We start from the raw sequence: 288358 nt of genomic DNA on the forward strand, positions 1-288358 counted from the left end.
CAACTGATATCAATCACGAAAACGCCGTCGAAACGAAATATAGAGTTGTGCGTATTGTCGTCACCAAGGGGAAATGAGTTGGGAGCACGTGATCAACAACGGACAGATGACTTCGGCCGTCAGAATTTCTTCCCTAGAAACCTTGACAGTGCCGTGACGTGACGGCCAGTGTAGGCATCTATGAAACTTTAAATTCTTGAAGTTTACAGAAGGGCAATGATAAAATGTAAAATGTGAACAGGTCTCCCTGGAGATGGCTCGACAACATGAACATCTGTACGTGGAGTTGGTTGCATAGCCCACAGACTGAAAATCAAAAATGAAATGATAAAAAACACTGGTCGATCCACTCGACCACGGACATACTTCGACCTTTGTTAATAGTATCTGTGGAAGCTCAATTCGGTGTTAAACCTCTTTGCCGCTAGTTGTTGTGAGATATTGTTTACCATGGTTTGATTAGTTGTGCAAAGGGTTTCGAAGGATGTGCGTGTGTGAAGTAGTCGACAGACGGCGAAAGATTGAGACGTTAGATGAAGTGTCATGAGTCAATGTCTCGAAGAAAACGGCTGTTATTTCCTTATAAAGTAGGCGAATAAGGAGTAAAGCAAACAGTTGACTGGAATAGCCCAGGAAAAATGTGGCATCGTCGGCACAATGTTTTTGAGACGACGTTTACCCAACACCCTTTCCATTTTTCTGGTATCTTGTGGTTTCACTGTATTAATATTCATGTTAAAACACCTTTATGACATGCATCAGAAGTGCCACAGACTAGAAACTTACAAGCAGTACGTAAGTATGCCTTAGCAGTACGATGCGGAACAGCTTCCCTGTATGTGATGTCATTTCTTATAACAGTCAGTTTGAAATACATCTCGTGTTCTCTTTATAGCTCGTAGTAAGTTATTAACGTAATGCTAATACACGTCATGCAGACGAGTTCCGTACTCATGCCTGTGTGATCCGTCTGCATTAAAAGTTTATTATGGTAGAAAAAAAGAAATAGTGATGTGACGATACCATTTTGTAGCAAACGCTTTTCAATACAGGTCCAGGAACTTTCTGAGTACATGCAGAACGTTGAACACTCTGCCAACAAGTCCGCTCGAAGTCTTCATCGCTTAAGTAGTGCTCTACAGCAGCGGCTCAGCATTCTAGCTGATACGGAAGTTCACAATGAAGCTGGGAGGTAGCAATTAAGGTTTGTGCCTCAATTTAGATAATTTATTTTAAAGGTTTTATTTGTGTATAAAGCATAAAAAACGAAAATTATGTACTATTAAATATCTGCTCCATTTCGTTCTCGTCGTAGGAACAAGTGCTGTTGAGATTGCATTTAGTAGTTATTCCCTGTAAGTGTCCAGTGAGTGTTCAATGGACAGGTGTAAATATCTGCCCCAAGACTTGTTTGTTATGAACATGCTTCAGTAACCACCATTGTGCACTCTAGGTAAGATGTTCTTTATTCAGAGAATTCGAACAGTGTTTTAATTCGCCCAATGGCAGGGATGAAAAAAATCATAATTAAAGCTTGAGTTGCTCATTGAAAACTCAATTTGCTCACTAGCAATAAACATCTAGGTTATCAAACAAACTTCAGTTGTATAGACATCTACACATTTTACCTCTTGATTGTCATAGGAACGAAGTAGTTCCCATATTTGCAGCTGAAAATTATCTCAGAATGATGAGTGACTTAGTAGACAGCACTTTCCTTCACATACCTCTTTCTTAATAGGTGAAAGGGGTCATTCCATGTCAAGTCACCCAGGCCTTGACACCAACCATGTCAGATTTTGATGAAACTTGGTACAATTACTTCTTTTATCATCCTGAAAGCACTTGTAAAATTTTTTTGCTCTATCTCTTATAGTTTTTTTATAAATTTTGAAAGTTTTTAGATTTGGCGTTGTTTCAGCAGTTGGAAATCGTAACTTAAACATGTCCTCACAACTAAAAAAATTTGTATATTAAAGAATACTGAAGATATCAGTATGAAATTTTGGAATAAGTTTGTGTATTATATCTAAATGTTAAAAAAATTACCATAAAGATATATTAAAATCTTCCAAATGAAAAAAAGTTATAAGTTTCTTTAAGCGAATGGATGTTTAGTTTTACAAAAACTGCAATATCTAGAGTATCAGATCTGATAGAAAGCTCAAATTTGTTTTAAAATACTCTTAATTGTATTGGCTATTAGATAAAAGAAAAATTATGTTGGCTTTTTAACCTGTTTAGTAGTTATCTAATTTTTAAAATAATATTAATTATATTTTAAAAATAAAAAGTACCAAGTGACTCAGACACCGAAAATAAGTTTTTGTCTTCTTGGAGCAACGATGTACGCTTGGATTTTGTTTTGTTACTCCTGTGTTTTGAAGTAAAAAATTATTACAGTGTTAAATAGTGCTTGGATAGTATTTTATTAAGTTTATTTGAACTTTCAGTAAGTACTGTTACTTAGTTTACAGAGATTCTTTTCCAATATCCTATAAAAATAATCAGACCAAAAGTGAAATCAGTATGTCAGATATTCAAACCTGTAGCAAAGGGTTATTTAAAAAATCTGACTGTGTCCAAACAACCTGCAGAGCGAGGTAGCGCAGTGGTTAGACACTGGACTCGCATTCGGGAGGACGACTGTTCAATCCCGCGTCCGGCCAGCCTGCTTTAGGTGTTCTGCGATTTCCCTAAATCACTCCAGGCAAATGCCGGGATGGTTCCTCTGAAAGGGCACGGCCGACTTCCTTCCCCATCCTTCCCTACTCCGATGAGACCGATGACCTCACTGTCTGGTCTCCTTCCCCAAACAACCTACACACCTTCAAAAACGTTACAACCGGTATCTGAATTGAGTGAGGAAGAAAAAGATTTGATCCATTTACGATCTGGAATTAATCTGTGTGAATTTAAGAATATATGTTCACACCACAGCTACTACTTTTTAAATGTTTTTGAAAAATATCAAACAAACCCACTAAAAAAAACACAGAAAGCCCATCAAAAAATCGTTGAGAAGTGTAGGCTTGGATCTTTCTAAACAATTACTGACAAAAAATATTAGCATAAAACTTGGACAAAAGCTTTACTCAACATGCCGTAACTTTTGTGAGGAAAAATTAAGAGTTGAAGTCAATGAAAGTGAAACAGATGATGAAGTCATTGTTGAATTAGAATCATTGGAATCCAGAAATGAATCCCTCGTACAAACAAACATTGCTCTTGATAATTTAGGTTTAACACCAATAAAGCTTCATGGCTTGTCAGAACAAAGTAAAGGGTCTTATTTTAAAAGGAAGATTAGCAGTATTGAAAAGACTGCAAAAAAGGCAGTTTCAAAAGCATTAAAATATGATGCACCAAGTTCTGATGATGACGAAGAAGATACAAGTGTGGTTGAGAAAGCAAAGGATTTTGATGTAATGATTTCTCTTATGAAAGAGAAGATTTCATCTGTTGGGAGGTCTAGAAAAATCCAGATTCTGACCTTGGCTCCAGATTCTTGGAGTCGAAATAAAGTGATGAAAGAATTTAATGTAAATGAGTACATGGTGTGACAAGCTAGAAAGCTAAAATCTGGAAAGGGTATTTTGGAAACTCCTGGTCCAAAAAAAGGTAAAACTCTTTCTGAAAATACAGTAAGACTTGTAACAGATTTTTATGAAAAGGATGAAAGTTCCAGAGTGCTACCTGGAACAGAAGACAAAGTAAGTGTTCAAAAAAAGTGTACACGCAAAAAGACTCATTTTGTGTAACTTGAGAGAACTCTATTATTCTATCAAATGGGAGAATCCCGAGGTAGAAGTAGGATTTTCAGAATTTTGTTTCTTGAGACCTAAATGGTGTATCCTTGCTGGTGCTGCAGGCACACACACTGTATGCATTTGCAGTATCCACCAGAATGTTAAACTGTTACTGGATGCTGTGAAAATTGAAGAATCTTATAAAGACCTAATTAAGATGCTTGTGTGCAACACAGAAAACCAAAACTGCATGCTACATCATTGCGACAGCTGTCCTGCAAATACTGCACTGACTACTTAATTGAAAAACTAAGTGAAGATTATGATTTAGAAGAAGAAATTGTAATCAGTCAGTGGGTTAACACAGACAGGGCAGAAATGATCAAACAGTCTATCAGTGCTGAAGATTACATTTCTTTATTGGTTAGGTCATTGGAAAAGCTCACCCCACACTCGTTTATAGCAAAATCCCAATCTGCAGCCTTTAAAAGATTGAAAGAAGACCCACCACCCAAAACAACAATTATTGTGATGGATTTCAGTGAAAATTATTCCTTTGTTATACAAAATGGGATCCAAAGTTACCACTGGAATAGAGGTGGTTGTACTCTACACCCAGTTGGAGTTTTTCTAAGAAATGAGGAAAACAATGTTTTTGTTTCCAACCACTGTTTTACTAGTGATGACCAAGAACATGACACTGATTTTGTTAACTTTGTACAAAAAGAAATTACGAAGTGGCTGTCATTACATCATACTGACATTGACTTAGTTCAATACTTTACAGATGGTTGTGCTGGGCAGTACAAAAATAGAAACAGTTTTAAAAATTTGACTGAACACTTGAGAGACTTTAATTTGAAGGCCCAACACTCTTTTTTTGCAACAAGTGTTCAAAAAAATGCGTACATTCAAAGAGACTCATTTTGTGTAACTTGCCAATTTGTGATGGCCTAGGAGGAACTATTAAAAGAATTTTAAGGAAAGCCAGTCTACAGCTTTCAGACAAAGAACAAATAATGACAGCAATCGATGTGTACAAGTTTTGTGAAAAAAATATTGAAAACATTCATTTTCACTTTATTGACAAAAAAGAAGCTGATTTGCTATGGTTAAAACTAGAAAATCGTTTTTCAGTAACCCGAACCATTCGTGGAACAAGAAGTTTTTATAACTTCAAACCACTTCCAACAAACAACCTTGAAATTAGAAGGACTACAGATAGTGTAAAACCCTTCTTAGTCTTTTCTTTCCATTCTTCTTGTGATTGGGTTCATGTTGAACCATCCATAAATAGCTATGTGGCTGCAAATTATGATGGTAACTGGTACTTTGGACTGAATTCAATGTTTCAAGCAATCAGTTTGCTTATACATAGGTGTCGTAAGTACACTATCTTTGTAAATAATTCTAATGTAATCTACTAAAATTAATAAACATGTTAAAAAGCCATCATTATTTTTGTTTTATCAAGTAGCCTATATGTTTAAGAGTAAATTAAAACAAATTTAAGCATTGTATCAGGTCTGAGACTCTAGATATTGCAATTCTTATAAAACAAAACATCCGTAAAAAAAAAAGATAGAGAAAAAAACATATATATTTTTTCATAGAAAATATTAATATATTTTAATAGTATCATTTTATCTTCAAATATGTATAATAAATAAACTTGATGCAAAAATTCATGATGTTACCTAAAAGAGTTTTTAAGATAAGCAATTTTAAAGTTTTGAATACAAATTAAATTTACCATTTCCGAAGGTTCGGAAAATGCAAAACATAAAAACTTTAAAAATGTATTAAAAAAACTATAAGAGATACAGCAAAAAAATTGCAGGTGGTGTCAGGATGGTATTAGAACCATTTGAGCCAAATTTCATGAAAATCTAAGGAGGTGGGTGTAAATTTTATTTTTTATTGGGTGATTTGATATGGAATGACCCAATGGCCTGTTCTGTCATTTCATCAACTTATTGCGTATTTAGCCTGACCAGACTGGAGCTTTAAGGCTCTCACTGAAATCAGATCAGGAGCAACACATCCAAAAAACATTAGATAACAATCACAGTAACAGTAATAATAATTTGCATTATTAATAAATGATAATAAGGCAATTGAGACATTAAGATTGATACTGATTTGTTGATGCAAAAGAAACTTAGTAATAATAATTTGCTACAATTTGCATGCACATGGCAAATTAATTTGTACATATAGTTACATGATGAACATTTCAATCCCTCCCCCCCCCCCCCCCCCCCCAATTATCCAAGTTTGTAGTGTGACACTACAAACAAATGTTTTCACAATCTGTTTCCTTATTTCCAGGCTGGTGTTCTTCCTCGTAAGTACTTCCTCGATTTATGCAGTTTTAGCCTGTTGTAATTTGCTAACAATTTCTTTCTGGCTTCTGTCATCCCTTGTGATCCTGCTTCGCAAATAGGTAAATTCCTCCTATCATTTCTAGCTCCTCTCTTCCAATTCTTAGTCATAAATATTCACTCTTCTGCAGCACTGCATACCATTACTTTAGTTTTTCATGTCATCTTCATCATCATCATCATCATTCATACCCATTGTGTGTGGAGGAAGGCAACAGCAAACCACCTCCATTAAGACCTTGCCTAATATGGGGGTGCACATTGTTCCCCTACATTTTGTCAAGACGCATGGGGCTTCATTTACAATGCATTCTCATACCATGCCGTCTGCAGAAAATCCTTTTTGTTGTTTTAAGGACCTTCTCTAGATCTTGTTTCATGTCCATGATCACAGCAATATTATCTGCGTAACATAGCTCGTGTATCATAGATTCCTGCCTCAACAGCTTCACAAACTTTGTCTATAGCTTCCTGAATGCAAACATTTATTATATGAGAAGAATGAGCATGTCCTTGTCTCATTGCGTTTCCGATTTTTGCTTCTTGTTCTGATGAAAATTCCTTATTACAGCCACTTAGTTCTTATAGAAACTGTGTGTCATCCCCAAATCTTAAACCTGCTTTCTTCAACACTCTGAATATTTCGTGGCAGATAAATTATCAAATACCTGTACCATATCTGCAAAGGCAATATAAGTTGGTTTACATTTCTGTATTTGTTTTTCAATAATAATCTTAAGTGCCAGAATTGCTTCTCTTGTTTTCCCCAATCCACTCCTGAATCCAAACTTATCTTCACTCAGTATATCCCCTATCTTCTCTATAATTCTTGTCAGAATTATCTGTGTAAGAATTTTTGACACATGTGGTAGTAGGCTTAAGGATCAGTACCATTCATGTTTTACAGCTGCTACCTTCTTCAGTGTAGGAACCATGATACATTTGTGGAAGTCAGTTGGTATCTCTCCTGTGCTATAGATGGACCTAATCAGTTTCAGCAGCATTGTTTTGATGATGTCACCAATATTCTTGATTAGTTCTGCAGTAATGACATCAGCACCCATTGCTTTCTTCTTCTGTAGATCTTGAAGAGCTTTCTGAAATTTTTCTTCCAGAATGTTGTCTCCTTTGTCATATTTGCTACTTGCTCTTTTTCTGTAGCATCCTCATTTTCAGTCATATTGTTCTGCAATGTGTTCTTTCCATCTCTTCAGTAAACACCATTTTTCGCTCTTTGTCTTCTACTCTACCAAAGTTTGTTGTTTTGCATTTGTTAAATTTATTTGGTGCTCTGTAGGCTATATCAGTTCTGCCATTTCGCTTATTTTCTTCCACTTCTCTTTACTTTTCTTCAAGAAAATTTTCATTTCATTTGCTAGCTTCTTTGTTGACTAAACTCCTAAATCTTCTGTATTCAGTTCATCAGTTGCGTTTTTGTGTAGTCTTCTTTCAATGAGTTGAATAATATCAATTTCCTCCTGCTTTTGGGTTTAGTTTTCCCAGCTATCTGTTCTACTGCTGGGTCGACCGAAGCGTCCGATCCCACCCATCGGCTTTGACCCATGACGTAAGGCTGTTGTGGTGTGTGGCGTCACGACGGCGCGGAATTTAGTTTGTGAGAGTGGCGTGTTTGTAGGTGTCGTTTTGATGCGATTGGTGATGCTCTCTGGTGGTGTGTTAGGTGATGCTTTTGGTTTTGTTTGCGAGTGAATTTTGGTAAATTGCTTTTTTTGTCTTTGGTAGCTATGGATATGACTGGCAGGGTCAACAGTTTTCCGTTGTCGGCTATGATGGCGGAGAATGCATTGTCTCTAGTAAAATTTCTTCAGCTATTCGGATTTTTGGATGAAGTCGTGAAGTGTTCAGTATGCTGTGAAGAAATGAGGCTTACGTAAAGTTCTGCCGTCTCGGACTGCGGACAGCTGTATGTGGAGATGTTGTAAGGATAACAGGTGAAGGGAAGTGTTTGATCCCAATGTGTGGCTGTGAATGTTGGTTTTGGTATCGGAAGATGTTTTTGAGCTATATAGGTCAAGGGAAGTGTTAGGACCTAATTTATGGGATTGGGAGCTGCTGTTGAGCTATATAGGTCAAGGGAAGTGTCCGATTCCAGATGATATTGTGTTTGGGGAGTTTGTGATGTCGTTTTTTTTCGTCATTTTGCGTGATTTTGTATGGGGGTGGGTGTCTAAATTTGTTTATATTTAGTTTGTCCCCACCCAAAATCCCCTGTTTCCCGCACTTGTCCCATTAGTGTCATTAAGCTTTTTGTGGAAAGTGTGTGTGTGTGTTTGTTTTTCGATGTATTTTCGTCCTCATAATGTGTACGTAACTACTTTATATGCACCATATTGGAATCGTGGTTTATGGCCGTTTCCGCCATGTTTGTGACGTCATGGGTCAAAGTAGACGGGCGGGATCGGACGCTTCCGTATTTTCCTACTCCTTTATATATCCCAAATTCAGTTTGTTCCTAATTTTCTTTTACTCTGCCATGTTTGAAATTTTTAGCTAGGTTGTCTGTTTCTTGTCATAATGTCTTGCCAGTTCTTCAGTTTTTCTATTTCCCATTTTTGTTTTACTGTTCTTTCTTCAGACATTTGAATCTGAATGAACTTTTTATCAGGACCAGGTTGTGGTCGCTGTATGTCTATAGATGGATGACTCTTGCAGTCCTTTACTTGGTTTCTAAAATGCAATTAACATGGTGTCTCCTTCAGTCTCTTGGGTCCTGCAGTGTGTAACTTCTTTGCTTATGGTGTTGGAAAAGTGTATTGCAACAACTAGGCTAATTGGTGCTTGGAGCAGAACTCAATTAGTCAGGCTTCCCTTTTTTTCCTCTTCAAAGTCCGTAGTTGACCACATTCCCCTATTCTGATTCTCCGCCCACTCTTGCTTCCCAGCCCCCATTAAACTTGTGCTATCATGGTGTCCTTTGGTTTGGTTTCAAGTTTGACCACTATTATCTTAGAGCTGTATTGCACGTATCCCATGACAGACGAGCCAGTGTTTTTTCTTAAAATTACTCCAACTCCTCCCACTCCAGGTTCGTCTTGATCAGTTCAAGTGGGAATGACTCAGTATATCTAGACCAGATGTATCCTGATTGGGGCCATTTCATGTCCGGTGTGCTGAGCATATTGACTTCCAGTTGTTACATTTCAAGTTTAAGATTTTCTAGTTTTCTGCACTGCAGCAGTGTTCTCACATTGCAAGTGGCTATTTTAAAATTGAGATTGTTTTTCTTAACTGTGTCTGTATATTTTCTGCCCCCACCCCAAGCCCAGTTGGGTGGGGGGGGGGGGGGGCGGACTTCTTTATCTCCAGGAAATTTTACAGAACCCTATGCTGTTGGCCATGAATTGGTTTCTCATATCCAAAACAAGAGGGTGCCTTGCCCAGCAAATGGCGTGGACTTGCCCCAGTAACTTATCCTGGGACAAATACCTTAGGAAAATACAGAAAAACTGCAAGTGAACTGATTTTGTCCATTATAACTTTTCTTTAAGCATGTGACTGTGAGAACAGTGGGTTTATTTGTAAATGACTTTCCCGCCATTGTCACAATTTCCTTTTATTCATATTTTACACAATGCTTTTTGGAAAATGTTTCCCATTTTCAAGTGTTTGTACTACATCATTTTTGTCATGTTTTTGTTGTGAGAGGGTCTGTTTTTTTTACTGTGACCTGTAAAAGAATGAACAATTTTTTGTTATTTACCAATTTTTATTTGTAGTTAGTGGTGAAATTTGGAAGAATCAATAACTATCAAAAAATTGCGTAATTTTTGCATATTGCAGTAAAGTCAACAAAGCAGAACATCACACATTGAAAACATTACATAAAAATGGCATAGTACAAAGAAATACACTCCTGCAATGGGAGTCATTTCCTGAATCGCATCTTGTAGAATATGAATAAAAGAAAATTGTGACTGGTAACAGAGCAGTTATATATAAAAAATGCACATGAAATAAAATATAAAAAGTGTTCCAACAGCCTGGATTGCACAAAATATTTCTTTATTTAAGACAACTAGTTTTGGCAGACTTCAGGTCTTAACAATCTTAGTTGTAAAACATTTTCATTTTACAACAAAAATATTAAGACCTGAAGGTTTCTTAAATATAGAAATAATTTATACAATGTAGGCTGTTGAGTTTTTGTAGTAAGTAAAACAGATCAAACCTTCAGTACTCAAAGTGAAAAAATTCAAAGAAATATCAAAGTTAAAGTTTATTGACAAGCTTTGGAAAAAAGAACTACATGCAGTTCTCAACTTGTAAGAGGTCTCCCCCCTCCCCATATAAATGTGACACACATAGAAGAATAGAAGAAGTTGACTGTTCAGTTCTTGTGATTGTGGTATGATAATAAATTTGATTGGGAGGAGCGTGCCACACAACTGCTGAAGCACCCAAACAAGTCTTGATTTGCAGTACACGTTTTGTCAATACAGGTGATACAAGAATAAAAAAGCTAGTGTGTTCGACTTACTATGAGTCTGTAATGTCATATGGTATCATTTTACGGGGTAGCTCATGAAGTCCAGGTAAAGTTTTCAGCCAAAAAGCGCATATGTGAACTCGAGAACATCCTGCACAGGCTTATTCAATGAAGTGCTTCCCAGTATGTTTATTCCTTAAGCTAATTTGCTATAAATGATATCTCTTTCAAACCAACAGCTTAATTCATGGATTTGTAGTACTAGAAATAAGAATAATCTTCAAAAGATTTTGTCATTTACTTTGGTTCAGAAAACTCATTGTTGTAGAAATACATTTTCAGCAACTTGCCAGCTGCTATTAGAAATTGAGTAATAAGCGTTGTAAACAGATCTGCTCTTTGTGATGTGTGGATACAATAGCCTAAGAAGTATCATACGCACCTCAATGTATTGTAGGTTTGCATGGTTTTTGTGACATGTTTCTTATTACCTTTTAAATGGAAATGGTTTTAAAGTTTTTGTCTTATTTCATGTCCATGAGAACTGTCACTTGATATCTGTGTAAAGTATATTAGCATACCCCTTTCTTTCTTTTTTTTTTTTTTTTTAAAAAAAAAAAGAAAGAAAAGTGTTGTGTTTTATTTTTTTTTATATGATTTACATCTTTGAGATTTTCTTCATTTTGGGTGTATAGAACCTGAAGCACATCTAATCTAATCATCTAATGAGATATTCTGCAGCCAAGGCTGTATGAAACTTGTAGGATAAGAAAATACAGGAGGATGGAAAATATTCTGAAGCAAAGAAAGCCTGTAATCCTGAGAGGAGAATTGGTTTTACTTTGATATTCACTTCTATGGGAGAAAGGCTATGTAGGACTGATGCTTTTCAGTACAAACTCTGTTCATTGAAACTAATGTCAAGTGCACATGCACTGTTGAAGACATTGTGCAACCTCTCACATCTGTCGAAGAGAAACAGAGGGGCAGATGCCTCTTCAGCAGGTAGTGAATGAGTGCTCTTCTTGTACATCTGCAAGGATAAAAGTATCTCTGTCATCACTAAAGAAAATTTGTCGGGTAAAATCAGATGCCCAAAACAGTCTGGCTAAAATCTTGAGAAGCAATAAACCTAATAGTTGTGTAATAAATCAGAAGAGAACATTGAAATTTGCATCTCCTCTACTCAAGATTCAATTCAGAATATGTGGATAGTGTCGTGCACAAAAATGATCAGTACCTGTTTAAATACAGCTATTAGATTGCCCATTGGTTGAATTACATTCCATTGAAGACTTTCTCACCTGAATCCATTCAGCAGGTAATTCTGAAAAAGAAGTTGCTGAGATTGATGCGGAGCAGTGCAAAAGGTTCAATATCAGAATAGCTGCTACAACTGCACTGGGTATAGTGGCAAGTTGTTTAAGTCACTGGACTAGGAATTCAGGTACTAATGCAGACTTAGGTTTTCAAAGATTTCCCTGATTCAGTCATAGCTAATGCAGGATGGTTCCTTTTCAAAGGCCACAACCAATTTCCATCCCCATTCGTGCCCTCTCTAAGCTTGTGGTGCACCTCTGATTGCCCTTCTGTTGATGAGAATTAAACCCTAATTCCTTTGCCCTAAATCTAACGGAATCTCAACACAAGTGTTAACTGCTGAAGCATCTGTCTCATATTTCTTGTGTCAGTTTAGGTCACATTTTTTCATTTTTGGAATGAGAAGTGTAGTACTAAATTTAATTCCAGGAAACGGTTCAGAGATGACAGTGACAGAAATCCTTGCTGTCGTGCAGGTCATTACAGAAAAAGCTTGAAGGAGAATGTTAGAGAGCAAGTAATAATCAGGGCAACTGTATCTGTGATAAATTGTCCCATTATTTCAACAAATATGTGGGAAGCCATCAGGAATGTTTCTGGCAGATCAACAAGGATGAATATACTGAAACAGTGGAAATAGAGTAGAAATTGCTCTTAAAGAGACACTATATTGCTGTTGCCAAAAATTGTGGTTGGGACTTCATTTCCAGTAACAGTGAAGAACACAACCACACTTTCCCCATATAGGAGATACATTCTGCAAGGTCTGAGACAGGTTGATATTGGAAATGACACAATCTATTAAATCATTTTACATCTGGTTTTTTTGAAAATGTGGCCAGCCAAAGACTTCTATGATGGATGGAAGACAGCAAACTGATGCCTTATGCAAACCATGAAAAGGCAGTACATCTACAGCCTTACTTTGCAAAACATTGTGAAGTACATGGCAAAGGCTACGTATCCAATTGTAATGGTTATTATACCTTTTTTGCATTCCATTCAAGTATGGTGCATAGGAATAGTGACTGTTTAAAAGTCTCTGTGGATCCTGTAATTAATCTGATCTTGTCCTCACAATACCTATTGGAGTGATATGTAGGGGGTTGCAGTATATTCCCGGAGTCATCATTTAAAGCCGGTTTTTGAAACTTGTGAGGATTAGATGGAAACTGTCCCGAGAAAGCCTACTTACACTGTCTGCCAGTTCAGTTCTTTCAACATCTCTGTGAAACTCTCACATGGGTCAGACAAGCCCATGGCCATTCGTGCTGCACTTCTGTGTATGCATTCAACATCTCCTGGTAAACCAATTTCTTATGGGTCCCGTACACACTTCAATAATATTCTAGTACGGGCCACACACATGATTTGTAAGCAATCTCTTTTGTAGACTGATTTACATTTATCAAAGTCTACCTTCTTTACCCATGACTGAGGCCATGTGATTGTTTCATTTAATATCACCACAGAGAGTTACACCCAAGTATTTGTATGAGTTAATCGATTCCAGCTATGACTTGTTGATTTTATAGTCACAATGTACTACATTTTTCTGTTTTGCAAAGTGCACAGTTTCATATTTCTGAAAATTTAAAGCTAGTTGCCAACCTTTGCATCAATTTGAAACCTTACAAAGATCTAACTGAATATTTATGCAGCTTCTCTCGGACTGTACATCAGTGTACATAACTACATCATGTGCAGAAAAGTCTGAGGTTATTGTTAATATTGTCTGTAGGGTTGTTAATATATTACATGAACAGCAGAGGACCGAACATACTTCACTCGGGTACTCTTGGTGTTAATTCTGCATCTGTCGATGTCTCTCCATTCAAGATAATGTGTTGCATCATCCTGACAAAAAAATTTTCAACCTAGTCATAGATTTAGCTTTAGGCCCTATACTACATACGACTGTACTTTCGGTAATAACTGTAGATGTGGTATTGAGTAAAATGCTTTTCAGCAATTGAGAAATATTGCGTCTTTCTGACTCTTGATCCATGGCTTTCAGTATGTCATGTGAGAAAAGTGTAAGCTGTGTTTCAAGTGATCGATGTTTTTTAAATCTATGCTAATTGGTATGGAGGAGATCATTTTGCTAGAGATACCTCATTATGTTTGAGCTCAGAATACATTCTAAGATTCCACAACTAATGGATGTCTAGGCTAGTGGGGGCTAGTTTTGTGAGTTAGTTCTGCTACCCATCCTTCAGACTGGGTCATGAATCTGATAGGGATTCCATTGTGCCCCGTTTCTCAATGCCATTGACACTAACACCTATCTCACTCATCTTTTCAGTGGTATGAACATTATATTGGGGCAATAATCTTAGATTTTCCTTTGTAAAGCAACATTTGGGAACTCAGTTAAGCATTTCTGCTTGTTCTCTACTCCTTTCAGTTTCAGTTCCTGTCTTGCCCGTGAGTGACTGGCTCTTAATTTTAGTGCCACTAAGAGCCTTCACACATGATCAGAAGTTCTAAAAGTTTTTTGAAAAATCTTTCATTATGTTATGCTACAGTAGTCACTGCAGGGTTCACGCATTGCTCTCTTGACAACCAAACACATTCCATTCAACATCTTTAGATGCATAGTGTTATGCTTTGCTTTATACCTATTACACAGTAATCTGTTTCCTTAGAAGTTTCTTTACAGAATATCCTGAAGGATCCCTCTCATCATGAACTGTTCTGTGGGGTATGGTCAACTGTTCTTATAAACTTGAGCCATAGTTCTCCTACACGCTCCAATCCTGAGCTGAAAAAGATTAAGTTGTGACATTACTGTTTCTTCGTCTAGTATGCTGAACAGGTAAATCTTTCTACTTTTTTTAGTTACCTTTTTTACTTTATATTCATTGTCGCTGTAACTGCCTGATAGTCACTGATACCAGTTTGGCTTGACATCCTCAAAGAGGCCAGGTCTGTTTGTTACCATTAGATCTAATATATTTCCATCATGAGTAGGATTCTGAACTGTCTGTTCTAGGTTGTTTTCAGAAAAAGCATTTAGTGATGTTTCACAGTATGTCTTGTCGTTCCTACCACTAACAAAACTAGAATTATCCCAATTGATTATTGGATGATTAAAGTCTCCTGCAATGATTACACTATGAACTGATGTTTCCTTTAAAGTTTTTGGTTGCATCAGGAAGGAAGTCTGATGGTCAGTAGAAGAATCAAGTTATAATTTTGTGTGAACCAGTGGTACTGAGTTGCTCAGTTTTGCATGCAGCTTCAATTTCTATCTCAGCGTGTTTGAGTTTCTTCTCTACTGTGAGAAATACACCATCTCCATTTCCTGTTAGCTTATCCTTTTGGTGTACGCTTAAATTTTCCTCAGAAATATCGCTACTATCAACCTCAGTTTTTAACGAGCTTTTGGCACCTAGTATTACATGAATTTCATTGCTTCTAAGGAGTGCTTCAAATTCTGGCACTTCATTGCAAATACTTTGGCAGGTCACCACTAGTATTTTAACACTTTCACCTATGGAGTATTTCTGTAGATCTGCCACTGTTACTCCTGAGCTATCTTGATTGATTGGAGAGTCACCTACATCTATCATACAGATGGTAAAGGTTCTGTGTGGTCATTCTTTCTTGTTACAAATATTGGAGATGGGCTGGATGTTTATAAACACCTTTTGTGGTGTTACCATGATAAATCATGTATTTGAATTGTTGGTAATCATAAATCTCTTCAGATAGTTGACATGAAAAACGATTAGAGATTTTTGCCTATTAGAAGAACAGACAAGTAAGTCCTTTTGATGCTAAGATCTCACTAGTTTAGTTGAACAGAAAGATGGAAAGATCTTAACAGTGGCTTTGTTGACATCCTCTTAGTATTTCTCTGAGATGAGTAGGGAAACCCAAATTAACTGGCTTGTGTGATAAGGATTTTATCCTCACACCTGTCTCCGGTTTTCCACTTCTCTCATGACCACTGCATCAATTTAATGGAGTGTTAATGCAGAAGTTTTAAAGTAAGGAAACGAGACCATGTTAACCTTTTCAAGGAGGTGTTAAAATTATTCTGAAATTACCTCCTTGCCGCTTTAGTAGTTACAGTAGAAATATTCAAATTTTAAGTAAATTGCAAGTGTTAACCTGTAGCCATTACTGAATTGCTCTGCTAAAACATTCAAATGTGCAAAGTATACATCTCACTTTGTGTATTCATTGTAACATTTATCTATCTTACCTGTTGTTTTTATTAGTTTCAGATTTAACTCTGTTATTTAGATTTGGAAGTTTTTGTTCCTGATTTCTGTAAAAAAACATTTTTATATGAAGTAGATAATGAGGAAAGAAAGTGAAGGGTTGGGTGGGGATTAATTACTTCCAACCCTACATTTAATGTAATGGCAAAAGTTAAAAATTTGTGCTGTGCCAGGACTGAAGCCCAAATTCACTGCTTCTTATGAACAGTTGCCTTAACTGCTTTGGCCATCCAGAGTGTTCCTGAGAGACTCCAGTTTCCAACTTGGTGCATGCTGCAATGCAATATCCCTCATCCTGGTCCGGCACAAATTTTCAACTTGCTTTGCATTACCAAAATGTCCTTTGCAGCTGGAAGTCAAGAATTCCTACATCACTCTCTATTTCATACAAATGTATGCATCAGCAGTGCTATCATGAGTGGTAGAACACACACCACTCAAATATTTAGATACATTTTTAATAAAGCCTCTCTGTTCTAGGAGGTGAGATGCATTCTCCAAGTTACCATATCAGCGAAGTTCTCCAATATACCGTCTTATGTAGAAAGAGAGGCCATGCATTTATTAACCAGCAGGAACTGGGTTTTTTTCCTAAATTAAAGTATGCATGAAAGTGTCAGGCAGATATTACTCAGTTTGAAAACCTATTATTCAAGTGTTCACGTTCTGTCATTGTGATGCATTATGGTATGGACCACACAATTCAACAAATACCAATGTATTTATAGTGAGTCCAAATATTTGGTACTATTTAGCATGTCTTGATTCTATCCTTGGGATTATGAGTTAAGTGAATATATTTGTCACTAATTCCTAGTCATTTCAGCTGTAACAAAAGAAATATTTTTATATAAAAAAGTATTTGTTGAAGATCTGAGTCTGTAACATTTATGTCAATGGAACTACTTTGCAATGTTAAGTTTCTTGAAAGTTAAAGATGTTGATAGTAAGTATAAACACTGTTTATTTGTCTAGTGTTGTTGTATTAGTTGGTTGTTTCCTGAATAAATAAGAGTATTTTTGTTTCCTTTGTGGTTATTGTTGTTGTTTTTGCAATGTTATATTAGGAACTCACTATGGGAAATATCATTAAGCTTATGACACTTTTGGTTTTAAAAGATCCATGTGATAAAATAATGGTGACATTCATAATAAGAAAGATTACTCTCTTGTTGGAAGGATAAGATTGAAGAAACACAACCTCCACAGTAAAATACCCAAGTTTATTTTATGTGAGCATTTTCCTTCTGAAGTTTCACTTAATAATTCACAGTTGAATTACACTGTAAGAAGACCACATCTGTTATTAAATCCATAGTAAATGACTGGTGATACATGAAGTGAACACATTGTTTTCTCGGCCAAACGCACCTAAACAATCGCACCAGAGAAATATAGTGGTGAGGCGGATATACGGAAGTCTGTTCCTTGTTTGTGTGGTTAGTAATGTTTCCACTCTTAATATTTTGCAGAAGATGGTGTCAGCATCTGGGAAGATAATCAGTGTAGGTGTATGTCCAAAATGTGTGAAGTCAGTGGGTTCCAGATCTGATAAAGAGCCCAGCAATTTATATTATAGATTACTGTTTTCTCATTACCAAATTACTTTTATGGACATGTTAATTGTTCTGTTGACAGATTAATTATTCAGTTTTTGCAATCCTGGCTGCTTCTCAAACCCTTTTACATCCAGCTGCCTCAGAACACTTAGTGATATGTTTCAAATATTGTGTTATTATAATTAATAACAGAAATCTGCTTTCATCTGAGAAGAAACTGGTCATAACATTTGTGGCAGATACTCAACTTCGCCTTTTATAGTGCACTGCCACCAGTTTTCACCTACAGCCTTGATTACTGTTCATTGTTTGCATAAGGTAACAAATCAGAGTAAAGCATCAGTTTCCTTTTCAAATGGTCCAAGTGTTGCTAAGAATTTTTTTCACATTTGCTTTTGTACAGCTTTCATCATATGCACACCTGTGTTGCAAAAGGGGTACACACTATTCTGGTGTGCCAATGGTTTTGACTCTGTCACCTTTAACTGCCAATTCTTTACCACCACATTATGCGCTTTCTTGGTTTTCTCCTTTCTTTGTAGTTCTGGCACTCAGATGGTTCATTTTTCACACATTTGAATTTAGCCATCCTCACTTCATAATAATTGAAAATTAGGAGGCAGACCCTTATAAATCTCTACTATCTTACAGCAAATTATTGTGATAAACTAACTAAAAAATTATTTTGTGACCATAAAAACAAAATAATCTTCACAGGACCATTCTTTATAGCTACATAAGTAAAACTAGTCTGCAGATCTAGTTGACACTGTACTTGTTACTCCACATGTACCAAGATAACAGAAAATTTTATGCCAGTGTCACATTTGTACAAAATAAGGCGCTTTTGACCTTGTCATTGTACTATCGTCTTTGTACTGTTCATCTTCTCGGACCCTTTTTGTCCCTGTCTCATTTCATGGGTCTAGTTTACATTTTCTTTGCTTGGATGCTAGTTTTCCACTATAGGCTTCATTGCTGCCCACATATATTGCACACAGGCTTTATTATCAGTCTGTCCTTTCTGTATCTCTGACTTAACAGCAATTCCTAATGCATAATTTTTCAGGCATCTGTTGCTAGCATTTTATTTTTAATCTCTCCCCCCCCCCCACTCTCGCACCCTCCCCCCCTCTCCCCCTCCTCCCCCTCTCCTCCCCATCTCCCCCCCTCTCCTCCCCATCTCCCCCCCTCTCCTCCCCTCTCCTCCCCCTCTGCCCCATCCCCCGTCCCCCTCTCCCCCTCCCCCTCTCCCCCTCCCCCTCTCCCCCTCCCCCTCTCCCCCTCCCCCTCTCCCCCTCCCCCCTCTCCCCCTCCCCCTCTCCTCCCCTCCCCCTCTCCCCCCTCCCCCTCTCCCCCTCTCCCCCCTCCCCCCTCTCCCTCTCCCCCTCTCCCCCCTCTCCCCCTCTCCCCCCCTCTCCCCCTCTCCCCCCCTCTCCCCCTCTCCCCCCTCCCCCCCACTCTCCCCCCTCCACTCTCCCCCCCACTCTCCCCCCCACTCTCCCCCCCCACTCTCCACCCCCCAACTCTCCCCCCCCACTCTCCCCCCCCCACTCTCCCCCCCCCACTCTCCCCCCCCCCACTCTCCCCCCAACTCCCCCCCCCCACACTCCCCCCCCACTCCCCCCCCCCCCCCACTCTCCCCCCCCCCCCACTCTCCCCCCCCCCCACACTCCCCCCCCCACTCTCCCCCCCCCCACTCTCCCCCCCCCCCCCACTCTCCCCCCCCCCCACTCTCCCCCCCCCCCCCCCCACTCTCCCCCCCCCCACTCTCCCCCCCCCACTCTCCCCCCCCACTCTCCCCCCCCCCACTCTCCCCCCCCCACTCTCCCCCCCCACTCTCCCCCCCCACTCTCCCCCCCCCACTCTCCCCCCCCCACTCTCCCCCCCCCCACTCTCCCCCCCCCACTCTCCCCCCCACTCTCCCCCCCCCCCACTCCCCCCCCCACTCTCCCCCCCCACTCTCCCCCCCCACTCTCCCCCCCACTCTCCCCCCCCCACTCTCCCCCCCCCCACCTCCCCCCCCCCACTCTCCCCCCCCCCACTCTCCCCCCCCCCACTCTCCCCCCCCACTCTCCCCCCCCACTCTCCCCCCCCACTCTCCCCCCCCACTCTCCCCCCCCACTCTCCCCCCCCACTCTCCCCCCCCACTCTCCCCCCCCACTCTCCCCCCCCACTCTCCCCCCCCACTCTCCCCCCCCCACTCTCCCCCCCCCCACTCTCCCCCCCCCCACTCTCCCCCCACTCTCCCCCCCCACTCTCCCCCCCACTCTCCCCCCCCCCACTCTCCCCCCCCACTCTCCCCCCCCCCACTCTCCCCCCCCACTCTCCCCCCCCACTCTCCCCCCCCACTCTCCCCCCCCACTCTCCCCCCACTCTCCCCCCACTCTCCCCCCCCACTCTCCCCCCCACTCTCCCCCCCCCCCCTCTCCCCCCCCCCCTCTCCCCCTCTCCCCCCCTCTCCCCCTCTCCCCCCTCCCCCCACTCTCCCCCCCACTCTCCCCCCCACTCTCCCCCCCACTCTCCCCCCCCACTCTCCCCCCCCACTCTCCCCCCCCCACTCTCCCCCCCCACTCTCCCCCCCCACTCTCCCCCCCCACTCTCCCCCCCCCACTCTCCCCCCCCCCACTCTCCCCCCCCCCACTCTCCCCCCCCACTCTCCCCCCCCACTCTCCCCCCCCCACTCTCCCCCCCCCACTCTCCCCCCCCCCCACTCTCCCCCCCCCACTCTCCCCCCCCACTCTCCCCCCCCCCACTCTCCCCCCCCCACTCTCCCCCCCCCCACTCTCCCCCCCCCCCCACTCTCCCCCCCCCCCCACTCTCCCCCCCCCCCACTCTCCCCCCCCCCCCACTCTCCCCCCCCCACTCTCCCCCCCCACTCTCCCCCCCCACTCTCCCCCCCACTCTCCCCCCCCACTCTCCCCCCCCACTCTCCCCCCCACTCTCCCACATCATGGAAGTCTTCCATGTGGGCCTCTCGCAGGGAATCAGTTGTCCTTTGCAGGCTCCGCATTGGCCACGCTTGGGTGACCCACGGTTACCTCCTGCGCCATGAGGACCTGCCTGAATGTCGGTGCGGCACCCAGTTGAGTGGCCCATATTCTAGTGCACTGTCCCACTTTGACTGACGAGCGACGAAATCTTGGGTTAGCGAAATCATTGCCACTAATTCTGTCTGACAACACCTCATTGGCTGACCTAGTTTTACGTTTTATTCGTGAGGGTGGGTTTTATCATTTGATCTAAGTTTTAGCGCATGTCCTTTGTCCCTCTGTATCCTCCACCCTAGTGCTTTTTGGGTGGAGGTTTTAATGTGTTGCAGAGTGGCTGGCTTCTCCTTTTTATTCTCATGGTCAGCCAGCCATGGTAATCTGCTTTGTTGTTTTAATCTCTTCATCCGTTTTCTAGCATTTCTCTGGTTTTCTTGTCCCCTTTTGTCCATTTACATGTTTGTTGCCCTTCATCGTTCTTGTGATTTTTTTTTTTTTTTCTTTTTCATTCTGTGTTGAGTTGTCAGTCTCGTTTGTTTTAATCTCTCACTTGTGGCGTTCCTTTATTCGGAACAAGAGACTGACGACCTCATACTTTCGTCCCTTTCTCCCCTCTTTTAATCCAACAAACCTTTTTTCTCTCAGATTGACCACGATGTAGAACTGCATGCAGTGGCTAACAGAGGGGCCACTGCCTAGCGAAATCATTACAGAAGAGGACCAGGAACAGGCAGACAGACAATGCTCCTGCGCCCGCACCACCAGTTAATGCCTTCCGTTGTCATATCGTACACGTCAGCAACAATTAAATTAAACTGCGCAAGCTTTTAGTCGCACAGCCATTATTTCAATTTAGCCTTCTATTTACTTGTACACAGTTGAACATGTTTATGACGTGTTGTGTGTAATGTGTTGCGCACCATGCTGCCCGAAAAAAGAAATGTTGTTTCATGGATAGTTGACCATTCTCGAACATTTACATATGATGGAATTGTTTTATATAGTTGAGTTTGTGAGAAAAATGTTTTGTGCAAAAAAAGTTTCAAATAGGCCAGAATGTCAAGACAAGTCGTCATATCACAGAAATGCAGAAAAAAGGACCACAACAACAACTTCTGACAACAGCAAGTTGCTGTAGCAGGGATTTGTCCAAAGGTAACCAAAAAATTAGATTTAACATGGATCTGTGTGAAGCATTCATTGCAAGTAATATTCCTCTTCACAAACTTACAAACCCTACCCTCAAAGGTTTCCTGCACAAATTTTGCTTAAATCAAAATATAGCAGATGAATCAACATTGCGTTAAAAAAATACATACCGACAATTTACGTAAATATTATAGAAGAAATGCACAATGAACTCAAGGACAGCATTATCTGGATTTCAATTGACGAAACTACACACATGTGGCCATTACATTGCAAATTTAATTGTTGGTGCTGTAAAAGAAACACCTTCTTCCTAATTAGCATCCTCCAAAGAACTTGTAAAAGTAAATCATTCTACAATAGCCAGATTTGTGAACAAGGTTATTAGAAAAATATTTCCAGAATCTTTTGCATATGGAAGGGTGTTTGTATTTATTAAAGCAGGAAAAGCCATCAGAGTATTTTATCCCAAATTGATTCATGTGGCATGCGTTGCTCATGGCATACATCGCCTTGCTGAAAAAGTATGTTTCACATTTGTGAATATAAATAAACTGGTTTCATCCATAAAGAAAATTTTTTAAAGGCTCCTGCTCGCATCAAGACCTACAAAGAAAAACTACAGAATGTGCCTGTACCTCCCAAACCGGTGATAACTCAGGGTACATGGGTCGAAGCTGTGTTGTTTTACAATGAACATTTCAATGCCATTAACAAGGTAGTAAATGACTTCGACAGTGCAGAGGCTTTGGTAGTTTGCCAGTGCAAAGAAGTGTCTTATGATTCCGATATTAAAAAGTACATGGCCGTGATTCTCATTTTTCCCACATACCTGCAAGTACTAAAAAGCTTGAAACTGAAGGTTTGGCGTTGAATGAATCTATTTAGTTAATGAATAAAATTATTTGAAAAATTATTTGAACTCTTCATTGCCGGAAGTATTCCCAAGAAAACATAAAGAAAAGTTTGAAAACATTTTAAAGAATAACCCAGGCTTTGAACCCTTGTGCCAAATTGATAGTTTTATTAATGGGACAGATGAACCTTTAATAGAAACAATAAGTGCCAATGTAGCACCCAAATTCAAATGCTGCCCATTTACCTCAGTTTCCTTTTCTGAATATAAATATGTTTTGAGTGATTGAAGACACAATCTTACTGCTGAACGTTTGGAACAGTACTTGTTTTTTTTTTATATTTACAATAATAGAAAATATAAAATGCTAGTGATGCTTTGCTCCAATAGTGTCAATTAAAATATTAGTATTTTTGAGTGTGCCCCTCTGCATTGGTCCTGTACATCATGAATGTTTTGCTGCAACCCCCTCGCAATTCGTCTGCTTGTTACCAACAACAGTAGCAAAGAAGGAACAATTCTTGAAACACACTATGCTTCCTCATTTTGCAAATGTTTATAAAATAATCTCTTTGTTGTGGTCTTCAGTCCTGAGACTGGTTTGATGCAGCTCTCCATGCCAATCTATCCTGTGCAAGCTCCATCTCCCAGTACCTACTGCAACCTACATCCTTCTGAGTCTGCTTAGTCTATTCATCTCTTGGTCTCCCTCTATGATTTTTACCCTCCACGCTGCCATCCAATGCTAAATTTGTGATCCCTTAATGCCTCAGGACATGGCCTACCAACCGATCCCTTCTTCTAGTCAAGTTGTGCCACAAATTTCTCTTCTCCCCAATCCTATTCAATACCTCCTTATTAGTTACATGATCTACCCACCTAATCTTCAACATTCTTCTGTAGCACCACATTTAGAAAGCTTCTATTCTCTTCTTGTCCAAACTACTTATTGTCCATGTTTCACTTCGATACATGGCTACACTCCATACAAATACTTTCAGAAATGACTTCCTGACACTTAAATTTATACTCGATGTTAACAAATTTCTCTTCTTCAGAAACGCTTTCCTTGCCATTGCCAGTCTACATCTTATATCCTCTCTACTTCCTCCGTCATCAGTTATTTTGCTCCCCAAATAGCAAAACTCATTTACTACTTTAAGTGTCTCATTTACTACTTTAAGTGTCTCATTTACTACTTTAAGTGTCTCATTTACTACTTTAAGTGTCTCATTTACTACTTTAAGTGTCTCATTTCCTAATCTAATTCCCTCAGCACCACCCGACTTAATTCAACTACATTCCATTATCCTCATTTTGCTTTTGTTGATGTTCATCTCTATATCCTCCTTTCAAGACACTGTCCATTCCATTCATCTGCTCTCCCAAGTCCTTTGCTGTCTCTGACAGAATTACAATGTCATTGGCGAACCTCAAAGTTGTTATTTCTTCTCCCTAGATTTTAATACCTACTCCGAATTTTTCTTTTGTTTGCTTTACTGCTTGCTCAATATACAGATTGAATAACATCGGGGAGAGGAGAGGCTACAACCCTGTCTCACTCTCTTCCCAACCACTGCTCCCCTTTCATGCCCCTTGACTCTTATAACTGCCATCTGGTTTCTATACAAATTGTAAATAGCCTTTTGCTCCCTGTATTTTACCCCTGCCACCTTTAGAATTTGAAAGAGAGTATTCTAGTCGACATTGTCAAAAGTTTCCTCTATGTCTACAAATGCTAGAAACGTAGGTTTGCCTTTCCTTAATCTTTCTTCTAAGATAAGTTGTAAGCTCAGTACTGTCTCACGTGTTCCAACATTTCTACGGAATCCAAACTGATCTTCCCCGAGGTTGGCTTCTACCAGTTTTTCCATTCGTCTGTAAATACTTCGTGTCAGTGTTTTGCAGCTGTGACTTATTAAAAAACTGATAGTTCGGTAATTTTCACATCTGTCAACACCTGCTTTCTGTGGGATTGGAATTATTATATTCTTCTTGAAGTCTGAGGGTATTTTGCCTGTTTCATACATCTTGCTCACCAGACGGTAGAGTTTTGTCAGGACTGGCTCTCCCAAGGCCGTCAGTAGTTCCAATGGAATGTTGTCTACTCCCGGGGCCTTGTTTTGACTCAGGTCTTTCAGTGCTCTGTCAAACTCTTCACGCAGTATCGTATCTCCCATTTCATCTTCATCTACATCCTCTTCCATTTCCATAATATTGTTCTCAAGTACATCGCCCTTGTATAGACCCTCTATATACTCCTTCCACCTTTCTACTTTCCCCTCTTTGCTTAGAATTGGGTTTCCATCTGAGCTCTTGATATTCGTACAAGTGGCTCTCTTTTCTCCAAAGGTCTCTTTAATTTTCCTGTAGGCAGTATCTATCTTACCCCTAGTGAGATAAGCCTCCACATCTTTACATTTGTCCTCTAGCCATGCCTGCTTACCCGTTTTTTTCACTTCCTGTCGATCTCATTTTTAGATGTTTGTATTCCTTTTTGCCTGCTTCATTTACTGCATTTTTATATTTTCTCCTTTCATCAATTAAATTCAATATTTCTTCTGTTACCCAAGGATTTCTACTAGCCCTCGTCTTTTTACCTACTTCATCCCTTGCTGCCTTCACTACTTCATCCCTCAGAGCTACCCATTCGTCTTCTACTGTATTTCTTTCACCCATTCCTGTCAATTGTTCCCTTATGCTCTCCCTGAAACTCTGTACAACCTCTACGAGAAAGTATTCAGAAAATATCAGCATTCTGAATGTACTGATTTTTCGTGTGGTCAGCACTCTTGCTTGTAATTGATATGCACAGTTTCAACTTCGAGGAATAATGCACGCAGTGACGACCATGTTTTATTATTATTTGATCTTGCATATTTTGACACTTTCATGCATTTCTAAGCATTTTCGTAAATATTTTAAGGTTTTTATGATGCAAACAATTCGGTCTCTAGTGATAGGTGTTTCACACCCAGGCCAGGTACACCATGTCAGGCGTGAGGCCCGGCTATCCTCATTGCAATCAAATGCATTGAACATTATCAAGCATACAACACCGCATGGTAGTACTGCATCAAACTGCAGGTATGTGGTCACTTTCCTAATTACGTGAGAGCTTTCATCAAACTCTTATTTTTAGGTAGATCTGGGTAACAGCGCTCAGGCAGTTTACATTGTCCACATCAGACATCCTGTTTGCAAATGACTTCTCTACTTTACAGTCACCACAGAAATAAAAATATGGTGTGTCCTCAGAGGTTCCAACTTGTGCCAGGTGTGTTGAGATACTAAAACTTTGGAAAACTCCTTAGTGTCTCTGCCACCAAATCTTAATCTCACATCACGGCAGATAAAGAGTGCAGTCAGTATAGAATGCAACTAATGGGAGAGGGTGAAAAGGGAATACCTTAAAATGGAGGTCCCCTAGCTGGGAGACTTAAGGTGGCAGCCTCACTACCTGAGTACCTAGCTAGAAAATGATAATCTTTGTTGTTGAAATCTCACTACTTAAATTCCCAGTCAAACCTGGATGGACCTTAAACATGATGACCAATGCATGGTGAAAGATACAGAATTTCAGATGTGTTGGAAATGGCCACATGGAATATACAAGCAGGGGAAAGATGAAAAGCAATGTAATAGGCTACTGAACGATAGTTGTGACAGAGACAAAAAATAAATAAATAAAAGGTCCAAAAGAACTCTATCATTAGGTAATGATATATAATGGTGTACACCTGACCAAGAGTCCTTCTAATCAATAAATGGAAAAACAATATACAGTGTTATAAATACATGCATAACAGTAATAACAGTATGAATGAAAGTAACCAGAGGGTTTTTAATAGTAATAGGTGTATATGCTCCGGAAGACAAAAAGAAGCTCATAACATGATGGATAATTGAAAGACCAAATCAAAATTAAAAGATTGACTACTTTTTTTTTATTGGTGGTGGCCTAATGCAAGAACAGGTAACTCATCAATAAGAGATGCAGTAGGACAATTTGGGGAAAACGCATTAAACGGTAATGGACATGAGTTAAGACACTTACCATGGCTTGAAGATAACAAACAGCTTCTTCAGAAATAATGATATTCATAAGTATACTTGAGCTGCTAGTGGTAGCCTTGAACTGTTCAAGAAGCTTCCCACAAGCATAAAGTCTGTTTTGTTAAGTCCTTCAGTCTTACGTACTGTGTCCATCTTTTTTTACCTTAAAATGCAGTACCTGTTTTGGTTATGGCAAAGTGAAACAAATGAACTATTCAGTGAAGCAATTCTCATAAAGATGTTGCAAAGTATTTTAACTCCTTAATGCCAGGCGTAGCAAATTCGCGTGTCACCAATGCAACTCTAATAAGTAGAAACATAACTGTTTTTGAATACCACTGCCAGTAGGTGCAGATTCTTCAAGAAGCTACCAACACTTCTGATGCACTGTGTTCTGGATACTTCTAGAGTGATATAATTTTAAATTTTTTCTTTCATGAAGAAATTTATTCATGTACTAATGGGTTAATTTAATATTTACATCTTATGTCTTTAGCACATTGCATAATATCATATTACACAGACCAAATAAATAGTAGTTTGATAATACTGGGTTGCAATAAATGTTCCATTCATTTTCAAAGCTCTATATTTTCCAATGTATTGCATATACAAATATGATTGATTCATGAACAGAACAATAAACTTACCAAGTTTGCATTTTGTACCCTACAAAAGCTCTATGAAAGCCCATGTAGTCACACGACACACATTCAGAGTCAAGTCCGTTCCATATCTCATGTAGCACCATTCTCTCAATGGTCGGCACAGCAGTATTGATGCTTTCTCTGGGCTGTTCCAGTGTTCTTGTCAGTGGGGTACGTAAACATGGGCCTTAATGTACCCACAGAGGAAAAAGTCGTGAGGCACTAGTTCAGGCAAGCTGGGGGCCAAGGGAACACAGCCAGGTGATCTTCACCACTATGCCAAGTCCAGTGTGGTGAAAGTTAGTCGTTTAGGTAGTGATGAGCATTGGTGCTCCAATGAGTGGATGCTCCAGCTTTTTGGAAGGTGAAATTCTCAGAATCAACAGTCACTTGTAGAAACAACCACAACTGCAACATATCAAGGTAAGAGGTAGCCGTCACTCTCTCTCACAGAAGAAAAACAGTCCATACAGCTTTGTCTGTAACACTGTGTAGAAAACAATCTTTGGCGAATCTCATCCATGCACTACAATTTCATGAGGAGATTTCAGTGCCCCACAATCTCACATTTTGGCGACTAATATTTCTAGATATGTGCCAGGTTTCTTTGTTGCTGAATATCAACTCAGAGATGAAATGTTCATCCTCAAGTGGTTCCTGCATTGTGATGCATAATCTTCCAGTTGAAATTGTTGCACGAGCTGAAGACTGTACAGTGTGAAATGTAACCACCATCACAAATTCTTTCACACAGTTTGCTGCAGTATTTCAAGTTCATCACTTGCACAGGCCGTTCATTTTTTTAAACTGCTTATGAAACTCCCTCGGCCTCTCCACTGTTGCATCTAGCACAAAGAGTTGACCGGTACTTTTCTTTCTAAGGAGGTGAGTGTTCCTAAATTATCAATACAAGTGCACAGTGCTTTGTCTACAAGGCAGCTCTTTCCCATAATTCTTTCTGAATGCTTGGTGCACCACTGTAACACCTATTTCATTGCACAAAATCTTTTTTGTTGCTTTGTCTCCATTTCGTCAAGGCATTGCACTATTAACACCAACTGGTGGGCACAGTGCAAACTTGGTGGGTTTCGGTTCTATTCATGCATCAATGACACGTGTATATGTAATAATTTGAAAAACTTAGAATCCTGAAAACAAATGAATCATTTGTAGTAGCCCAGTAGATTATGGTTAATAAAATGATAATTTGCTTTGTAGAGGATGCAAGAGTCTACAGAGAAAGCAACATCAACTCTGATCACTTCCTGGTAATTGGAATGATACTGTAGGTCTCCTCTCCCAATGGAAGAACACCAGTCAGAGACCATCAGTTGATGAAATCTATGAAGTATCTTTATTGCAAGGTGAAAGTGTAAAACATCTTTATCAAATGCAACTAGAGATGTACCTAATGAATGAAGTGGTAAGTTATAACATCAACAAGAAAGTGTAAGACAAATTATCAAACAAGCACCAATGGAGGTCCTAGAAGAGAAAAAAAAGGAATTAAAAATAGAAGTTTAAGAATGTAAAATGAAGAGGTCAACAGCTCTAACAAGTTGAGGGCCGTGCAGCCAAAGCAGATGGCTCTGTTAAGCTGACAGCCTTGTGGCAGTCAATGTGTTAAAGGAAAAACAAAAGGCATACTTCAAAAATGTACAAAGTAAGAGGAGGCTAGGTACAAAGTAAAGCGTAAACATGCCGAGGAAGAAATCGGACAAGCCTACGATGAGTCCTGGGACAAGTTTAAATAACAGAGGGACTGATATACAAGGTAGGTAGGGAGCGAGCTTACAAACTCGTGAAGTAGTTGAATAAACCAGAAAAAGAAAATACTCCATTGCACAAACTGATGAGGGTACTTGGATTGTATTGAGTATATTCTTAGTTTTAATACAGTAAATTCGTTGAGACAGAGAAGTTCCCATTGATTTCTGGAAAGCATATGACAGTTTCTCAAAGACTTCTTGAGTAACAGAACCTAGTACATTGTCCTGGATGGCAAGTGTTCATCAGAGACAGTGGTATCATCAGGAGTGCTCCAGGGAACAGTGGTAAGACCACTCTTGTTCTCTATGTATTTATACTATCTAACATGGGGCAAGCAGCAATCTGTGACTGTGCTTATGATGCTGTAGTCGGGAACATAATACACAAAGAAATTACGTACCTTGGCTGGAAGTGGGCATTGATTGAAATCAAGGGGGGAAATCTAAAAATTTATGTCAGTCTGGGATTCGAAGCCGGTAGGAGACCCAGGTTTGAATCCCACTCCTGCACAAATTTTCAGCTTTCACCATTGATTGCAATCACAGCCCACTTGCAGCCAAGGTATGTAATTTGTTATGTATTATTTCATAATGGCTGCTGGGTCAAAACATTGTGTCTGTTCTTTTCAGGCATATGCAAAAGAACAGTCACCACATATAAGTATGGGAAGGTCACTGTTGAGTGGCAGAGTATACAGTATGACTTAGGCAAAATTTCTGTTAGGTGTGATGAATGGCAGCTTGTTCTAAATGTGAAAAACGTAAACTAATGCCGATGAGTAGGAAAAAAATCCTTTAATGTTCAAATACAGTATTAGTAGTATGTTGTTTGACACAGTCACATTGATTAAATATTTAGGCATAACATTGCAAAGTGATATGAAATAGAATGAGCACATTAGGTCAGTCATAGGAAAGGTGAGTGGTTGACTTCAGTTTGTTGGGAGAATTTTAGGAAACTGTAGCTCATGAATAAAGAAGGCTGCATGCAGAACACTTGTGCGACCCATTCTTGACTGCTGCTCAGGTGTTCGGGAACACAACCAGGTCAGATTAAAGGAAAACATAAAAACCATTCAGAGGCAAGCTGCTGCTGGATTTGTTGCCAGTGGGTTCACTTAAAACACAAGTATTGTGGAAATATTCCATGAACTCAAATGGGAGTCTCTGGAAGGCTAAGATGATATTTTCACAAAACACTATTGAGAAACCGAACGAGGTGGCGCAGTGGTTAGACACTGGACTCGCATTCGGGAGGACGATGGTTCAATCCCGCATCCGGCCATCCTGATTTAGGTTTTCCGTGATTTCCCTAAATCACTCCAGGCAAATGCCGGGATGGTTCCTTTGAAAGGGCACGGCCGACTTCCTTCCCCTTCCTTCCCTAATCCGATGAGACCGATGACCTCGCTGTCTGGTCTCCTTTTCCAAACAATCCAACCCAACTATTGAGAAAGTTTTGGGGACCATCATTTGTGACTGACAGCAGAACTATTCTGCTGCCACCAACGTATATCTCACATAAGGACTGTGAAGACAAAACACGATAAGAGAAATTAGGGCTGGTATGGAGGCATATTAGACAGTCATTTGTCTCATGGACCATTTGTGAAAGGCCAGGAAAGGAAATAAGTAGCAGTGGGTTTAAGATACCCTCTGTCATGCATTTTATGCTGGCTTATGGAGTATATGTGGATGTAGACCACCACTAGAGACTATGCAATGAAGAAAATGAACTGGTGGATGCAAGAAATACCTCTGAATGGGCAGTGAAATTTTCCAAGAAGATGAGATAACCATGGACAAACAACAAAAAGCCCTGTGAAAGAGAAAATGTAAAGAACTGGGTGGAATCAAAAGAGTTGCTAAAATATGGAGGACCACTGTTAGAACTGTGAAAGATTCAATGAGGAGGCTTCCATGCCAATCTGCCAGTATTCATTCAGTCTTCTGTATCACATTCCATTTAGATATTGAATTGGTGAAATATTCAGTCATATTAATGGGACCACATACAGCACATTGAATAAAAATGTAAGGAAGGCTGCCCTAGTACAGTTATACAAAATAACAGCAATACCATCTGTATCAGAATCACTATTTTTTGGGCACTACTATGAAAATAGATGCTCTGCCACAGTAGTTGCGAGAAGCCACAGGAGCCAAAACACCATCATGTAAGTTATGGCAACTGGCCTATTTACACATTGCAAGCAGAGACAAGCCAAGCATCGTAATACTGATGACACGGCAAAAGGACAGGACTACTGCAGGTCTGGCTGGCTGGCTTCCACACCGACAAGCAACGGACTTGTTAAGCTGTATGTGATTATAAATGGTACACTACCACAACAAATGACCACCTAGCCAGTATAAATCCCTGTTATTTCTAACCAAAGGTGTTCCAGTCCAGCAGTGCCAACAAGAAGACGAAGGCTATGCCAGGAATGGGGCAACATTGCTCTGCAAGCAATCACCATGAGTCTTGGTCTTCACCACAATCAGTCAGACTGCTGGATCTGAGTCCACCTCATTGGACTGGGCACCTTGCCACTGTTGAGCCAACTTCCAGCTCACTCTGACCACAGCACACTTCTACCCTGGAGGGTAGCCATTCGAGACAAGGGCAGTGCTGCCACTCACCCTCCTATGCTGGTATGAGCATCTTGGTACCACACACTTTCACCCATTGGCGAGTTCAACTTCTTAGGGCTGACATCCACTTCAAGAATTACAGTAGGCTTCCACACTGCTGTTGCACCTCACTGCAAGCAGCCGCATCATGCGTAGGCGGTTCACGTACTGCTGAGCGAACTCTGTGTGCCAGAATTCCTTCAGTCACTCACGTCACAGGAGACCTCTCATTGCCTGCTAGTATCAGCTGTGCTCCACATGCTGTCTCAGCACACACCAAAGAGTGAGATGGTACCCAAAACGCAGTGCTAAGAGTGTGTAACTTGAGTCTGAATATAATATTTGACTACTGATGCCATTTTTGTGTGTTACAGACAGCCAACATCCTGACAATGACTCACTGCCACAACCAAACCCTACCATCATAGAGGTGATCCACCCCAGGCCACTATACATCTATACTTTATGGCAGTGAGACTTTGACAATAAGAGTTGGAAATGAACAAAGATGAGGAAGTGATATTTTTAAGGGCAGCTGGCTATAATCTATCTGGTACAAGCAATACAACAATCACACAAGAACTGGAAATTAAAAGCATAAACGAACAAATGAAGGGTTATAGAAATAAACTGAGGGACCAGGTCACTAGAATGAATAAAAAAAATAGACTGCTTAAAATAATAATGACTTTTTGACCAACAGGGAAAATATCAGTAGGTAGACCAAGGTAGAGGTTGTTGTTGTTGTTGTTGTTGTCATTGTCTTCAGTCCTGAGACTGGTTTGATGCAGCTCTCCATGCTACTCTTATCCTGTGCAAGCTTCTTCATCTCCCAGTACCTACTGCAACCTATTTCCTTCTGAACCTGCTTAGTTTATTCATCTCTTGGTTTCCCTCTACGATACTAAATTGGTGATCCCTTGATGCCGCAGAACATGTCCTACCAATCGATCCCTTCTTCTAGTCAAGTTGTGCCACAAACTCCTCTTCTCCCCAGTTCTATTTAATTCCTCCTCATTGGTTATGTGATCTACCCATCTAATCTTCAGCATTATTCTGTAGCACCACATTTCGAAACTTCTATTCTCTTCTTGTCCAAACTATTTATCGTCCTTGTTTCACTTCCATACATGGTTACACTCCATACAAATACTTTCAGAAATGACTTCCTGACACTTAAATCTATACTCGATGTTAACAAATTTCTCTTCTCCAGAAATGCTTTCCTTGCCATTGCCAGTGTACATTTTATATCCTCTCTACTTCAACCATCATCAGTTATTTTGCTCCCCAAATAGCAAAACCCCTTTACTACTTTAAGTGTCTCATTTCCTAATCTAATTCCCTCGGCATCACCCGACTTAATTTGACTACATTCCATTATCCTCATTTTGCTTTTGTTGATGTTCATCTCATATCCTCCTTTCAAGACACTGTCCATTCCGTTCAACTGCTCTTCCAAGTCCTTTGCTGTCTTTGACAAAATTACAATGTCATCAGCGAACCTCAAAGTTCTTATTTCTTCTCCATGGATTTTAATACCTACCCCGAATTTTTCTTTTGTTTACTTTAGTGCTGGCTCAGTATACAGATTGAATAACATCGGGGAGAGGCTACAACCCTGTCTCACTCCCTGCTTCTCTTTTCATGTCCCTCGACTCTTATAACTGCCATCTGGTTTCTGCACAAATTGTAAAAAAGCCTTTTGCTCCCTGTATTTGACTCCTGCCACCTTCAGAATTTGAAAGAGAGTAGTCCAGTCAACATTGTCAAAAGCTTTCTCTAAGTCTACAAATGCTAGAAACGTAGGTTTGCCTTTCCTTAATCTATCTTCTAAGATAAGTCGTAGGGTCAGTATTGCCTCACATGTTCCAATATTTCTACGGAATCCCAATTGATCTTCCCCGAGGTCGGCTTCTACCAGTTTTTCCATTCGTCTGTAAAGAATTCACGTTAGTATTTTGCAGCCATGGCTTATTTAGTAATTTTCACATCTGTCAACACCTGCTTTCTTTGGGATTGGAATTATTATACTCTTCTTGATATCTGAGGGTATTTTGCCTGTAGAGATGAAATAGCAACTAACTACAGATAACAGAGATTCAAACAATCGAGGAAGAGGCAAATGTCTAATACTTGAAGAAAGAAGAAGAATTGATAAAGCTGTCTGTTAATTTTGAGCAGGAAAACAGAGCGCATCAGGGAAGTGTATTAGTTTTATTCTCTTATCCATAACAATCTATAGTATAACAACCACAGTAAGGACTCCTGTGAAACGATCATTATTTGTACAGAATTTTGTAATTAACTTTGTTTTTCCCCAGCACCACAACAGCAACTCATCAGCTGTAACTCACAGTTATGAGATTGGAGGAGTGAGTGTGTTAGGCTGTGAGTGCACAGTGTGTGGATCAGCGAAATTATTTAATTCAAGATATGTGACACTACTCACCATGAGAAATCAGGTTTGGTTCAGATGTCTACAGGACCAAGCCCTGTTCCCAACCTCAGCTGAGGCTGGGGATGGGGCATCATCCAGTTGCTGCTCTTCATGGCACACCAGGCTTGTAAGGTTCCTGATGTTTCATCATCACCTTCATTGCCAAATCATTGCTTGTGAAACTAGTTTTCATCGGTTGTCAGCAGTCAATTAGACAATTTGGGGTCCTCAGTTGAGGCTACACTAACCTAACTCTGGGTTAGAATTGACTACCATCCTGGTCATTGGAGGTCCCCAGAATAATTTTAGATTTAGTTTTTAATTTGATGCACACTGCCTGACAAAAACGTGAAATACCCAAGAGACATGTCCAGATGTCAGTGCAATTTGGAACACTTATACTCCATTGGTGGGCATATAATTGATTAGGCTTGCAGTTCTCCAAGACAGGTAGAATGTCGACCGCCACGGGCTTTAGTTTTGTTCATGTTTAGTGTTGTTACCAGGCCTGGTAGAGTGTACAGCGGACATGAAAGCATTAGATGTTGAGTTATCACTGAAGGACATGTGATGCTGCTTACTTATGTGGGAAAGCTATGTCAGCAACTGGCAGAGTTTAAAATAGACCTTATTGTGAATCTCTGTCTGACCAGTTGGTTGCATTGTGTAATATCCAGATTTGTAGGTATTTGGATGTGAAAGTGGCCCGGTGTTGGACAACATAAGAATATAAAGACAGGTACACTGTTAAGGTTCTGGTGGACTACATCTGACCAGCACAAGGGAGAACTGCCATATTGTGCAACATTCCTGTGTCCTCCCACGCCAACGGTCTGAGACTAGCAGCAGGCGGATTAGGGAATACCAGTCCATGCATAGGCTGCTGTCAACAGCACAATACAAATGCCTCCATTTGTGCTAGTGCCATGGCCAGGAAGCATGGGCTGCCGATGAATGGCATTGCATTGTATATGGCGGTAACCTGGGAAGGGGTCCCATTCTTCCAATGTTTTAGAGAATCACAGTGATCTTACTCCAGTTGTCATGGTTTGGGGAGACACGGTTATAACTTTAGGTCACAGCTGGTAGTGATCGACAGAACTCTTGACACAACGGTATGTCACATACAGTGACGCCGACTTGGAGTGGGGGGGGGGGGGGGGGGCAAGGTACTTTGTGCCCCCCCCCCCCCAATAATTAAAAGTAGGGGCGTCACCCGCCCCCCCCCCCCCACAATATTCAAACATGCATTTCTCACTGCTCTCTCCCCCTTCCTCATCCTTTACTGGGAAATTCGTTAAAACTTGCACATACATTTTTGCATAATAGTATGTAATGATTATGCAGGAAAATAATACTGGTTTTACGAGCTATTGCGTATTCTTTCTGCTACTCCTCCAACCTCTGCATATGATGAACTGTCATGACAGGGTTTGTCCCCTGCATCTGTACTATTCGCACACTTTTACTGTATGGAGGTACGCAGGGAACAAAAGCTCACCATGAGCTCGTAGCGCTTTGGCTGCTAGGACGAGCTCCACTTCCTCCCACAGCAGCCTGCTGGCAGCTTGTAAAAGAAACTAATGAGCAATAGTGACACCAAATTTGATGCGATTGCTAGAGGGACTAGGTAACGTTAAAGACTCTTCATTCATTTTTGTAAATTCTATTGACAATCACTAGGTACAACACCACACAAATCAGCATCGGCTCCAGGAATTTTGCTGCCCCGCGCGAACATGTCAAGCGCCCCCCAACCCCCTTCCCCCACTTTCAACATAGTCATCTTTTCCCACAAAATATTTCATACACGATGCCTTATTTTCACGTGTCACACTCATTCGTCTCTTTGTTGTGAATATCTCTTTAAGATCAAACCAGCAGTCAAGGATACGTTTACAGTGCAATACATTTTAAGCCATTTGTGTTGGAGGAAACATTTCTTTCGTAAATCGGAGCACACTGTTTCTGTACCATAGATAATTTTCAATAAGACCCTTGATTTTATGAATAATTTGTATTTCCAATTTATTCTCACATTCCTTCATTTACGCAAGATGGATTTGCCACCCTCAAAAATCTGACGCCCTGGGCGATGGCACGGTTTGCCCCCCCCCCCCCCCCCCCCCCCCCCCTCCTCCTCCCTAGAGCCGGCCCTGACAGTAATCAACACTATTGTTACATGGCAACTTCTTGTTAGGCGCACAGTACTGTTACACAGGCCGCAGCTAATGTCAGCAGCGAAGCGCACGTAAATATTCCTGAGCTGGGCATCGCCAGTGGTCAGTTAGTCTTACAGTGACTCGGTTCATTTGTTAATCTTTTGTCCCTTACTGTCCAGTTTAAAATGGACAAGTTTATAATTAGGAAGAAATGTGACAATGTAGCAAGTGTTAGCGATGGTGAAGCTAGACCCAGTGTTAGTGGTACTGTGTGTAATAGCAAAGACACGGATAGTGATCGTACTGTGGCGGTGACAAAAAACACTGTTCCCAGAAAAAAACAACTCTGTTATCAGCCCTCTTGGAAACAGCAATTTGCTTGGCTCGATTACAATAAGGTAAAAGGAGTTATTTTTTGCAAACTTTGCAGACAAATGTTTGAAGAAAACCATTTTCAGTTTTCTCACAAAATGGAAAAAACTTTCATGGAAACTGGTTTTTTGAACTGGAAGGAAGGGTAGAAAAGTTGAAAGTGCATGAAGCATCGGGCTGCCACAGAGAAGCTGTAGGCCTACTGAAATTCAAATCCTTAAAATCGAATGTCAGTGTATTTAGCCAGATTTCCAAAGAAAAACTGACACAAATGAAAGAAAACCGAGCATGTTTACTAAAAATCATATCTTCCCTCCATTATTTAGCAGTGCAGGGGCTTGCAATACGTGGGCATACAAATGAAACAAGTAACTTTGACAATTTATTGTGCCTTTGATGTGAAGATAACCAGCTACTTTTAATATGGCTACAGCACGAAACTTACAAATGGACATCCCATAATGCGCAAAACAAAATTTTGGCCATTTTAAGCCACACACTTCTTAGAAAATTATTAGAGGATATCAAAAGTGCAGAGTATTTTGCAATAATAGCAGACAAAACAACAGACATGGCCACCAAAGAGCAATTTAGTATCTGTATAAGATTTGTTGATGCTTCGCTAGAGATAGAAGAATATTTTTTAGGGCTATACTCTATACAAAGTACCACAGCTAAGGCCTTCTTTGATATTATTATCAACATTTTAAGACGATTTGATTTGCCTACATATAATTGTAGGGGCCAATGCTTTGACGGTTCAGCTAACATGGCCGGATTATATAATGGTGTCCAGGCAAAGTTTATGGAAATGGAGAAGAGAGCTATGTTTGCGCACTGTCTTGCACACTGTTTAAATCTAACACTACAAGACACTGTGAAAGCAGTTCCAGAATGTCGAAATGCATTGAATGTTATGAAAGACTTAATACATTTTGTGAGAGATTCACCTAAAAGATTAGATCTTTTTGCTCACCTGAAGGCACATGCCTCTACAAATTTGAAACCACTCTGTCCTACAAGGTGGGCCGTAAGATACTTGGCAATGTCTTCAGTTTTGTCCAGCTATGCAGAACTTCAGGAATTTTTTCGAAATGTTTCAAGAAATGACAATTCAGTCACTGGGGCCAAAGCAAACGGCTTTTTGATTAATATGCAGACATATGATTTCTTTTTCATGTTATGACTTCTGGTAAAACTGTTTGGTCATATTGATACCGTAAACATGGCACTACAGAGGAAATCCCTACACGTAGAGGAGGCTAATAAGATGATTTCCACTCTTGTAACTTGTATTAAGTTTATGAGAAACAATTTTGAATCATTCTGGGATGAAGTAACTTCAAAATGTCAAGATATGGATGTTGATTCCCCAAAATTACCCCGTAGAAGAAAAGTCCCTAAGAAATACGATGACTCCATCAATTCATCTTTAGAAACATTCACTGAAGTATGTGTGAAATATAGAAGATTTTATTATGAAACAATGGATTTATCCATCAGCTTCTTGGAATCACGGTTCAAAACTCAATCACTCATGTTTGTAAATCAAATTGAACAATTTCCTCTTGGTGATAACAAACATTCATTTGATATTGTATCTTGGTACGAATCAGATATAGACAAAAAACGCTTGCTTCTCCACCGAAGCATGTTTCATGAGATTATCCAAAGTAGTGATTCTGCGAATATTAGTTCATTGGATGACATAGTGAAATACCTAAAACAGGAAAACCATCTGTTTGACCTACTGCCTGAACTAGTGAAACTCATATGTGTAGTGCTGACGATTCCGGTACTGCCCTGCACCGCTGAGCGACCGTTTTCTTGTCTGCAGAGGGTGAAAACGTATCTTCATTCTATAATGAGGCAGGATCGTCTTAATGCCATCGCCCTTCTCAACGCCCACAGAGATGAATCAATGAAACTTGACCTTGATGCCATATGTGATGAGTTCATATGCAGGAATGATCTGAGGAGGAGTACATTTGCCATCAAATATTAAGATATGTTTCTTCAGCTTCATTTATGTATTTGTTTTGTGCCACTACTGACCTATACTCTGACTGAAATGACATCGTGATTGACGTTTCAGCGAGTCGAGGGGTAGGGGCTAGTCGCCAGCCAATTGTAGTTTGCATGATTTTCAGCTGTTTGCATTTTTCATTATCCTCACAATCTTTTTTTGTTTCTTGAAAGTTGTTATGCTTTGAGGGGAATTTCCCAAGAATATGATGTCGTAACTCAAAAGGGAAAGTATGCATGCATAATACACCTCTCTCCTTCAGCACTTGTGTTGTTCCATATAATTCTCATTGCATATGTCATTTTAGATAGTGTAGAATTTAAGAATGTGTTGTGGGAATTCCATTTCAGATTGTCTTGTAAGTAAACAAAGCAATTTTGTTTCAGTGACACTTAATATTTTGGTTTTCCAAAGAAATATTTGGCTTTAATGGATTTTTAGTTTTGCTGTGTGTGGAATTGTATAGTGGCGTTTTCTTTTTTAAGGGTTAATCAGTAGCTTATTCCTCACAAACCACTCTGAAATCTTTTCATTTGTGACTTCAGCATACAGCCTAATAGCCTTTCTATTTCCAGTTGGTGCCTCTGGTCACATACATCCTTCATCCTCATGTGTTACTTTTCATGCAGTAGTATCATGGTGACATTTTTCACCATGATAACGCTCATTCACATATACTCGTGTCTCGACAAATTGTCTGTGTGTTATTGAGGTTTTCCCATTGCCAAAGATTCTGTGATCTTTCCCTGGTAGAACATGTGTGGGACCAGCTTAAACATCAACTCCATCCTATTGTCAGAACCCAAGATATGAAGGACCAATTACAACAGTTATAGGCCAGTGTGCCTCAGGAGAGAATATAAAGACCTTTTCCCAAAAGAATCAGTGCATTGATCCAGGCCAGAGAAGGTGCAACATCATATGGAAATGTGGATTCATACCACCATATTCTTTGTAAATTTGATTCAATTTTATCATAAGTTAAATAATATCATATACCCTCTCAACCTGTGAAGATTCTTTTGGTTTCCTGTTCCACTTCTAGGTGGTTTACTTTTTTTATCAGACAATGTTTTATAAAATAAGCTTTATTCAGAGACAGGCCAGAGCAAGGGCATTCTTTTTGTTATTGTATAGTCCTCCCCAAATGTGCCCTCAAATCTATCTACCAAATGAATTTATCATGTTTGATGAAAAGTTACATGTGATCTTGAGGGTACTGGAGAATATGAAATGTACATGTGCAGAGAAATTCTTCATCTGCTCTGACTCCCAAAGTGTCTTTCAATCTACAAAAGGCTCTTACTCAGCAGATTTAGAATATTGAGGGCATCTTTCACTGCAACAAAGACTGAGGAAGAAGATGTCGTTCTACCAGCTGCTAAGACACAAGGGAATTCGGATGAATGTATTATCAGATTTGGTAGCCAAAGAAGTATGTACTGATAATCCAGTGTCCAGTGTGTCATCCTGCTTCATGCTATAATCTAATTGTAGAAGTACAAAGTGATATTTAAATGGGATGAAAAGTGGCTGGAAACTTCAGATAGTACACTAAACATTTACATATAAGGCATAGTCTGATAATTAAAGGGCAAATTTACCAGCAGATCTGAATCTTATTTAAGCTAATAATAAGATAAATATGGTACAATACTGAGAAATGTCCATCTTGCTCCCTAAAATACGAGAGATGAGTTTTTAATGTATTATCAAGGTGGCTGGCTCATTCATGGTTCTGTTTTTAGTGTTTAGCCAATCATATATCACTGTGTATTTATTTTAGCCTCCTTGTTACGTATCTGTTTTAATATGACTTTAGAACATTTTATGAATATTACAGTCATTTGTAGGATTGAGTGCTAGTAAAATGTGCAGGCGGACATGGGCATGAAAGGGACAGAGTTAGTGCAATTTTACCTGTGATGGTATTTTACTTTTTTTAAAAGTTTTTGACATTTTATCAACATTTAGCTCTATTTTAGCAAGGGCACTAATGACTCCATGTTGTTAACTGGCTACGCACACAGGAGATTAGCACTGATTTCTCAGTATGGGATTTTTTCAATGCTACTTTTTCTTTGTCTGTTTAAGGCTCAGGCTATTGATGATCACTTGACTCTTCTCAGGAGGCACCCAGTTTTGATTGCAGTATTTCATAATTTAGTAGCTTATTCACATAGAAATATTTGGCCAACCACAGAATTCCCTATTTATGACAAATTGTAATATGAAGGCTAAATTTTTCAAAACTTTTCCAAGAACTCAAAGTTTCAGTTTTTCTTTGAACACATTTTTCAGTTTACTTTGTTGCTGCATATCGGTATACCACAAACATAAAATATTTTGATCAATATGCTTCTCTTTCCTCCTCTGATAAATCAAAAATCTACTTTGGATGTCTTGGAAATCAAACTTACGAGTGTATGAAAGGACAGATTGCTACTCACCACATTGAGGAGGCATTGAGTCACAGACTGGCTCAATGAAAAAGACTGCTAAATATTTAAGCTTTCAGATAAAAAGTGATTCTTCTGCAATAGAAAACACACCCAGAAATTCACACAAACACAACTCCCTCACTCATGGCTATTGTCTCCTGGCACTGCGGCCAAAGTCCATACTGGACTCTCCAGTGTTCAAAATTTACAAGTGTCTTGTCCAGCTTAATATTTCAGCAACAACTTCCTTACTTTGAACCACAGACTGCCTTTTCAGTATGTGAACATGTAACTTTATCTGTTAAAGAGAATACACAGATTTCTAGAATTTTAACATAAATAATTTTATTAAAGTTGCCTTGAATAAATACAGTAACTATGTCTACATTCTCAATAACCATATGATATCACAACTATTCAATATATAAGACATATTTAAAAAAGAAGGGCCATTTGCTTGGTTCTATTTGCTTGATTTTTTTTTTAAGTTGCACAAATGCAGCAACATTTAATGACTGTTATTATGGCACTTAAGACATCTTTTTCATTCAGTAGTCACTTGACTATGGATGAAAGCAAACAACAATGGTTTCAAGGATCGTTGCCCTCTCAGTTGCGAATTGCATGTTGTAATGGTCTCCTTTGGACGATTTCATGGAATATAAGTTAGAATTACAGCAGACACTCAGCAAACTGAGATTTGCTGTCCAGAATTGATGGAGAGTGAAACTGTATTTTCTTGTACAGAATTCCTCAGTGACACACACATCCCCACAACCACTACCCATACAGAGGATAACATTTAGTTTTCCATTCGGAACTTTTCAACAACCCATCTGATCTTGCATCCTGCAGCTGTTTCCTCTTATTGCACTTAAAACAATAGCTTGGTGGACAACAGTTTAAAGAAGACAAGGAACTGAAGACTGCCATTGTCAACTGGTTCAATTCTTTATGCAGAGGCATTGAAAAAGCTAGTGCAACATTATAAATAGTGCTTAGAAGTGACCAGAAAATACATGGAAAGTTAAAGTAGGTTTGTAGAAACCCACTATCAATAAAAGCGTTTTGTTTTAAAAATATTTTTTTGACCAAGCTGACTTTACTTTTCTAATATGCTTAACACAATAAGCGCACATTTCATGACAATCAGTTACAATGTACAGTGCATCCTTTCAGACCTTTTTGAGTTTAAAAATCTGAGGAACATGGACAGCTTTGTTGGAAAACCACATGTTCCATTCATTATATGCTTGTGTTGGTGTACTGTAAATTGTTATTGCAATGCTTGTAGCCACTCATCTTCACAGCCTTGTGACTGTAATGCTTCTCCCAATGTCAACAGATCTACGTGAGGTAATTCTTCAGTATGTTAGGAAACATGTTCATCTCTTATGTTCAGTCCAAGTATATTGGAAGATTCTGTTTATGGATGACTTCCACATTACCACTGTTTGGACAGAAGAATCAGTTTCTTTTGTGGCAGTCTCATTTGAGGCTGTGTCTAAAACATTATTCTTGTTCAGTAGTTTTCAGTTATGGTTCAGTTTCTTCTGATATTGTTTTAGGTATTAGATCTTAGACCTTTATTCATAAACAGATTAAATACTCAGTTCTATTCTAGAAAATTATTGGAGCTATTACAGCTATTACATTTATGAGAGTCTTTTCTTATGAATGGTAAGAATTGTTTGTGTTCACTCCATCCTTATGAACTATTTCTTTGTTAACAGTATTATCTCTTCCTTTTTTGTCCATGGAGAAGTTTGCTCAAGTAGTTGATACATCATTAACTTGATTCTGATTACACTCTCTTGGACTCTTGAATGCCATGGTAGTGTGTTTGTGTGTCTTTTCACTTCTGCAAACTCACATAATATTTGTACCCATGACTGTTAGGCAATGCTCATTTTTTTATTTCTTCATGTGTTGTTTCACCAGCCATGTTCAGATGGTTACTTTCGTTGTTGCATGTCATGTTAATTAATTCCTGCCACATATTAGTTATAGATGGTGATAATATTATTCTAATTCTTCACACAAATAGTAGATTGATATGAATTGTAAAGTGGTGCAAATTATTCAACCACGGCAACTACAATTGCAAACACTGCAAGACATTACTCAACAGCAAACAAAAGTGTTCACTAAGATTATAGTGTAGGTACTCAGTGCATCATTTCACTCACAACTGTTGGCAGTAAGCCCAGCCACACCTATGTCTCTCTCCATTCACTTCAAGAGGTGAGTCAAGACTGAGGATCTTATATATACGAGGGTTGAAACTTAAGTAGTGGCAACTATTTATTCAAAACCGATACAAAAGAGTTACATGTTTGCACCTGTTACTGTCCTTCAAAGTAGTCACCAGCGTTGTGTAGAACCCATTGCCAGTGATGTGGAGGGCATAGTATACCGTTAGCAGATTCTGTTCTGTTGATGGTGTGAATGGAGCAGTCTACTGCCTGTTGAATCTCTGGAACAGTTCTGAAGCGAACACCACAAAGTGGTTCCTTTATCTCCAGAATCAAATCAAAGTCACAAGGACTTAAGTCATATTACTGTTCGTTTTTGGAGTATCACTTGCGACCAGCTTTGCGAAAGAAGCGGCAACACTTTCTGCGCAACCCACCCATCATTTTGCATGAAAATGCGTGGGCGCATACAGTGCTAGTTGTGGCTGCTCTGTTTGGTCAATGGCACTGGGAAGTACTGTAGCATCCACCATACTCCCCGGACTTAAGTCCTTGTGACTTTGATTTGATTCTGAAGATGAAGGAACCACTTCATGGCATTTGCTTCAGAACTGTTCCAGAGATTTGACAGGCAGTAGACCGCTCCATTTGCACTATCAACAGAACAGGCTCTGCTACCGGTATACTACACCTTCCACATTGCTGGCAACAGGTTCTACACAATGCTGGTGACTACTTTGAAGGGCAGTGAAAGTAGCAAACATGTAACTCTTTTATATCGGTTGTGAATAAATAGTTGGCAATATTTAAGTTCCAACCCTCATAACAATTATATGTGTACCTTGAGGCTCATATTCGTGTGATCTGCATACAAAAAAATCTTTCTTTGCATAATGGATTGGCTTGGAAACCAGTAGCTAAAGAAGTTTCCTCTGGAAACATTTGCATTTCATTCAGTTTGTGTTATTTCAAGAAGAGACAAATTTTTGTAGCCAGACTAGAGCTCCACCAGATGCAAAAGGAGTCAAGACATGTATGCAAGACCTGGGTCATTGACTGACATTCATTAAGCCACATGTGCAATTTTGTTTAAAAATAAATTGTCATTATTCCAAGGCTGACCTTCTTGTATGTGTCATTGTTGTCTGTTCTGCTTACAGGGAAATTCATGATGAAGTCTTATGATTCAATAACCCTCCAGTAGATGAAGTAATGGCTATACGTTTGATAACTGAAGTGTTGTAAGCAGCAGATCAACAGTTTGAATCTTTATTCAAAGTAGCAGCAGAATGTTCCACACTGTGGCAGTAGGAACAGTCCTTGATGACCATTTTACTTACAATATGTGGAAGGAGCATTAGCATATTATTTCTACTGTAAATGTGTAATATTAATTTTTGTTTTTCTGACAACTTTTGCAATCTTAAGGATCTCATTGCAATGGGTCAAAAGTGAAAGTTGATTTCCAGTTAGATAAAAGCTTACATAACTGAGTATCTGTTCCTTTAGAACTTGTTAAGCTGTAGGATACTAGTACTCCAATGAAAAAATTACAACATAGTTAAAATTATAAGTGACTGTTATAGTTCCAAATTGTTTCTTTTAATTAATAAGTTTCAAAATACCCCAAATTATCATTTGCATTATTTTTCACTGCTGTGTAACACAATAAATTCATTAATGAAAATCTGAAGATTTTCTGTTGGTGCACTGTATAATGTAGTAAGTTCTACTCAGTGGCAGCAGTTCATAATCACATGCTGCTGTGTGTTGGTCCATTCTAAATCTATATGTTTCAGTAAAGTCACATTGTGGTTATTTTTAACATGTACACATCACCATTACCCACATTTATCCTTCAGGTATAAGTTGCTAGTTTATACTAATCTATGCACTACATGTACGTCCAATTGATTAAGTGTCATTCAGGCAGCCACAATTAATCAGCTTCCTGTTTACTCACTACTTCATGCAAATGGATGAGAGTTAATGAATTAAATCTTTTGAGCCTCCTATATTAAGACACACTTTGTAAAACCTTCTTTTGTGAACATTGTATTTAATATAATCTCATGTACTCTATCTCAATGAAGTGTTAAGCATAAACAAATGGTGCAAGACTCACTCCAGTAATTACATGAAATTACAATTAAATCCAGACCATTAGCTGCTTACAGGCATATATCAATGGGAACAGTTGAAAATGTGTGCCCCGACCAGGACTCAAACTCTGGATCTCCTGCTTGCATGGCAGATGCTCTAACTGACTGAGTCATTGAGGACACAGAGGATAGTGCGACTGCAGGGGCTTATCTCTGGCACGTTCCCCATGAGACCCACATTTCCAACTTACTGTCCACACACTACATTTGTAGTGCCCCTGCCTACAGCAGTCAATCTCACAGAGAGCGTGCCGGAGATAAGTCCCTGCAATCACACTATCCTCTGTGTCCTTGATGGCTCAGTCAGAGTGTCTGCCATGTAAGCAAAAGATCCCGGGTTTAAGTCCCGGTTGAGGCGCACATTTTCAACTGTCCCCATTGATATATATAAATGCCTGTAAGCAACTAATGGTCTGGATTTCATTTTAATTCCATTCTTCGAGAGCTAAGATCACCAATGGTATCTGTTCTTTTGGACAATGTCCACCTTCATATAGTAATTACATGAGTTTGACTGCTTTTGATAATCTCCTCCCCTTTCTCTCCATATTTTTACTTTCAGGTATCACTTCTGCTACTAAGTATATCTCCCTATGCTGTTAGTGTATTCTCCTTGTAGTAATGTGTAAAACACAAAACTGTGTGAAGTATACGTACATTGAGTTAGCTCAAAATTGGCAGCTGCTTGAGATGGCTGATGCTGCAATATAGAAACACAGTTTGCCTTATTGGTCTACCTTCAGGTGCTGCAGTGTGAGCTTCTAATCATTACAGGTCATTCAGCATATGTTTCCATCTATAACTTGTAGAATGAATGCATAAATATACACTGATGAGCTAAAAAATTATTACCACCGGCTTAATTGTGTGTTGGAACAAATTAGTATGCAATACAGCAGTGATTCTATGTAACACGGATTCAACAAGTTTGTGGTAGGTTTCCAGAGGTATGTGGCACCAGATGTCTATGCATTGGTCAGCATAATTTCCAAAATTACATGCCAGTGGTTTCTGGTCACTAAGCTGGCACTTGATAGCTTCCCAGATGTTTCCCGTGGGGTTTAGACTGGACGAAAATGGTGGCTGAAACATCAGTGTGAGGTAATTATAATTCTACTCAAAGCACTGCAACATGATTCTGGTCTTGTGACACTGATAGTTACCCTACTGGAAGATGCCATCAACCGCAGGGATGACATTAAGTGCGAAGGGATGCTGGTGGTCCTCACTAATGTTTACATTGTCCGCAGCTGTCATGGTACTTTTAGTTACTATTGTATATCCCATCGAAACCTAGGTGTCCTTCATATTATAATATGGCCCCATCTGCCTGCATCCCTGGTGTGCTGTACACTACAAGCAGCTGTCCACCCGTATGGTAACATACCTGGACATAACCATTGACCAGGCTTAACAATTCGTCATGATGTCTGATCAATTTGGGAACACATAGGGGTCATTTGCTGCACAGCCCCGTGTTCAACAATGTGGGCTTAATGGTGTGCTGCAAAACATTTGTGTATGCTCCGGAATTATACTTTGTCATCGAATTTGCCACAGATTGCCACTTACCCTGCTTTGTAGAGCACGCAAGCCTCTGACTTCTACATTCTGTAATGATTTGTGGACTTCCAACACCTTGTCACCTACTCATGGTTCAATATCCTTAGTCACTTCCCACAAATGCTCATGACAGTGGCACATAAACAGGCAAACAGCTTTGTCATTTCCGAGATGCTCATTCCCAGGCACAGGGCCATAGCAATCTGCCCTTTGTCAAAGTCAGTTATATCAGTTTTTTTCCCCAATTAGGGCCCGTATTGTCACTAGAATAATTCCCTATTTGTCTGTGCTCCACTTCTGTATTATCCTTACTGTGTCACATGTCCACAATGCCACCAGGTGGCATTCGGTCTCTTAGAAGGCAGTGTGTTTTGGCTGTCAGTGTATGTCATTATTCTGTGTGTAAAGAGCAATGATGTGAATAGTGTCGCATTAGTGCTATACACTTTTACAGCCTTTGGATCAAGGAATACTAATATTACAGAAACTATTATTTCAAAATGTAAATTATATAAAATGTGGTTTGAAACTTTTCACACCATATATTTTCAATTGTTTTCGTGGTATTCCATTCTTAACATAGTCAGCTCTCACTCATCTGTTGTATTTCAATTCAATGTCATGGACAAATCCTCTGGATTCAACTTCCCAGATGCGTACACATAATCAGTTAACCAGCACCTAGAAAATATGGAACAGAAAGATCACTGTAGCAGCAGTGTTTGACATACACATTGATGTTAGTAACATCTGGTACTCTAATCTGTAATCTATATCAACTCGTGGATATCAAAACATTGAATGTGCTATCTACTAGGTTCCAGATATAGGTTACTGAATGTTTTACAGGAGCATTTTGTGTCTAGTTATTAATACCATATGTTAAGATAGGAGATTCATAGCTTTGCATCTCACCAGTTATAAAGACTTACTGGATTTTCACATACATATGACAACTAAATCATAAGACATACTGGGTGACAGTTTCGCCGCGCAGGATTAGCCGAGCGGTCTAAGGCGCTGCAGTCATGGACTGTGTGGCTGATCCCAGTGGAGGTTTGAGTTCTCCATCAGGCATGGGTGTGTGTGTTTGTCCTTAGGATAATTTAGGTTAAGTAGTGTGTAAGCTTAGGGACTGATGACCTTAGCAGTTAAGTCTCATAAGATTTCACACACATTTGAATCAACATTTTTGTGCAAGTTTCAGTTTATTTCTTCAAAATCCCTTTTACAGTGTGAAGAATCAAGGGGGGCTACAAATTAAAGAGTCACTCAATAATTAAACTGTAGACAAAAATTCTAATTCGCATAATAAATTTACTTTGCATCAGTCTTCAACAGCTGGTTTAGGTAATGCATCATACACAGTTCCATAATGCAAGAACTGTGGTAGTATTCATGGGATTCCTTTATAATCATCTTTTTCCCCACACACTGAGAACAAATCTTTCAGTTTTGCTGTTACTGTTTTTTTGTGTATGTCTTGGGAACAAACAGATACACTAAAGATTGCCTCTTTCTTTTCAAGGGTACTTCAGTGATACTCCCATCACATTCTGTTTTGTTTCTTTCATAGTGGATTATGCAATCATTGTACACTGGAATTTTGGTGATGCCCTGGTCACTTTTGTAATTGAGAAAATTGTCATGCAGCATACTGTGGATGATAAAAGAGACAGACTTTATCCTGTCACTTTGAATTATTTGCATCTTTAAGGAGATACACTAGCACATACCTGATTTTCTTCTTTATATTGGAGCAAACAGAGTCACAATCCATTCCTGTGTGGCCTACTTCAAAAATTATGTGATCTATAGGCCATGTTTGGATGTTTCGTTCACAGGAAAATACACATATGAACATACATAAAATTGTTCTGCTTACCCCACATCCATCTTACATCATTTTCACTTGTAAGACGCTTGATAACACCAAAACACAGTAATAGACACATGTTATGATTTCAAGTGGCTTTCCTTTACTCCCTGTCTTATTTCACAAGTAACAAGTGACATTTTGATTTCCAATGTTGTATATGGCTACTTTATTCAGTGCCAATTTTCTGTGGTAGAATATTTGGCAATAAGGTTCTTTTGGCATGTTCAACACTTGTGTGTAGTTCAAAATTTTATAGCTGTAAGACTTGAATCACTACATGATAGATTTCTGTCTTCAATACTGTTCTTTTGGGTGAGATTCCTTCTCTGTAAATGTTTGTCATGATCTTCTTGCTTCAGCATCTTCTACTTTTATGTTAGCAAAATAAATGCAGAGCATTTATAACACCGATCTTTCTTCTGTTTAACACATTCCATGCTGTGCCCTGTTAGGTGTGGTAGCTCAGGGACTGGCAGGTAGCCAATGTCACAGCCAGCATGTTCTGACTATCGGCGCCATGTAATCTATGTTTTATTTACTGTGCAGCTCAAATTTTCCACAGTCCATTCCTGGGCACTCTGCGGTGAATGTTGGCTGAGATTTAGCAGTTGGTTTATCTTTCTGCATTATGCGGTGAAACTTGTGCAGGTAAGTGCATTTGTTTTCAATTTATCATTCTTTAACTATAAAATAATTATTTTTAGAATAATTACACATAAATTTTATTTTTATGGACATGTCTCAAAGCAGGCAAGGATGTAAGAGGAAATTATTTCCTGTTGAAAGTAATTTTAATTTGTAATTATGCTGAAAAAAAAAAACACAGAGTGATTGAAAGATAAACCAACAGCTAAACTGCAACTGACATTCACTGCAGTGTGCCTGAGCATAGACTGAGGAAAATCCAATCCACACAGTAAACAAACCGTGGACCAGACAGTGCCCATAGTCAGAACACGCTAGGTGTAGCATCAGCCACCTGCTGTTCTCTAAGCTACCATGCCTGGCATTGCAGGGGCACCAAATGTATTAAAGAACCGTAACTTGTACTTGTGGGATATGTGGCTGTGTTTTGGAAGAGATACTGGTTTGCAATTTTCCCTTTCATATTTGGCTTTATAGCCTTTGTATGGTATGTTACTGTAATAATCAGGCTTGATTCAAAATATTTTCTTGATTATTTATATCTACAGTTGTGTGATTACAGTGGAAGAATAACTCAAGATGTGCTGTCTTAACATTACTGTGTAACTTTCTTACAGTTTATGTGGTTGGGGTCTGTCATGTTTGTCTTGCTCAGTAATACATCACAGCATTTTGGAAGAGCACTAATTAACATAACTCCTGTCACATTTATGATAGCTAAGAACAAAATCACAGCAAACACACATTTCTTCACCTTTTATTGTCAGGTAATAGGAATGAGTGAAGTTCCTGCAAATATGTTCTGTATTCCTTGTTAGATGATCTTTTAGCCTCTTTTGGATTGATTTTCAATAAACTGGCATTGTCAATATGAACTTTCCATGTTCCTGAAAGCACTGCATATCTTGATTCAACCAGCTACTTAAAACAATTGTGTGCATCTTCAGTCTGGCACGGACCACATAGCAAGGGCCATTCAGTCAATCTGGATCTAATTTATTATGGTTCTCCATTCTGCTTCTTTTATTTTACTATCAGTTTATACTTTCAGTTTTGACTTATGGCAGCATGATGTGAAGACTTAATGCTAAAGCCATTCAAAAATTGATGGTTTTTCAATGAGCAAAGGAGAGAAGTATGTTAGGAATTACTAGGTAAGACAGGACAACAAAGAAGTAAATCAGCTAAACATGGAATGGAAGACATAATTACAACTGTAACGAAAATTAAATCAAGGTGAATGGACATGTTGCCAAGCAAACAAGAGGTAGACATTCCATACTGTAATTCAAGACATAAGAAAAGACCAAGGCAGTGATGACCTAATGAAAGATGGATAGATACCATTAGAAAAAATACAGGGGCAATATTAAGAGATCTAACTGAAAATCACTATCATGGAAAAATCAGGATGAGACCTTTGTCCAGAAATGGTTATGAAGATGATATATAATAATAATATAATAATTCCAATCCCAAAGAAAGCAGGTGTTGACAGATGTGAAAATTACCGAACAATCAGTTTAATAACTCACGGATGCAAAATACTAACGCCAATTCTTCACAGACGAATGGAAAAACTGGTAGAAGCTGACCTCGGGGAAGATCAGTTTGGATTCTGTAGAAATATTGGAACACATGAGGCAATACTGACAATACGACTTATCTTAGAAGATAGATTAAGGAAAGGCAAACCTACATTTCTAGCATTTGTAGACTTAAAGAAAGCTTTTGACAATGTTGACTGGAATATTCTCTTTCAAATTCTGAAGGTGGCAGGGGTAAAATACAGGAAGCGAAAGGTACAATTTGTACAGAAGCCAGATGGTAGTTATAAGAGTTGAGGGACATGAAAGGGAAGCAGTGGTTGGGAAGGGAGTGAGACAGGGTTGTAGCCTCTCCCCGATGTTATTTAATCTGTATATTGAGCAAGCCGTGAAGGAAACAAAAGAAAAATTCGGAGTAGGTATTAAAATCCATGGAGACTTTGAGATTCGCCGATGACACTGTAATTCTGTCAGAGACAGCAAAGGACTTAGGAGAGCAGTTGAACGGAATGGATAGTGTCTTGAAGGGAGTAAGTAAGATGAACATCAACAAAAGCAAAACAAGGAAATGGAATGTAGTCGAATTAAGTCGGGTGATGCTGAGGGAATTAGATTAAGAAATGAGACACTTAAAGTAGTAAACGAGTTTTGCTATTCGGGGAGCAAAATAATTGATGATGGTTGAAGCAGAGAGGATATAAAACGTAGACTGGCAATGGCAAGGAAAACGTTTCTGAAGAAGAGAAATTTGTTAACATCGAGTATAGATGTAAGTGTCAGGAAGTCATTTCTGGAAGTATTTGTATGGAGCATAGCCATGTATGGAAATGAAACATGGACGATAACTAGTTTGGACAAGAAGAGAATAGAAGCTTTCAAAATGTGGTGCTACAGAAGAATGCTGAAGATTAGATGGGTAGATCATATAACTAATGAGGAGATGTTGAATAGGATTGGGGAGAAGAGAAGTTTGTGGCACAACTTGACTAGAAGAAGGGATTGGTTGGTAGGACATGTTCTGAGGCATCAAGGGATCACCAATTTAGTATTGGAGGGAAGCGCACAGGGTAAAAAGTGTTGATGGAGACCAAGAGATGAATACACTAAACAGATTCAGAAGGATGTAGGTTGCAGTAGGTACTGGGACGTGAAGAAGCTTGCACAGGATAGAGTAGCATGGAGAGCTGCATCAAACCAGTCTCAGGACTGAAGACCACAACAACAACAACAACAACATATAATATGTTTATTTGTCAGGACAACTAATCAATGCATTTAGCATACCCATGCTTGTGTAATATTCCAAGGGTATTCAAGACAGCACCAAATGAACAAATGTGGCTCTACGAGCCAGAATCATGAATATGCCACATTGGTGGTTGTGTAATTACAAAGCTCACTTCTTTTAAACATTTGTAATAGTGAGCTTTGCATTTTCTCTTGCACTATTACAATACCACATTCAACATTTTGCCATAAGAAAGAAAAAAAAATGAAACCTGCCAATGTGTGTTTTGGGCATTATATTTGTAGAACGGCTGTAAATAAACATCATACTTAATTGGTAGAAATGTCACAGTTTTTGCTAAACAAGAAAACTCAGTGAGTTGATAAAAGGGCACTCAAGTTATTCATTATAAATACAATTGTGCAGTTGTGTTATAGTACATCATATAAATGCTAGCTGTATGTAATTAATCTTACAAGTATTTTGATGAAGACAATAATGATGATCTTGAGGTAGCAATAATAATGGCTAGTTTTACTTGAGTTCAACAGCATAGGCATTAGTGCCTGCAGTATAATGCGTGCGCACACACACACACACACACACACACACACACACACACACACACACCAGTATAATGTAGGGTGTTTGACTATTGCAGGTACAAATGAAATGGAAGGTTAGAGGACAATGAAACAAGCAAATAATCCTATTAAACATAGGTCTAGAAACCAATAGTTTCCCCAATACTATGTAGTATGACTGAGTACACATCCCTAAGAATCCATACTGCAGATATGCACCTGAAGACAAATACATCACAACTAGTGTTCCATGTGCCCACCATTCATGTGAAGGCAGGCTTCAGCTCATCACCTCATTGATGCCCCCACACGTGTTCTGGATGGCTTGGCAACCATCCACAATCCATTCCCAAGTTCATAGACAATATCAACAGGGCCTGAATACAACATAGCATTTAGATACCACACACAAAACAACTTAACAGGTTCAAGTTGGGAAAGGCTATGGTAATGGAGAGCCATGACCAATACAAATGTTGTCGAAAAATTATTTACCAGTATTAAGGTATCTGGAATGATGATAAAATCAAACAAGAACTGTTTATCACTTTGTAATTGATACCTCACTTTAGTTTTTCAAAATAAATGTAGCCTTATTAGTACTGTTGTAATACTGACATGTCTGCACCTGTGCATATGTCATATTGGGGAAACCACTGGTTTCCAGACCATGTGTATGAGGATTATTTGATTGTTTCATTGTCTTCTACTTACCTCTTTCATCTGTACCTATAACAGTCAAACCTCCTGTATAAAATCAACCACCAAAACACAATAAAAAGTAAAACAATATCTAAAAGAACTTTATAAGAAACTAAAGAGGGGAAACGTGTATGAGTGGGTCATTCCCAAAATGTACTGAAGTCTCACTCATAATAGATTTGGACTGAGATCAGAAATCACACAGAATCTTACCCACACCACATTCATAGCATCATCAGTTGAAAAAAAAGATGTGGATCTGTAAACAACACAAGACATTTTATCTTCAAAATATGAGATTTGTGATATTTACAAAGGGAATTGCCAAAAGTAATATGGCACAGTGTGTCACTCATTTGCTTGTTTAGACCTATTGCTCATCAACAGGAAGGTAACACAATGCAAGTCAAGCACAATGAATCATGCTGTCAAGATGTTGATGTGTTGATGCTGATGTTGTCTTCATTCCAAAGACTAGTTTGAAGCAGTTCTCCACACTTCTCTGTCTTGCGCAAGTCTCTCTCTCTCTCTGCAAAGATACAGCTACTTACATCCATTTCCATATGCTTACTAAATTCAAGCTTTGATCTTACTCTACAATTTTATGCCCCTCCCCCCTCCAAGTTCCCCCATTAATAAACTGATGTTTCATGATGTGTCCTCTCAACCAACCTCTTATTTTCTTTTGTCAACCAACCTCTTCTTTTCTTTTGTTGAGGTTGTGCCATTAACTTTTTCCCCCTCTATTTGATTCAATAGCTCCTTACTAGTTATTTGGTCTACCTATCTAATCTTCAGAATTCTTCTGTAACACTACATTTCCAAAGCTTCTATTCTCTTCTTATCTGAATAATTTATCATCCACATTTCACTTCTGTATAAGCCCCCCTATGAACCATGGACCTTGTCTTTGGTGGGGAGGCTTGTGTGCCTCAGCGATACAGATGGCCATACCGTAGGTGCAACCACAACAGAGGGGTATCTGTTGAGAGGCCAGACAAATGTGTGGTTCCTGAAGAGGAGCAGCAGCCTTTTCAGCAGTTGCAGGGGCAACAGTCTGGATGATTGACTGATCTGGCCTTGTAACACTAACCAAAACGACCTTGCTGTGCTGGTACTGCGAACAGCTGAAAGCAAGGGGAAACTACAGCCGTAATTTTTCCCAAGGGCATGCAGCTTTACTGTATGGTTAAATGATGATGGCGTCCTCTTGGGTAAAATATTCCGGAGGTAAAATAGTCCCCCATTCGGATCCCCGGGCGGGGACTACTCAAGAGGACGTCATTATCAGGAGAAAGAAAACTGGCATTCTACGGATCGGAGCGTGGAATGTCAGATCCCTTAATCAGGCAGGTAGGTTAGAAAATTTAAAAAGGGAAATGGATAGGTTAAAGTTGGATATAGTGGGAATTAGTGAAGTTCGGTGGCAGGAGGAACAAGACTTTTGGTCAGGTGAATACAGGGCTATAAATACAAAATCAAATAGGGGTACTGCAGGAGTAGGTTTAATAATGAATAAAAAAATAGGAGTGCAGGTAAGCTACTACAAACAGCATAGTGAACGCATTATTGTGGCCAAGATAGATACGAAGCCCATGCCTACCACAGTAGTACAAGTTTATATGCCAACTAGCTCTGCAGATGATGAAGAAATTGATGAAATGTATGATGAGATAAAAGAAATTATTCAGGTAGTGAAGGGAGACGAAAATTTAATAATAGTCATGGGTGACTGGAATTCAAGAGTAGGAAAAGGGAGAGAGGGAACCATAGTGGGTGAATATGGATTGGGGGAGAGAAATGAAAGAGGCAGCCGTCTGGTAGAATTTTGCACAGAGCATAACTTAATCATAACTAACACTTGGTTCAAGAATCATAAAAGAAGGTTGTATACATGGAAGAATCCTGGAGATATTAGAAGGTATCAGATAGATTACATAATAGTAAGGCAGAGATTTAGGAACCAGGTTTTAAGTTGTAAGACATTTCCAGGGGCAGATGTGGACTCTGACCACAATCTATTGGTTATGAACTGTAGATTAAAACTGAAGAAACTGCAAAAAGGCGGGAATTTAAGGAGATGGGACCTGGATAAACTGACTAAACCAGAGGTTGTACAGAGTTTCAGGGAGGGCATAAGGGAACAATTGACAGGAATGGGGGAAAGTAATACAGTAGAAGAAGAATGGGTAGCTTTGAGGGATGAAGTGGTGAAGGCAGCAGAGGATCAAGTAGGTAAAAAGATGAGGGCTAGTAGAAATCCTTGGGTAACAGAAGAAATATTGAATTTAATTGATGAAAAGAGAAAATATAAAAACGCAGTAAATGAAGCAGGCAAAAAGGAATACAAACGTCTCAAAAATGAGATTGACAGGAAGTGCAAAATGGCTAAGCAGGGATGGCTAGAGGACAAATGTAAGGATGTAGAGGCTTATCTCACTAGGGGCAAGATAGATACTGCCTACAGGAAAATTAAAGAGACATTTGGAGAAAGGAGAGCCAGTTGTATGAATATCAAGAGCTCAGATGGAAACCCAGTTCTTAGCAAAGAAGGGAAAGCAGAAAGGTGGAAGGAGTATATAGAGGGTCTATAAAAGGGTGATGTACTTGAGGACAATATTATGGAAATGGAAGTGGATGTAGATGAAGATGAAATGGGAGATATGATACTGCGTGAAGAGTTTGACAGAGCACTGAAAGACCTGAGTCGAAACAAGGCCCCCGGAGTAGACAATATTCCATTGGAACTACTGACGGCAGTGGGAGAGCCAGTCCTGACAAAACTCTACCATCTGGTGAGCAAGATGTATGAAACAGGCGAAATACCCTCAGACTTCAAGAAGAATATAACAATTCCAATACCAAAGAAAGCAGGTGTTGACAGATGTGAAAATTACTGAACTATCAGTTTAATAAGTCACAGCTGCAAAATACTAACACGAATTCTTTACAGACGAATGGAAAAACTGGTAGAAGCCGACCTCGGGGAAGATCAGTTTGGATTCTGTAGGAATGTTGGAACACATGAGGCAATACTGATCCTACAACTTATCTTAGAAAATAGATTAAGGAAAGGCAAACCTATGTTTCTAGCATTTGTAGACTTAGAGAAAGCTTTTGACAATGTTGACTGGAATACTCTCTTTCAAATTCTGAAGGTGGCAGGGGTAAAATACAGGGAGCAAAAGGCTATTTACAATTTGTACAGAAACCAGATGGCAGTTATAAGAGTCGAGGGGCATGAAAGGGAAGCAGTGGTTGGGAAGGGAGTGAGACAGGGTTGTAGCCTCTCCCCGATGTTGTTCAATCTGTATATTGAGCAAGCCGTGAAGGAAACAAAAGAAAAAATTGGAGTAGGTATTAAAATCCATGGAGAAGAAATAAAAACTTTGAGGTTCGCTGATGACATTGTAATTCTGTCAGAGACAGCAAAGGACTTGGAAGAGCAGTTGAACGGAATGGACAGTGTCTTGAAAGGAGGATATAAGATGAACATCAACAAAAGCAAAACGAGGATAATGGAATGTGGTCAAATTAAGTCTGATGATGCTGAGGGAATTAGATTAGGAAATGAGACACTTAAAGTAGTAAAGGAGTTTTGCTATTCGGGGAGCAAAATAACTGATGATGGTCGAAGTAGAGAGGATATAAAATGTAGACTGGCAATGGCAAAGAAAGCGTTTCTGAAGAAGAGGAATTTGTTAACATCGAGTATAGATTTAAGTGTCAGGAAGTCGTTTCTGAAAGTATTTGTATGGAGTGTAGCAATGTATGGAAGTGAAACATGGACGATAACTAGTTTGGACGATAACTAGTTTGGACAAGAAGAGAATAGAAGCTTTCGAAATGTGGCGCTACAGAAGAATGCTGAAGATTAGATGGGTAGATCACATAACTAATGAGGAGGTATTGAATAGGATTGGGGAGAAGAGAAGTTTGTGGCACAACTTGACAAGAAGGAGGGACCGTTTGATAGGACATGTTCTGAGGCATCAAGGGATCACAAATTTAGCATTGGAGGGAAGCATACAGGGTAAAAAGTGTTGATGGAGACCAAGTGATGAATACACTAAACAGATTCAGAAGGATGTAGGTTGTAGTAAGTACTGGGAGATGAAGAAGCTTGCACAGGATAGAGTAGCATGGAGAGCTGCATCAAACCAGTCTCAGGACTGAAGACCACAACAATAACATAAGCCTATACTCCAGACAAATAACTTCAGAAAAAGACTTCCTAACTTTTGAATTTGTATTTGATACTAATGAATTTCTTCTTTTTTCCCATAAATGCTTCTCTGCTGTCCTCAGTCTGCATTTTATGTCCTCTCTACCTTAAGCCATCATGTGTTACTTTTCTGCCCAAATATCAAAACTTGCCTACTGATTTTAGTGCCTCATTTCTTAATCTAATTCCCTCAGCACCATCACCTGATTTAATTCAACTACATCTCATTACCACTGTTTTTCCTTTTTTTATGTTCATCTTATAACCTGTTTTGAAGACATTACACATTCCAGTCAACTGCTCTTCCAAGACCCTGACATCTCTGGCAGAATTACAATGTCATCAGCAAACCTCACAGGTTTTATTTTTCTCTCTTTCTCTGGAATTTAATTCTCTTCTATATTTCTCCTTAGTTTCTTTCATTACTTCCTTAAGGTACAGAGTGAATAACGTTAGAGACAGGCTACAACCCTGCCACACTCCCTTCTCAAAGACTGCTTCCCTTTCAAGCACTTTAACTCATATAAAAGCAGTCTGATTCCTGTGCATGGTGTGAATAACCTGTCGTTCCCTGTGTTTTATCCCTTTCAGAATTTCAAAGAGTGAATCCGAACCAACATTGTCAAACGCTTTCTCTAAATGTACAAATGCTAGAAAAATTGGTTTGTCTTTCCTTAATCTGTCTTGTAAGATATGTCCTAGAGTCAGTATTGCCTCACATGTTCCTAAACTTCTTTGGAACTGAAACTGACATCCCTGGGATCAGCTTTTAGTAACTTTACATCCTTCTGTAAATATAGCATATCAGTGTTTTGCAATCTGATTTATTAAACTGATAACTCGGTAGTATCCACACATCTTTAGACACCTGCTGTTTTTGGAACAGAAATTATTACCTTCTTATTGAAGTACTGTATGAGGATATTTTACCTGAATCATGCATCTTTCACACCAGGTGGAATATTTTTGTCATGGCTGGCGCTCCCAGAGATCTCAATAATTCTGAGAGGATGATATCTGCTCCAGGGTTTTTGTTTTGGCATAATTCATCAAGAGTGAGAATGAATCATGCCACGGTCATGCTGTCAATTCCCCACCAAGTGAAGCTTCTTGTACCTGTCAGTAGTTCAGTGCTTCTATTATTCATACATGTTACCAGAACTTTCCTTACCTTTCAAATTCAGTGATAACTACCTCAAAGTGAGAGCAAATGTTCCTATTGCAGACACTTCATGCATCACTAACAGACATTATATTCAAAAATAAATCCACTATGGAAATTATAAAATTCACTGGATTGCTAGAAAGTAATAATTCTACTGGCTATAATGGTGTTTATAGGCTAAGATTAAAATAACTGTGCTGAATTGGTATATTCTGTGACTCATAAAATTCTAATTGGCAAATCGAATTGCTATGGCATTAATGGCATTCATTTTCATGTACAGAACCTTACCTACACAACAAAGAGCAGAGGGTCTTATTAAGGGATAGTATTTGTAGACTTAGAGAAAGCTTTTGACAATACTCTGTTTCAAATTCTGAAGGTTGCAGGGGTAAAATACGGGGATCAAAAGGCTATTTACAATTTGTACAGAAACCATATGGCCGTTATAAGAGTCGAGGGGCACGAAAGGGAAGCAGTGATTGAAAATGGAGTGAGACAGGGTTGAATCCTATCCCCGATATCATTCAATCTGTATATTGAGCAAGCAGTAAAGGAAACAAAAGAAAAATTTGGAGTAGGATTTAAAATCCATTGAGAAGAAATAAAAACTTTGATGTTTGCCGATGACATTGTAATTCTGGCAGAGACATTAAAGGACCTGAAAGAGCAGTTGAACGGAATGGGCAGTGTCTTGAAAGGAGGATATAAGGTGAACATCAATAAAAGCAAAAAGAGAATAATGGAATGTAGTCAAATTAAATCAGGTGATGCTGTGGGAAATAGATAGGAGATGAGACATTTAAGGTAGCAGATGAGTTTTGATATCTAGGGAGCAAAATAATTGATGATGATCGAAGTAGAGAGGATGTAAAATGTAAACAGGCTCTGGCAAGGAAAGTGTTTCTGAAGAAGAGAAATTTGTTAACATTGAGTATCGATGTAAGTGTCACGAAGTATTTCCTGAAAGTATTTGTATGGAGTGTGGCCATGTATGGAAATAAAACATGGACGATAAATAATTTAGACAAAAAAAGAATAGAAGCTTTCGAACTGTGGTGCTACAGAAGAATGCTGAAGATTAGATGGGTAGATCAAGTAACTAATGAGGAGGTGCTGAATAGAATTGGGGAGAAAAGGAATTTGTGGTACAACCTGACTAAAAGAAGGGATCAGTTCGTAGGACACATTCTGAGGCATCAAGGGATCACCAGATTAGTTTTGGAGGGAAGTGTTGAGGGGAAAAATGGTAAGGGAGACCAAGAGATGAATACACTAAGCAGATTTAGAATGATGTATGTTGCAGTAGTTACTCGGAGATGAAAAAACTTGCACAGGCTAGAGTAGGAAACTGCACAGGCTAGAGTAGCATGGAGAGCTGCATCAAACCAGTCTCTGGACTGAAGACCACAACAACAACAACAACAACAACAGAACCCTCAATTTCAGTTCCTGTGCCATCCACGAGTGTCTAGACGCTAACTTTTGTCACCTTTACATATGACAGAATTTATTTCAGATCTTTTATATCTCTTTCAATAAGTTTCTGCTAAATTAGTTGTTGAAGGCTTCACAAATTTTCCTTTTGATAGCCAAATTCTGTCTGTTTTCATTGAAATATACTCCAATGTCATTATTTGTCAGGAAGTAGTAACAGACTAACTGAAATTAATGGTGCTGTACTGATCAGATTTTATAGCATATTTACTGACTGATAATCTTTCAGTAACAGTAGAGCCTGGTAGGCTATCAGTGTATCACAAGAAAAGTTCCACTCAACATTTTTCAACAGGCTTCTATTTCTCTTCTATATGTTCATCTTTCAGTTATTCATTCCTTCTCTTCATAAATATTCACATGCTTTCAATGGAAGGCACATCAGGTTACTATTGCACATCACACACAGTCTATATTTAATATGGACTACCTGTTTTCTGGATTCCATAACGTGAATGTTGATTCACAATAGCCCACCCAAAATGCAGAAAACAGCAATATCATACTTGCCTGGATAAAGTTTACAAAACTGTGGTTCAAACATGGCCTATTGGTTTCTATGATAATGTATGCATAGCTTCAACACCATTTACCTCCTAATGCATTATTAAACTTCAGTTATGAGATTTTTTTAGAACTACCAGCAACAATTCTATTAGTCTTGTTCTGTGTGATGTATGCTGTCCATATCCCACACAACAATGAGCACTGAAACATGTTCAGAAGTTACAGTGTTCGGCTATACTTCCCAGACATCACTTGAATTTGCCAAATTTGTACCCCATCAGAAATGGTTGCTCTTGTTAGGTTGATTGGTAATGCATGCAGTCTTTTGTTAATTGGGATAAAAATATCAAGGAGTGAAGGGAGCGGGTATGAGTTAAATACCATACTTGGATAAACCACTATAAAATCTCATCCTATGAGTTCACACAGTTTTAATCTGTTAGAAAGTTTCATACAGCATACACACCAATGTAGAGTGAAAAATTAATTCTGAAAATAATCCCCTAAACTATGACTAAGTTTTATTTTTTATTCTAGGAGTGCTTGGAATGCAGGAGACCTTCCATTAAATCTGGAATGTAGGGGAGAGGTACTGGGGGAAGTAAAGCTATGAGGGCAATTTGTGAGTCGTGGCTTGAATATACAGATGATAAGTGTCGGCCCATGAAAGGCAAGCTTCCAGTTTTGAGTCACAGTCCAGCACACAGTTTTAAGCTGTGAGGAAATGTCTCATCCTAAGAGACACAAGTCAGAATTGGCAATGGTAATAGATCAAAATATCATAGATACAGAAAGCTTTCATGATAGTCAACAGCAGTAGTGTGTTAGTATTAGCAACAACCCAATTCTCAAATCTTTCTCTATGAACAGCTTTATTATACGCCCACTAAAGAGCATAAACTAATTTTATTTTGATTGCCAGCAATAAATGATATCTCATATGAGATAAAATGAAAATGTTAATACCTGACTGAGCTACAAAAATGGTGTCAAGAAAAAGAACAAAGATGCTACACAATAAGTCCATAGAAACGATTAATAGACCAATTCTTGCAGCTGCAAATGGTTCAAGGTACTTCTTGGACTTACTACATATAATTTTCTTACCTTTGAGTTGTTTCTGGTCTTGCAGCTCTCTCATTTGCTACAAGTCTAAAATCTGCAAAAATCGGATTATAAGTTGTATAGCGGTAGGCACTGTGGATGTTGCTGATAATCTCCTTTGTCTTCAAGAACCCCAGAAGGTGCACAGATCCATGGATCAGCTGTATGCTTTTGCCAGTTGAAAAGATCCTCCTTTAGCTGACTAAGGATTTTCTAAAAATACACAAAAGTGAAATATGTTATACCAGTAGTAAAGGTTATAGATTTATGTAATATTACTTGTTCTCCACAATAATTTCTTTTACATACACACTGTACTTACAATAGTATGTCTAAACAAAAATGTGTCTTGCTTAAAAGGGTTAAGGATGTAATTGGTTAAACTAGTTGGTGCCAGTGACTTCCATTGACATATATGAAATATACTGTGAAGACCTAATGTTGCATGGGCTAAGGTGTATGGGATACAGTTCAATCTTATCAATTAAAATATCTTTTTTTTTCTGTGTTCTTCAGCTATTTTAAAACTGGAGTATGGGTAATGTTAAACACAAGAGCAAATAGACCTGTGATTTAATGAATTGATAAAATAGTTATTTTATGTGACGCCAACAATCTTCAAATTGCAAGATGTTGCATTTAATATCAGTTAATCTTATTAATGTTTACATTAAGTAATAGCTTTGTAATGAAGTAGCAAAAGGTCACAGCATTGGTAAAAGTGTGCTCAATACAAGACACTATGCACTTGCAATGGTATCAGCTGTTCCATGGAGCTTATCATTAAATGCTGTGTAACTAGTGGCTGGCCACATTAGAGGACATGTAAACAACTTGCAGTTTTCGATACTTTATGTGATACCTTACTAATTATGATGAGACAGCTGTTAATTTTAAAGTAAGCATCACCTATGACAGTTATTGTTTGAATACTTTCACGTCCAAGTTAATTGTGTCAATGTTGTTTTCTAGTGCAAGGAGGACTGCTTGCAGTGACACTAACTTTTCCCAGCTTAGCTGTTTCTGCACATATACAAGTAGCTCAAATATGACTTAAACTCTTAGTCATTTATAACTGGCTGGTAAATCAGTTCAAAGGTCAGAGGAAGACAAGGGCATATCACCTTCAATAGGAGCACAGCTGGCTCAAGTGCTGCTGTGATCAAACCAACCTTCATAAATTAACAACTGAAAGTGTGAACTAACTGACTATTTAATCTCTAACATTTCAAAATGACAGCTTTAAGTGGTAGTTCAACTTGTTTCATGCTTAATAATCCTCACATTTACATTTTGATACCGTTCAGCTTGTTCTGAAGACTCAGCGATTTCACTGTATTCTTTTTACACAAAAAATTCATACTGTCTCATTTTGCAATGAGAAGGCATTTAGCTATCTATCTGATTCTGCAATATAATTTTAAAAGTCAGTACTTTTCAAGGCTTACAAGCATCAAAAAATGTTAGTTCTCTTTAATATTCACAATAAATTAACAGCTATAACAAACTAACTACGTAATCAGAACATAAAGACCACATGATCCCAACCAACCATCATGTCATTCTATTTCCAAAAGCATCCTTGGTTGCAGTATGGAGCATCATATGGTGAGCTTATCACTCTCCTACCCACTGTCTGCTATCCTACCCTTGAGTACATCTCATTCAAGTAGCTCCTTAACTTTTCTCATGGGACTTGTCCTCCCATGAGGGATAACTTCCTGGCACTAACAAAACTGAGCTTTGGTCCTCAGCAGGGCAGTCCAACATGCTATCTTGTCTGCATTGCACAGATTAACAGCTGCACTGCTTAAAATTTTTCCAACAGGTAATTAAAAGCTGAAGTTCTTGCTTGACAGCAATATATGTAGTTGATTTCATGGTAGCTCACCTTATACTGTTTTTTCTTAACCACATTTGTTCTCTCCTCTGGATCCATTTTGAGATCATATAGTTCCCATTCATCACGATAATAATAATCATTCAAAGATTTATACCATCCAACTGGCTCCTTTTTATGTGTTCGGTTCAAAATATCCTGGAAAAAAAAAGAAAAAGTAGAAAAATGTGGTACATGGACAATTCTAAAACATATTGATTGACTTAACATTTTGACAGCATATTTTTCAGTTAGGTGCAGTCGAGAACACACGAAGTTCTCTTATGATCACAAACATTTGAACACTTGTTAAAACAAATTATAAGTGTGAACCTTTACAGAACTTATCTACAGATCAAGCATCATGAAATGGTGCATTTATCTGTAACACACATGGTTGCAGTGATTACTCTATGCATACCTTTCATAAACATACCAGAACTTAAATACAGTCTGCCAACTCACTCACAACATCCATGTTTAAAAAAGAGGTCTATTGAAATGAAGAATTAATTCTGAGAGCAGCCATGTCATTAAACTGCAAGAGTCAGGATAGGAAACAGGTTGCACCAACAACAACTGGGCCACTCTGAATTCATTGTTCAGAACATGTTGCAACCAATGGACAAGTAAGAATACTTAGACACAATGAACTGACTCTGAACAAACTGATCATAGAGCCAGGAGTGGGAGAACCATCTGATGGACAAACATTGACAGAGTGGTGGTCTTGTTTAGCATCCAAAATAAATAATCCTCAAACAAAAGAATCATGCCCAGTAGTTGGAAGAGAGCACACATCTCACACACTTACGAGAAGGTTTGGAGCAGTGACCCACAACAATACTGTTAATATCCTTGAAACTGATTTGGTGTAAAGTCTTAGAACATATTCTGAGCTCAAACATAATGAGGTATATTGAACAGAACGACCTTCTCCATGCCAGCAAGCATAGATTCCAAAAACATTGGTCATGTGAAACCCAACTCACATTTTCTCGCTTGACATACTGAAAGCTTTGGACCAAAGCAGTGATCAATGCAATATTTCTTGATTTCCAAAAAGCATTTGCCTCAATACCAGATCTATGCTTAATATAAAAAGTATGATAGTGAAATCAAGTGAAATTTGCGACTGGATTGAGAATTTCTTGGTAGGTAGGACACAGCAAATTACCTTGGATGGAGAGTAATAAGAAGATGTACAAGTAACTTTGCCCCAAGACTTTGTATTGGAACCCTTTCTGTTCATGCTATATATTAATGATGTTGTGTACAATTATTTATTTATTTTATTTACACATCAAATTCTGTAGGGCCAGATTGCAGGAGCAAATCTTCAAGGCCATGGAATGTGTCAATATATGAAATTACAACATAAAAGTAATAACAGATAAAAATAAAATGTTTATGAACCCAAAAAAAGTAAAGCCATAAGTTTAAGTAAACGCAGTCATCAATACAACAAGAATCAGCTTAATTTTTCAAGGAACTACTCGACAGAATAGAAAGAGTGACCCATGAGGAAACTCTTCAGTTTCAATTTGAAAGTGTGTGGATTACTGCTAAGATTTTTTTTAAATTCTAGTGGTAGCTTATTGAAAATGGATGCAGCAGTACACTGCACACCTTTCTGCATAAGAGTTAAGGAAGTCCGATCCAAATGCATCTTTAATTTCTGCCAAGTATTAACTGAGTGAAAGCTGCTTATTCTTAGGAATAAGCTAATATTGTTAACAAGAAATGACAGTAAGGAATATATATATATTGAGAGGCCAATGTCAAAATACCCAGACTCATGAACAGGGGTTGACAAGAGGTTCGTGAATTTACACCACTTATTGCCGGACCACCTGTTCCTAAGCCAAAAATATCCTTTTAGAATGGGAGGAGTTACCCCAAAATATAATACCATACAACACAAGCGAATGAAAGTAAGCAAAGTAGACTAATTTTTGTGTTGAATGATCATTTACTTCAGATACTGTTCGAATAGTAAAAATGGTAGCATTAATGTGGGCTTTCCATGACAGTTTACCGTCTATCTGAAAACCTAGAAATTTGAACTGTTCAGTTTCACTAATCATATGCCCATTCTGTGAAATTAAAATGACAGGTTTTGTTGAATTGTGTGTTAGAAACCATAAAAACTGAGTCTTACTGTGATTTAGCATTAGTTTATTATCTACAAGCCATGAACTTATGTCATGAACTACACTATTTGAAACCAAGCCAATGTTGCACACAACATCGTTTACTACCAAGCTAGTGTCATCAGCACACAGAAATATTTTAGAGTTACCCATAATACTAGTGGGCATATCATTTATATAAATAAGAAATGGGAGTCACCCCAACACTGATCCCTGGGGCACCTCCCACCTGACCGAGCCCCATTCAGATCCCACATCACAGCCATCCTCAACACTATGAATAATGGCCTTTTACCGTCTGTTGTTAAAGTAAGAGGTGAACCAATTGTGAGCTACTCCCCATATTTTGTAATGGTCCAACTTCTGGGGCAATATTTTGTGATCAACACAATCAAATGCCTTAGTTAAATCAAAAATATGCCTAGCATCAAAACCTTTTGTTTAACCCATCCAGTACTCCACTTAGAAGAGAATATAGCATTTTCAGTTGTTAAATGACTTCTAAAGCCGAACTGTACATTTGATAGCAAATTGTGTGACGTAAAATGATCAATTATCCTTATGTACATAGCCTTTTCAATAACTTTTGCTAACACTGATGGCATAGAAATAGGTCTAAAACTATCTACATTATCCCTTTCTCCCTTTTTATAAAGCAGCTTTACTACTGAGTACTTTAATCATTCAGGAAACTGACCATTCCTAAAGGAATAATTACAGATGTGGCTAAATATAGGGCTAACAGTTGCAGCACAGTATTTTAATATTCTGCTAGGCACTCCATGATATCCATGAGAGTCTTTAGTCTTCAGTGATTTAATTATTGACTCAATCTCACCCTTGCTTGTATCACAGAGGAGTATTTCAGACATCAATCTCCAAAAGAAAGTTATATGATTCCCTGTAGAAACTAAATTTTTATTTAATTCATCAGCAATCCTCAGAAAATGATTGTTAAATACTGTAAATATATTTGGTTTATCAAAAATAGAAATATGTTTACCATGAACTGACTTTATATCGTCAACCTTGTGCTGCTCACCAGGCACTTCCTTCACAACTGACCCTGTGGTTTTAATTTTATCCTGTGAATTAGCTATTCTATTTGCATACCACATACTCTCTTCCTTCCTAACAACAATTTTAAGCACCTTACAGTACTGTTTGTAATTGGTTACTGTACCTTGTTTGTGACTACTTCTAACATTTTGATATAATTCCCACTTTGTTCTACATGATATCCTTATCCCATTAGTCAGCCACCCGGGCTACCTTTACCTGCTAGCACTCTGTTTAGAACGCTCTAATGGAAAGCAACTCTCAGAGAGCATGAGAAATGTGTTAAGGAAAGCATTATATTTGTCATCTATGTTATCAACACTATAAACATCCTGCCACTCTTGTTTCCTGATGAGGTTTAAAAACTCTCTATTGCTGTTGGATTAACTTTCTTACATAGTTTATAATTATATGTGACATTTGTTTGGGTACAAAAGCCTTTTAGTGTTAAAATTTGTGCCTCATGGTCTGAACAGCCATTCACCCTTTTACTAACAGAATGCCCTTCTAGTAATGAAGAATGAATAAAAATATTGTCTATGGTTGTGCTACTGTCCCCCTGCACCCTAGTTGGAGAAAACACAATCTGCATCAGATCATATGAATTTAGGAGATCCACCAACATCCTTTTTCTTATAAAGTGAATCAAGAAATCTCTCTAGCTTGAGCAGAAATGCTCTGAAGTCCGAGTTGTGGGACCTATAAACAACAACAACAATTGGAAGTTTAGTTTCACTAAATTCAACTGCCCCTGCACAACATTCAAATATCTGTTCAGTGCAGTGCTGTGATACATCTATGGACTCAAATGGAATACTGTTTTTTTATGTACATGGCCACTCCCCCGCCCCGCAAGGAACTCCTTGAAAAACAGCCAGCTGATCTGTATCCTGGTAAAGGAAGCCTCTGAACTGACGAATTATATTTTGATGACATATGCTAATTCTTCTCTACTTGGAGACACGACGTCCTCTGAAGGTGAGCTCTTAGTTACAGGGACTTCCTTTATGCAGGTATACCTATCAGCTAATTTCAATCTAAAAAAGTGCAGCTCTAACACCAACTACTACAGGAATTTTTATATTCCCCATCCCTATCAAGACTGTTCCCTGCTCCACCCACTATCACTACCTGATTCTCCTTCGTAAAATTCCTACATAACTCCCCTATGCTGTCAGTCACCTGAGCCAACACTGCACTAGGCTTCACAATGCTGTTGAGCTGGTACTCACTCCCCAACACTTCCAGTAACTGCTGGCCCACACCTCTACTGTGCAAACTACCTTGCAACACAACCTTCTTCTTTCTGTTAGAATTTGCAACTGACCTAGGCCTCCTAACTGCTGAGGACTGCTGCATGCTCCCTACAACTACAGCTGCAAGAGGCTCCTCTCCACTCAACTCTGACAGTTGATCAAATCTGTTGCATATACACAAAGCATAACTGTCTGAATACCTCCTCTTCTTAACTGCCTTCTTGCCAACTGCCAGTTCCCATTCCCCACCATTCACCCTCCTCATCCTCTCTAGTTCCTCCTTTGTGTGTTGTAACTGCACCTGAAAGATGCAGATCTTGCACTCCTGCTCCTCTATCAACTTATTTCTACTACAGATTCTGCATTGCCAGGAGAGGATCTTGCTAGAATGCACACTGGCTTCCCCACTGCATTCCCCCCTATGAAAATACTTTGAACAAATCCAACACCATAACCCACTGCTCACAAACCTATGACAGAGCCCACATTTCTCACTCAAGGTAAAATTTTACAGTTACTGAAAAAAACTATACGTCTACATTACCTAAGTTCAGTTACACCAGAAGAACTATTTATAGAACTAACAATTGCGGTATTGAAATTCTCTCTCTACTAAGAAAGCAACTACTTGTATTAATACTACTAAGCCACAACTAATACCAATACCAACAGAACTACACAAAATTATTAGCTAAAACCAAAAATTCAAGTGGCCACTGGAACACTCAACAAAGTTAAAACATTGAATGAAATATTTCATTAGAAACAATAAGAAATGTCAGCTGAAAACTAAAGCACACAATTTACTAAATGACTTCAATGCACAGAAAACTCTAAAAAAGATACAATGAGCAAACGTTTCCAAAAGTTTATTAAATTGCTATTTCACCACAAACAGCATGAAACACCAAAGTACTGTTTGAAAGAAGTTGCAAAAATATTCAGTAAGATCTTGAAAAGATTTCAAAGTGGTGCAAAGACCGCAGCTTGCTTTAAACGTTCAGAAATGTAAAAGTGTGTATGTCACAAAACAAAATAATATAGTATTCCATGACTATAGTATCAGTGAGTCATGGTTGGAAGTGGTCAACTCACACAAATACCTGGGTGTGACATTTTGTATGACTATAAAATGGAATGATCACCTAGGCTTAGTTTTGGGTAAAGCAGGTGGCAGACTTTGGTTTACTGGTAGAATACAGCTCTGCTTTCCATATCATTCATATTCTAGTGATGTAACTTCTTTTTGTTACCAGCACTCAAACTGGCTGGTGCCATATTGAAACTGAGTGAGGTGGTGCAGTGGTAATACTCTCAACTCAGATTCAAGAAAACAGTGCTTGAAATTTCTGTCTGACCATCCAGATTTAGGTTTGCTGCAGTTTCCCTAAAATGATAAACAAAATGCTGGAATAGTTCCTCTGAAATGACACAGCCAAATTTCTTCTCTGTTCTTCCCTCATTTAAACTTGTGCCACATCTCTAATGACCTCACCACTGACAAGCTGTAACTCCAGTGCCGTAACACTGTGACTATGTTCCCTCACTCAGTAAGAAATGTGAAATCACACCTGTAATTGGCATAATATTCTCTCAGGGACTACAAATTGCAGTTCTAAGTAACCAAATCATTAACATTTAATTATTTTCTTTGTGTATCACTCCTGCTACATCTTAGCTAGTATTTGAGTTCCATTTACTCATACAGAAAGCAGTTTTTGTGTGGGCTTCTAGCTCTAAGGTGAAACCCTTAGACAATTGTATATTACTTTGGTAATAGTTTTACCTCTATCTTTCTATCTTTAGCACATCAACAATAGTACATTCATAAATACTGTTTCAACTTTGGAAAGGTGTTACTATGTTCTGGATATATGAAATTTAGTCACTATCAGTTCCATCTACTATTATTCATATGGTGTGTAAAAAGGATTATAGTATGTATCTGCTTGACAACATCACACACATAGAATGAGAGAATATATCAAGGTACAGTTTTTACTAAGTTATAGTGGACAAAGTGGCTAGTTTTCTTACACAGAAAGAATTTTTACCTCTGCAGTGGAGTGTGTGCTGATCTGAAACTTCCTGTGTGCCTGGCAGGGAATCAGACCTGGGACCTTTGCTGCTTTTCCACTGCAGAGTGACAATTTATTCTGGAAATTACTTCTCAGGTTGTGGCTAAGCTATCAGGAGAAGAGTATGGTGGTACAGTCCTCTCAGTATGGAGCAAAATTGCATATGTGGGCACACCTGCCAGTCCAATCATGCATTTGACAGTGCCCAGATGACAGAAGCAAGGAGGTGGTCTCTTTACTCAGGGTGCAGACAATGGAACTATCACATGTCTCCCCAGAATGATTTGCTGAGAGATGTGCCTGTCAAATTAACAGCTCAGGAGACAGCCAAGTTCCACTGGAAATATGTAGTTTGCTCCTTTGGGTGCACAACAGCCGGATGTAGTCACATAATTGATGGTTTGAAACCAAAATCATAATACCATGTATGTTATGAATTAAAGCCTCTCTTCAAGACAAAACAGATGATCCTGAAATGTTTCAAGAGTGTCTTTGACTTTGTGTCCTTCAGCACATAACATTGTTGTCAGCAGTTTTTGGAGGTCTAACAGAGGGAGGAGTTGTGATGTGAATACAGCATGAACAGCCAGAAACAAATATTTTCACAAAGTTAAGTTATTGTTGCTATTTGTAGAGTGTAATTTTGTGTTAATGAGAGGTGGCAATAAATAACTTTGGTTGAAATTTAAACCTGGGCTTGTTCTTTCACTGTGTTGATGAGTGCAGAGGGAATGATGGGCAGTGAAATTATATTTGAAGTGGATAAGCTAGCAACAATATTAACTGGTTAGTTTAAAAGCCCTTGCCAAATCTTGTTGCATAATTAGTTTAGCAGATGCAGAGTTTGAAGGATTTACCCTTTATCACAAATTTAGAAAAATTATAACTTTCATTGTACTAACAAAGCCAAACAAAAAGGCTCAGAGAACACTAATCTAATCTAACATAAAAGCACATTTAATTTTTATTTATGTTTTATTGGAAGTTTTCTGTATTTTGTATATAATTTTAGTAAAAACATCATAAACACAAATTACAAGAAAAAAACCATGGCAGCCTGAGGAAAAAGATATTGAGGTAGGTCAGTGGAAGTACTACAACTTACACTATGTGATCAAAAGTGTCTGGACACCTGGCTGAAAATAACTTACAAGTTCGTGGCGCCCTCCATCGGTAATGCTGGAATTCAGTATGCTGTTGGCCAACCCTTAGCCTTGATGACAGCTTCCACTCTCACAGGCATACGTTCAATCAGGTGCCATACACTCAATCAGGAGCTGGAAGGTTTCTTGGGGAATGGCAGCCCATTCTTCACAGAGTGCTGCACTGAGGTGAGGTATCAAAGTAGGTAAGTGAGGCCTGGCATGAAGTTAGCATTCAAGAACATCACAAAGGTGTTCTATAGGATTCAGGTTAGGACTCTGTGCAGGCCAGTGCTGTGCAGGGATGTTATTGTCATGTAACCACTCTGCCTCAGGCCGTGGATTATGAACAGGTGCGCGATTGTGTTGAATGATGTAATTGCCATCCATAAATTGCTCTTCAACACTGGGAAGCAAGAAAGTGCTTAAAACATCAATGTAGCCCTTTGCTGTGATGTGCCATGCAAAACAATAAGGGGTGCAAGCCACCTCCATGAAAAACACGACCACACCGTAACACCACTGCCTCCGAATTTTACAGTTGGCACTACACATGCTGGCAGATGACGTTCACCGGGTATTCGCCATACCCACACACTGCCATCGGATCGCCACATTGTGCGCCATGATTCGTCAACCCACACAACATTTTTCCACTATTCAATCGTCCAATGTTTATGCTCCTTACACCAAGCGAAGCATTGTTTGGCATTTACTGGCAAGATGTGGGGCTTATAAGCAGCCACTTGACTAAGAAGTCCAAGTTTTCTCGCGTCCCACCTAACTGTCATAGTACTTCCAGTTGATCCTCATGCAGTTTGGAATTCCTGTGTGATGGTCTGGATAAATGTATGTCTATTACACATTACAACCCTCTTCAACTGCCAGCAGTCTCCGTCAGTAAACAGACGAGGTCGGCCCATACAATTTTGTGCTGTATGTGTCCCTTCACGTTTCCATTTCACTATCACATTGGAAACAGTGGACCTAGGGATGTTTAGGAGTGCGGAAATCTCACATACAGACATATGATACAAGTGACACCCAATCACCTGATCACATTCGAAGTCCATGAGTTCCACGGAGCACCCCATTCAGCTCTCTCACAATGTCTAATTATTACTAAGGTCGCTGATATGGAGTACCTGGCAGTAAGTGGCAGCATAATGCACCTAATATGAAAAATGTATATTTATGGGGGTGTCTGAATACTATTGATCACATAGTGTATATTGCATCTCAGCCTGACATAAAATCGGGATTGGGCCATATCGAAAAACTCAACTTCAGTTTCAGTTACTTAAAATATCACAAAAATAGTACTAACTCCCAGTAATAAAAGTTGGCAATCTACTCTCCCTTAGCATATGAGAATGTAATGACCATGTAGTAATTTTAAGTAAATTGTCTTTGTGTCAACATATATGTTGTTAAGAATCTATTTAGCATTTTAAAGATTGTGGGAGGAGTAATAATAGCAGATAATTTATAAATGCCTAGCGAGATGCACTATGGGAAGACATTCATATAATGTAAGATCCTTAGATTTTGTACAGCAGCATGTGATACAAGATCTTTCATGAATTATTCCAGACATTGTATCTTCTATTGTTTTATTTTATACTCACAATTGTTTTTATTCCTTTCACAGTTCCTACTCATCATCAAAATGCTATTTGGAACAATTGAATGTTCTGTAAATCATCAAGTTGGGTATACTATTTCATTTGCAAGATCATGAAACTGGATAATTTGTAATTCTGTGTACACACGTTTCCATTCTGTTTCAAACAATAATTTCAAATCCAAGAAGATAATAATGTACTAATGTAATACAGTTTACATATGCAGATCACAAAATTACTGAATAGAAAAACGCTACCTATTGTGGCTACATTTATTCAAATTGTAAACAGTCCAGTGGTTAATAATCTTTAACATGGTTTTCAAGGTATTTGGTTGTATCAAATAATGTAACTTTCGCACTGAAATCTCTGTAAATGTTAATAATCACAATAATTAAGCACTTTAGCAGACATTTGCACATTCCATTAAAAAAACTATGTAAGAAAACATACAATGTTGAATAGTTTCTTAAATTTGAAACTTTCTGTTTTCTTGAATATGCAAGTACCCATTATAACATTACAAAAGCATTACTACTAATAGTGAATATGTCATCACTGACCCACTTGGATAGTTACATGTGTCAGCATGCCACTTCCAGGATTTGAGGGTCTGCACCTACCCCAGACTGAATCTACATCGAGGATTGAGAATTAGCGACGAGGGCCATTGTATGACGGCCTGCCTGGCTGTGGCTTTTAGATGATTTACCACATCCAGCTAGGTGTGTATCAGGTTGATACCCAAGTCCTTCTTCAATTACATCACTCACAAACATTTTGAAAACTTCTTCACTCTTTCACATGAGATAACATTACACACAGACTGATGGGGTATACAAATTTTGTCTCTTGGGCGAGGGACTGTGACCAAAAGCCACCTGAACACCCTCTGTCACTATCACAGTCAAACCTGGATTAACTTCCTAGGCCCCTGAAGATACAGGACAAGGTCACAAAAAAGAAGAATTAATTTTTTTCCATGGTTCTTGGGTGTTCTGTCATGTCAAATTGTCGAAAGCTAATGATATTTCAGCGGACAACCATTCCGCCGTCATCAGGTGCTGCTGATGGAATGAATTGTCTGCTGTGGGCTCATGGTACGCATACCATCTGCTCCAGCCCCACACCATACATTGTTGTGGGGCCATGTGCAGCTGCCACAGTGGAGGGGAGAGTACCAATTGCATTCTGCCCACTGTCCCTGTTGCATCTCAAATCCAGGTGTCACATTTTGTTTTGATGGAGCATAATATTGCCTCCAGTACCTTGCTCAGATGGAATCCAGTGTCCCTGTTGCTTAAATTGTCAGTCACACAAATTTCAATTCCTTCTTTGAAAATGCAGTCCCAAAATTTATTAGTGGTGGCCAGGACTCTTGTTCTCTGGTAGTTCATTTTATGTCCATTTTCAATGCAGCAGTCTGCTATTGCAGACTTGTTGGGCTGCAGTAAACAGGTGTGACACTCACATTTATACATTAAGCTCTTCAGTTGTTCCTGTCATTTGCCCAATGTAAGTCTTTCTGCATTAACACAGAACTCGATACACCACCTTTTTTTTTTTGACCCAGGTCATCTTTCATTGTTCCTAATAAAGCTTATGTTTTGGCTGGTGGGCACTTGGGACTCTTGCACTGCAGAGCTTCCATATCTGTTGGTGCTACATCCATTCTTGTTGAACACAGATTCCAGGTGCTGTAGCTCTGCACTCAGACTTTGTCTGAGATGGAAATGCCCTGTGTACTAGCATGTTAAGCTCACATTTCTTCTGTGAGGGATGGTTGCAGCTGGAGACAAGGAGATAAAAATCCGTTAGAATTGGCTAACAGTATACATTGTGGACAAGGGAGCCATTGGGCCTATGCTGAACTATGACTATGTATGGATCTCAGATGTTCTAAGAAATTATGTAGTTTTTTTGGGTCTATGTAGCCAAATGACAAAGTGTCATCAACATACTGAAAGAAACAAGTAGGTTGTAGTTCAGTAGTTTCCAGTGCTCTGTCCTTGAAGTAGTCCACAAACAGATTTGCTACAACTGGCACCAAGGATCTGCTCACGGTACTGTCCATTGAAAACAGCATAAGAATGGCAGAACATGTCTAAAGCACTACATCATCTCAGGGCCAAACTTTTCACTGATTCATTTTATGAAGTCTTCCAGAGGGACTGAAGTGAAAAGTGAGATGACATCAAAGCTGATCATCATGTCAGACTCCCAGAGCCTTAGCTTCTATAGCCAGCAGATGAATTTACTTGAATATCGTATGTGTGGGGATTTTCCAGTGTGAGGGCCCAAGAGATAAGCCAGATGCCTCACCAAGGAATATGTTGGTGCCCTAATTTTGTTCACTATTGGTCACATGCCTTCTGTGTGGGTCTTTGACAGGCCCTACAATTTGGGTTGTACAGCAGTGTGATGGAAAAGCGATTTGGTGATATCATCAGTGAGCATCCCATTCTTTAAGAGGGCAGAAGTGATTTCCTGCATTTTCTTGGTTGAATCTGCTGATATTTTCATGTATGCTGGATCACCCAGAGGCTCTAGCTCATAGTAGTTGCAGTGGGGGAGAACCACAGCATTTCTCTTATTGGCTAGAAGGAAAACAATTTCTGTGTCTTCTCTGAGGATGTGAGGTGCTGTCCTCTCAGTTTTGGAGATGTTGCTTCATGGTGGACCTGGTTGTTTAGAATTTTCCAGGTTTCCTGATCCTTGGATACCCTGCTCCACAGTGTTCACAATCTCAGTGGATGGAAGAGATATAAGTGTTGGTTCAACATTCAGTCCATTCTCCAGTAGTGCCTTTCATGCGCCATCCATTGGTGTTCCCATGATACTGATCACAGCATCTTCTTTTGACTGCATAGCTGGAAACAGAGAAAACTTGGTGATTTGTCTCTCAGCTGGTTTCTTGTACATCAAATCCAATTGGGCCCAGCTGCACCATTGACACATTTCCATGAATCTGCAGAGAGTATAGAGGATATCTGCAAAGGAAGCATTAAGAGCTTTCTGGTGCTAATATTGAGCTCTCATTGAGTGAAGCGAATCCTTTTCCTGACCAAGACCGGACTGGCTCTTCATTTTATGTGGTTAGCTGCAAGGGTATGTGTGTGAGGCACCACTTTGGTGACTGTAGGAATGACCTTCAATCTGCCCCGGTCAGGGAAAGGATCTGCTTCACTCAATGACAGTTCAATGGTAATGCCAGAGAGCTCTTGATACTTCATCTGCAGATTATCTCTATACTCTCTGCAGATTCATGGGAGTGGGTTGATAGAGTCATCTGGGCCCAGTCAGATTGGACATACAAGAAATCAACTGAGATACATATTGCAAAGTTTTCTCCATTTCCAGCTGAGCAGTTGCAAGAAGATGCAAACAATAGGTGCACTGTGATCAATCTCACATGAAAATCACTGGATGATGCACTAACAGCAACACTGGAGAGAGAGCTGAAAGTTGCAGCAACATATACATATCTTCCAATCACAGAGATTGTGAGCACTGTGGAGCAGGCTATCCAATGAGTAGCAAGAAATAGAACACAGGAAATTCATTGGAAACCTGCAGAATTCTCACCAGCTCAGCTCCATCACGAGGCAACATCTTGAAACAGAAAGGACAGCACTTCACACTTCAGAGAAGAAAAGGAAAAAGAGAAAGGCATATGACCAATAGTGAACAACATTGGGGCACCAATATATCCATGGGCAAAGAATTTCTCTTACCTCTTGGATCACCATGTTGATAAGTTGACACATCACATACAAAACTCCAGTGATTCTATATGCTGGCTGAAAGAGCTAAGGCTGCATCATTGCAAAATTATGGTCAGCTTTGATGTTGTGTCACTTTTCACTTGAGTACCTTTGGATGACTCCATAAAACAAATGAGCGAGAAGTTCAGCTCTGAACTGACATAGGTTTTTCAATATGTTCTGACATAGACTTATTTTGTTTTCAACTGACAATACTATGAACATACTCTTGGCATAGCTAAGGGCAGCTCTCTCTCGCCAGTTTCAGCAAATTTCTCATTGAATACTTCAAGAATGGAACACTGGAAACTACTGAACTGATACCTGTCTGTTTCTTTCAGTTCGTTGATGATACTTTCATCATTTGGTTACATGGATCCAAAAAACTACAGAATTTCTTAAAACATGTGAATTCCATCCATGAAAACATCCAGTTTACCAAGAAGTAGATAAAGATGGCAAACTTATTGTTCTCAATGCCCTTCTGATTGATATCCTTTCACCTCACATTTTAAGCCCACTCATGAACCTTCCTTTTACATCTGTCGTTGCTTCTTCGATGTATAGCTTGAAACTAAGGTCAAAAGACTACAATCCTTGTCTTACACCCTTTTTAATCTGAGTACTTTGTTCAGGGCTTTCCAGTCTCAGTATTCCCTCTTGATTCTTGTGTATATGGTATACTACCCATCTTTCCCTATAGCTTACCACTGTTTTCCCAGAATTTCCAACATCTTACACCATTTTATACCATCAAATGGTTTTTCCAGGTCAACAGATCCTATGAACGTGTCTTGATTTTTCTCTAGTCTTGCTTCCATTCTTTCTTTCTTTCACTTGCGCCTTTGTCCTGCAATGTCCGCAGGTTAATTTAAAGGGGTGGCCAGATGCCCTTTCTGCTGCCACCCCATACCCCCCAGGATGGAATCAGTGTACCCAAGCTGTCCGCATCTAGTTAAATCATGAAATAGTGTGAAAGTGTTACAAATGTCTGCATGTCGTGCAACTGAGGCAGGGTGTGGGGACCAGCCCAGTATTTACCTAGCAGGATGTGGAAAACCGCCTAAAAATCACATCCAGGCTGGCCGACACATCGGCCCACGTCGTTAATCTGCCGGGCGGATTCGATCCGGGGCCGGCGCGCCTACCCGAGTCCAGGAAGCACCACATTAGCACTCTCGGTTAACCTGGCAGGTTCAGTCTTGCTTCCATTATTGATTGCAATATCAGAACTGCCCCTCTGGTGCCTTTTCATTTCCTAAAGCCAAACTGATCATCTAACAGGTCCTCAATTTTCTTTTCCATTCTTCTGCGTATTATTCTTGTTACCAACGTGGATGCATGAGCTATTCAGCTGATTGTGTGATAATTTGTGCACTCACCAGCTTTTGCTGCCTTCACATTTATATAGACGATGTTTTTCTGGAAGTCTGATGGTACGTTGCCAATTTCATATGTTCTACACACAAATGCGAGAAGTCAGTTGCCACTTGCCCCAATGATTTTAGAAATTCTGATGGAATGTTATCAATCCCTTCTGTCTTACTTGATCTTAAGTCATCCAACATTCTTTTAGATTCTGACTGTAATATTAGCTCACCTATCTTTTCCCTGTTGACTCCTGTTCCTTCTTCTATCACATCATCAAACAAGGCCTCCCCCTAACAGGGGCTTTCAATGTACTCTTTCCATGTATCCACTCTGTCCTTTGCATTTAACGGTGGAACTCCTATTGCACTCTTAATGTTACCACCCTTTTGTTTAATTTCACTGAAGGTTATTTTGACTTTTCTATATGCTGAGTCAGTCCTAACAATCATTTTTTTATTTCTTCATATTTTTCACGTAGGCATTTCATCTTGTCTTCCCTGCACTTCTGGTTTATTTCATTCCTAAGTGACTCGTACTTATGGATTCCTTAATTCCCTGAACACTTTTGTACTTCCTTTTCTTCGTTAATCAACTGAAGTATTTCTTCTGTTACCCACAGTTTCTTCACTGTTACCTTTCTTGTACCTGTGTTTTTGTTTCCAAATTCTGTTACTGCCCTTTTTAGGGATGTCCACTCCTCTTCAACTGAACTGCCTACAGATCTACTTGTCATCAAAGTACCTATAGTCTCAGAGAACTTCAAGTGTTTTCTCTCATTCCTTAGTACTTCCATAACCTAGTTCTTTGCACAGATTCTTCCTGACTAGTTTCTTAAACTTCAGACTACTCTTCAGCATTACTAAATTATGACCTGAGTTTATACCTCCTGGGTACGCCTTATACTCCAATATTTGATTTTGGAATCTCTGCCTGATCCTAATATAATCTAACTGGAATCTTCCTGTTTCTCCTAGCATTTTCCGAGTATACCTCCTCCTTTTGTGATTCTTAAACAGAGTATTCTCTGTTATTAGTTGAAATTTATTGCACAACTTAATTAGCCTTTCTCCTCTCTCTTTCCCACTACCAGACCCACATTCTCCCATAACCCTTTCTTCTACTTCTGCACCTACAACCACATTCTAGTCTCCCATGAGTGTTAGATTTCCATCTGCCTTTATACACTGAATTATCCTTTTGATGCTTTCTCTACCTCTTCATCTTCTGCTTGCAACATTGCCATGTATAACCAAACTATTGCTGGTGGTGTTAATTTGCTGTTGATTCTGAGGTGAACAACCCTATCACTGAACTGTTCACAGTAACTCACTCTCTGCCCTATCTTCCTACTTGTACTGAATTTGTGATATCCACACCATGCACCAGCATGCTCCATTACTCGCGCCCGAGAAACTCATCTTTGGCTGTACTTCTCTATGCATGGCCCATTGCTGGCATCGCAGGCCATCTTCATGCAAGCATCCTTCAAGCCACAGGGATTGGCAACCCAAAACACACACTGACTGATCGCCCAGAATATATAGTGACTTCAGCTGCTTGGAGCCTTACTTAATGCTGCCACCAATGTCTACAAGCCAGTTCTCATTGCTGTGTTTTGCTCCACAACTCAGAAGAGCTACATTGCCGTGCACTGTTTGTTCTCTTGGACCAGTACACATTCTCCTCGATGTCGGCTTGGCTGCACTCTGGACTTAAATCTGACTGCCATATTGGACTTGAACTTCCACATTCACTAGGCTTACTAGACAATGGACTTGTGATTTTCACTGTAATTCCACATTCCACTTGCACTTCCTGGATGTTGGTATAATCACCATCAATTTATATTATTTTTCACTTGCTACTTTGCACTTGGGGACGGAATTATTTGTATCAATGTTGTGCTAACAAATTGTGGAGCCATGATATATTCATTGTATTATTCCTGGTTATAACACAATAAAACAGTGACAAGTCAGCAATTATCTACATTGGAAGCTGTACTCATGCAACTTATTCATCAGAAGGATGAGAACCAGAAACTGCTACTGATCACCCTCCAACCACTTCTTCAAGGCTTACTGGAGGGTTGCAAAGCCTACGAATCAAGATTACTGGAGCATTTCCATGTATTCAACTTAACTGATGCCATCCTCATGAAATCTTTGTTTTCATCTTGGTCAAAACCTGACATTTACTTACTGCTGTACAAACTGGCCCCCTCATCTAAACCTTTTCAAATATTTGCTCATTGCTGACTAAGTATTGCCAGCAGCACACCTGTGTTATTTCATCCTGGGTAGCCTTTTACCAATGCAGAACCAGCCAAACCAGACTCATAGAGAATGAGCTGTGGAGTTGCAAGGCGTAGGGCAGAAAAGTCATTTCATACCCCTAAAAGTAAGGAGTTGTATGCAGAAGAAGCGATCAGCGACATGATCGTCCGAAGTACTCCAGATAGGGATTTCTGGCATGAGGCACTTCAACTCAAAGACCCATCATTAGGGAAAGTTTTGGACTTAGCATAAAGCTTCAGAATCAAATGAGCAGCACGCAAGAAGCTAGAGTTATGGGTTGATGTAGCAACTATTAATGTGAACCTATCTGATCCAGAAGCCAATGGCCACATCAGTGGCAACTTGGACATAGCAACAGTACAGGTGAGACGCCATACCATTATCCAATGTTTAAAAAACATCAATCCAAAGACTATCCTGACAGATGGGCCTACTGCCAAAAATGTTCTTCCAACAGCCATTTAGCTCTGTATGTCACAAGTTCCATCAGGCAAGAAAAACTCCTCTCAAACAGATGGATGTTAATGTGGTAGTTGCTATACACCATCAAGAAACCTCCAATAAGCTTTTCGTAGAAGTTAAAATTACAGAGAAACCAGTTCAATTACAAGTAGACACAGTGCAGCCACGAGCATCCTGAATTATGCTATCTATTTAAAACTTGAAGCTCCTCCTTGCAAAAAACAGACAACTAATAGCGTATAATAAACATACCATTTCAGTATGTGGTCAAATCGAACTGGCAATGACATATCATAATGTCACCCACCACATTACCTTCTTAGTCATTAACTGTGATTCAGCTGAAAACTTGTTTGGTCTCTTTTCAGAAATTTGGATTTTCAATAGACGATTCTGTGAATTTAGTCTCCAAAGATGTTCTGTACTCAGACCTAGAGAGACATTGCAGGGATTATGAGGACCTGTTCACCTCAGAACTTGAGGATTTTCAGGTGCACATTGCACTGACATGTAGTGCATGGTAATGGTACTTTCCAGCCTGTGGCGTTCCATTAGTTCTCAAACAAAGGAAGAGTTGGATCACTTAACTGCAACTGGAGTTGTACAACCTATTCCTTCTAGTCAATGGGCTACCCCATTAGTCATAGTGCAAAAGCCATCGGGGAAGATCCACCTGTGCGGCAATGTTAAAGTAACCGTCAACATTCAATCAGAGACTGAGACATACCCCATTCCAAAACAGGAAGAATTATGGTCCAATTTAAAAGGTGGAAACTTCTTCTCTAAAATATACCTAGCAGGTGCATACCTCCAACTTCCTCTTGATGCAAAAGCTCAACAGTTTCTTACTCTTAACATGCCATATGGGTTGTACAGTTTGAAATGCCTAATGTTTGGCTAGCAAGTACCACCGCCATTTTTCAATGGTTTTTGGAACAATTGGTACTCAAAGTGAATTAGTGTATTAACTATTTAGATGACATCATTGTCACTGGGGGAACCACAGACGAACACCTTCTCAATCTGAAATCTTTATTTAGTGTCTTAAGGGAGGCTTGCCTAAAATGCAGAAAAGAAAAAGTTGTTTTTTCAACCTGAGACTGAGTACCTCAGCCACATCATTTCCAGCTCTGGCATTTGTCCACTGGACAAACATGTTGAAACCATTATCAAACTCCCCAGAACAACAACGCTTATGCAGCTTCATTCCTTTTGCTTACACAGCTTCATTCCTTTCTGGAGAAGTTATCATACTGCGGAAAGTTCTTACCCACAGCAGCAACAGACACTACCCCCTTGTCCCAATAATGTAGAAAGGGGTGCCTTTCCAGTGGACACCAGCTTGTGAGTATTCCTTCCATTGATTGAAATTCCAGTTGTGATGGCCCCATGCCTTACACAATTTGATCCAACAAAGCAGATAGTTATTGCAACAGATGTGACACAGGGAAGCAGATGGCTCTGCACACCCTTTGCCCTATGCATCAAAAATATTGACTGACACACAATACAGGTACTCCCAAGTAGAAAATGAATTGCTGGCCATCATCTTCACATTAAAGAAATTCCATGCTTTTGTGTATGGCACTACTCGTGTAAGTGTCGCCTCATCATGGGTCATAAACCACTGATCTCCTTATTCAATCAAGCAGCAAAAATTCCAGACCGGACTGCCCACTGCCTCCACAGCTGGACTTTATTTTTGGCATGCTACCAGTATGAGATTCACTTCTGCAAAACAACTGAGGATGCAAATGCTGATGTCCTCTGCCGCCTTCCATGGGGACGTGATCCAGAGTTTGACAAAGAAAACATTCTGTGTTTTCACATCAACAAAGAAGCATAAGCCACCAATGGGTTCTTTGGTGTTACCAGCTCCCAGGGAAGCAGAAGGAACTGGTAACAATGAGGTCCTCTAACAAGTCTGCAATAACATACTTCATGGGTGGCCTGAACGGCAACCCCCAGGGTTCCACTGCATTCTGTAAGTTCTTTAGTGTCTGCCATCAGCTCATGATGATTGATTGACTAATTCTGCTCATTTCTGACAACGGACACACATGGGTAGTCATTCCTCATTCTTTATATCAGCATGTCCTGTGACTATTGCACCATGGCAACTGGGGAGGGGGTATCCTGAATGAAACTCCTGTCTCATAGGTTCTGTTACTGGCTGGGCATGAACTAGGAGATTAAACAACTCACCTGAACATGTACATCCTGCCAAAGCCAGTAGGCAGTCCCATGACATTCATTTGCTTTTTGGCCACCATGTGCTTACTCTTGGAAACAGTTACATTTTGATTTTGCTGGGCTTGTGCTTAACTTCTTGATAGTCATTGACACTTACTCTGGACTTCCATACATTGTCCGATGCAATGCCATGTCAAGCACCACCATCACAGCCCAAGAAAAAATTTTTGCGGTTGAAGGTCTGCCGGAAGTGCTCATAACTGACAATGGTCCACAATTTTGTAGCGAGGAGTTTCATGCTTTCTGTGCCCCGCATGGCATTTGCCACTTTCCAACACCCGTCTTCCATCTGCAATGTAATGGAGAAGCTGAGAGGATGGTCCGCACTTTCAAAAATTTCATATGAAGAAATACCTCCGGGATCACTCCACTGAGGCATCACTAACTCTCTCTCTCTCTCTCTCTCTCTCTCTCTCTCTCTCTCTCTCTCTCTCTTTTTTAGCAGCTATAGATCCACGTTCATGAGGGACAAAGATCCAGCAGCAGAAATTCTCCATGGGCAGCAACCCCAAACCCTCTTGAGCCTGCTCATGCTGATGTCATGGCCAGCTCCACCACTGCCCACTTCCAAGTTCCACCCTGGCACCTTGGCGTTTGTAAAAGGATCTGGCTGGCAAACAACTTGGATTACAGGAACAATTATCCAGAACTGGGACCAGAAAGTCTTCAGGATGCAGCTTCCAGACCAGGAGGTTCTGTGACATGCCAATCAACTTCGTCCCCAACTAGTTTCCCAACAATCTTTCTCTTTCCCCCTCTCCTCAGCAAACTTCGACGTTCCACATCCTGACTCGTAGAACATTCCTATTTTGTTGGTTATTTAATCTTTTTCTAATTGTCACCTCCTCCTGGCAATCTCTTATAGAGATCTGAATGAAGGACTAGTCTGGAATCTTTTGCCTACAGAGAGATCATCATGGCACTTTTCAATTACAGGCCACATGTCATGTGGATAAATATTATGTGTCATTAATACAGTGGTTTCCATTGCCTTCTGCATCCTCATTCTGTCGATCATTGCTGATTCTTCCTCTTTTTAGGGACAGAAACAGATTTCCTGTGCCTTGTCTCTCCAGCCACCTACCACTCCCCACATTCCCAATATCTGGCCACAAAGGAGCACTCCTGTCATGACTCTATAGCACCCAGGACTGGAGCAACTGAATTACATTCTTTCAAATGATAGAGTATAGCAATTAGTTATTCTTTTCTTGCAGGCTTTATTCAGCAACTCTAGATTTCAGCTAGTACCTAGCCATTATCAATGCACCATTCCGTAGTATCAATGCATGTTCTAGTTCATTAGCCCCCTGTTGTTTGGGTTTCTGCCACAGTTCATTCAAGACTGCTCTACTAGCCTGAAAAAAGGGGGCTAACATACTAGAACATGCATTGATGCTATGAAATGGAGCACTGATAATGGCTAGGCACTAGTCAAAATCTAGAGCTGCTGAATAAAGCCTCCAAGAAAAGGATGACATTGCAGTGCTCTATCATTTGAAAGTCATATCGCAGTCATTCAGTGCACCCATGCTCCTAATGGAAGGTAACTTGATGAGTTATATTCTCTGTCAGGGTTGTGACTACCTCTCATCATGCCCTGAAATGAGGAATATCCCACCCACTATCCTTCCCACACCTCCCAGAATGGTATTCTGCCACCCACCAAACCAACATAATATCCTTGTCCATCCCTACTCTACCTCTGTTCCAAACCCCTTGCTTCATGGCTCAGAGCCCTAAACGAAAGACCTGTCCCATATATCCTCCCAACATCACCTATTCTAGTCTGGTCACATGGATCACCTATCTCATCAAAGTCGGGGATACCTGTGAAAGTGGTCATGTGATACATGAACTAAACTGCAACCACTCTGCTGCTTCTACATGGATATGACAAGCAACAGGTTGTCTCTCTACATTAACGGCCACCATCAAACTGTGGCCAAGAGACAACTGGACACCAGGTTGCTGGACATGCTGCCCAACACAACATGCTTACCTTTAATGACTGCTTAAAAGTCTCTGCCATCTGGATCCCTTCTGTCAGCACCAGCTTTTCTGGACTGCACAATTGGGAACTCTCCCCACAATTGTAGTGCTTCAAGAATTTTAGGGTAAATTCTAGAAACACTCGGCTCTCCACTGTCTTGAACACCTGATATTTTAATGATGAGGGTGAGAGAGCCTTTTTACTGCACCACACATATCTGTGTGTGCAGGAGGGACAGCTGTCACGAGAAGCCAGGAGATGCGTCAGACGAGTGGCCCTGACAAGTGGTAACCAGCCACGCTTTGGAATTTATATCAAAAAGTCAAAGAGTGTTTGTATAATGTTCCATTGTTTGTGGTGTCACGAGGATTGTTACATAGACAGATGAAGTGTGTATTGTATACAGACTCTTACTTCATGTCTTGGCTCTGCATGGGGCAGCACATATGTAATTGTATGGATGTTTTGTCGATTATGACATTTGTCTTGAAACCAATTGGCTTGCTGGAGCTTGCACAGAATAATTGTTACTTTGGGGATGAGAGTTGAAAATATATTGTTGTTGAACTGCAATGATTCTACAAGTACATGATTTATTTCAAGAATAGAGAGTTGGTTAATATTATTCCCTTTAACCTGATACGGTCTTCGGAGAAGAATTAAACGGTGAGAGTGATGTAGCTGATGACCCAAAGGAGAGGATCGGTTGCACACACAACATATGAGTCAACTGGAAGAGACGTGTGTCATGCAACCCAACACAGCACTGTCTCTTGTCATCCAAGAAAGCAACAATGTATCCTACATCCCCTGTTCTCAACCATCACTAGTCACTGTCCTTCATCTACCTATCCCCTTCCCAGCTCTACCATTACACAGCCTTCTATTCCACAAACATACCCACTAGTCCTTTTCCCCTCCTCTACTCCTCTCCTTTTCTGCTCTCCTCCACCTCAATCCCCCCTCTCTCCTCACACACCCAACTGCACCTTGCAGCCTTACCCTGTCCCCACCATGTCTCTGTATGCTCCCACAAGCAACAGTGCACTCTCCTCTACCCCTATCCTACTACATTCCCCCTCCCTGCCCTAGCCGCCTCCTTACCCCCACCACCCACAGATTGCTTCTCCATTGGGTGCAGTTACTCACAGTCCAGCCTCAGTGACTAGAGGCAGTGGTCATGTGATGTATAAATTAGCTGTGCTTGCATAAATGTAAGTATGCACGTTTCCTACTTTAGAAGAAAACCTTTTGGCTAAAAGCTTAAATGTATAGCAGTCTTTTTGACAGTGTTATGAAAAGGGTATTTCCTGCTCATAATGCAGCAGAGAAGCTGAGCTACAGGTAGGCACAACAAAAGGACTGTCAAGCAAAGCTTTTGGCCAAACAGGCCTTCATCAGAATTTGACAAAACACACGTACATGTGCAAATGTAACTCACACACACATGACCAGCTGCCAAGGCCAGTCTGGGCTTGGCAGCCAGAGACTGTGGTCCTGCATGTGTGAGTTGTGTTTGTGGAGCACTGGTATGTTGATAGACACAATAACAAACACAAACACACACACAAATATTCAAGCTTTCGCAACCCCTGGTTGCTTCATCAGGAGTGAGGGAAGGAGAGGGAAAGAAAAAAGGATGTGGGTTTTAAGGGAGAGGGTAAGGAGTCATTCCGATTCCGGGAGCAGAAAGACTTACCTTAAGACAGACAGACACATACACACACACATATATATATATATATATATATATATATATATATATATATATATATATATATATATATATATATATATATATATATATATATATATATGTGTGTGTGTGTGTGTGTGTGTGTGTGTGTGTGTGTGTGTGTGTGTGTGTGTGTGTGTGTTTGTCCGATTCTAATGAAGGTTTGTTTGGCCAAAAGCTTTCTTTGACAGTCTTTTTGTTGTGCCCATATGCGACTCAGCTCTCTGCTATATGGTGAGTAGCAGCTATCCCTTTATAAAATTGTCATTATTCCATCCTGGATTTTCCATTGCAGTCTTTTTCTTGTTCCTGTCTGTGGCACCATCTATATGGTGAGAAGCCCAAGTGCATATACACAAATAATCAACATGTGCTAAAGAGTAAAATATTAATCCTCAGCAGGAATATAGTGCCCTGAATGCTTTATACAAACCTGGAATGTTGGTGATAAATAGAAATCTTGATCAATTGGAAATGGCATCTTGTAGTTCATATTATGTATCAGTTTATACCGCTTAGTCCGCACTGCCCTCATTGGATAATACATGGTGACTTCATGATGTGAATGACTTGCAAAAATGGGTCTGTCAGTTTCTGGTGGCTCTGGAGAAAACAAATATAATATATTTACATGAATAAAATTCATAACAATGGATGACTCTATGCAGGCTAAGTAACCGTGAGGAATATGCAAAGTTGATAAAGATTTTTACACTTATCTCTCTTCTAACAGGAGACAAGGCTACAGGTAAATGCAGGATGCAAATATCTGTATCTGTAGAACAGAGTTTTATATTGTGAAATGAAGTAGGAAACTACAATCTATAATAAGAACTCATGTGATGTCCAGAAAGAGACAATTCACTATTCCACAATTTCTTTCAATACGAGGTCATTCCATCATCACTACATCTGAACTTGCTGTAAATTCTATATGAGAAGGAAACAGGGGTCTCTGCACTGAAGGAATATAAAAATAAGGTGCTGGTACAAGGTGAGTTAGCCTCACTTTAAAAACATTGGATAATATGAAAGAAGACCAGAATCAGTGCAATAAATGCTACAGAAATTAGGACAGATGCTCAACCGCCACATCAGCCAAGGAACATGAATGCAATAAGTCACTAGCATATGCTCTGGACTTATTTAAGACTCTGGCAGCTCAAGAAATCAGTAATAATCTAGCTGATAATATTTGTATCATAAATAATATTTAAATTATTTGTTTGCCTTGATGCCTGATGATGAGCCCAAGTGGCTCAAAACATGTTGTTAATTAATTAATGTCATAAGATCAATAATCTTAAACATTGTGATTGGTTGTGGTACATACATCTATCTTTTATCCATTTATGATTACCATAAGTTACTGACTTTGCTAAGTTTAACAGATAAAAACTAACCTGCATGGAGAAGGGGCAGCAGTGATTGCCCAGTGAACTGTGAATGGCAAGAAATATAATTATTATTCTCATCACAATGGCTAACTCCAAACCAGTCAAGAATTGTTGGAGTTATATCCAACAGACTTGACATTTTATATGTAACTTCATTTTTTCTGTCTCCAGGATTTGGAGATCTGATCAGCAGTGGTTCTGCCATACCTGTGGAAATAAAGTAATATAGTATATTAAACTTGTTAATGACCCATACCTAGTGTTTGATTTGTAAAAAAGAGGGTTAGACATCTTAAAACATTATTTTAACACTTTTTTTTCTTCAGAGATACTGGTGCAGCATACTGGCACCTACCACCACAAATCAAGCACTGCCCATATCAATTACTATATGGCCTGTAACATTTAGTTATAAATAGTCAAACAATGGAAAATCAAGGATGGAATGTAACAATATTATGAAAAGGAAAGTTGCTGCTCACCATATAGCGGAGATGCTGAGTTGCATATAGGCACAACAAAAGACTCTCACAATTAAAGCTTTCGGCCATTTGCCTGAGACTGCAGTCATGTGTGCGAAATTGTGACTCAGCATCTCCGCTATATGGTGAGTGGCAACTTTCTTTTTCATAATATTGTTGGTAATAAATAGGTTTTCTAACTATAGAAGTACAATACAGAAGTGGAACTATCAGTATTTATGTTTCATAAATACTGCAGCTCTCAAATACCTGGCACTTACACTTTACAAATGGAAAACACTCATAACCGTACAGATTCTTGTGCCTGTCACCATGCATAATACATAAAAGGTATTTTGTCTTCTTTAGAAGAATAGAAGCTTTCGAAATGTGGTGCTACAGAAGAATGCTGAAGATTAGATGGGTAGATCACATAACTAATGAGGAAGTATTGAATAGGATTGGGGAGAAGAGAAGTTTGTGGCACAACTTGACCAGAAGAAGGGATCGGTTGGTAGGACATGTTCTGAGGCATCAAGGGATCACCAATTTAGTATTGGAGGGCAGCGTGGAGGGTAAAAATCGTAGAGGGAGACCAAGAGATGAATACACTAAGCAGATTCAGAAGGATGTAGGTTGCAGTAGGTACTGGGAGATGAAAAAGCTTGCACAGGATAGAGTAGCATGGAGAGCTGCATCAAACCAGTCTCAGGACTGAAGACCACAACAACAACAACATAGAAAATATCTCACCGTTGGTTCCAATGGCTATTCGTTACAGAAAATTTAACACAAATAATAAAATATAAAAAATAAAAAGTAAAACCATAAACAATATGATTTTGTACATGAAAATTAATGTAACCTGCTATATATTACGTCTCACTTTTTACAAATAACACTGATCAAGAATGAAAATATTTCAGTCTAAAAAATAGCTTATTCTTATTTATTTCCATTTGCTGCATTCAGACATTACCATAAAATGACTGATTAGCTCTTGCTTCGTAGATACAATGACATGCCATTTTTTTTCCAGATTTACATTTTTAGTTTGCATAAATTTTTGAAAGTTCTCACACCCATTAAATGACAAAACACAATGTTCTCCAGATGTTTGTAGGGTATAAACGTTAGTACTGTTGTTGTGTCTGGGAATTTCGTATTTTTGACATTGCAATTTCGGTTTTCTGGCACCTTTCAAGTGTAGAATTTGTTAAATTAAAATGCTATGAAAATGTGCCAATTCAGTGACTAAGTTTGGTTGCATTTGTGGTAAAATAACATCTTAAATGCAATCTGACACCTGTTGTAGAGATTGCCTATCAGCATTATTTTGATCTGAAGGCATGGGATGAAGATAAATCATGGTTCCACATATATGTTGCAACTCTTGTTCAGTTAAACTATGAGAATAGCTGAAAAATAATTAAAAAAATGATCTATGGCTTTTGCAGTGCCTATGGCTTGGCAGTGTTCTAAAAACCATAGAGATAATTGCAGTTTCTGCTTGACTACACCTGTAAATGCAGGGTTGTCAATGAAGAAACTAGAAACAGTTCAATACCCTAATCTTCCATCCACTATTCAATCTATTCCACATTCAGCTAGTTTATTGGTTCCTTTCCCACCAAAAAATTATGGGCCTTATGTAGAAAATGAAGATAGTGTGGAATAAGACGAATCCAACAAGACTTCCACATCCCATGAATCTTATTTTGATAAAAAAAATATGGTAAATTGAAAAGACTGAGTCAAGTGGAATTAAGTGCTTTCTTTTGAGACCTTGATTTGTTGAAGGAGAATGCAGAACTTCTAGGGTCAAGACTACAACAATGGAATATTTTCCAACTTGATGTCAGGGTCTCACAATATTGACATGTTCACAGGGACCTGATTCCCATTTTTCAGAAGAAAAACAATCTTGCTGTTTGCTGTGACATTAATGGCTTGATGAAATATTTGAATCTGAATCACGATTCAACTAATTGGAGGTTATCTAAAGACTCCTCCAAGCTTTGTTTAAAGCTATATTACTTCACAATGGCAACCATCTTCCTGCTATTCCTGCAGTTCACATGGAGAAGACTATCCCCAATATGACAGGCCTCAACCAATCAAATATGCTGATCACAGGTGGTAAATCTATGGTCATGAAAAAAAATCATCATCATACGCTTAGGAATGCAACTGTGATAGACCAAATTCTGTTGCATTCTTATATATGTGGGGCAGTAAGGATATGAAACTACATTATACAGTGCCTGGCAAAAAAGTAATCAAATATTAATGTAACTTCATACACATACATACCATTGATGGAAATGCAAATGATTGGAGCTCCAATTATTTTTTACAGATAGAATGGCCATCAGAGTTTATTAATGTTGTTTGTGTTTAGTTGTTACTGGGTCTGGTGGGGGTGTAAGGAATACGAACAGTAGGAGATGTTTAGTGATCACTGTGGAAAACTGGGATATGCTGCATACTCATACGAGACAGAATTACCAACACCTGACAGAGTTTGTAAGGGACCTCATTGTGGGTTTCCATTTGGCCAGCTGGTTGAATCATGAAATATCCAGATTTGTGGGGATTTGGATAAGACAACATCCTGATGTTGGGCTGCATGGGAATGTGAAGGCAGGTGCACTTCATATCAAGGTTCCAGTCAACCGCATCTGACCACTATAAAGGAGAACTGCTCTATGTGGATGAAGCACATTGTAACCACTTCACATCTGTGCCTGCCATTTGAGAACAGTAACAGACTCTTTTGTTTTTATGAAGGGAGGAGCAATGTGCTGCAAATGAGATGCACAGTTAGCAGAGAATAGCTGTGCTTTTACTGAGGCTACTGAAACAAAATACAATAACACAGCTGTAGTATGTGGGCCCTTGGTCAGCCAACAGTGGTAGGAGCTTGAGGGCGAGCAGCAGTCAAGGTCCAAGATGGTGTCCAGTGAGATGGCATTCCCGCACAGTTGGAGACAGCATCCAGTGAGACAACAGTCCTGGGCTGTCAGAGTCAGCGTCCAGTGAGATGGTGTACAGCAAGATGGCAATCCAGGACAGTTGGAGATGTATACAGTGAGATGGTGGTCATAGATGGTGGGAGATGAATTGAGGAGGATGACAGTCCTGGATGGATGAAGATGCATCCAGCAAAATAGTGGCCCTGGACAGCCAAAGATGATGTCCACTAAGTCATGAGCCCTGGATGATCAGCAGTGCTGAAGTCCATCGAGGTGAGAGCCCTGGACAATCATAAATGACATCCAGTCAGATGAGAGACCTGGATGATCGTAGATCACATCCATCAAGTGAGAACCCTGGATGATCTGTGATCTTGAAGACAGGCCGGAGGTGAAGTCCAGCAAGGCAGCACAGAAGAGGCACTCAATGATGGCCTGATGACTCAGATGTGGTGGTGTCTGGTCCTCCACCACCCGGGCAAGATACACTGTGAGCACACACCGAACACACTGCCAGTTATCAGCCAGTTGTCCTAAATACCTGCCTGTTGAAAGAATACAACAAGCATGTAATCTCACAGATGGAAAGACATGCTTGTGATTGCAGCACTGTGTACAACAACATGCACAGTACCAGCAGCCCACCTGGGCACCGCCCAATGCTGTGATAAAAGCAGGAAGATTGATAAAAATCAGTCCAAGCTCTTTATATTGTTATCAGGCTGTCTGTATACATTCTCCCATGGTAGTGTTGCCTGCAGGTTGAGGATTTGGCAACCCACAGCCCATGCCTGTATGGTTGGTTGTAGCACATGTGACCTCCTCCATAAGAAGAGATGGCAAAGCCTGCTGTGAAGCCATGACTGCAGTGCTAGATGGCTGGAGTTGGCATCCAGTGAGATGTCAGTCCTGGGTGGTCAGAGATGACATCCAGTGAGATTGCAGTCCTAGATGGTCAAAGATGGTGTCTAGCAAGATGGCAGTTCTGGATGGTTGGAGACGGCATCTAGCAAGACAGTAGCCCTGAATGGTCTGAGTCAGTATCTAGCAAGACGGCAGTCCTGGATGGCCAGAGATGCTGTCTAGGATGATAGTGGTCCTGGATGGTTGGAAACAGTGTCCAGTGAGATGGCAGTCCGAGACAGTCGCATATGTGTCCAGCGAGATGACAGCCATGGACTGTCGAAGATTGTGCCCAGTAAAGCAGGAGTCCTGGACATGATGGTGACAGCCAAAGAGACAACAGGTTTGGACAATCACAGATGACATCCAGTTAGGTGAGAGGCCAGGACAATCATAGATGACATACAGCAAGGTGAGAGCCCTGTGTGGTCAATGGCGTCAATGGCGAGCTGGAGGATGGGCCAGAGGTGAAGTGCTGCAATGTGGCATGGAGCAGGCACTTGATGATGGTCTGGTAACTTGGACATGACAATGATTGATCCTCAACCATCTCAATGATTGACATGGTGAGCACACACTAAGCACATTGCTGAGGAGTGGCTGGGTGGTGTCCTAAATACCAACCTATGGAAGAATACAGGCTTGCATACAGCAGGCATGTCATCTCATGGATGGGAAGAGATGCCCACAATCCCATCTCTGTACACTGTGATATGCACACTGCCAATGGCACAGCTGGGCCCATTCAATGCTGTGGTGATAGCAAGAAGATTGGCTGAAAACAATCCGGGCTGTTCATATTGTTATGGAGCTGTCTGTGTACCATCTCTGTGGTAGCATTGCCTGCAGTTAGAGGATTTGGCAATCCGTGGTCCACACCTGTATGGTTATTTGTTGCACAAGTGACCACCTGGGGCTACAATAGACTCCCTGCAACATAATGTGCCATCGCACATCATTTGTCAGAGACTAGCAGCATCCAGACTAGGACATTATTGTCCCATGATTAGGCTGATGTTATCATCACAACACAAATGACTGTTTGGAGTGGTGCTGTGACAGGGAAGCATAGACTGCTGATGAACAGCACTGCACTGTGTTCAGCAATGAATTTCAGTTCTATGTATCCTGGAAGAACATCACCGGCTAGTATGGCAGTGACCGGGGAGCGGGCTGATTCATCTGATGTTTTGGAGTTGCACAGCAGTGTTACTCCTGACATTATGTTGTCAGGAGCCATTGTATATGACTTCAGGTCAGGGTTGGAAGTGACTGATAGGATTCTGAAAGCACAATGATATGTAACATACATCCTGGTACTCATGTGTTACCTCTCTTGAAGCAGCATTGTGGTGATGTTTTTCAACAGGAAAATGCTCATCCACACATGGCAGGTCCTCTATGAACTGACTGTGTAATGCTGAGTTATTGCTGTGGCCCACAATATCCTCAGATCTGTCCCTGACAGAACATGGGTGGGACCATCTCAGACATCAACTGAGACCTCAGTTCAGACAACTTCACATCCAGACTATCAAAGACTAAAGTCAAGTCAGTGTAAGACGATCCCTCACAGATGTATGTTCAACAGGAAACTTACATGCAGTTCAATCATATGGATGTCTCACCTACTTCTCCTACTGAAATGAAGAAAATTATATATTCTCTCAAAAATAAAAGAAAGTCTGAATTCAATGGGATTTCCAACAGAATGCTAAAGACTTGTTCCCATATAATAAGCATTGAATTTTCTGAAATATGTAATGCATTACTAACTCAGGTCATTTTTCCACAGATATTGAAATACGCCATTGTTAAATCCCTCTTATAAATCTGATTTGGAAAAATCTGATAGGAGATTTTGAGAAGTTCATGTATTCTAGAATAATATCCCACCTGAGCAAGAATAATATCCTCAGTAAACCACGGTTTGGATTTCAGAAGAGTTGCTCAACCAAGGATGCCATTTGCACATTCAGTTGCTACATTTTACAAGCACTAAGTGGCAAAATAGCACCAGTTGGTATTTTCCGTGACCTTTCTAACTCATTTGACTGTGTTGCTCACATTATTGTCCTGGATAAACTGAGGCTGTATGGAATTTATTGTATAGAAAACCAAAGAATAATTTCACATCTAACTACATCAATGCATATGTGAGTGTAGGCTTCATTGCCAAATTACAGTGTTATCTTCCCAGGTGATCAGCTGAATGGTGGCATTGTCTTGTTGCAATATCTCAATGAGTATCGTACTCATCATCTTCAGGTAAAGATGATGATGATGATGGCTCCTTCACTTGGTTGATCACCCAAGGAGATTTCATCATTAAAACAATACAGAAAGTTATACTTAATAATTCAACCAATGTAAGTTTCCAACTGGGGAGAAATCATTCTGGGGTTCCACAAGACTCAATCTTAGGTCAACTATTGTTTCTTATACATGTAAAAGACCTTCTGTCTAATACACAACAAGCAGAATTAGTTGTTTTTGTGTATAACACACAGCAACAGAAGAAATGGTAAATAATGTCCTTAAAAGCATTAGTGAATGGTTTTCTGTGAATACTGAATGATAATGATTTTCTGTGAATTGTCTCATTCTCAGTTTCAAAAAGGCACAATGTATTCATTTCTGCACATCTAGTAGTACTACACTAATGTTAAGTGTAACACTTGGTGAAGAAATAATATCTAGGACGGAAATGTCATTTCTAGTGTACATATTGATGAGAACTTAAACTGGAAAAAAACACATTTTGGAACTCCTAAAACAACTTAGTTGAGCCACATTTGTACTTCGAACCATTGCAAATCTTGGGGAGAGACAAATCAGTAAGTTGACATATTTTGTGTATTCTCACTCAATAAAATTTTGTGGAATAATGTTCTGGAGTAACTCAACTTCAAGAGAGTGTTCATTGCTCAGAAATGTACTGTAAGAATAATACATGGTTCTCATCCATGAAATCTTGTACATATCTGTTTAAGATCAGCATGTACCCATATTTGGATATGAAAATGCAATGTGAATGTAAAATGACTCTTTCCGCACCATTACTATTAATTGTACAAATGATCCACAGAACATGACACTAACTAACTAAGATGTAGTGGACTTGGTGCACTAGCTTCATGTTCCTACCTCAACCAATCACGTAACACATTTCTGTAAACATTTCTGTGCCAATGTTTCAGTGTTGTCACAGCAATAGAGATTACTATTGTTTTCAGCTGCAGCCAGTAACAGTATGCAGCTGAAAGCTAGCAACAGCACTTCGTATAGCAACTTGACTATAGTTACAAAAGTTGTGGGCCAGCTTACCTCAGGAAAGGATACTATGGCTTTATGACACCAATACCAAACAAATCAGTGCATGCATCCATGCCCCAAGGGGTGTAACATCATATGGATAAGTGGCTCCCTCTGCAAAGTTCTATCTAAATTTGACTTGATACAGTAAACACTGAAATAACATCACATACTCTCTCAATTCATGAGGTTTTACTTCATTTTCTCTTCCCCTTCATGGATCATGGGGTCCCGGGTTCAATTCCCGACCAGGTTGGGGATTTTCTCTGGTCGTGGACTGGGTGTTTGTGATGTCCTCATCATTTCATCATCATCATCATCATCATCATCATTCATGACAGTGGCTAGATTGGACTGTGTACAAAAAGTTTGGCTGTGTAAAAATTTGGACCCTGCAGCTGAGTGCCCCACAAACCAAACAACATCACCATCATCATCATCATTATCTTCCCCTTCATTATGCTTCCATTCTTGTTTTTTATTTCTTTTTATTATTTTTTATATCTTGCTCCACTTATTGTAAAAAATTTGCACTAACAGTAACAGAGCTTTTGAACATATATAAATACTAAATTTCCAACTTACCAGGATCATACAGATTTGTGCGTCCACTTGGAAATGGAATTCCATTATCAGAAGAATATATAACAAGTGTATTGTCTTCAAAACCTGCATCTTTGAGTTCTTTCAATACTAGACCAACACCTATGCAGAAATTTTCCACATATTTTAGTAACTACAACAGCTTTTTCTGCAAAAAAGCTGCATTTTCATATATAAATATGTGAATGTTATTGATTAAAAAATATGATGTCATACTACTCTTTGTTTCCAGAGTCACACAGTATAAGATGATATACATTAGCTTACAAATTCCTTAGGGTTAGCTAAACACTAATTAATATAGCACTTGTAAATTTTGAATGTAAAGTTTGAGCTTTAATTATCCCCAATACATATCCTCAATAAGAATTTGTGTTGCAATAAATTAATTCTACATATTGTTAATGAAATTCACTACTCAAAAGGCATTATTATGTAGTAAGTATCTTTATTAATCAAGTCAGCTATTATGAAGCAGAATATAATTAAAGTAAACTAAAAGTAAAATAAACATATTTTATGTAACAGATACACTCATACTTTCAAATTATAATAACAGAAACAATCAGTTGCTGATTTCATTAAAATTCTTCCAAGTTTGTCACACATCACATAAACTGAACCACATGTTGCACACATTACTAAATCAGTTCAGCTTCAGTACTATGCCTCTCCCTACCCATGTTATTAAATCACAAGGATGTTACACAGTATGAGGAGTGAGAAGGATGGAAACACATTTTTACTGAAGGAAATTCTTATTTGAAGGTTGTTAGGTGACAATGTCAAATTAGGGGAAAGTTGCCACCATGACTTGATGTTGTTACTATGATGCCCAGCAGCTGTTAAATTGGCACAGTGGTGGTATTTAATGTGGAAATCTCAAAAGCTGTACTGGCAGCCTATAGGGTGACTACTTTTGGTAGATGAGGAGAGAAAAGAGTAACTGTTACAATGGTTCATGTTTCCAGTTAACTTACTTCTTCAGTTGCTTGTCATATTTTCCTTTTGAAAGTAAGTCTCTGTTACACAAGTACACAAGCTCCCTCAAACTCCTTGTGCCTGTCTCAACATTCTCAGATCATTACATTTAGCCTGAGTTTTGTACCCTTGTTATTGTTCTCACTGCAAAATCTCCCCCATGCATCCATCCACAACCATGTACATACTGCAGAACCTTTCATTAATCTTACAGTATCAAAAGCAAAGCAACTTGCAAAACCATGTTTGTTGTTTACCAACTAGCATGTGCCTATTGAACAGCATTTTGTATAGAAGTGAACACCACCAAAATGGCTGAGTGCATGAATAGGCATAGAAGAACTGTCCAACTTGGAGTCACCTAATCCCTAACTTTAACATGCTCACATCTTTTGTGATTATTATTACTTTTTTCATTATTATTATTATTTTTTATTTATTATGTATTATTTAATAATTTTCTTTATTAATTTTTAATTTGTCAATTTTAAGTCTCCTCACCCCCCCCCCCCCCTCCCTTCCCAAATTGGTTATTTCCTAGCTCCTTCTTAGCTTTTAATTGCACTATTCATTTCCTTTCTCTTCCTCTTAATCCATCTTTACTTCTTACTCTGTCCTCATCATCTCTGATTGTTCACAGCTCATGGTTTAGTCATTACCACTGTTGCCTCTAATTCACAGGGTCCCGGGTTTAATTCCTAGATGGACTGAAGATGTTCTTTGTTTGGGGACTAGGTATTTGTGTTGTCCTACTCATTTCATCTCATTTGCATCACTGTCTTGCCCCAGACATGGTCTCCCAGCAAATAATGTTATACAATCACTTCATTTCATCTCGATTCTGAACTAAAGCTAGCACAGTGCTTATTGATGTAATATCATTGATATCCTAATCTCTCTAAAACCTACTGCTTTATCTTTGTCTTCCCTTATCCTCACACCCGCGTCCGGCCATCCTGATTTAGGTTTTCTGTGACTTCCCTAAATCGCTCCAGGCAAATGCCGGGATGGTTCCTTTCAAAGGGCATGGCCGACTTCCTTCCCCATCCTTCCCTAATCCGATGAGACTGATGACCTCGCTGTCTGGTCTCCTTCCCCAAAAACCAGCCAACCAGCCTTATCCTCACAACAACTGGGACCATCTCATCCTGGGGTATGAGTGACCTGTCCATCCCTGATTCAGGAATTAATAGTTTTTTTTCTCTTGAAGATGAGCACTGGTCAGCAATTCTATCTCATAATTTTAAAATTATACCACAGAGCTTCTCAAACTGTGGGATGTTCCCCATGATAGGAGAATGAATTACTTCTAGAGGGGTACAAAAGGTGTTCATGTAACTCATAAATACAATTCTTCATGCATTAATTAAAATTGCTTAAAAAATATTACAGCATTCAAAGTAGAATTGAGAGGATCGAATTCAAGTATCACACTACATTTTGCTAAACTTCATACTTAAAACCAGATGCTTTCATCTTACTAAAGTTTGAGTTTGGTTTCACAATATTGTAAACTGGTCAACTTCTTTTCATTCTGGTTGTGTCTTGTTCTTCATTGTATCAAAACGAAATTCACCTGTGAAAATTATAAACCATGGAGACAAAATGGCTGGCTAGTAATAAACTGAATAGTAATAATAATAATAATAATAATAATAATAATAATAATAATAATAAAGTATATCCTAACAAAAAATTCTAGTTTTCAGAACTATTAGTTTCTTCCTCAGGGTGGGATAGGTTAATTAAACTGCTTGTGGCAAATCATCTAGAATCATTACCCAGGGTGATAGACCACTTTCCACGAGTGTCCAGCTTAAAGTTGTTTCTTTCAATCTCCTGATGAAGATAATGGAATTTATTATTTTATTGACTGAAGAGGCTCATGTTGGATCTAGTGTCTTAAACATAACTTTCTTCCATTTATCACACCCAGCTTTTTGGCCACAAATAAGTTCCGCAATGTCAGACTTAGTAGGTATGTTCTGTGTTTTCTCACACAGGAAAGCTTTGTTCATTTAGTAGTTTCTCTCTGTGAGAACTGATGTGTAATGACAATTGCAGAAATTTTAAAACAATGTATTCCTCAAAATTTCTTTAAAAATGTGAGCTTATTTAGTAATTTATCTTTCTTGATCTGCAGTAATTCTGCCTACAGACTACCTATCTGTATAAGATGCTGACATATATGCACTTCTGCCTGGCTTGTGGCTGCATCTCATCTCATAAATTAAAGGAAAGTTTTGGCTACAGATGACTTATGCCATATCATATCAGTATATCAGCTCTAATATTTCTGATATTTCTTTCCTATTATCACATGACAAAGAGCCCTTTAAAATTAACCCCATGACTGAGAGCTGGGAAGAGTAGAGCTGAGATAATTTACTGATGGTAATTAATGAGCCACACTGTCAGACCATATAGAAGTCACAGCCATAACATGATGCTTCTCCTGTGATGCCTAGAGGCAACTGAAACACAACAGAGAATTGTGTGCCTTTGGTTTCAGCCACTGAACAGTTCTCACCAAGCTAAAGGAACACCCCACTGATTATCATCAAAGAGCTCATTGGCAAAGTATTTCAGATCTTATCCCATCCTCCATCCTTCCATGGACTAAATTTAACATGGCAAAACTACCAAGAAATCCACTACATTGATAAAATATGCTGCTTTCATAATTATATTACATATCTAAGCTATTTCCAACTGCTAGCAGACCACACACGTAATCACTTGAATGCTTGCCCAAGAAGAACAGTTATCTACATATAATGGAAGTATACAACAGTTCACTCTGAATATTCCTACCTGTCCAACAGTCAACAAGAATTTACAATTCCTCCCTCCCCACTCCCCCCACCCCCTCCCATGAACCACGGACCTTGCTATTGGTGGGTAGGCTTACATGCCTCAGTGATACACATAGCTGTACTGTAGGTGCAACCACAATGGAGGGGTATCTGTTGAGCGGTCAGGCAAACATATGGTTCCTGAAGGGAGGCTGCATCCTTTTCAGTAGTTGCAGGGGCGACAGTCTGGATGATTGACTGAGCTGGCCTTGTGACATTAACCAGAATGGCCTTCCTGTATTGATACAGTGAACAACTGAAAGCAAGGGGAAGCTACAGCTTTAATTTTCCGCGAGGGCATGCAGCTCAGCTCTACTGTATCGTTAAATGATAATGGTACCACGTTGGGTAAAATATTACGGAGGTAAAGTAGTCCCCCATTCAGATCTCCATACGGGGACTGCTCAGGAGGATGTCATCATCAGGAGAAACAAAACTGGCATTCTATGGGTAGGAGCATGGAATTTTAGATCTCTTAATCATGCAGGTAGGTTAGAAAATTTGATTGGAAAATGGATGAGCTAAAGTTAAATATAGTGGGAATCAGTGAGTTCAATACCAGGCAAAACAGGACTTCTGGTCAGTTGAATACAGGGCTATAAGTACAAAATCAAATAGGAGTAAAGCAGGACTAGGTTTAATAATGAATAAGAAAATAGGGATTCAGGTAAGCTACTATGTACAGCATTTTTGTAGCCAAGATAGATACAAAGCCCACACCCACCACAGTAGTACAAGTTTATATGCCAACCTGCTCTGCAGATGATGCTGAACAGATTGAAGAAATGTATGACTTGATAAAAAAAAAAAAATTACCTCCAACTTAGCCTCGCTGTCCTTCCCCCAAGTCCATTCCTCAGAACACCAACTTTTCAATAGAGGAAATAACAGCCATACACAACCTAAAACAAATCCTGACCTAATCATCCTACCTGCAGACAAAGGTTCCACCACTGTTGTTACGTATCACAGTGACTACCTGGCAGAAGGCCTCCATCAATTATCTGACTCCACCACCTGTAAATTCTGCCACAGAGATCCCATCCCAGAAGTCCAACACAACTTTAGTCCTTGCTCAAAGCCTTAGGCCCTTCCCAGAAGATCTCCCCTAAATCCATTTCCTTCCTAACCCCTATGATACCCCACACACACATCTTTTACATGCTCTGGAAAATCCACAAACCCAACAATCCTGGATGCCCCATTGTCCCTGGTTATTGTGTCCCCACTGAAAGAATTTCAGCCCTCATTGACCAACACCTCCAACCAATTGCCTATAATCTAGCCTCCCACATCAAAGACACCAACCACTCTCTCCACCATCCCCACCTCTATACCTCCTGGATCCCCACTCATCACTGTTGACTTCACCTCCCTACACACCAACATCCCTCATGCACATGGTCTTAGCACTATTAAACACTACCCTTCCCAATGCCTTTCAGACTCCAGATCCACTACCTCATTCCTCATACAACTTACTAACTTTACCCTAGCCTACAACTACTTCTTCTTTGAAGGGGAGGTATATAAACCAGTCTGCGGCACAGCCATGGGCACCCACATGGCACCCTCCAATGCCAACCTTTTTTTGTTCTGTCTAGAGGAGACCTTCCTAGCCTCTCAAAACACCAAACCCCTTGTCTGACACAGGTTCATTGATGATATCTTCATGGTGTGGACTCAGGATAAAGAAACCCTATCTTTGTTCCTTCACAACCTGAACACCTTCTCTCCCATTCACTTCATGTGGTGCTCCACCACCCAGCCTGCCACATTCCTAGATGTTAACCTCCTCCTCTCTGATGGCTCCATCCGCACCTCTGTCCACATTAAACTCACCAACCACCAACAGCACCCCAATTTTGACAGTCATCATCCCTTTCACACCTAAATATTCCTCCCATACTGACTAGCCACAAGGGGACAGCATATCTGCAGTGACAAAAATTCCCTTGGCTGAGGGCTTCACCAAGGCCTTCACAGACAGGCACTATCCCACAGACCCATCCCACAAAAAGATCTCCAGTATCATTTCCCCTCACATCCCCAATTCTCCCACCATACCAAGAACCAGCTACAAAGGAGTGTCCCATTCATCACCCAGCACCATCCTGGACTGGAACAACTGAACACCATCCTTCACCAGGGCTTTGATTATCTATCATCATGCCCTGAAATGAGGGACATCCTACCTGAGATACTTCTCACCACTCCTAAAGTGGTGTTCGTCACTCACCCAACCTCCACAACATCCTAGTTCATCCCTATGCCACTCCCAATCCCAACCCCTTGCCACAAGGATCATATCCCTGTGGAAGATTCAGGTGCAAAACCTGTCAAAGCCACCCATCCAGCACTTCCTATTCCAGCCCTGTCACAGGTCGAAAAATTAGAAAGACAAGGAGTAAGAGGTGTAGCACATAGCTGGTTGTGTTCATACCTAAAAAACCGCAGGCAGAAAGTATCACCTCAGTATGAATTCAACAAAATGAATAAAACAAGAAACAACTCCTTTCTTTCTAGAGAATTACCAACAAAATATGGTGTACCACAGGGCTCAATTTAGGTCCACTACTCTTCTTGATTTATGTGGACAACTTAGTTGAATATATGAGTCCCACAAAAACTATCCTGTTTGCTGATGACACTCACTGGATCCAGTCCAGAAACTCTGCAGTCCACAGCAGAAAGTTCTATGAAAAGACTTTCTGAGTGGTTCACAAAAAACAAACTCATTACAAATATTGAAAAAACTGAGTGTGTCGATTTTCACTTAATTCCTCCAACTAATCAAATGTCTATTCAAGCCCAATTAAAAAATTCTCCCCTAGAAAATGTAAGTGTCACAAAATTCTTGGGTCTCTGGGTTCAGCAAGACTTAAAATGAGACACACATATAAATAACTTGTGTAGAAAACTATCATCTGTGTGCTATGACCTAAGAATTTTAAAGGCTACAACAAGCAAAACAACAGTACTGCAAGCATACTATGCACAGTTCCACTCACTAATCCGATATGGGATCATTTTCTGAGGCTACTCAGCTCACAGTGTAAAGGTTTTTAGAATGCAAAAAAGAGCTTTAAGAATAATTTGTGGCCTTAAAAAGATGGAGTCTTGTAAATCCCATTTTACTGAGCTTGGTGTTCTAAATGTTCCAAGTTTATTCATTTATGAAACTATCTTGTTCACTAGGGACTACCTCCTGAAAACAGGCAAACTGATACAGAACAAAAATGTGCACAACTATAGTACCAGAAGGGAATCAAATATACATCAAAAATATCACAGAATAACCACCTATCAGAGGAGCATAATTAAAATTGATGTAATACTACACAATAAGATACCAGAGGAAATAAAAAATACTACTCATCCAATATTTAAATCTAAACTAAAGGCATTTATAATAAAGCACTGTTTCTATTCTGTCAGAGAATTTCTGAATAAGTAACAAAATTAATTTTAATAGGTACCTAATTTTAATTTGCCTACTATTTTGCTAATACTATGTATTATTGTAACTCATCTTTGACCTGTCCAATATCAATTGTGCAATTTGTGCTATACAGGGTGAAAAGTATTTAAACCGACAAACTCTGGGAGGTTGTAGGGGACATCAAAACAAATATTTTCCCTAATGTCATTTTGTCCTATGAGGATTATTTAAACCGGTGGAGGCTGTATTACACTCTTAAGTTATTAGAGGCCGTATTACGATCTTTAGTTGTTAGAGGGCTTATTACGCTCTTCAGTTGTAGGCAACTGCTGTCCACCAGTGTAGTAGTGCATTGTCTCTGTTTACTAATCGAGCGATACACCTGGAGTGAGTACACTGATGCGGTTGGTGCGTACAACGTAGCACACCACAATGGGCGAGCCGCACAGCGGATTGATCAACAACAAGTGCGGTTCTTCGTTAATGTGTGAGTCGGTGTTATTGGGGACTGTTTAATTGCGCCGTATCTGCTACCTAGGCCATTAAATGGCAGGCACTATTACAATATTCTCATCAGAGCATTGCCAGAATTGCTGGAAGACATCCCGCTCCCTACAAGACAATGCATGTGGTTCCAACATGATGGGATGCCAGCACATTTCAGTTGTCGTGTGTGTCAATTCCTGGACCGACGGTTCCCAAACACATGGACTGGCAGAGGTGGTCCTGTACCATGACCTGCTCGATCCCCAGATATGTCCCCTCTGGACCTTTGTGTGGGGAGAGATGCGCAACCCTGTTTACACAACTCCTGTTGCATCAGATGTGGATCTGGTAGTCCAGATAGTAGCAGCAGCAGGAACAATTCAAGATACTCCTGGGGGTTTTGCCCGTGTCAGACAGAACATGATCCAATGGTGTAAACTTTGTTTACATGTCAATGGAGGCATTTTTGAAATTCTACTGTAATTAAAATTGGGTGGTATTAATGTGTTGTCTCTTGGTCATAAAAAAATGGAAAAGTGTTTGTTGGTTTAATTAATTTGCCATCAGGGAAATCTTCCTCTACCGTTTTAAATACTCCTCATAGGAAAAAATGACATTAGGGAAAAATAATTATTTTGAAGTCCTCTACAAATCAAATCAAAACCCCATCAGGGGTTGGGCCACCTGTAAAAGCAGCCATGTCATTTACCAGCTCTGCTGCTTTTTCTATTGGTGTGACTACCAACTACTAGCTGTCCACCAGGATGAATGGCCATTGCCAAACTGTGGCTAAGAGCAAAGTAGACCACACTGTGGCACAACATACAGCTGAACATAATACATTTGATTTCAATGGCTGCTTCACTACCTGAGCCATCTAGATCCTTCTCTCCACCACCAGTTTCTCTGAACTGCACAGATGGGAGTTATCCTTACAACACATTCTCTGCTCCCATAATTATCCCAGCCTCAGGCTATGGAAACTACTGAGCCCACTCCATCCACCAACAGTTTCCACTCCCCACTGTCCTATCATCTCCTCCCCATTCTCATCTCCCACCCCGTTGATTTGCCCACCCTCTGCCAATGCATCTGCCCGTCTTCCCCTGCTCCTCTCCTTTCTTCCCCACCTCCATGTCCCACAACCTCCTGACACTGTGCCCATTGGCATTCTAGTCCCTGTAAACTCCACCAGACAGCATTTGTCTCTGTCCCCATCCGTACACTACTATCCCTTCCCCTTCCCAACCCCTCCAGATTGCTGCCTGCATCCCACATGACAGTTGGATTCGGGCCCGAGATTCTGGAGTTGGCGGTCATGTGTGCGTGAGGTGTGATTGCTTGTGTGTATGAATGGTGTTTGTCTCTCTTTAAATGATAAATGCTGTGACTGAAAGCTTTATGTAAGTGTCCTTTAATTACAATTGTCTGCAACGTAACATGCCTTCTTTGCTGCAAGTAGCAATCTGTCTTTTCCTACATTACTAAAAGAAGTTATTCAGATAATTAAGGGAGACAAAAATTTAAATATGATTGGGGACTGAAATTTGATTGTAGGAAAAGGAAAAGAAGGAAAAATAGTAGGTGAACATGGACTTAGGGAAAGGAATGAAAGAGGAAGCTGCCTGATTGAGTTTTCCACAAAGTATTATTTAATCATTGGTAACACTTGGTTTAAGAAACAGGAAAGAAGGTTTAATATGTGGCAGAGGCCTGGAGACACCGAAAGGTATCAGACTGATTATGTAAAAGAAATACTGAGATTTTAGAACCATATTTTAAATTGTAGGACATTTCCAGGGGCAGATGTTGACTCTGACCACAATGTATTGGTTATGAACTGTAGATTAAAGCTGAAGAAGTTGTCAAAAGGTAGGAAGTTAAGGAAGTGGGGCATGGACAAATTGAAAGAACCAGAGGTTGTTGAGAGTTTCAGAGGAGGAACCATCAGGCAATGACTGACAACAACAGGGAAAAGGTATAGAGTAGAAGATGAATGGGTAGTTTTGAGAATTGACATAGTGAAGGCAGCAGAAGATCGAACAAGTAAAAAGACAAGGCCTAGTAGAAATCCTTGGATAAAGCATTCCGTCTTCTGGCCACAAGTGTCCCATCGGGACCATCCGACCACCGTGTCATCCTCAGTTGAGGATGTGGATAGGAGGGGCATGTGGTCGGCACACCACTCTCCCAGTCGTTATGATGGTAGAAATCCTTGGATAACACAGGAGATATTGGATTTAACTGATGAAAGGAGAAAATACAAAAATGCAGAAAATAAAACAGGCAACAGGGAATACAAATTTCTAAAATATAAACTTGACAAGAAGTGCAAAATGGTTAAGCAGGAGTGGCTAGAGGTCAAATGTGAGGATTTAGAAGCATATTTCACTAGGGGAAAGACAGATTCCACCTGTAGTAAAATTAAAGGCACCTTTGGAGAAAAGAGAAGCAGCTGTATGAGTCTCAAGAGCTCAAATGGAAAATCAGTCCTATGCAAAGAAGGGAAAGGTGGAAGGAGTATACAGAGGGTCTAACCAAGAAAGATGTACTTCATGTCAACATTTTAGAAATGGAAGAAGATGTAGATGAAGATGAGATGGTAGATACAATACTGCAAGAAGAATTTGACATAGCACTGAAAGACCTACACTGAAAGAAGGCCCCAGGAGTAGAAGACATTCTGTCAGAACTACTGCTAGCCTTGAGACAGCCAGCCACAACAAAACTCTTCCATCTAGTGTGCAAGACGTATGAGACAGGTGAAATACCCTCAGAGGAATATAATAAATCCAATTCCAAAGAAATCAGGTGCTGACAGGTATGAATATTACTGGCCTAACAGTTTAATATGTCATTGTTGCAAAATACTTTCATGAATTCTTTACAGAAGACTGGAAAAACTGCTAGTTCCTTACCTCAGGGAAGATCAGTCTGGAGTCCACAGATATGTCAGAACATAAGAGGCAATACTGACCCTATGACTTCTGACTTCTTTTCCAAGATAGGTTAAGGAAAGGCAAACCTGCATTACATCATTTGTAGATTAAAGAAAACTTTTGACAATGTTGACTGGAATACTGTCTTTGAAATTCTGGTAGTAGTAGGGATAAAACACAGGGATGAAAAGGCTATTTATAGCTTGAACAGAAATCAAACAATGGAAAAGCCATGATGGAATGTAACAATATTATGGAAGGAAACTTGCCACTCACCATATAGTGGAGATGCTGAGTCACAGATAGGCACAACAAAAAGACTGTCACAAATAAGTTTTGGCCAGCAATACCTTCATCAAAAACACACACACACACAAACAAACAAACAAATTCTACTTGACATGACTACAGTATCTGGCAACTGAAGCCACATTGCGAGCAGCAGCACCAGTGCATGATGGGAGTGGCAACTGGGTGGGAGTAAGGAGGAGGCTGGGGTAGGGAGGGGGAGAGATGTATGGTAGGGGTGGGGGACAGTGAAGTGCTGTTGGGGAGCACACAGGGACGAGGTGGAGAGATGGTAGGGCAGCTGTGTGCAGTCGGGAGGTTAGACAGAGGGCAGGGGTGAGGGGGAGTTAGCGGAAAAGGAGACAAGTAATAAGAGTTGGTGTGATGGCGGAATGAGGGCTGTGTATTCTGGAATGGGAACAGGAAAGGGGCTGAATGGATGAGGACAATGACTAACAAAGGTTGAGGCCAGGAGGGTTATGAAAATGTAGGATATATTGCAGGGAAAGTTCCCATCTGCACAATACAGTAAAGCTGGTTTTGGTGGGAAGGATCCATATGGCACAGGGTGTGAAGCAGACACTGAAATGAAGAATGTCATGTTGGGCAGAGAGCATGCTCTGCAACAGGGTGGTCGACTTGTTTCTTGGCCACAGTTTGTCAGCGGCCTTCAAGTTGACAGACAGCTTGTTGGTTGTCATGCCCACATAAGATGCAGCACAGTGGTTGCAGCTTAGCTTGTGGATCACATGACTGGGTTCACAGGTAGCCCTGCCTTTAATGGAATAGGTGATGTTTGTTGCCGGACTGGAGTAGGTGGTGGTAGGAGGATGTATGGGACAGGTCTTGCATCTAGGTCTGTTACAGGGGCATGAGCCATGAGGTAGAGGGTTGGAAGCAGGGGTTGCATAGGAATGGACAAGTATATTGTGATGGTTCGGTGAATGGCAGAATAACACTGTGGGAGGGGTGAGAAGGAAGTGGGCAGGACATTTCTCATTTCAGGGCATGACGAGAGGTAGTCAAAACCCTGGCGGAGAATGTACGAGTAATTCAGTTGCTCCAGTCATGGATGGTACTGAGTTGCAAGGGGAATGCTCCTCTGTGGCCAGACAGTGATACTTTGGGAGGTGGTGGGAGACTGGAAAGATAAGGCACGGGAGATTTGTTTTTGTACAAGGTTGGGAGGATAATTATGGTCTATGATGGCTTCAGTGAGACCCTCAGTATACTTAAAGAGGGACCGCTCATCATTGCACATGCAACAATCACAGGTGGCTAGGCTGTAAGGAAGGGACTTCTTGGTATGGAACAGGTGGCAGCTGCCGAAGTGGAGGTATTGCTGATGGTTAGTAGGTACTGATGAAGCCAGCTTTTAGATTGGGGTCAGCATCTAGGAAGGTGGCTTTTTGGGTCCAATAGGACCAGGTGAAGCAATTGGGGAAGAAGCTGTTGAGGTTCTGGAGGAATCGGGATAATGTATCCTCATCCTTGATCCAGATCGCAAAGATGTCATCAGTGAATGAACCAGGTGAGGGTATTAGGATTCTGGGTATTTAGGAAGGATTCCTCTAGATGGCCCATGAATAGGTTGGAATAGGATAGTGCCATGTGGGTACCCATCACTGTACCCTTGATTTATTTGTAGGTAATACTTTTGAAGGAGAAGTAATTATGGATGCGGATATAGTTGGTCTTGTTGACTAGGAAGGAGGTTTTTGGATTAGAATCCATCAGTTATTGGGAAAGGTAGTGTTCAGCTGTGGTAAGGGCAAGGGTATTACAATGCTAGTGTAAAGGGAGGTGGCATCAATAGTGATGAGGAGGGCACGGTGTGGTAAAGGGACAGGAACTGTGGAGAATCGGTGCAGGAAATGGTTGGTATCTTTTATATAGGAGGTTAGGTTCTGGGTAATAGGTTGAAGGTGTTGGTCTACAAGAGCAGAGATTCTCTCAGTGGGGGCATAGTAACCAGCCACAATGGGGAGTCCTGAATGGTTGGGTTTCTGGACTCTAGGAAGCATGTAAAAGGTAGGAGCATGAGGAGTGATAGGGGTGAGCAGAGAAATAGATTCTGGGGAGAGGTTCTGGGACGGGCTTAAGGATTTGAGTGATTGGAGATCCTGCTGGATTTCTGGAATGGGGTCATTGGGGTGAGGTGTGTAGGTGGATGTATCTGACAGCTGGTGGAGTCCTTCTGGCAGCTAATGTTTGTGGTTCAAAACAACTGTGATGGAGCTTTTGTCCACAGGTGGGATTATACAGTCAGGATCAGCTTTTACATGGTGGACTGCAGTTCTTTCTGCAAATGTAAGGTTAGTCTGCATGTTGAGGGATTTGTGGAATAATGGTGAGGTAAAGTTTGAGGCTAAGAAATTCTGGAAAGTTAACAAGGAGTGATTTGGGGGCAGGGGCAGGGGTTGGATCACTGTTGGAAGGAGGAGTGAACTAAGTCAGGCAGGGTTCAACATTTGTCTTTGTTTGAGCCTGACTGGTAGCGCTTGTGGTGAAAAAGTGTTTCCACGTTAGGGACCAGGAGAAGGAGATTTCTTTAACAAGTCCTGCATAATTGAATTTGGGAATGGGACAAAAAGTGAGGCCTTTGGAAAGGACTGATATTTCTGTGGGGCTAAGGCTTCTGGAAGAAAGGTTCATTACTGTGTTTTGGGTCTATTTAGGTTCTGGATTCAGTATGGTGGTTGGAGTTTTGGAGGGTGTAATAAATGTAGCAGATCTGCGAGACAGGATTTGTCAGCTATGAGGGCACATGGGGGAGGTTGAAGGTTTGGAATTTGTTGTAGAGGTGGTGGACGGTGGTACTCCAAGGTGGGAGTAGAAAGAAAACAGGGTGGAGAGAGACTATGGTCATTTGTGTGCAAGTTGTGTGTGTGTGTGTGTGTGTGTGTGTGTGTGTGTGTGTGTGTGTGTGTGTGTGTGTGTGTGTGTGTCTATGTTGCCTGTTTTCGACAAAGGTTTTGTTGGCCAAAAGCTCACTTGCCAACAATCTTTTTGTTGTGTCTATCTGCAACTCAGCATCTCCAACTGTACTTTTCATAATATTGTTACATTTCATCCTCGAGTTTCTACATGAATCATGTGCAAACATATTCCAGGACCTCATAAACAGGATAGGAGTATGAGCCATGAGGAAATTCTTTAGTTTAGACTAGAAAGTGCATTGATTACTGTCAAAATTTTTGTAATTCTTTTGGCAGCTTACTGAAAATGGACACCACAGAATACTGGTTGCCTTGCTGCATGTGGGTCAAAAGGAACAACCCAAATGCAGATTGGATTTATGCCTAGTATTAACTGAGCAAAAGCTGCTAATTTGTTAATAGCAAATGACATTAAAGAAAATATGTATTTTGAGACCAATATCACCATGTCCAGACTCCTGAACAGGCTTCAAGAAGAGGTTCACAATCTTACACTACACAGTGTACACAGTTCAGAACCAAAAAAGTTACCCCAGAATATAATGCCATATGTCATATGCAAATGAAAATAAGTGAAGTAAACTAGTTTTTGTGTTGGACTGTCACTTATTGCAGATGCTGTTCTAATGGTAAATATAGCAGCATTCAATTTTTGAACAAGATTTCATGACAGCTTACGTACCCATCCTTCATAATCAGCATTTCAGTTTTAGTTGAATTATGTGTTAAAAATATAAAAACTGTGTCTTAGTGTGATTTAACATCAGTTTATTTTCTACAAGCCATGAACTTATATCTTGAACTGTGCTATTTGACTCCTGCGGCACCTACACTTAACCATCCCCCCCCCTTCCCCCCTCCCCCCCCCCCCCCCCCCCATCACACTCTATGTCATAGCCATTCTCATTACTGTTGACAATGGTCTTTTACTGCTTGTTCATAAAGTATGAGACAAACCTGTTATGTCCTACTCACATTATTCAATAAAGGTCGAACTTCTGTACTAGTATTTTGTGATCAACACAATCAAACATAGCATTTTCAGTTGTTAAACCACTTCTAAAATCAATCTGTATGTTTGACAGAAAATTATGTGAGCTAAAATGATCAATTACTCTTACATATACAGCATTTTGAAAAACTTTATCAAACATTGATGACAACTAATACCAATATGGAGAAATGTACTGAGGAGTGACTGAAAGAATTCTGGGCTTCTTAAACCAGCCTGTGAAAGATGTATGGCTGCCTACTTTATACAATTTTCTTACTTATTTTTCGTATTCTGCATTGCACAGAAGATAATTCCTTAAGATAGCAGGAAATGAGAATATGCAAAACAAGCTAGCTCATGTGTCTTCAAAATAACACAATGCAAGACACTTCTAACAAGGAAAGTACCTAAGCATGAGGAGCCAAAAACTGAATAACAATAGTTTTTAATTTTGAAGATATAGCTTTTCTACCACACTTGAAGGTTGTTTATCTGAAAATGGGTATAATTAATGTTTGATGTCTAAAGAATAAAAAACCATGCTGAGGAACAGTTCACTGTAACAGACAATTATGACCAGCAGATTCATAATAGATATAAATGAGGTATTATGTGGCTAAAACTAAAGATTTCCAGAATGAATTTTCACACTGCAGAGGAATGTGTGCTGATATGAAACTTCCTGGCAGATTAAAACTGTGCATCAGACCAGGACTCAAATCCTGGATCTTTGCTTATCATGGGAAAGTGCTCTACCAACTGAGCTGCCCAAGCATGACTCACAATCCATGCTCACAGCTTTACTTCTGCCAATACCCCATCTCCTGCCTTCCACGTTTCACAGAAGTCCTTCAGCATAAATTGTAGTACTAGCACCCGTGGAAGAAAGGAACAGTGGAGACATGCCTTAGCCACAGCATGGAGGAGCATTCCCAGAACGTATTTCCACTCTGAAGCAGTGTGTACACTGATTTGAGACTACATGGAGTGAAACTTCCAGGACAGCTAGTCCTGAAAGTTATGCTGATGAACTTCTTTCAAGTTTAAAACTCGGAGATGAGGTACTAGTGGAAGTAAAGCTATGAGAATGGGTTATGAGTCTTCCTTGGGAAGTGTACTTGGTAGATCCCTTTCTCATGAAAAGCAAAGGTCATCGGTTTGAGTCCCAATCTGACATACACTTTTGAACTGCCAGGAAGTTTCAGCTAAAGATATGCTTGAAAAAAAAAATTATGTTAATACATGCATTACATACAGAATCATATTTTCCAAAATAGAAGATTGCCATACTTTCTTCTTTGATTCATTATGATTAAAACACAGAAGAACGGCACATTTGACAAGAGCAACATGTACATATGCTACACCATTTTCAGTGTTTGTGCACATCAAAACCCACAGTGATCAAATTATCAAATAATGCAAGAGGAATATCAACTTAGTAAGCATGTCTTTGCCACGCATATTTTAACATAGCTCTGTATCTCGATGCACTTATTAGAGACATAATCGTTTTTATAAGCTTTTCTGCAATCCTCCTTTAGTTCACTGTTAGAGATTTCTTTACCTGTGCTTCAGTTTCAGATGACATGTTGCACTTGATATACATGTTCATAACAAATATGCTTCTAAATAAGTAAAATATGACTTACATATATTTGCTAGCATTTTGAGTGTATCCCAATTAGCAAGGAACTGCATTGTTCCTTAAAGTTATGACATGACATTCTGCATTCACAGCTCAATAAAGTACTCAAACCATAGTGTTGATCTGATCATACAGGTTGAAATGGTGTATCATACAGCCATGTCATGATAATTTGAAGGTCTTAATTTAATTGTTAGTGTTGCCGCCTTTGAAGCAAAAGGACCTAGTTTCAATTCCCAGTACTTCCTCAAATTTTCCCTGAAGTAGTCAGGTCTCATAAAAGGGCCACTCAGCTCTTGTGAGGTCAGATGAAGAGCTGCTTCAATAAAGAAGCAGCACCAGCATCATCAGGATTCATCTACTGGCAATAACGTCTGGAAGGTTTGCTGACATGCTGATCACGTGTCCCATGATCATAGATTGCTCCTCGTATTGCCCTATAGGCTGCAGTCAGTCAGTTGGAACAGGTCCAAGGCCTAATCTGTGAGCGGAATTTACTTTAAATCTGTTTACTCTGACTATTTCTACTCTCATATTTCATACTACAGATAGAGAGAGGAGAAGAAGAAATAACAAATGTTATACAAAGTGATGCAATGGCTGTTCTGGTTTCTGCAACAATAAATGATTCTTATCTTAATTAGAAAGTACTGTAACTGTAACAAAGCTGTACCTTGGTCTAGGCGAGAAATAGTTGTGTACTGGGCTGCAATATCCTCACGAGCAGCAATAGAATCCTGTATAAAATATGGAACTGTAACTTGATCTGGTTGATAATATATTGGTGACCAGTCAGGAATTGTACCCATGCCAGGTTCAGAATTTCCAAACTTTTCACAAAATGCGCCATATTGTGGTGTACTATGACCACAACGATGGGGATCATGGAAAGCCACATACAAAAAGAATGGCCTGCAAGGAAAAATTTGACAAATTTTAATGTGGTATTAAAATTATTAACAAAAAGTCCTGCATGGAAACCAAACAATGAAAGGTGTACAGTTAACCATTCACTGTATAGATGAATTGTTGAGAGGGCAACAGGTGCAAAAACAAGGAAATCACTGCTGAGCTTTCAGACACTGTACTCCTTTAGAGCTAACAAACAAGCACAAGCACGCATGCATGCACACACAAAACTACAATGTCCTGGACACCTAAACTGTGCTAGTGCTGCAAAAGAGCAAGAAACAGGGGGAAGGAAAGGATGAGGTACACAGAGGAGAGGCTGGGAGGGAGGGGCAGCAAGGGAATGGGACAGAAATGTGCCACCAGTGAGCCTATTATTGGCATAGGCATGGAAAGTTTCCACATGACTATAAGAAAGTGGTGGACAGGGTGGAGGGAGGGAAGGGGAGGGGGAGGTAGGGAGTTACGACATAGGAAGAGAGAAACCACAGAAATTACACTGTGACTGTAGAATAAAGAAGTGGCAGGCATGAGCCAGGTGTGGAGGTGGATTTAAGACAGGAGCTTGCACATATTGAAGGCAGGAGGACTGAAGGACCAAATGATATATTACCCTATATGTGATACAGAGAAGTTATCTGGGGATGGCAGGGGGTGGGGGGATCCAGATAGCAAAGGTTGTGATGCAGACACTGGAGTTGAGCAAGTATGCTCAGAGGCATGTTACTCATGGCCACAATTTGACTGTGACCATTCATTTTGGTGGACATTTGGTTTATGGTCACACCCACATAAAAGGATGTGCATAAGTACCAGTAGAGTTGGTCTATCAGATGACTCTCCAATTGGGTAGGGTACACCTGTGTAGATGCTGGAACAGGATGTGCTAGGTGACTGGGTGAGTGCATGGGACAAATCTAACACCTGGGTCTTCCACAGAAATATGATCCAAACAGCAACAGTATTTTGTAGGATGGGTCAATGGTGGAATACATCTTTGGGAGTGGTGGAAAGGTTTTTGGAAATGATGGAAGGTAGTTGCAGGATGTGCTAAAGTTGCTTAAGTTGATCCAATTCAGGATGACATTTGGCAACATGGGAAAAGGGGGTAGGGGGGAGGGAGGAGTTTTTCTTTGTATCTGCTTCATGGGAGTGTTTGGATAATTAGGGGCACATGTGGATATCTACATCTAGATACATAGTCTCCAGACCTCTGGGAAATGCCTGGTAGAGGATACTTAGCATTAATTAAAAAAAACAAAGATTAAGGCAAAAACTATTTGAAACATTATCAAAAATCAAACAAACAAACATAGTGAACCAAATGAAATTGAGTTCCCAGAAAATAGTTCTGCCAGCAATTGTGCATCTTTCAAATTGTTGCCCACCAATATCAATGACTTCTTCACAGTGGAAGCAAACATTGCCCTGACTAATAAGCAACCAGATATAAATTAAGTACACTTGCTTGTGTGGATACTGCATGCACCACCAACAGATATTAATTTCAAAAATATGACCCCTAACAAGATTACAGAATTATCAGGTCACCAAAAGTACTAATTTTATTGCTATGATAGTGTATCTAGTAGAACATTGAAATCTTCCATCAACTTAAAGCTATCAGTTAATGACTCAGGACATATTTCCTGACACAGTTAAATATGTTGCAGTAACACCCATTTACAAAACTGGAGATAAGCAGACCTACAGCACTTCTTCCACTTTTTTTGAAAGTTTTCCAGAAACTGTTCTATGATAAAGCATTGACACATTTAACAAGCAGAACTTGTAAACTGCCCCCCAGTTTGCCTTCCATACAGAACTCTCCACAGAGAAAGCAATACAAAACTTTACAAATGAAATGCTAGCAAAGCAAAAAAATAAAAATAAATAAATATTGCCTACTGATGTCTACTGTGACTTTGCCAAAGCCTTTGATGGCATGGATCACAAAGTTCTGCATGGAAAAGTAGAGCATTATGGCAGCAATGAAAGCAGACAGACTCACTAATAGAGTGTGTCTCAGGCATGAAACAAGCTTTGTAATAGAACATACCATGTGGGATCCCACAAGGACTGGTACTGGGCCCACTTTTGTTCTGAAGTCATGTAAATTATCTTCCGATTACTTTAAATGGCAGCTCAAAAATTGTAATGTTTGCTGATGACACAAGTGTAATACAGAAGCCAAACTCAACCTTATTAAACAACTTAGAAGACAGCTCTATAGGTCTACAAGTGGTTCACAGGTAACAGTTAAAGTCTTAATCCCAAACAGACCCACATTATGTGATTTCAAACAAGCAAAATAGATCTACTAGCAGCAGAAGCATACTAAATGAAACATGCTACATAAAATTCCTTGAGTTCAGCAGGATAACAAATTAAGATGGAGTCACCACACAGCTAAAGCAATGAAAAAGTTCAGTTCAGCATGTTATGCCCTCAAAAGCCTCTCTCACTGTGTTGATTTCAATGTAAGAGTGTTAGTTTATTTTGCATATTTTCTCTCCTTGTTGTCTTACAGAACTATATTTTGGGCAGCACACCTAAAGAAACTAGAGTGTTTATTCAGCAGAAACAAGCAGTGCATACATTGTACAAACTAGATAACCACTTGTATTGCAGAAGCATCTTTAAGGATCTTGAGATCTTACACTCACTTCTAAATATATTTCCTAATTAATATTTTCAGCTGCTGACAATTAAAAGCAATTTCAGCTGAACTGTTGTTTACACAGACACAGTGCATTTGGCATCAAATGCAAAACAGTGGAAATAGGAGTAGCACAAGGTAGTATTTTAGGTCTCATATTATTTCTTCTCTATTTAAATGATATATACACTCCAGAGAGTACCATCCCAATGGAAACATGCACATATTAGAATGATTCCAAAACCTGGAAAACTCCTAACTCATACAGATCTATCATATTACTTCCAATAATTGGCAAAACTTTTGAAGTAATAATTAACAACAGACTACAACAGTTTGCAGAAGACAACAGCATTGCCCCAATGAACAAGTTGGTTTCAGCAACACTCACAATACGGCTGGCCCTTTATTAAAACTAACTAGCAAAGTAGCAGAAGCCAGCAACTTAACAAAGACTGCTGCTCTCTTACAAACATAGAACACATCTTTGATAATGTGTGGCATGCAGGATTTCTTCACAAAATGCTAAAATGTAACTTCCCGCCTGAAAGAGTAAATTAATAGCTAATACCAGAAGAAATAGAAAAATACAAGTATGAGTTTGGGATCAAAAATCATCTTACTTCACATCCAAAGCAAGAGTCCCTCAGGGTGCTGTTATCTCCCCATTGTTATATACGATATATACAGCTGACATACCAAGACCCAAGTGGTGGAATGAAAACATAGCTCTGTACGTCGATGACACCACTCATTGGTGTCCTGCACCCACTTACAATTGAATCAATGAACAAGCTAACAGCTATAACAACAAACTTGAAACCTAGCTAAGTAAATGGAAATTCTGACCTAATTCAACCAAAGTCAGCTTATCCTATTCAGACATAGCAATCTTACTAATCACCAGCAACACAAGACCCACAAGCTCAACATTTGACTTTTGGGACAAGAAATTACTCCACAACCAAATGTCAAATATCTTGGAATCTATCTAGGTGAACTCTTAAACTGATAGAAAAAACATGACTGAAAAGATTAAACAAACTGAAAGCTGACTTAATTTAGTATGTGTCAAGAAATACCAAACATGTGGAGTGGAGCAACCTGTGGCCCATCTTACATACAAAATATTTGCCTGACCCATTCTTGAATATGGACCTCAAACAAGGAACATGTAATCTAACCAAATAAAAGAAAATGTATTGCTGACTGTAGGATGCTTTGAATAGCTGGAGATCTACACTATGATTTTATGGCCAACTCCCTTCATGAAACACTTAAAACCAAGAACATGCTAGACAGAATAAAAGAACAAATCACCAGATTTGAGCTCAACAGACTACATAAAAATGGACTTACAAAATCACTCTTGCAGCACAATTTTCTGAAATTCAAATATGCACATCCTCCCTATATTAATCTCGAAGCAGTATCAAATTCACTCCAACAGAATCCTCTGAAAAATGAAGAAATCAATGAAACTGTCAACAGACCAAGAACACCTACAAGGATTTGAGATGATGTGCAGCCTGATATAGAAAGAACAACTCATTGTGAAAAATTACTTAAATGAACTCCTCTAGAAATATACAATATTTTCTACATTGACAGAATTAGATGGAAATTTTCTACATTAACAAAAATCCAAGATCACAATGTAACATTATCAAAACCACTGAGATAATATGAAGATGTGCAAAACAAACAACAGACAACTGATCCCAGCTGAGGTTTTTTCGACCATTAGGTTTTCCTCTCAGAAGTAAGGCAAATACCAGGATTTGGAACAAAGGAAGCTTAATGAACAACATCTTCCTCTCAATTACACATCTCTGTGGGGACCTCATCATTGGTAGTGAGATAATAAGAATCTTTGGTCACTGGTTGAGCTCCCACCATGGGATTGTCTTTTATACTTGGAGTACGTTGTGAATATTGTCTAGTGCACACATATTCAAGTTGTAATAAAGTGTTTTATACCAGTGTTCGTAGTTACAGTACCTGAAATAGCACAGCACTCCTTACACAGTGAACAAGAAAAACTAATACACAAAGGCATGTGAGCAATACTGGTGTTAAATTTTACAACATACTGCCAGTCTACGTCAAAAAGGTGTGTAAGACAAAAATGAATTTAAAGCAGGATTTAAAAAATTTCTGTTTGAATAATGTTTTTACTCAGTAAGTAATTATGTTGGCCAATAATACTTTCCTGCTAATGTTAACATTAAGTTAAAACTGAAACTACTCTCTTTTGCCACTTACAGTTTTCATTATATTTACATGTCTAATGGGACTTCATCATTGTGAGGATTTCATCACTGACAACACAAAATATTTCATAAATAAAACTCTCTGGCAGTGATATGAGTTTAGCGTTCCCACAGGGATGAATATCTTTGGCAGTCTAGCCAACCTCAGTTCACTATGAACAATTGTTTTATGTGCACATGATCTTTCTGCACATTTCCTCATTAGTAATAGAATTGTTAACTTCACTCACTGGCTTTCAGCTTCATTCTGCAAGCCACCCACACCACAATTTCTACTATGCTGATCCTGCAATGAACAACAGCATCTACTGTGACATAACAAGTATACTTTGTTTTACAATGTTAGCTACGAGAATGGATCCATTTAACGGTTGTTATCTTTTTGAACAATTTGGACAGAATCAAGACTTTAAAACTGACTTGCATAATATCTTCCATCCTGATCAGTCTATGATTTTTGTGAAACACAAAAGTGCCATTCTACCATACCTTACCATCAACAGCAACAATAGTGAACATTTTCTTGAACAATGTGTAACACATTTTGACTTTCTAAGTCATCAGTCAAACCTTGCCTCACATCAACAAGACAGTATTCATGCAACAAATGCATGTCTCCAAGACAACACATCTATATTGGGAACAATCCAGATTAATCTGTTTATAATCCAATGTGGGACCTATGTGGCTGGACCATGTAAGAAGACACTCTGTTTTCTGCCCACACTGGGCACGGTCCATAGGGTCCTGTCCATCAATAACCATGAACTGAGCGTTCCACTACATCCTCAACAGAACTTCAGTTGAGAATATATACAACCAGGTTCTCAACCTAAACTACTGACCTTTCAATCGGAACACCCACCCACATGGTTCATGATCATCAAATTCATACTATAGAATTTTGGAATTGTCGGCAATACCTACAAGTTCATAGCCCTACTAAGCAACATGGAGGATTCTGTCCACATAATTACTGACATCATCCAAGTACCCCCGGCCAAAGACAAACACGACACTGCGAAGTCAACACTGCTCCACCAAGACACCAGAGTAACAGCTACAATAAGTAATTTATGAGGAAAGATGGGCAGCAGGACACCTTAATAGCTGTGGAGACATCTCCATGAATTGATCAACCCTACTCATTCCAGATACCGTGCTGTGGATGCTCTGGTTTATTAAATTACCACCTCAGATGTAGCTGGCAATGATTCCACACAAATACAATTATGAGTAAAAACAAAATATTTCTGGCTGACAGACTTTCACAGTCCCACAGCAATGACAATTTGGATAACACATTAAACAATGAACACTGCCCGTAGATTCCTGGTATGGCACACTGGTTGCAGGCATGAGCAGATGTTGAGACCCAAGCTATTACATACACTCATGCAAGTGACATCATGAGTGATCATCCCAGGAGTGGTGATCTTCAGCTGGCCACAACTGCTACCTGCTTGACTAACAATAACAATCCTCACAGTTGCATGTTGCCATGGCTGTGGCTGTGTTGGTTTCCCTCACACTTCGGTGACTGCACATGCAACTGCACCACACCATACAGCCACACAAATGCAAAACACAGTCAACAACAGGTGCATCAGAACACAGCACACAACAAAATCTCTTACAGCTCAAGAAAATGGGCAAAACTAGTTTTCCCCCATCTACAAATTATGGTGGCAGGCTGTGTGTGCTAGACAACAAATCAATACTTCCTTATAGAGACAGAATCTGAAATGATCACCATTCCCTTAAAACCGCTACAAATGGAACGTACAATGCCTGTCATCCAACTGCATGCTGCAAACGACACTTGTATCAGCATCTCTGGAACTGTCATGTGCACTGTAGACCACAGTTTGTACAAGAAATTTACATGGCTGCTTGTGGTCACAGTGTCTCAAGTTGTCGCAGATACAGGCAATATAGAAAACAGATAATGTTGTGAGGAAGGCAAATGAAAGATGGCATTTTCATTGGCAGAACATTTAAAGATGCAACAAATCCACTAAATAGACTGCCTACTCTAAGCTTGTCTGTCACCTGCTAGAGTACCGCTGTGTGGTTTGGGATCCTTAAAAGACAGAATTGAAGGTGGACATCAAAAAAGTTCAAAGAAGGGCAGCTCTTTTCATACTACCATGGATATGATACATAATCTCAGAAGGAAATCATTAAAAGAAAGGATTTTACAATGTGCCAAGATATTTTCACAAAATTTCAATCTCCAGCTTTCTCCTCCAAAAGTGAAAATATTTTGTTGATGCACACAAACATATGGAGAAAGGATCATCATAATGAAATAAGGCAAATCACAGCTCACAGGGGAAGTTTTAAGTGTTTCTTTCTTCCATGCATTTTTCAAGAGTGGAACGGCAGAGATATTGTGTGAAAGAGGTTCCTGGTACTTAAATGTGAATTTCAGAGTGGTCATGTAGATGTACATGTAAATGGATGCAGATTTTCACCACCTCTCCCCTGACCTAATACTAGAGATCCCCAGGTGAACTAGCAGAGGAGATTCTGTGCCAAGTACCACTGGTAGTCTGCCAGCACATTCAGATGCAACTTTTGAGGAGACTATTTCGGTACAATCCCCTTCAAACACTACGTATGTTATCCGCACATACCTGCTTAATGACTGTCGGGATCTAGAGTCTGAACTACAAGTGACAAAGAGGAGTTATAAAGAAGAAAAAAGGAGTCATGCAGGCTACACAACAAGCATTTTGAATTAAAAGCCCAGGCATTTTCATTATGGAGGGAACTGGATGTTATGCAAGCTTATCTATGACACAACATTGCCATCTGCAAATTTTTTGTGCAAAAGAGACAGCACCAACCTTTATGTCAATGAACTGCACACATGGACAGTCAGTGCATACTGCATCTCACACCTCATCAAAAATACAAGTCATTATGTTAAACTGCTCTACAGTGTGCATGCATCCACCACATGTGTTCCCTGTGTTTCCCACATGAGATGTGCAACATATGAAGAGAGAGGTGTCACTCATAAGACAGTGCATAAAATTAACACCATGCTGGGAGCACTAGTCTACCATAAAGCATGCAGGCTGGCTCCAACCAGATTATGAGTAGCTAAAGTTGTTTCCAGTGAGTTGTTGCAGGCATGCATAGTCGAGCCATTAGACAGTCCATGGGCTTCACATGTACATTTAGTTCCTAAGAAAGAAAAAGCATATAGACTTTTGTGATTACCAAGCCCTGAATGTCCACATGGTACCTGATTGTTACCTCATACCAAATACCCATGACTCTAAATCACGCTTGAGCAGTAACTTACTTCTCTGTTCAGTATGCTAGACTGTAAAATGCACACCTGCACATTCCTGTGGCTATTGATGACATATCCAAAACTGCTATAATAGCACCATTCAGACTCTATGAACTCTGGTTCCAGTCTTTTGATGAAAAAAAAAAAAAATTCAGCCCAAAAGTGGCAATGCTTCATAGATAAAATTTTTCTTAAATTTTCATTCTGTTTCTCATACTTGGATGATGTTTTAGTTTTTCAGTGTCTCTGGAAGAGCACAAGGAACTTCTTTGACTTACTTTTGAGACATATAAACATTTCAGAGTAGTGTTGAATGAAGACAAATGCCAGCTGTGACAAATGGAAGTAATATTTCTAGAACACTCCTTCAGTTGGGCTGGGGTTCGACCCGTGATCCAAAGCACAGATCTTAGCCATCAACTCCCATGGCCAAGGAACTATTAGGAGTTATGGCAATTTCCCAGCACGATCAGTTTCTACAGAAGTAACACACCATATGTGGTAGCCATGCAGGCACCATTGATGGATGTGTTGGCTAGAAAAAACACATGTGAGAACAGGCTCTAACTACAACAAAATTAAGCTCAGCTTACTACAAGCAACAACATTAACCCATTCTGTCACAGCAGCTCCTTGTCTGTTACCTGTGACTCAAGTGAAACTGCAATCAGCAAAGTTCTTTTGCAACAACAATTACATAGATTCTTCCAGAAACTAACCAAGAATAATCACAAGTGTTTGGCATGTGATTGGGAGCTGCTAGCTGTGTACGAAGCAGTGCATCACTTCAAAAAAGACATAGAGGGTAGGCTACTAACAATGTATATGGATAACCAACCACCAGCTGATTCCATATGCAGTCTTGGAAAACACTGTCCTCCACATCGATTCTGCAACCTCAGTTGTGTTATACCTCAAGGACACAGACACTGACATGGCAGATTACCTATCCCAAGTCAATGCACTGTTGGTTAACATCAACTATGACAATCTCACCAAATCTGTGAACAAGATACTAGAACTGGATGGAAACTAGAACGGCACACCACATCCATGCAAGTTTGGTGTGACATATTGCAAAACAGGCTTCACCACTAATTCTGCTAAGTATGAGGAATCCTATGTTTAATAGCTTACACCAAATTTCACACCTGGGAGTATGTCATAACACTAAGTTTGTCATGGATAGATTTATCTGGACTGATGTGAAGCAAGACTGCAGAGTGCGGACTCAAACCTGCATAGCTTGGCAGAGCTGCAATACCAGTCAACACACACATTCAAAGCATGGTCAGTATGAAATACTGGCTGAAAGGCTGGTTAAAACATGTCTGACCCAATCTGATCAGCTCACTACCAGTCAGCACATTACCAGTATATTCTTCCTGAACTCAGTCACATCACTGGCAGGGTTGAGGTGACATTCTTGCCAGACATAATGGCAGAAACAATATCGAAGGCATTCATACAATTGTGAATATCAAGTTTTAGCTGCCCAGCACCCATGACTACTTGGGAAGCCGGTCATTGTGTCAATGCATTGCTTCAAACTTTCCTGAAGTTTGCAGGGTAGAGACAGAAGACAACACACGTGTTCCAACGAGGTATAGTAAAACATAAAACATTCAGAATACTGAGAGTGGTTTGAAGATGAACCTTGACATGCAACAATTCAAGCTAGAAGGAATAAACATAAGAATGGCAGACATTTTTCACATTGTTAAAGGAAAGCATGAGGAAAGGCAAGAGGAGCATAGTTTTATTTCCAGACACTCTACAAGCTACTCTAGGATGTTGAATCACAGGCAGTAACATCAAAGCTGTAATCTGATGGTGTTCTTATCATTACAGCTTCTAAGAAATAACTGCCTCCAGTGAACTCAGAAGGGAGGGATGACATCGCATCACCTCATGCCATTATTGCCACAAGTGACTCTTCTTCTACTGCCACAACCCGAGAACTGTGACACCAACCAGCAATCTCACTACGAGTGTATCCGATGACCTCACCCGTACCTTAGCTAGTATATTCTGGACTGCAGGAGAGTTGGAGAGGGGGAGGGCGGGCAAGAGGAAGGGATGGCACCACCACTGCGCTTCTACACTGAGAAATGATGCAGTCATGTTCTGCCTCGCAGCGGCGCATGGCATGGCATGGCATGGCATGGCATGGCTAGTCATACCCAGCTGTGCGAAGAACACGTGAATGACTGGGACCTTCATTGGCTTCATCTTGCCAGAACTCAGCACTGAAAGGAGGAGGTCTTTGTGGGGACCTCACCATTGATCACGTGAAATAATATACATAAAAAAACTCTTTCAAAGCTCACAACCACAGGTGAAACCACAGGTGGCCAAAGACACTGTTAGCTAGGGCACAACCACCTATGCCGAGCTAACAGACACTCACAAGTGACAACATCGGCGAGCCCCTGCATATCAGCAACATTGATTGGACATGCCAGCTGCTATCCAAGCCAACCAACACACTACTGCAGGGAAGCCAATAAGATTGCACACTGATGCATAAACAAATTGCCAATATATGACATATCAGACACTAAACAATGATGAACCCAACTATTATAGGTGTGCTGATGCTGACCGAGAAGCCAACATCAGTACCCAGCTGCAGCCACCAAGTAACACCGCTCCACAATATCAAAGGTATCCACCTGCATGATACCCACTACTAACAAAGCTTACCCTTGCATGACCTGTTGCAAGCAGCAAGAAAACTACTACTGCTCTTACAACCCAAGCCAACTATTTCCAGAGGTTTCTTTCCCATGGCTGTTGCCTTTGCACTTTTTTTTTCTCTGCTCTTCAAGCTGCTACTAAGCAGAACCAGACATATGCAAACATCGAAGTACAAACATACTGTGAGACCTCACTTAGTGAAAACGAACCAATATGCAGAGATGGCAGTACCCCTTTTGTGTTGGCCATCATGCTAGATGTTAGTGTGGACATGGAGGGGCTCCACCCTTTTTTAAAAAAGAAAAATTCACTGTGATATGGGTTTAGCCTCCTATAGGGAGAAATATCATTAGCACTCTTGCCATCCTCAGTTCACTGCGAACAACTGTTTTGTATGAATCTGATCTTTCTGTCCATTCTATTACTAGTAATAAAATTTTAGTTAATTTCACACACTGGCTTCCGATTTCATTCCAGAGGCCACCTGCTGAGAATTCCTACACATATATGTACATAAATTTGTGCTACTATCTTTTGTATGTTTCATTTCCTAGGAATGACTTCACATAAAATTTACCTGTACATTTTTATAATATCCATTGTTGTTGTTGTGGTCTTCAGTCCTGAGAGTGGTTTGATGCAGCTCTCCATGCTACTCTATCCTGCGCAAGCTTTTTCATCTCCCAGTACCTACTGCAACCTACATCCTTCTGAATCTGCTTAGTGTATTCATCTCTTGGTCTCCCTCTACGATTTTTACCCTCCACGCTGCCCTCCAATACTAAATTGGTGATCCCTTGATGCCTCAGAACATGTCCTACCAACCGATCCCTTCTTCTGGTCAAGTTGTGCCAAAAAACTTCTCTTCTCCCCAATCCTATTCAATACTTCCTCATTAGTTACGTGATCTACCCATCTAATCTTCAGCATTCTTCTGTAGCACCACATTTCGAAAGCTTCTATTCTCTTCTTGTCCAAACTATTTATTGTCCATGTTTCACTTCCATACATGGCTACACTCCATACGAATACTTTCAGAAATGACTTCCTGACACTTAAATCAATACTGGATGTTAACAAATTTCTCTTCTTCAGAAATGCTTTCCTTGCCATTGCCAGCCTACCCCTCTCTACTTCGACCATCATCAGTTATTTTGCTCCCCAAATAGCAAAACTCCTTTACTACTTTAAGTGCCTCATTTCCTAATCTAATTCCTTCAGCATCACCCGACTTAATGAGACTACATTCCATTATCCTTGTTTTGCTTTTGTTGATGTTCATCTTATATCCTCCTTTCAAGACACTGTCCATTCCATTCAACTGCTCTTCCAAGTCCTTTGCTGTCTCTGACAGAATTACAATGTCATCGGCGAACCTCAAAGTTTTTATTTCTTCTCCATGAATTTTAATACCTACTCCGAATTTTTCTTTTGTTTCCTTTACTGCTTGCTCAATATACAGATTGAACAACATCGGGGAGAGGCTACAACCCTGTCTTACTCCCTTCCCAACCACTGCTTCCCTTTCATGTCCCTCGACTCTTATAACTGCCATCTGGTTTCTGTACAAATTGTAAATAGCCTTTCGCACCCTGTATTTTACCCCTGCCACCTTTAGAATTTGAAAGAGAGTATTCCAGTCAACATTGTCAAAAGCTTTCTCTAAGTCTACAAATGCTAGAAACGTAGGTTTGCCTTTCCTTAATCTTTCTTCTAAGATAAGTCGTAAGGTCAGTATTGCCTCACGTGTTCCAGTGTTTCTACGGAATCCAAACTGATCTTCCCCGAGGTTGGCTTCTACTAGTTTTTCCATTCGTCTGTAAAGAATTCGTGTTAGTATTTTGCAGCTGTGACTTATTAATCTGATAGTTCGGTAATTTTCACATCTGTCAACACCTGCTTTCTTTGGGATTGGAATTACTATATTCTTCTTGAAGTCTGAGGGTATTTCGCCTGTTTCATACATCTTGCTCACCAGATGGTAGAGTTTTGTCAGGACTGGCTCTCCCACGGCCGTCAGTAGTTCCAATGGAACATTGTCTACTCCGGGGGCCTTGTTTCGACTCAGGTCTTTCAGTGCTCTGTCAAACTCTTCACGCAGTATCAAATCTCCCATTTCATCTTCATCTACATCCTCTTCCATTTCCATAATATTGTCCTCAAGTACATTGCCCTTGTATAGACCCTCTATATACTCCTTCCACCTTTCTGCTTTCCCTTCTTTGCTTAGAACTGGGTTTCCATCTAAGCTCTTGATATTCATACAAGTCGTTCTCTTATCTCCAAAGGTATCTTTAATTTTCCTGTAGGCGGTATCTATCTTACCCCTAGTGAGATAGGCCTCTACATCCTTACATTTGTCCTCTAGCCATCCCTGCTTAGCCATTTTGCACTTCCTGTCGATCTCATTTTTGAGACGTTTGTATTCCTTTTTGCCTGTTTCACTTACTGCATTTTTATATTTTCTCCTTTCATCAATTAAATTCAATATTTCTTCTGTTACCCAAGGATTTCTACTAGCCCTCGTCTTTTTACCTACTTGATCCTCTGCTGCCTTCACTACTTCATCCCTCAAAGCTACCCATTCTTCTTCTACTGTATTTATTTCCCCCATTCCTGTCAATTGCTCCCTTATGCTCTCCCTGAATCTCTGTACAACCTCTGGTTCTTTTAGTTTATCCAGGTCCCATCTCCTTAAATTCCCACCTTTTTGCAGTTTCTTCAGTTTTAATCTACAGGTCATAACCAATAGATTGTGGTCAGAGTCCACATCTGCCCCTGGAAATGTCTTACAATTTAAAACCTGGTTCCTAAATCTCTGTCTTACCATTATATAATCTATCTGATACCTTTTAGTATCTCCAGGGTTCTTCCATGTATACAACCTTCTTTCATGATTCTTAAACCAAGTGTTAGTTATGATTATGTTGTGCTCTGTGCAAAATTCTACCAGGCGGCTTCCTCTTTCATTTCTGTCCCCCAATCCATATTCACCTACTATGTTTCCTTCTCTCCCTCTTCCTACAATATTTATTGTTTACAGATAAAGAAATAAAATGCCAGGCACAAAAATAATTTTTATGTAAACTTTGACTTCTCATTTAGAGTTCAGAGTAAAGTTATTTTCTCTGGTGATAAGATTTCTAACAAGCTCATGCCTCACATAAGATGATAAATTGTGAAGCTCTACCAATTCAACAAAAATTAAAACATACATCATTAACCACTCATCCTGGGTATCTAGATTCAGGGAATAGAAAGTCCGTTGGCTACATGTTAAGTTTCAATGTTTGTTAAAGCTGTGCGGCAAGTAATAATATAGTGAACTAGGACCCTGTGTGTGTGTGTGTGTGTGTGTGTGTGTGTGTGTGTGTGTGTGTGTGTGTGTGTGTGTATAAACTGTAATCTAGTAAATATTAAGCTACTAATAGCAATTAAATAGCAGCTATATAGTATACCTGCTTTATCAGAGTAGCAGTTTTCTTTCTAATGTACTCAATTAAATTCTGCTGGCATAAGTGTGAATAGCAGTAAGCAATATTGTGACAGTTCATTGTCTTTCGTGAAGACATACCTTGATGCATACAACATCCCTGAAAGTTCTCATTCTTGATGGGTTCAACAGAACATGATGAATGAATGAATGAATGAATGACCATATCTCATCTTAGAGTTCCTTCTTCTTCCAGTGGTGTATGAAATGTGGGAAGAATGACTGTTTAAATGCCTCTTTGTGTGCTGCAATTAGCCTGCTCTCCTCCTTGTGATCCCTACGGGAGCAGTAGGTGGAAGCAAAAGTATATTTATAGATACCTCATTTAATACCGGTTCTTTGAACTTTGTAAGTAGGTTCTCACAGAGTAATTTGCATATATCTCAAAGTGTCTTTTAATTCAGGTTTCTCAGTACTCCTGTGACAGTCTCCCATGAATCAAACAAATCTGTGATCATCCATGCTGTCCTGGTTTGAATACAGTCAATATCTCTTGTTAATTCTGTTTGCCATGGGTGCTATTGTAATCCTCACTTTAGAGCCAATGACATTTACTGAACACAAATAAACTTTCTGTGATAACAGATTATTATTATCTACTAATGCATGAAACCAAACAATAATAGTTGTTGATGGAGATCGATACAAGCAGTAATTCCTGATTGAAACTAATAAGCCATAGTTCCTTAGTGAAATTGGTGTAAGTTAAAGCATTACTTAAATATTATGAAAAGTACAGATCTAGGTTGCTACTCACCATATAGAGGAGAAGTTGAGTCACAGACAGCACACCAAACAGACTGCTATACATTTGAGTTTTTGGCCAAAAGGTCTTCTTATAAAGTAGAAAACACACACATATTCATACTAGCGCAAGTCACACATACTTGACTGTTACCACTGTCTCTGGCTATTGAGACCAGAGACAGAGAGAGAGAGAGAGAGAGAGAGAGAGAGAGAGAGAGAGAGAGAGAATGTGTTTTCTACTTTAAAACAAGGCCTTTTGGTTAACAGCTCAAATGTATAGCAGTCTTTTCATTGTGCCTGTCTGTGACTCATTGTCTCCTTTATATGGTGAGTAGCAATCTATCATTTTCAGAATATTGTCATTATTCTATCCTGGATTTTACATATTTCAAGCATTGCTACTTTGTTATGTACATGTACTGAAATTATGATACTATGCAGAGTTCTACTAATCCTTGCAGTGGTAGAAGCCACATGCTCACAAGCTGAAGCACTATGCATCTCTCACTTGGTCCAGCTGACAGCAGCAGCAGCTATAGTTCACCTGTAGAGGCAATGTCGGATCGGATGATAACTAAGAGTGAGTCAGCTGCTATGTGGCCTCATACAGGGAGTGGCAGAAATACCTGACAGTTTTCGTTCGTGCACAGTATGGCAGTCGTGTGGAATGGGGTGGTGAGGAATGTGGCGTTCTCAAGGTTACTCAAGGCAATTTCAGTTGCCATGGGGCAGTGGCCCAGTAAACATCATGCATTCATCTATGGGACATATTTTAAAAGAGTTAATTCTGTTGTTGTCACACAACATCAGTTTCACACACATTTTCATGTGAGTAGTAGGGGTCAAATTTCATCCCATAACACAATTAAGTTGTGGGTCAAGAACTTCGGATCAACTCGTTCAACATTAAAACAAAAGCCTAACGGACATCCAAAGTCAGTCAGAACACCGGACTATGCTAAGCGTGTAAGACAAGCCATGCTTATTATCCCACATTGACCTGTGGACTAGAGAAAATACATTTCCACTGGTATAAAACTGCAATTGTTCAAAAGCTTGAGCTCCATGACTATAACATCAGAAATTTTCAGAACGAATGAATGATCTGAGAGACGATGACAAAATTCTTGTAATGAGTGATGAAGCTCATTTCCATCTTGATGGATATGTTAACAAACAACATTTTTGCTCCAGGTCAGACACAAACCCACAAGAGTTACACAAATGCCACCTGCCAAAGTCACAGTGTGGTATGAGATTACTAAGAAAGGTGTTATTGGCCCATACTTTTTTGAGGAAGGAGGGAGAGCAGTTACAGTAAACCAAGAATGTTACCTAAGAATGTTGGATGCTTTCTTAATTTCTGAATTGAAAAGAAAATGTCTTGGCATGAAAAAGATTTTGTTCCAAAAGGACAGAGCAACTGTCCACACAGCAAATGGTGTAATGGGTTATTTGAGGAAGAAATTTTATGGCCATGTCATCTCTCACAATGTTGACATTGCTTGGCCTGATCTTTCTCCCAACCTCTTTGTTTGTGCCAGAATGAGATTTTCACTCTGCAGCGGAGTGTGTACTTATATGAAACTTCCTGGCAGATTAAAACTGAGTGCCGGACCGAGACTCAAACTCAGGACCTTTGCCCTTCGGCAAGCAAGCGCTCTACTGACTAAGCTACCCAAGTATGACTCACAACCCGCGTTCACAGTTTCAATTCTGCCAGTACCTCATCTACCTTCCAAACTTCACAGAAGCTCTCCTGTGAACCTTGCAGACCCAGCACTCCTGGAAGAAAGGATTCTGTGGAGACATGGCTTAGCCACAGCCTGGGGGATGTTTCCAGAATGAGATTTTTGCTCTGCAGTGGAGTGTGCGCTGATATGAAACTTCCTGGCAGATTAAAACTGTGTGCTGGACCGAGACTTGAACTCGGGACCTCTGCCTTTTGCAAGAAAGTACTCTACCAACTGAGCTACCCAAGCATGACTCACAACCCATCTTCACAGTTTCAATTCTGCCAGTACCTCATCTCTACTTACTGCAAAGTTTGAAAGGTAGGAGATGAGGTACTGGCAGAATTGAAGCTGTGAAGATGGGTTGTGAGTCGTGGTTGGGTAGATCAGTTGGTAGATATGATATGAAACTTGCTTGGCTGCGAAAGGCAAAGGTCCCGAGTTCAAGTCTTGGTCCAGCGCACAGCTTTAATCTGTCAGGAAGTTTCATATAAACCTACACACTATCAGATTTGAAAGAAGCTATATGACAAATGACTATACCTATATCAAATGAGATGTTGAGTAAAGTGATTGACAGCTTTGCTGCAAGACTTGAGGAATGTATGATGAGGAATGACCACCACTTAAATGCTGTTATCTTTAAATAATGTAGCCTTTATATTTTTTCTGTAAAAGGTTACATTTATGTTTCTGCAGTGTTTATATTAATTGCCATTTTTTGCAATTTGTAATAAATAATAAACATGCAAAAGTGTTTATAAACATTGGAGTTATTTTTATTTGAAAACTGTTAGAAATTTCTGTCACTCCCAGTATTTGTCTGCTACAGAAGTTGAAGTGACCAGCCTGTGAATTAGCCATTTCCTCACTAGAGGCTAGTTATGGAAGATGTAAGGCAAACTGATATATTCGTATGTTTGATTTGCACCTCCAGCTGCTAAAGGTCTCACAAATGTGAACAATAGTCTAAGACGAGACTTAAAAATGTTTTGTAAGCAGCTTCCTTTGCAAAATGATTGCATTTTTCCAGTATGCTACCAATGGGCAGAAGTCTGTCACCTGCTTTACTTATGACTAAGTATATGTGATAATTCCTAGCTATGCTAATTGTTATACCCAGTTATTTGTATGAGTTGACTGTTTCTAATTTACCTCACTTATATTGTAATCATTTTGAAATGCTTTTCTGTACATAAAAACAAGTTTACAATCCTTGTATCACTTTGAAATCTTATCAATATCAGACTGTTTTTTTTTTTTTTTTTTTTTTTTTTGTGCAGCTATTTTCAGATAGTACTTTGTTATAGATAAGTCCAACATCTACAAAAAAATCTGATGTTACTATTAATATTGTATAGCAAGTCACTAATATACAAAACAAATGTCGAGAATCTTAATAATTTCCCAGAAGCACACAAGTGTCTCCTACTTTTCCCTATGACTCTCAACCCGAGATAATATGCTGCTACCTCCCTACCAACTGTGCAGATGGGAGGTATCCTCACAACACATTCTCTGCTCCTGAAATTGCCTTGGCCATAACCTACAATAACCTATTGTTCCCATAACCTAAATCCAACTGTTTCTGCCCCCTCTGTCCACTCACATCCTCACAATTCACCACCTCCCCTCAACCTCACTGCGTGCTGCTCTTTGCCAGTGCATTCACCTGTCTTTTCCCCTTATCTGCTCCTCTCTTTTCCACTCCCCATTTTCCCCCTCGTCTCCCTCCCCCACAGCCTCTGACACTGTGACTCTCAACCCTGTCCTGCTGCCTCTAGCCACTACATGCTCTGTCAGGCAGTGCTGATTCCTCTTTCCTCATCTACACATTGCCATCCCTCCCCCTTCTCTACCCCACTCTTCTTCAGATTGCTGTAGTCTGTGTGGAGTTGCTAGAGTCAGTGGTCATGCACGTGTGAAGTGTGCTCATTTGTGTGAATGTGTGTGTGTATCTCTTTTTTGAACAAGGCTTTGGCTGAAAGCTTATATGTAACAGCTGTTTCATCGCACCTGTCTGCAACTCAATTTGTCACCTTTATGGTGAGTAGCAATCTATCCTTTTCATAATATTGTTGATATTCCAACATGGACTATGCATTGTTTGATTTTTTCCTTTGTCAAAAGTGCTTGTGTCAGTGCAATTCATCATTTACAGCCCATATCATTGCTAGAATGATTCTCCATTTGTCTTTGCTGTGGTTATATACAGGGTTTACATAAAGTCTGGGAACACTTTCAGTTATTTATTGCACAAGAACCAAACATTGTACAGAGATCATACATATGTCATTTTGAAGAGAAACTCTGAAAGTTTTTTTTCATGTATACCGTCACAGAATAGTTTGGTAATTCACTGATAGTCAGCACTAGTCGAAAAAATGGCGGGTTCAGGTGCAGAGCTAGCTTTCTGTGTGTTGGAGTTTGACAAAAATCCTTTGTAACGAATTTGTTGTGCCAGTGGTAAATGGTCTTCCTTGTTTGTGACTTCTTCCTGTAATACATTCTAAACATCTGTTAAACAGCTGTAGCACACTTGTTTTTGTCAAATTCAAACACACAGAAAGCTCGCTCTGCACCTGAACTCACCATGTTTGTGACTAGTGCTGACTATTGTCAAATTATAAAACTACGCTGTGGCGGTATACATGAAAGAAAACTTTCAGGGTTTCTCTTCAAAATAACATGTGTATGATATCTGTACAATGTTTGGTTCTTGTGCAATAAATAATTGAACATGTTCCTGGACTTTATGTCCACCCTGTACTTTCCTTATGGCAAGAGCCTGCAATGCCACCTGATGGCATTCAATCTTAGAATGGGCAGTGGGCACAATGTTGTGGCTCATGAGTGTATTTTCCATCTTGTATGGCCTCTCAACCTATTTCTTCTACAAAGCTATCAGAGAAAGCATTTAGTATTATTTCACAGGAGTCTTGTCACATCTACCACTTACCAAACTGTGATTGTCCTTATTGATTTTTGGGTGATTAAAGTTTATACCAATTATGACAGTACAACTGAGGAATATATGTGTTAGTGAGTGGAAGATTTCACTGATATCTTCAGTCACATTAGAGGGTGAGTCTGGTAATATGTAGAAGAACCCAGTTATAAGTTTATGTTCACCCTTAATATTGACTCTTGCTCAAACAGGCTCAGATACAGCTCTGGTTTTAATCGCAGTGGGTCTCAGTTTCTTGTCTACAGTGACAAATACACTGCCTCCATTTCCCATTAGCCGACCTGCTTGACCTTCACTTAGATTTACCCCAACAATGTCACATTAGCAATTTTAGGTTTTAGCGAGCTTTCTATATCTAGTATTAGAAGAGTCGTCTAAGGTAAAAATTCTTGTGTTCACTCTACACACAGTTAACCTTGTGAGCAGCAGCCTCTAATGTCTAGTCCACCACTACAGTCCTCAACCTTATGGTGTAAGTCCAGGAAGTCATAGCATAGCTTGTCACACAACCTTCATGGTCTTTTTGGGAATAATGCTGAGAGTTTTATTGAAACTTGTCATGGGAAATTTGGTTGTGGACTATGTTTGGAAGGTTGTACCAGTCTGTGAAGGTGTTAATTAGGGCAATCACCCAAATATCTACACTGGTGTTCTGTTACTTCATAACTTCTTGAATAATTCCATAGCACCTGCATGTTTGGAGACAATAAAACATTCTTTTCATGTGCTAAGACAAATTTGGCTCACAAACTGTATAATAGCAACCATGGTGAAGCCACTGCCCCTGACATTAAAGTAGTTTTGAACTGATTAACTACAGACACCCAACCACATTCGGTCCTTTCTGTGCATAACTCACTCCTTCCACTGATATACCGAAGTCTGAACTTGTCTTTGTCTTTCCTTAGCAATGACGCACATCCCTGCAATGTCAATTTCCGGCACACAGTTAAAACTTAACAGAGTATCAACTTGCTCTTGTATCACTCCCAGGGTAAAGAAATGTTACATTGTTACATTTTTGTTTTGGTCATTTACTTTCAACCTACCATCACCCAGTAAATATCAAAATTACTTCATAGGTTCTACTTTCCAATTATATTATCCAGACAATATTTTCTGTTTTGAACATTCCTATGGTATAGTTAGTTTCATTCCAGTAATTTTATTTTACAGCAGAGCTTGATATTTAAAATTTAATAGTGCCATGTTAACTAAAAATATTAACTCCCTTAATAATTTCATGTAAAGTGCTTAGTTTCTTAGTTTCATGTGTATTAAGTTTCTGGATAGTTTTATACTAATGTCCATATCATTCTCAATAAATGTCAGTAAAAGGTAAAGATTATTATCTATTACTTACAAGAACTCTTACCATAAAAATTAACATTACTTATAGGCCCAGAATATTACTCACTTCCTCTCATTCTCACTGCTACATGCATCTTACTGCCATGCTTCCTTTTCCTTTTATGCTTCTCAGGCCTCACTGTCACTGGCACTAGTCTAGCAACAGCCTGCATTACTGATGGACGACACTTGAGTTTCAGTATCAGACTTTCCAATGTTCTGTTTACTTACTTGTAGCCTTAATTTTCGTCATACCACCCTTACATTCATAACCAAACATTTTGTAACTTTAACAGTGTGTGTGTGTGTGTGTGTGCGTGTGTGTGTGTGTGTGTGTGTGTGTGTGTGTGTGTGTGTGTGTGTGTGAATATACACTATGTGATAAAAAGTATCTGAATATCTGGCTAAAATGACTTACAAGTTCATGACGCCCTCCATCGGTAATGCTGGAATTCAGTGTGGTGTTGGTTCACCCTTAGCCTTGATGACAGCTTCCACTCTCGCAGGCATACATTCAGTCAGGTGCTGGATTCCATCTTGGGAAATGGTAGCCCATTCTTCATGGATGCTGCACTGAGGAGAGGTATCAATGTCAGTTGGTGAGGCCTGGCATGAAGACGGCGTTCCAAACATCCCAGTCAGGTCAGGACTCTGTGCAGGCCAGTCCATTACATGGATGTTATTGTCATGTAACCATTCTGTTACAGGCCGTACATTATGAAGAGGTGCTCGATCATGTTGAAAGATGCAGTCACCATCCCCGAACTGCTCTTCAACAGTGAGAAGCAAGAAGATGCTTAAAATATCAATGTAGACCTGTGCTGCAATAGTGCCACACAAAACAACAACAGGTGCAAGCCCCCTCCATGAAAAACACGACCACACCATAACTCCACAGCCTCTGAATTTTACAGTTGGCTCTACACACATTGGCAGATGAGTTGACTGGGCATTCACCATACCCACACCCTGCCACTGGGTCACCACATTGTGTACTGTGATTCGTCACACCGCACAATGTTTTTCCACAGTTCGAACATCCAATGTTTATGCTCCTTACACCAAGCAATGCATCATTTGGCATTTACTGGCATGATGTGTAGCTTATGAGCAGCCGTTCAATCATGAAATCCAAGTTTTCTCACCTCCCACCTAACTGTCATAATACTTGCAGTGAATCCTGATGCAGTTGGAATTCCTGTGTGATGGTCTGGATAAATGTCTGTCTATTACACATTACAACCCTCTTCAACTGCCGGCAGTCTCTGTCAGTCAACAGACAAGGTCAGCCTGTACGCTTTTGTGCTGTACATGTCCCTTCACGTTTCCACTTCACTATCACATTGGAAACAGAGGATCTAGGGATGTTTAGGAGTGTGGAAATCTCGCATACAGATGTATGACACAAGAAACACCCAATCACCTGACCACGTTCAAAGTCCATGAGTTCCACGGAGCACCCCATTCTGCTCTCTCACAATGTCTAATGACTACTGAGGTCGCTGATATGGAGTACCTGGCAGTAGATGGCAGCACAATGCACCTAACATGAAAAACATATGTTTTTGGGGGTGTCTGGATACTTTTGATAACGTAGTTTATCTCATCTGGTGCCACATATCTGGTGATAATGTTAGTAAATACACTCCTGGAAATTGAAATAAGAACACCGTGAATTCATTGTCCCAGGAAGGGGAAACTTTATTGACACATTCCTGGGGTCAGATACATCACATGATCACACTGACAGAACCACAGGCACATAGACACAGGCAACAGAGCATGCACAATGTCGGCACTAGTACAGTGTATATCCACCTTTCGCAGCAATGCAGGCTGCTATTCTCCCATGGAGACGATCGTAGAGATGCTGGAAGTAGTCCTGTGGAACGGCTTGCCATGCCATTTCCACCTGGCGCGTCAGTTGGACCAGCGTTCGTGCTGGACGTGCAGACTGCTTGAGACGACCCTTCATCCAGTCCCAAACATGCTCAAAGAGGGACAGATCCTGAGATCTTGCTGGCCAGGGTAGTTGACTTACACCTTCTAGAGCACGTTGGGTGGCACGGGATACATGCGCACGTGCATTGTCCTGTTGGAACAGCAAGTTCCCTTGCCGGTCTAGGAATGGTAGAACAATGGGTTCGATGACGGTTTGGATGTACCGTGCACTATTCAGTGTCCCCTCGACGATCACCAGTGGTGTACGGCCAGTGTAGGAGATCGCTCCCCACACCATGATGCCGGGTGTTGGCCCTGTGTGCCTTGGTCGTATGCAGTCCTGATTGTGGCGCTCACCTGCACGGCGCCAAACACGCATACGACCATCATTGGCACCAAGGCAGAAGCGACTCTCATCGCTGAAGACGACACGTCTCCATTCGTCCCTCCATTCACGCCTGTCGCGACACCACTGGAGGCGGGCTGCACGATGTTGGGGCGTGAGCGGAAGACGGCCTAACGGTGTGCGGGACTGTAGCCCAGCTTCATGGAGACGGTTGCGAATGGTCCTCGCCGATACCCCAGGAGCAACAGTGTCCCTAATTTGCTGGGAAGTGGCGGTGCGGTCCCCTACGGCACTGCGTAGGATCCTACGGTCTTGGCGTGCATCCGTGCGTCGCTGCGGTCCGGTCCCAGGTCGACGGGCACGTGCACCTTCCGCCGACCACTGTCGACAACATCGATGTACTGTGGAGACCTCACGCCCTACGTGTTGAGCAATTCGGCGGTACGTCCACCCGGCCTCCCGCATGCCCACTATACGCCCTCGCTCAAAGTCCGTCAACTGCACATACGGTTCACGTCCACGCTGTCGCGGCATGCTACCAGTGTTAAAGACTGCGATGGAGCTCCGTATGCCACGGCAAACTGGCTGACACTGGCGGCGGCGGTGCACAAATGCTGCGCAGCTAGCGCCATTCGACGGCCAACACCGCGGTTCCTGGTGTGTCCGCTGTGCCGTGCGTGTGATCATTGCTTGTACAGCCCTCTCGCAGTGTCCGGAGCAAGTATGGTGGGTCTGACACACCGGTGTCAATGTGTTCTTTTTTCCATTTCCAGGAGTGTAGTTATTATGCACATACTATGTTTTATCTCACTATCACTACTTTCAGTAGAAGAAAAATGCCTTTTATTTGCCCTGTATTTAGATAAGTTACTGAACATGGATGAAAAACTGTTAATAACATCCAGTTTAAAATGAAATTCCAATGTTCCAAATATATACTACTTACTGAGAACCACTGTGATTCAAGAACTCTCTGACAAGAAGCTTAATCTTTGTAATATTTCTTCCAACCTGAAGAATAGAATTATTTTCTTCTGTTTGCTCATAATCAAATTTGTATACCTCTTTTGGGCCAACATGCTTCTTGCCAATTATGCCTGCAACAGAAATATTTGAATATAAATATTTGAATGAATAGGACACTGTAAGAAATAGAATAAGTCCTAAGAAATAAGAGCAAATATTCCCCTCACATTGCAGAGGTGACAATAGTAATAATTGACAGTGAAGTGAATAATGAATCTTTTGAAATGTTTCACAGAGATAGAAGGTTCAAAATGGTAAGAATTTTTATTAGCAGTATACATACAACTAGCCTTGTCAACAAGTACAGTTAACAGTACAGCTTTGCATATGTACAGATGCTTAAATCTAATGGAACGTTAATTATATATATCAGGGCCAGCGCAAGGCACGTGCGAATCGTGCGGCCGCATGGGGTGGCACTTTCCGAGGGGCGGCAAATCTGCCGCCCCCCCCCCCCCCCCATTTTTTTAGGAAAAACTCAACATTCATACCCAAGAGGGGATTTGAAACCAAACCTCAGAGGGAGTGGCTTCGGGAACTGTGGCATGGCGCTTCGACTACCTGTCGGCCGCCCCTGTTGAACAACGGGTGGGAGGAGGACTAATTTCTTCCTCCTTGCCACTGTGGCAGGACCGTCGTGTTTATGCCGGAGGAACAGAGAGGGGTAAGCAGTCTGGCGTACACACCAGCATTCTTACGAGTGGAGTGCTGCCAGCCTGTTACGTGCTGTGCGTTTACTCACAACTAATTTTGCAGAAGACTTAATCTAATTTGGAATGTTCAATACTGCAGTTACATGTTAAGCCTGAAGCAATTTTGCTAAGCCCTTCAGTGGTAGTTTCCGAGTGTTTTACTCTTCCCACATTATGGAAAAAAATGGTTGAACATTATTACAGTCAAACATATCCAACACCTACAATGGCTAGAAGTATTCTGAATGGGTAAATACACTGCGACTAATTACAAGGGATAAAGACATTGTTAATAAGTCTGGCATAAGTTGGGTTTCAACGTATTTTTGAAAATTGTTGCTATGTGTTTCTGAGTGATAGTGGGATGTTTTGGTTTTTGAGCCATGAAACACCTGTCTCTGCCTGCATGAACAACAATTAAACTCTGACCGGCACTTTTGTTTGACAATACTACTCGCACACTATCACTTTGCCAATTTTATTTACTGTATAAAGCATGTGACTCCATGTTTCAGCTTAGTAAACTACTGGTCACTTTGGTTCTGATGAAAACCTGAGAAAGTATGGTCTTTTAGCAACAATGCCCTCTCATCCGCTCAAAACAAAACCTTAATTTTGACACCTTCTAAAACAAAAATCCATAGACAGAACATTGCTTCTAAGGATTTCCTTGCTAGCTTTGAAACTCATTTCTGTTTGACAAAAGTTGTGCAGTTTTCGCAAAATTCATATTTCTTTCTATTGTTTATAATGCCATAGAAATTGCTGCCAGATAATACATTTATCCATATCATCAGTCACTAGTTTAACCGTAGCCTCGCTGTACCTTGTCACATGACCTAGGTCCTGGCACTGCCACATCACCACTTCGCCTTTCTAGGCAATAGCTATTGTTGCGTTCTCTACAACGAAAAATACGGAATTCATTTTGGTAGTTGGCCGAGGGAGTCGAGATTGGTCAAAAGCACTTTCAATGCGTTTCATAAGAATAGAAGAATTGGTGCGTCAGAATTTCTTGCAACTTGGGATGTAAGTGCTTTTCATATAACTGTTACAACCACGGTTGGGCTTGTTATGACTTCTGCAGTACTTGTTAGCAGCAGACACAGTGGCTGTGCCAAAGACTGAGACGGTGTGGAGTTTTACAATTATTCTTTGAACTTTCTTTACAATTTCTCCCTCGTCGTTGCTGCCCAGCCCTGCGGATCCCTCCGCCTGGCTGCTGCTGTGTAGATTCTCCAACAATGCGTGCAACGCGCACCACTGATGGCACTCAGAGCCTCAGGCCACCAGTGCTTCGCTGAAGCCAGAATGCCCTGTGATTGAGATGAACTCATCGCTGCTCGGCATCCCACTACGGCATGCCACAGAGCCACATCGCCGTGAGGTCAGCTGCCGACACCTGCTGCACCGGCGGCTGGGAAGCCGTCAGTTGCGATGTCCGCGAGGTCACATCATGGATGGACCACAAGCCGTGGGTCAGGTTGCCATGAAGTCCGGGCGTCAGTCCTCGATGGCGCCTGTGATCAAGACCATGCTGCAGCCAGTCCTGCTGGAAGTTCTCGCTATAGTTAGTCAGCCATAGTGCCGACCGAACTCAGGCTGACCCCCAGAACTGAAGTTGACATCTGGTAGCGAACGGACGACTCCTTCAAACTGGAACAGACTTCTGGAATCATCACCTACGAAGATTGAACATTCGGACATAGACCACGTCCATCCTCAGATCTGAACTGCTTCCTAATGGCTTCTGTCTGTTGCTGCCTGCGCTCCACTATTTATATCCGGCAGGAGGACATTTTTTACCCATGATGGTAGCTTTTTGTTATTACTCCCGCAGTATATTGCAGCATAACTTAGCGTGCTGGCCTCACTTCTCCTTACTCAGCACTCTCCAGGCTTCGCTCGGTGCTCGGTCTGTGGGCGTCCTTGCGTCAGCCGGTTGATAGACTGCTGCTGTCAGCAAAACTATCTGTGCTTGCCTATTTCGCAATACCTTGGTTGCCGGCATACCTCTGTTTTACCATTCTCCACTGCGTAAAGCAACGCTTACTACATATGGCCACAACATAACGTACAATTAGTACTGCACATGCATGTTACTCATAAGTTAGAATTTTTCTCCTTCAAGATCGCAGAGTAGAAAAATTTATTTTTCTTATGATCTGTTACTTCAAAAATTGGCAATTTGGCAAATAAGCACGCATCAACCCAATAGATAGAATGAAAATAATGCGAAGAAAAGTGAAGTGATTACCTCTTATTCCATAATCAGACACGAAAGAAGTGACACATGAAAATTACAACAGATGTCGAGTGTCAGTTTTTTGAAATGAACAACTGCAGTGCAGTGAGTTAATATATTTCGACTAGCATTAGTACCCATCGATGCCCGGATGTGTATTTATGTTACTCCATCTTCTTATTCTTCCTCTCTCCATTGTCCTCTGCCCCACTCTTTGACAGTTTCACCTGCATCTGTAGTGAAATTCGGCCTGAAATTCAATTTCACGTGGCTCAGTTCTTATGACTTCATCCCCTGAACAGTGTATCCTACAGTAATATAATTTTCCATTTATGTGCAGTGGAATATCAGGAAATTGTGTGTGAAGTGTGTTGCAAATAAAGTTAGTACACTGACATCAACAGTTAGTTTCACGTAATCGTTCTTTACAGGCTGGATTGAAACATGTCCGACAGTAGAAAAAGACTGTCTGGCAGTGAATATAGGAAAAGACAGGTTCTGAAGGAAGATGAGGATACGAAGCAAAAGGATGCACTACAAGAATATTTCAAGCCAAAGAGAGAATGACCTAGCAGCAGTGAGGGTGGAAAAATAGATCCTGAAAGTACAGAAACTAGTGGAGCTACTGCAGCTACATCTTTACCTTCAGGACATGAAAAGAAAATTGATGAACACAGTATTGCGACCACTGCATACAGTAGCAATGCTGATGGTGGGCCATCTGCAACATGTTCAACAGACCTCATCTGGACTGAAACTCTGAGATTGAAACATCAGGCAGAACTGAAATTAGGTGACCAGATTCGGAAAATACCGGAGGATCATCAGCCGAGGTACTCACCACCGGAGAAGGGATTGAAGGCGAGCCTAAACTGGAAGACACAATTGACTCAGATCCCGGAAGATGGCTGGAAATTATTATAGACTGCATTCGAACGACTTTGGTCATGCGAGGTCCTCCCGAGCGCATTAAGGAAGCTGAACAATGTCCTATAAACATGGACAACCAGCGTTTCAGCCCTGTGCACTACAGCTAGTCTTTGAAGAATTTAGAAGAAGCAGATAGACATTGGTTGGTGTACTCAAAGAGCAAGGATGCTGTGTTCTGCTTTTGTTGCAAACTTTTTTCGTCGTCTACAGTAAAAATTGCAAAGAACGGTATAAGCGACTGGCGGCACCTTGCTTCGTATCTCGAAAGTCACGGGAAGTCTACCAAGCATTTGAATTCACATAAAAAGTGGATCATGTTTTCTGAGGGACTGAAAAAGTCACGAACTGTTGACGCCCATCATCAAAGGCTTCTGAATACTGAAAGCGAACATTGGAAAAATGTTCTTGAGCACTTAACAGTAATAATTCATTTCCTGGGTTGGCAATGTCTGCCTTTGAGAGGAAGTACAGATACACTCTTTCAGCCTGACAACAGAAACTTCTTGAAACTCGTTGAATTATTCAGAAAGTTAAACACTGTGATGATGGAGCACCTGCACAGAACAAAGCAAGGTGAGAACAAGGGTCATCATTATCTTGGCAAAGAAACATAGAATTAAATAATTCATCTTATTGTATCATCTATAACCAACAACATTCTATTAATGATGAAACCTGCAAAGTATTACATATAATTCCTGACTGCACACCAGATATTTCAAAAGTTGAGCAGATGACAGTTGTGGTACGTTTCGTCCAGGAGACAAGACTCGATGGGGTATACGATGTCTGAATTTGGGAGCATTTCCTGGGATTTCTTCCAGTGCCCAATTCTTCAAGCTCCACTTTGATACTGGTCGTACTCAAGTTCGTGGAAGATAAAAAAATTCTATTGTGTAATATGAGAGGGCAAGCATACGACAATGGGGCAAACATGAAAGAAAAGTAGTCTGGTCTCCAGAAAAGAATTTCAGATATGAAAAAGCGAGCATTTTATGTACCATGTAGCAGTCACTCATTGAATCTTGTTGTAAACGATGCCACTATGTCTTCTAAATATGCTGTTTCCATGTTTTCGACAGTGAAAAGCTTGTACGACTTCTTCTTGTCCTCCGTTCGACGTTGGGATGTCTTGAAGAAGTATCTACCTAACCTGTCGCTGAAACCACTGAGCGATACTAGATGGGAAAGTCACATCAATGCACTTACTCCACTGAGGTTTCAAATTGGAGGTGTTTATGATGCACTGGTTCAGATATCAGAAGAATTCGATGGCATGACCACTCACGAAGCAATGTCACTTGCGAATCAAATAAAAAATTACACCTTTCTCACTTCTCTGGTAACCTGTGGTGACATTCTGATTCACATCAGTGTAGTCAGTAAGACCCTCCAGACCACTGACATAAATGTTTCTGAGGCTGTGGAAATGCTTGAAGAAACGAAAGCATATTCTAAGACCTGCAGAACAGAAGAAAAGATGGTGTCTTTCTTGATGTATTTCAAAGAATTGGCTACAGAATTAGAGCTAGAAGATCTAACATTACCCTGGATAAGTGTTTCCCGGTGACACGTAAGAAACCAATACACTTTACCTATGAAGGAAGGGATGAGACAATAGATGACCCAACAAAACGTTACAAGATAGAATTCTACTATTATCTTTTAGATATACAGGGTGTTTCAAAAATGACCGGTATATTTGAAACGGCAATAAAAACTAAACGAGCAGCGATAGAAATACACCGTTTGTTGCAATATGCTTGGGACAACAGTACATTTTCAGGCGGACAAACTTTCGAAATTACAGTAGTTACAATTTTCAACAACAGATGGCGCTGCATGTGATGTGAAGGATATAGAAGACAACGCAGTCTGTGGGTGCGCCATTCTGTACGTCGTCTTTCTGCTGTAAGTGTGTGCTGTTCACAACGTGCAGGTGTGCTGTAGACAACATGGTTTATTCCTTAGAACAGAGGATTTTTCTGGTGTTGGAATTCCACCGCCTAGAACACAGTGTTGTTGCAACAAGACGAAGTTTTCAACGGAGGTTTAATGTAACCAAAGGACCGAAAAGCGATACAATGAAGGTTCTGTTTGAAAAATTTCAACGGACTGGGAACGTGATGGATGAACGTGCTGGAAAGGTAGGGCGACCGCGTACGGCAACCACAGAGGGCAACGCGCAGCTAGTGCAGCAGGTGATCCAACAGCGGCCTCGGGTTTCCGTTCGCCATGTTGCAGCTGCGGTCCAAATGACGCCAACGTCCACGTATCGTCTCATGCACCAGAGTTTACACCTCTATCCATACAAAATTCAAACGCGGCAACCCCTCAGTGCCACTACCATTGCTGCACGAGAGACATTCGCTAACGATATAGTGGACAGGATTGATGACGGCGATATGCATGTGGGCAGCATTTGGTTTACTGACGAAGCTTATTTTTACCTGGATGGCTTCGTCAATAAACAGAACTGGCGCATATGGGGAACCGAAAAGCCCCATGTTGCAGTCCCATCGTCCCTGCATCCTCAAAAAGTACTGGTCTGGGCCGCCATTTCTTCCAAAGGAATCATTGGCCCATTTTTCAGATCCGAAACGATTACTGCATCACGCTATCTGGACATTCTTTGTGAATTTGTGGCGGTACAAACTGCCTTAGACAACACTGTGAACACCTTGTGGTATATGCAAGATGGTGCCCAGCCACATCGCACGGCCGACGTCTTTAATTTCCTGAATGAATATTTTGATGATCGTGTGATTGCTTTGGGCTATCCGAAACATACAGGAGGTGGCGTGGATTGGCCTCCCTATTCGCCAGACATGAACCCCTGTGACTTCTTTCTGTGGGGACACTTGAAAGACCAGGTGTACCGCCAGAATCCAGAAACAATTGAACAGCTGAAGCATACATCTCATCTGCATGTGAAGCCATTCTGCCAGACACGTTGTCAAAGGTTTCGGGTAATTTCATTCAGAGACTACGCCATATTATTGCTGCGCATGGTGGATATGTGGAAAATATCATACTATAGAGTTTCCCAGACCGCAGCACCATCTGTTGTTGAAAATTGTAACTACTGTAATTTCGAAAGTTTGTCTGCCTGAAAATGTTCTGTTGTCCCAAGCATATTGCAACAAACGGTGTATTTCTATCGCTGCTCGTTTAGTTTTTATTGCCGTTTCAAATATACCAGTCATTTTTGAAACATCCTGTAGTAACCACTTCTTTGGATGAGAGATTCAATCAACTGAAATCTCATTGCGATTACTTTGATTTTCTCTATGACATCGGCGAGCTGAAGAGTGCACCTTCAGACAGCCTGGACACAAAGTGTAGAAACCTCACAGCTATTTTGCAACATCATGAGTCAAGCGACATTGATGCACTGGAGTTGAGGGAAGAACTGAAAATACTTTCAACATTGTTGAAACCTGTAATAGGTCCAAAAGAGACTCTGAAGTTTATAGGAAGACATAATTTTTGCCCTAATGTTAACATTGCTCTGAGAATTCTCCTAACACTCCCAGTGACAGCTGTGAGTGGAGAGAGGAGTTTCTCAAAACTGAAATTGATAAAGACATACCTCCAATCAATGATGAGCCAAACTCGTTTGAATGATCTTGCAACAATATTGATTGAGCATGAGCTTGCAGAGGACTTAAGTTACACAGATTGCATTAAAGAGTTTGCACAAGCAAAAGTCAGGAAAGTTCAATTTGTCTAGTATTTTTTTTTAATTTTTATATTATTATCACTGTCTTGGTTATTTACTGTGTTGTTTCTTATTTTGTTCAACATTTAATCATTACTGTAAATGTTATTGTTCAAACCAAATTATCTTTAAATTGTAGATATATATTGCTTGCCGTTGAATACATTATCTGTTCACAACCATTGAAAAATGTTTATTTGCGTTAAATGTAAGTTCATGGCACACAGAATTAGCCAACAGGTCTAAGACGCTGCAGTCATGGACTGCGGCTGGTCCCATCTGTGGTTTGAGTCCTCCCTCGGGCATGGGCATGTGTGTTTGTCCTTAGGATAATTTAGGTTAAGTAGTGTGTAAGCTTAGGGACTGATGACCTTAGCAGTTAAGTCTCATAACATTTCACACAGATCTGCACATTTTTGTACATTCACAAGGCTTATTAAAATTAGCTAGATTTCTTCAATCAGGTTTGAGCTGGTACCCAGCGACTGTTTTGTACAAATCTGTAGAGAATGTCACCAATCAGTCGCAATTTTGGTTTTTACTGTTAAATCTTTACTGTTTGTCATAGTAAATGTACTACTGAGACATTCATATTCTGCTGTCTGTATTGATTTTGCCATTCTGAATGTGTGTTTTGACCCAGATAATACATCAGTCTTATCTAAGACTGACATCAGTCTTTTATACATAATTTTCTCTATAACTCTGAAGACACTGCCTGACATGCTGGAGGTGGCAGTCATGTGAGCATGAGGAGTGCTTGCTTGTGTGTACAAATGGTGCGTGTTTCCCTTTTGCTGATGAAGGTTGTGGCTGAAAGCTCTGTTGCCTGTCTGCAGCTTAATGCGTCTTCTTTGCGGTAAGTAGCAGTCTATCTTTTGCTACATTGTTGATATACTGGAGGAAATAGTCATGGGACTTTAGTTGTTAATACTATCTTTTGCATCCTTTTTGAACACTAAAAAGACTTATGATTTAAGCTGGTTTCAACACTCAGGAAAAGTACAATGAAGGCTCCCACAACTGGCTGTCTTAGTTGCTGGTGAATCTTAGGGATTGTCCATGAAACATAAATACCATGAAAATGGACATGTATTTTATGTCCCTCTCCAACATCCACCCTCTCGGTTGACAATACTCAGTGGGCTCAGGAGCATCTCTGAAGACACACAAGATAGCTTTAGATAAAATGCTGGGCAGAAAAAAATTTCATAAATCAGGACCATATAACTCAGACGGTTCAGAAACAACTCAGGAAAAATACCAGCTGTAAGCTTTCCACTAGGAGTGGATAAAATGTATTTGGGAGGTATTCAACCTGGACAAACAATGTCTAGAATACTTTGCAGAAAGTTGGCACTTTGCACTGGCAGCTGGGAGCAGTAAGAAGCCAATTCATTATACAATGAGTTATTTGCAGCTGCCTAAGGAGATTCAGTCATTAGTAAGATATGTACTAGCTCAGTGCTATAAGTGATGGCAAACAACCAGGCCTCAATGACAACAAGAATATAAAAAGGCATATTGATCTCTGACAACGCTTCCATGATGGATAAAGGAGACCCAACTGGTAACCTACATGTGAATATCACATAAGCTACGTCCATCTGCCTTCAAAGTATCTAGGTTGAAATTAGGATACTTAAGATCAATTGTGAGACAGATTAAATTAGATTAGATATAATTTTCATTCCAACTGATCCATAGTGGAGATATCTTGTGGGATGTGAAGCATGTCAGAAAACAAGAATAGACAATAAATATTTACAAAATACGAACAGATATGATAATGTACCTTCCACAGATCCCAAATGAAATTCCCCTTGTGGATGTGGAGTTGATCAGCCAGCAGAGAAATATTTAATCCTAATCAAGAAATCAGTGAGCAAACTTATTAGTAGGAATTGATACACTACAACAGTTTTACAAGACTCTCACAGGATCACGGCCTCAGAGTGGTTTGATGAAAGCCTACTCTTATTCATAAAGTCAGCCACAGGGTAATCACACAACAAGGCATAGCTCACACAAGAGCAAAATCAGTAGTTTTCTAACACAGACAATTTAATTTGTAATTGCCAATTAAATACAAGAAATAATGTCAACTTATGTATTTACCTGTACGGATATTTTTCTCTCGAAGCAGAGTTGGAAGGCTTTTTACATTGTTAAAGGAATTGAAGTGGTGAATACCTTGGTGTAACCCATACATTCCATTCTGATGGCTTGGCTTTCCAGTTAAAATTGCTGAACGGCTGTAAATTAATGATATTATATAGAGTATATAATATATATAATTATGTATAATATATAATTAAATAATTAATATATAATTGAATTCCATGATAGTTTCCATCAGACAGACTTATTGTTTACCTTGGAGAACAGCTGCTTACAGATGTGTAGGCATTATTAAAAATCAAGCTTTGTTTTGCTAAATTGTCAAGATTAGGTGTTTGGCAAATTTTGTTTCGGTATGCTCCCATTTCAAACCCAGCATCATCACCTGTTGAAAATAGTTTTTAACCCTTTATTAATTAACAGTAGCATGTGAGGCCAAGGTAGCATATATTCCTAGTTGTTGCTGTGATGCAAGCAACACCTGTAAGATATGTACACATTAATGGAACGTCATGCTAGATAATACTGTGCAGTGGGCTCTTATTTATTTCTTCACATATTGTCTTCTGTGAATCCCATTATAAAAAAGGAGAACTCTCAAAAATTTTGAGTGAACCAAAGTGTATAATTAAAACTCAGTGTAGTAGGATTAGCAGGCAACAAATTTGATATAATGTGAATAACTACAGTGAATATAATTCTTACTATTACTCCTATTTTATGCTTATTAGAAGCCAATAACAGTTTTTGTCCACCATTTTGATGACATTGTGGGTCTAAGCAGAAGGTTGGTATCAGTAGGTTTAATATTTCCTTCCTACTTTTCCAGACCCGTTGTGTGTTTTCCTACTACATTTAATGTCTTCCTACCAATCTTTTTGGGCAATAGCTCACACATTTTCTTACAAAACCTAAGAAACGTATCTACAAGTAAATTTGATAGAATCATTTCAATTCTGGTACTTTGGAGCTGAATATGAAATTATAATGTATGAGCAAAAATGATATTAGGCAACAAGGTAGATGCAGCTGGAAAACTGAGAAAATAGTTGTAGCTTGAAATCTGGTTAGGTTTTCTGGTACATTACACTTTCCTATGGAACACCAATGAACCAGTTGCTTGTGAGTGGCTGGCTATCCTAATTTTTGTTTTTGTGTCTTTCCTGGAATTTCCATTACTGATATAATAATGTGGTATTATTGACAAATGGATGAGTATAAAAGATTACATACGCCATGTTTGGATGACTCAGTGGTAAAGGGCCAGCCCACAAATCCAGAAGCCTTTGGTTTGATGTCCAGTCAATCCTCTTATTTTTACCTAGATTTATAACTTCTTTCACCTCTGGCAATGTTTGACGATTTAAAGAATGCTGAGTTACAACAGGGTTCAGATTCCATGTTAAACTGGAGGTCCCCCTATAACTGACTGGGTAAGTCAGTTCGAAGTTCAGAGGAATTTGTCAACCTTGATAGGGAGGACAACATCAGAAGTGGAAGTATTTATATCAAGAATGTATGAGAAGATCATTACTATTCAAGCCACCTAAATGACTTATAATGTAATGCACACAGTTCTGTGAGACTGTTTTGAGTACCAAGTGTAATTTCATAGCATTATTGTAAATGATTGTGAATATAAGAGATCTTGCAGATGTGCAAGTGACTGATGCATAATAGTGAGTTTACTGCTGATAGAAACAAATGTAAGAGACTGCATATAGACAGGTGAAAGCATTCTATACTGTTTGGCTATCCTATTAGTCAAACATTATTTGAGTCGCCTGTTATGTTTGTGTCTCACCATAAGCATTTGAATCCAGTGAAACCCTCCCTATTTACATGTGTGTGAAAGCCTGAAATCACAGTCACTAATCTACTAAACAATCTATTTCTCCAGAGCTTTACACATTAGGAAGATCCTTGCTAAAGAAGGCAGAAATAATCTACTTTGCATAATATCATAGCCTCTTGTGTCAAAGTCTCTGGCAAAAATCAACATAGATGGCACCTCTGAATGAAATATACAGACTCTCTCTCCAAAAGAGAAATTAGACAAAATATGGAGTTAAGAGATTCCAGCAAAAGCTCATCAGAGAAGGCTTTTGCAGGGTGCCAGAAAGTTAGTTGTGGATTCCAAGAACCAATTATCCTTCTCCTACTCTCTATAAGTCAGATTCCCATTTGCTCAAAATATCCACTAGTACTCAGTATTGCCATCCTATTTTCCTGACAAGAGTTCTCACTGAATGATATTTTATATCACAGACCTTCGTAGCTGCAAACATCAGACTGCATTCACTCAATCCTCACTACTCATGCTCAACACAAAATTTATTTGCTGTTTATATTTATTTATTTATTAGTCATTCTTAACTATAAACAGCACGCAGATACTGGACCTGACAAATACAATGAAACTGCACACAGCCTTTGCATACGTAATTTCTTAAATTGCTACATAAAGTAAACATCCATCATAATCCACTCAGCTTGTACATTAAAATAATCTACACATGGGTAAAAAAAAACTGAACACAAAGGAGTACTTTACAATTTCATATATCCACTGACTGAGAAGAAGCAATGGCACTGTAAATATGACTGTAAGGATTTTTTTAATGACGTTATGCCCTGTATCCCTGATGGTTCTATGTCCTTGTGGATTTTGTTAAAAAACTTCGAACTCCTGTTAAATGTGCACTTTTAACATGGTACAATATTTGTGAGTTAATTGGAGGTTATTGTTCAGTCTGGTTTGTGAATTTCCCAGTTTCTTTGCAGTCTTTCATCTTTGTCAGTTAAACGTACCTGAAAGAATAAGAGTGCTTCTTTGATGTAAATACATGGTAGAGAGAGTATATTAAGTACTGTGAAAAGAGAGTTGTATTGTTTGTTTATTTTGCTTCCATTCCTTATTCTAATGGCTCTCTTCTGCATTCTAAAAGTACTGGATATTATATCATAATTTAGGTGGGACTGACTGTAGGGTATAGTAAGTACTCAAAATTATTTCCATACTGGTGCAAGGTTTCGGATCATTTAAGACATATCGACCTCTCCTAAGCTTACCACTAAAATACTCAATATGCATAATCTATTTTTGTACATCTTGCAGCCATAAACACAGGAATTTTTCAAGTTTCTGAGCTACTTAGTGCTGGTTCATTCTTAATTGAAGCAATGGGTTTATATGGATGCCTATTATGGTGAGCACAAAACCCAGTTATTTATTATTAACTGCCAACTTGCTACGTGACACAGTTTACCCACTGCTATAACTTCTCACTATTCTCACCATTATGCAGAACTGTTGTTCATCAACAAATAAGACAGTTCTGTGTTGGTACAATTAATTAGCAAATAAAGACAGTCACTGAAAGAGTGAAGAATATAATATCTTTTGTATTATTGTCTCTGTCTTCCTGGACTTTGTGTTCCTTCCAATAAGTGGATTCTTTATCTTGTCTCTTGTTTTACGTACCCGCACAAAACAGCAAAAATAAATTGTGATATTTCATAGTAGTAAGTATATGCTTTTCCTATGTGATTCAATGTTTCCCACAAGTGGTGACCCCACGGAAAGCTAAGATCATGAGAAGCACATCAGTGTGAATTTACAACACCAGCTACAACAAACGTCTTCTTGCCAGGACATTTATTGAACTGCCACTATGGAGTTATTACTACTCCTGATTCTCAAGCACTTCCAAGCGATGGACATTCACTGGTACTTTTGAGTAATATATAGCCTATGACCATTTTACTGGTTAGCTGTGTTGCACATTCCACACCACATAACAAGATTGTAATTCTGTCATATATGCCACAAAGGCCTCACCAGTGGTTCAAAATGCTGGAACTTTTGTCTACTGCCTACAGTGTATGTGTTGACGCATTACAGTTTGCTCTCATCATTGGTGCCTTGGTCACTCAGGCTCTTTTGTAACTGTCTGACATTATTCATGACATGTCCACTGTGTGGAAATATGAGCACATGAATGACGAAGTACATTGCCATGTTTCTGAATCAAGAAACCTACACATTCAATAAGTGTCACATAATGAAGTTATCCATAACACTGGCTACAGAAGCTGATGTTTCAGATGCAACACTATGACACACGTGCTTACATCAACTGCCAGTCACATTTTAAAGTGCTATGAATTCTAATGACATTGATGAATTGTCTTTGCAATTAAATGTTGCTGGTGATGAAATGACAGTTTGGGTGTGACTTCCCTAAACTGTAATGGCATCACTACATTAGTTTCACTGGACACTACTAGAGGTCACCAGTGTCCAGACCAGATCTGAACCCTACAGCTAAAGGTGAGTGCTCTCCTGTAGCAGCTCAGTCAAACGTCATCCAAAACACTGGCTCATGCCTGCTCAGAAGACAATGTCCACTGCAACAAGTGCCATAGAGCCCTTGAAGGTACTTCACATTTGAGTTGGCACCACACACATTTTGACATTCATGCAAGGAAGTGCATTTATCCTTATGCTTTTGAATGACAACAGGAACCAGGTTTAGTTGTAGCCAGCTGCTAATTCGTGAGGAAGCACCTAACTGTCTACAATCACAAAACTTATATCTGCAATTCTTTGTAATTTTCTAATGCTTTTGCCAACAAATATGACCAACAAACAGCTGTCACCAAATCTGTCAATGGCTCTACCTTCACCTTCGTGAAAACGAGAGCAACACGAAATTTTCACGTCTGTCACTTACATGCCGCAGACACTCATGTTGCATCTATGTATCCCGTTGACCCTAAATCAGATGTCAGTGTACAGCCAGCAAATCATTCCAGAATTCCCACATTTGGTAAATAAACCAAGGTTGTGAACTAGGCTTCAGAAATCATTACCATGGACTGATGTCACAGAACCCATTACTGCCATTGATTTCATGGGGAAGATAGACGCAAAAGCAGTAGAGACAGCATGTCAAAAAGAACTCCTATCAGCTACACAAGGGGAAAACAATGCAGGTTACAGAAGCTCCCCTTCTCAAATGCAGAAACAAAGAACAGAGGGCAACTATTCAAATGCTACTACAGACTGTTGTTGTTGTTGTTGTTGTTATGGTCTTCAGTCCAAAGACTGGTTTGATGCAGCTCTACTCTATTCTTTGCAAGCCTCTTCATCTCTAAATAACTAATGCAACCTACATCCTTCTGAACCTGCTTACTGTGTGCAACTCTTTCTCTCCCTTTACAATGTTTACCTCCCACACTTCCCCCCAATACTAAATTGGTAATCTCTCGATGTCTTAGAATGTGGCCTAACAACCGATCCCTTCTTTTGGTCAAGTTGTGCCACAAATTTCTTGCCTCCCCAATTCTATTCAGTACTTCCTCATTAGTTACATCAACAACACTTCTAATTTTCACATTCTGAAAGCTTCTATTCTCATTTTGTCTAAACTGTTTATTGTCCATGTTTAACTTCCATACATGGCATCACTCCATACAAATACTTTCAGAAAAGACTTCCTAACACTTAAATCTATATTTAATGTTAATAAATTTCTCTTCTTCAGAAATGCTTTTCTTGCCATTGCCAGTCTACATTTTATATCCACTCTACACAGCTACTATCAGTTACTTTGCTGCCCAAATAGTGAAACTCATCTACTTCTTTAAGTGTCTCATTAGCTATTTTAATCCTGTTAGTATCCTCTGATTTAATTCAACTTCATTCCATTATCCTTGTTTTGCTTTTGTTGGTGTTCATTTTATTCTTTCTTTTCAAGACACTGTCCATTCTGTTCACCTGCTCTGCCAAGTCCTTTGCTGTCTCGGACATAATTACGATGTGATTGACAAACCTTAAAGTTTTTATTTCTTCTAACTGAAATTTAATTCCTACTCCAAATTTTTCTATGCTTTCCTTTAGTACTTCTTCAATTTACAAATTGAATAACATCAGGGAGAGACTTAAACCCCGTCTAACTCCCTTCTCAACCACTGATTTCCTTTCAATCCCTCAACTCTTATAAGTGCTATTTGGCTTCTGTACAAGTTGTAAACAGCTTTTTGCTTCCTGTATTTTGCCCCTACTGCCTTCATATTTTCAAAGAGAATATTCCAGTCTACACTGTCAAAAGCTTTCTCTAAGTTTACAAATGCTAAAATGTAGGTTTGTCTCTCCTTAAACTATCTTCTAAGATATGTCATGGGGTCAGCATTGCCTCATATTTTCCTACATTTCTCCGGAATCCAAACTGATCTCTCCTGAGGTCAGCTTCCACCAGTTTTCTTCTGTCAAGAATTCATGTCAGTCTTTTGCAACTATGACTTAACAGCTCGGTAATTTTTACACCTGTCAGCAACTGCTTTCTTTGGAATTGGAATTACTACGTTCTACAATGGAAAATCCAGGATGGAGTATAACAATATTATGAAAAGGATAGCTGCTACTCACCATATAGCAGAGATGATGAGCTGCAGATAGACACAACAAAAAGAAAATGAGCTTTCGGCCAACAAGGCCTTCATCGGAGATAGAACACACCTACGCAGGTAAAAAGACTGTGGGTGCATTGCTGGAACAGAGGACTGTGTAGTGTTGGAAAGGGAACAGGGAAGGGGCTAGAGGTAAGGACAAAGACTAATGAAGGTTGAGGTCTGGAGGATTACGGAAACACAAGACGTATTGCAAGTAGAGTTCCCACCAGTGCAATCAGAAAATTTGGTGGCTGTGGGAAGGATCCATATGGCACAAGATGTGAAGTAGTCAGTCAGCTGTTTCTTGGTCACAGTTTGTTGGTGGCCATTCACGTGGATAGACAGCATGTTAGTTGTCATGTACATGTAGAACACAGCATAGTGGTTGCAGCTTAACTTGTGGATCACATGACTGGTTTCACAGGTAGCCCTGCCTTTGATGGGTTAGGTGATGCTTGTGACTGGACTGATGTAGACAGGGAGGATGTATGGGACAGGTCTTGCATCTAGGTCTATTACAGGGATATGGTCCATGAGGCAAGGGGTTAGGAGCAAGAGTTGTGTATGGATGGACAAGGGTAGGATAGTGTGTAGGTTCAGTGGGTTGCAGAACATCACTTTGGGAGGGATGGGAAGGATACTGGGTAGCACATTCCTCATTTCAGGGCATGAAGAAAGATAGATGAAACGCTGGCAGAGAATGTGATTCAGTTGTTCGCGTCCTGAGTGGTACTGAGTCATGAGGGGAATGCTCCTCTGCGAGCAGGACAATGGGACTTATGGAGGAGAAAGGTGATGGGTGAGATGAGGCACTGAAGATCTGTTTTTGACAATGCTGGGAGGGTAATTTCAGTTTTTAGAGGCCTCAGTGAGACTGTTGTTGTATTTCAAGAGGGACCACTTGCATTTGTAGTAACAAGTGGTCCCTCTCAAAGTGCAATGAGGGTCTCATTGATGCCTTCACAGACCAAAATTACACTCCGAACATTGTACAATCCAGCCATGGAGGAGCATCCCCCTCATGACTCAGTACCAGCCAGGACTTGAGCAACTGAATCACAATCTCCGCCAGGGTTTTGACTATCTTTCGTTATGCTCTGAAATGAGGAACATCCTACCCACTATCCTTCCCACACCTCCCACAGTGGTATTCCACTACCCACCAAACCTACACAATATACTTGTTCATTCCTACACAACTCCTGCACCCAACCCCTTCCTTCATGGCTCATATCTCTTTAGTAGACCTAGATGCAAAACCTGTCCCATACATCCTCCCACCACCACCTTCTGCAGTCCAGTTACAGGCATCACCTATCCCATCAAAGGCAGGGCTATCTGTGAAACCAGTCATATGATCTGCTGGAACTACTGTGCTGCATTCAACATGAGCATGACAAATGACAAACTGTCTGTCAGCATGAATGGCCACCAACAAATTGTGGCCAAGACACAGCTGGACCACCCCATTGTTGAGTATGCCACCCAACACAGTGTTCTTCATTTCAATGACTGCTTCACAGCCTGTGCCATCTGGATCCTTCCCACCAACACCAGCTTTTCTGAACTGCACAAGTGGGAACTGTCGCTGAAATATATCCTACATTCCCATAATCCTCCTGGCCTCAACCTTTATTAGTCTTTGTCCTTACCCTCTAGCTTCTTCCCTGTTCTCATTCCAGCACTACACAGTCCTTTATTCCACCAACACACCCACAGTCTTTTTACCTCTTCCCTTTTCTGCTTAAACTCCCCCCACCTTCTGTCTAACCTCCCAACTGTACCTAGTTGCACTGTACTCTCTCCACCCCATCCCTGTATGCTTCCACAAGCAGCACTTTACTGTCCCCCACCCCTACCTTGCTATCCCTCCCTCCAGCTTCCTTCTTAACCCCACCAACCAGTTGCTTCTCCCATCACATGCAGTTGCTCACAGTGAGGCGTCAGCAGGCAGAGACTGTAGACTCGTGTGTGTGTGTGTGTGTGTGTGTGTGTGGTGTATGCCTTGCTGGCTGAAAGCTCATTTTTGACAGTCTTTTTGTTGTACCCATCTGCGACTCAGCATCTCCACTATATGGTGAGTAGAAACTATCCTTTTCATAATTGCTGCATTCTTCTTGAAGTCTGAGGTCATTCCAACTGTCTTATACACATTTCGCTCCAGATGGAAGAGTTTTCTCATAGCTGGCTGTGCCAAGGCTATCAGTCTATCCCCAGGGCCTTTTTTCATCATAGATCTTTCAGAGCTCTGTCAGATTCTTCTCACAGTATCATATCTGCCATCTCACCTTAATTTATGTACACTTCCCTTACTATAAGATTACCTTCAAGTTCATCTCCCTTATACAGAACCTCTATATACTCCTTCCACCTTCAGCTTTTCCTTCTTTGCTTAGGACTGGTTTTCCATCTGAGCTCTTGATATTCATACAGTTGCTTCTCTTTTCCCGAGAGGCCTCTTTAATTTTCCTGTAGCCAGTATGTGTCTTTCTCCTAGTGAAATATGCTTCTACATCCTTACATTTGTCCTCTAGCCATTCCTGCTAAGCAATTTTGCTCTTCCTACCAATTTCATTTTCCAGATGTTTGTATTCCCTTTCACATGCTGCATTTTTTTAATTTTCTCCTTTCATCAATTAAATTCAATATCTCTTGTGTTATCCAAGGATTGTTAGTAGGCCTTGTCTTTTTGCCTATTTGATCCTCTGCTGCCTTAACAGTTTTTCCTTGTAGAGCTACCCATTCATCTTTTACCGTATTCCTTTTCCATGTTCTAGTCAGTTGTTCGTTTAGTGATCCTTCTGAGGCTCTCAACAACCTCTAGTTCTTTCAGATTATACAGGTCTCATCTCCTTAATTTCCTATCCTTTTCCAATTTCTTAAGTTTTAATCTACAGTTCATTACCAATGAATTGTGGTCAGAGTCCATATCTGCCCATTGGATTATCTTACAATTTAAAATCTGGTTCCTAAATCTCTTTCTAACCATTATGTAATCATTCTGAGACCTTCCAGTCTCTCCAGGTCTCTTCTATCTATACAACCTTCTTTTATGATTCTTAAATCTAGTGTTAGCAATGTTTAAATTACACTATGTGCAAAATTCTACCAAATGGCTTATTCCTTTCCCCCAGTCCATATTCACCTACTAGTTTTCCTTCTCTTCCTTCTCCTACTATCAAATGCAGTCCACTATCACAGTTAAATTTTCGTCTTCTTTAACTATCTGAATAATTTATTTACCTGTATATTTCTTCAATCTCTTCATCACCTGAGGAACTAGTTGGCATACAAGCTTGTACTACTGTGGTGGATGTGGGCTTGAAAACTATCTTGGCCATGAGAAGGCATTTACTGTGCTGTTCATAATAGCTTACCAGCATTCCTATTTGCTTATTCATCATTGAGCCTACTCCTGCATTACCCTATTTACTTTGTATTTATAATCCTGTATTACCTGACAAGAAGTCCTGTTCCTTCTGCCACCAAACTTCACTAATTCCCACTATATCTAACTTCAACCTATCCATTTCCCTTTTTAGATTTTCTAACCTACCTGTCTGATTAGGGGATCTAACATTCTGCAGTCTGATCTGTAGAACGCTAGTTTTGTTTCTCCTGATCATGACATCCTCCTGAGTAGTCCCCACCTGGAGATCTGAATGGGTGACCATTTTATTCCTGGAATATTTTACCCAAGAGCTGTACAGTAAAGCTGCTTGCCCTCAGGAAAAATTAGGCTGCAGTTCCCCTTGCTTTCAGCCGTTTGCAATACCAGCACAGCAAGGCTGTTTTGGTTGATGTTACAAGCCCATATCAGTCAATCATCCAGACTGTTGCCCCTGCAACTACTAAAAAGCCTGCTGCCCCTCTTCAGAAACCACACATATGTGTGATCTCTCAACAGATACCCCTCCGCTGTGATTGCACCTATGGTGCAGCTTGCAGCTATTTGTATCACTGAGGCATGCAAGCCACCCCACCGATGGCAGCATCCATGGTTCGTGAACTATAACACAAAAGTGAAAATACACCACACAAACAGAAGCTCAAGACACATTGATGTGCAGATATTTGATGTAACTGTAAAGAACAGAGAGACTAAGGGCAGGTATATGCAGCCAGTGCTATCATCCAAGACTCAAGGGAGCATGTGTGAAAGTACAAATTATAATACACCAGACATGTAAATGAAGTGAGGATTCACTCCTCTAATCTAGAAAAAAATGCCTCAATAGCATACAGTTAGGTGTTTAGACCTCATCAAAATCTTTAGGGCAGAGAAATTAACGACTGTAATGACCATGCAATCATCTCATTCTGACATTACTTTAACACTAGACTGCACACAGAAAGGTGATTATCTGGAACCCTTTAGCCCGTGGAGCACAAATTTAAGACTAAACCCATTATTAGAAACAAGAGCACAACTGAGTGTAATAAAATGCAGCCAGTTGATAAACCACATGGATCGATAAAACTGACAGCAGGAAGATTAGAGGGATGTCAGAGGATGTGCTATGTATGCAAGGGACCAAACCTTTTACATGGCCCAGACCCTCCATTTAATTGGACATGAGGTGGCCTTATACTTCAATACATTAATTGGATGAAACTTCTTTATATAGCACAGAATTATAGTAAACTACAGCCACAGAAAAATATGGATCAATGTATAGTGTATCTTGGATAATACATAAGTAAAACAAAATTCAGTTGGAACCCGAAAGAAAGGGGAAAAAAGGAATTCCTGAAATAAGATTTCTTGAAATGGAGTTCGATGATGTGGTCCCTGGAAGCTTTGTTCAAAACTGAAACCATCTGCAATCAAATCAAAGAAGTGAGATGCAAAACTCTGTACAAAGGATACAACAAACTCTGAGAAGAATTAGCAGAAAAAGAAGAAATCTTGGACATGAAACTCATGCTGGTCAGGAAAAAAATAATGCATTCATTAGAAACAAAAATGGAGTCAAGGGCATTTTGTGAGCAGTACTATATCTTAGGGAATAAAGGAATTTGAGAGGTGTAACAAATCTAAATACTCTGAAGGAAGGTATAATCATCAGAGAAAAATACATCATGAGGTATACTTAACTGACACTCTGATATGGAAAAAAATGGGGCATACCTCAATGATATCCTAAATATTGCAGAGGCCAAAGTACCTTCATAGCATGTAGTAGTCAAAATTAATGAGAGAGAATCAGTTAAAGGATGTACATAAAAAGAATGTAAATATGTTGTTCAACACATAATGCAAAAATCAACCATATTCTGAATAAAAGAAGCTCTCTGGGTTAAGTCATATGAATTGAAAAATAAAGGCAATCCATTATAGGATATTGTACAGCTTATCAACTTAGATATATGCCACCAGACAACAAGTGGACATATACAGACTGTGTCAAGAATCAACATTTGCTTTCATTTTAATGCTGGCACAGCAGTGCTGTTTATGTGTTAGGGCTCTGCTGAGAGAATCTCCCAAGTATTTTGAATACAGAAAGTGCTCCAATAACATTCCTTTCCAAGCAACATGGAGTCCTCTGGATATATGTCGTTTCACAGATGAAAGGCATAAACCTGGGTTTTTGTGGTGTTAGACTGAAGTTGGTCCTGCACACAATATTGTTCAAGTTTCTCTAGTGTTTTAGAGACCCTTGCTTATACCTCATCAAACACACTGCTTTGGATGGCAACAGCTCATTCATCAGCATGAATGAAATTATTTTAGCCATGTTGGATATTGTGAGCTCCATGGCCATTACTGAATTTTGGTGAATAATGCAACCAGCCACAAATTTGGCTACTTGCATTATCAGCCAACAACAAATGAAGTTTTTGCTGTTACCAAGTAGTGGTCAGTCATTGTTGTTAATGTTGTTGTTGCTGTTGTGGTCTTCAGCCCGAAGACTGGTTTGATGCAGCTCTCCACACTAGTCTACCCTGTGCAAGCCTCTTTGTTTCTGCATAACTACTGGAACCTACATCCACCTGAAAGTGCTTACTGTATTCCTCTCTTTGTCTCCTTCTACAATTTTTCCCCTCACACTTCCCCCCATTGCTAAACTGGCAATTCTTTGATGCCTCAGGGCATGTCCTACAAAGTGATCACCTCATTTACTCAAGTTGTGATATTAATTTCCATTTGATTCCTCAATAGTTACTCAATCTATAATCTATCATCTAATCTTCAGAATTCTCCTGTAGCACTGCAATTCAAATACTTCTATTCTCTTCTTGTCTGAATTGTTTATCTTCCCCATTTCACTTCCATACAATGCTACACTCCACACAAATAATTTTACAAAAGACTTCCAAACTCTTTCTTTTTTTCTTTTTTAGATGTTAAGAACTAGATTATTTTCACAAATGTTTTTCTTACTATGACCAGTCTGCATTTTATATCCTCTTTAGTTTAGCCATGACCAGTTGTTTTGCTGCCCAATAGCAAAACTCATCTAATACTTTTGTGTGTCATTTCCTAATAATTCCCTCAGCATCACCTGTTTAATTTTACTACATTCCATTACCCTAGTTTTACTTTTGTCAATGTGTATCTTATAACCAGACAAAGTCATTCATGGGTGGACAGCCAGATGTCAGTGCCCAACGGGCACAGTATTTTGGCAAGTGACTACATTGCCACCATCACGTGCACTGATGAACTGACTGCCTGGGAGCTGGTATGGTGCTTCTATCACTTTAGCCCCCGCTCTAACCTGTTGCTCTGTCTGCAGTTCACACCCAGGAGTGGAGGTGCATACAGGATTCCCCTGCCCCCTTCCTCCCTCCCTCTTACCAACACACTTCTCTGTTCCTGGACACAAGGATGCATTGACGGTGTCACATGGGCCACAGCAGCCTCTGCACAAAGGAAGGCCTCCAGATGTCAAACATCGAAATTCGGCCGTATATCAGAAAGACAACCTCATGATGCTCCCTGCAAGACTATCATCAATCTCACAGCCAAAAAACTGGATGAGGATGCAGTTGCAGTTCTTGTGAAAGGATTCAGTTTTGTGTCAACTCATAAATCCACACCTATCATGAACATCATCAGCACAGTAAAACAGGCAGCTCCATGACTTCTACCTGAAACAGCTGAAGAATTATGTTGCGAACTCCATTGTCCTCTTACACAAACAAAACTGAACATCTCTACCATGTGGAGGGCAGCCACATATGAACTAAGAGAAGATCCAGATACTGAGGTCTTACCAACCAACAAAGGGAGCACAACTATGGTCCTACCTCACCAGCATTACACTGACAAATTGTGGAGCCTGCTATGAGACAGTGCATACTGCAAGATCAAGACTGATCCTATCAAGAGGCTGCATGGAAGACTGTAGCACTTTTCAAACAATATATCTTGCTAGATACAGTAGTTAACAAGCTTTGAAAGAAAGCACCAGTTCCACTGAGACACTATGGACTTTCAGAGGTTCACAAAGAAAGGGGTCCCTTTATGCCACATTGTTAGCAACACATACTCACTCCCCAAATATTTGAAGGACATGCTTAGCCCTTACATCAGGTAATGTCCACATCATATTCACAAGTCCATGGATTTTGTTGGATGCCTTTACAACTTTAAACCTGTGGATACATACATCCTTATGAGGTTAGACATTGTCTGTCTTTTCAATAGAATGCCTTCACAAGAATCCTTGCAACTTATTGGGCAAAACATGAGATACAGGCAGTCAACCTTTTTAGGCATGTCTTGAAGTCAACATAATTCCTTTTTGAAGGTGTTTACTATGAGCAGGTGGAAGCAGTAGCCAAAGGAAGTCCACTTCCACCAGCTGTCACCAACATGTATACAGAACATTTCCAGGAGGAAACCCTGGAATCAGCCCAATGAAAACCTACATTTTTTTTTTTAATGAAACCTTCATCATATAGCCTCATGGAAGCATGATTTCCTCATACATCTCAGTTCCATGCAACAGAACATCAGTTTTACCACAGAAGTCGAAGTAGATGGAGTGTTCACCTTTCTGGATGTTCCAGCAGTAAGAAGAGAGAATGGCATGTTGGGCCACAATATATATTATAACAAGATACAAACCAACCTTTATTTACATACAGACAGCTGCCACCACCTGGTGCAGAAGAATGGGGTGCTGTACACACTGAAACATAAGGCTCGCATCCTCTCTGACAATGAGAGTTTCAATCGTGAACTCAGACATCTGAGAAGAGTGTTCCAGAGGAATGGCTAAATGGAGTGGCAAATTCAGAGACCTAACAGGACAGGAACCTCATGAGATGCAGCCATTGTGTTATTCCATTTTATGGCGCATTATTCAGAAAGGTATGATGAATTCTCCAGAAACACCAAGTGAAGACAATGTTCCAGCCACCAGCAAAAATATGGACCTGCTTGGTAGTAACAAGGATGACATCAGACTACAGAAATCTGAGATCTGTCAGATACCTTGAAGTGTGGTATGACATATACAGTAAGAGCATGCATACTGTCGAAGATCATTGGCAAGAACACTGATACCACATCTGACTGCAGCAACCTAACATGTCAGTAATCATGAAACATTGCCTAGTACAATTACATGAAACAGATTATGGCCAGACTATGGTTCTGAAACATATATTGAACTTCTGGGACTGTGTCATTAAAGCATCTATCAAGATTTGTGTAAGAGAAATGCTGATGAGCCATGGTGGGGCCTATATCCTTAGTAAGTTCTAGGAACCTGCACTTAATCTGATTAAGAAGAGGAGGGAGATATGCCACAAGAAACTGACTTTAGGAGCAGGTGGAACAACAACAGAGATGCTGCCAGCACACGTCCATGGTTACAAACCGTGGATGAAGTAACATGTTGGTGGGAGGAGGAAGGGGGGAGGGGGAGGGGGAGAGATGCTGGATGCACCTCCATTACTGGCTGTGAACCACTTCCTTCTTGCCCTCTGCTTTCTTTTCATGTCCTTCAACTCCTATAACTGCAGTCTGATTTCTATACAAGCTGTAAATTACCTTTCACCCCCATATTTTATCCCTACTACCTTCAGAATTTCGAAAGTGTATTCCAGTCAACATTGTCCAACACTTTCTTTAAATCAACAAATGCTATAAATCAAGATTTGCTTTTCTCTCACCTATCTTCTGAGATAAGTTATACGATCAGTATGGTTCAAATGGTTCTGAGCACTATGGGACTCAACTGCTGTGGTCATAAGTCCCCTAGAACTTAGAACTACTTAAACCTAACTAACCTAAGGACATCACACACATCCATGCCTGAGGCAGGGTTCGAACCTGCGACCGCCGCGGTCGTGCGGTTCCAGACTGTAGCGCCTTTAACCGCTCGGCCACTTCAGCCGGCGATCAGTATGGTCTCACATGTTCCTACATTTTCCTGGAACCCAAACTGATCTTCCCCAATGTTGGCTTTTTGTAGTTTTTCTATTCTTCTGTAAATAATCTACATCAGTATTTTCAAGACTGACCTTTTCAACTAATGGTTTGGTAAAACTCGCACATGTTAGTGCTTGCCTTCTTTGGGATTAGAATGATTACATTCTTCTTAAAGGTATTTTAGTTGTCTCATATATATCTCGCACATGAGATTAAATAGTTTTGTCATGGCTGGCTCTCACGAGAATCTCAATAATTCTGAGGAAATGTCATCTGCTACAGGGGCTTTGTTTTGACTTAGGTATTTCCTTGCTCTGTCAGATACTTCTCACAGTATCATATCTACCACCTCATATCATTTACTTCATAACTTAGAGCCCTTCTTATATATTCCTTCCATTTTTCAGCTTTCCATTCTTTGCTTAGTACTGGTTTGCCACCTGAGTTCTTGATTTTCATAAAGCTGCTTCTCTTTTCTCCAAAGATCTCTGATGTCTGGCCTCTACACAGTTAACCCTCTGTTTTGGTTCCAGGTGATGCCATCTCACCTCTGCAGGATACTTTGTTCATGAAGAGTGGTCATTGGTATAAAAACTAAAATGTGTTGGTGTTAGTATGCTGCCATTAAGTAGACTATTTTTCTGTTGCAATTACCAGTGCCTTCCATCCTTGAATTCTGCAAACTATGTGGTCATTTTGTCATCTTAAGTGTGAAACCTTTTGTTTTAATGTAGATCTTGTGCACCAGGTGTCTGGTGTTAACCCATTCTAGCTGGCAGAGATATCTATGAGTGGCAAACCCACAATGTTGTTACTGTCCATGGCATTCTTAATAAACAGTGTGAAGTTTAACTTTTGTGAACATGTATTTTTTTCCTGGGCAGAAACCAAGCTTGCCTTTCTGTTACATCATTTACAGCACAGTTTACTAAACTGAGTTTTATACTGTAAGTAAGTTTTTACCAGGGTAGGCAGCACAGTAGTTAAAACACCAGGCTTACATTCAGAAGAAGTGGGCTCAAATTTTTATTCAACCAACAAGATCTTCCTTGTCTGGTCTGAGCTTGTGTTCCATGTTATCTTCTTATCAATGGGATATTAAACTTTAATATTTTGAGCTTCTTTCTATCAGGTTTTTGGAGTTGTTGACACACTACACATATGTCTTGCAGTACTGCCAGGTCTTCTGGCTAGAGTAATAATTGTTATAAATAATATACTGCCAAGATGTATATACTATTTTGTATACTATTTGCAAATTTTCTAACAAGTTAAAATTCTATACCGCAAATGAAACTCATATTCAGACTTTTGGCCTACACGGGCAATACCTGTTCAATGTATGTTGCTGAGGGATCACTCATTTCGAAGATTCAGTATTACACTATCGGTACTGCTAGTCTAAATTCGTTTCTGCTTGGGGTTTTAGTTTAGTGAGATATGCTAACTGCACCTGCTGAGTTTATAAATTACGACAAGAGTGATTGTTGACGAATGCCATTCAATGCTGGGATATTACTATTTCATGTGGATAATAAGAATAAGGCAGGGGCTACTGCAGATTGATAATAACTAACTTTGTTCCGTTACACATATGAAGTGTTACTGTTTAGGTCATAAACATGTATTTACATAACACAAAAAGAAATTATATCATCATTCATATCTCGCGGTTGCTTTTCTGCGTGACAAAATAGTAATCTTTGGCGCTCCTAGTTAAACTATCAACTGCGCTAGCAGAGGTATGAAAAAATATAAATCATAGAATAATTCAACTGCCATCTGCTAAATAAATTCATCTTCCTTTCTTTTATCACATCTACTGCATTCTATATTTTACTTATGAAACTTGAAACCAAATCTGAAGTCACATACCAGAAGGAATTGAAAAAAAAAAGTCTTTGGATACGGTTCGTCTATGCCCGCAGTTTGTATTTCTTTTTTCTTTTTCTTTTTTTTTTCCTTAACAGACCGACTAAGAAATGTACATCGAATCACGATACTAGACAGTAGACACTTGTGATTCTATGAATCTGTAATCTGCTCAGAGCTTCGAACCATTTTCCTCATCCTGTTACATATGACAAATCATTAGCAATGTAGTAAGTCGACATGCGTATGTCCTTTTAATACCAACCAACAAGTAGTAACACATTTCTGTTGCACACAACGTTGTCTGTGAGCACAAACACTATTAAAACAAAGTGAAATATTGTGAGTGAACGTGCGCCAGAATAAACCCACATCTCGCAATTTCACTGAAAGATTGTTTACACTTGACACGTCACATGTACTGTAATGCCAAACTGGCAATAGTGCCAACTACGTTTGTTTACCGTCGCGTGTGCCGGTTATGGTTCGGCGCCAGTTGTTTGAAGAGAAAACAATTGTAAGGAACACATACTTGCAGATTGTAAGGGTTAATTTCATGAATAAGTAATTGACAACAGAAGAAAAACATGACCTTACATTATTTTTGTACAATACAATGTTGTCTACATTTGTGGAAAGATAAAGTAGCATGAGATGTCATCAGTAGGTGCTCTGTCAGCGGAAAAGTTTATTAACACGCTGGCTAATTTCTCTCAAGTGGCTAGGTCATCGTGTCAGTAGTAACCCGACATAAAACAATAGTATCCAATACAAACCAAGTGTTGATTAAATGTTTTCTTTGTAGGTCAAGAGAAGGCGTCTGCTGCAAAAACATGAGCGGAAGAGATGAAATCCTGTGCTTATTTGACGTGGATGGTACACTTACTGCACCAGTGCAGGTATTACAATTTGATTAATTTCTCGCCTGTCACCACCACATAAAATGTGAACAAAGTAAAACAGTGTCAAGTGCTCGTTTTGTGTGTTTTTTTCGAGCAGTTTTATTTGCGTGTACGTACTTCTCCCGAGCCCCTTTTTCAGATTTCAACATTTCTCCCAATATTAGCCCAGAATAACAAATCACTTTATAACATATTACTTCTGTACGTATTTGTCTCAATGGTTACTTACTGAGGACAGGGTTTCATAAAGTACAATTTCGTCATCTTAAAGAAAGAACATTTTCCTTTGTCAAAGTATATGCAGAGTTGAGACATCTATTTTATAGGTTCATACATTATGTGAGTAAACCTCTTCTAAACATTAGAATTAATTTCCACACACAAGAAGACTACTGTATGCATATGCAAGTTTTAACCGATGCTTAGAAAAGTGCTGCAGAACACAGTTAATCAGGATTCACATCAGCAGTTTATGATGTAGCCATCCACTGATCAAATAATTCTAAATGTCTTTTGTGTTGTCAAAGGCTATATATTGGTGGAGTTTCAGGAGGGGATCCAAACTGTGATTAGTGCTTATTAAAATGACATGTTAGTAAGGCACTTCTACAATGTCACACAAGAAGTGCTTCTCTGTGATAGGCTGCTCTCTCGTATGACTGCATATACAACAGATCCACTGCATGATCCGAAATTTGAAATGATGAATCATGCTCTTCACACTGTTAAATTTTAACTTGTCTGGATGATTAAAAGACCACTGCAAAATTTGCTGATCACAATGAGGTCATCCAGACTAAGCAAAGGTGATTGTGAACCTTGCTAAACACCTTCTTTTCTTGAGCACATTTGTTAGCTTGTGACTAAGTGGATCAGTTGTATTGCAAAGCAGACTCGCTGTCAAAATAGGCAACAATCATTATTGTAAGTATCTAGGGTCTTGTGGATGACCGAGCGAGGTGGCACAGTGGTTACACACTGGACTCGTATTCGGAAGGACGACTGTTCAATCCCGCGTCCGGCCATCCTGATTTAGGTTTTCCGTGATTTCCCTAAATCACTCCAGGCAAATGCCGGGATGGTTCCTCTGAAAGGGCACGGCCGACTTCCTTCCCCATCCTTCCCTAATCCGATGAGACCGATGACCATGCTGTCTGGTCTCCTTCCCCAAACCACACACCCAACCAACCATCCATCTTGTGGATGGTGCAGTCCCTTAGTATATTTGTAGACGTATGATGCCTATCCTCCATAACACATGCACTTATTTGTTAGTATGTTTTAGCTATAGATATCCTTCACACATTCTTGTGTATGCAGTGGCTATTATATTGACTTTGTGGTTGACACATACTTGACTTGTCATGCATTTTTTATGTAATAGTACGTAAAATTTGTTTGAGAGTTACTGCTACAATGGAGCCTTTTCACAGTACTAATAACATTTATCATGTCAGTTACCCTTCCTGTAGGATAGACTGCAGATTGCAGAGACCGCTGGGGAAAGAGGGGGTGGGGGTGATTGCTCATCTCAGCAGATTGTTTTTAATTCATTATTTATAACTTACAGGAATGCAGTTGGTAACAGTATTTCAACAGATGAAAAGCCCCCTTATTTTCAAGAAACAAAACATTGTTCGTTAGACCTACATAAGTCTAGTGGAGCTGATGGTTCATCTACTAAGTCATTAGCGTATAACTTGAACAGAAATGGCCTATCACACTTTCTTTGGCGTTACCTAAAATTAACTTTGTGTCATTGGATAATTTTCCACACAGAATAACATAGCATGCTCAACATGTCAAGAAGTTTCAAACATTTTCTTTAGTAGGTGTAAGTTTGGTATAGAGTCAAAAGCTTTTTGAAACTTCACAAACACTGAATGAACCAGCTTGTGTCTATCTATGATTGTCAAGATATATGTGAAAAGCACAAGTTTCACAGGACTAGTGTCTGCAGAATTCTTGCTGGATATCATCAAGATGGTCATTTTATCCCAGGTAGATGAGTATGCTTGAAATGTGAACAGTTGATGTAGTATAGTAGTTCTACGTATCAAGCCTGCAGTTTTTACATGAGGTGGGTGTAACCTGGGTTATTTTTCAATCATTGAGAACAAAAGTGATCTGTGGCAAACTATGATTAAGAAAGAAGCAAATTGTCTTTCGACTTGCCTTGTTGAATTTTAGTGATTTTCGTTGCCGTTCATCATGACTAGCATTGATTACTACTTCAGCCAGTTTTTATTTGAATGACAACAGCCTTTGAATTTCTTATAAACAGTAATGTTTCAAGACTGAATTGATCGTGTTTGTGTGTTTCAATTAAATGCTGTAAACCTACAGAAACAGCTGTGAAACAGACTGTTTTATGTGTACATGCAATATGCCAAACAGCAGTAAGTTTGGTGACCTCAAAGACAAAGCCCTATTTCAGTACCTGCTGCTGCGAGTGATATTTTAAACAGAATTTGCCATAACTCAAATTTTAAACAGAAAATTTTATTACAGCCTTAGTGATGATAGTTCTGTATCCCAATCTTGTTATAATTGATGCATTCTGTGCATGCTGACATAAACAAGTAATACATTGTGGTTTATCTGCACATGCATTGTCTGTGTCTGGATTGGCACATATTTATCTAACGGTGGAAATGTATTGTGTTTCACATTCACGTTGATTGGTCTGCAATAGTGTTCTTCGATAGTAAACTGATTAAAAACAGTTTGGCATCACCTGCATGAGTAGCACAATTTTATTTATTTATTTAATTTTGTCAAAAACCTCTTTCTAAGTACCCTTTTGACCACAGGAAATTGCTATGTACAGCTATCTCAGTAATGAAACAAAGCATTCTTTGGTTGTGTATACAGTGTTTCCATTTATGATTGGGACTCTGTAACACTTGTATACTGTTCATTCTGTCAACGTGCCTTAGATCATCATTTCAAGCTTCGACATTGCAGCTACTGTCGCTCTACAACAAGAAGCTTTGTCAGCATAGGAAGTTACCCACTGTATTGGTGTTCACCCTAGTGATGCATTTCGAACATTCGACTAATATCGTGTGACACTGAATATAGAAGATCCGTCTTTTAGTGGTCACCCACAGTCAACTACACCTCCTGCTTCCTGCAGATTAAGGCACTAGGACATCCTGAGGAGAATGCAACAGAACTACGTGTTTTCTTTTTTGGGAGCACTGTTTTTAACATTATAGTAAGCTTCTGTGTGGCCTGTAGGCATCCATTATGGGCAACAATACAAATCTTCCATCACTATGGTGCGCGAAGAAGATGGACAGGGAACGCCTGGATTCTAACCTGGATTAGTAATATCGGATTTGCTTCATTGATGAGTGCAGGATTTGTTTTATGCTTAATGATTGGTTTAGAAAACTGTAGAAACATGCAAGTAACAATGCAAGCCAACAGGTTCAGCAGGGATGTGGTTCAGTCATGTTTTGAGCTGATATCATATACAGATATTGGGCACCCTTCATCAATATCAAGATTAACTTGAATGTTGTACAGTATTGGGACAGGATACTCCAAATTATTGTCCAGACCTACAGCCAACATTTCATTGATGGGTTAATTTTTCAAGATGATAATACATGAGCATAATGCACCAAACTTATGAATACTTTCCTGTAGGAGGTAGTAATCAACCAAATGGAATGGCATGTGGCATCTGCTGTCATGAAACCAATTGAGCATGCTGAAACCAGTTCACTTTGAGGCTATCTATTGAATTCCATGTCCAGTGGGATACAAGCATGTTGCAATATCAGCTATAACTTCCTATAGTTAAAAATGAGAAGTTTTTGCACCCATAAATCATGTACAGCTTCCAAAACTATGGACTTTTACTACCACTCTGTAAATGTAACATATTGGATTATGCCTACATCAAAAAGTGATTAACCCAAATGAATAAGTGATTAACCCATCTCCATATTACATTTATTTTAAGTTGAAAATAATTGCTGTTCATAAGTGGAGCAATGATCCATTGACAGAAAGAGAACAATAAAGTTAGTAATAAATATGTTTTTGGATGGGGTCCACCTTTAGCAAAACACAATTTTATTTTATATCCCAAACATGTTTCACTGCAGATGCAGCATCATCTGTTGGCTTTTATTTTATGGCTGTTAAATATAAAGAATGTTCTTTACTGTACACCATGTGGTAAAAAGGTACGAATACATAATTGTTTGTGTTTTCCAAAATTTGCAAACTAATATTTACATGTATACAAACAGTAAAGAACATTCTTTATGTTTAACAGCCATAAAATAAAAGTTCGCTGATGATGCTGCACCTGCAATGAAACATGTTTGGGATATAAAACAAAACTGTGTTTTGCTGAAGGTGGACCCCATCCAAAAGCCGATGTCTTGTTAAAGCAATCACAGACAAAAGAGCTTCAACCTCAAGATGATTGATAAAGCTAATACCTGTTTGTATGTATGTATGTATGTATGTATGTATGTGGGTATATGTGGTCCACATCTCCTCAACCAAACTTGGTCTACACATCACTTTCTGTTCACAAAACATGTTGCAGACAATATCCATGTATGCTGCTGAATGTACCTAGAAAAATATATCAGTGTTCAAGAGACAGTTAAGGGGGTATGGCGTCATGAACACTGAGACGCTTGGAAAGCCGCCACAACATGCATAATGTTTTAGTTTATTACTTTACTACTACTAACTCTGTCCACAACACATTTCGCGTATAGTAGCCACATATACCACTGGATGTAACTGCAAGATTATTTTATTGCACAGCACATAGTTAAGGAGATAACATCATCATAAACATTAAGCTGTAGGAAAATGAAACTGCAAGGCGAAATTTGCTAGAGGTACTGGTGAAATATTGTAATTGTGATTTTTATTTTTCTCATAAATTACCTTTTGTACAGATATGTATATTTAACATAAGTCAGGTCATTATGCTCACAATCTAGACAATATACATATATTAGGTTACGCAGTAATGAAATATAATAGCTTGTGCACTATATACATAATGGCTTCCATTACCAGAGTTAAGAAAATACACTCCTGGAAATGGAAAAAAGAACACATTGACACCGGTGTGTCAGACCCACCATACTTGCTCCGGACACTGCGAGAGGGCTGTACAAGCAATGATCACACGCACGGCACAGCGGACACACCAGGAACCGCGGTGTTGGCCGTTGAATGGCGCTAGCTGCGCAGCATTTATGCACCGCCGCCGTCAGTTACAGCCAGTTTGCCGTGGCATACGGAGCTCCATCGCAGTCTTTAACACTGGTAGCACTCGGCGACAGCGTGGACGTGAACCGTATGTGCAGTTGACGGACTTTGAGCGAGGGCGTATAGTGGGCATGCGGGAGGCCGGGTGGACGTACTGCCGAATTGCTCAACACGTGGGGCGTGAGGTCTCCACAGTACATCGATGTTGTCGCCAGTGGTCGGCGGAAGGTGCACGTGCCCGTCGACCTGGGACCGGACCGCAGCGACGCACGGATGCACGCCAAGACCGTACGATCTTACGCAGTGCCGTAGGGGACCGCACCGCCACTTCCCAGCAAATTAGGGACACTGTTGCTCCTGGGGTATCGGCGAGGACCATTTGCAACCGTCTCCATGAAGCTGGGCTACGGTCCCGCACACCGTTAGGCTGTCTTCCGCTCACGCCCCAACATCGTGCAGCCCGCCTCCAGTGGTGTCACGACAGGCATGAATGGAGGGACGAATGGAGATGTGTCGTCTTCAGCGATGAGAGTCGCTTCTGCCTTGGTGCCAATGATGGTCGTATGCGTGTTTGGCGCCGTGCAGGTGAGCGCCACAATCAGGACTGCATACGACCGAGGCACACAGGGCCAACACCCGGCATCATGGTGTGGGGAGCGATCTCCTACACTGGCCGTACACCACTGGTGATCGTCGAGGGACACTGAATAGTGCACGGTACATCCAAACCGTCATCGAACCCATCGTTCTACCATTCCTAGACCGGCAAGGGAACTTGCTGTTCCAACAGGACAATGCACGTCCGCATGTATCCCGTGCCACCCAACGTGCTCTAGAAGGTGTAAGTCAACTACCCTGGCCAGCAAGATCTCCAGATCTGTCCCCCATTGAGCATGTTTGGGACTGGATGAAGCGTCGTCTCACGCGGTCTGCACGTCCAGCACGAACGCTGGTCCAACTGAGGCGCCAGGTGGAAATGGCATGGCAGGCCGTTCCACAGGACTACATCCAGCATCTCTACGATCGTCTCCATGGGAAAATAGCAGCCTGCATTGCTGCGAAAGGTGGATATACACTGTACTAGTGCCGACATTGTGCATGCTCTGTTGCCTGTGTTTCTGTCAGTGTGATCATGTGATGTATCTGACCCCAGGAATGTGTCAATAAAGTTTCCCCTTCCTGGGACAATGAATTCACGGTGTTCTTATTTCAATTTCCAGGAGTGTATATAGTTTTATGACATAATGTTATCCTGTGTTTGTGAGTGTTACTAATTCTGGTTCACTTTATAATACTAATTCCTAATACTAGTGTGTCTGTATGTAGTGTGTGAAATGTATAACTCATAGAATGAACTTTTACTGACTGTCTGCTCATGCACTCAGCCACGCCATATAATTCTTCTTCTACTAGAAACTATTTACGGTTGCTGGGATCATCCTTTCAGTTTTGAGGTTTTGTAAGTCTCTTCGCAATGTGCATATTAACTTGATACCAGAGTATTTAGGTCTTTTTTCAGTTATGAAGTTTGTGTGAAATGCACAGAAATTGTTTTCTGTTCCTTGTGTTATGGGGGATGAACAGTTTCATTGGCCTCCAGTTTTGTGGGATCTTGTAACACAGTCACAGTGCTCTCAAATATATGGTGGAAAAATCAAAGTATTGAAACTTATTTTTCAATATAATTCAAAAGGCTTTGTTCTGTAGTATGAATATTCTTTTCATTCCTGTGATGGTCGAGTAGAATTATGTGTGAAATATTTTAAATATATGTGAGTTATATTTGACATGCGCATATGTGAGCAAAGCCATGGATAAAAAGCTTATCCTAAATGATTTCTACCAAATTTGGTGCACATATTAGTTACGACCTGAAAAAATATAGTGTTGTAGTAAGAACTACCGGCATCCTACTTGGGAGAGCGTAATAATGTGGAAAAGAAGGGAGGAGGAGATGGTCAGACAGTGAGGTGGAAGGAGGGGACATGCATGGATAGGGGGGAGGAGGAAATGGACAGAGAGAGGGGAGAGGAGGAGGTGGACGTAGAGACACAGAGGAGGAAATGGATGGGAGGGGGGGGGGGAGAAGATGTCAGGGAGAGAGAGTAGGAGGAGGGTACAAATAAAGAGAGGGTAGGCTGAAGAATAGAAGATTGACATAAATACATACCCCGGCAATGCCAACTACCAGCTAGTTCTCCGTCGTAAGCCTCTTTGTGTGAGTTTTCTCATTTGAATAAATGAGCCACCTGAAACAACTATTTTTAATGCTCTATTCCCAGTAAACAAGATTTTGATGAAGTTCATTCAGCATGTACATATATGTCCATATATTCTGCATATACATTAACTTACTGGAAAATGCATCAGTTTTGGAGGTATTATGGCTCATATCCTGAAAATTAGACTACCTATCAGTTAATTTCATGTTTGTTTCAGGTACATATTGATTTACTTTGGCAGGATGGATCATGAGAGGGAGGTTTTCCTTACAAAAAAACCAAACATGGTATCCTTACTGATATTATAAGTGTGGAGTCTCATATTTTCACAACTGAACTGGTGAACAGAAATCAAAGAAATTTGGTACAAAGATGGCTTGAATCCTGAGGAACAACGTTGACTACTTTATAAAGTAAAAAAATTAACCCCTAAGAGGATGTTTTTACATCAGTGAAATAAACCATTTTTAAAAATTATTAAATTTGTTGCATAATATGCACATTGTATGATATGTAGTTACTTTGGTAGCAGGATGCATAGATGCATGCTTTTACCAAAGCCTCTCCATCCACACTGCTTGCCGCAGCATCAGGCATTGGGAGACTTGTGGGGGGGGGGGGGGGGGGGGGAGGGGGCAAGTATGGTTACGGTTACCCAGACAGCCAGACGCAGGAGGGCAGCTGACATTGTTGCACTTACAATAGATTACTTTACTTATTCACCATCACTCATCATAACAAAACGATTGATATGCGAGCTCAGCCAAGGGTAACAGCTAGTGTATACAATGTGAACAACTCGCATTCCAACATCTACACCTATACTCTGCTAGTCACATTACTGTGTGTGACAAAGGGTACTTTTGGTACCATTATCCTTCTCATTCTCCTCCCCCCGCCCCCCCCCCCCCCCCCCATTTCATTTGTTCCCTTAACAACTGATACTGATGCTTGGAAAAATGAATGTTGGTAAGCTGTAGGAGTTCTAATTTCTCTAATTTTTCAATCATGGTCAATTAGTGAAATGTATGTGTTGTCAGGCTCTTCTTTTGAACACAAGCTCTTGAAACTGTAATGGTTATCTCCACCACACACAATGCCTCTCATGAAGCACATCCAGAATGGTTTCCTACTTACTAACAAACCAGTGATGAAATGCACTGCTCTTCTCTGGAACTTATCTACTTCCTCAATTAATCCTGACTGGCATGCAGTACTAAAGAATTGGTCAAGCTAGTGTTCTGTAAGCATCTTCTTGAAAGTTTACTCATGTGAAGTGTTAATTCAGCTTTAAGAAGTATTTTACAGAGTGAGTATTTGGCAATTTTCTCAAAAAGGCTTTGTTATCTTTTAGATAATTGAACCTGATATGGAACAGTTTCTTCAAACACAAATAAAACCAAAATGTAACATTGGTGTTGTTGGTGGTTCAGATCTGTCAAAAATTCTTCGACAGCTGGGAGGTGAAAGTGGTGAGTGAGAGAAAAAATATTTTATGGCATATATCAAAATACTTCATGCAATTAATAGGAGATAATTCTTCAATTCCAGCACTTCAGAAATATGATTATGTGTTTGCTGAAAATGGATTGCTCGCATACAAGAGAGGACAGGAAATTGGTAAACAGGTAAAGTCATATTTTACCTATTTTGTTCTATGGCTGCTTGTATTTGCTATGTGTCAAAGTGAAGCCTTTTGTCAGTAGTAACAAGTTAATCAATGAAGATACCATTGTTTCTAGTAATTTTTGGCACTGTTATGGAAGTTACTTTATAGTCACATTTTCCCACACATAATTATTCAGTTGATGAAAATAATTAAAGGATTGAAACAAAAGAGTCTCTCTCTCTCTCTCTCTCTCTCTCTCTCTCTCTCTCTCTCTCTCTCTCTCTCTCTCTCTACTTGTGAGAAACATTTTAATATATTACAATACATTTTCTGCTTTGATGATCCAATAATATGTGGATCTATAAAATGCTTTCTTCAAGTGTGATATCGGTTCACACCTTACACTATTGTAATGTTCTCTTTGCTGAGAATTTTGATACTATATTAACAGTTCTAGGAAGAAGAAAAGATGAACACAGAGCCTCTTATTTTGTTTGCCTTTTAGTTGACATAAGAAGGGTAATCTATAATGCAGTACAAACCTAATAAGAAATAAAGAAAACGCAAGACTAGTTTAATCGAAAGTGTACACATCATTTGGGAATTCATGAAACCAGGTTTGATTTCAAATTCATAATTTGTGCTGTGATGAAACAAAGAGGTGGTATCCTAAGCTGCTTTCTGATAAGCAGTAACACTCATTACACATTGAGAGTAAACGAATTAGCCCCCAGCACACTCATCATCAAACTAAGTGTTCGGAAGATTTACTCCATACCAAAAGCTTGTTTTTTTTAAAAAAAAATAGGGTTGGTCAGCAAAGGTTCTCTTCCTGCAGAGTTTTCACCTTGAGGACACGCCATTCAGTGTAAATGTTTATTGTGAGGTGTTATAGAAACTGAATCGTGCAATTCAAGAAAAATAGGTAGGAATCCTGTTTATGGGAATCTGATTTGATATGTAATTTGCAGCTCTTTACTTAAGTAGAAAATAATTCTAGTATTTAAGGGACCACAGAAATGTAGTACAAATGAGGCCCGGAAATGTGGTTCTACATAAGTGAGAAAAAATACTACCTGATTTTCACAATATGAAAATCCAACTGAACAACGCACAACTTGCTTGTGATCAGCTAGTGTAACAAAGTATGTCCCAACAGAGTGAAAGAAGAGATGATCAATTTTGCTGTCTATTTTTTTCTTGAAATCTGACGTCGATCCCAGTTGTCTTCAGGGCTTTGAGAAGAGTGTCAGACAAGTACAGAAGCTTCAGAGGGGTAACTATGGTCTTGAGAACACTTGCCATTGAAGTTGCTCTACATGATTAATCATTGAAGAGAATGGAGCTAAAGGATTGTAACTTGTGGAGGAAGACAATAATTTGTCATATGATTATTTCACTCATTGGGTGTACCCATACCTTCTATTCTGTCCAATTCTGCAATGTCTCTTTAAAGTGAGACAGCTTTGTTCAACATTGACATCATACCCATTAACAGAAGGACAATTGGTCTGTAGTATCTTGTATTCTAAAGAAATACTAACAAGTATGAAAAACATTTCTTTGTGGAAATAGAGTGCCAGTAACTGACAAAACCTGGTTTTATTGCCACACTGAAGTGCCGAAGAAACTGGTATAGGTATGCATATTCAAATACAGAGAGATGTAAATAGGCAGAATACAAAACTGCAATTGGCAACGCCTTTATGAGACAACAAGTGTCTGGCACAGTTGTTAGATCGGTTACTGCTGTTACAGTGGTAGGTTATCAAGATTTAGAGTTTGAAGTGGTGTTACAATTGGCACACAAATGATGGGAACAGCATCTGTGAGGTAGTGATGAAGTGGGGATGTTCCTGTATGACCATTTCACGAGTGTACTGTGAATGTCAGGAATCCGGTAAAACATCAAATCATTGACATCGCTGCGGCCGGGAAAAGATCCTGCAAGAACGGGACCAACAATGACTGAAGAGAATCATTCAATGTGACAGAAGTGTAACCCTTCCATAAATGTCTCTAGATTTCAGTTCTAGATCATCGTGTCAGCATGTGAACCATTCAACAAGACATCATTGATATGGGCTTTTGGAACCGAAGGCCTACTTGTGTAGCCTTGATGACTGCACGACACAAAGCTTTACACCTCGCCTGACATTGGACTGTTGATGACTGGAAACATGTTGCCTGGTTGGACAAGTCTCATTTCAAATTGTATCGAGCAGATGGACATGTACGGGTATGGTGACAACCTCATGAATCCATGGACTCTGCATGTCAGCAGGGGACTGTTCAAACTGGTGGAGTTTCTATAATGGTGTGGGGTGTGTGCAGTTGGAGTGATATGGGTCCCTTGATACATGTAAATATGACTCTTGACAGGTTGCATATACGTAAGCATCCTCTTTGATCACTTGCAGCCTTTCATGTCCATTGTGCATTCCAAAGAACTTGGGCAATTCCAGCAAGACAGTGCAACACCCCAGATTTCCACAATTGCTACAGAGTGGCTCCAGGAACACTCCTCTTAGTTGAAACACTTACGCGGCCACTGAACTCCCCAGACATGAATATTATTAAGCATATGTGGGATGCCTTGCAATGTGTTGTTCAGAAGAGATCTCCACCTGCCCATACTCTTACGGATTTATGAACAGCCCTGCAGGATTTATGGTGTCAATTCCCTCCAGCATTATTTCGGACATTAGTGGAGTTCATGTCACGTCATGTTGCAGCACTTCTGCGTGCTCATGGGGGCGCAGTGCGATATTAGGCAGGTTTACCAGTTTCTTTGGCTCTTCTGTCTATTTTATTCCTACCTGTAAAAACAAAGAGTGAATATATAAAGATGAAAGTGTCATTGCCACTATCGGAATAGCCCAGTCTCGCTAGAAGAGGATAGTAAACACTTATCGTTTCAAGAAGAGGGCTGAAAAGAGTGACATTCAGCTGAGGAAAAATGATCACTTGGGCTTGCTACTTTGCTAATGACAACATGTAAGCACACTAGTCAGCAATTTGTGCTATCGATGAACTTGAAATGGCTTCAAATTTTTTGAATATTTGATGCCACCACATGTGATTTCACTTTATTTCTGTATCTGAAAGCATGGTGGTGATGAGGAACCCTTGAGATGGGGGCCAAGAAATTGCCGAACTATCAGAAGACATGGAAAGGGGGAGGAGTACAACTTTAGGAGTGATTTCAAAGAATGAAGAAACCTATTGAAAGCAGTAGAAATTATTTTAGGGTATTAAAATAAAGACGTCTATACTGCAGAACTTTCCTAGCACTGTACTTGTCTCATAGTGGTGAGAAATGGCCTGCATTCAGAAATAGTGACCTGCTCTATGACAACAAGCAGGGTTCCCAATAGTGTTCCTTGTGCAAACCCAAGCCACACTCGTTACACATGCTATCCCAAACACCATACTAAAGTACAACCAGGTATTTTAATTATCACTTGATTCTCCTACATTTTTTATTCAGTTCATTATCATGGATGGAGACACATCGGCTGTCATAGATGTAAATTTTCATCTTGTCATACAAAAATAATAATTGTGCAATAATTTCATGGCAGATGATAATAGCTGTAACTTTTAAACAGTGGTGATGAAGTGTAACCAAGGAGAAGGCAAAAAATACAATGTTCAGTCATACCTTGACAGGACGTCCAACGAGTTGTGTTCTTTACAAAATGTAAAAATGTTGTAGCATTTGGCTATCGTTGTGTCATAGCTGAAGTTAGCTGTGTCATAAAATCATTGAGAGTAATTATTGTTGTGGCCTGAGCCTCAGATAGACCACCATAGTCATGCAACGGATATGTGGACCTCCCACCAGTGTAATTCTGCAGCCAAGCACTGCAGTATTGCAGAGATCAAAAGTGTTCTGCCATTAGTGATTGACTGGGTTGCTACATGGTGTAGCACAACATGGTGTGTCCACAGTTCAGTATGCAGTCCAGCCTGCGACATACCATTCATGGCCAGAGGAAATATAAATGCTCCAAGCTCAGCTTCTGGCATTGTGGATTTGACCAGTGCAATCTCCACATCAGTCTTCGGTTGAATGCATGACTAAGTTTCATCAAGCAGTGTTAACAAGTAGGTGAAGCTGCTGATCTATGAGCCACCAGCTACCTCTGATGATTTCAGGCTTCGAACAGGACCCGTTTGGGTGAGGCCGTTCATTGGCCAGCATTGTCTGATACACCAGCTGGGTTTCCATGGCGCACGTGAGTTCAACTTAGGGCACTTGCACATTTCTACTGGATTCCACGGAGTGTAGGCAGAAGACACCAGTGGCTGGCCTTTTTGCACAACAGAGCTGCCAAACTACTTAGTTAGTGAGGGCACTGTCACTGCCAGCTGCTGTTGTGGTGCCTCAGCATTTCACTGGAGACGTCACCTGCTGCGTAATAACCATGATCAGCCCCTGAGCCACCATCATGGGTGTACTGTGTCAGAGTCATTAAATAATAATGTATGTTCCTGTTGAGTAAGTTTTCTTGACTCTGCACTTTGCATGGTACTGGAGAACACATTCCACAGTCTACCACACTCAAAACTCTACAGTCAAAAAAAGACAGCCTGTAACATAGTATTTGGGCCATACAAAACAAAACTGGGGCCATACAAAACAAAACTGTCAGTTAGGTTGCTTTGTGGCTAAAATTAGGTGCAGACTACATTTCCTTGTTAATCCATTTCTGCCTGAATTAATTTTCATTTCTGAATTTTACAAATTAGATATTTATTTGTTTATTGTCATTAATGAAACTTACAGCAGCAAACTAACAAAAAAGTAATTAATAATGTGAGGAAAATATGGTGTGACATATATGTCACGCTAGGCAGATCATACATTATTAGTGAAATACATGACAGTAAATAAGATAAAGCAGTGCATGTCATTTACACTATGTTTAGGCAACAGCATTCATTTTCTGCGATACATTACAAAACGCTCTATGCACTAACCTGCATTACATTTGCTGCATATTGTTCTTGGAGTTCCTTTGCAGTTTTGTGCAGCACAGTCTCTTCTTTCTTTCTGTGACTCCGATTTATTTCATCATATTCGATGTCTTGCAGCACTCTGCCTTGATATGGATTACCTACAGGACCTCTAGGGATCGTTACATTGGAAGTCGCATAACATTTCACAGTGTAGCATGGAAATTGCAGTTGTTGCATATTCATACCTGTATTTCTGTAGAGAAGCCATGCATTATGTACAGACACATACAGTAGCCACATAAAAATTGGCCACCACCATTTCTTTTCTCTGATGCTCACTGTACGTAACGCTACATTTTCATCCAATCGGTCAGTTCCCCACATATTTTTGTTGTTTGCTCTGATAACATGTGGTCACAGTACAACTTTTCTATTCTTCTTTTGTCTTGAATATCAGCTCACAGAGCTTATTGGATTGATCCCATGGCTGGTCGAAGCAACTGCTGCTGCAGAATTATCTAGCCATCTGCTAATAATCATATCACTCTCCTTGCTGCTCTTGTAATCAAAATCTCTTCTCGTATTCCTTTTGGACCTTGTCTTAGAGGGTATAAGTTGACATTCGTTAGGCAGACAGTTGTCACGAATAGTGCCAGTTGGGCCATAACCTCGTTCTTTTAAGTGAACTAATAATGTTGGCGATGTAAACATATTGTCAAAATAAAACCTGTAGGGCAGATTTTTACTTTTTTCAGGTAGTGAATCAATCATTTGAACCAGAGATGCAGCACATTTTCCAAGTGCTTCCTTGTACACTTTGTTCCTTTGTGGATCGGTTCCTTGGCATATTTGAAAATCCACTAGATAACCCATGTTTGTGTTTAGACACCATGGTTTGTACCTAAATATAATGGGTTTACCTTTCAGAAATTCTTTGCATCCATGCTTCGCAAAATACTTAATCATGTTCTCATCATAATCCAAATCTTGCCCAGTCTGAAAGTGGAGAGAGAACATTTTTCTTAACATATTTGTAAATGGATGAAGTTACCAAATTTTATCATTTACATTGATTTGTGTGTTATCGCATGAGTGAATGAATCTCATAATTGTTTCAAATCTGTCTCTACTCATCACGTTGTGCACCATTTCATCTCTCATGTGCAACCCTGAATCCCAGCAACATCTTCTGCTAGGTGGAGGATTATAGCCTGAGAGAATTAGAATTCCTAGAAAACTTTTCATCTCTTCATGTGTAATTTTGGAATCTGGGCAGTTCTTGAACAAAGAATTTTTTTATTCAATTCTGAGAAATTTAATTATTTCATATTTCCAAAACAGTTCAAAGTACTGAACTGGAGACAATCTTCTGTATTTATATGATCACTCTCAAGAAATAAAGTGTTATCGCTTTGCAGGTCCTCCTTTCTCTAATCTCTTGTTACAGATTTGGGATCTGTAGCTTTTCTGTTAAATTGAAATGAGATTTCCTGATTTAGCATCATGAGAGCAAACAGTCTCAGGTTCACCAAATAACCTGTTTTTGTTGCCGGATACTGCTTCTGCACCAGCATGAAGTTGCCTTTTTCTAAGATTATCTGTCTTTCTACCCTATCTTCTTCACCAGAATTTTCATCCAACTCCACATTAGCTCCAGCAAGCTCAGTACCTCCTCCTCCTCCTCCTCCTCCTCCTCCTCCTCCTCCTCAAGACTAGCCAGGATTTCATGCACAGACAGGCTTCTGAGAAAGAAGGAAGCATTATATTGACTGTTCTGCCTAGCGTAACATACATGTGACTCACATTTGATAACTGAATTTGGAGCCATAATAATTAAGTGAATTTTGTGGATAACCTATAATATAAATTTCAACACTTTTAACATTATAATTAAGCAAAAATTTTAAAAATTGTGTGGTATATTGCTTCAGAAAATAGTTCTTACTTCTTATCCCAAGACATAATTTTATTCAGTAGGCTAAAAGTTTTCAGCAACTGAACAACCAGACACTGTCCTCTACCTGCTTTCTACTGGCAGAAACCCACTTAAATATCAACAGTAGAGCTTCCTTAACTGAGAGACATGCAACAGCAGGCATTTCAAATGCATGCATTGTTTGCCAACAAGAGAAAAAACAATGGTAAAATGTTATGTGATATACAGAGTGATTATAATTAAAGTTAGACTTTCAAAATGCTGTAGAAATAACACCACTGGTCAGAATGACATCAAATTACAATGGAATATTATTGGATATGCAGGAAAACATATGGCAGAAGAAGAAAAAAGTGTAAAAATTTATCAACAGATTGTACTATATGTGTCAGAATACATAAATGAAAACACCCGCTATGCGCACGACCCATAGGAGTTGGTATAAACATGCCGGGTTCATGACTTTTTCCCACTTTCGTGTCTGTGACGTTCGCCATGACTGTCTCAGTGAAGGACCACGCTCTGCTTGTAAAGCTGTATTACAAGAATGACGACTATAAACACATAATTCTGCAGAAGTACAGGACACTGAAAGGTTTGAAAAAAGGCATTGGTCCGATAACTGCCGTGGGTCTCGATAAATGATTCAGAAATTTAAAAAGACGGGTTATTTTGATGTGCAACCTGGTAGAGGAAGGAAATAAATTGATTCGACATCAGTGGGAGTGGCCACAGCAATGCAGGAGGAGACAAGTGGTGGTGTGCAAACGTGTAGTGCACAGAGAATTGCCCAAACATTGGACATACCCTTGAGCACGGTGTGTAAAATCCTACGAAATATCCTTCTTTGCTATCCCTTCAAAATTACCCATGCACACAAGTTGCTTCCTGTTGATCTGCCAGCAAGAGAGACCTTTGCTTTAGAATTTCTTGCTCACATGGAAGTGGACAATGATTGGTCGTGAAAGATTTTGTGGACAGGCAAAGCCCACTTCCATCTGACCGGATATGTCAATACACAGAATCGTCGAATATGGCAACGGAAAATCCACACGCAAATCAACCAGTACCACTTCATCGTGAAAAGGTCACTGTTTGGTGCGGGTTTATGGCATCATTCCCATAGGGCATATTTTTTTGAAGAGACAGGTGCTTCTGGTCCTGTTACCTTTACCGTCACTGGTAAGCCCTATGAGTGTCTTTTGTGCAGCTACGTCATTCCAGCTCTCCAACAGTGTGGATGGGATCACTTTTATGCAAGATGGTGCACCTCCGCATATTGCAGATCCAGTCAAGCAGCTGCTGAAACGCCATTTTGGAAATTCTAGAATTTTCAGTCACCATTTCCCAACAGCGTGGCCATCCTGATCACCTGATCTTAATCCATGTGACTTCTGACAATGAGACTGTGTGAAAGATGTTGTGTTCAGTGTTCCAATTGCAAACTTAGTTGCATTGAAGGCACACATTGCGCAACACATTCTGAACGTGACCCCAGAAACACTTCAATCAGTTGTGGAACATGCTGTTTCTCGATTTCAGCTTGTTGCAGAAAATGGTGGACAGCATATTGAACATGTTTTGCACCAATCACATAGAAATTAATAATCCAATTTGATTTTGATTGATGCTTTGTATGTGGTTTTTGGCCTCAGGACAATTATAAGCCGATTTTGCCCTTCCAATGTGGATGGGCTTATGTCACTAACAGTGTCACACCTGTACACTCGTGCACACTGAGTAGTACAGTTTGTTTAATGTCAAACATACATCTTAGGCATTGTTGTATAATTTATTTGTCATTTGTAGTAATCCACTATTAAATTATGATGCTTAGAGTGCCATCTATTGCTATTTTCCCCCTTCTCCGAAAATATTACGATGATGTCATTCTGACCAGTGGTGTTACTTCTACAGTGGTTTGAAAGTTTAACTTTAATTGTAATCTCACATGTCACAGTAGGCAGAAATGGGTTAAGTTCTTGGAAAACTACAAAAATTATGTGACAGAGTATGATTATAAACAGCTGTATAGTGCAGGCATAACAGAGCATCATGGTCAGTGACAAAAAAAAAAAAAAAATGAAATAAATGGTAATGCAGATGTTCACCTATTTAGCAGACTTGTGTAGATGTGTAAATGTGTTATAAAAATGGTCATATACCGTAAATAGCAAACACTCGAAGAAGAACCGTCTTTATGTATACCGGGAAACATGACCTGAATAATTACACACTTATTTTTATTTTAGATCTAATCACATAATGTAGCATCAGTCATAACTAGTTTTAGCCATGTGTTGCCCGTCTTCAGATATTACATATACGTTTTAGGGGCACTTAGTGAACAACAACGTACAGTTCACCAAAGGCCCCCTATAACCTGTAAAATCTGAAAATGAACTGGCTGAAATCAGTTATGATTATTGTCATCATATTATGTAATTCTGTCTTAAAAGACTTGTATACCCAAAGAAAAATGTCTCTCAACTTGCAGCAATCTGCTCTGACAACTACAAGGACATACTGAAAAAGTAATGCCTCCAAATTTTTTATTCTGTTCTCAATACTGGTTGAGGTATTACATATCATTTGTATTACCGTACTCAATCGACAGAAGTTGCAACCCTCTGTTCTAGGGGGCTCCAAATTGTAGTGTGTACCATGGCGGTGTGTAATGTAATTATGTCAGAGTACTGTGAGGCCTTGAAAAAAACTGAAAGCATGTGAATTGGAAGAATTTTTCCATGCATGGAGCACCCTCTTCTTCAGTCTGACAGTGCCAGACTACACATGAGCACTGCAACATCTATAACAGTTCAATGTCTTGTGTTCACTGTCATTGACCATTCTCCATAAAGTCCCAACTTGGCCCCATCCAATTTTCATCTATTTCCAGAACTTAAAGAATACCTTCGAGGACTTCACTTTGATAGTGATGAAGTGCTGCAAGCAGATGTGCAGTGACTGCATCAACAACTGGTCTCTTATTTGGAGAAATGTGTTCATCACCGGGGTGACTGTTGATAGAAGAAGAAAGATATAGAATGTTAATGAAGTTTGTTTTATTTAAAAAGCTTCAAGAGTTTTCACATAAAAAATTTAGAGGCATTACTTTTCACCACATCCTCATAAAAGAAATGATTTGCAGTAAGAAATCTTAGAACATCTAGGATCCCATACTTACCACCTCTCAAGAATTATCAAGATATGATTAGAGTTGTTACGTACTCACCAACATAAAAGCAGTCACTGTTTACCAAGCCATGTATGAATTAAGTGAGGAGAAACTTCAGTGTCTCTCAACATACAAAGTACCTTCTGGCTCAAAGATTGCAGAGCAATGCAGCACTCCATGTCTTTATATAATCATAGAATTTATGTTAGGCATATCCAGATGATGTTGCACATGGCCTTCCTAATTTTGTAATTCCTTGAACATATCATCATTATGTGAAAACTCCACAAACTGGGGAAATATGAACACTGAGTTACCTTGCAAAGTCAATTTGGCTTCAGTCTACTTTTATTTTCTTCCGTTTCAAAGTAAAACTTATGTAATTATGCACCGAGTCAATGTATACATTGAGAGAGATGTCAGGTTGTACGTTGCCCTAACATACACAACAGTATATCTCTCTTCATTTTTCTCTGGAAATGAGTAGCAAGTATATGCCAGTGTGCAGTTAAGATTCTAAAGTTTTTTGTTTCTAATATGGACAACGTGAGACAAAGCCAGATCTGTGAACTCTGATATGACAGAGTGTCAATTACTGTATTTGCTGACAGAGTGTAGCTATAATGCAGAGACAGTGAATACCTTATGCGGTGCCAGGTCCATAGACATTAAAAGCTAGCAGCAGACCCTTTGAAAGAATCTGACAGAGCTAAGATAAACAAGATTTAAGAGTGTATTTAAGTGACAATGATGCAATTTAGATTGGAGAGCAACGGACTGTTCTGAGTAATGTAACAGTATTATTGGGAGGAGGGAGAAGAAAGGTGAGGAACTTCCATTGCAATATGTGAAGGAATCATATCGGTAAAAACAAGACTTTTTAAGTGGTCTAATTACCAAAATTTAAGCACAGAAAAATTGTGTTGTAGGTTTAGTTACAAGATTAATATTTCAGTTTGTATTGAAATGAACAAGAAATATTTAACTGTAGTTGTACCAAGCTGTTAAGTAAACAGAAATATTTTCTCTAGTATACAAAATAAGTATGATTGCTGCCATAATTCCTTTACAGTGTCACTACAGCCAGGTTCAGTGTTGGCTGACTGAACAACACACTACCGCAAGAGGCAGACTGCCAAAAAGTATCACCTTGTGGTGTGGGCACTATTTGTATGTGTTAACTACGGTAGATCCACTAATTAATACAGAGTTTTTAAATATCTGTCTCGAAGTGTGGTGGAGAGAAGTGTAATGCTTTGCCAGGAAAAAAGTCACAACGATTTTTTTCAGAAGCCTTAGACTATATTAATCTTGATATGTACATGTCATTTGGGTGGGACAGCTTGCACATGTCATATTGATTTAGATGCTTCGATGCCAATTGAGGAACTATGATAGTGCAACAAATTAGTGACACAAATATACACTTTATTGTGCCGTGGTACTTAACTAAAGTTGTACAGCGACTCATTGGATGTGCTTGTGGACAGATGGCAACTAAGCAGTGGCCTGAATACAATGTCAACAAGACTATGGCCTTCCTGGGCACCACACTGTCAATCACTGTAGTAAACACTTCTCCCTATGCGAAGGCTATAGGCGACTCCACTTGTAGACTGTCTCGCAGCCTGATCTCCACTATGAACTGTAGCTATGAACAGCAACCCTGGAACTCTGTACTAGAGCTGTCATATGCCAGTGCCAAACATTACTGTCTGTTGCTACCTGTGGCCACTTGAAAGTCCAGCTCATTGGCAGCAGTGTGGAGGTTGCTGTTTGGGCTGCACTTTTGGTTGTAGGTGAACTTCAAAGCACTGGCGCTGTTTCAATGTGTCAGCTTTGGTTGCGTCCAGTGGCAAGGACACAACAAATCTGTCATTAACTTCTTTTTAGTTTATATAGCAGTGTCCTTGTTCAGTTATCTTCTCTTTCTTTTTCAAGTAATTAGTTATTTTACAGGAATTTCAGACTTTTTGTCATGCAACAGCCTATTGCTGTCACACATGATCAAAGTGAGCATTACCTGTATGTATCCTGATATTATTTACCAATGATTACTATGATAAAAAACTTTAGCTCATAGTTAATTGAATCCCATGATTCATCATCATCATCAGCTCACAGCATTTTAAAATGATAACTGAGTCATTTGGTAAAAATGAGAATCAACAACACTGTTGAACACCCAAAAAGCACACCATTAACCAGTCACACCAGGAAATGCTGAGAGATCACTCTTGATGGTGTTTGAAGTAGAACTAGTGCACATATGTTGTTCGATGAAGAAATTTGCCGCAGTAAAATGTTTTGTGTCCTAAAGGAAAGATACACCATGAATCAAGATACATGTGTTATGATTAAGGTGTTATATTTAGAGTCAAGACTCATTTCAAAATATTTTGTATCCTGAGCATATATAATAATAAAATATTTATTGCAAATATAGTCTATTTACAGACAAGTATTAATTCCTTTAAACATGTGGAAAATGACGATGAAGCCTGATTGGCAAAGCGAACCATAGTTCTAGTTGTAGAGGGAACAAGCTTGACCACATGATTAAGCACAGCTATGTTCAGTTCCAACTAGTACTCATTGTTACCTTGCAGTTCAAGCACAACCCCCCCAGGGGATCCACAACTCTTTTGTGGATACGTGTGTAGCGAGCACGGGACCCCGAGCTAATGTGGCCTTCCTTCTTTTCCGGGCTGCATACCCCCCCTTTCCGTATCCTTCCCCATCCCCCATCTTCGCCCCCCCCCCCTCACCTCTGGCTCTTTCCTTCCCTTTCTCCCCCTCTGGGAGTGTGGTTTGTGCCTACGTCCGGAGACGGACGCTTGTAAATGTACCGCACTCTTCGCCTTCCTTGCTTATATGTCTTCATCTTTCTTCGTCCTTCTCTTTTCCTTACCTCTTCTCTTTACCTCTTCTCTTTACCCTTTTCTCCGCTGCGGCGTTTGAGACCTCTCTTCTTTCCTTTCCCTGTCTCTTTCTTCCTCCCTGTGCGTGTCTGAAGGCCGACCCACGCACTTCCATGCGTAGCCGGTGACGGGGTAACGCGTAATTCCCCGCCCCGGGTAGACAGGTAGGACACGTACGTACCCCCTGGTAACGGCCAGGCCCAGGGAGGGGTGATTACCCGAGCTGATACCTTCCGAAAGTGCCAATTGGTCCCTCCGTCCGTTTGTCGGGAGGTGTGACCTGAGGTGTGAACAATCACCTAAGGCGGGTGTGCTCTCGGTGAGGGCCCCCACAAGGAAGGAGCGCGCCATCGGAGACGCCGGTAATCATGGGGGATTCTTCCGCAATGGTTTCCTCACCTTCCACTATGTCTGCTCACAAACATAAGTTCACTGAGTCTCAGCCACAGACGGTTCTTCCATCGTTGCCGCAGTTCCTTGTTGTTTCTCGGTCTGACGAAGGTCACGACTTTTCCACGGTCAACCCTTTCATTATTCAGAAAGGTGTCGACGCAATTGCGGGTCCTGTAAAGTCTTGTTCCAGATTACGGAATGGCACCCTGTTGTTGGAAACACACAGTGCCCTCCAGGCTCAAAAATTGCTGCGTACTTCTCTGCTCCACACCTTCCCTGTCTGGGTGGAACCGCACCGTACCTTAAATTCCTCGCGTGGAGTCGTTTATACACGCTCCCTCGATGGATTGTCTGACGAAGAAATTCAGCACTACCTGTCTGACCAGGGCGTCACAGCTGTTCATCGGGCTATGAAAAGGGTTGATTCGAACATCATTCCAACCCGCACTGTCTTCTTGACATTTGACAAAGTTCAACTCCCATCAAAAATCAAAGCAGGCTATGAGATAATTTCCGTTCGCCCTTATGTCCCAAACCCTACGCGTTGCTATCGATGTCAGCGGTTCAATCACACCAGCCAGTCCTGTTCCAATCCGGCCAAATGTGTTACGTGTGGCAAGGATGCCCATGAGGGTGCTTGTCCACCCCCATCCCCTCGCTGCATCAACTGTATGGGTGACCACGCTGCTTCCTCTCGAGATTGCCCCGTTTTTAAGGACGAAAAACTCATCCAGGAAATAAGAGTGAAGGAAAAGGTGTCGACCTTTGCTGCTCGAAAGTTACTCGCCAGTCGACAGCCCACTGTGCCTCAGAAAGGAAAATACAGCACTGTCCTTGCTTCTCCTCGGCCAACAAAGGAGGCGGCCACGCAGACTTGCGACCTCACCTTTAGTACCACGGTCGTCAGATCGGCCAGCGCAAAGATCGCCCGTTCAACCTCACCACTTTCGCCTGCCCACTCAATGGCTCACCCTTCGTCGGGTTCTGCTAAATCTCGAGCCCAAAAGTCAGACGCCAAGTCTTCGAAAAAAGAGCATTCTCGTGAAGAGTTTTTACGTACCGCAACTTCACAACCATCGGTTCCTCCTTCATCTAAACATCATACTTCCAAGAAGGCTACGAAGAAACACAGTTCCTCTCCTTCTCCGCCAAGGCGTGTCCCATCTACAGCACCACCTGGCGGAAATCACCCTCGGCCTTCTTCTGTGTCGCCGAGGCGCACTGCTGGTGGCCGGTCAACTGGCCGATCGTTGGTGGCTGGAGCTGCTCCTGACCAACCTATGGATCAGGATCTTCTGCCTTCGACTGAATGCCATTCCATGCTGTCGGTCGCAAGCTCTGAGCAGTCGTTGAGTTGACAGCACCCTTGGTCACGTTCCTCCATTTTCTGTTCCCCCTATGTCCATTATCCACTGGAATATCCGCGGCATTCGAGCCAATCGGGATGAATTGTCGATCCTCTTACGATCCTACTCGCCGGTCATCTTCTGTCTTCAGGAAACAAAGCTGCGTCCACATGACCGCTTTGTTCTCCCTCATTTTCAGTCCGTCCGATATGACCTCCCCTCTGTTGAAGGCACTCCAGCCCATGGAGGACTCATGATTCTGCTCCACGATACTCTCCATTATCACCAAATCCCCTTAAACAGTTCCTTCCAAGCTGTCGCCGTCCGTCTTTCCCTTTCTGGATACACGTTCTCTCTTTGTACGGTATACATTCCATCGTCCACACCAATGGCACGAGCTGATCTCCTTCATCTTCTTGGGCAGCTTCCACCCCCCTATTTGCTGGTTGGGGACTTCAATGCCCACCACCCGCTTTGGGGATCTCCACATCCTTGTCCACGTGGCTCACTATTGCTAGACGTCTTCCACCAAGCGGATCTAGTCTGCCTCAACACTGGGGTCCCCACATTTTTGTTTGCCTCCACGACAAATTTATCTCATTTGGACCTTGCGGTCGGTACTGTTCCGCTAGCTCGGCGCTTCGAATGGTTCGCCCTTGATGATACACACTCGAGTGACCACTTTCCATGTGTTCTTAGACTGCAGCCTCAACTGCCATATATGCGCTCGCGACGCTGGAAGTTTGCCCAAGCCGATTGGACACTTTTTTCGTCTCTAGCGACATTCGATGACCGTCGCTTTCCCAGCGTCGACGATGAGGTCACACATATTACCGACGTTATTCTCACAGCCGCGGAACGTTCAATACCACGCACCTCCGAATTGCCCCGGCGCCCCCCAGTTCCTTGGTGGAACGAGGCATGCCGTGACACAATACGTGAGCGGCGACGTGCTCTTCACATTTTCCGTCACCATCCAACTTTGGCAAACTGTATCCGATATAAGCAGCTCCGTGCGCGATGCCGTCGCGTCATCCGCGATAGCAAGAAGGCAAGCTGGAAATTCTTTATTAGCTCATTTAACACCTTCACTCCCTCCTCGGAAGTTTGGAGTCGGCTTCGACGGTTCTCAGGCGCACCTAGTTTCTCCCCGGTCTCTGGGCTCACTGTCGCGCATGATACCTTAGTGGACCCCGTCGCAATTTCTAACTCATTGGGTCAGCACTTTGCTGAGATTTCGAGCTCTTCAAATTACCCGCCAGCGTTTCTCCCGAAGAAACGTGCAGCGGAAGTGCGACATCTTGCTTTCTCCTCTCAAAATCGCGAAAGCTACAATACTGTTTTCTCCATGCGGGAACTCCAACATGCCCTCTCTTCTTCTCGCTCCTCCGCCCCAGGACCAGATGGTATCCATGTCCAAATGTTGCTGCATTTATCAACCCATAGCCTGCGTTACCTCCTTCGCCTTTACAATCGAATTTGGACCGACAGTACCTTTCCCAGGCGATGGCGGGAAGCTATTGTCGTTCCCGTCCCGAAACCTGGAAAGGACAAACATCTCCCCTCTAGCTATCGCCCCATTTCTCTCACGAGTAGTGTCTGTAAGGTTTTGGAGCGTATGGTGAATTACCGTTTAGCTTGGTGGCTGGAATCCCGCAGTCTTTTAACACCAGCCCAATGCGGATTCCGAAAGCATCGTTCGGCCGTTGACCATCTTGTTGCTCTCTCCACTTATATCATGAACAATTTTCTCCAGAAACGCCAAACGGTAGCAATATTTTTTGATCTGGAGAGAGCATACGATACCTGTTGGAGGACAGGCATCCTCCGCACACTGTTCTCTTGGGGCTTTCGAGGCCGGCTGCCCCTTTTTCTTCGCGAATTTATGGCAGAGCGCACATTTAGGGTGCGGGTGAACACTACTCTCTCCCGTACTTTCTCCCAAGAAAACGGGGTACCCCAGGGCTCCGTGCTGAGTGTTGTACTGTTTGCCATCGCCATTAATCCAATTATGGATTGTCTCCTTCCTGATGTCTCGGACTCCCTCTTTGTGGACGATTTTGCGATCTACTACAGCTCTCAACGGACCAGCCTGCTTGAAAGACGTCTTCAAGGATGTCTCGATCGCCTCCACTCGTGGAGCATCGAAACCGGCTTCCGTTTCTCACCCAGTAAGACCGTTTGTGTTAATTTTTGGCGACGTAAGGAGTTTCTTCCGCCCTCCTTACATCTAGGTCCTGTCAACCTTCCGTTTTCCGACGTCGCTAAATTCTTGGGTCTTATGTTTGACAGAAAACTGTGCTGGTCCTCCCACGTTTCCTGTCTTTCGGCTCGCTGTCTGCGTTCCCTTAACGCCCTCCGTGTCCTGAATGGTACCTCCTGGGGAGCGGACCGAGTGGTCCTTCTCCGCCTCTATCGCGCCTTAGTGCGCTCGAAATTGGATTATGGAAGCATAGTCTACTCCTCTGCTCGGCCGTCTATTCTTCGGCGTCTCGACTCTATCCACCACCGTGGATTACGTTTAGTGTCTGGAGCTTTTTACACCAGCCCTGTGGAAAGCCTTTATGCTGAGACTGCTGAACCTCCGCTGTCCAATCGGCGGGCAGTCCTTCTGAGTCGTTATGCTAGCCATCTGTCTTCCATGCCTGCTAATCCAGCCCATGACCTTTTTTTCGACACCTCCTTTGATGTCGGGTATGCAGGCCGCTCCTCCTCCCTACTACCCCCGGGAGTCCGCTTCCGTCAACTGCTCCATTCTGTCTCCTTCCGCTTTCCTAAAACCTTCTTGACAACTTGGGGTACAGCACCGCCTTGGCTCCGTCCCCGGATCGACTTGCTCAGAGACCTATGTCAATTTCCCAAGGATGGTACCCCTACACTTGTCTACCGTCGGGCATTTGCTGCTCAAAGTGCACAAATGACGGACGCCACATTTATTTACACCGACGGCTCGAAAACATCGTTAGGTGTAGGGAGTGCCTATATTGTTGGCGACACCCCAAATCACTTTCGGCTTCCCGACCAGTGGTCGGGTTATACTGCGGAGCTTTACGCTGTTCTCCAGGCTGTCCACTACATCCGCCGCCATCAGCGGATACAGTACGTAATCTGCTCAGATTCTCTCAGCTCTCTCCTAAGTCTCCAAGCTCTTTACCCTGTGCACCCTCTGGTCCACCAGATTCAGGACTGTCTGCGCTTGCTCCACCTGGGGGGCGTCTCAGTGGCGTTCCTCTGGCTCCCGGGACACGCTGGTATCTGTGGGAATGAGGCGGCCGATATAGCGGCCAAGGCTGCAGTCTCTCTTCCTCGGCCAGCTATTCAGTCTCTTCCGTTTACCGATCTACGGAGCGGTTTATGTCGCCAAGTTGCTCATTTATGGCATGCGCATTGGTCAACACTTCCCCATAATAAATTGCGGGAAGTGAAAGCCCTTCCTTGCGTTTGGACCTCTTCCTCCCGAACGCGTCGTCAGGAGGAGGTAATTTTAGCCAGACTCCGGATAGGGCACTGTCTTTTTAGCCATCGACATCTTTTAAGCGGTGATCCTCCCCCACTCTGTCCCCACTGCTCTCAGCTGTGGACGGTCAGACACCTTTTAATTGAATGCCCCTATTTTAATCCGTTACGCTCCCGTCTACAGCTATCGCCTGATCTATCGTTGATTTTAGCTGATGACACGCGCTCAGCTGACCGCGTTCTACAGTTTATTAGTGACAGTGAAATGACGTCAGTCATTTGATTTTTTTTTTTTGGGGACAACCAACCCCTTTCTATAGTGGATTTTTAAGCATTCCTTCTGCCTTTAGTTTCTCAAATTTTATGACTTTGTTCCCCTTGCTGCTGATTTTAAATTTCGTCTTTTTTCCTGTTTCCTACGTCACGGGCTGGGCGCTAATGACCATAGAAGTTTTGCGCCCTACAACCACAAAACCACAAAAACCAGTTCAAGCACAAAAAGCAATCACAGAAGATGCCTTTGTGGGCAGCCATGATGACCTGCTGTTAAAGTCATTAAATTTACAGACAATGAGAGGGAGGATGGAGTGACAGTGGCGATAGAAAAAGTATCAGAGCATGGAATCATTTGTTAAAGTTGAGTAAATCAAATATGTACAAATTATAGTGGGAGAAAACCATTAGCAAAGTGCACACACCAAATACCCCACTGACAATATGCATGCATATCCAATGCTTCACAGCAATTACTGCAATATGAACAGTAAAAATTTATACCAAATTTCTAAAAAATTCGCAGCTTTTGTCACATGGAAATGGACACCAAAGACAGGAAGGAAATGCTGAGAAAAATTATTTGATCTGTGGAATTTGGTGTTAAAAGGTGCCAGAATGAATGAGTTGTCATGTACAAACAATATGACATAGTTAAAAAAAATACTACTTTACATTTTTTATGAAAAAATGATACATCAGAATTAAAGCAGTCTTTTTTTTTTTTAATTCTGGGAAAATGTGGATTCATGCGTATTACAATATGAGTAATTGTTGTCAAAATATGGGAAGAGTACTGATGAACAAAAGCACCGGCGAATATTAAATTTTTGGGGTATGCAGGTCATTGTCATATAGAACGTAGCATTTGACAGCGCTCCAGTTGTAAGAAATCTATGCCATTATTTCCTCCCCTTCACATCTGTTGGGTGTAAACATGGCAGTGCTTCCACCATGCCAGGGCTTCAGTTTGCTTTGCTGTGCAGTAACTGTTGCTGCACTAGGGACAAATCAGAAAAAGGGTGAAATAAACTACATACTGCACTGGAATCCTAACCTGGGCCCTTGCCTTTTTCAGTTACCTCCTTAGTTACTTACACATATACCTCACCTGTACAGTCCACCAGTAACACTCTCTTACCTTCCAAACTTGATAGAGGTTCACCAGAATGAAATTTTGGACTACCACCACTGAGCAGAAGGATACGGTGGATAATGGCTTAGCTGCAGCCTAAGGATTGTTTCCAGAATTACTTCTTCAACCCGCAGAAGTAAGGATGGGTTTCAGCACACAATGTTAGTCTGTCAGAAAATTTGATAACAGTTTGTGCACTTCACTGAATGAAGAAAGATTCATTCTAAAGAAACTTTGTCAGATATGTAAATTATATTTCAGTGATACAGCACTAAGTTTAATAAATTGTGTACTTGAGTGATATCACTTATCCTTTTTTTTCAGAGCATTCAACAGCATATGGGTGAAGAAAAACTACAAACCTTTATCAACTTTGCCCTGCGATACATGGCAGATATAAAATTACCTGTCAAACGAGGTACATTTATTGAATTTCGCAATGGTATGATCAATGTCAGTCCTGTGGGAAGAAGCTGCAGTCAGAAGGAGCGAGAGCAGTTTTTTGAGTATGATAAAGAGCATAAAATACGTGAAAAATTTATTTCAGTACTAAGAAAGCAGTTTCCTGACTTGGGACTGGTCTATTCCATTGGTGAGTTTCCGTAAATGCTGCTGTTTATATACATTCTAGAGTTACATCAATCTGGATGCACTACTTTCAGAAATATGAGAAAATATTATCGTATTATATTCATCTTTTAGTTTCAGAAGTCTGAGTAATCAATAAATACTCAGCTAGCTAAGTGGGCATGTAGATGTGTAACAATACTGTTAGTCTGATCAGCCAAAACTTCACTTGATGACAAAAATTTTAGAATCTAGCATAGCAACTTATGTAGTGTAGGTTATTGCAGTGTATAACTAATTTCCTATCTGATGAGTCTGAATGTTGCAGAATATAATAAATTCAAGTGCATGACCCTAAAAATTGCATACAAAAAACTGTCTCTTTCTTACTACTTTTTTCTTATGTTTACTATGAACCAAGTAGTTACACCAGTGAGAAAAGTTTCTCAATTGTCCTTTTCATGAGTCAAATAAAAAAAATTTGTTCCCAAACAGGCCATGAAGGCCTACCAGTACCGAGCGGCCGCTGTTTCATCCTCAGCCCACAGGCATCACTCGATGCAGATATGGAGGGGCACGTGGACAGCACCCACTCTCCTGGCCATATGCCAGTTTACGAGACTGGAGCCGCTACTTATTGATCAAGTAGCTCCTCAATTTTTCTAACAAGGGTTGAGTGCATCCCACTTGCCAACAGCGGTTGGCAGACTGGGTGGTCACCCATCCAAGTGCTAGCCCGGCCTGACAGTGTTTAACTTCGGTGATCTGATGGGAACCGGTGTTACCACTGCAGCAAGACCATTTAAGGGACCAATTGGGGATGGAGAACTGGAATGAAAACGAAAATGAGTGGAGCTACAATTATGTGTCTTAAGTTGTTTGCAGAAAGTAATGCTCAGTAGTAATTGGATTCAACTCTTTCCAAAACATGATATTTTTTTTTTCCAAGCAATCAAGTCTCTCTTCACTGTTTCTCAGTTCACTATTTATAACTTTATTAGAGATTCGTAGTTTCTAAGTCATGTGCCTGCTTTCCATACTTAGCCCTTAATGGGTAAAGTTGTTAAGGCCCCCATTATGTGTGGAAGTATTCTTTCTCATACATCTGCATTCATCAGGCTAGGTAATATGCTGCTTACTGAATTCTACAACGTAACACCTTTGTTTTTTTAAAAGATAATGATTCACTTGGTAGAATGCCATGAAAGGATAAAGTTTTATCGGTAACAAAGAGTGCCCCCGTTTCCAGTGTCTTCTAACTCTTGATTATGTACACAACTTTTGTAACAGCAAGCTATTGATATGGTGCTATTAAAACATTGCTCATAACACACTGTAGTGAATTTCTATTTAGTTTTATCACTGATAATCTTAAGCTCCCCCTGCAGGTCCGTGGGTTAGAATAGGCCGGAGGTATTCCTGCCTATCATAAGAGGGGACTAAAAGGAGTGTCTCATGTTTCAGCCTTTATGTGATGGTTCCCTGTAGGGTTTGACCTCCATTTTTCAAAATTTTCCCGAAGAGCAAGCCAATTGGGGAAGGGCGCCTTGCATGGTGCATAGTGTCCCTCATGCGCTGAGACGTCTCCCATCCTTCGTTGACGTGGATCTGCGCTTCCGCTCATTCTCCAGCTGTTGAGTGAGGTCACCCTATCGGGTGCGTTTTCGTCCATCCTCTGTGCAGTATCGCTTTCTGTGCTGTCGACAATAATTGACTTCTTTGCTTGTTTGCGCCTGATATCCAGCATGGTAGACAGTCCGTTGTGGTGGGGCTGCCATGTACCATCTTGGTTATAGCCCCCTGACCACACAGGGATCGTTCTGCTGATGCCTGTGCTGTTAACTCCCCACGTATGCCGAGGAGTAGATGCCCGGGACTCCCGGCAATGGCCATCCTGCCAGGTGGCCTTAGTTGCGGCTTTGTGGCACCCTTGGGGAGAGCCACTGGTTGGAGTGGGTGGCATCAGGGCAGATGACAAGCCATGAAGTGTAGAATGTCATCTCTTGCTGGTGGTCAAACACCAGCAGTCTCTAAGCGGTCAAGGTCTAACTTCAGTGCTAAGAAATGAGACTCCAAATCATTCCCCTCCCTCCATCCCCCTCCTCCCTCCTCCACCTAGCCACACCACGGAAGGAACGCCAGGCTAGGGATGGCAGCGAAACTTATTCAGCCCAGCATCTCATATGTAGGAGAGTTGATGGGGAATCTTTCTTGTGGAGCATTTAGAGGACAAGTTATGGGCGGTGGAGGGTTTGTCCAAAATGTGATCAGGGTTGGCCTTTATCAAAACAGCATCCTCTGCCCAGTCATGGGCACTACTCACCTGTGACAAGCTGGGGGATATTTCTGTTTCTATCACACCCCATAAGAGCTTAAATATGGTCCAGGGTATCATATTTCACAGGGTCCTTCTTTCGCACTCTGATGATGAGCTGCATGCCAGTTTAGAGCAGCGAGGTGTCCATTTCATCCAGAGTGCCCGCTGGGGTCCAAGGGATAATCATGGTGCCTTCATCTTATCCTTCAAGGGTGACACATTACCTGAGAAGGTCAAGGTGATGGTCTGCCACTGTGACATAAAGCCATATATCCCTCCCCCAATGTACAGTCTGGAAGTACAGTCATATGTCTTTCCGCTGTACTTCAAGCATCACCTGTCAGGATTGTGGATGTCCTTTACATCCCAATACTCCATGTGCCCCGCCTCCCATCTGTCTCAACTGCGGAGATCACCATTCACCTTGCTCGCCCGACTGCAGGATTCTCCAGAAAGAAAGAAAATAATGGAATACGAGACCCTGGACTGACTGACCTACACTGAGGCTAAGAGAAGATATGAGAGGCTACATCCTGTGCATATGACGTCAACCTGTGCTGCCACTATGACAACAGTTCTACTGTCTTCTGTTCCGCCATGTACAGTTGGCTCTCAGAACTGTCAGACTCCACCTGCCCCTGCCCCTTGATGGTGGGGAGCACTTCCCTCCCTGTTGCTCCTGCACATCCTATTTCAGGAGCAACACCCCCCCCCCCCCCCAACCATCAGGGACGTCAGACCCCACTTCTCAGCCAGAGAAGCATAAATCTTCTTTGGCTCCTCTCACCAGGAAGGGGTCCTTCGGGGTCACTCCCTTCCCAGGTTCCTACCAGTGGCAAAGCTGACACCCGCCAGTGGCAGAAGCAACCACAGTTAGCTGGTCGTAGAGAGTAATAATCCTCCTCAGTCCCTGAGACTGAATCTGTGAAGCCCTTCCAGCCAGACAAACCTTAGGAGCAGTGAGAGAAACCTAAAAAGAAAAAGACCCCCAAGAACCAAGGCACTACGGTGGCACCCACACCACCACTACCTACAAGCTCTGTGTCTGAGGATGAGGTGGGAATTCTGGCATCCGCTGAGGACCTAGATCTTGCTGGGGCCTCAGACACAGTGGCTGTCGATAACACAGGTGACCCTGAGGCGTAGACTGCCTCATTGAGTGTTTCATGCCTTCCCAGTCTCACGATCACGTAATCCTCCAGTGGAATTGCGGTGGTTTTTTCCACCACCTGGCTGAACTATGGCAGCTGTTAAGCTTTACGCCTGTTTTCTGCATTGCCCTCCAGGAAGTCAGGTGCCCGGCAAAGTGGACCCATGCCCTCTGTGGCTATAAGGGATGTTACAGGAACAGTAGTGACTATAGTAGTGTCAGGTGGAGTTTGCGTCTATGTCCTGAACTCAGTGTGTAGTGAACCTGTGCCCCTTCAAACTCTCTTGAAGCTGTGGCTGTCGGAATAAGGACAACGTAGGAAATAACTCTCTGCAGTGTATATCTTCCTCTAGATGGTGCAGTACCCCTGAACGAACTGGCTGCACTTATTGATCAACACCCTAAACCTTTCCCACTTTTGGGAGATTTTAACAAACATAACCCCTTGTGGGGTGCCACCACGCTTACTGGCCGAGGTAGGGAGGTCGAAAATTTACAGGTGCTCCCACACATTTCAGTGTGGTACATGGCATATTTGCAGCCATTGATCTCTCAGTTTGCAATCCTGGCCCTCTCCCATCTATCCACTGGAGAGCACAGAACGACCTGTGTGGTAGTGACCACTTCCCCATCTTCCTATCACTCCCATGGATGCCTACCCAGATGGGCTTTAAACAAGGCAGACTGAAAAGCCTTCACCTCTGTGTCACTGCTGAATCTCCCCCACATGGTGCCATTGATGTTGTTGTTGAGCAGGTCACTACAACAATCGTTTCTGCAGCAGAAAACATGATCCCTCGCTCTTTAGGATGCCCCCAGTGAAAGACAGTCCCTTGTTGGTTGCCGGAAGTCACTGAGGCAATTAAAGAGCGTTGGCGAGCTCTACAGTGTCATAAGCAGCACCCTTCCCTAGTGCCCCTAATAGCCTTTAAGCAGCTCCGTGCCCGCGTTTACCAGCTTATAAAACAGTGGAAACAGGAGTGTTGGGAGAGGTATGTGTCGACCATTGGATGCCATACATCACCTTCCCAAGCCTGGACGAAGGACATCTTTTTCGGTACCAGAGCTCAACAGGTGTCCCTGGCATTAACATCAATGGCGTGTTATCTGCCGAAGCAAACACGATTGCTGAGCACTATGCTCGAGCCTCTGCATCGCAGAACTACCCCCCAGCCTTTCGCACCCTCGAACAGCGGATGGAAAGGAAAGTCCTCTCCTTCACTACACACCGCAGTGAACCCTATAATGCCCCATTTACAGAGTGGGTGCTCCTCAGCACCCTTGCACATTGCCCCGACACAGCTCCTGGGCCAGACCAGATCCACAGTCAGATGATTAAACATCTCTCATCTGACTACAAGCGACATCTCCTCATCTTCAACCGGATCTGGTGCAATGGCATCTTTCCTTCGCAAAGGCATGAGAGCACCATAATTCCAGTGCTCAAACCCGGTCAAACCCTGCTTGATGTGGATAGCTACTGGCCCATCAGCCTCACCAATGTTCTTTGCAAGCAGTTGGAACGTATGGTGTCTCAGTGGTTGGGTTGGTCCTGGAGTCACATGGCATACTGGTTCCATGCCACGGCAGCTTCCACCAGGGTCGCTCTACCACTGATAATCTTGTGTCCCTTGAGTCTGCCATGTGAACAGCCTTTTACAGACATCAACATCTGGTTGCCGTCCTTTTTGACTTACATAAAGCATATGACATGACCTAGCGACATCGTATCCGTGCCACATTGTATGAGTGGGGTCTCCGGGGCCCACTCCCGATTTTTATCCAAAACTTCCTGTCACTCTGTACTTTCTGTGTCCAAGTCGGTGCCTTCCATTGTTCCCCCCTGTATTCAGGAGAATGGCGTTCTACAGGGCTCCATATTGAGTGTCTCTATTTTTTGTGGATATTAACGGTCTAGCAGCAGCTGTAGGGCTCTCAATCTCACCATCTCTGTATGCGGATGACTTCTACATTTCGTACTGCTCCTCCAGCACTGGTGTTGCTGAGCGTCAGCTACAGGGAGCTATTCACAAGGTGCAGTCATGGGCTCTACCCCTCCCGGCCTCCAGTTTTCAGCCGCAAAGTCATGTGTCATACATTTCTGTCTGCATCACACCGTTCATTCAGAACCAGAACTTTACCTTAATGACAATCCACTCACACTAGCAGAGACATATCGATTCTTAGGACTGCTTTTCAATGCCCAATTGACTTGGCTACCTCACCTTCATCAGCTGAAGCAGAAGTGCTGGCAGTACCTCAGTGCCCTCCGCTGTCTGACCAACACCAACTGCGGTGCAGATCACTCCACACTGCTGCAGCTCTTGTTCAATCCCCCCTTGACTATGGGAGTCTGGTTTATGGTTTTGGGGCGCCCTCAGCATTGCGTTTACTCAACCCAGTGCACCATGGTGGCGTTCGCCTATCGACAGGAGCTTTTAGAATGAATCCAGTGACCAGTGTCATAGTGGAGGCCAGAGTCCCTCCATTGAAGGTTAGGTGTGCACAACTGCTCGCCAGTTATATTGCACATGTTCATAGTTCTCCTGCATATCCGAATTACCATATCCTTTTCCCAACCACGGCAGTTCATCTCCCGAATTGGCAGCCCAGGTCGGGGCTTACGATTGCGGTTCGTGTCCGGTCCCTTCTGTCTGACTGGAGTCCTTCCCATTACCACCTCTACTCGAGGTCCATTCACGTACACCTCCGTGGTGCACACCTAGGTCGCAGATTCTTCTGGACCTTTCACATGGCCCTACGGATTCCGTTAACCCTGCAGCTCTCCGTTATCACTTCCTCTCGATTCTCAACATGTACCAGGGCCATGAAGTGGTCTGCACTGATGGCTGCTGGTCATGTAGGCTTTGCGTATGTTCATGGAGGACATATTGAACAGCATTGCTTGCCAGATGGCTGTGTACTGACTCCTTGAGCAGCCTACAAGCTATCGACCGGTGCTACCGTCTCCATCCGTCATAGTGGCTGGCTTCTCCTTTTTATTCTCACGGTCGGCCAGCCATGGTAATCTGCTCTCTTGTTTTGATCTCTTCTACATGTTTCTCACGTCTCTCTGTGGTTTTCTTGTCCAATTTTGTCCATTTTGGTGTTTGTTACCCTTCTGTTATTCTTGTGGTTTTCTCCTTTCTTCCAGCTGTGTTTTGTATGTTTTGATCATTTTACTCCCACCGTTGTGGAGCTATTTTAATTGGAACAAAGGACCGAGACCTAGCAGTTTGGTCCCTTCTCTCCTCTTTTAAACCAACGAACCAACCAACCAACCAATCTTACGCTTTTCTCTATCTGAAACAAAAGACAATCATTGTACACTATTTATCTTTATTTGTGAACAAAGCAGTTAGTTTTGCATCATGTTAACAGTGAATCATCCTACTTTTCACTTCAGGATTTAAGGCTGGGGTAAAATGCCAGCTTCTTCCATGAACTCCACCCAAGCAGTGGTATATTTATGCATGTGTAACAGAACATGCACATTTCTATCAGCAGAATAGCATTTTCATTCCACATCTCCATTCAGTGACTTGTCAGCCAGCCACTATCACAACACCTGTCAGAACAGTTAAAGTTATTCATGGCAACAGTGACCACAGAAATCAGTTTTACTGTGAGGAAACAAATCCATGTCAAGTTGTCACTGGGATAAAAATAGACCTGAAGACAAAGTCAGTGGAACCACACTTCAGTAGTGAGAAAATTTAAATTAAAAGAAAGGTATAAAATTATGGCAGTTGTTTGATTTGTGACAGCAAAAGAAACAGCATATACGATGACCTGAGTAGTCTGTTAAGTTTCTAAATGCAATTTTAAATTTCTATGACCTACTTTCTACGCATTCAAGCAGCTGCAGAACCCAGCACTACAGACAATAAAATGGAGTCTGCCTCTGAGAACTATTGTAGCTCTTGTAGTATTTAATGAAGCTCAGAAGGTATCTTTTTTTGGGTCATTAGTCTTTTCACTGGTTTGATGCCATCCAGCTCATTTTCCAACAACAACAGCCCATCTCTTCGTGTCATAGTGGCACTTACACTGAAGCGCCAAAGAAACTGTTCTAGGCAAGCGTATTCAAATTCAGAGATATGTAAACAAGCAGAATATGCCATTCCAGCCGGCAAAGCCTATTGAAGACAAGTGTCTGGCCCAGTTTTTAGATGGGTTACTACTGCTACAGTGGCACGTTATCAAGATTTAAGTGAGTTTGAACATAATGTTATAGTCAGCGCACGATCGATGGGACACAGCATCTCCAAGATAGCAATGAAGTGGGGACTTTCCCATACAACTATTTCACATGCACACCATGAATACCAAGAATGTGGTAAAACATCAAATCTCCAACATCGTTGCGACTAGAAAAAGATCGTGCAAGAACGGGACCGATGGCAGCTGAAGAGAATCATTCAATGTGACAGAAGTCCAACCCTTCTGCAAATTGCAGCAGATTTCAGTGCTGGGCCATCAATAAGTGTCAGCGTGCGAACCATTCAATGAAACATCATTGATATGGGCTTTCAGAGCTGACAGCCCTCTTGTGTACCCTTGATGACTGCACAGACACAAAACTTTATGACTCGCCTGGGCCCATCAACACCGACATTGTACTGTTGATGACTGGAAAAATGATGCCTGGTCAAACGAGTCTTGTTTCAAATTGTATAGAGCAGATGGATGTGTACGGGTATGCAGACAACCTCATGAATCCATGGACCCTGCATGTCAGCAGGGATTTGTTCAAGTTGGTGGAGGCTCCATAATGATATGGGGCATGTGCAGTTGGAGTGATGTGTGACCCCTGATATGTCTAGATATGACTCTGACAGGTGATACATATGTAAGCATCCTGCCTGATCACCTGCATCCATTCGTGTCTGATGGACATGGGCAATTCCAGCAGGACAATGCGACACCCAAAACGTCCAGAATTGCTACTGAGTGGCTCCAGGAACACTCTTCTGAGTTTAAAACACTTCTGCTGGCCACCAAACTCCGCAGACACAAACATTATTGAGCATATCTGGGATGCTCTGCAATGCGCTGTTCAGAAGAGATCTCCACTCCCTTGTACTCTTATGGATTTATGGTATCAATTCCCTCCAGCACTACTTCAGACATTAGTCAAGTCCATGCCACGTCATGATGTGGCACCTCTGCATGCTTGTGGGGGTCCTACAAAATATTAGGCAGGTGTACCAATTTCTTTGGCCCTTCAGTGTACATCCAATGTAATTAATTATTTCTTGGATATATTCCAACACTGGTCTTCCACTACAGTTTTCACCCTCTACAGCCCCCTCTACCATTCCCTGATGCCTGCACACACATCTTGTCATCCTGTCCCTTCTTTGTGACAGTGTTTTCCACATATTCCATTCCTATCTGAGTCTGCAGAGAATCTCCTGTTTACTTATCAGTCCACCTAATTTTCAACAAGCTTCTGCAGCACTAGATTCGCTTCTTCTCTGGTTTTCCCACAGTCCACGATTCACTTCCATACAAGGTGCTATGCTCCAACCACACATTCTCAAAAATTTCTTCCTCAAATTAGGGCGGTTACTTGATACTAGTAGACTTCTTTTGGCCATGAATGCCATCTTTGTCTTTGTTAGTCAGTTTTTTTTATGTCCTCCTTGCTTCACCCATCGTGTTATATTGCTTCGAAGGTAGCAGAACTACTTCACTTCATCTACTTCATGGTTCTTAATTTTGTTGTCAAATTTATCACTAATCACATTCCTGCTATTCCTCATTACTCTCGTTTTTCTTCAGTTTACTATCAATACATATTATGTTCTCAGTAGACTGTTCATTCCATTCAACAGGTCCTGTACATCTTTCCCACTTAAAATGAGGACAACCAGTATCATCATCGTGTATTTTCATTGATATTCTTTCACCCTAAATTCTTTTTTCACTCCTGAACTTTTCATTTTATTTCCATCATTGTTTCTGTGATGTTCAGATTGAACAACAAGGGAGAAAGGCTGTGTTCCTGTTTTACTCCCTTTCTAATCGAAGCACTTCATTCTTAATTGCTCATTCTCAATTGTTCCCTCTTGGTCCTTGCACATATTGTATATTACCTGTTCTTCCCCATAGCTAACAATTACTTTCTAAAAAGTTCAAACTTATTGCACCAAGGGACAGAAAACTAACTTTTACAAAGATTTATGTGCTCTCCATCCATACATAAATTAATTAATATGGAGATTAAAGGATTAACTTATGTTTCTAACTGAGTTTCATGAGTGTTCGGAGTAGTTTTCACTTAGAAGACCTCTATGAATAATGTCTGTTGGTTTCATAGGTCTCGAATGAGAAACACTTTTTGGATAATGGGTGTCATGTATGTCACATAGATCAGGCTTAGAAAATAATAAAACATGTAATTTCTGCAGAGAAATTTGGAGTGTGGGTATGAAAGGAGAGCAAGGTTTTGCTTTGAGGTCAACAGTAAAATGAAGCCATAGTAGTCAACTGAACTTTCTTCATATAGTTAAAACATTTTTTTTTTTAATGTGTGTGTTTCAGAACACACTACATGTAAAATTTTATAACCAGTTAACTGTATCATATACATATGTTTTAGGAGTTGCCCACTCCCAGGCTGGAAACTGTTACTAATTTGTCAGGGTATGTGGCCTTAGGACTTGTCAGGTCTCATTTGATGTAAATAATAAAAAAAAAATTAGTTGTTACTCAATGTATTGTTCAGTATACATCTCGTAGCTTTGGCCTCAGCATGGACCATTGCTGCGTAGGCCATAGAGAAACCTGCTGTCATCAATTGCAGACACCAGGTTGCCCAGAGGTCGCTGTGTCAGCTCACAGCATAGATTGGCAACTTGTGGTCTGGAAAGTTGCCCACACACCAATCTGTATGTGCTTCCTATGTGGCATATCTGTTGAAAAGGAGGCATGATTGCAGTGCATGTGTGATTAATTCATACACTACCTTGAGAGTGCTCCATCCCTCTCTGATCACTGCCTGTGTAGTCCCATCAGATGGGCTGCGGCATTTGGTGCTGGGATGTCTCATGTCATGTTTTCTGCTGATCCCGGCCCACTGGTTTATCTAATTCCAAAGTATCAGAGTAGCTCATGCTGTGAACTGGAATGGTAGTGATGGACCCATGGACTACCCATCAACGGCAGTTTCAATCCTGGACTCGCATCAGTTATCTGTGGTTATGGAACTGCTGTCATTTCACCACACAGCAAGAGTATGACTGGCACAGTGTGATAATAGTGGAACAATCTTACACAAGATGTTACAATACTACAATTACTATAATCAGAGAATCGAGTGCGAACAGTATGGTCAACATTGAACCTACCGATCAACTGCCTCTAAGTTAGTGTAGGTGTATTTATATTGAACAGAAGAGAGGCTTTTCTGTGTGATATGACTGAATCAGTCCAGTTTATTATAAATGGTCAGCGGTCTCTAGTTCTGCCACATTTGCTTAACGGGTTTGTTACAGTTCCGTAACAGCTCTGTCAGATCCCTTATAGGCATTCTTGCATCCTACCTAGTGCTGCTCAGTATTACTGAGCCCACTCACATTCATAGACAGAAGTGTCACTGTCACTTTCTTGGTGACCGACTAACCGTGTCAAAATGTTTATGGCTTTCGGCTAGCTTGAGTTGACACATCCCTGTGCTGAAGCAATGCTGGGCTGTGGGGGCTTTAAAAAAATTTTGTGCTCCCATTCCTGTATGTTTTGGTGCAGAACACTGTATATGAGAGAGAGAGGGGTAGTGTGGGGTGTAAGAACCATGTACCTCCATCGGGAATGGGAGTGGATGTGAAAATGGTTGGTAAGACCTTACGTCTATGTTGTCTTGCATGACAGACGCATTATGCGGGTTGTATCAGGATGCTTTCCAGGGGATATACATGCAGATGGATATTGCTTAGCAGAGGAAGGGGATAGAGGGAGATGGTGAAATGGAGGGGAAGTCGTAGTTGGGTGAAGGGTAGTGGTGTGTATCTTATATATATATAAACAAAGATGATGTGACTTACCAAACGAAAGCGCTGGCACGTCGATAGATGCACTTGAATATAAATGGCTTAGGGGCAGAACTACCAAATCGTAAATTCTCAAAAATCGACGAACTAAAAATTCTGCTTTCAGAATCCGTAAATATTAAAATAATCTGCCTAAATGAACACTGGTTAACAGAAGATAGTATAAAAGTACTAAATAGTATTAATAATTTTAAGGTAGCTGCTAGCTTTTGTAGAATAAGCAAATCTCGTGGAGGCTCCTGCATTCTTGTCAATTCTTCCATAAGTTATACAGTAAGAGATAGTTTTAATTATTTAAATGAAGAGAGCGTGTTTGAAAGTTGCTCTGTAGAGCTGAGTGATCTGAATACATTGGTTATAGCAATCTACAGAATTCCTGGATGTGCGGTAACAAAAGTGTTTTTAACCAAATTCGAATGCCTCCTGGAAAAACTCCAGAAAGAAAGTAAGAAAAATGTTGTTATAGCAGCAGACTTCAACTTAAATGTCTTAGTTGAAAGCAATGATTCCACAAAATTTCGTGACTTAATTCAGAAATCTGGTTTCAAGCTAAATTTTTCTGAAGGCACTAGGGAAAACAGCAGATCAGTGACCTGCATTGATAATATTATTACTAACTACATATTTGACAGTGGAAATAAGCACAAATACTGCTTAGACTTGGGTATTTCAGATCACTCAGCTCTGTTTATTGAGCTCCCAAAAGCAAATAACCTAAAGTCTCCAGAAGTGTGTATAAAAAGGGATCTCAGTAAAAGTAAAATGGATTTATTCCGCAGTAAATTAAGTATAATAAGCTGGCCTGTAGACTACAATAGTTCAAGCTCGGTTAACTATGGCAAATTCTTAAATTGTTTCTTAGAGGTATTTAATGAATCATTTCCTCGTAGATATAAGCAAAAGAAGGTTAATGGTAAACTCAAATGGATTACAACAGGAATAAAGATCTCTAGTGCCAGAAAGAGAGAGCTCCACAATGAGTTAAAATCAAACAGAAATCCAGATTTTGTCATTTATGTCAAACAGTATAAAGCTGTATTTAGGAAAGTTGTAGCGGCAGCTAAAAAAATGGCAAATAATAAATTCATACGAGAACACAGAAATAAGACAAAAGCAGTGTGGTCAGTTGTTCAGTCTGAACTAGGAGCCAAAGTAAAAATTCATGAGATTTTGAAAATTAGACATGAAAATGAAATTATAGTAAACCCTGATCAGATGTCAAGTTGTTTCAATGAATTCTTCCTAAACGTAGTAAGATCGGATGTGGATATGACATTCTATCAGGGCATCACAAATTTGGAAAACAGCCAGAACACATCTTTTAAACAATTTGAAAAAATAACCCAAAGGGATGTGGAAAAGGAAATATTGTCTCTAAAAAACAAAACCTCACATGGGTGGGATGAAATAACAACATCTGTAATCAAGTATGTGTATGATATTATTTCCCAACCACTGTCAACTATTATAAATCAATCTTATGAACAGGGATGCTTTCCAGAGGTATTGAAATATGGTGAGATCAAACCTCTATTCAAGAAAGGATCGACAGAAGATATGGGGAATTACCGCCCTATCTCTCTCTTGCCGGTCTTCTCTAAAGTGTTTGAAAAGATTGCAGCAAAACAAATTAATAACTTTCTTACTGTAAATGATATAATTTTTAAAAACCAGTTCGGATTCCAACAGGGTAAAAGCACTGCGAACGCTATAAATGAGTTTATCCAAAAAATATGCTCCACGTTAGATAAAGGTAGATAGGTCACAGGTATATTCTGTGATCTGACTAAAGCTTTTGATTCAGTGAACCATGCATTACTCCTCCACAAATTACAGATGTATGGAATCAGAGACACTGCTTTAAAATGGTTTAGCTCTTACCTGTCAGGTAGGAAACAAAGAGTAATTTTAACTTCAAATGGAACCAATTATTCATCAGACTGGAAAACAGTTCCCCAAGGAGTCCCACAAGGTTCGATATTGGGTCCCTATCTGTTTCTTTTTTACGTAAATGACCTACCACTTGCTATTGATGTTCATTCAGTCTTATTTGCTGATGATACATCAGTTCTAATTGAAAGTGAGGTATCTGAAAATATTCCAGAAAAAGCCAAAAACACTTTAGAAAAACTTGAATCTTGGTTCTATCAAAATGGACTAAAACTAAATGTAACTAAAACCAAAATGATGCAATTTGAAGCTAAATCAGTAGAAAGGAGTGAAATAAAGATAACTTGCAATGATCAGGATATCACAGAAGCAAACCACGTGAAGTTCTTAGGCCTAAATCTTGACAAAAATTTAAATTGGAAGGTACACATAGATTACTTAGCAAATCAACTGAACAACTTAGCATTTGCAATGTGTATTTTGTCAGGTGCCACAAACATAGATACCAGAAAGATAGTTTATCACTGCTACTTTGAGTCAGTTATTCGTTATGGCATAATCTTCTGGGGAAATTCAGCAAATGTCACTAGGCTCCTAGTATTACAAAAGAAAGTAATTAGAAACATGTGTGTTGCAAAAAAACGGGAATCCTGTCGACCACTGTTAAAAAATTTAAAAGTACTATCGATCCCCTCACTTTACATATATGAGATGGTGGTGTTCCTATATAGAAATCAACATACACTAGACAATTTCCGTTTTGACCACAACTACAGTACTCGCCACAGAGATAACTTCAAACTTCCAACACATCGTTTAAAACTTTATGCCCAAACGCCAGAGTATATGGGGTTAAAAATTTTCAATAAAATAAAAGGCAGTAATATATTTAAAATGGAGATTGGTTCACTGAAAAGATTGCTCTTTACTCTCCTGGTGGAAAAGTGTTATTATTCTGTCGATGAATTCATTGAGGACAGCTTCACAATCTGAACACAGGGATTGTAATACATTTATTATTTTATGTACATGTGTAGCTGTAACTTAGAAATGTAAAATATAATGTAAACTTTTGTAATTCTCTTAAAAAAGTGAAAAAAAGTTTCTTTTGTAAACCTTGACATGTCTCCTGTACATCAAATCAAATGATTTGAAAATTGTATGTAATGAGATGAATAAACCACATAACACATAACATAACACACAAACATACACACAAAATTCTAGCTTTCGCAACCAACGGTTGCCTCGTCAGGAAAGAGGGAAGGAGAGGGAAAGACAAAAGGATGTGGGTTTTAAGGGAGAGGGTAAGGAGTCATTCCAATCCCGGGAGCGGAAAGACTTACCTTAGGGGGGAAAAAGGACGGGTATACACTCACGCACATATCCATCCACACATATACAGACACAAGCAGACACATACAGAGGCAAAGAGTTTGGGCAGAGATAATATATATAATCACACCATTCACACTGTCTGATAACAGTGCCTGTCTGCAACTTGACAAGCCTTATTTACGGTAACTGGCAATCTGTCTTCTACTACATTGTTGATATTCCTAATATATATAATCTTATACATATGTGTGTGTTTTAGGTGGTCAGATCAGCTTTGATGTTTTTCCAGAAGGTTGGGACAAGACTTACTGTTTACAACACATCATGAAAGACAATTTCAAAGAAATTCATTTCTTTGGTGATAAAACGTACAAAGGAGGAAATGATTATGAAATATTTAGTGATGAAAGGACTATTGGTCATTCAGTGAAGTCACCTCAAGATACAAAAAAGCAGTTGGAGGAGTTGTTTGCTTTAACATAGTAATAGGCTTATTTAGAAATCCTCTTATCTGTGATACTTGTTTTGGGAATGTTATAGTTACCACTTTGAACTTGTGTATTGGCTTATATTTGTCTGCAAAAAACTTTAAATATTTTGGACACCAGTATGCCAAACAAATTAAAAATTATTTAATATATGTGTATGTCATTTTAATTCAATAAATGACACAAAATGTACTTAATGGTAATGAAATGCTGTGTCCATTTCTATTTCACTTATTTCTTGAATAAAAAAATGTTATAATAATGAGCATCATAAGAGCTATCTTATTCCAGAGCATATATCGGTATCAGAATAACAATGTGATTTACAGTTGATCATGGGAGGGGATGTCACCATCTTGCCATTATGTGCAACTGTAATATGGCTTCAGTTACAACAGCTGTGTGGTTCCGTACTGAGTATGTTCATTCATTTTGTATTACTGTATAGTATTGAGCTCACTTTTCAGAATTCTAATACTCTTATCATTATCCTAATCAATTTTGCCACTAGCTTCACGCATTCCATAAAAGAAACATCCTACGTGAGCAGCAAAGCATATAAGGACAAATTGCAGCAATTGTGTCTATACACTGAATTTTCAAGTGTAGGTGAGTGAGCAGAGCAATGTGACAACTGTGTGCAGGACAAAAGGTGTGCTCTGGTTGGTTTTTACTATGGTAGTTGGCCTGTCATGTACCGGCATGCCTCAGGAACAACTGTGCTCAGTTTCAGCTCTGCAGGCCGGCCGGTTCTAAGCGCTTCAGTCTGGAACCGCGCGACTGCTATGGTCGCAGTTCGAATCCTGCCTCGGGCATGGATGTGTGTGATATCCTTAGGTTAGTTAGGTTTAAGTAGTTCTAAGTTCTACGGGACTGATGACCTCAGATGTTAAGGCCCATAGTGCTCAAAGCCATTTGAACCCTTTTTTTTTTTCCCCAGCTCTGTAGCTAGCCTGTACGGTTCTGTTCTGTGCTTTCAAAATGTTTAAGACTATCAACTCGCCCACAGGGATTGAGGTTCGCTCAGTGATACAGTTTTTGTCAGCTAGGAACCTGTCTGCTGCAGAAATTCATCGACAAATTTGCGAAGTGTATGATGATACTGTTACGAGTGAAAACAAAGTGTGTAAGTGGGTACAAGAATTCAATGATGGCCGTGACTACATCCATGATGAGGTCCGCTCCGGTCGCCCTTCTTTGACTACAAACGATTTGGTGGCATCAGTTGAAGTGAGGATTCGTGAGAACAGGTGCTTCACAATAACAGATATCTCAAAGGAATTTCCTGATGTATTGAGATCAGTGCTTTACAACATTGTTTCTGAACACCTAAAGTTTAGGAAACTGTGCTCGCATTGTCTCCCGAAACTCCTAATGGAGGACCACAAAAACCAAAGATTTGAGTGTGTAATGAAATTCTTGACTCATTATCACGAAGAAGATGACTGCTTCTTGAGTCAGATCGTAACTGGAGACGAAACACGGGTTTCGAATATCACGCCCGAATCGAAGCAACAGAGCATGGAATGGAGACACATACACTCGCCTGTAAAGGTGAAGGCCAAACAGACTCTGTCCCAGCACAAAATCATGGCATCAGTGTTTTGTTGGTCAACTTCATGCAATGAGGAACCACTATCAATGCAGAAGCATACTGCCAAACCATGAGAAAGCTATGCATAGCGATTCAAAACAAAAGACGTGGCATGCTGACAAAGGGAATTGTCCTTCTCCATGACAATGCAAGACCTCATACTGCAGGTCAGACCCGTTATTTATTGGACAGTTTTTGCTGGGAAGGTTTAGACCACCCACCCTACAGTCCTGATCTTGCGCCGAGCGATTACCATCTGTTTCTCCACTTCAAACAACACCACAGTGGCAACTGTTACAATGATGATGACGACGTGAAAAAGGCAGTGAACTCGTGGTTATTGGAGCAGGCAGCAAGTTTTTATGAAGAGGTTGTTGTTGTTGTGGTCTTCAGTCCTGAGACTGGTTTGATGCAGCTCTCCATGCTACTCTATCCTGTGCAAGCTTCTTCATCTCCCAGTACCTACTGCAACCTACATCCTTCTGCATCTGCTTAGTGTATTGATCTCTTGGTCTCCCTCTACGATTTTTACCCTCCACGCTGCCCTCCAATGCTAAATTTGTGATCCCTTGATGCCTCAAAACATGTCCTACCAACCGATCCCTTCTTCTAGTCAAGTTGTGCCACAAACTTCTCTTCTCCCCAATCCTATTCAATACTTCCTCATTAGTTACGTGATCTACCCACCTTATCTTCAGCATTCTTCTGTAGCACCACATTTCGAAAGCTTCTATTCTCTTCTTGTCCAAACTGGTTATCGTCCATGTTTCACTTCCATACATGGCTACACTCCATACAAATACTTTCAGAAACGACTTCCTGACACTTAAATCTATACTCGATGTTAACAAATTTCTCTTCTTCAGAAACGATTTCCTTGCCATTGCCAGTCTACATTTTATATCCTCTCTACTTCGACCATCATCAGTTATTTTACTCCCTAAATAGCAAAACTCCTTTACTACTTTAAGTGTCTCATTTCCTAATCTAATCCCCTCAGCATCACCCGATTTAATTTGACTACATTCCCTTATCCTCGTTTTGCTTTTGTTGATGTTCATCTTATATCCTCCTTTCAAGACACTGTCCATTCTGTTCAACTGCTCTTCTAAGTCCTTTGCTGTCTCTGACAGAATTACAATGTCATCGGCGAACCTCCAAGTTTTTACTTCTTCTCCATAAATTTTAATACCTACTCCGAATTTTTCTTTTGTTTCCTTTACTGCTTGCTCAATATACAGATTGAATAACATCGGGGAGAGGCTACAACCCTGTCTCACTCCTTTCCCAACCACTGCTTCCCTTTCATGCCCCTCGACTCTTATAACTGCCATATGATTTCTGTACAAATTGTAAATAGCCTTTCGCTCCCTGTATTTTATACCTGCCACCTTCAGAATTTGAAAGAGAGTATTCCAGTTAACGTTGTCAAAAGCTTTCTCTAAGTCTACAAATGCTAGAAACGTAGGTTTGCCTTTTCTTAATCTTTCTTCTAAGATAAGTCGTAAGGTTAGTATTGCCTCACGTGTTCCAACATTTCTACGGAATCCAAACTGATCTTCCCCGAGGTCCGCTTCTACCAGTTTTTCCATTTGTCTGTAAAGAATTCGCGTTAGTATTTTGCAGCTGTGACTTATTAAACTGATAGTTCGGTAATTTTCACATCTGTCAACACCTGCTTTCTTTGGGATTGGAATTATTATATTCTTCTTGAAGTCTGTGGGTATTTCGTCTGTCTCATACATCTTGCTCACCAGATGGTAGAGTTTTGTCATGACTGGCTCTCCCAAGGCCATCAGTAGTTCTAATGGAATGTTGTCTACTCCCGGGGCCTTGTTTCGACTCAGGTCTTTCAGTGCTCTGTCAAACTCTTCACGCAGTATCTTATCTCCCATTTCATCTTCATCTACATCCTCTTCCATTTCCATAATATTGTCCTCAAGTACATCGCCCTTGTATAAACCCTCTATATACTGCTTCCATTTTTCTGCCTTCCCTTCTTTGCTTAGAACTGGGTTGCCATCTGAGCTCTTGATATTCATACAAGTGGTTCTCTTCTTTCCAAAGGTCTCTTTAATTTTCCTGTAGGCATTATCTATCTTACACCTAGTGAGATAAGCCTCTACATCCTTACATTTGTCCTCTAGCCATGCCTGCTTAGCCATTTTGCACTTCCTGTCGATCTCATTTTTGAGACGTTTGTATTCCATTTTGCCTGCTTCATTTACTGCATTTTTATATTTTCTCCTTTCATCAATTAAATTCAATATTTCTTCTGTTACCCAAGGATTTCTATTAGCCCTTGTCTTTTTACCTACTTGATCCTCTGCTGCCTTCACTACTTCATCCCTCAGAGCTACCCATTCTTCTTCTACTGTATTTCTTTCCCCCATTCTTGTCAATCGTTCCCTTATGCTCTCCCTGAAACTGTCTACAACCTCTGGTTCTTTCAGTTTATCCAGGTCCCATCTCCTTAAATTCCCGCCTTTTTGCAGTTTCTTCAGTTTCAATCTGCAGTTCATAACCAATAGATTGTGGTCAGAATCCACATCTGCCCCTGGAAATGTCTTACAATTTAAAACCTGGTTCCTAAATCTCTGTCTTACAATTATATAATCTATCTGATACCTTTTAGTATCTCCAGGATTATTCCAGGTATACAACCTTCTTTCATGATTCTTGAACCAAGTGTTAGCTATGATTAAGTTATGCTCTGTGCAAAATTCTACAAGGCGGCTTCCTCTTTCATTTCTTCCCCCCAATCCATATTCACCTACTATGTTTCCTTCTCTCCCTTTTCCTACTGACGAATTCCAGTCACCTATGACTATTAAATTTTCGTCTCCCTTCACTACCTGAATAATTTCTTTTATCTCGTCATACATTTCATCTATTTCTTCATCATCTGCAGAGCTAGTTGGCATATAAACTTGTACTACTGTAGTAGGCATGGGCTTTGTGTCTATCTTGGCCACAATAATGCGTTCACTATGCTGTTTGTAGTAGCTAACCCGCACTCCTATTTTTTTATTCATTATTAAACCTACTCCTGCATTACCCCTATTTGATTTTGTATTTATAACCCTGTAATCACCTGACCAAAAGTCTTGTTCCTCCTGCCACCGAACTTCACTAATTCCCACTATATCTAACTTTAACCTATCCATTTCCCTTTTTAAATTTTCTAACCTACCTGCCCGATTAAGGGATCTGACATTCCACACTCTGATCCGTAGAACGCCAGTTTTCTTTCTCCTGATAATGATGTCCTCTTGAGTAGTCCCCGCCCGGAGATCCGAATGGGGGACTATTTTACCTCCGGAATATTTTACCCAAGAGGACGCCATCATCATTTAATCATACAGTAAAGCTGCATGTCCTCGGGAAAAATTACGGCTGTAGTTTCCCGTTGCTTTCAGCCGTTCGCAGTACCAGCACAGCAAGGCCGTTTTGGTTAATGTTACAAGGCCAAATCAGTCAATCATCCAGACTGTTGCCCCTGCAACTACTGAAAAGGCTGCTGCCCCTCTTCAGGAACCACATGTTTGTCTGGCCTCTCAACAGATACCCCTTCGTTGTGGTTGCACCTATGGTACGGCCATCTGTATCGCTGAGGCACGCAAGCCTCCCCACCAACGGCAAGGTCCATGGTTCATGGGGGGAGGCTATTTTAAAATTTGTTGAGAGGTATGATACATGTTTGAACAAACTTGGCAACTATGTCGAAAAGTAGGGTGAAGTATGTACTTTCTGAAAATAAATTTACTTTTTTGAAATAACCTATCGTTGCGCACTTATGGTCAAATGGACCTTACTTAAAAAACACACCTCATAGCTATATTCATCTGTTTATTTCTTATTTGTGGAAGAAAGTTTCCCGCATTAAAAATATCAAAATATTTTTTTACAAAGTATCAAGCTATTTGAAAGGCATACTTATCATCTTCCATTTAATACAATATTTATCAATGCCACAATTTCATTCTGTAATGTATAGTTGAATTAAAAGACATCTGATGAACTAAAATTGTTAGCAATGCAGTTAGCCTAAATTCTGTGAAACACTCATTATAGATTCCTTTTTGTGTTTTGCGATTCACCGTTTAGTACAGATGCAATGCATCAGGCAACTGCTACAGTTTGAATTCATAACTCTGATGAATAATTCACCACGTGGAAAAGAAGATAATAAAAAGATACTCCATATAATTTGACTCCACATTCAGGAGCAACAGCATTCAAATGTGTCTGGTTATTCTTTAGCATGTTTTGCATGGTGTCCCTAAATCAGTCAAGGTGAATGCCAGAAAAAGACAAGGTAAATTTCTACCCCCATGATTGTTCTATTTGCAGTTGTGCATCTGTAAATGAGCTCCTTATCGACTGGTCACTAATCACTAACAAAACAATGCTGTCAACTCCAAAATATCAAATCATTTTCTGGCTATCGAGACACAAGAATGATTTCTTGAATCAGATCTAAACTATATTGATTGCTAATTACGCTCACTACATTAGATCAAGTCTTCTGATCATCATCTTTGACAGTTTCAAGCCTCTGGCCAGATCTGTTTGGAACATAAGCCTCTTCATCGTCTTCTGTCTTGTCACCATCTTTCCTTCTTTGTCTTGGTCTCTTTCCTTCCAGTTTCATCTCGTGTATCCTCCTTGGTACCCTCTTCTCCTCCATTCACTTAACATGCCCATACCATCTCATCCTTGATTTTTCTATCACCTCCTCTAATGGTTCCACATTCATTAACCTGTCTATCTTTGTCACTTCAATACTGTTCCTCAAGAATTTCACCTCACTAGCTTGTACTGTATTTTTCTCTCTTCCTTTCATAACCCAGGTTTCGGATGCGTATGTCATGTTCGGGACATAATATGACCAGTATAAAACCTTTTACTGATTTGGGGTACATCCTTGTTCCGTATCAGGCTTCTGACACTCTTCTAAAATGCTTCTGCTTTTCTGCCCCACTCGTTTATTCCTCTGTTGTTTTTTTCATCTTACTGTATCAGGCTTCCTGGGTACTTGAAACTCATCACTCTCCTCAATCGTTCCCCACCATTTGTTATTTCACTTGTTCCTATCTCCTTCATTTTTGTTCTGTTAATCATCTCACTCTTACTAATACTGAGTTTCATAACATATTCTTGTACTGCCCCCTCCTTATTCCCAAAATCATCAGATCATCTGCAAACACCATAGCTTTCATCTTGCCTTCACCAATTACTTGCGCTACTGTATTCATTATATCATCCATCACTACAATGAAGAGTAATGGTTAAAGTGCACTTCCCTGTCTCAAGCCATTCTTTTGTTCAATCAAAGCTGATCTCTCTCCTCCCACTTTCACACAACTCTCACTTCCATGGTACATTTCCCTTATGTATGAATGCATGCTTTCGCGGCAATATCCGTTAATAAAACATTCTCGGGTTTCAAGCCGCTTCAAGTGGTTTACTGCCTACGAGGTTTCGGCAGAAATATTTTCTGCCATTGTCAAGTGGATGACTGTCACGTGGTTGTCATTGCCGTGCTTATATTAGCAGCGCCGTCGCTCGTGACGTCGTGTGGGTCCGAGCATCAGTGACATCACGAGCGATGGTGCAGCTATATAAGCACGGCAGTGACAACCACACAACAGTCATCCACTTGACAGTGGTAGAGGAGATCTCTGCCAAAAGCTCGTGGGTAGTAAACCACTTGATGCGGCTTGAAACCCGAGAATGTTTTATTACATTTCCTGTATCCTCCAAATAATCTGTTTTGCTACTCCTCTTTTCTCCAGGGCTTTCCACACTTTACTTCTACGTACACTATCATACACTTTTTCAATGTCGAGGAAGGTCATTAGTAGATCTATTCCATATTCATAATGTTGTTCCTGCAGTTATCTTACAGCAAAAATGAGATCCACCGTAGACCTTCCTGTTCTGAAGCCATGTTGCTCTTCTTGCCCGAATTCATGAATCACATTCTTCTTTCCCATCTGCTTCTGCATTTCCTCATCAAACTCTTGCTTTTCCTCAGAAGTGCAACCCACCTGCGGCGCATACACTGTATAGACTATGGTTGTCCCCTTGAGTGATGTTTTTGACCTTCATCATCCTATCACTTATTCTCTTCACTTCCTCTTTTAATCCATCACTTACTACTATTCCCACTCCATTTCTCCTTCCCTCCTCATTTCCACTCCAATACAGTCGGTAGCCTTTTCTCAATTCTCTCCTTTCCATCTCGTTTCAGCTAACCCCAATAGGTCTAACATCCTTTCCATCATGTCTACCATCTCATCCACCTTTCCAGTCAATTTTAGTGAATTTAATGTTCCAAATCTTAGTCCTTGTTTATAGCCACTTTGTCGTTGATTAAATCTGCCCTTTCTGAGGCCCGTTCTACACTCCTGGAAATGGAAAAAAAGAACACATTGACACCGGTGTGTCAGACCCACTATACTTGCTCCAGACACTGCGAGAGGGATGTACAAGCAATGATCACACGCACGGCACAGCGGACACACCAGGAACCGCGGTGTTGGCTGTCGAATGGCGCTAGCTGCGCAGCATTTGTGCACTGCCGCCGTCAGTGTCAGCCAGTTTGCCGTGGCATACGGAGCTCCATCGCAGTCTTTAACACTGGTAGCATGCCGCGACAGCGTGGACGTGAACCGTATGTGCAGTTGACGGACTTTGAGCGAGGGCGTATAGTGGGCATGCGGGAGGCCGGGTGGACGTACCGCCGAATTGCTCAACACGTGGGGCGTGAGGTCTCCACAGTACATCGATGTTGTCGCCAGTGGTCGGCGGAAGGTGCACGTGCCCGTCGACCTGGGACCGGACCGCAGCGACGCACGGATGCACGCCAAGACCGTAGGATCCTACGCAGTGCCGTAGTGGACCGCACCACCACTTCCCAGCAAATTAGGGACACTGTTGCTCCTGGGGTATCGGCGAGGACCATTCGCAACCGTCTCCATGAAGCTGGGCTACGGTCCCGCACACCGTTAGGCCGTCTTCCGCTCACGCCCCAACATCGTGCAGCCCGCCTCCAGTGGTGTCGCGACAGGTGTGAATGGAGACGTGTCGTCTTCAGCGATGAGAGTCGCTTCTGCCTTGGTGCCAATGATGGTCGTATGCGTGTTTGGCGCCGTGCAGGTGAGCGCCACAATCAGGACTGCATACGACCGAGGCACACAGGGCCAACACCCGGCATCATGGTGTGGGGAGCGATCTCCTACACTGGCCGTACACCACTGGTGAACGTCGAGGGGACACTGAATAGTGTACGGTACATCCAAACCATCATCGAACCCATTGTTCTACCATTCCTAGACCGGCAAGGGAACTTGCTGTTCCAACAGGACAATGCACGTCCGCATGTATCCCGTGCCACCCAACGTGCTCTAGAAGGTGTAAGTCAACTACCCTGGCCAGCAAGATCTCCGGGTCTGTCCCCCATTGAGCATGTTTGGGACTGGATGAAGCGTCGTCTCACGCGGTCTGCACGTCCAGCACGAACGCTGGTCCAACTGAGGCGCCAGGTGGAAATGGCATGGCAAGCCGTTCCACAGGACTACATCCAGCATCTCTACGATCGTCTCCATGGGAGAATAGCAGCCTGCATTGCTGCGAAAGGTGGATATACACTGTACTAGTGCCGACATTGTGCATGCTCTGTTGCCTGTGTCTATGTGCCTGTGGTTCTGTCAGTGTGATCATGTGATGTATCTGACCCCAGGAATGTGTCAATAAAGTTTCCCCTTCCTGGGACAATGAATTCACGGTGTTCTTATTTCAATTTCCAGGAGTGTATTTTTGAAATCCACTACTGTCTTGTTGGGCCTATTGTACCTTCAACAGATCCCCGTTAGCCGTCACTTTACAGGGTTCCTGCAGGTCCTTCACAGATACCGTAGCGGTCCTGGGGCGCATACAGTCCCCACTATACCTCTCTCTTACAGGCAATCCCCTACTTAATGCCATTGCCCATCTCCCACAACTTGGACGAGGGGTTGGACTTGTGAGTCAAGTCTCGTGATGAAAGATTAAATATTCCTTTCCTTAGCTAGGGGCATACCAGCCTCAATAGGAAACACATTCATACCACATGGTGGTAATCTCCAGTAGCCTGTGTCCCACAGTCAACACCATATGTTATTGTGTTGGTTGCAATTATGGCCACGTTAGTACTTCCTTTGTACATTTATTTGTAGCCACATGTACTTACTATATGTTAAAACATTTATTAATCAGATTCATGCACTGAGTAATGGAATGAAAAGGGAGATTTCAGCTTGCTTAGCACTACAATAATCATATAGACTTTCCTTTCTGCCTGTTTTGTTCATGAATTCCTGTTGAAAGACAATTTTGGAAGCTCACTGCTGTTCAGACAGCCATATTCGTAAATTACTTTTAAAAGTTTATTTAATTTCAAAAACTATGTACTGGTACATAAGTTACTCACAAAAGTTTATTGCCATGTGAGCCTTTATTCTCTCAGGAGCTGCACTCTGTTGACAATTGACGTAACTGTTTCCTGCATTCTATTTTGTCTATGTGTTCACAGAGCTCACTTCCTTCACCTTGTAGAAATCTCTCACAACAGCGGCTCATTACATATTAGAAACACAAAGCAAACTTTACAGTTTTATTTTGTGTCCTGATATAGATTCGTATTCATCATCAATCATTTAGTAATAAGATACTAAAGAGTAAAATGAAAGAATGAGAAAGAGTAAAAAAAAATCATAACCGCTAAGTATGAGCTTGTTGTACCAATGTGACTGTTTTTACATTTCTCATGGGAGAACCTTTGGTTGTAGTGTTTGGAAGTAATAGTAGGGGAAACATAAGCGATATTAAAACTTTGAGATCGTTTTGGAAGTTGCTTTAATGAATGTGGCTGAATGGTCTTAAAAAAGGAAAAAAAAGTAGTAAAATGGCAGAGGGCATATCCAAATGTAGAGTTCAACTCCCAGTCGCTCTTAGGATTTTTGCCTGTCACACATCACTCCTTTCACATCTGGCAGGGTTTGTTGATGTGAAAACTGCTGATATGCATTCTCGTCAGGAATCCACGTTCATCTAGAGGTCGCCTTATAACTTGCTGTGTAAGTCAGTTCAAAGCTTGGGGGTGCAACGGAATACCATCACCAACAGGACTATGCCTAGTAAGACACTGTGGTGTTCGAAACAATCTTTGTATTGATAACTGCTTTCCTTTTTTATAGGCTGAGGTGTCTTCTTATGAAAATCGGGAGATACAGCTTCTAAACTGAGTCTGGCACAAATTTTCATTTGTCGCAATGAATTAGTGACATGGTGGTAACCGTGTTAGTGAACAAAAGTCTTTTGTTTCAGTGTTTCCCTATGTATCAAGACATAGATCCCTCTACATGTGATAAGTTTTGATTATGGAATATGGTATTCATTCTATGTGGCAGAATTGCTGTAAATCTGTCAGTGGGGAGTCTGTGGTGGAATACAAAAAATTTAAGAGGAAAAGTAACATCTCACAGAATAGTTGAGGTACTGAGTCACCGTTAGGCACATAAATAAGGCTGAAGCCATTGCCGGATTTCAGGCAAATCCTCCTCTGGGCTTTAAAGTGTACATTATGTGGCCCTTAGCTGTAGGTAATTTTCCTAAAGGAAATTGTGCATTTACCTTCTAATCCTGTCCCAATCATCAACAAAGAGACAGATACGTAAAATTTTTTGTCAGTCTGACAACTAATAGGTGATCCTTAAAAGCTCGAAAATAGAATACACATTGATTAATTCCATTCAAAAGATGTTACTTTTTCCCTTCTATACAATTTAATTTCACATTCTGAAAGAAATTTTTGGTGATACATCAAAGCAACAGCAGCATTTGCTGTAAGAAATTACGAAATAAATATTCCAAGACATTTTCTAAAAACAACATGAAAGGTTTAAGAAAATTTCAGACAAAGAAACACACTTTTTCTTTACAAATTCTATTGTACCAAGCAAGCATGATTTGAGCAGACAACATTTAACATTAATTTTTTCCCAAGATAAGATTGGTAACACCTGGGTATCTTTTTATGATCTCCATCAATGTTTGGTAAAAAAAAACTTATTTCTCAGTTTCACATTTTGTGAAAGTGTAGTCTTGGATGAGTTTGCTACCTCCTCCTACACATACCAAGTATATTCAGAACTTTTTTTAATCCCAGTTTTTAAAATAAGCTCATAACATGGCATGGGAATTTACATTTCAGATACACTGATCAGCTAGTACCTTATGACCTCTGACATACTATTGATACAGGGTGTTTCAAAAATGACCGGTATATTTGAAACGGCAATAAAAACTAAACGAGCAGCGATAGAAATACACCGTTTGTTGCAATATGCTTGGGACAACAGTACATTTTCAGGCAGACAAACTTTCGAAATTACAGTAGTTACAATTTTCAACAACAGATGGCGCTGTGGTCTGGGAAACTCTATAGTACGATATTTTCCACATATCCACCATGCGTAGCAATAATATGGCGTAGTCTCTGAATGAAATTACCCGAAATCTTTGACAACGTGTCTGGCGGAATGGCTTCACATGCAGATGAGATGTACTGCTTCAGCTGTTCAATTGTTTCTGGATTCTGGCGGTACACCTGGTCTTTCAAGTGTCCCCACAGAAAGAAGTCACAGGGGTTCATGTCTGGCGAATAGGGAGGCCAATCCATGCCGCCTCCTGTATGTTTCGGATAGTCCAAAGCAATCACACGATCATCGAAATATCCATTCAGGAAATTAAAGACATCAGCCGGGCCGCCACAAATTCACGAAGAATGTCCAGATAGCGTGATGCAGTAATCGTTTCGGATCTGAAAAATGGGCCAATGATTCCTTTGGAAGAAATGGCGGCCCAGACCAGTACTTTTTGAGGATGCAGGGACGATGGGACTGCAACATGGGGCTTTTCGGTTCCCCATATGCGCCAGTTCTGTTTATTGACGAATCCGTCCAGGTAAAAATAAGCTTCGTCAGTAAACCAAATGCTGCCCACATGCATATCGTCGTCATCAATCCTGTGCACTATATCGTTAGCGAATGTCTCTCGTGCAGCAACGGTAGCGGCGCTGAGGGGTTGCCGCGTTTGAATTTTATATGGATAGAGGTGTAAACTCTGGCGCATGAGACGATACGTGCACGTTGGCGTCATTTGGACCGCAGCTGCAACACGGCGAACGGAAACCCAAGGCCACTGTTGGATCACCTGCTGCACTAGCTGCGCGTTGCCCTCTGTGGTTGCCGTATGCGGTCGCCCTACCTTTCCAGCACGTTTATCCGTCACGTTCCCAGTCAGTTGAAATTTTTCAAACAGATCCTTTATTGTATCGCTTTTCGGTCCTTTGGTTACATTAAACCTCCATTGAAAACTTCGTCTTGCTGCAACAACACTGTGTTCTAGGCGGTGGAATTCCAACACCAGAAAAATCCTCTGTTCTAAGGAATAAACCATGTTGTCTACAGCACACTTGCATGTTGTGAACAGAAAGACGACGTACAGAATGGCGCACCCACAGACTGCGTTGTCTTCTATATCTTTCACATCACTTGCAGCGCCATCTGTTGTTGAAAATTGTAACTACTGTAATTTCGAAAGTTTGTCCGCCTGAAAATGTACTGTTGTCCCAAGCATATTGCAACAAACGGTGTATTTCTATCGCTGCTCGTTTAGTTTTTTCAAATATACCGGTCATTTTTGAAACACCCTGTATATACCGGTCCCTGCGATAGCATTGTCACCTGGCAGGGAATGGCTGCTAATCAGACACACACAGGGTGGATGTAGTATCGGTAAGCATGCTTTCCATGCGTAGAATGGGGAAGGCACGTGACCTATCAGTCTGATCGAAAGCAGATTGTGATGGCTTGGAGGACCAGCACGACATTTCGGAAACTACATGACTTGTCAGGTGTTTAAGGAGTGGTGTTGTGAGCACCTTCAACATGTGGCAAAACCAAGGTGAAACCATGTCCACATGCTGTGGGGTTGGGCAGTTGCCCCTCATTACAGATGTCGGACATCATAGGCTGGACAGACTGGTAAAACAGGACAGGTAGTGAACTGCGCAGCAGCAATGCATTGCATGATCTGATGAATCCTGATACCTTCTTCATCATGCTGATGGGAAGGTGCAAGTCCATCTTCCAGGGGAACAGCACCTTGACAGCTTTACTGTGGGATGGAGACAAGCCAGCGGCAGCTCTATTACGCTCTGAGGAACATTCACTTGGGCGTCCATTGGTCCAGTGGAGTTCGTTCAAGGCACCACGATGGCCAAGGAGTATCGTGCTCCCCTTCCTGACAATCATGTTTCCAGATGGCAGTGGCATTTTTTTCAATATGATAATGTACCATGTCACAAGATCAGGAATGTTACAGAGTGATTCTAGAGGCACAGTGGCCAGTTCCAATTGATGTTCCGCATCTATATTAACAATTTAGGGGACAATCTGAGCATCTGTCTTAGGCTGTTTGCAGATGATGCTGTCATTTATTGTCTAGTAAAGTCAGCAGATGATTAAAACAGATATCTGTATGGTGCAAAAATTAGCAATTGACCCTAAATAATGAAAAGTGAGAGGTCATCCACATGAGTGCTAAAATGAATCCATTAAACTTCAGTTACATGATAAATTAATCAAATCTAAAGGCCATAAATTCAGCTAAATATCTCAGAATTACAATTACGAGCATCTGAAATTGGAAAGAACGCGCAGAACATGTTGTTGGGAAGGAGAACCAAAGACTGTGATTTAATGGCAGAACCCTTAGAAGATGCAACAGGTCTGCTAAAGAGACTGCCTTCACTAGTTATGTCCATGCTCTTTTGGAGTACTGCTGCATAGTGGTGGATCCTTACCAGATAGGATTAATGGAGCACATTGAGAAAGTTCAAAGAAGAGCAGCACGTTTTGTATTACTGAGAAATAGGGGAGATAGTGTCACTGACATGATGCAGGATTTGGGGTGGAGATAATTAAAACAAAGGCATTTTCATGGTGGTGGGATCTTCTCATGAAATTTCAGGCACCAACTTTCTCCTCTGAATGCAAAAATATTTTGTTGATGTGACATGCATAGGGAGAATGATCATCATAATAAAATAAGAGAAATTAGAGTTCGCACAGAAAGATATAGGTGTTTGTTTTGTTTCTGTGCACTGTTTGAAACTGGAATAATAGAGAATTATTGTGAAGGTGGTTTGATGAACACACTGCCAGGCATTTGCAGAGTATCAATGTAGATGTGTTGCGCCCCCCCCCCCCCCCCCCAACTTACCTGATGCGATCTCTCTTGATTACATCTGAGATGTGGTTGAACTTTGTGTTAGAGGTCAACGCCCCCTGCCCAGAATATATCTCTGTGTGTGTGTGTGTGTGTGTGTGTGTGTGTGTGTGTGCTCTCTCTCTCTCTCTCTCTCTCTCCCTCTCCCTCTCCCTCCCTCCCTCCAGCAACCTACCAGCGCCTCATTGCTCCCATGCCATGATGTGTCATCACTGTTATCCATGCCAAAGGCAGACATGCTGTCTATTAGGTAGGTGGTTATAATGGTCTGGTTGATCAGTGTACATTTGTGTTAAACAGGACAAAATTTCATTCTGAAGTTGGTGGCAACTCATAACCACACATTCACTATTATCTTGCAAACGGCTCATCTGCAGGTCTGTGTTTACTGGAACATTTTTGTTTCTCTTATTGTACACTTCTGCAAGTTTCAGTTGTTAGTATTAATTGTGATCCAGCCTGTTGTTGTGGTCTTCAGTCCTGAGACTGGTTTGATGCAGCTCTCCATGCTACTCTATCCTATGCAAGCTTTTTCATCTCCCAGTACCTGCTGCAACCTACATCCTTCTGAATCTGTTTAGTGTATTCATCTCTTGGTCTCCCTCTACGATTTTTACCCTCCACGCTGCCCTCCAATACTAAATTGGTGATCCCTTGATGCCTCAGAACATGTCCTACCAACCGATCCCTTCTTCTGGTCAAGTTGTGCCACAAACTTCTCTTCTCCCCAATCCTATTCAATACTTCCTCCATCCTGTATACATAAAAACAGAATTTTTCTTATCTTATGTTTATAGACCAATAAATCTAATGTGGCTCACATCTTGGTGCGTATATTTCCACCTGACACCATCTCAGTAATGGACATGTCAAATTAAATCAGTACTGACCAATAATCAAACCCCGGTTCACAACATGAAAAATTAGTGTGCTACTACTGTGTCATCCAAACAAGACACAGCCAGGACAAAAGCACCACAGGTACAAAGATGTGAGCTGGTGCTAGTGACATAGACTTGCCACTTGTGCGAGTTCCACCAGTGTCACGGGCAGCGCTGAGGATGAAGATATCGACCTCGCCTCTGTCAATTGTCAGCTGAGTACAATCCGCCAATGACCAGACTACAATGGCCAGAAGCCTACTTGGAAGATAGAAGAGAATCTTTCACCCGCTTGATTACAGATCATCGTCCGGGGTTGACTTAGACAGGGAACACCATTTAGTGAACTCTTAGAAGTGAATGGACAGTAGTTGTAAATCGCATTTGCTGTGTACTGTGAAATTTACCTTCATTCATTTGCACTTATCCATTGAGGGCCTTTTTTGTGTTATACACTCCTGGAAATTGAAATAAGAACACCGTGAATTCATTGTCCCAGGAAGGGGAAACTTTATTGACACATTCCTGGGGTCAGATACATCACATGATCACACTGACAGAACCACAGGCACATAGACACAGGCAACAGAGCATGCACAATGTCGGCACTAGTACAGTGTATATCCACCTTTCGTAGCAATGCAGGCTGCTATTCTCCCATGGAGACGATCGTAGAGATGCTGGATGTAGTCCTGTGGAACGGCTTGCCATGCCATTTCCACCTGGCGCCTCAGTTGGACCAGCGTTCGTGCTGGACGTGCAGACCGCGTGAGACGACGCTTCATCCAGTCCCAAACATGCTCAATGGGGAACAGATCCGGAGATCTTGCTGGCCACGGTAGTTGACTTACACCTTCTAGAGCACGTTGGGTGGCACGGGATACATGCGGACGTGCATTGTCCGGTTGGAACAGCAAGTTCCCTTGCCGGTCTAGGAATGGTAGAACGATGGGTTCGATGATGGTTTGGATGTACCGTGCACTATTCAGTGTCCCCTCGTCGATCACCAGTGGTGTACGGCCAGTGTAGGAGATCGCTCCCCACACCATGATGCCGGGTGTTGGCCCTGTGTGCCTCGGTCGTATGCAGTGGCGCTCACCTGCACGGCACCAAACACGCACACGACCATCATTGGCACCAAGGCAGAAGCGACTCTCATCGCTGAAGACGACACGTCTCCATTCGTCCCTCCATTCACGCCTGTCGCGACACCACTGGAGGCGGGCTGCACGATGTTGGGGCGTGAGCGGAAGACGGCCTAACGGTGTGCGGGACCGTAGCCCAGCTTCATGGAGACGGTTGCGAATGGTCCTCGCCGATACCCCAGGAGCAACAGTGTCCCTAATTTGCTGGGAAGTGGCGGTGCGGTCCCCTACGGCACTGCGTAGGATCCTACGGTCTTGGCGTGCATCCGTGCGTCGCTGCGGTCCGGTCCCAGGTCGACGGGCACGTGCACCTTCCGCCGACCACTGGCGACAACATCGATGTACTGTGGAGACCTCACGCCCCACGTGTTGAGCAATTCGGCGGTACGTCCACCCGGCCTCCCGCATGCCCACTAGACACCCTCGCTCAAAGTCCGTCAACTGCACATACGGTTCACGTCCACGCTGTCGCGGCATGCTACCAGTGTTAAAGACTGCGATGGAGCTCCGTATGCCACGGCAAACTGGCCGACACTGACGGCGGCGGTGCACAAATGCTGCGCAGCTAGCGCCATTCGACGGCCAACACCGCGGTTCCTGGTGTGACCGCTGTGCTGTGTGTGTGATCATTGCTTGTACAGCCCTCTCGCAGTGTCCGGAGCAAGTATGGTGGGTCTGACACACCGGTGTCGATGTGTTCTTTTTTCCATTTCCAGGAGTGTATTGCATGCAGTGTTGCAGACTTAATAATTCAACGAGTCACAAAGATAAGTAAATCTTTTTAACTCATTTGTGTGACTTTGTTACTAATTTGTTGGAGTGTTGTAGAACCTTTGTTCTCCTATCTTGTTACCTGATCCTGGGGCATAGCTGTGTAATAGTGGCAAGGAGAAATTGTCTTAGTGGTGTATTGCACCAGAAGCGATTACACAAACTCACCAACTCGGCCTCCACAGCAGTAGTAACGAGGCCTTTATGAAACTGGCAATGAGGGTTTACTGAAGCTACTTCAAGATTATTATATTTATGACACGAGTAAAATACTTCCAATTAGAGAATATTAACATCATTTTGTGGCAAGTTTTGACAAATATGAGGGTTGGAACTTAAATAGTGGCAACTTTTTATTCACAACCGATATAAAAGAGTTACATGTTTTCACCTATTACTGTCCTTCAAAGTAGTCACCAGTGTTTTGTAGAACCCGTTGCCAGTGATGTGGAAGGCGTAGTATACCATTAGCAGAGCCTGTTCTGTTGATGGTGCAAATGGAGCAGTCTACTGCCTGTTGAATCTCTGGAACAGTTCTGTAGCAAATGCCAAGAAGTGGTTCCTTCATCTTTGGAATCAAATCAAAGTCACAAGGACTTAAGTCCGGGGAGTATGGTGGATGGTACAGTACGTCCCAGTTCCATCGACTGAACAGAGCAGCCACAGCTTGCACTGTATGTGCCCGCGCATTGTAGAACAAAATGATGGCTGGGTTGCACAGAAAGTGTTGCTGCTTCTTTCGCAAAGCTGATCGCAGGTGATGCTCCAGAGCCCCAGTATGGTGAAAGTTATGGTGATTCTCGTGTACAACTGTGATGGTGCTATCCCAATGCATTACGTTTCTCCACAGCAGACCGTCAATGAACATTATTACTGTTCGTTTTTGGAGCATCACCTGCGACCAGCTTTGCGAAAGAAGCGGCAACACCTTCTGCACAACCCACCCATCATTTTGCATGACAATGTGCGGGCGCATAAAGCGCAAGCTGTGGTTGCTCTGTTCTGTTGATGGGACTGGGAGGTATTGCACCAACCACCATACTCCCTGGACATAAGTCCTTGTGACTTTGATTTGATTCCAAAGATGAAGGAACCACTTTGTGGCATTCGCTTCAGAACTATTCCAGAGATTCGACAAGCAGTAGACCGCTCCATTTGCACTAGCAACAGAACAGGCTCTGCTAACAGTATACTACACCTTCCACATCGCTGGCAATGGGTTCTACACAATGCTAGTGACCACTTTGGAGGACACTAACAGGTGCAAACATGTAACTCTTTTGTATCAGTTGTGAATAAATAGTTGCCACTATTTAAGTTCCAACCCTTGTAAATTGCAACTACTCTTCACAGCATAATACCAAGTGCTTTCCCAGTGTGCAGTGATGAGGAATAAACTGTTTGCAGACACATGTACCCTTACCAGCTGTGGCATCCTCCGCCCCCATCTACAGCTACAGCTACATTCATACTGTACAAACCACTGTGAAGTGTATAGCAGAGGGTATGACCCATGGTACCAGTTATTAGGGCTTTTTCCCATTCCATTCAGGTGTGGAGCACAGGAAGAATGATTGTTTAAATGTCTCTGTGTGTGTGCTGTAGTTAATCTAATCTTGTCCTCATGATTCCCTGGGGAGCAGTATGTAGGGGGTATTTGTATATTCGAGTCCTTGTTCTTCTACATCTGTCTTGAATAGTCTGCCAGTTCATTATTTCAACAACTGTGTGGCTCTCTCCTGTGGGTCAAACAAACCTGTGACCATTCGTGCTGCACTTCTCTGTATACATTCAATACCTCCTGTTAGTCCTAAGCAGAAAACCAATCATAAACCTGGGGGAGGGGGATGCACCCACCATTTCCTTACAGAATTTATAACTGTCTTTTTTCCATTGGTAAACAAATTTTACATATTTTGCGTCAACAATGTTTATTGTTGAACAGATATACAACAACAGAGTGGCATTAATGTTGTCAGTTACATGTGGGGAGATGAGTGCCCACAATTGGACGATGTTTGAGGTATGGTGCTTAGACAAAACCAAAAAGTGGTCGTACAACAAGTGTTAGATAGGAAAACACTGAGTTTGTTTGACTACTATATAGTCCTAACAAAGCTGAGGCGTACAAGGAATACTAAAACCACACACACACACACACACACACACACACACACATAACTATACATTTAAACATGTAAATAATAGTCTTGACTGATGTAACATTTTTATCTTACATTATCCAGTACAGAATGTGGTTACTTTCATTATTAACGTCTTTATTTAGTTATGAATATAATAGAGGGAAACATTCCACGTGGGAAAAATATATCTAAAAACAGATGATGTGACTTACTAAACGAAAGTGCTGGCAGGTCAATAGACACACAAACAAACACAAACATACACATGAAATTCAAGCTTTCGTAACAAACTGTTGCCTCATCAGGAAAGAGGGAAGGAGAGGGAAAGACGAAAGAATGTGGGTTTTAAGGGACAGGGTAAGGAGTCATTCCAATCCCGGGAGCGGAAAGACTTACCTTAGGGGGAAAGAAGGGGTATACACACACACACACACACACACACACACACACACACACACACACACACACACACACACACACACACATATCCATCCGCACACACAGACACAAGCTTGTGTGTGTGTGCGCGCGCGCGAGTGTATACCCCTTCTTTCCCCCTAAGGTAAGTCTTTCCGCTCCAAGGATTGGAATGACTCCTTACCCTCTCCATTAAAACCCACATCCTTTCGTCTTTCCCTCTCCTTCCCTCTTTCCTGATGAGGCAACAGTTTGCTACGAAAGCTTGAATTTCATGTGTATGTTTGTGTTTGTTTGTGTGTCTATCGACCTGCCAGCACTTTCGTTCGGTAAGTCACATCATCTGTTTTTAGATATATCTTTATTTAGTTAGTATTACTAGTCACTCATACTCAGGATGCAATTTAACATCCCAGCAATGTAACAAGGTTCCATTACTCACTCCCATGAGTGTACAGGTGCAGCATTTAAATGTAAATTTAGTGTGATTAGCTCAAGGCACAGTCATTTCAGTACAGTGGTAGCATGAGCTTTCACGTAATTTGCATATTTCTCTCTACAATTCACTGTAGGGGAGGTCAGTCTGATATTCTCACTTACTAGACAGTGTTGGCATTGCTTCCATACTGTGGTTTAAATATTGACAACAATGTTTTCAGTTTGAGCTAAAAAGCCATATGCAGTTACTTGCTTGATGGTTAGTGACATCTAGTGCATTTGTTCATGGTGTTATGACACTTCAAAACCCAAAATAGTGGTCCACTATACAGCAACTTGGATTACAAACTGTGCACGCCTATATCACAGTGGGACCATCTGAGGATAAGTATGGCAATGAGAGCTTAGTGTTTGGCACATATCTACAGCAAAGTGTTTTACTCACAGCATCACTGTTCACTGTTTCTTTCAAACAATGTCTTATGATATGCCGCATAGATTTCTTAAGTCTTTCAACTCTGTATCATAATTCTTGTATATGCACAATATCTCTAAACACTCTTCAAAAATCTATTGCACGGAATAATACTTTATAAAGTCTTTGACTTTGAATGAATTGTTGTAAGCTTCATGAACAAACTATAACATTTCTTAATGCATTCCCACTAAATATTTATAATCTGTTATCCACCACTGCATTTATTTACATAATATTTACATTACACCTATAATGAAGGCTCAAGCTTTCATCACCATAGCTGTCTTAGAACAGCATTAAAAAAAATTTCACATCCTGAATCTGAAAACCTTTCATGACACTTTCCTTTTTCCAATACATCAATCCTCTGCACTGAGATGCTGCAACCAATTTAAGTAAAGTGTATCCAAAAGCAAAAATCTGTGACATTCAGAAACAGGGAATAGTACACCTGATCACAGTTCTCATTGAATCAACTACTGTGCCTAACCATACTAATTGAAGTGCGTCTCACCTAACACAGTAGAGTCTGATAAAAAATCTTGTGTGGATTGCATGCAGAATAATAATTGAAATACTTGGTGAGATGTGTCAACTAACTGTACTTGCAAAGCAAGAGTATGGCAAGAGAAAACCTTACACAGTACACACAAAAGCAAAAAATTATACATTTTCACATACTTATTTACAATGTAGGAAAATGTGGTTTGATACAATGTTATAAAAATGAAAAGGAAATCGTGCTATGTACAATGAAAGCTAAATACTAAACAATGTACAAGTATGATCCCTTTAAGCTTACATATTACATTTTTATAGTTTTAAATCTTGGAGAGGATACAATTCTTTAATTCTTCCTGCTTCTGGATATGCCAGAAAGTAGCTACCAGGATGTAGCATTCTAGTCATCACATAGGAACCAGCATATAGTAAGTGCCATTTTTTACTCCTTTTTGATAAAAGGGATGACCAGGCATGGTACCATATCAGTACTTTGTCACGAGGTTGATACACCCAATTCTTGTTTATTTTTTTGTCAAATAATCTCTTACATCGGTTAGCCTTTCCAATAAGTGTCACGACTGCCCTGCTGTACGTTCCCTTCCCACACTAGAGTATCATGCACTACTTTGGGAATTGGAAAACTCCTCTCATTATCTTCATATTGGTTTCAGATCAACTCCCTCGGTGTGCAGTTAGTTGATGTGTGTGGCAAATCATTCATGATCACCTCAAATTTTCCTATATAATAGAACCAAGTACTGTGTTTATTACGACAATATGTCCTCGTGAATTGACTGAATTCATTAAATATGGCTTCTGCATGGTTACTTTCTGGTGGTAACATGAAATTATGATTTTCCTAATACCATTCTGTTGTAGGAAATCCCTCCACTTGGTATTGGTGAGGCCGATATCCATGTCTGGTAGAATAGCCTCAGGGTTGCCAGATCTGGGGATGTAATCATTCTAAATTTTCTTAAGGATCAGCTCATTAGTGGCAGTAGGAATCACATACATCTGTATATGCTTTGAAAAAATGTCATAAAAGAATATCATGTATTTCACACCAATCTTACGTCTTGGGCAGGTCCAGTTACATTGATGGCTACAATTTGAAGCAGTTTAATTGGTATGATGAGGTGATTTCACCTCTTCTGATCATATTTGATGGCTTTGCCTGTTGACAAAGATGACAAGCTCATAACACTTGCACCTTGTGTCGGAGGCTATTTACAATGTACTTCTCTGTGCTCTCTACCAACCACAACCATGCAGTTTCAGCTAAAAAATACCTTACAGAACAGTTGCTGCATGATTTTTAACACCATTCTGCTTTATGCATATTGGGGTTATGGGAACGGGATACGATTATCAGTTGAATGCAACAACTATCCCCATTAAATTCCTCAGAGAGATATATTTCGCAGTAAGTCATGTATGTGTACACAGCTTGCGATACATAACAGAACTAAAAAACTAACATGGAGGCTCGGCAGAGCAATTAGAGTCCAAAGATGGTGTTAATCATGGTCGATAGGACCTATCATTACCAACAGCAGCCCCCCCCCCCCCCCCCGAATACGGAGTACCACCAGTGAGGCTTGAGCGGAGGACATGTGGGCGTCGGTGTCAGTAGTAGTCGTGTGTGTCAGCAGGTGTACGACCAGGATTTCCATCTCGGTCAAGGCAGAGTGCAGAGGCGGAGTGACTGGCGGTAGGTCCACCTCGTAGGCGTGCAGAATGGCCTGTGGCGTGGTGCAGGCGTGACCGCCTCATATGCAGATTGAGCCATCCAACGAGATGAATGTGCGGATTTCTGATGGGTCACACTCATGGGGGAGGGACAGGCTATGCTCCACACTGACATTTAACTGCTCGCTGGATGGCGAGGTCTTGGCGTTTGTTAGGAGCATGAGCACATGGTTATGGAAGGTGATGATCGACATGTCATCCACGCAGTGTGGTGGCACATTGCAGCACAGGTTGAATGTGGGAGAACGAGTCTCCGCAGACAGTGAAGTGGCGGCGAAACCCGCATGTGGGGTAGATGGCGATATGCCTGGGAAACCTGCGAATGGTGATGACGAATCATGGGTTGGAGAAAACAGCACTGTGGGATGAGACACAGCATTTTCAGGCTCCACTGCAGAAAAGTCGACAGGAGGGTCCGACAGAGACGGTAGAGGGGCGTCAGAGTCCACAAACGCAGGTTTGAGCCTGTGCGATGAAAAAGTTTGAGGATGATCTTTAACCATAATGTCAAACATTGTCTCGCCCCGCCAGAGTACTTTAAAGGGACTGAGGTAGGGTGACTGCAGGGGTTGTCTAACGGAATCATCCCTGAGCATAACATGGGAGCAAGTTTTGAGTGCGGTTGGCACGTAAGTGTCCAGCAGGGAATGGCTGATAGGTGGGCGTAGCCCTGCATGTTTGAAGTGAGTGTGCATGCGACTGATGAAATCTGGGGAGGGGGGATAATCCTCAGGTGCTCGAGGCAGGATAAGTTCCCTGGTAGGACTGGGTTCTCCCCAAAAACTAATTCAGAGATGGTTCCCTGTAAGTCTGGTTTAAAGGTCGAATGGAGACCGAGTAACACCCATGGAAGCACCTCAGACCAGAGGCAGTCATGGCACCTGAGGGCAGTTTTGAGGGTGTGGTGCCACCACTCAACTAACCCATTGCTTTGCGGGTGGTAGGCTGTTGTATGAATTTTTTTAATGCCGTAGATGTTACATAAAATGGTTAACAGGGCAGACTCAAACTGCTGACCTCAGTCGGTGGTGATGGTGGTCAGACAACCAAATCTGCAATCCATGAGGAGACAAAACCCTTGGCCAAAGTTGCAGCGGTGATGTTGGGTAAAGGAACAGCTCCCACCCAGCAAGACATGTGGTCGATTGTGGAGAGAATATATCTGTGGCCCTCCGACGGTGGTAGTGGACCAATAAGGTCAATATGTACACGACGAAATCATCCTTGCAGAATGTCGAACTTGCCTAGTGGAATGGTGGTGTGGAGGCCAATTTTGTTGCATTGACAGGGGACGCAGCTGGGTGCCCAGGTCTGACAGTCCCGTTTAATATTTTTCCAAACAGAAGGTGGTTTTAGTGAAGTTTTTATATCCATAATTTGTAGGTGTTATGCTTCTGAATTTCTTTGTGCAGTCTGCATATACTCTGCATGGTTGTGAATTTCCTCTTTTAAGTTAATGTGCTATTTTTCTCATTGTGATAGCTCTCTTTGTAGTCGTCAATGGCTGGAGCACTAGACAGCCTTCTAACTATGAAACAGTGCTGTCAGAACATGATGGGATTTCAAGAGGATTAGTGGGGGTGTGTGATTTGGCTGGGGGTATCAGTTCTTCCTGCTCTGCCAAACACTGTATATCATGCAAGAACATATGTAACATAAATAAAAAACACAAGGGCTTTTTAGTTACAATTATGCTCTTTATTCCTCGATAAATATGTGATAACAACGATGTGGTGGAAAGTTTTTGCTACTGGGAAGGTATGGTAGGCCAAACGAAATAACGCCTAGCTAGTGTGAGTTGGGAAGTATCATAATTTTTTATATGCTATCACCTATAAATGATAATCACGCTACTTGTCAGAAATGTTATGCTGTTGTAACATAATGTTACCTTGGTCAATGTTCTGACATGTGCAAAGAAAATGACTGCCCAGTCACAAGGTAGGTATAAATTTGACACGGTCAATTGCGATTTCAGTGCACTAATAAGGTGAAAGTTTTTATGTGGAAAGTTATGTCCAGTCATAGGAAGGATATTTCCAGAGCCACAGTCATCAGGATGTGGTATTTCTGATACTTCCCTCATTATTTAATGTCACCAGATTGGAGCTACAATCATAATATTTGAGTCTAATTACACTGATAAATATGTGACTCATTTCGTACGACAACTCTGCAGGGCCTGGAGGTGCATGATGTATGTGGCTGGTAGCCAGAAGAATGGACATTTCTGACCTAAGGTGTGAGCTGCTGCTGAGTCTCCCAAACTGGTCTGCTGGGATATTGGGATGCAGTTGTCCTCACCATGTCGCCCTCTGGGAGGGTGAATAGTAAACTAATACTCATAAATGCTGGGCAGCCATCATGATCATCTCTCATTTTTACATGGATATTTGAGAAGATTCAGTACTGATCACTGACAAGTGTTGGCGATGGAAGTATTGGTAACGTGTGAATTGCTACCACACTGGTCATCCCGGACACCCTCCACAGATAGGTGGTCCTCTCTGGTGGGCTGAGTCCAGCTGCTGACTTGACACAATTACTGTAATGCACATCCACAGTGGCAACTAGCGCTGTGCAACCTCTGGGCAGGGGCACTGTGTGTGGACATCGGGACATGAGTACTTGGGCTTTAGAGTGTTTCAGTGATCTCTGACTTCTAACTGTGATAGCTACTGCTACGAAATGGAATGTGGAAGTGTGTGAAGCTTACTGATTCTCGATACATCCAGTGGACTGGCTGCCAGACGGTCACAAAAAAATGTAGCTTGCGTCCAGTGTCACAGGCAATGGAGCTCTCTGGGTGCTCAGTATACATCCCATAATTTCAATATTGATTGACAGTCACTGTACAGTCAATGTGCTAATATTGGGAGATGTGCACTTAACTTAACAATAAATGGCTGGCAGTCCCTTGTGGTGTGGTGCAGTGTTGCGAGCCCAGGTGTGCCCCAGCTTCCAGCAGACCCTGTGTGCGGACCTCTCTCACAACCTGTGCATGCAGGAAAACACGAGATGGCTGTCACGTCTGCCCAGTAGTCAGTGTGAAGTTGCAATTGGAAGATTATTAAAAGTGTAATTAAATGTGTTGAGTTCAGTATTCCTTGCATGACTGGAAAAAGCCATCTATTTACTTATTTAATTGCTTCTTTTTCAATATATTTTACAAGACCCGCATATTCCAAAATTAAATAAACAGTAGAGAATGTTGAGTTTTTCCCTTAGAATAAATGAGAGCTTCAACCCCTGTGAACTGAATATTATAAATAAATGATATATGCCTTGCTGTGTAATTGACATTGATATCAATTTTTTTATCATGGGAGCCTTCCTCATCACCACATATTGTATTTTTCCCGCTAGTTTCCAGGTGGATGGTGGGGAGGAGGGGGTGGGGGAGGGGAGGCGTGGTCTGTGGGGGATTTCCCAGAGGGGAAGGTGTTACTTAATTTATTCATTTAATTAATTAGTCAATTAATTTGATATCAGATGTGTGCTTGTTTCTGTGAGGAGGATGAGTTGGGGATTTCTTGGCAGGGGGGTGGGGGGTGAGGTGGAGGGGGGAAGGGGTGGTGGGTTTCCTGAGAAGAACAGATTCTCCCCAGTGGATCATAAATCAATCAATCAAGCTGGCCCCTGAATGTATGCAAGCTGCACAGAACGTACATTACCCTATTATTAGTACGATATCATTTCAAATAACCAATATGGCTTCTAACAAGGTAAAAGCACAGTAGATGGCATAAATGAGTTTATTCAAAAAAATTACTTCATTATTATACAGGAAAACTAAAGTTGCCGAAATATTCCATGATCTTACAAAAACATTCGACTCCATAATCCATATCCCGCTGGTTTTCAAACTCAACAGGGCTATTGCTTCAAAATGGTTTGAATAATCTCTAATGGAGTGGAAACAAACAGATTACTTCTTAGAGTGAAAAACTGTCTCACAAGCTGTTCCTCAAGGCCCAATCCTTGGACCAGTTTTATTCCTGCTCTATATAAATGACTTGCCTCTCAATACAAATACTCATGTAACATTGTTTGCAGATGATAATTCTGCCCTAATTAAAAATGAAAATGCTGACAACATACCTCATAGGGCCAAGAATACTTTAAAACCACTCAGAAACTGAAGAAATCTGTGTTATTCATAATACTCAAAAAATGGAAGAACGTAACTCAGTCAATTTCCTAGGAATAAAATTAGATAGAAATTTGAACCTAAATACACATATAGAATATACAGCAAAAAAGTTAAACAGCTGTGCATTTTGCAATTAAAATTTTAGCCTGTACCACTCATATGGACACAAGGAAAGTAACACACTATCCCTATTTTGAATCCATTATTAGATGTGGCATAATCTTTTGGGGAGACTCAGGAAAAGTTACACAAATCTTAAAGCCGCGAAGAAGAACCACTTGTATCATGTACACTGCAGCCAAGTGCATCATGTTGACCATTGTTTAAAGAGTTAAATAAATTAACTGATCCCTCTTTACACATCTCTGAGGTGGTTCTTTTCTTACGCAGCAAAGCTGATGTATTCAAAAAATCACTTTCAGCACTTGTACAACACAAGACATAAAGAAAACTTTATGACCATGTCACGTCACTTAAAACTGTATGCTCAGAGTCTTCAATACATAGCCATGAATATTCAAAACAAAATAGGTGTGACATAATGAATATGAAGCTAAATATTTTAGAAAGCAAGTTAAATGACTTTATAACTGAAATATGCTATTATGTAGTGGAAGATTTTGTGAAGCACAAAGTGAACTTAGAGCTGGATTCTTAAAATTAAATATAAGTTTATGCTAGTTATAGTGGATGCAAATTCTTAAATAGCATTAGAAATAAGCTTGTACAAATGCTTCACTGAGTTATATTGTTAGTTTGACAAATTTTAAGTAAGTAAATTAATCAGCAAGTAATATTGTCAAGGTTGACAAAACTTTTAAATAAATAAACTGTAACCTTGACATGTCTTCTGTACATCAGACTTATGTTCTGAAATTCTGTACATAATGAGATAAATAAAACACATTACACAGGGATGATTTTAGTTGTTTTCTAGTATGTGATGCAGCAAAATCCCATATCACACTCATTTTAGATGCATCAGATTTGATACCTTCTGGAGTACTGATATGCCCCACAAATTTGATGCTAGTATGCATGAATTTATTTTTGTGTAAATTGGCTGGTATGACAGTGTGCTTAACTTTTTGTAGCACCTGCTGCAGAATTTTGATGTGCTCTTCCCAAGGAGTGGTTGCAATGAGTAGGTCATCCACAAATAGAATTATCCTATCTAGCAATATTGGTCCTAATACTGTATCCAGGGCTGATATAAATAAGCTGGAACTCACATTGAGTCCAAAGATTCGTACAATGAAGTGTAAACTTCAGCCCACAAATATATAATGTGGTATACTTGCAAGTCTCCCTGGCTAGGGGAATCTGCCAGTAGCAATACCAAACATCAATACTAGACAAGTACAGGATGATTATAATTAGAGTTAAACGCTGTAGAAATAACACCACTGGTCAAAATGACGTCAAATTGCAACGGAATACTATCAGAGGAGGAGGAAAACGTATGGAAGAAGAAAAAAAGTGTGAACATTTATCAATAGATGGTGCTATATGCATCAGAATACATAACTGAAAACACCTGTCATGCACACAACCCATTGAAGTTGGTATAAACACACCAGATACATGGCTTATCCTCCTTTCACGCCTGCAACGTTCACCATGACTGTCTCAATGCAGGATTGTGCTCTGCTTTTAAAGCTGTATTACAAGAATGACAACTGTGTACACATTGTTCTGCAGAAGTTCAGGACACTGAAGCATTTGAAAAAAGGCGTTGGTTCAATGACTGCCATGGGCCTGGAGAAGACGATTTGGAAATTTAAAAAGAAGGGTTCTTTTGGTACGTAATGTAGTAGAGGGAGGAAACAAATTGATTCAATGTCAGTGGGAGTGGCTACAGCACTACAAGAGGAGACAAGTGGTGGTGTGCAAACATGTAGTGCGTGGAGAATTGCCCAAACAGTGGACATACCTATGAGCATGGTGCGGAAAATCAGATGAATCGTCCTTCTTTGCTATCCATTCAAATTTACCCATGTGCACAAGTTGCTTCCTGTTGACCTGCCAGCAAGAGAGACCTCTGCTTAAGAATTTCTTGCTTGCATGGAAGTGGACAATGACTGGTCATGGAAGATTTTGTGGACAGACATAGCCCACTTCATCCAACAGGATATGTCAATAACAGAATTGTTGAATATGGCAACAGAAAATCCACACACAAATCAACCCGTACCACTTCATCCTGGAAAAGTCACTGTGTAGTGTGGGTTTATGGTACCATTTATCATAGGGCCATATTTTTTTAGAAGAGACAGGTGCTTCTGGTCCTGTTACCTGTACCATGACTGGTAAGCACTATTAGTGTCTTTTGCGCAACCACGTCATTCCAGCTCTCCAACAGTGTGGATGTGTGAATGGGATCATTTTCATGCAAGATGGTGCACCTCCACACATTGAAGTACTCAGTAGCTGAGTGTGGGCTTGATGACATGGAGCTTGTTATCAGCCACTGCCAGCCACTCATCTTCCCACTGACACATGACTTTGTACCTCAACAGTGAGGTGATAGCATGCAGGGGGATAGCACACCGAAGTACTAGAGGATCATGACATGCCTTCTTGGCTACTCAACCCTTTCATTCCCTGCAATTCCAATGTGCCCAGATACCCAGAAGAAAGACACCTCCTTCTCCATTCATTGTAATTGTAGGAGGGCATCCTGGATATTCTGGGTTACTGTATCTGCTGGGTACAAAGGTGGGCAAGAGTAAAGGGGTTCACAGAATCTGAGCAGACGAGAAATCTAACACCGGGAGAACGTCTCATCTGCTCCAGTGCTCACAAGATCACATATAATTCTGCATTGAAGATGCAGTGCCATATGCCTTACTTATATCGAAGAATATGCTGATACAGTGATGCTTACAGACGAAAGCCTGCTGAATAGCCGCCTCTAGGAGGGTCAGATTGTCGAGAGTGGACCGAAATCTTCGGAATCCACACTGAGGGCGGCTAAGGAGTTTCCTGGTCTCTAACAACCAGACTACACGATGGTTAACCATTCACTCCAGGGTCTTTCCTACACAGCTCGTTAAGGTGATACTCCGATAACTACTGTGACATGTGCAGTCCTTTCCTGGTTTGAGGAGAGGGCTCAGAATTGCCTCCCTCCGTAAGTTGGGGAAGTTTCCTGTCTGCCAGATTAGATTTAAACATTCGAGGATTTCCTTTGATGCCACTGGCAAATGCCGAAGGATGCAGTATGGGATTTGGTCGTGACCGGGCCCAGTGTCATGAATCTCAGTCAGTGCCGATTTGAGCTCCCACATGGAGAAAGGAGAGTCTTAGGCCTCAAAACTGTTGGACCTGAAGTCCAACTTTTCCCCCTCTACAGTCACACAATAGCAACGAAGCGCCAGATCCTGGCTTGCATTGGCAGTAGTTTGTGCAAAATGCTTGGCCAGTGTTTGAGCAATGTCTCTTTGTGTTGTTTGGAAGTACCACTGTTTCAGAGCTGCCGCTATCAGTAAATGGTTACATTTACTGGAAATCCTCCGGATGGCTTCCCATACTTTTATAGAAGAAGTGGAACGATTGATGGAGTCAGGAATGCTTGCCATGACCTTTTCTTACTCTCTCCAATGATTCATTGAGCCTTGGCCCTTGCAGCTCTAAGGGCCCTAAGGTTGTCTGCTGTCTGTCGGCATTTAAAATGTCGAAGAGCCACACGCCTGTCTCACATCACAGAATGGCACTCATCTGTCCACCAAGGTACTCATCGCCTACTAAGATGACCTGATGACTGTCGGATGGAGAAGTCAGCGACACGATGGATCACTCGCATGATGTGGTCCATGCATCCTTGCACACTGTCACAGTGTTCAAACACAGCCAGCTGCTGAAACACGTCCAGTTAGCCCTGCTGACCATCCATTTTGGGCGCTTAGCTTCAGGTGGTTAGCCATGTAGTAGGTGAAGGCAGATTGGGAAGTGATCACTGGAATGAAGGTCGTCAATGACTTCCCACTGAACAGAGTCAGTGAGGGCGGGAGTACAGAAAGACAGTTCGATGGCTGAGAATGACCCAGTAGCAGTAGAGAAATGTGTATGAGTACCCGTGAGACATCATGAGGCCCTCCAAAACCTGATTCCGAGGGCAAGTATTGGTCAAGCCCCACAGGACATGATGGGCACTGGAGTCTTCCAGGAGGAGGAATGGTCCCAGGAGCCATGTGATAAAATCCATGAGAGCCTCAGAGTCTAGTGGATCTTGCGGAGGTAAATACAGTGAGCAAACAGTGATCCTTCGACACACACAAATCTGAAATGCAACTACTTGCATGTCAGTAGCCAAGGGGAGGGCAGAGGAGTGGTGCACATTAGTGACAAACACTGCGACACCTCCCTTGGCCCTTTCCCCGACAGGTCATCCTTGCCGTATAGCGTATATCCCGGTAGCACTGGGGCATCTGTATTTTTAAAATGCATTTCTTGTAAACAAAAGCACAAGGGATGAGCCTGTGCTAGGAGTTTCAGTTCCTCCATATGAGTCTTGCACCCATTCATGCTCCACTGTAGTATGGAAGCCATGTCATCGGTGCAGTTTTAATTTACCCCTCTCTTGTCCTGGGGAGGAGAAGCACTTGAAGAGCGAGGGGAAGTGGAGGGGGCTGCCTGGATCCAAGGCATCTAACTCTATGATATCCTCCTCATCTGTCAGACAGAAAAGAATGATGTCTGACGACACTCAGGAGAGCTTTTGACCCGAATGTCAGGAGCCTTTCCTTGCACCTGCTCCTTCGAGAATGAGGGGGAAACGGGGCATTGAGAGGCACTCTGCTTTTTTTGTACCTTCTGGATGCTCGCTGTGGAACTGTTGTTGGTCTTTCCTTGTGCAACTGCCTGGATTACTTTGTCCTTACTCTTTTTCCCTTGACATGTACATGTGCAAGTACAAGTGCATGTGGTGCATAGAGACATACTAGTCATCGACTGTGTCGAAGCTTCCGCCATGGGAATAGGTTTCTGCACCATGGAAGACTATTAGGTGGCAAAGACAAGGGGTTTCGTCGCCTTATATTCTTATAAGGGATCCGCTTGGTCACTTATCTCCTGTATTTTTCGTTCTTCAGCAATAACAGGGCTGTCTCTGCTCCAGACTAGATGGTTAGCAGAGCAGTTGATGTAGATCGCTGGAGACGGGCAGTCAGTCCCAGCGTCATGAGCGGCTTTTCCGCAGTTTCCACAGATCGCTTCACCTCCACAACTCATGGTTGTTTGGCCGAAACTTTGGTATTTGTAGCACAGCGTAGGGTTTGTAACGTAAGACTGAACATTAAGTCGAAGGAACCCTGCCATAAGATGTCCAGGCAGTTGTAGTGGGACGAAATTAAGCGTCACCCATCCACCAAAGTCAGCCCAGTTTGCAGGTGACTATAAGTTTAATTTAGTTTTGTTTATGTGTTTTCTTATTATTTGTAATAAATGTGAATTATCTAAAAGTTTGTATTTTTTTATGTGTTTCATGTACGGAGAGGTCGGCGCAACGAACGGGGACAGCATCTTCGTTGCCGCGACCAGAGAGGAAGTTGCTGGCCGCTATACGTCGCGGGTCGACAGCCAAGGAGCAACAGAAGATCCTGGAACCGAGTTGTTGCGTCGTGCTTCTAAAAATTAAAAAATGAAGTTTTATACTCTCTTTGTACAACAATGACATCATATAGATCTTAATCTTATTGAAATGTTAGTCACTGTCTGTCAACGCTCAAGTTCACATCTGTATGTGGAGGAAGCTAATAAAATAGTGTATGCTACTAAAGTTGAAACACGTGTTTTGAAGATTTATTTATGAAGAGTTATGTGAACGGATTAATAATATATTTGACAAGATTATTGATTCAGACAGCGTTGGCCAACACTTTGAATCTAAAAAGTTTATTTAATGTGTGATTCTGATATCGATTAGATCAAGATAACGTGTGTCGATATAATTTTCTGAGGAGAAACAAACGAAATTTAAATTCGAAAAAGTTACAAAAACCAATTGGCCCAAGTGATGTAATTCTTTGCACACGACTCAACTGATGTTTTACAGTTTCGTTCAAGAACCATTCTATGACAATTTAAAAAGAATATGAATCATTTTTGAAGTGGGTTGTAACTGACGTAGGTGACGAAGTCTGCACATGGTCATACATATATGCAAACGAAAACCTAAGGCGTCGTTACACCACACCGTGGCGACCTTAGAAACAGGACTTGTGTGCAACTAAGGCACACAGGTACGAAACAAAACATCAAGAGTCCTTCGGAAGTCAACGCGAGTTTTCGTGGAGCCTTCACCAGCCAGCGGCGACTTCGTGGGTGTGGGCATCTGACGGAGCCGCAGCCAAGCAGTACGGTCACGCAGTTGTTCCACGAGAAGGCGCATCTGTTGGGCAGCAGCTGAACGCTGCAAACCTCGACAACCCTTTTTCTCCCTAAACTAATAGGCCCAGTACGTCAGCTGCGGGGCGTTCCTCCGGCTGGTATTAGAGGTGTTGCTGAGGGCTTCGCCTGTCTACGGCGGTGCCGGGCGTGGTTGCAGCTAGCGACGTTTCCGGTGTTCGACTCAGCGTCCTGCCGGTTGCGGAAGCGGGGTCGCAGCATCTCAGCGGCTGCATCGACGGCTGTTACATCTGCAGCCCATAGCAGCACACTAATCATCGAGAACTACAAATTACAATATTAGTGTCCGGTGAGTTTGTTTCAAGTTGGAAGTGGAGTGTTGTACATAGGAAGTGTGCTTTACAGGATTGTTGATTACAAGTCTGCGTGTGTAACTAGTTAATATCTTACAATAATGTCGGGAAGTGAAATGTCAGACGCAGAGCAATCCATGTCCGATAGGAGCATGAGATCACTTTTTAGGGCGATCGCTAAATTAAAACAATCTAACGAGGAATCTACTGCTAGATTGAAACAGGAACTAAAACAGGAATTAAAACAGTCTAACGAAGAATCTATTGCTAAATTAAAACAGTCTAACGACGAATCGACGGCTAGATTAAAAGAGGAACTTAAAGGGGAGCTAACAAAATCGACAGACAGGTTACAGGAACATCTTAATGAAACCAGTCGAGAATTAAGTGATAAAATAGAGGCTTCTAAAGTTGAAATGCAGGAAAAACTAGTAGGACTTAGTAATAAGATTGCTGATAATTGTAAAAGGTTAGAAGAACATATCCAGGAATCGCGCGAGGAAAAAGCTCGCATGCGAAACGATATCACTGACTTAACCGAGAGACTAGATAGTGTCAATATCTTAGTTGTAAATGAAATACAGAAAAATAACGATATGTTACGAGATGAATTTTCTATGCAAACAGAAACTGTTCGCAGAGAATTATTGAAATCTATTAAAGAGGTCTCTACCAAACCTGTAGAGATTTCTTCAATAGATAATGTAGAATTAGAGACATTAACTCATCAAGTAGAAAAGGACCATACCGAAATCGAAAACATGAAATTTTTAATTACTGAAATATGCAGTAATCTTGAGACTGCCAAAGATAATAACATTGATGAAGGTACAGAGCGTTCACATCGTGAGCACAGTGAAGAATCGATATTAGCTAATCGAGTATCCAATACAGAAATGCGGATACAGGAAATTACTAAACGGTTATCGGAATTAGATAATAACGAGAACATTTCAGGTAGCAGAGGTAATAACATAATCAGAGACAACAGTCGCATCGAATTTGCTAGCTCGGACGACAACAATATGAATAAAGCAATCACGGCAAGCCAATCCGATGCAACTCCGTCTCTGCAATCTAAACAAAATCCGACTATTTCTCTCGCAGAATGTCTGGATGACATAACGACAAATTCAAATGTAGCAAGTCGATTTCCTGTATTTAAACCAGGAGGCGAACTGCACCCTATAATCTTTATAAAAGCTTTTGAAACATCATTATCTCCTAAATGGAGTAATGAAAAACGCATTCAATTTGTAATAGGACATTTAGAAGCAGAAGCTGCGGAGAGGGCAGTACTGCATAGAACTGAATTCAGGGATTGGGATGATTTTGTTAAGCAGTTTAAACAAAATTATTGGTCAAGGGGAAAACAACAACACTTAACTTTAGAGTTGTTAGACCCTCCTCCATATTCTAAACGGTGGGGAGGTTATAGGAATTATTTTGAATGGCATTTAAACCGTGCTAAATTAATTGAAGAACCAATTATTGAAAGTCATTTAATACGAGTCCTAAGTAGTAGGTTACCGTATTACATAAAGGAAAGAAAAATGTTATTCTACGAATTATACAAAACCTTAATAATGGGGACGAAACAGTTAACACCCGGGGTGTGTGGTTATATTTTAACGACTTGTTGTATTGGAAAGCACAGAGGGAACACCAGAGATGGAAAATCTGCATTCCGAAAACTGTTGTGGACGAGTTAATTACTTATATTCATGAAGGTTACGGGCATTTTGGAATTCATAAATGTATTAAACATCTAATGAAGTATTATTATTTCAAAAATATGTCACATATTGTGAGAAGTATTATTAGGGCTTGTGAAACCTGTCAAAAGGTTAAAGTTAATAACAAATCCAAGCGTTATAAATTATATGCTGTAATTCCTCGAGGTTTGTGGGATCTACTATCATTAGATTTTTTCGGCCCTCTGCCTCGGAGTTCAGGAGGATTAACATATGTGTTTGTTGTAATGGAATGTTGGTCCAAACATGTCAAACTGTATACTTTGAAACGAGCGAATACAGCAAGCTTTATACGCTGCCTCACCCGAAATTACTTTGTTAACTGGGGCATTCCTAAACGACTTATGTCTGACAACGGTAGTGCCTTTATTAGTCAAAGATTTCAAGATATGATAAGACAATATGGAATCAAACATATCTTAATTTCGAAATATCACCCTCAAAGTAATTTAGTAGAAAGAGTCATGAAAGAATTAGGACGATTATGTAGAACTTATTGTGCACATAAACATACTCGGTGGGCCAAACTAATGCCTGAATTCGAAAAGATATTAAATGAATTGCCTCACCTAACGACGGGATTATCACCTATAGAAATTTTAGGCAAACGAATTATAGGTGAGCCTTTACTAGCTGCTTTACCTTGGCCACCAGTAAATGAGATCCAACAATGTATCCCAGACGAAAAAGTTTGCGAACAGATTGTAAAAAATGCCAAATGGAGAATTAAAAGTTATAATCAACAGGCTATAGAACCCTCATTTCAGGTAGGAGATCTTGTGTTAGTACGATCTCATCCTAAAAGTTCTAAGATCGGTAAGGAATGTAGAAAATTCTTCTTGATCTTTGAAGGTCCATATGTTGTACATAAGATTGTACATCCCAAAGCATTACTTCTTATGGAACCTTCATCAGGTGTAATTAAAGGATTATATAGTGTTGATCAAATGAAACCCTTCATTCCTAAATAAGTTAATATTTAGTATATGTTACACACGGAAGAGCGTTCATAGTTTATTCATGTGAAGTTTTTCGTGATAGTTACGTGTTATTTTAAATAAATGACAGAAAGCTTAAACATGTGTTCTACAATAATCTACTGGTACTTCAAAAAGAGAAAGATAACCAAAAGGGGGATTTATATGGAGGAAACTTTGCTCTTAGGTCTAAAGGAATTTTGCGTATTTTAAATTTACTCGGATAGTAGGAACCAAAGGGGATGGTTAATAGTTTTAGGGACCATGGGCGTCCAGAGCTATATGGCTCACGAGAACATAGCAGAGTGCCTTTAATAGAGGTTTGTAATAGTGTTAATATAGAACACACCAAATGGGGCTCTCTCGCTTGTTTCTCCTAAATAAATGGCCATTACCCAACAAGGTGTCCGAAGGTAAAGAAAGCCGTGCCGAGATTCCAAAGAAAGTTTTGCTTGATTTCTTCTTGACCTCAGGCATAAATAAGGCATTAGGGAAGAGGATGACGTAAAGTAAATAGTACTATTAGTTATTGTGAGAAACTTATTAGTAATATACATTCTTGAAAAGAATAACTCTAGTAAATAAATGAAACTGAAACTAATCTATCACAATTTGAACGCTCTGTCCTAATGTACAACGTTAAAGAACGTACTAAATTAGTATTTATTAGCAACTATTAACTGAAGAGGAGCAATCTCCCTATATTCAGTTACGAATTACCATAAGAGCACAATTAAGAGTAAATGACAAATAGTCACAACGATATCGTATTAAAAGGATTAAATCTATCTAATAGCAAGGACTCTAGGTTACGTAAAATGTGAGGAAAATGTATTAACAGTTAAATATTGTATATTGAACAGTTTTAATTCCGGTTAAAACCTGACAAACTGAGCTTGTGGGTGGGGTATGTAGTGGGACGAAATTAAGCGTCACCCATCCACCAAAGTCAGCCCAGTTTGCAGGTGACTATAAGTTTAATTTAGTTTTGTTTATGTGTTTTCTTATTATTTGTAATAAATGTGAATTATCTAAAAGTTTGTATTTTTTTATGTGTTTCATGTACGGAGAGGTCGGCGCAACGAACGGGGACAGCATCTTCGTTGCCGCGACCAGAGAGGAAGTTGCTGGCCGCTATACGTCGCGGGTCAACAGCCAAGGAGCAACAGAAGATCCTGGAACCGAGTTGTTGCGTCGTGCTTCTAAAAATTAAAAATGAAGTTTTATACTCTTTTTGTACAACAATGACATCATATAGATCTTAATCTTATTGAAATGTTAGTCACTGTCTGTCAACGCTCAAGTTCACATCTGTATGTGGAGGAAGCTAATAAAATAGTGTATGCTACTAAAGTTGAAACACGTGTTTTGAAGATTTATTTATGAAGAGTTATGTGAACGGATTGATAATATATTTGACAAGATTATTGATTCAGACAGCGTTGGCCAACACTTTGAATCTAAAAAGTTTATTTAATGTGTGATTCTGATATCGATTAGATCAAGATAACGTGTGTCGATATAATTTTCTGAGGAGAAACAAACGAAATTTAAATTCGAAAAAGTTACAAAAACCAATTGGCCCAAGTGATGTAATTCTTTGCACACGACTCAACTGATGTTTTACAGTTTCGTTCAAGAACCATTCTATGACAATTTAAAAAGAATATGAATCATTTTTGAATTGGGTTGTAACTGACGTAGGTGACGAAGTCTGCACATGGTCATACATATATGCAAACGAAAACCTAAGGCGTCGTTACACCACACAGTGTCGGAGAATTGAATGTGACAATGAAAGTGGCAGTCTTTTCAGTTGCTCCATTATTACTGCACGTTTGTTGCTCCACATCAACTATTCCCTGGGGTGCCCATTCTTGCTTCAGTTACGCAATGTCCATGGTATCTTGGCATGTAACAACGCCCTTACTGGAGTTGAGAGAGATGTGCATCTCAACAATGATATCATAGTCACCCAGTTTCAGCGATTTCTTAAGGTGGTCTACCTGCTGTACCCTGTTAGTTTCGATCAACAATGAGCCATTATGCAATGATTTTATAAATTTTAATGTTCCAGTAAAGCCTTCCAAATCTTTATGGATAAAAAAAAGAGGAACACTTTTTCAAATGCCCCCTTCTTCCTCTTTACCACCAAAAACACATTGTTATTCAAGACTCCATGAGCCCTCTTGCTGCAGTCCAAAGTCTTCTTATTATCAGGACGACTCGACCCTCTCATTCTTCTGGCTGAATGAGTGTGAATACTCCCAGGTGGTACACCCTTCCCGCTGGGAGGAGAAGAAGATGAGTTCGAGGAGTCCATCTTGGTCCCACGCGCAGCTATAAGGGTCTACTCAGACAGAGCCCTGCATGCCTGAGTAAGCCTTATACACCTGAGGTGCAGCAGGTTCCCCGGAGGTTGCTGCTAATGACTGTTCCACCTCAACGTGCATGAATGCCATCAGTGCACAGCACACCTTGAGACTGAGGGGCTTTTTAAAGAGGTTTATTTCGTCCTCGAGATCTGGGTGGTCAAGCCAAGATCCCCATTTCCTGAGACACACAATGTTCCACCCTAACGCCCCGCAGTGCTCGCTGAAGCATGCCCAGAGCTTACGGTGATAGGGGATTGGCGGTGCTTACCAGTCCCCAGCTAAGGAACCCTGGGGACACCAAGCCCATACCCAGCAAATCAATGCTAAGCCCCAGAGGGCCTGGGATGCCCAAATGAACTGGAATCCAGAGAAAGACAACCAAGCAGGCACCATATCCAAGGGCAGAGAGAAGGTCATGGACAGCAGAGACCAAACGGTGATGACAGTAGCATCAATTGATAGCCTGCAGGCTGCTCATTGAGTTGGTACAAATTAAAACACTATGGAGGGAGGCCTGAGAAACAAAATGGAGGGCTCTGTGAATGGCTGGGAGTTCTGCTGTGAACACACTACATGATTCCAGCAATAAATGGTATTCTACGCCAGCAGGAGACATGAAAGAGTATCCCACTTTATCTAGCATCTTAGAACCGTTAGTGTAGAATATGGTAGCACTCTGGAATTGTGCAAGTACAGCATGTACAAGACGCCAGAAAACCATAGGGACGACAGAGACCTTAGCACCCTGGAATAGGTCAGTCCTAATCTGAGGTCTAGGCACCATCCAAGGAGGGGTGTGAGAGGAAATACACTGGATACATTCCAGTGAGTGGAGATGGAGATCCTGACAGAGGGAAGTGAGACGCACTCCAACCAGCAATCGCACCCATGGGTGGTTATCAGGAGGGAGACATCCCCTCATTTGCAAAGAGGACAGGATACATGGAATGGTCAGGGAATTGGCGAATGGTTATTGCGTAAGAAACCCAGAGTTGGCTTCACTGTATCTGTAGAGGGGGAATTCCCACTTCTGGGAGGAGACTGTCAATGGAACTAGTGTGAAAGGCACCAATAGCCAGATGCACCCCACAGTGGTGAACAAGATCAAGTGCAATATTTTCAGAGTGGAAGGAGCCGCTGAGCCATAAACCTGACTACCATAATCTAGTCTGGACAAGACCAGAGCACAGTAAAGATGGAAAAGACTTGCATGGTATGCACCCCAAGATGCGTGGGCCAGGAGGTGGAGAGCATAAAGCTTCTGCATGCACATACTCGTTAGGTGGCGATTATGGGCCCAAGAAACGGTACCATGCTACAACTTCGAGTAGCTGGTCGCTTAAATAAAGTTCTGGGTCGGGTTACTGTGAGTCGATGACAAAAATGCATAATCTGCGTTTTGAAGGGAGAAAACTGGAAGCCATGGGAGGTGGCCCACACAGAGGCCTGTTGGATGGCACCTTGGAGCCGACTTCCACCACATGCTATCGAGTGGGAACTGAAAAAATGCTAAAATCGTCGATGCACAATGCTGGGATAACCACAGGCCCAACAGAGGTTACAAGCCCATTGATGGCTAAGAGGAAGAGTGTCACATTTAACACAGAACCCTTTGTGATACCATTCTCCTCGACCTGATGGGAACTGAGTGAAGTGCCAACTCGAATCCAGAAGAGCTGGTGAGATAAATACTCGTGGATAAAAATTGGAATGAGGCCACAGATGCCTCAGTCATGGAGGGTAATTAAAATGCGATGGTGCCAAGTCAAGTTGTATGCCTTATGTCGGTCAAAGAAGACTGCGACAAGGTACCGGCAGTTAGTAAAAGTCTGTCAGACTGTCATTTCCAATCTGAATAAATGGTCAGTTGGAGATCGTCCTTCCTGGAAGACACACAGATATGGGAAAAAGAGGCCTCAAGATTCGAGTACCCAGCGTAACCTGAAGTTAACCATCCTCTCAAGCAGTTTACAAAGTACACTCATCAGGCTAATTGGGTGGTAGCTGTCAAGAGACGTTGGGTTCTTCCCAGGCTTAAGGATGGGGATAACTATACTTTCTCACCAGTGTGACAGGAAAACACACGAGGCAAAAGCGGTTGAAGATCCTGAGAAGATGTTGCCTCTGGGTACCATCCAATTAGTGGATCAGTTTGTGGATGGAATCCGGGCCTAGGGCCATGTCACATGGAGAGGCAGAGCCTGCAAGAATTCTCATTCAGTGAAGAGTTCATTATAGGGCTCAGCATGGTGCAGGATAAAACAGAGGGAGGTCTGTTCAACTCCATGTTTCTGCTAGAGAAAGGTAGGAGGATATGAAGAGGATGCTGATGTCACCACAAAGTGTGTCACGAGGTGTTCTCCAAGGACCAATGGATCAGTGCACAGAGCACCTTGGAGGGTAAGACCCTGGACAGTTGACTGTTGCTGGCGGCCCAGAAGACTACAGAGCTTGGACCAAACCTGCAATTAAGAGGCATACAGCCCCAGGGAGGAAACATAGCATTCCCTGAATTCCTTTTTACTCTGCTCAACAAGGTAACAATCCTTAGCACAAGGAGGAGGCTGATCTGTGAAGGGTGTTGTTTAAATCACTGCAGCGCCCGTCGGTGGTCCTGGACAGCAACTGCTATATCCTTGGGTCACCACAGTACGGTCGATGACAAGGGCGAAATGTGGTTTGGGGGGGGGGGGGGGGAGGTGGAGGGACAGCATGAAGAATGGTGGCAGAGACGCCCTGCACGACCGCATCAATGCAATTCCAGAGGGAGACGTCTAAGTGCACGGCAGACATATATAAAGAATAGTTGGCCCTGCAGAATGCTAAATGTGGGGGGCCTGTCTGCCTGGTGACAGCAGGGGGACGATAGAATCACTGTGAAGTGGTCACTGTCACAAAGATCATCATGGGATGACCAATGTAAGAAAGCCACAAGAGCAGGGGAGGAAATCGTGAGATCGATAGCAGTAAAGGTGCCTTGAGCAGCTATGAAGTGGGTAGGGGAACTGTCATTGAGGAGAGACAAATCGAAGACTGTAATAAGTTGGTCAATTAGGAGATCCATACCTGTTGAAGTGGCACTCCCCCGCAGTAGATGTGGGCATTGAAGTTCCTGAGGAGGAGAAACGGCGGCAGGAGTTGCTGTATTAAGGTAGACAGTTCAGCATAAGGAAGTGGCCTACTTGGAGGGAGGTAGACATTGCAAACGGTGACTGCTGGAGTCGTTTGCACTCTAACCACTATTGTGTCCATGTCGGTATGAAGGGGGATCCAGTCACTGATGACATGGGAGTGAACCGAAGTGCAGACCCCGCCAGGTGCTACCCTGGGGCTGGCATGGTTCTGACAGAATGCCTGATAACCACGAAACATTGGAGAGTGGTCAACACAGCAGTGTGTTTCTTGAAGAGTAAGACAGCATGCAGAATAGGAATGTCTTGGGACTTGTGTTTCTTCTTCATCTCTTTAATAGGTGGAGGAGGGCAGGATGCAGAGGGAGTATAGGCACCTGCAAGATCCAGAACTGAAAGAGAGCGAGTAACCTTGGAGTGCACAGGTGATGCACCTCATGGCAGAGTTGTAGTAGCAGGCTTCCAGCCTGAGAGATGCTGGGGACAGAGGTCCCAAGGGGAGCCCCATCATCGGCAGGTGCCGAAGATGGGAGGGCACTCCTTTGGTCAGGAAGAGGGAATGGCTCCCAGAGGAGAGGTCATGGGAACTTGGGAACTGCAGGGGAGGAGGAATGGGGCTGGGGTAAGAAAGAGGTAGCAGGGGGAAGGATGTAACAGGGGGAAGGATGTAACAGAGGAAAAAATTGAAGAAAGTGACACTGGATGGAGTCTTATATTTTTGGCGAGTCTCAGAATAAGACTCTTTGGTCTTCTTTTCTCTCTTGTAAGCTCAGCAGTCTGGTGAGCGAGGGGAGTGGCAGTCATGACAATTGACACACACACACACACACACACACACACACACACACACACACACACACACACACACACACACACACACACACGTGGCAGAACACAGGGGATTTCTACATGGAGTGGATGTCCACAGTCATCACACAGAGGGTCCACCATACAGCAGGAAGATATATGACCAAAATGCAAGTACCAAAAGCACATCATGGCTGATGGGATGTATGGCTTCATATCACATCTGTAGCTCATAACCTTTACCTTCTCTGGAAGGGTATCCCCCTCAAAAATCAGAATGAAGGTACCAGTATTGGTGCAGTCATCTTTGTGACCCTTCCACACATGTCTAATAAAATGAATGCTCCATTACTCCAGATTAGCCCGGAGTTCCTCATCAGTTTGTAGCATGAGTCCCTATGAAAAATCACTCCCTGTACCATACTCAGAGATTTGAAAGGGGTAAGACACTGGGACATTTCCAAGACGATCACAAGCATGAAGAGCTGCAGATTGGGCGGCGGAAAAAGCTTTGATCATCAGGGAGCCCAACTGCATCTTAATGAGAGTCTCCACTTCACCAAACTTGTCCTCAATATTCTCCTCAAAAAACAATGGCTTTGCAGCGTGAATGTATCCCCATACGTCCTAGTACAGGTGTGGCAGCGGGTGAAGCGTTTCATCCCAAGGCAGCAAGGCTGGCCCTCCTCCCATGGTGTAGCCAGGGAAGGGAAGGCTGCCAGGTGATATGAAGTAGCATTCAATGATCCTTACCAAGGAGACAGCCATTTGAGAATGGCCAGATTTTTGCATCTTGATACACTTCATGTGCCAAGAATCCACTGATACCACCCACTCCAGTCAGGAGCTTTCTCCATGAGCACAACCCAGCCACAGCAAGGGCTGCCTGGCATGACGGCCACTGCTGGGAGTTCCGATCCTCCAGAAAGATGAGCAACAACTCCTTGGCATACATGGGGAGGGAACAGCTCAGGTATCCCTATGTTATCAGGAGTCTCAGCCAGATAGGTACATAATAGCCCCATCACATGGACTGGCTACATGTGCTGGTGACCAAGCAGGGTGGAGGGGGACTATGGTGGGAAAGAAGGGGGTAAGGAGGGAGGACTATGGTGAGAAAGGAAGGGGGAAAAGGATGTAGGGAGGTAGTTCTTCAACAAATGGCTCACGCTGAAAACAGAAAATTTAGAAGTGAAGGTCAAACCTCAAGTGGAGGCCTAAATGTCAAAAAGGATGAAAGGAAACAAGCATAGGGGGAACAAATTTGCTAGCAATACAGGTAATCAGGTGGATAGTAAGGTTCATATAAATCAGAATACCAAGAGGGGGGAAGGAGGGGCAACGGGGAAGGAGCGAGGATAGGGAGGGAGGGCAGCAGCTCTTGGTGCATGAAATTTGATGTTTGAAGAAATAAAAGAATGGTTCATCATAAATAAAATGAAGATCAATGAAGAGAAAATCCAACATTTTCTATGCGGTCTAACCAACATTGAAGAGCAAGAAAACATGGAAACTGTCAGACTACTGGGCTTCAAGATTGACAGCAAACTCTCCATGAATGATCACACTGCATATGTATGCAACAAACTTTCTCGTGTGATATACCTCCTGAGCAAGGTGAAGAGGGTAATAACTGACCAGTTTCTCACAATAGTCTACCATGCACTCTTCCACAGCCACATTAGCTATGGACTACTGTTGTGGGGACACTCCTCAGGCTGCAAAGATGTGTTGATATTAAAAAAAATCATCAGGATCATATCCTCTAGTCAAAGACTGGACCACTGTAAGCCTATTTTCACCAGGCTAGGCATAATGACTTTTTAGCCAGTATGTGTTTTTCTGCCTCATTTATATAAAAGAAAATCAAAGGAATTTTAGCATAAGACAAGAAATACATAATCGTGCCATTCTCTGTAAGAGGAACATTGAAGTGCCAAGGTGTCGCCTATGAAGTACACAAGACAGCTTTCCAACAGTCGCCCTAAAAATGTACAATCAACTGCCACCAGAAGTGAAATCCCTGAATTATTTCGGAAAAAAATTGCTCAGGACTTGAAACAACATCCACTATATTCCTTGGAAGAGGTTCACAACAGTGGTTCTAGTGAATGGACAGAATAATAAATATTGTTATGTTTTATATATAATTTTGCCTAAATTTAATCTTTGTGTTCTCAGTTTACTGCACATTTAATTTTGTGTTTTACTTTAAGTACATATTTTGCAAAACGAAACTTTATGTGTGTGATCTTCATGGTTTTGTAAACATTTTGCTTTATGGTATTTTCATTTGCTGCTATGACGTTTTACTTTCCTGTTTAGTTATATTTCATTTTTTCTATGTTCTACGTGTTTTTGTGCATTGCATAAATGTTTTCTTTTATTTGTAATATAAATTTTGTATATGGTTTTGTATAAATGTTAGTTGATAAACATTGTATTTGTGATGCAGCATGTCCAGCCATGGCTGGTAAACGACGAAGATACAGTAATAAAGTAATAATTGCAGCTGTGGAGGAAGAATGGGCTGCGATAGCTCGGGGCCCCACGTGCGCCACGCACGAATTCATGAGAACCGTGAGCCCCCAGCGGAGGGAGGGGGGGGGGGGGGCGGGACGCATCAATTGCTTCTACAATTTTTTATTATTATTATTATTTTTTTTTTGCTTATTCGTTTCTGGATCGAGACCATCCAATGAATTATAGTAATGAATATCAAAAATATTTTATACAAACTCTCGGCGCTTGAGCACGGCTTTTTTTTCTTTTTTTTGTTAAAGGTCCGTTCATGTATTTTTCACGGTGTTTCTTCTCTCTGTGTTTTCACTAAAATCGGACTTCGTAGTAAGACAGCACCCGAAGAGGACGGTCGATCGAGATGGACGACTTTTGCTTAAAAGTACGGAACCTTTTGCCATGCAAAGTCACCCAACAATCTTACAATGACTAAAGATACAAAATGAAACATATACAGGTTAGTAATAACAGTATATTCTGAAATAAAGACACAATTTAAAGGACACTTACATTGTGTGATTACGAGTGGCCTTTGGTTGCAACTCGTCAAGTATTAATAAAATAATGTAGTATTAATGGTTGTGCGCCTAAATACGTCCGATCTGTTCAAGACCTAGAAAACAAAAGGTGCCTCTTAATCATCTGACGATCAAAAATCTTAAAATTTTTCCAGGGGCTGTATACAATATACAGCCGTGGACTACATCTATGGTGGTTTTTTTTTTTTTTTTACTTATTTCGTTTTCTGCTGAGAAAAGCTCAGCCTGCAAATGTGCCTTTAAAAGTTTGAATCATGTAGGAAGGCGGCCCAATTTGCAGCCTTTTTGTGCATCTATTTCCATTAACAGCTTGCAGCTAATAAGGCTCATTATCTCTCCGAGCGGCTAGCCGCGAGTTAAAGACGAGACTGCGAGAATCTCTTTCCTGCAGGCTGCGCTCTTGCCGTACTTGTCACAATGCAGTTTCATTCACAAAGCGATCGAATTATTCATTCAGATATCGATGTTACTTTCGTGTAGCAACATAACTGTGAATGTGTATCTGTAAATGTTTTACTGCGATTTCCAAATAACAATGTCAGGTGATGTCAATAAACATGAATTTTCTCACAAGCGACTTCTAATTAAGTTGCGTGGCTATGGAGTATCGGCTCAGTTGTGCGACTGGATTCGTGATTTCCTGTCAGAAACGACACAGTGCATAGTAATCGACAGAAAATTATCGAGTAAAACAGAAGTGATAGCAGGCGTTCCCCAAGGAAGGCCCTTTACTGTTCCTGATCCGCATAAATGTTTTATGAGACAATCTGAGCGGTCCTTGTAGATTTATTTAATTTAATTAATTATTTATTTTTTTTACAGATGATACTGCGATTCCGTCTTATAAAGTTATCAGACGATCAAAACAAATTGCAAAACCATTTAGACAAGATATCTGTATGGCGAGAGAAGTGGCAATTGACTCTGAATAATGAGAAGTGTGAGGTCATCCATTTGAGTATTAAAGGGAATCTGCTAAATTTCGGTTACAGGATGTTGTTGTTGTTGTTGCTATTGATATCTTCAGTCCAGAGAGTAGTTTGATGCAGCTCTCCATGCTACTCTATCCTGTGCTAGATTCTTCATCTCCCAGTACCTACTGCAACCTACATCCTTCTGAATCTGCTTAGTGTATTCATCTCTTGATCTCCCTCTACGATTTTTACCCTCCATGCTGCCCTCCAGTACTAAATTGGAGATCCCTTGATGCCTCAGAACATGTCCTACCAACCTATCCCTTCTTCTACTCAAGTTGTGCCACAAACTCCTCTTCTCCCCAATTCCATTCAATACCTCCTCATTAGTTGTGTGATCTACCCATCTAATCTTCAGCATTCTTCTGTAGCACCACATTTCGAAAGCTTCTATTCTCTTCTTGTCTAAACTATTTATCGTCCATGTTTCACTTCCATACAAGGCTACACTCCATACAAATGCTTTCAGAAACGACTTCCTGACACTTAAATCTATACTTGATGTTAACAAATTTCTCTTCTTCAGAAACGCTTTCCTTGCCATTGCCAGCCTACATTTTATATCCTCTCTACTTCGACCATCATCAGTTATTTTTCTCCCCAAATAACAAAACTCACCTACTACTTTGTGTCTCATTTCCTAATCTAATTCCCTCACCATCACCCGACTTAATTCGACTAATCTCGTTTTGCTTTTGTTGATGTTCATCTTATATACTCCTTTCAAGACACTGTCCATTCCGCTCAAGTACTCTTCCAGGTCCTTTGCTGTCTCTGATAGAGTAACAATGTAATCGGCGAACCTTAAAGTTTCTATTTCTTCTCCATGGATTTTAATTCCTACTCCTAATTTTTCTTTTGTTTCCTTTATTGCTTGCTCAATATACAGATTGAATAACATCGGGGATAGGCTACAACCATGTCTCACTCCCTTCCTAACCACTGCTTCCCTTTCATGTCCCTCGACTCTTGTAACTGCTATCTGGTTTCTGTACAAATTGTAAACAGCCTTTCGCTCCCAGTATTTTACCCCTCCCACCTTCAGAATTCGAAAGGAGTATTCTAGTCAACACTGCAAAAGCTTTCTCTGAGTCTACAAATGTTAGAAACGTAGGTTTGCCTTTCCTTAATCTATCTTCTAAGATAAGTCGGAGGGTCAGTATTGCCTCACGTGTTCCAATATTTCTGCGGAATCCGAACAGATCTTCCCCGAGGTGGCTTCTACCATTTCTTCCATTCGTCTGTAAAGAATTCGCATTAGTATTTTGCAGCTGTGACTTATTAAACTGATAGTTCGGTAATTTTCACATGTGTCACCACCTGCTTTCTTTGGGATTGGAATTATTATATTCTTCTTGAAGTCTGAGGGCATTTGCCTATCTCTTACATCTCGCTTACCAGATGGTAGAGTTTTGTCAGGGCTGGCTCTCCCACGGCTGTCAGTAGTTCTAATGGAATGCTGTTTATTCCCGGGGCCTTGTTTCGACTTAAGTCTTTCAGTGCTCTGTCAAATTCTTCACGCAATATCGTATCTCCCATTTCATCTTCATCTTCATCTACATCCTCTTCCATTTCCATAATATTGTCCTCAAGTACATTGCCCTTATATAGGCCCTCTATATACTCCCTCCACCTTTCTGCTTTCCCTTCTTTGCTTAGAACTGGGTTACCATCTGAGCTCTTGATATTCATACAAGTCGTTCTCTTATCTCCAAAGGTCTCTTTAATTTTCCTGTAGGCAGTATCTATCTTACCCCTAGTGAGATAAGCCTCTACATCCTTACATTTGTCCTCTAGCCATGCCTGCTTAGCCATTTTGCACTTCCGTCTATCTCATTTTTGAGACGTTTGTATTCCTTTTTGCCTGCTTCATTTACTGCATTTTTATATTTTCTCCTTTCATCAATTAAATTCAATATTTCTTCTGTTACCCAAGGATTTCTACTTGCCCTCGTCTTTTTACCTACTTGATCCTCTGCTGCCTTCACTATTTCATCCCTCAAAGCTACCCATTCTTCTTCTACTGTGTTTCTTTCCCCCATTCCTGTCAAACGTTCCCTAATGCTCTCCCTGGAATTGTCTACAACTTCTGGTTCTGTCAGTTTATCCAGGTCCCATCTCCTTAAATTCCCACCTTTTTGCAGTTTCTTCAGTTTTAATCTACAGTTCATAACCAATAGATTGTGGTCAGAGTCTACATCTGCCCCTGGAAATGTCTTACAATTTAAAATCTGGTTCCTGAATCTCTGTTTTACCATTATATAATCTATCTGAAACCTTTTAGTATCTCCAGGGTTCTTCCATGTATACAACCTTCTTTCATGATTCTTGAACCAAGTGCTAGCTACGATTAAGTTATGCTCTGTATAAAATTCTACCAGGCGGCCTCCTGTTTCATTTCTTACCCCACATCCCATATTCACCTACTACGTTCCCTTCTCTCCCTTTTCCTACTACCGAATTCCAATCACCCATGACTATTAAATTTCGTCTCTCTTCATTATCTGAATAATTTCTTTTATCTCATCACACATTTCGAGCTGAGCTACTTGGCATATAAACTTTTACTACTGTGGTAGGCGTGGACTTCGTGTCTATCTTGGCCATAATATTGCGTTCACTATGCTGTTCGTAGTAGCTTACCCGCACTCCTGTTTTTTATTCATTATGAAACCTACTCCTGCATTACCGCTATTTGATTTTGTATTTATAACCCTGTATTCACTTGAACAGAAGTCTTGTTCCTCCTGCCACCGAACTTCACTAATTCCCACTGTATCTAACTTCAACCTATCCATTTCCCTTTTTAAATTTTCTAACCTACCTGCCCGATTAAGGGATCGGGCATTCCACGCTCCGATCCGTAGAACGCCAGTTTTGTTTCTCCTGATAACGACGTCCTGAGTAGTCCCCGCCCGGAGATCCGAATGGATGACTATTTTACCTCTGAAATATTTTACCCAAGAGGACGCCATAACCATTTAATCATACAGTAAAATTGCATGCCCTCGGGAAAAATTACGGCTGTAGTTTCCGCTTGCTTTCAGCCGTTCACAGTACCAGCGCAGCAAGGCCATTTTGGTTAGTGTTAAAAGGCCAGATCAGTCACTCATCTCCTGAAAGGCCGCTGCCCCTCCTCAGGAATCTTGCGTTTGTCTGGCCTCTCAACAGATACCCCCTCCGTTGTGGTTGCACATACGGTACGGCTATCTGTATCGCTGAGGCACGCATGCCTCCCCACCAATGGCAAGGTCCATGGTTCATGGGGGTGGGGGGTGTTACAGGATGAAACACACAAATATAATGGCTGTAGATTCAACTAAATACTTACTGATTACAGTTATGAATAACTTAAATTTGAACGATCGTATATATAATGTTGTGCGGATGCGAACCAAAGACTGCGATTTACTAGCAGAACACTTAGAAAATGCAACACATCTACTACTTACATTACGCTTGTCCACCCTCTTCTGGAGTACTGCCGTCCACTGTGAAATCCGCATCAGATGGAATTGACGGACGACGTCGCAAAAGTTCAAAGAACGGCAGCGTATTTTGTGTTATTGTGAAACAGGGGAGAGCGCTATAGGTGTGACACACAGATTACATAAATCATCAAAACAAAGACGATTTTCGTTGCAGCAGGCTCTTCTTATAAAATTTCTATCATCAACTTTGTCAGAGTGGGAAATATTTAATTGGCGTCCAACTACATAGAGAGCAGTGATCATCACAATAAAATAAGAGAAGTCAGAGCTCGCACGGAAAGATTTGAGTGTCCGTTTTTCCCGCTAGCTGTTCGTGAGTGGAACGATAGAGAATAGCCTGAAGATGGGTCTATGAAACGTCTGCGAGGCACTTAATTGTGAACTGCAGAGTAATCATGAAGATGCAGATTTAGATACTCCACAAGCAGGCTAGGACGTTATGTAGCGCATTTATAACTTTTTCAAACGTGAGTCTGAAAACGAGACTCCTGTTTTCGACATTTTGGAGACCCAAGAACGAACTGCAGAAGCACGTGGTCGGCAGAGGAACTGTACAGAGAATAGCGAACGAAAGTATGAGAGCTGTAGAAATCTCAGGAAAATCTGTTTTCGTATCACCTGGAAAGCATCGAAATCGCAGGAAACCTGTGACACAAGTGGACGCCTTTGTCAATGATGTTTTAAAACGCTCTGTGTTTGAAATGTATATAAGCGGGAAATAGGCCTACTTATCACAAAAACTTGTTACAATTATGCATGAGCAGATTGGCTTCAAAGGTATAGCTTCGTTAATGCAAAGAATTTTAAGAGAGATCGGTTTTAGATACGTTAAGAAGAGTGTTTTTAATTGAAAAAATGTCATAGGTGCAGCACGAAGCAAACCCCTTACAAAGACGCATGACAAGAGCAGGAGGTAACTTAACAATGTATTACCCAGATGAAATGTTGACGAATCAGAATCATTCCATGAATACCTGCTGGAGAATGAACGATGACCCTGGCAGTTTTGACGTTCCCATAGGAAAGGGTTCTGGAATAATTATTCTAGATGCTGGTCTTCTTTTGGTTTTGTTTCTTAGAGTAAACTTGTATTTAGACGGAAGAAAAACAGAAGTCAATACTATTTGGAAATGAACGCTGTCAGTATTACGTAGTAGTTCACTGGTCAATTCTTGCATATCTTGCTTCGAAGTCGATCGTTGTAATTACCATGTGAGTCATCATTCAGCTGTTGCAGAGGAAACACCAAGTACGAGCACCAAGAAAGCGGATAATGTGCTATGGCTGAAAAATAAAAGTATTCCGTACAGTATAAACCACACTCGTGTCTAGCTCCTGCGGCTCGTTAATTTATACAAGTCACGCGACAGAACGTACAAATTTGACTTTCTTGCATGTGAGTTTGGTCACTTGGTTTTACGTTTACCAACATCACTGTAAGTATAACCCCACAGAATTTGGACACAGGTTAAAGGCTACGTAAGGGGGAAAAATTCAAGTTAAGAGACACTAAAACGCTTGTGCATGAAGCGATAGACAATATCCCACTTCATCACGGGCACACTGCGTGCGGTACGCTGCAAAGTTTCAGAAAGAAGACAAGGGTAGGGAGACGAAGAGGGATATAAGCCTTGAACCTATCAGCCTAAATTTATAGTCAGATGGTTCGCACATGGACTCAGAAAGCAGTGACAATGGTACGAGGGTCGTCCTCGAAGTAAGTTCCGTTTGGTTATACAAAACAAACGTGTACAGATACAGAAAAACTATTTATTGTACAAAAACCTACAACTGTTAAACTACTTTTCTACACAGCTTCCGAAATTTTGTAGGCATAGTGTGGCACAAGTTTTTGCATGCCACCTATGTATTCAACCATGTGGTAATATGTTCTTTTAGCTCGTCATCATCGTTTAAGTGTTGACCACCAAGGACAGATTTTAGGTGTAAGAAGAGATGAAAGTCGTTATGAGCGAGGCCCGCCTGTACGGAGGCTGATCGAACGCGTCCCAGTGAAATTCCCGTAAGAGTTGTTTGGTCACATTCGCCATGTGAGGTGGGGCATTATCGTGGAAAAGAAAAAAAACACCTTTTGTTAGTAATCCTCGGCGCTTGTTCTGTATTGCGTGGCGTAGTTTCTTAATGGTCTCATAGTAACCATGTGCATTTATTGTTTGGCCTTGTGGTAATAAAACCATCAGCAAAATGCCTTTTCTGTCCCAAAAAACGGTGCACATGACTTTTCGAGGTGTCAAGATTTGCTTAGGCTTAAGAATAGGGTAGGAAGGGGAAGAGAGGAGAGCGATGGCATTGGAAACCGGGAGCTGCGACCTCCGAATTTAAAGAGTAGGGATCCCAGCATCAACGAGAAGACTATCGACAGGGCTAACACAAAACGCACCTGTGACAAACCGGATACAAGGAGCAGTGTGGAAGGGGCAGCTGATCCGTAAACTTGACAACCATAGTCCAGACAGGACTGAAGTAAGGACCAGTGAAGGCAGAGAAGGGTCAAATGATTTGTGTCCCAAGAGGTGTGGGCAAGGAAGCAAAGAACATTGAGTTTATAAAAAGAGCCAATCTTCAGATGGTGGATATGGGGCAAACAGGTAAGCTTGTTGTCAGAAAGTCCCAAGAAAAGGAACTGGGGGACTATAGGAGTTGGGCACCAGGTTAGAGCTCCAGATCAGGATGGACCACAGCATGGCGACAGAAATGCACAACCCTGGACTTAAGGGAAGAGAACTGAAAACTGTGCTAGAGTGGCCATGTGGAAGTGTACTGGACGTATCCTGGAGCTGTCTTTCTGCAGAAGCCACTGAGTGAGAGCTAACCCAAAAAGAAATCGTCCACAAATAGAGGAGGGTGACCAACGGTCTGGCAGAGGCCACAAGCCCATTAATAGCGATTTGAAAAAGGACACTTAATATGACCTTCTGTCGAACGCCATTCTTCTGGGTTAGCAGAGGGCTGAGAAGAGTGCCAACGCGCGGACTCTAAATGACCTGTGGGACAGGAACTGGTAAATAAAACTCTGGAGGGAGACCCGAAGTTCACACTCGTGGAGTGTAAGGAGGATATGATGGCGCCAAGCTGTATCGTAGGCGTTACGAAGATCGAAGGAAAGTGACAAAATGGTGACACTGAGAAAAGGCCTGCCGAACTGCAGTTTCTAATCGAAGCAGACGATTGATCAGAGGTCGTCTCTCCTGAAAGCCACACTGGTATGGCGATGAGAGGTCCCGAGATTCAAGGACCCAATTGAGCCGGCAAGTCACCATTCATCCTATTATCTTCCAGGGGACATTTGTCAGGCTGATGGACCAGTAACTGTCAAGGTACGACTGATCCACGTCAGGCCTAAGGACAGGAACCACAATACTGTCTTTCCACTGAGAGGGAAAATGCCTTGGAGGAAATATTGTCTTTGTGGATGACTCAGGTGTTGAAACAATTGGTTATGGGTGCAATCACGCCCAGGAGCAGAATCGCAGGAAGAAGCTACTATTCAGTAAAAGGTTCGTTGTAGGATTCCGCCAGACAAGGTGCAAAACATACGCAGGAGGCTTCAACCCGCTGATTCCAGAGGAGGAAGGCAGCTGATAGGAGGCCGACTCCAATACTATCGCAAAATGGGTCGCGAGGTTTTCTGCAAGAACTGACGGATCTCTACAAAGGCAACCTGTAAGAGCAGTGCCCAGAATGGAAGACTGCCACTGACAACCTTGGAGTGTGCGGAGTGTGACGAGGGATAGAAGAACCTTGAGAGCAGACAGATTTTTCGCAGCACACCCGTTTACTGTGTTTAAGTAACGGACTTCGGCGTGAAGACATTTGAAGGTATAAGAAAGAGCAGAGGACGAGTGCCGCTTAAGATGCTGCAAGATGCGACGAAAATCACGGACAGCAGTGGCAATAGCCGTGCTTCACCAAGAAACTTGCAGACGGTGAACGAATCCCTTCAGGTGGTGAATGGCAATGTCAGCAGCACGGATTATCTTATCAGACGGATCACGGATGACTTCAATACAGCCTGATAAAGGTGGAGACACGACCTGGGATGTATACAGCAGCCAATCAGGGTGATGGAAAGCCCAGTGAGGAAACTTACTCATTGGAAGACGGGAAGGGAACGAGAGAATCGACGGTAAGTGTTCACTATCACAGATATTATGTGGCGACCAGTGTAAGGAAAGAGGGACTGACGTGTGCTGCAAATGCTCGCCAGTACAAAGCGAGAATTATAGTCTCCAAGAGCTTGCTTTCCCTTCATCTGTATATCCCGTTGTCTGTCAGAGGATTCCTGAGATAGGTGGACAGTTCTATGTGGTCGCTTTCGGACGGATGCAGCAGCAGGCCGAAGAGTGTCAAACGTTCTAGGTGCATCGTCTTACACCCCAAACATAGAAAGGACATTAACCATGCAGATGCACTGAGTTTAATTTCAAAGAAACCACTGAGTGACATTTGGAAAAGGGACTAAGTTTTGCGCCCTCTCCAAGGATTTTGCTCATCAATAATTTTACCAGTGCTGTTGAGCAAGATACCTTGAAACCTCCAAGTGACACTGCTGAAGAAATAAGCGAGATACTTGTGTGGTTAATTCTAAGATGACCGCATCCAAGTAGGTCACCTCCAGTGGAGAGAAGAACTCTGTTCGTTAACAGCAACACTGAAATAGAAATTTAACTGCTGAAGAGAGAAACGCTACTGTTGTTCTGCCTGCAACGTCTTTTTAGGCAAGGTGACGGATTTACTACAGGACTCAACGTATCGTTGTCTTCATTACTACTACTACTACTACTACTACTACTAGTTTGTGGGACCCTCAACTGTGCGGTCATCAGTGCCCCTGCAAAGTCCCAATTTTTTCACAGTCAAATCTTTTTGACACAGTTCAATCTAGCCACTGTCACGAATAATGATATGATGAGGACAACACAAACACCCAGTCCCCAGGCAGAGAGAATCCCCAACCCGGCCGGGAATCGAACCTGGAACCCGTGATCGTCGTCTCCAGAAGGATCCAACGAATGCAGTACAATGGAAGACATTCGCCATCCTAAAATACAGCATTTCCTAAATTTTTGAAGAATAGATCTAGAACACAAGCACCAGTTCTTCCACGACTTTATGGCTACCTAAGATACATAAGGGGTTCAGTTTCGTCCCGTTTGAGCAATATACACTGAAGAGCCAAAGAAACTTTTATACCTGCCTAATATCGTGTAGGGCCCCCGCAAGCACGCAGAAGTGCCGCAACTATGTGGCATGGGCTCTGGCTACTGTCAAGTAGTGATGGAGGGAACTAACACCATGAACCCTGCACGGCTATCCATAAATCCACAAGAGTACGAGGGGGTGGAGATCTCTTCTGAACAGCACTTTGCAGTACATCGCACATATGCTCAATAATGTTCATATCTAGGGAATTTGGTGGCCAGTGGATGTGGAAGCTCAGAAGAGTGTTACTGGAGCCACTCTGTAGCAATTCTGGACATTTGAGGTGTCGCATTGTCCTGCTGGGATTGTCCAAGTCCGTCGGAATGCACGATGGACTTGAATACATGCAGTGAACAGACGGGATAATTACGTACGTGTCACATGTCAGAGTCGTATCTAGACGCATCAGGGATCCCATATCACTCCAACTGCACACTCCCCATACCATTACAGAGCCTCCACCAGCTTGAACAGTCCCCTGCTGACATGCAGGGTCCAAAGATTCATGAGGTGGTCTCTATACCCGTACACGTCCATCCACTCGATACAGTTTCGAAACAGATTCGTCCGATCAGGCAACACGTTTCCAGTCAAACAGTACAATGTGGGTGTTGACGGGCTCAGGTGAGGTAAAGCTTTGTGATGTACAGTCGTCAAGATTACACAAGTGGGTCATCGGCTCCGAAAGCCCGTATAGATGATGTTTCGATGAATGGTTCGCCCGCCGACACTTGATGGCCCAGCATTGAAATCTGCAGCAATTTGCTGAAGGGTTGCACTTCTGTCACGTTGAACGATTCTCTACAGTCGTCGTTGGTCCCGTTCTTGTAGGATCTTTTTCCGGCCGCAGCGATGTCGAATATTTTATGTTTTACCGGATTCCTGGTATTCAAGGTACACTCGTGAGATGGTCGTACGAGAAAATCCCCACTTCATCGCTACTTTGGAGATGCTGTGTCCTACCGCTCGTACACCGACCATAACACCACGTTCAAATTAAAATTTTGATAACTTATCATTGTAGCAGCAGTAACCTCTGTAACAACTGCGCCAGACACTTGTCCTATATAGGCGTTGCCTACCGCAGCGCCGTATTCTGCCAGTTTACATATCTCTGTATTTGAATTCGTATGCCTATACCAGTTTCTTAGGCGCTTCTGTGTAGCAACCCGCACATATTATCTAGCAAAACATCTGGCATCTCTTCTGAGCCCTTTGGTGGGAAAATGGGAACACCAGATTCGAAAGAGAAGATTATATGCAGCGATTGAAGAATTTGCATCTTTAACGAACTGGCGTATTAATGAGTTTCGATGTGGTCTCTCTGTTCACATGAGTGCCTCTGCAGGATCCACTAAAACTTTTAGAATCTAAGCTGAAGGACGACAGCTTCACATCTTTCCAAAGATGAGCTTACCTCTCCCTACTTTTTATTTAACGAACAATATTGAGCAAACTGGCAGTGTTGGTATGGGTAGCCCTTTGCCTCCCATAGTAGTTTACCTTTTTATAGAAGAGTTCAAGAACAAATCACTTCAGTCGCCGGTTTTGAGATCAAAATGTTTCTAGAGATACGCGAACAGCACATTTGTGGTATGGCTTCTTAGGACAGATACGATTCCTTCGGTTTCTGGACCACCTTAACTGTGTCCGAGCATTTGCTTCACCATGAAAGTGGAAATAAATGGAGACCTCACGTTTTTAGATGTCTTCGTTCATTAAAAGGTGTCTGAATGTTCCACAAAGCAACTCAATGACCTTTATCTACGAGCTTCCATGAGCCATCTCAACGCAGTGGTGAATTAAGGACTCTCATACAAAGGGCTACGGTTATGTCGGATCGAGAGAGCTTATCAGCAGAGCTTAGCCATCTTCGCTCTGGGCCTGTCCTGAACGACTATGCTTATAAACAGATTCGAAGTGCATTTAAACCAGCACACACAAACTGCAAGAACAGTCAGAACAAATGCCCCACGAGGATAGTTTGTCTACCTTATGTTCGTGACCTGTTGTTTAAGACCCGCAGGCCGCTCAAGAAACACACAAAATGTGTCTTCCAGTTCCCCAGCACCAGTACGGGCGATGCTGGACCCTGTTACAGACAGCCTAGGTGTAAGGAGACCAGGAGTATAAAAAATCCCATGCCAGTGTGGAAAATCTGAGATTTGCCAGACGTTTCGCACTGTTAAAGATCGATACGACGAACGCAGACGTCACACCAGATTAGGTCAGCCAGAAAAGTCTGCTGTTACTCAACAGTCATCACACGCAACATTGTGATCTACGGAGAGAGGGAAAGATTTTTTTCATCTGCCTCCACGTACTGTGTCACCATCATGAAAGCAGCAGCTTAATACGTGTAAGTAACGACCTGATTAACAGAAACGTGAGGTTTCAACTTATCAAGTCATGAGAACCAGCCCTGGCGGCACTAAGGCATCGTCAATGGCAGACGAACGAATCTAACGAATAAATCGACAGGGAAACAGAGAGCACACAAATTGGGCGCCACGCTACCCGCGAGCCCTGAGCCGTAATTTACGGCCCGCTTTTTCCGCGTCGCATATGCGAAGACTGTCGCATGTTTCTTGGCAAGGGGCTCTGGATGTGTTAGCGCTCTATGACTGGTGAGTCAGAGCATAAGTTGGTGAGTCAGAGCATAAGTTGGTGAGTCAGAGCATAAGTTGGTGAGTCAGAGCATAAGTTGGTGAGTCAGAGCATAAGTTGGTGAGTCAGAGCATAAGTTGGTGAGTCAGAGCATAAGTTGGTGAGTCAGAGCATAAGTTGGTGAGTCAGAGCATAAGTTGGTGAGTCAGAGCATAAGTTGGTGAGTCAGAGCATAAGTTGGTGAGTCAGAGCATAAGTTGGTGAGTCAGAGCATAAGTTGGTGAGTCAGAGCATAAGTTGGTGAGTCAGAGCATAAGTTGGTGAGTCAGAGCATAAGTTGGTGAGTCAGAGCATAAGTTGGTGAGTCAGAGCATAAGTTGGTGAGTCAGAGCATAAGTTGGTGAGTCAGAGCATAAGTTGGTGAGTCAGAGCATAAGTTGGTGAGTCAGAGCATAAGTTGGTGAGTCAGAGCATAAGTTGGTGAGTCAGAGCATAAGTTGGTGAGTCAGAGCATAAGTTGGTGAGTCAGAGCATAAGTTGGTGAGTCAGAGCATAAGTTGGTGAGTCAGAGCATAAGTTGGTGAGTCAGAGCATAAGTTGGTGAGTCAGAGCATAAGTTGGTGAGTCAGAGCATAAGTTGGTGAGTCAGAGCATAAGTTGGTGAGTCAGAGCATAAGTTGGTGAGTCAGAGCATAAGTTGGTGAGTCAGAGCATAAGTTGGTGAGTCAGAGCATAAGTTGGTGAGTCAGAGCATAAGTTGGTGAGTCAGAGCATAAGTTGGTGAGTCAGAGCATAAGTTGGTGAGTCAGAGCATAAGTTGGTGAGTCAGAGCATAAGTTGGTGAGTCAGAGCATAAGTTGGTGAGTCAGAGCATAAGTTGGTGAGTCAGAGCATAAGTTGGTGAGTCAGAGCATAAGTTGGTGAGTCAGAGCATAAGTTGGTGAGTCAGAGCATAAGTTGGTGAGTCAGAGCATAAGTTGGTGAGTCAGAGCATAAGTTGGTGAGTCAGAGCATAAGTTGGTGAGTCAGAGCATAAGTTGGTGAGTCAGAGCATAAGTTGGTGAGTCAGAGCATAAGTTGGTGAGTCAGAGCATAAGTTGGTGAGTCAGAGCATAAGTTGGTGAGTCAGAGCATAAGTTGGTGAGTCAGAGCATAAGTTGGTGAGTCAGAGCATAAGTTGGTGAGTCAGAGCATAAGTTGGTGAGTCAGAGCATAAGTTGGTGAGTCAGAGCATAAGTTGGTGAGTCAGAGCATAAGTTGGTGAGTCAGAGCATAAGTTGGTGAGTCAGAGCATAAGTTGGTGAGTCAGAGCATAAGTTGGTGAGTCAGAGCATAAGTTGGTGAGTCAGAGCATAAGTTGGTGAGTCAGAGCATAAGTTGGTGAGTCAGAGCATAAGTTGGTGAGTCAGAGCATAAGTTGGTGAGTCAGAGCATAAGTTGGTGAGTCAGAGCATAAGTTGGTGAGTCAGAGCATAAGTTGGTGAGTCAGAGCATAAGTTGGTGAGTCAGAGCATAAGTTGGTGAGTCAGAGCATAAGTTGGTGAGTCAGAGCATAAGTTGGTGAGTCAGAGCATAAGTTGGTGAGTCAGAGCATAAGTTGGTGAGTCAGAGCATAAGTTGGTGAGTCAGAGCATAAGTTGGTGAGTCAGAGCATAAGTTGGTGAGTCAGAGCATAAGTTGGTGAGTCAGAGCATAAGTTGGTGAGTCAGAGCATAAGTTGGTGAGTCAGAGCATAAGTTGGTGAGTCAGAGCATAAGTTGGTGAGTCAGAGCATAAGTTGGTGAGTCAGAGCATAAGTTGGTGAGTCAGAGCATAAGTTGGTGAGTCAGAGCATAAGTTGGTGAGTCAGAGCATAAGTTGGTGAGTCAGAGCATAAGTTGGTGAGTCAGAGCATAAGTTGGTGAGTCAGAGCATAAGTTGGTGAGTCAGAGCATAAGTTGGTGAGTCAGAGCATAAGTTGGTGAGTCAGAGCATAAGTTGGTGAGTCAGAGCATAAGTTGGTGAGTCAGAGCATAAGTTGGTGAGTCAGAGCATAAGTTGGTGAGTCAGAGCATAAGTTGGTGAGTCAGAGCATAAGTTGGCGAGCAACTGCGGCAACTAGTCACTAAGCACTTTAAGATGACGACTAGCTGTCTCGTCGAAATACAACTCACCGGTGAGTAAAAACTATAGACCTAAGCATTAACTGGTAACACTCCACCAGTGTCATTTGTATACCAAGTCCATGGTGTCGGAAGTGATAAGCAGCTCTTCACATACATCAGCTACATTCTGGTGCTTCCTTTGTTTTGTTCCACACGAAACTGGAAAGGACATTTAATAAATTGGGGATGATTCGGTAGTGACCGAAGCTTACAATTTGTGTAGCTCAACAAGAGCACTACGCACCTAGTGCAATGAAAGGTCTGTAAAATTAGAGAATCCAAGTCACTGTAAGGAGTCATTCATGAAACCAGATGATTTACAACACGTTTGTCGTTCTTGGTGAACTGTTCCACACAATTTCAGTGCATTTTATTTTCCTTCTGGATTAAACAGTAATTAAACATCTGTATACTCAAGCCCATGTGTATGTGGTACCATGATCACTGCAGTGATTTTTGTTCCTGAGAATCACTACTACTCATAGGATATATTCATTGATAAGTGGAGTTTCACCTAACCGGCTAGAGTGACAGTGGTTCTGGGCGCTACAGTCTGGAACCGCGCGGCCGCTACGGTCGCAGGTTCGAATCCTGCCTCGGGCATGGAGGTGTGTGATGTTCTTAGGTTAGTTAGGTTTAATTAGTTCTAAGTTCTAGGAGACTGATGACCTCAGAAGTTAAGTCGCATAGTGCTCAGAGCCATTTGAACCATTTTTTAGAGTTTCACCAACCTGTCAAGTAAAAATATTGACAATATTGACTAGCTTCTCTAGTTACTGTAGTATTAAGTACCACGAAATACTTTCTAACCTGCAACACCTTTGTCACAATATAACTATTTCAAAAATATTTGTGACCTCACATAACGAAAAATTTAATGTTTTTAGTGTGAACATTTCTTTTAATGCAAGTTTTTGGACCTAATGAAAATGGTACGATTACTTCAATTTCTCATTGTGAATATGAATAAATATCCATATCAGATCCACTTGTAATTTCAGTAGGAGAAATAGACAAAGTGGAGTGGCGTAGGTTCGGAAACAAGTAAAACGAAAGACTGATTAACACTGCATTTATTATGTTTTAGAAAGTAGTTCACAAATTCTAGAAGTGCACATTGTTACACAGTTGCTTTGAATATGGTCGGCTTATTCTACAACATTACAGTTAAACGCTATTTTAACAGCTGTTTAAGTCACCGCCTTGAAACAACCATCTAATTTCACTGTACATAAGACGAATTCACAGAAAGAATCAGCAAGAATTATGATTGGGTGTTATTTAATGCACTTATGATATTCAACACTAAAATGAAGGACAAACAAATATACAGTTTACATGTGTGTGTTTTCGAAACAATCAAGATATACTACTGTTTTCTTCCACATTGACACTGCGTTCGTCTGCAAAACTCTGCAGCAGATTTTTGCAGTCGTTATTGGAATCGGGAAAGCAAGTTTGCAATCTCTTCCATTTTTAACGACTACCAACACCATTATTTTTTAATAAAGTGTTCCATAATTTCCCTGAAACTCCCAATTAAGTTGATTACTATAAAAAAATTTAAGGTTCGCCACCTATGACGTCGCACTGAATATTTATTAGATTAATTTTTTTTACGATGTAAAATTTGAAAATCACTAGCTAGCGATCTTCGAATTACGTTTAAAATACAACCCACCACTAAAACCGATAAAATCTTTTGAGACTAAAATTTCGTGGTCATTTAGTATTGGGGAAACCAGTTTAAACTGGCTCCTCTTATTTCTGTATTAAAACTTTACGTGCAATAGTGATGTTTATGGACATTTTCAGAGACGTTATAGCACCCACACAGCTATTCACTTGCATCAGCATCTTTGTCTGTCCCAAACCTGACTGTTGCTGCCGAGTTCGATTGACCTTCAGGCTCCGCATTCTGTAGATCGTTTGCCTGATCTTCAGGTGTCTTCTCTTGTCGGATGTTTCCGTGACCTGCAGATAGCCCATTTTCCGGAGGATTTTCTTGGTCTGAAGGCTGCTCACTTTGAACATCTGACCCCAGTTGTGACAGCGGTCTAAGAGCATCTGTCGTTGCTGTCATCGCTCGGAGAGCGAACTGGGTTGTCCCGAACGCGGCCGCTACAACAGGGAACTGGAATGCGGCATCATCGAACTTTTTGACCAGTTGCTTCGTGACCTTGCTAACATCCTTCGCCCTTTTGACAGCGTGAGACAATGTGTCCATCATAGACTCCATTAGAGTGAGTTTATTTGCCAGCACGGCCAGATTACCGTTGGCTCTTTGGTCCAAGATCTGTTTTACGTCCTCTGCTTCCTCGCTGACTTCGCGAAGAGTGTGTTCTCCCAGCTCGTCGTCAGCCCGGATGTTAACCAGGGGCGTCATTACCTCTTCCAGGATACTGAAGGCATCCTTGTGGAGCTGGACAGCTTTCTCGCAGCTTGCTAAGGCCAGGTCTGTGTTCTGTGACGCAGTGGTGGCAGCCTCTCTCACAGTTTCGAGGTCTGCAATGCCTGAGGATTCTGCTATCTGCAGTGCAAGCTCGGCCAGGCCGTGTGCATGCAGAGATGAACTGCACACACACGCAGCGCATTTCACGCAGGTAAGTAGGAAATGGCACGCCGAATTTAATCTAAATGCGCACGTTCCAACCGTAGCACTCATCCTAGACAGTGCTTCCCGCTGTCTCGTGACCAGCTTTCGTATTACCTGAGCTCTCTTACACGCCGCCTCACCTGCTTGCTGTTCACCAGGTGCCGCCAGTCTCACTTTTTCCGGCTCGCTATTGCTGCTATTAGTTTTTGGCTGCCGATGACCTTCTTTGACAGCACCACCCTCAATGGCTTTTTCGATACCGGTGCTAGTTTGATGATCACGCTTCATACCACCACATGCTGTCACACTCTCCCTATCACCTCCACCTCTGTTTACCACATCCTGTTCTAGGGCCACCGAGTTTAATACGTCGTCAGCAGCATTCTTTTCTGCAATCTCTCCATCAGTTTTTACTGTCATCATCGCGCGTTCACCACTTCTTTTCGTCTCTGTATCATCATCTGACCTATCAGTCTTTCCGTCACCTTCACTGCTCATCAGTTTCGCCTCTTCGCGTGTATCCGTATCACCTCGATTCCCTACCGCACTCTCCATAAAATCTTTGCTGCTGCTTACTTTCATTTCTTCTGATGAGCTTCCAGTCTCTTCACTCTTAGCTTCCAAGTCTACCATCTTCGCATTCTCCTGCACAGCAAAATCTTGGTAGGCGGCAAGCAAGTACTCTTGAATAGTCTGCAATCTCTGTTTGTATTCGGCAACACTCTGAGGACTTTCATCATCGTTAATGATAGACTGAACATTGACGTTACCAATGCAAGCACTGTTTAACACACTTATGGCGAACGTGCGAAGCTCGCTACTCGCAGATCCTACTCTATCCAGACATTTGTCGATCCAAATGAAAGTGTTCCTTTCCTTTTGATTACCGAGCTCAAGTGCTTCCAATGCACTGTCATGAGCTTCAATTAGATCCGCAGACGATGCTACAGACACTGTGTAGTCTGTCTCATCGACATCTGCGTCGAAGCCACTGCCACTGCTGCTCCCGCTGCCCTTTTGGCTGCTGCCGCCGCCGCTGGAGCTCGCAGCTCCCTTATCCCCGACCGCTGCAGTTCCTTGCTGTTTGCATGGGTTGCTTGCGGGAGGTAGGGAGACTTCCTGCTCAGCAGGTTCCACCGCGGCACCTACCGCCGCCAGACTGCTGTCCAAAATCTTTCCAGCCTCCGAACGCTGCCTTTCACCAGCAGATGCCTTTTCTGTTAATTCTGACGGCTGGTTTGTCGGCTTTGTAATGCTATCCTCCATTGTGAAGTGAATATCGTTACTCTTATGGATGCTGTCTTCGGCTGGTACTTCCTATGTCATGGACGGGAACCTGTAAATGAGACACTTTTGAGCCATAAGGACATCTCATTTTCCCTTGGTTGTAATTAAACTTTCCCTATTTAACACGTTATGGCACGGAAACTAACTACTGCACGAATACCAAACTTGGTAGCATATACATTTAAGCAGCAATGAAATTTGTTCTCAGCAACATGTACCAGCTTAAAAACAGTAAAATAATAAATATATTATTATTATTCTGTTGCCATGTGGCTAACTCCAACAAGCATACGTTCAATAATGTATGTCTTATGTCACGTGTGAGACTTATGTAAACTTTTAACTACGTGTAATGAATATTCAAACTCTTAGCCATCTGTCCTTTTCTTAATATGTCCTGCACTTTCTTCAGCTGGTGGGTGTTAGCGTAGAGGAGACAGGGTGAAGCATTATAGCATACTGTTTCCCTTTAATAATTAAAACCGCTTATTCTAGAGAAAATGTATTCTAGTACAAAATTAAACTAGATTAAATTACCTACAAATAAGGTACTATTAACTTTTTTCTCAGACTTTCTGAAAAATAACGGATTATTAAGAAAGTTAATGTTTACTGTTAAATGAAATGGTTTAAGAAAAAATATCAAATGTGTACACCACACGTGCAACAGAGCCGTATTAAGGGATAAATTGTGCTCTGAGGTCGTAACAGGGTGGATGGAGGAGGGGGGAGAGAGAAGAAGAGTAAGGAAAGGTAAGCAGCCGGATTGCGATCATGGGCTTCGCTACTTCATAGGTCTTCAAATTTAAGAGCAAGAGGGTGATTCCTACTATCTATTCCGCTACGACACAAGAATCAACTACAAGGTGTCACACGAAGTTACACAACCCTTTGCAGCACACCTTCTGAATTACTAGGGGCACACGTGGTGGGGCTGCTTATTTTCCAGAAAGCGCATTAGCACTACATGGAATAATGACACGTTAACAATAACGCTAACTCAAGAAACGCATGTGGACAGAATCTACATTAGTCTACAGTGCTAGGAGGCAAACATTTTTACTCGCCATGTACAGGAGCTGTAGTGTACTTCATCCACCAAGAATGCTGTTCTTTCATTTTGGAGACGGACTATACATCTCCAGCATTACCTGACAATTCTCTTGTCTGAACTGGCAAAATAACTTCACTGAGCCTTTGTTTATATAGCGGAGTTTTTATTTTCGGTATATTAAATTAAATACTTCGTTGCAGTTGTTTGATGGTTGGTTTTGGGGTTTGATGGGGGCTTAACGTCGAGGCAATCAGTCCCCAGTTCCAAACAGTCATACTTGTAAAAGGCCTATACACTAAAAGCGTAACCTCTGCACCCAGGGAGGGAGGGAACACCAAGGGGTACAGAGCTAAAATGAACACCGCAGTAACACAAAATAGAGGACACTTAAAACGAGCAGAGCAAATAGTTGACTAGAGTAAAGCAGACTACAGTGGTTGATGGATCAGGTAAAAGGTCAACCGCTCAACCACAAACTAAGAATCTCCAGCTGGAAAGCGTTGATAGAGGTACCAACACAACTTGTTACCCTAAAAGACACTATTTTGGTATCCACGTCACAATTAAAAGTCGCTAGAGTGGGTGTAGCCTGAGAAATCATGCGAGAACGCCCACACTAGAGAGTGATAAAACCCGGCTGCACAGATAAAACTTAAAACTCAGTCAGCTATAGAGGCATCGTCACCTAGAATTAAAGGAAGCGCAGCTGGTAAATTAAAGGACTGCAGCAAGGGGGCTAAAAGGAGGCAGTCCATTAGAAGATGGACTACTGCCAGCCCTGCATCACAGCGACACTTGGGTGGGTTCTCATAGCGAAGAAGATAGCTGTGGGTCAACCGCGTATGTCCAATTCAGAGACGGCAGAGAACAACCGAGTACCTACACGTGCTCCTCAAGGATGAGTTCCATACGGCCATGGACAACTTTACCATGCGGAGCTTATTTGGCGTGTTCAAGACAGACCATTCAGAGCTCCAGACATCGCGGACCTTGACATGTAGGACTGGCTGGAGGTCTCTTTCAACGAGACCAAGCTCCAGGGGTGGCGAAGTGGTGGCCTGCTTGGCCAACCGATCGACACGTTCGTTTCCTGGAATACCCATGTGGCCTGAGGTCCACACAAACGTTGCTGGACGACCACACTCGGCGAGAGCAAAAACAGCATCTTGAATACCACGCACCAAAGGGTCCCGAGAAAAACACTGGTCGAGTGCTTGCAATCCACTCAGGGAGTCACTGCATATGATAAGTGACTCCCCAGGGCATGAGGGAAGGTAAACGAGTGCACGATCAAGAGCAACCAGCTCCGCAGTGAAGACACTGCTCCCACAAGGCAGGGAATGTTGCTCAACGTAGTCGCCATGGATGAAAGCGAACCCAGTGCGTCCATCGACCACAGAACCCTCGATGTAGACTACATCTGCATCGCGAAACGAGGCAAGAAGAGCCATGAATTGTTGAAGACTGGCAGGTGGGACAGAGGACTGAGTCGCAGGACAAATCCAAGCAAAGCCCCAAGCGAGGGAGGGACCAAGGAGGGGTAGAGGAAGAGGGCCGGAAGGATGGAGGAAGGAGAAAGGACTCGAGTGACGAGAGAAGGGAACGAACGCGGATCGCGATCGGGAGACCCGACCTAGGCCGCCGCCGTCGAGGGGAGGGGAGTGCAGAAGATGGAAAAAGGGCGAGGCACGTACACGGGCGATGTATGACCTGAGCAACTGTTGTTGGGGGAATCGTAGGGGAGGGATTCCAGCTTCTACAAGAAGGCTAGCCATCGGACTAGTGTGGAAGGTACCTGTCGCCAGTCTGACGCCACAATGGAGAATCAGGTCGAATGATCTGCAATGTTGAAGGTGCTACTGAGTCATACACCACGCTCCCGCAGTCGAGACGGCACTGGATTAAGGCCGTATAGAGCTGTAGGATGGTTGGTTGGTTGTTTGAGGTTTAAGGGACCAAACAGCAAGGTCATCAGTCCCTTGTTTCCAATATACTCTATTCTGCTAATGGGACATCTCAGAAAAGTCAGAACAATAAAACGGAAAAAGGGAAAAACGTAAAAGGGCAGTCACGTTGTCATTGGTAAAAAAAAACAAAATGAGGGAAGTCGGCAAGAGAACGAACCCAACACTATGCTGAAGCAGCATAGGCAAGACCACCTGTGATTTAAAAGGTACAACTGCTATAAAGCAGAAAGTACGCATGGGAATAGAAAGACTAACCAAGCCTTAAAAAAAAAAGGGTAAAAATAGAGTAAAAGGGGAAGAAAAGAGGATTTAGAGCCATCAGTGTAAAAAACAACAGCATCCCGAAACTCCCATAAAATTTGGCGGAAAAAGGAACGGAACACCACTGGGGGGGATGGAATCTTTCGGACCTTGGCGGAGATCCATCCGAATTCGAGGTCGAGGAACTAACCAAGGAGGGGTGGAGGGGAGGGAGCGAGGAAGACAGGACAAAGAAGGAAGCTGAAAATCACAGCAAAGAGACGCAAGGCGCAGCCCAACCGGTAAACCCGCCCGAGGGCGGGAGTCGGGTTGGCGACGTCCATGGTCTGGGAACAGGATAGAATAGGAAGGATGAGTGGGAGAAGAACGGATAGTGAGGGCATAAGACACCCTAAGCTGGGACCGCCGAACAGAAAGGGGGGGGGGATCCCAGCTTCAACCAGGAGACTATCAACAGGGCTAGTAGGGAAGGCACTGGTGGCCAAATGGATACCACAACGGTGGACTGGATCCAGCACGTGCAGTGTGGAAGGAGCAGCTGAACAATGAACTTTACAACCATAGTCCAAGCGAGACAGAAATAGAGCACGATAAAGACGGAGGAGGAGGGAACAGTCTGCACCCCAAAAGGAGTGGGCAAGGAAGCGAAGGCCATTGAGTTTATGGAAACATCCTACCTTCAGGAGTCTGATGTGGGGCAGCCAAGTGAGCTTGTTGTCGAAAAGACGACCCAGGAAACGAAACTGTGGAACCACAGGCAATCGTTGTGCAGCGAGATAGAGCTCTGGATCAGGGTGGATCGTAGTACGGCGACAGAAGTGGACCACCCGCGATTTTAAAGGAGAGAATTGAAACCCGTGTGAGAGGGTCCATGCAGAGGCACGCCGTATAGCCTCCTGGAACTGCCGTTCTGCAGATGCCATCGAGGAGGAACTAACCCAAATGCAGAAATCATCCACATACAGGGCAGGGGCGACCAAGGGTCCGACAGAGGCCACAAGTCCATCGATAGCAATGAGGAAAAGAAGGACACTCAAGACAGAATCCTGTGGGATGCCCGTCTCCTGGGTCCGTGGAGAACTAAAAGCAGTACCAACTCGAACTCTGAATGACCGATGGATCAAGAACTGGCGGATAAAAATCGGGAGTGGGCCCCGAAGACCCCACTGATGAAGGGTTAGTAAGATGTGATGGCGCCAGGCCGTGTCATAGGCCTTGCGAAGGTCAAAAAACACTGCAACCAAATGGCAGCGCTGGGATAAAGCCTGCCGAACTGCGGATTCAAGAGGAGTAAATGATCGATTGGAGATCGTCCCTCTCGAAAGCCACACTGGTAAGGGGACAACAGATCCCAAGATTCGAGGACCCAATTGACCGACGGGCTACCATCCGTTCAAGTTACTTACAAACAACATTGGTCAAACTAATTGGCCGATAGCTGTTAACAGATAGAGGGTTCTTACCAGACTTAAGGACAGGAACCACAATGCTATCTCTCCACTGAGAAGGGAAGTCACCCTGGAGCCAGATACGGTGAAACACCCGAAGAAGATGTTGCTGTTGTGGAGCACTGAGATGTTGAAGCAGTTGGTTATGAATGTAATCTGGGCCAGGGGCCGTATCATGAGAAGTAGAGCAGAAAGAAATTCCCATTCAGTAAAAGGTTTGTTGTAAGATTCTGACTCAAGTGGTGAAACATAGGGTGGAAGCTTCAGCCAGCTGTTTTTGATGAAGGAAAGCAGCTGGATAGGAGGCTGACGCTGATGCCACTACAAAATGGGTCGCAAGATGTTCTGCAAGAACTAATGGGTCCGTACAAATGCCATCTCGGAGGTGAAGGCCTGGGAGGATGGACTGCCGATGGCAACCTTGGAGAGAACGAAGTTTAGCCCATACCCGTGACAGAGGGACAGTGGAACCAAGGGAAGAAACGAATCGTTCCCAACATATCCGCTTGCTCTGTTTGATTAAATAAAGGGTTTTAGCGCGAAGGCGTTTAAAGGTAGTAAGGCTGGCTACGGATGGGTGCCTCTTAAAGTGTTGCAAAGCTCGACGGCGATCACGGATGGCAATGGCAATAGCCGTACTCCACTGCGGGACTTGCAGGCGACGAAATGGTCCAGATGAGCGCGGGACAGCAAGGCTAGCAGCGCGAACAATCGCGTCAGACACGTCACGGAGGACGTCATCAATACAACCCGACACAGAGGGAGAAAACGCGACCTGTGCAGTGTATAGAGGCCAATCGGCGCGTTGGGAAGACCAACCAGGCAACCTGGCCATCGGGGAACGGGAAGGGAGCGTGATAATCAACGGGAAATGGTCGCTATCACAAAGGTCGTCGTGTGGCGACCAGTGTAATGAAGAGAGGAGAGAGGGAGAAGAAAGAGAAAGATCAGTGGCAGAAAAGGTACCATGACCAGCACTAAAATGAGTAGGGGAGCCATCATTAAGAAGGCACAGGTCGTGGTCTGCAATAAATTGGTCTATAAGAAGACCTCGTCTAGATGGAAAGGCACTGCCCCACAAAGGATGATGAGCATTACAATCCCCAAGAACGAGGAAGGGAGGAGGAAGTTGCTGAAGAAGGGTGGTTAAGGCAGCAGGTGTAAGAGTCCTGTCAGGAGGGAGATAGAGATTGCAAACTGTGATTGCAGAGTCGAAGTGGATGCTAACAACAACCGCTTCCAATGTAGTTTGAAGAGGAATCCACGTGCTAGCAATGTCTGTACGGACCAATGTATAAACGCCACCAGAAGCCCACAGGGGTCCGACCTGATTTCGACAGAAAACATGGAACCCACGGGGGGTCGGTGAGTGAGCATCAGTGAAATGAGATTCCTGGAGAACCACACAAGCTGCAGAGTAGGACGAAAGAAGGGATTTCAATTCTGAAGGTGACGATAGTATCCATTACAATTCCATTGGAGAACCACAGAACAATGGTTTGAATGGGGGCTGAACACTTTAAATCCAGTCATACCGCCGGGTCCCCACCCGTCACCGACAAGGAGGGGGCGACATCCATGAACGACAGGTCAGAATCCGGATGTGAAGTCGGGGGAGGAACCTCCAGTGACACCAGAGGCTCTTTGTCCCGGGACTTACGTTTCTTCTTCTTTTCAGGCTGAGATCGTGGAGGGCGGTGGGGCATAAAGGAGCCAGCTGCATCAAGATCAGGAACAGAAAGAGACCGGGCGACCTGGGGGCCAACAGACCGCGGCTCTCGCGGTCGCCGTGCGGCAGCAGACCTTTGGCCTGGAAGGTGCCGGGAAGGGGCATCCCGGGAGAGGCGCCCTTGACCGGCAGATGCCAAAGGAGTGGGACACTTCTCCGGCTGGGGAGGGGGAGCAGCGCCCATAGGAGAAGGTGTGGGAACCATAGGGGAGGGGGTAGGAGAGGGGTCCGGGATGGCGGTAAGGAAGGGGGAGGAAGGGGTGAAGATGTAACCAAGGCGTAACTAGATGTCATGGACACAGGGTGCAGTCGTGCATATTTCTTATGGGCCTCAGTGTAGGTTAAACGATCGAGGGACTTATACTCCTGTATCTTTCTTTCTTTCTTATATACTGGGCAATCTGGTGAACGTGGAGAATGACTACCATGACAATTTACACATACAGGAGGGGGAACACAGGGACTCCCCTCATGGAGTGCACATCCACAGTCACCACAGAGAAGGGCCTGGGAACAGCGGGAAGACATGGCCAAAACGCAAGCACTTAAAACACCTCATAGGAGGTGGGATGTACGGCTTCACATCACAGCGATAGACCATAATCTTAACTTTCTCAGGGAGGGTATCCCCTTCAAAGGCCAGGATAAATTCACCAGTATCAATACGATTATCTTTAGGACCCTTCTGAACACGCCGAACAAAGTGAACACCCCACCGTCTGAGATTGTCCCGAAGTTCCTAATCAGTTTGAAGGATGAGGTCCCTGTGAAAAATCACACCTTGTACCATATTTAGAGACTGGTGGGGGTAATGGACACAGGAATTGTGCCAAGATGGGTACAGGCACGAAGGGCCGCAGAGTGGGCAGCTGAAGCAGTTTTTATCAGCAACGAACCCGACCGCATCTTGCTCAGGGAGTCCACTTCGCCAAACTTGTCTTCAATGTGTTCCACAAAGAATAAAGGTTTGACACTGGTGAAAGTATCTCCATCAGTCCTGGTGCAAACTAGATAACAGGGGAAAGGTTTCGCACCTAGACGACGGGCCTGACCCTCTTCCCAGGGGGTAGCCATGGAAGGGAAGGCCGAAGTGGCAAGAGAAGCAGCACTTGAGGAATCAGTTCCACGCAGAGAGACGGACGCAGAAGAACGGCCAGAGTTTTGGACCCGTATGCGTTTCATCTGCATAGCGTCCGCCCTGATACCACCCACTCCGATCAGGGGCTCTCCTCACGGGCGCCACCCAGCCACAGCAAGGGCCATCTGGCACGGCAGCCATTGCCGGTGTTTCCGATGCTCCAGGATGACGAGCAACCACTCCAAGGCATGCATGAGGAGGTCACAGCTCAGGTATCAGAAGTGTGATCCCTGTGTGTTCAGGGGGCTCAACCAAAAGGGTACATAGCGACCCCACCACATGGGCTGGCTACCGTGCTGGCTATGCACCCTAGCATCAGACAACGATGTGAAAGAAAAGGTGGAATGTACTAGGAGGGCGCACATCGAAGACACTAGGTAAGGTGCTCTTCCCCAAATAGCTCACACTACGGAGGAGAAATTTTGTAATGGAGGTCAAACCCCACATGGGGACCAAGGAATGCCAAAAGGAGGAGATGATTAAGCAACAAAGCTGGAGTGTAAAACCAACAGAACCAGGAGGATAGCGGGGGCCAACATAAGCAAGGACACCAATAGAGGGAGAGGAGAGGGCGAGGGGAAAGGAGCATGGAGGGGAAAGGAGGGGAAGGGAAAGGAAATGCAGCCCGGGAGAGAAAGAAAGCTGCAATGGCTCGGGGCCCCGTGCTCGCCACGCACGTATCCACAAAAGAGTTGTGGACTCCCTGGGGGGAGAGCTGTAGGAGGGTTGTTCGTGCAGCACCCCCAAAATGGTGTGGCTGAGGCAGCGAAGGATGCTGAGGTGCCATGAGCACTGTTGTTTAAGCTCGCGAAGGTGAGGAGTCCAAGTGAGCTGAGCATCAAACAGCATGCCAAGAAAGCGATGCGTCTCCTCAATACGAAGGAGTTCACTAGCAAAGTAGAGCTTTGAATGGAGGTGGACCGTTCGACGATGACAGAAATGCATCACTCGGGTCTTGGAGACTGAAAACCATGGTTGGATGCCCAAAAATGTACCTTACGGATAGCTCTCTGCAGCCGCCGTTCAGTGACACCGATGCTTGGGGAACAGTAAAAAAGAAAAGTCATTGGCATATAGAGAGGAACAGACCGATGAGCCCACCACAGCTGCAAGACTTAATCACCACCAAAAAGAGGGGAACACTGAGAACCGAGCCCTGCAGGACACCGTTCTCCTGAATATCAGCAGAGCTAAAGTATGTGCCAACTCTAACCCGAAAGGAGCGATTGGAGAGAAAATTCCGTAGAAAAATCGGAAGTGGAACCCGTAAGCCCCATTCGTGCAGAGTAGCAAGGATGTGATGGCGCCAAGTGGTATCATACATCTTCCGAAAATCAAAGAAAACAGCAACTATATGTTCTCGCAGAGTAAAAGCTGTACGAATAGCTGACTCTAGCGAGACTAAATTGTCGATCACTGAGCGGCCCTGACGGAAGCCCCCCTGTTGCTGGGCCAGGAGGCCCCGAGCTTCGAGGATCCACATGAGCCACCGACTCTCCATCTGTTCCAAGAGTTTGCACATAACGTTGGTAAGGCTGATAGGGCGATAGCTATCAACTACCAGCGGATCTGCACCAGGTTTCAGCACCAGGATGGTAACGCTATCCTGCCGAGTTGAGAAAACGCCCTCCATCCAGATGCGGCTAAGCAGGGCGAGTAATTCACCCTGACAGTGCGCCAAGAGATGGTGAAGAAGCTGGTTGTGAATTTGGTCTGGACTTTGAGAGGTATCGGGACAAGCTGTAAGGGCGCTTTGGAACTCCCATACACTAAACAGGGCGTTGTATCTTTCCCAACGGTACGTGCGAAACGGCAACTGCGTACACTCAACCTGCTCTTTAATGGCGCGGAATTCTGTGCTGTAGCCTGCTGTCATGAAACTATGAGCGATGTACTCTGCCAGCGATTGGGTCAATACAAAGTGTACCCCGAAGAGAAAGGCAAGGGACAGATGCATGTGGGTGAAAGCCAAAAATGCGCCGAACCCGCGACAACACCTGAGATGGGGAGGTGCGAGAACCTATGGTGGCAACATGTCATTCCCAGCAGTCCTGTTTGCTCCGGCGGATTAACCGCTGAGCCCAGGCCCACAGCCATTTAAAGGCAACCAGATTCTCTAGGGAAAGATAACGCCGGTGTCATTGCAGGGCTCGCCGGCAGTCCCGGATAGCTTCTGCAATCTCCGTTTCTTTTTGTTTCTTTTTTTTGTTTGGGGTTTAAGGGCGCTCAACTACTGAGGTCATTAGCGCCCAGTCACAATTGTTAGAGCACATAGAATCTAGTAAAACTCAAGGGGGGGGGGGGGGGACACACACACCAGAAAGTTCTTACAAAGATGCAGATAAAATAAGTGAAGGAGTTAGATGTCTTTGGACAAGCCAGTCAAAGTTATAAAACGAAGAACACGAGCAGCTACTCGAGCGTCATCAGCTAAAATATCCTATAAAGTAGATGGCAGAGACAGGACAACACGAATTGACTAAAACGGGGACACGACAATAAAACATGGCGCACTGTTAATGCATGACCACAAGGGCACTGAGGGGCTGGGTCACCGGAGAGCAGGTAGCGGTGGCTAAACTGGCAAAGCCCAATCCGCAACCTGGTCAGAAGGACCTCTTCTCGCCGAGATGGTCGGGAGAAGGTTATCCAAGCAGTTGGGAATGGTTTTACTGCCCGGAGCTTGTTTCCTTGAAGTGATGACCAAGTATCCACCACAAAGACACAAGCCTCCGACAAACAACCCCACTAATGTCAGATGACGGGACACAATGGGAGGCTGGCCGAGGCAGGAGGACTGCAGCCTTGGCTGCAGCATCAGCAGCCTCATTCCCAGGAACTCCTACATGGCCGGGAACCCACAGAAAGCTGACAGGAGAACCATCAGCAGCAGAAGAATGGAGGGACTGCTGGATCCGTTGCACCAAGGGATGGACCGGATATGGAGCTCCAAGGCTCTGAAGAGCACTGAGTGAATCAGAGCAGAGTACATACGATGAATGGCGGTGGCGGCGGGCATACTGAACGGCCTGATGGAGAGCAAAAAGCTCGGCCATAGAGCTGGAACACTGGTCGAGGAGCCGGTATTTAAAGGTGCCGGCCCCGACAAGGGCACAGCCGACATCATCGTCAGTTTTGGAGCCATCAGTGTAAATAAAGGTGTGACTGACAAGTCGCGCACAAAGTTCGACAAACCGTGAGCAATACACTGCAGCCGGAGTACCATCCTTCGGGAGCGAGCTGAGGTCGAGATAAATATGAACCGGAGCCTGGAGCCACGGTGGTGTCGGGCTCTCACCCTCTCTGAAGGTGGTAGGGAGGGCAAAATCCAATTGTCTAAGCAGGCAACGAAAGCAAACTCCAGGGGGCAGCAGGACAGACACATACAACCCATACTGACGGTCGAGACAATCGGCGAAGAAGGACTGATAAGAGGGGTGGTCCAGGCATACCGACAAAGCAGTACGTCGCGCCAGTAGGTCAATGGTAATTCGGCAGCTTCAGCATAAAGGCTCTCAACGGAACTAGTGTAGAATGCTCCGGTCGCAAGACGCAACCCCCAATGGTGGATGGAGTTGAGACGGCGTAAGAGGGATGGCCGAGCAGATGAGTAGACGAGGCTCCCATAATCCAGCTTTGATCAGACTATGGACCGATACAAGCGAAGCAGGACAGTGCGATCCACTCCCCAAGATGAACCACTAAGAACTCTGAGGACATTAAGGGAACATGTACAACGGGCCGCCAAATAAGAGACATGCGGAGACCAACGCAGTTTCCTGTCCAACGTGAGCCCTAGAAACTTAGTTGTGTCCACGAATGGGAGAACAACGGGACCGAGATGTAAGGATGGCGGAAGGAACGCTTTATATCGCCAAAAGTTGATACAAACCGTCTTCTCTTCAGAGAACCGGAAGCCATTTGCCACGCTCCATGAGTATAGGCTGTCTAGACAACGCTGAAGGCAGCGCTCCAGGAGGCATGTTCTCTGGGCACTGCAGTAGATCGCGAAGTCATCGACAAAGAGAGAGCCTGAGACATTAGGTAGAATACAATCCATAATTGGATTGATCGCGATGGCAAAAAGGGCTACGCTCAAGACGGAGCCCTGAGGCACTCCGTTCTCCTGGAGGAAGACGTCGGACAATGCGGAACCCACACGTACCCTAAACTTTCGATCCATTAAAAAGGAATCAATAAAAAGCGGCAGGCGAC

General features: G+C 41.4%; 2 protein-coding genes and 1 long non-coding RNA gene across 7 annotated transcripts; 2 read left to right on the forward strand and 1 right to left on the reverse strand.

Annotated features, from left to right (window-relative positions):
• Positions 1–398: 398 nt before the first annotated feature.
• On the forward strand, positions 399–17141 carry LOC124777008. The gene is made up of 3 exons (XR_007015679.1): positions 399–795; positions 1053–1204; positions 16613–17141. It is a non-coding gene; the product is annotated as an uncharacterized LOC124777008 (long non-coding RNA).
• Positions 17142–47675: 30534 nt separating this feature from the next.
• LOC124776208 (N-sulphoglucosamine sulphohydrolase) lies at positions 47676–166859 on the reverse strand. Its single transcript, XM_047251054.1, has 11 exons — positions 166675–166859; positions 148946–149075; positions 148688–148824; positions 138902–139052; positions 114203–114441; positions 96940–97059; positions 88707–88907; positions 87737–87906; positions 64128–64274; positions 62240–62449; positions 47676–47834 (listed from the first exon to the last, which is right to left on the reverse strand). The coding sequence occupies exons 1-10, from the start codon at positions 166781–166783 to the stop codon at positions 62306–62308; spliced, it is 1548 nt and encodes a 515-aa protein (XP_047107010.1). The 5' UTR covers positions 166784–166859; the 3' UTR covers positions 47676–47834; positions 62240–62305.
• LOC124776209 (phosphomannomutase) lies at positions 166529–212071 on the forward strand. 5 transcript variants are annotated; one of them, XM_047251059.1, is made up of 6 exons: positions 166529–166639; positions 167215–167308; positions 176144–176261; positions 176341–176417; positions 196326–196593; positions 211577–212071. In XM_047251059.1, exons 2-6 carry the CDS (start codon positions 167243–167245, stop codon positions 211798–211800), a joined length of 753 nt encoding a protein of 250 aa, XP_047107015.1. In that variant the 5' UTR covers positions 166529–166639; positions 167215–167242; the 3' UTR covers positions 211801–212071. The 5 variants fall into 5 exon arrangements, with proteins under 5 accessions (XP_047107015.1, XP_047107011.1, XP_047107014.1 ...); XM_047251055.1 differs by lacking the exon at positions 166529–166639 and adding an exon at positions 166686–166926; XM_047251058.1 differs by lacking the exon at positions 166529–166639 and adding an exon at positions 166895–166950.
• Positions 212072–288358: the final 76287 nt, after the last annotated feature.

Source organism: Schistocerca piceifrons, chromosome 2, assembly GCF_021461385.2.
Source record: "Schistocerca piceifrons isolate TAMUIC-IGC-003096 chromosome 2, iqSchPice1.1, whole genome shotgun sequence".
Classification (NCBI taxonomy): domain Eukaryota; kingdom Metazoa; phylum Arthropoda; class Insecta; order Orthoptera; family Acrididae; genus Schistocerca; species Schistocerca piceifrons.

Bases quoted from the DNA above. Each gene is read 5' to 3' on its own strand.
- LOC124776208 (XM_047251054.1), bottom strand. From the start codon at position 166,783: ATGTGGGTTTATTCTGGCGCACGTTCACTCACAATATTTCACTTTGTT. The intron at 148,825-148,945 runs GTAAACAATAAG...ATTAATTTACAG, and splicing joins GTAAGCAGCTGTTCTCCAAG to CCGTTCAGCAATTTTAACTG. The intron at 62,450-64,127 runs GTGAGCTACCAT...GTGTATTTTTAG, and splicing joins TTAAGAAAAAACAGTATAAG to AAAATCCTTAGTCAGCTAAA.
- LOC124776209 (XM_047251055.1), top strand. From the start codon at position 166,826: ATGTACTGTAATGCCAAACTGGCAATAGTGCCAACTACGTTTGTTTAC. The intron at 176,418-196,325 runs GTAAAGTCATAT...CTTTTTTTTCAG, and splicing joins GACAGGAAATTGGTAAACAG to AGCATTCAACAGCATATGGG. The intron at 196,594-211,576 runs GTGAGTTTCCGT...TGTGTGTTTTAG, and splicing joins GGGACTGGTCTATTCCATTG to GTGGTCAGATCAGCTTTGAT.